We start from the raw sequence: 265013 nt of genomic DNA on the forward strand, positions 1-265013 counted from the left end.
AGAACCAAAGAGAGATACAACGTAGGCTTTAAATCTAGGATCGAGCACGGTGGCCAAAATGTAGTGCTCTGATTTCAACAGATTGACCACCCTTGAATCCTAGCAAGGCGAATGAAGGGCTCCATCAACAAGTCCCACATACTTTGCGGAATCGCGGAATAGCTCCTCCTTCAATTTCTCCAGCTGCTTCTGCAAAAGCATGATGAGGGGAATGACCTGACTCAAGCTGGCAGTGTCTGAACTGACTTCACGTGTGGCAAGTTAGAAGGGTTGGAGAACCTTGCACAAGACGTAAATCATTCTCCCTTGTGCTTGATTCAGGTGCATTCCCCTTCCTTTGCCTATATCGTAGATGGATGTATAGGCTTGAATGGCCTTTTGCTGCTCCTCCATCCCTTGAAGCATATAGAGTGTTGAATTCTACCTCGTTACCACCTCTTGCTTCAGGTGATGGCAAGGCAGGTTCAGGAGTGTTTGCTGGCGCTCCAGTCTTTGGCATGCAGTGGCTGAATGTCGAAAGTGGCCCACAATTTTTCGGGCCACCGACAGCATCTCCTGCATGCCCCTGTCATTTTTCAAAAAATTCTGCACCACCAAATTAATTGTATGTGCAAAACATGGGACATGCTGGAATTTGCCCAGATGTAATGCATGCACAATATTAGTGGCGTTGTCCGATATCACAAATCCCCAGGAGAGTCTAATTGGGGTAAGCCATTCTGCGATGATGTCCCTCAGTTTCCGTAAGAGGTTGTCTGCGGTGTTCCTCTTACGGAAACCGGTGATTCATATGCCTAGGAATGAGTTGGCGTTTGTGAGCTGCTGCTACTGTTGCCGCTGCTGTTGTTGCTGCGGGAGGCAATACATCTACCCAGTGGGCTGTCACAGTCATAGAGTCCTTAGTCTGCCCTGTTCCACTTGCCACATGTCCGTGGTTAAGTGGACAGTGGGTACAACTGCATTTTTTAGGACACTGAGGACACTTTTTCTGACGTCTCTGTACGTTCTCGGTATTGCCTGCCTAGTGAAGTGGAACCTAGATGGGATTTGGTACCGGGGACACACTGCCTCAAACAGTTCTCTAAGTCCCACTGAATTAATGGTGGATACCGGACGCACGTCTAACACCAACATAGCTGTCAAGGCATCAGTTATCCGCTTTGCAACAGGATGGCTGCTGTGATATTTCATCTTCCTCGCAAAGGACTGTTGGACAGTCAATTGCTTACTGGAAGTAGTACAAGTGGTCTTCCGACTTCCCCTCTGGGATGACGATCGACTCCCAGCAGCAACAACAGCACGGCAGCAGCAGTAGGCATTACACACAAGGATCCTCCGGAGGAATTCCGGTTAGGAGAGGACTCCTCAGTTTTGCCAGTGACATGGCTAGCAGGACTACTGATGTTCCTGACTGAGGAGGAAGTTGACATTGAGTGAGTTGGTGGTGTTTCTTGCAGGAGCTTGGGTACAAGAGGAAGAAGGGATTTAGGTGTCAGTGGACTGCTTACGCTCTTACCCAAAGTTTCACAACTTGACACTGACTTCTGTTGAATGCACAGCAGGTGACGTATAAGGGAGGATGTTCCTAGGTGGTTAACGTCCTTACCCCCACTTATTACAGATTGACAGAGGCAACACACGGCTTGACACCTGTTGTCCGGATTTGTGGAGAAATAATTCCACACCGAAGGGGTGGCTGTTTCGGTATTTTGCCCAGGCATCACAATGGGCTTATTCCTCCCACGGACAACAGGTGTCTCCCCCGGGGGCCTGATTTAAAACAAACCACATCACCATCAGAATCCTCATCGTCAACTTCCTCCTCAGCGCCAGCAACACCCATATCCTCATCCTGGTGGACTTCAACAATGACATCTTCAATTTGAATATCAGAAACTGGACTGTGGGTGCTCTTTCCAGTACTTGCAGAGGGCGTGCAAATGGTGGAAGGTGCCACCTCTTCCTGTCCAGTGTTGGGAAGGTCAGGCATCGCAACTGCTGACACATTTGTACTCTCCTTGGGTATTTGTGATACCATCTTAGAATGCACAGTTCTTTGCTGTGCTTTTTCCAGCTTAACTCTTTTCATTTTTCTAGCGGGAGTATGAGGGCTTCCATCGTCATGTGAAGCTGAACCACTAGTAAAGAACATAAGCCAGGGCCTTAGCCGTTCCTTTCCACTCCGTGTCGTAAATGGCATATTGGCAAGTTTACGTTTCTCCTCAGACCATTTAAATTTATTTTTTTGGGTCATTTTACTGAGCTTTTGCTTTTTGGATTTGACATGCCCTCTACTATGACATTGGGTATCGGCCTTGGCAGATGACGTTGATGGCATTTCATCGTCTATGTCATGACTAGTGGCAGCAGCTTCAGCACTAGGAGGAAGTGGTTCTTGATCTTTCCCTAATTTATCCTCCAAATTTTTGTTCTCCATTATTTTTCTGGAGTTATATAACACAATATGCGGCACATGAGAGCGTACCCCTACACCAGACAGGGCAAACACTGTAAAAAATATATTTGGATTAAACGTTAATAACCCCTTTATTTGGAGTAAATAATATACAGCACAGGGCACTACCACTGGTCTGATGCAGGACAACACAGTGACACTGTAAGGGACTTACTATACAGTAGCACTGGACATATGGCAGCAGAGGACACCACCACTGTGACTGGTCACTGGACTGACTGATGCACAGGACACTACAACTGGTCTGATGCAGGACAACACAGCAACACTGTAAGGGACTTATATAGCAGCACTGGACATATAGCAGCAGAGGACACCACCATGGTGACTGGTCACTGGACTGACTGATGCAGCATAAGACACTACAATGGACTGAGCAGCACAAGACAGCACTATAATCGCCACCCCAGTTTCCCGCCCGCACAGACACTGAGGACGTAGACACGTCCTCTCACTACACTCTCCAGGACTGGAGTGAAAATGGCGGTGACGCATGGCTCCTTATATGGAATCCAAACCCCGTGAGAATCCGACAGCGGGATGATGACGTTTTGCCTCGTTCTGGTTTCCGAGTCAGGTGGGAAAACCTGAACCGGTCTCAGATCCAGGCTCGGGACGTTAAGTTCGGTAGGGTTTGGTTCTCTGAGAACCGAACCCGCTCATCTCTAGTCTGAATTAGGTCCATAGATTATATGCTCCAATGGGGCAGGGGATGATGTGTTTGGACAAATATTCTCTGTAAAGCGCCGTGGAATATGTGTGTGCTATATGAATACCTGGTAATAAATAAATAGGGGCTTATCTTTAATATCTGTGATTATTTGCAGAGTTTAAGGATAGTTAGTAACTACAGTATTACTTTTTTTAAAAAGTGGACATCTTTTAAAGAAAATTCAATTTCTGCGAGTCATTTATTTCAGGAACCCAACTTTCAACTGTCTCCCCCTTACTCTCGTCATTACTATTATTAATGTTGGACAAATAGTTGTGAAAACACAATGATTAACAGCAGAAAGTTTACATTCCAAGTTTCACCAACTCAGCTCATCGCTCTGGTTACGGACAATCATTTTATATGTTTTCTTTTCCTTATTTCAAAGATATGTTTTGCCAAAGCCAAGAACAGCTTATTTGATAATCCACCAGTTCTAAAGTATGGTACATATTCCTTTCCAACAATGCAGGTTCTCAGGGAGTCATTAAATGAATGCTCAGCATGAGAATCACAGCACTAATCAGAACCGTCTGCCTGCCCAAATATTCTTAATAAACAATCGAACACTTAAATGACATCACTAATTGGGGAAATGTTGCAATGTTGCTGGAATGTACCAGTAGGTGCAACATATCTAAATAGTACAAGATTATAAAGACATTTTTTATTCTTTTTATTCAGTAAAAGGAATATCATTCTCTTGCCAAGTGCTCTGTAATATAATTGTACTCTGTTAGCAGCTGTATAGCTGTTGAAACAAATATGTGTAAATGTTTTTTTTGGGAGAAAAAAAATAGATTCCACCAATATCGTGTGCCTTGACATCCCTTAGATCCATGGACATTCATCAAGCAGTAAACCATAGCCTACCATCTGCGGCTTATCTGCTGTAAGTAGGACTCCTGCATTGCCCTCAAGGCTACAAAGATATGTATTAAAATTATTGTATTGTTTTGAGTATGGAGCTGTATCAAAGCAACAACAAAATGAAGTGATCAGGGCTTCCTCTTCCTGTCCTCTCATCTCCCGGGGGAAAATAATCCTCAGGAGGCAGGAAGCAAGCATGTGAACACAACGGTGGATTAAAGCTCCGGTTTCTACTTCCAACAATAAAGCTTCTATTATGCTTGATATTAATTTCCTTTAAATGAACAAAATATAATTTCCATTGCTTGTTTTGCCTGAGAATGAATGTGTAGCTCCATGTAATGTGATCTTTTAGAGATCGTACAGAATAACTGCTCTTTTACATCACAAAGATTCTAAGGGAGTTTCATTGCTAAAATAATGCTTTTGTCCTATTTCTGCATCTACACAAGTCTGTGTCATACCTCCCAACATGACCCTCTCCAGGAGGGACAAGGGGCCTAATTCAGAGTTGATCGCAGCAGCAAATTTGTTAGCAGTTGGCCAAAACCATGGCCCTCATTCCGAGTTGATCGTAGCTGTGCTAAATAGCGACGCGTCTGCGCATTGCCGCCCGCGCACATACGCAGTTCTGACCCATTCGCACGGCTGCGAAAGATTGCAGCGTGCAAACGGGTCGGAATGACCCCCATGGTTTTGCCAAACTGCTAACAAATTTGCTGCTACGATCAGGTCTGCTCCTGGACTTTTCTCTTAATGTATGATTGCCGGAACCTGTTTTGAACAGGTAAATGGATAAGAAAGGTGTTTCAGCACAGGTGCTGGTAATCATACATTAAGAGGGAAATCCAGGAGCAGAGCATTCTGTCTCTCCTGGAGAGGGTCATGTTGGGAGGTATGGTCTGTGTGTCCTTGTTGTCACACATCAGTTGTGACAACTCTTAGTGCATGCTTACCTATTCTCCTTGAATCTTTGGAAAAGTCAGCAATTTCGGGGTCCCTGATAGAGCAGGCCAACATCCCGCGTGCAGCTCACCTCGTGAGTGAGGGGTTACATGACGCAATTCCCATTGATTTGCAGCTTTGGAAAGCAGGGGCTTTAGTGGGCCAGCATGTGTTATTGGTGATGTGCAATCACTGTCACCTTATTTATTTTATTACCAGTTATTTATATAGCGCACACATATTCCGCAGCGCTTTACAAAGAATATTCTTTATGCATTACCACTTTATTTTTTTATTGTTCTCATAATCACATTGTTAAAACAGAGAAAAGTTTACTCCTTGCTATGTGGATGCAAAAAGAAACTCATTCATAAAGTTCCTTTTCTTGAATATTGCATAAAGCCTTGCCATTATATACTGTGTCCCTCTCTCTCTCTCTCTATATATATATACAGTATATATATATCTATACAGTAGCGTGAAGAGTATATATATATATATATATATATATATAATGAAAACACAAAGATAATAATGATAAAGGTATCTTGGGATACCTGGATACCTTATATATAAGGACTGTCTGGATGTTCCAGTCCCTTTAGGACTATAAAGACTTTGTTCATCAGTACAGGAAGGGATACAGGGAAAGATGTTCTAAACTGACTAGATTGCTTAGAAATTAACTGAACATCGCTCTGTGTGTAGGGGTGCCGGCGACAGCGATGCACGGTCCCGCGCGTCGCTATCGCCAGTGCTAGATTGGCCTACATGCAGGCACAATAACAGGTCGCTCAATCACCGCTGGGTGAAATGAGCGCCCCCCCCATGTCCATTCCCCCCTCGCTCAGCACATCGCGCTGTGTGCTGAGTGGGGGGAGAGATGTGTGCTGAGCGGTCTGTGCTAGACCGCTCAGCACACATCTCTGGGGAAATCTCCCCGTCAGTATGGCCCTTAAGCCTCAGAGAGTAAAAAAGTGGAGAGAGATAAACTAGCAACCATTTGGCTCCTAACTGTTATTTTTTGCAAACACAGCCTATAATATAACAGGAGCTGATTGGCTGGTACTTTATTTCTCTCCACTTTATCACTCTTCAAAGCTTAGTACATCTCCCCAATACTGTTAAAATCCTAAAAAGTATTTCTATATTTTTTTGTTTGAACATACAATTGTTGAATTGTGTTTTTTTTATTAATTTTAATTTCATTAGAAGACAAGAAGATACAGTACCAGCAATAGCAAAATCTAAGGATGAGTAACAGATAAGTAGACATTTGATTGATTTCTGGTACACAGTTTGACATATGCCTATTTATTACACTACCTTACAAAAACAGTACTACATGCTTGTTCCTTTTTCTCATTATACTGTATTTTGAATGTTGAGGATACTGTACATACATCTTGCAAATTCCACCTGAAGAACATCTTGAATCTCTGATCATACAGAACAGCCTAAAAATTTATTTACTTTGGTAGACAAGCACTTGCCACTTAATATTTACATCTTATTGAGACCTAAACTATGTCTGTATTGAGCGTTTGCAGGGCCTATTTCAGTATGGAATGCATCAGCGATGCGTTCGCATACTGAAGCCTTGTCCAGTGCGTGCACTCACAGGAGCCGTACTGCACATGTGCACACAGTGAGATGTGACGGCATCTCACTTATGCGAACGCCTCTGCCTGATCTGGTGTACACCAATGGGAGGGCCAACCGGGACCTCAACCCCCTATTATGTCTTGTGGGATCCAAAGTTACCACTCTGTGACGTTTTCATTCAAATCCATCCATGCAGTGGAAGGGTCCCTGGGTCAAAGTTTTGTCAAGCATACACCAACGGGAGGTCCGACAGTAACTCTGACCACCATAAAACCTGGCCAGGATCCAACTCGGCCAGCTCACATTGGTTTCATCCCCATCGGTGCAGGGGTGTCTGAATGCATAACTGGACAAAAAAACAAACAAACGACCAATAAATTCTATATATAAATGAAATACAGTAGTTAGAGAGGTTCTGCTCTGGTATCCATACATACTTCAAACACACACTGGTGGGCTAATTGGCTGTTGACAAAATAATTAAAAAGATAACCCCAGTGCAGTGGTTTCCAAACTTTTTTGAATCGCGGCGCCCTAGAATATCAGAATTTTTTTCACGGCACCCCTAGGCCAAAAATTTCTTATTGAGAAATTTAGAAAGAAATATTACATTAAGTAGATGGCGTTTATATGTCATCCTTAGGGTCAGTTGTGTGGTGAGGGACAAGATTTGCTTCTGTTTGGCCACGTATTTTATGACTGGCAGCCACCAGCACTGGTTTTGCCTATTATATTGACCATGAATAATTTGAATTGGTCATGGACCACCAACCCAGGGCACCCCTGCAAGTGTCCCGAGGCACCCCAGGGAGCCACGGCACACAGTTTGGGAACCTCTGCCCTAGTGTGTTTGTGTGTCCATGTGACAAGAAATATAGATTGTAAGCTCCATTGTGGCATTGTGTTTCATTGCACCAGCCTTCCACCATCCTCAATGGTTGGGGCTCTTGATACAGATGTTTCTGCGGTCATCTATCCCACATCACTATTGTGACTTGTGTGACCTATTCACCTATTCGTGGGAACGAATGGACCCATGCAATCCTATGGATCCTTTGCAGTGCATGCGCACACCCGCAGCTTGCTAGTTGCAGCAAATGAGACGCATTTGCCACGGCTAGTGGCAAAGATGAGCAGTGTCTCATCTATATGTACCTATACGTTGGGATCCCAGTTTTCCTCAGTCACAATTACATAAACTACTGGCCTATCCTATAGGTGCTGATACAGGCGCCAGCGATGTGTGATGGAGGTCAGTTCATACTGGTTCCTGCACTGTACATTTTTACCCTTAGTATAAATATAGTACTGTTCTGTACTTAGATCTTTTTATTCTGTGTTGCTATAGCCAATATCTTGGTATAGTAATACTTCACACGCTGGTGTCCTCGGCACATAACCTATTGCTGATATATGTGGCAGTGGTGTGTGATGGAGGTCAGTCCACATGCTGTACAACTTAACCAGGTTTGGTTCATTAGCAAGGCAGGACAGGTTGCACAATAATACAGGGTGAATGCTGGTATGTACAACCGGAACAAAATGCAGGCATTTAATGGATGCAGTACAGTAGATCCAGCCATAAATGGATTAGTTTAACCAAAAACACAGGATGATACAAACAAGCATAGCAAAACACATTACCATTTCAAATGCACACCACTCCACAGTTTCGTAGAAAGACAATCAGCACATGTGACGTCAGACCTTTGGTTAACATATGAACACATTTCTCTTAACTACATATCTACATACTGTACCTCACACTGACATAAGTACCATCTACCAGTTCTCTTATAAAATAGAGTCTTATGGCAATGTGCTTTGAGCTAACATGATGCCTACACCTTTATTGTGACATGCAACGCTGATGGTATCATCGGGTCTAAGAAGACCTAACGTACACAAAAGGGGTTATTCTATTAGCCGCAATCATTCTTCTCCCCAAAAAAAGACAGATTTTTGATAGATGGTCATAATGGGCTATCCAATTAAAGCCTTTTATCGCAGCTCTGAGGGCTGTTTATTGGGGATTATGATTTATGTGCCTCATCTTAATCCCTGATAAGTAAGTGCTGGTTATTGGGGATAATAGGATAGCCCCCAGCGAATCCATTAGCCACTGTAAATTACTGTGGCAAATTGGAAGCCGCCCTTAGGGGTCTATTTACTAAGCCTTGGATGTGGATAAAGAGGATGGAGTTAAAGTAGCAGCCAATCAGCTCCTAACTGCCATGTCTCAGGATGTCCACAATAGTCAAAGTGCCACTGTTCCTTGAGGCTGTAAAATCCTTGTTTATAGCTGATTTCCACTCTTCCCGGTTGCTGCTTGACCTTGCTTCTAATTTGGGGATAAAGCAGACAAAGTTGGCAAATTCCTTTCTGTGTCTTCTAGGTGGTTTATATTTGTTGCTTATCACAGAGCACCTGTTTTGTGGTTGATTCCTTTGTAGTCACAATTTTTGACACACTTCTGTCTTTTGGCATATCAAGCATCACAAATCATTGTGGTGTTGCAATATCCATCTTGCTTTTGGTTTAACCTGCTCTGTGAAAAACTATGAGGGTCATTCCGAGTCGATCTCTCGCTGCCGATTTTCGCAGTGCAGCGATCAGGTGAAAAAATGGCATTTATACACATGTGTATGCCCCGCAATGTGCACGCACGACGTACGGGTACAAAGCTCTTTGTGGTTGTGCACAGGTTCTAGCGAAGTTTTTCTTCGCACTGACGGCCGCAAGAAGATTGACAGAAAGGGGGCGTTTCTGGGTGTCAACTGACCGTTTTCAGGGAGTGTTTGCAAAAATGCAGGCGTGTCTGAAAAACGCAGGCGTGGCTGGGCGGTCGCTGGGCAGGTGTTTGACGTCAAATCCGGACAGGAATAGGCTGAAGTGATCACAAGCGCTGAGTCGGTTCAGAGCTACTCTGAAACTGCACAAACTGTTTTTGTAGTGCTCGGCTGCACATGCGTTCGCACTTCTGCTAAGCTAAAATACACTCCCCAGTGGGTGGCGGCATAGCGTTTGCATGGCTGCTAAAACTAGCTAGCGAGCGATCAACTCGGAATGACACCCAATGTCTCTTTTGATTATCAATGTTCCATAATCTGTATCCTTTAATTCCTTGACAATAATCAAGCACAGTACATGAGATGGACTTGTCACCCAACTTGTGTATACTGTGCTTTCTGTAGAGATATTGGCATGTTTTACACCCAGAGTTTACATGAAACTTGGCTTTTTACTGGACCATGTCTCCAATGGTGTTTTACTTTTGACTGCTACATAATGTGCTCAGTTCTTGAGGTACACCATAGTTAGGGCTGCTCCTGCCCAGAATATTTTTACCAGAACTGCATCACTTAACTTATTGTCCTCTTTGATATTCCACTAGACGGTTGTATTTTGCAATTTTGGTGTTTACCTCACTCTTGGCTTTCAGGAAGTATACAGTATGTGTATCATCCTTGTAGCATCATCTATGAGTGTCATGAAGTAGCAATTCCTACACATTGACTCTGTTTCCATCGGTCCACACACATCTGTGTGCACTAGTTACCATAGTGCTTTAATTCTGCTTTAATTCTGGATACCAACTATGTCCTACTTTGTGACACTTGAAGCACTTGTACTTGAAATTTTTGGTTCTGTGCCCTTTGATAGCAATATAGTATACTCAGCATTGGTCTTAACAGGAATGCTTTCTTGAAACTGGCCCATACAATCGCCAATGATATCTTGGCAGTGCACGACTCCAAAACTAATACTACAAAATATTACTCTGGGGTAGAGTTTTACAGCATCAACATTGCAACCTCCTCATTATCTACTTGGACACCTAATGATGTCAATGAGATATAGAAAGTAACCTATCTACAGTATATATCCATTCATATTCATGCACGCATTTAAGCTGTCGTATGTGCCTCAGGTTGAGTCTTTTCATTAAGCCTTGTCCTCAAAAGATGTCTGTAATGCTACCCCCACACTTTCTGTGTCATTACCTTCCCGTGAATGATGGAATATGCATGCTGCTCTACAGCTAAGTCTATGGTCCCCATGGCTCATTCCACATCTTCCGGGTTGGGGTTATCACCAGAACAGCTAATGACTTTCCATAACTTTTTCCGCTATAATGCAATCTGCATGATGAATTTCCATGTAGCAAAGTCCTCTGGATCTGCTGACTTGGCAAAGTTAATACTGGCTCCTGCACTATACATGATTACCCTTAGTATAAATAGAGTACAATGAGATATAGAAAGTAACCTATCTACAGTATATATCCATTCATATTCATGCACGCATTTAAGCTGTCGTATGTGCCTCAGGTTGAGTCTTTTCATTAAGCCTTGTCCTCAAAAGATGTCTGTAATGCTACCCCCACACTTTCTGTGTCATTACCTTCCCGTGAATGATGGAATATGCATGCTGCTCTACAGCTAAGTCTATGGTCCCCATGGCTCATTCCACATCTTCCGGGTTGGGGTTATCACCAGAACAGCTAATGACTTTCCATAACTTTTTCCACTATAATGCAATCTGCATGATGAATTTCCATGTAGCAAAGTCCTCTGGATCTGCTGACTTGGCAAAGTTAATACTGGCTCCTGCACTATACATGATTACCCTTAGTATAAATAGAGTACAATGAGATATAGAAAGTAACCTATCTACAGTATATATCCATTCATATTCATGCACGCATTTAAGCTGTCGTATGTGCCTCAGGTTGAGTCTTTTCATTAAGCCTTGTCCTCAAAAGATGTCTGTAATGCTACCCCCACACTTTCTGTGTCATTACCTTCCCGTGAATGATGGAATATGCATGCTGCTCTACAGCTAAGTCTATGGTCCCCATGGCTCATTCCACATCTTCCGGGTTGGGGTTATCACCAGAACAGCTAATGACTTTCCATAACTTTTTCCACTATAATGCAATCTGCATGATGAATTTCCATGTAGCAAAGTCCTCTGGATCTGCTGACTTGGCAAAGTTAATACTGGCTCCTGCACTATACATGATTACCCTTAGTATAAATAGAGTACATTTTTGTACTCAGATCCTTTTATTCTGTGTTGCTGTAGTCACTTTCTTGGTATAGTAATTCTTCACATGCTGGTGTCCTGGGGCCAAAACCTATTGCTGATATACTGTAGGTGCCAGTGGTGTGTGATGGAGGTCAGTCCACATTAATAACTAGGTACATTAACAAGGCAGAACAGGTTGCATGATAATAAAGGGTTAATGCTGATATGTACAACAGGTAAACAATGCAGACATATAATAGATGCAACAGATCCAGCCAGGAACGTGTGAGGTTAATGCAGGTGGTGTGCAGATAATGGGAAGTACACACTTGTATATTTACAAATAGTTGTGGCTGTGGAGTATGGGCCCACTTACATACAGCGGAGGTAACACAATTGAATATACAGGGTCTCTCCTGTATCCAAAGGGAGTCTCTCAGTGGAGAATCTCATGGGCACGTCTTCCTCTAAGACAGAGCTTAAGACAAGTAATAAAGCTGCGCATGCACAGGAGCGCACTTAAGTCAGAGGTCACTTTGTGACACACCTACAACACTATGGGGTCCAGGCAACAATGTGAGATATGCCCTTACTTAAGTCAGTCCATTACCTACTTGGCTCCATCACTTTATTTTTCAGCATTCAAAAGATTCAACCATATCTTCTATGCATCTACACATTTTCTGTGCACATGTGCAGTGTTGAAACCCCTCCCTCACCTCTAGGCCCTGCAATGACGGCACCCGCCTGTGCAGTGTCGGTAGTTCTGACACAGTTTACTTTGAAACCTACAGCAGCTTAATAAATGCAGACGCAGCTATATACACTTGATGTCTGAAAATTGGTTAACAAAAACATGACTCTGCATAGAGCACAGTCTTTACTGTCCTCGTGTTTAAAACCAAGGAGGGGCCACACTGGGAGATCATCTAGGAATGGTCTCAGAATTGCCAAGTAGCTAAGCCATTTGTCAGCACAAATTCTTCCAGAACAATGCAAGGGATACTGACTGTATGCCACTAGAACATGTGTTTATGTTCAGAATCAGATTTTGCTTGAAAATTGGCTGCAAACACAAAACAAATACTGTGAGATAGAAGCCTCACTATAGAAAGTGTAGGTGTGCATAGAGAGAGACCAGTTGTTGTGGGCTTGGAAAAACATAGCCATACAGTTTGGACATACTGTCGGCGCTCGTTGCTTAATCTTTTCATCAGCTGTAAATGGTTCCATGTGTACTGGGCTTCCATCTGTGCTGGGCATCCTTCATGGATTGCAACCAAACAGCAGGGGAGATTATCAGGTTTTTCTTTCCAAATATGCTTAGTTGAATTTGCGCTATGAGGAAATGGAATGTAACAACTTGTTTTCAGAACAACAGCCAGGAACTGAGTCTGTGAGCAGCTATAATATTGAATTATTCTGTTATTTAAAAAGAAAAATGTTCAGATTAGAAAATGCACAGACAGTATAAGCAACATTGGCAGGGTTGAAGCACAAAACTGTAATGATGTGCTTAGTAGCAGCACATAGTGTTTCTAATAGTAGGTTAATGTTTTTTTCTGTGCTTAGGTTTACATCAGAATTAAACATTTTCGATTTAGGATGTATATATTTTCCAGGACAAACATGTACTTAGCGGAAAATACTTTATTTTATTTGTGCAATCCCAATTCAAGCTAACATTTATAGTTTGTACAAAGGTAAGTGCGCAATTTGTTCAGAAGGGCATATTTTTTTAACATAGAAATAATTAAATTTGATATTTTTTAATTTCTTAGTTTTAGATAAGGTAATAATTTAGCAGACTATGGTAGGGTAATTTAATTCTGAATTATGGGGGTAATTCCAAGTTGATCGTAGCAGGAATTTTGTTAGCAGTTGGGCAAAACCATGTGCACTGCAGGGGAGGCAGATATAACGTGCAGAGAGAGTTAGATTTGGGTGGGGTTTGTTCAATTTGCAATCTAAATTGCAGTGTAAAAATAAAGCAGCCAGTATTTACCCTGCACAGAAACAAAATAACCCACCCGAATCTAACTCTCTCTGCACATGTTATATCTGCCTCCCCTGCAGTGCACATGGTTTTGCCCAACTGCTAACAAAATTCCTGCTGCGATCAACTTGGAATTACCCCCTATGTGCGGTAGTAATAAGTGGCTGTACATATCACTCTGGATTATGATAGCCTAACATCACAGATTTCCTTCACATCTCTTGGAGGTGCAAGGAAAAGTCTGCCATTTTGGTGGTTGCAAGTTGCTGGCAGAACAGTTGGAATGCCCTCAACTTGTGACCATTGCTCCCAACTGAATTGCCCTATGACATAGTGGAAAATATATATTGTTTGTTATTTTTTAAATACTTAGTGAATTTATTGGGTTATTGACTCTATTGGGGTTCTCTGCTGGGCAACCGCAGTAAAAATTTGAGGGTCACAGTTGGCAGAGTTGTATAGAAACCATTAGGAAGGCCATCCAATCATGAGCAGTCTATACTTTCTTACCTCTTGCTCTCAGAAATCATTTGATAGGTTGGCCAGTAGAAGTTATCACTAATTTAAGGCCCCCATACATCTAAATGCTGCTTCACAGATTCTTTGATTCACAGATTCGACCGATACTGCCGTTTGGATCTGCCAACCGATGGCCACCTACGATCAGCAATTCATCAGAGTCCTGACAGGTAATACATTGGTGCCTGGTTCCTTCCTGGCCCTCTCCTGTGTGTGCGCTCTGCCCTCCTCCGCCCATTGCAATGACAGCAGCTGTGATGGGTGCCTGGTGCCCACACAAGCCTTAATCTGGCCCTGGAGAGGAGGACATATTATACCAAGTGAAGTGAATATTTATGTTGCATATCTGTTTAGCCATTTTTTTTTGCTAAGAGAAGAAAACACCTAGGGGGCAGTACAATTAGTGAAGTGAGAGCCATGATCTGATATATTGAGAGCAACTGTTGCTGTCAGTGGATATAATTACTACACCTTCTTATGCTGTACAGAACTGACTACCGCACTAGTATCTGTTATTATACCTGCTTAGAGACTTTAACACATAGTAACATTATTTTGGAAACAGTTCCATGAGATTATGGAGACAAAAGCAAAATCCTAATATAAAGTAACAGTACATTTATAAATATAGTGTTCAGACAACTTTAAAAGACTCAAACCTGAATGCAGTTGAGTAAACTTATTAGCTTCCTTCACCAACTATTGACCCGCAACATTAAAGGATAAGTGAACTACTTCAAAATTGGTACCATAGTGTATAATTATCATATGTATATAGTATATAACTATATATTGTTTACAGTTAAATCTTTGAGGTACTTTTGCAGTTTAGACAATTTTATGCATCTATTTATTGAAAACAGTTAATGTAGCCTATTTACTAGAAATGTATTTGTTTGGTCAGAGAATAAAGGTATTTATTTATCTTAGCCAAATAATTGTTAAATTTTTCATACATTTATTGAAAGAATTTTAGAAAATGTATTATAAGGTTCTAATTAGAGATGTGCACTTGAAATTTTTCGGGTTTTGTGTTTTGGTTTTGGGTTCGGTTCCGCGGCCGTGTTTTGGGTTCGACCGCGTTTTGGCAAAACCTCACCGAATTTTTTTTGTCGGATTCGGGTGTGTTTTGGATTCGGGTGTTTTTTTCAAAAAACCCTAAAAAACAGCTTAAATCAGTGGTTCCCAAACTGTGTGCCGTGGCTCCCTGGGGTGCCTCGGGACACTTGCAGGGGTGCCCTGGATTGGTGGTCCAGGACCAATTCAAATTATTTATGGTCCATATAAAAGGCAAAACCAGTGCTGGTGGCTACCAGTCATAAAATATGGGGACAAACAGAAGCACATCTTGTCCCTCACCACACAACTGACCCTAAGGTTGACCTATAAACACAATCTACTTAATGTAATATTTCTTTCTAAATTTCTCAATAAGAAATTATTGGCCTAGGGGTGCCGTGAAAAAAATTCTGATACTCTAGGGTGCCGTGATTCAAATAAGTTTGGGAACCACTGGCTTAAATCATAGAATTTGGGGGTCATTTTGATCCCAAAGTATTATTAACCTCAAAAACCATAATTTCCACTCATTTTCAGTCTATTCTGAATACCTCACACCTCACAATATTATTTTTAGTCCTAAAATTTGCACCGAGGTAGCTGTGTGAGTAAGATAAGCGACCCTAGTGGCCGACACAAACACCGGGCCCATCTAGGAGTGGCACTGCAGTGTCACGCAGGATGGCCCTTCCAAAAAACACTCCCCAAACAGCACATGACGCAAAGAAAAAAAGAGGCGCAATGAGGTAGCTGTGTGAGTAAGATAAGTGACCCTAGTGGCCGACACAAACACCTGGCCCATCTAGGAGTGGCACTGCAGTGTCACGCAGGATGGCCTTTCCAAAAAACACTCCCCAAACAGCACATGACGCAAAGAAAAAAAGAGGCGCAATGAGGTAGCTGTGTGAGTAAGATAAGCGACCCTAGTGGCCGACACAAACACCGGGCCCATCTAGGAGTGGCACTGCAGTGTCACGCAGGATGGCCCTTCCAAAAAACACTCCCCAAACAGCACATGACGCAAAGAAAAAAAGAGGCGCAATGAGGTAGCTGTGTGAGTAAGATAAGCGACCCTAGTGGCCGACACAAACACCGGGCCCATCTAGGAGTGGCACTGCAGTGTCACGCAGGATGGCCCTTCCAAAAAACACTCCCCAAACAGCACATGACGCAAAGAAAAAAAGAGGCGCAATGAGGTAGCTGTGTGAGTAAGATAAGCGACCCTAGTGGCCGACACAAACACCGGGCCCATCTAGGAGTGGCACTGCAGTGTCACGCAGGATGGCCCTTCCAAAAAACACTCCCCAAACAGCACATGACGCAAAGAAAAAAAGAGGCGCAATGAGGTAGCTGTGTGAGTAAGATAAGCGACCCTAGTGGCCGACACAAACACCGGGCCCATCTAGGAGTGGCACTGCAGTGTCACGCAGGATGGCCCTTCCAAAAAACACTCCCCAAACAGCACATGACGCAAAGAAAAATGAAAGAAAAAAGATGTGCAAGATGGAATTGTCCTTGGGCCCTCCCACCCACCCTTATGTTGTATAAACAGGACATGCACACTTTAACCAACCCATCATTTCAGTGACAGGGTCTGCCACACGACTGTGACTGAAATGACGGGTTGGTTTGGACCCCCACCGAAAAAGAAGCAATTAATCTCTCCTTGCACAAACTGGCTCTATAGAGGCAAGATGTCCACCTCATCATCCTCCTCCGATATATCAGCGTGTACATCCCCCTCCTCACAGATTATCAATTCGTCCCCACTGGAATCCACCATCTCAGCTCCCTGTGTACTTTGTGGAGGCAATTGCTGCTGGTCAATGTCTCCACGGAGGAATTGATTATAATTCATTTTAATGAACATCATCTTCTCCACATTTTCTGGAAGTAACCTCGTACGCCGATTGCTGACAAGGTGAGCGGCGGCACTAAACACTCTTTCGGAGTACACACTTGTGGGAGGGCAACTTAGGTAGAATAAAGCCAGTTTGTGCAAGGGCCTCCAAATTGCCTCTTTTTCCTGCCAGTATAAGTACGGACTGTGTGACGTGCCTACTTGGATGCGGTCACTCATATAATCCTCCACCATTCTTTCAATGGGGAGAGAATCATATGCAGTGACAGTAGACGACATGTCCGTAATCGTTGTCAGGTCCTTCAGTCCGGACCAGATGTCAGCATCAGCAGTCGCTCCAGACTGCCCTGCATCACCGCCAGCGGGTGGGCTCGGAATTCTGAGCCTTTTCCTCGCACCCCCAGTTGCGGGAGAATGTGAAGGAGGAGATGTTGACAGGTCGCGTTCCGCTTGACTTGACAATTTTCTCACCAGCAGGTCTTTGAACCCCAGCAGACTTGTGTCTGCCGGAAAGAGAGATCCAAGGTAGGTTTTAAATCTAGGATCGAGCACGGTGGCCAAAATGTAGTGCTCTGATTTCAACAGATTGACCACCCGTGAATCCTTGTTAAGCGAATTAAGGGCTCCATCCACAAGTCCCACATGCCTAGCGGAATCGCTCCGTGTTAGCTCCTCCTTCAATGTCTCCAGCTTCTTCTGCAAAAGCCTGATGAGGGGAATGACCTGACTCAGGCTGGCAGTGTCTGAACTGACTTCACGTGTGGCAAGTTCAAAGGGCAGCAGAACCTTGCACAACGTTGAAATCATTCTCCACTGCGCTTGAGACAGGTGCATTCCACCTCCTATATCGTGCTGAATAGTATAGGCTTGAATGGCCTTTTGCTGCTCCTCCAACCTCTGAAGCATATTTAGGGTTGAATTCCACCTCGTTACCACTTCTTGCTTCAGATGATGGCAGGGCAGGTTCAGGCGTTTTTGGTGTTGCTCCAGTCTTCTGTACGTGGTGCCTGTATGCCGAAAGTGTCCCGCAATTCTTCTGGCCACCGACAGCATCTCTTGCACGCCCCTGTCGTTTTTTTAAAATTCGACACCACCAAATTCAAGGTATGTGCAAAACATGGGACGTGCTGGAATTTGCCCAGATTTAATGCACACACAATATTGCTGGCGTTGTCCGATGCCTGCCTAGGAAAGAGTTGGCGTTTGCGAGATGCTGCTACTGGTGCCGCCGCTGCTGTTCTTGCGGCGGGAGTACATACATCTACCCAGTGGGCTGTCACAGTCATATAGTCCTGACCCTGCCCTGCTCCACTTGTCCACATGTCCGTGGTTAAGTGGAAATTGGGTACAGCTGCATTTTTTAGGACACTGGTGACTCTTTTTCTGAGGTCTGTGTACATTTTCGGTATCGCCTGCCTAGAGAAATGGAACCTAGATGGTATTTGGTACCGGGGACACAGTACCTCCAACAAGTCTCTAGTTGGCTCTGCAGTAATGATGGATACCGGAACCACGTTTCTCACCACCCAGGATGCCAAGGCCTCAGTTATCCGCTTTGCAGCAGGATGACTGCTGTGATATTTCATCTTCCTCGCAAAGGACTGTTGGACAGTCAATTGCTTGGTGGAAGTAGTAAAATTGGTCTTACGATTTCCCCTCTGGGATGACCATCGACTCCCAGCAGCAACAACAGCAGCGCCAGCAGCAGTAGGCGTTACACGCAAGGATGCATCGGAGGAATCCCAGGCAGGAGAGGAATCGTCAGAATTGCCAGTGACATGGCCTGCAGGACTATTGGCATTCCTGGGGAAGGAGGAAATTGACACTGAGGGAGTTGGTGGGGTGGTTTGCGTGAGCTTGGTTACAAGAGGAAGGGATTTACTGGTCAGTGGACTGCTTCCGCTGTCGCCCAAAGTTTTTGAACTTGTCACTGACTTATTATGAATGCGCTGCAGGTGACGTATAAGGGAGGATGTTCCGAGGTGGTTAACGTCCTTACCCCTACTTATTACAGCTTGACAAAGGCAACACACGGCTTGACAAATGTTGTCCGCATTTCTGTTGAAATACTTCCACACCGAAGAGCTGATTTTTTTGGTATTTTCACCAGGCATGTCAACGGCCATATTCCTCCCACGGACAACAGGTGTCTCCCCGGGTGCCTGACTTAAACAAACCACCTCACCATCAGAATCCTCCTTGTCAATTTCCTCCCCAGCGCCAGCAACACCCATATCCTCCTCATCCTGGTGTACTTCAACACTGACATCTTCAATCTGACTATCAGGAACTGGACTGCGGGTGCTCCTTCCAGCACTTGCAGGGGGCGTGCAAATGGTGGAAGGCGCATGCTCTTCACGTCCAGTGTTGGGAAGGTCAGGCATCGCAACCGACACAATTGGACTCTCCTTGTGGATTTGGGATTTCGAAGAACGCACAGTTCTTTGCGGTGCTTTTGCCAGCTTGAGTCTTTTCATTTTTCTAGCGAGAGGCTGAGTGCTTCCATCCTCATGTGAAGCTGAACCACTAGCCATGAACATAGGCCAGGGCCTCAGCCGTTCCTTGCCACTCCGTGTGGTAAATGGCATATTGGCAAGTTTACGCTTCTCCTCCGACAATTTTATTTTAGATTTAGATTTTGGAGTCCTTTTTTTACTGATATTTGGTGTTTTGGATTTTACATGCTCTGTACTATGACATTGGGCATCGGCCTTGGCAGACGACGTTGCTGGCATTTCATCGTCTCGGCCATGACCAGTGGCAGCAGCTTCAGCACGAGGTGGAAGTGGATCTTGATCTTTCCCTAATTTTGGAACCTCAACATTTTTGTTCTCCATATTTTAATAGGCACAACTAAAAGGCACCTCAGGTAAACAATGGAGATGGATGGATACTAGTATACTTATGGATGGACCAGCGACTGCCGACACAGAGGTAGCTACAGCCGTGGACTACCGTACTGTGTCTGCTGCTAATATAGACTGGATGATAATGAGATGAAATCAATATATATTATATCACACTAGTACTGCAGCCGGACAGGTAGATATATTTATTATGTAATGACTGATGACGGACCTGCTGGACACAGTCAGCTCAGCAGCACCGCAGACTGCTACAGTAAGCTGCTATAGTAGTATGTATAAAGAAGAAAAAAAAAAACCACGGGTAGGTGGTATACAATTATGGATGGACGAGCGACTGCCGACACAGAGGTAGCTACAGCCGTGGACTACCGTACTGTGTCTGCTGCTAATATAGACTGGATGATAATGAGATGAAATCAATATATATATATATAATATCACTAGTACTGCAGCCGGACAGGTATATATATTATACTGGTGGTCACAGTGTGGTCACAATGGCAGTGTGGCACTCTGGCAGCAAAAGTGTGCACTGTACGTTATATGTACTCCTGAGTCCTGCTCTCAGACTCTAACTGCTCCCCACTGTCAGTGTCTCCCCCACAAGTCAGATAATATACAGTCACACTATCTATCACTTCAGCAAGTAACTAGTACTCCTCCTAATGCTCCCCAAAATTACTACTGTGTCTCTCTCTACTGTCTCACTCTCTTCTCTATAAACGGAGAGGACGCCAGCCACGTCCTCTCCCTATGAATCTCAATGCACGTGTGAAAATGGCGGCGACGCGCGGCTCCTTATATAGAATCCGAGTCTCGCGATAGAATCCGAGCCTCGCGAGAATCCGACAGCGGGATGATGACGTTCGGGCGCGCTCGGGTTAACCGAGCAAGGCGGGAAGATCCGAGTCGCTCGGACCCGTGTAAAAAAACATGAAGTTCGGGCGGATTCGGATTCCGAGGAACCGAACCCGCTCATCCCTAGTTCTAATCATCAGAAATTAAAAGTCACCAGTTGTAGTGTAATAAGAGTAAATACAGTAGAAATTGAAGTGTGCCACAGTGCCCTTTCTAGCAGTGAGCAAGCCGTGCGATCAAACGGGGCATCCGCCGCGGCACTTGAATGCTGCTATTTCAGCTCCCCCTCCTCCCAGCCATAGTTCTCCACTCGCTGGGAGGAGTTTCGAGAAATTACGCAGATTGCATCGTAACATCACGACGCAACCACATCATTTCATGAAACTCTGCCCATCGAGTGGAGTACTATGGCTGGGAGAAGGGGGAGACAAAATAGCAGGGAGCTGCTGGCACTGGCTTTTGGCGCCAGTGAGCATTAGCCCTGGCAAATGAGCATTAAATACCCCTGTCAACGAGCATTACACACCCCTGGCAATGAGCATAACAGCTAGATCATTTTTTTACTGTTTGCGCTGGGAGCCAAATTGGCTAGAAACAGCCCTGGTGTGCCACTTGCTGTGTAATCTACTGTCTGCACTTTATTTGTGGGGTCTAAGCCTTTTTACCTCCGTGTGTTCCTACAGGAACTTCAGATCAAAGTGAACTGATCTGAAGAGAGATGATCAAGATGAACAGCTCCTCAAAGGTAAATCCTAGCAGTTATCAGTCCACTAACCTATGTGTTACAGAAGCACAGCTAATATTTTTTAATCAATGAATGAATAAAAGTTTGTAGACACTGGGCATTGTGGCCAATATTGTTCATAGATTCAGCTACAAAGTTCTCATGGTTTGTAAGCATTAACAACTTAAGCAAAACTCTGTTTTATTTCTATACTGTAATGACTTGTTTGTGCAAAGGAGAATAGGAAAATGATAAATGATTGGTAATTTATGAAGCGTCCCAGGGACGTCCCTACTCCTACCCTGCAGAGATTAATGTTACCCCAATAAATGTATGTTCACGAAGTGCTCTCTTTTTCTTTATTGCTTTTCTTATTGAGTGGATTTGTACATTCTAGTTGTGACTGAGCTAGCATTCCTACAATCTTCGGCTACCGTGTGGCTCAAAAAGTGAGTTGGAATTTTTCAGTAACTGGAATGGTTTAGGTTATTGTACAAATACTGTATGTATGGGATAATGGATGGTTATGGGTATATTTAGCATAAAGACAAGCAAAGTACTACATTTACTGAGAATGTTGCAATATTTTATATAAAAGTTTTAAAAATGAATTTTAAAATGAACATCCTTAAAACAGGATCATCTTTAAACTCACTAAAAATGATACAACATATACTGAAGGGTATATTTGAGAACAGTACAAATGTAATAGCAATAGTGATTTACAAAAACAATTCCATACATAAACCTGTGTCAGAGATTATCTAAATGATGACTGTAAGAGATTAGCGCTGCCAATTTTCAGAGAAGAGATAATACTGGATATGGTCAAAATACTGGCAGTTGGTATCCCTACAGACAGAATCCTGACAGATCCCACTGGTAAGTACTGTGGTTGGGGTTAAGCACTGGGGAAGTGTTAGGTTGCGGAGGGGATGGTTTGGTTTCGGCTGAGGGAGGGGACAGGCAAGGTTAGGCTGCAGGAGGGGGAGGTTAAGGTTAGACTGCGTGATGGGTGGGTGAGGGTTAAAATACTTACCGGAATCCGTCAGGATTTCTGTCTGTCGGGATTCCGTTGTCTGTCTACTGACTGCTGGGATTACGTACCCAATCCGATAATACTTCTTCTGCTTGTACTGTAGTAGTAAAAAACAATTATGCCTTCACGTAGCATAACGTTAATATTCCTCCATGGCATCAAGGTCTCCTAAAATAACATTCATATAATTCATTAGACAGTGATGTTAATATGTTATAAGGAGATGTGGTCTCATCCTTGCTAAACTGTAGATGAGAAAAGATTTATTTTATATATAAGCTATTGTTGCAGACATATTGGAAAACATTTTACTTTATTCTAGTTTATTATTAGTGTTTATAAACTAGTCAAAATCATAATAGAAATGTAAGTAACTTATAGAACATGACCGTCCAAGCTCACGTTCTGTAAACTCTCTGAGATGTGGGTTGAAGTAGAAGTGCGTGTGTGTTGGAAGGGGGATGGGGGGGGGGCGTAAATATCCATTTAAGATCACTTGTATCCAACTTGTCTCCTATTTAACATACCTGATCTTGCTATGAAAGGTCAGCGTGAAACTGACATCTAATCCCTAATTGTGATTACTGCCCCAAAAATTGTAAGGATGACACCATATTAACCACTTAACTAACAATTTTTTCCGGAGGTCCCTCTGACAGAAGTAGCGGAGGGACCGATCCTGTGCGACCAGGTCAGATAAAGCACTTGCACATATGGTCGCATCTGATGCGACCATGCCAGGCAACTGGTTAAAGACAGGCCTAAATCAATATTATATATACATTTTTTACCTTTTAAGCTTGTTTACACCTGAGTTTTCCTCTAATAAAACAATGTATACCTATATTTTTTGAGTGAAATATTTGTGATATATTCAGGAACATGAGCTGATTTTTCACAAACAAATGCAGTCCATAAATAAAGCACCATGTTATTCAACCTTAACCTAAAACCTTGGTTGTGAGGTGGTTAAAAAAATGAAGCAGCTTAAAGCCAAAGAGAGTAATGCTATGATCCCAACTGGCAAGCCAACTTCTGACTAAATATGATTCCATCAAGCTTGTAATATATTTTACAACGTATTAATTACGCAGTCTAATGAATTAACATCATTTACAACCGGTGGATGATGAGTAGCTGGGAAAAACACAGAATAAAGCTAAGTACACACTATTCGATTGTTTGAGTTGAGCCTTCCAAGGGATGATTTTTTTCTGGCGCTGGAAGGTCCCGATATCTGCCCTACACATTTAGTGAATATTTTTTTAAAGTTTACAATTTTCTGCTGAATCACAGTGAATTTGCATATGTCTGCCCATAAGGATGATGAGGTAATTAGGATAAACCATAGAAAATATGGCCAGATTTTCAAGAATGCACGACATCTCGACCTTTTGGATGATATTTTCTGTCAAGGCCGGCCAATCCGATAATTTAAAAACTGAGAGTTTCCTGGACATTTTTGTCTGTTTTATCTGAATTGGCCAAAGCGAAAACGCTCATGCCTTACACAAAAAACAAGCCAATCACCTGATTATTGGCAAATCGGCCCAATAATACTATAGTGTGTTCCTATCTTAAACTTTAAGATAAAGTGGGAGAAAGGGTAAAATAGACACAAAAGGAATGAAACCTCCAAGGCTGTACCTACAGTACATCTAGATTATGCCTTTGATAGCTAAGGTTTAAAGGGGGGTACTCACGGAGCGATCGCTGCTTAAAATCTAAGCAATCTGACTAGATTGCTTAGATTTTAAGCAGTGATCTCTCCGTGTGTACCCCTCACAGCGATAGCGATGCGCAGTCCCGCGCATCGCTATCGCTGCCAATCTAGCGGGTCGCTCACTTCACACGCTGGGTGAAATGAGCGCCCGCTCCCCCCGCACACTCAGCACACATCTCTCCCCACATCTGCCAGTGAGTACTGGCCTTTAGAGTTTTCCCAATGTTCTGGCCTTGTGACTATCAAATGCTGGAGAGGTGGCTGTCCTTTGCATTTTAAAATAAATTGGTTTGGCTTGATTAGGTCTCTTCTGTTGAAGACATTTCAGTATTTTTTGCATATTGTGTGACTATCTGTATTTATTATGCCTGTCATTGGTTTCTGTTTCTTTTCTAAGTTTCTATTAATTATTTCTGTCTGCCTGTCTATCTGCCTTTTCTTATCTGTGCTGTCTTCTGTGTTTCATTTCACCCACGTTCTGTTTTTTTCTCTCATTCTTTTACTTTCCTCTTAAATTTAATTCATTATTTTTATCTGTCTCCTTACTTACCTCAGCATGCGCCCACACCACTGTATTCCCTGATAATGTGCTAGGGTGGGTTACATCTTGGTTCTCAACGCTATCGTGGCCTGGCGTCGGATCCTATGCTACAGCGGGCACAGGCAGGGGACATCGCGGAGGCCTAGTAAGCATTGTGCTCCAGAATCTGTTTGTGAGGTAGGTCATGTGTGCCACTGTACCACAGATATTGCCAACTCCTCACAAGGCTGCGGCCTTAGGTCTCTGTATCAGCAGGCCCATCTCATGTTGGTTGGCCAGGGTGCTCTCAGGGAACGCTGTGGCCTCAGTGCCTCTAATTATGTGTTCCTATAACCTGTTGAATTCTAATCAAACACCCTACTCATTAAGCTATTTGATCCTGCATAAGAACTAGGAACACTATACGAAGCTACTGGTACTTTATAAAAACATAATCACCATTGCAATTGAGTAGATCTATGTAGTGTGCAGCCACATATCAAGTCTCTTGCAGCTACACACTACATAGATCTGCTCAGCCGCAATGCTGATAATTTTTTCACAAAGTACAAGGTAAGCTTCAAATACTTAGAATTCTCTACCTTAGAATTATCTACTTTTCTATGCAAGAGCAGATAGCTCAATGAATAGATTTCCTAACTGCAATGCCACAGGCAATCGGTTTGAATCCTGGGTATGTCAACATCTTGAAATGTAATAAATGATGTATATGGATGTGACGTCATCCTACCTATGTGTTTACCAGCACCATAGCAACCCACCATTAAGCACTGCAATATTATATATCATTAAGAGCCATTTAGCAAACGTATCCCACAAGATCACAATTGATACCGAATAGTGAAGGAGCCAAACATTTGCTACTAATATACAAGCTGTTCCAACTTATGAAACTATGTAACTTCTTACACAAGATAGGAATTACCTAAACAGGGACATACATCGCCACTTGTACAGATAAAAAAGAGGTGCCCATAGGGTCCCGATAGGATATCACACAGAGGGGCAGATGTACTAAGCTTGAAAAGTGATAAATATCACTGTGATAAAGTACCAGCCAATCGGCTCCTAACTGTCATTTTTCAAACACAGCCTGTGACATGGCAGTTAGGAGCCGATTGGCTGGTACTTTATCACAGTGATATTTATCACTTTTCAGGCTTAGTACATCTCCCCCCATAACAGAGCATGAAACTATTTTATAAAGCATGAAAGAGGGATATTTTAATTTAATCTTTTGGGATGAATTACTCCTAGTCAGGCGATCCATCTAGCCTCCATTTATAATACACAAGGTGCACGTGCCTGCAATAACTGTTTCTGCTAGCTGAATAGCAGTGCTGTGGACAGAAATGACTTGGTATCTGCATTAACACTTAGATAATTGTGTTATCTTCTTGTTAACCCCCATTCCCACATAACTTGGACAATCATGTAGAATCATTAATTTCTTCATGAATTAAGTGCAGGTTTGCTAGCTAATAAGACCCCTCTGTGCCGGATTGAACTCGCTTTGAAGACAGCAGCAGGGGATTGTATGGCAGTCCAAGAGTAAGCAGGAACTGCAGGCCAGGGAGTGTACTGCAGGGAATGAAGTTCCTCTGTATCAGTTATTGTTGAGCTGGGTAGCTGCCTCTGACCGATGTAAGGTGTTGGGACTGGTAGCACAGCCATGCTTGCCACTCAATGAGGATGTGGTGGCCAGAGCCTACAGTAGGCAGGAGTCTAATCACATATCCGAACACCGATCAGTTGAACCACGGTATGGGGAGATTGCATTGGCTTCCCAGTGGCAGATAAAACAAGCTTTGTGGAAAAGGGTGTTCACCTGTGCATTTTGAGGCAAGGATATTGTCTTTGTGATGGTCACTCCGTATAGACAGTATGTCTTTAGTATTACATACATTTCACTTTGTATTAGCCAGATTATAATTTATGTGCTAATTATGCCCCTTTCGAGTTATACTTGTTCTAAAATCAAACATTTAGAACACCCCATAAAAATCCTAGAAATCCTGCTTTTGTCCCCAATTTGTACACTATATGTGTCCATTTTCATGATCTTTACTGGCCATGAAACTAACTTACCATTACTTATAATAAATAGCTCTTGCAGCACATACTAAATGAATAGTACCAGTTTTAGGCGCAGTCTAGCAGGGCGGGCGCCCGAGGTGCTTCAGCCTGGGTGCGCGGCTGCAGTCACCCCACCAGCACTATCCAAATTAAGTGCACCTGCCCACTGTGTGCACTGCATTGACTGTACTTCCCGCACCCCTACTGCCCGCAGTTAACCCACCTCCCCCCGCTACTCACTTCCACCTAGCATGCAAGAGAACAGGAGTGCAGGGAATCTACAGCAGCGGCCACCGGTGAACACAGGCAGCAGAGTGGATGGCACATAAACACACACTCACTCTCTCTTTCTCTCTCTCTCTCTCTATATATATATATATATATATATATAGAGAGAGAGAGAGAGAGAGAGAGAGGGAGAGAGAGAGTGTGTGTGTGAGAGAGAGACTCTTCCTGGTGCAATGTGTATAATGGGCTACCTGGTGCAATGGGTATAAGAGGATACCTGGTGCAGTGGGTATCAGGGGCTACCTGTTGCAATGAGGAAAAGGGGCTTCCTAGCGTAATGTGTATAAGAGACTTTACCTGGTGCAATGTGCATAATGTGCTACCTGGCGCAATGTGTATAAGAAACTCTACCTGGCGCGATGTGTATAAGAGGCTCTACCTGGTGCAATGTGTATAAGGGGCTTCCTAGCTCAATGGGGCCGGGCAGCATGAGGGGGTTTAAACGGATGGGAGTAGGTGGGAAGGCATTAATGAGGCGGATGTTAGCCCTACATTGCAGATTGGCAGGACTAGAACATGGTCTGTGCTAGTCCTCATGGTATCATGGCGGAGCTTAGGATGACCTGGGACAAAGCTTCATGTAGTATGTGTTTGAGTTGGGGGGAGCGCCAAAGGAAACATTCATCCTGGGCGCCACAAGGTCTAGATCCAGGCCTGTAAAATAGCCTATACAGTATTTACAAATACACGTAAAATGCTAGTTTAAATTATCCGCTTTGCTAAATTATATAAAACTTTTTTTTTACATTTTTTTTTATTAAGCAGCACTTTAATATAATATTACCTTATATGATGACAAATGGAAATGCTTTCAGTTGGCAGCTACATTTATGTAACATTTTATTATATATTAATGCTGAGCTGCATGTTCGCCATGGCTGACAGGTGCAGATGAAAGCTAACATTAAACTACACCCCTGTTATTGGTGGTTTTGGCCAGCTTGGTGATCCAGTGAACCAAGTACAAGTGGCTGAAATCACTGCTTCTTTTATACATGTAAATAGTTATTATGACATCCATATATCTGTGTAAACATCCTCAGCATTTCCCAGAGTGCCAAAAAATTCTGGAACCTCATCCTCTCATAAATGCTAACTCAAACCAGGAACTTTGTATGTTATTTTCACTTAGTGAAATCCAAGTTTGTCCTGTACTGTACATATTATACTATACAATGTCCTCATTTTTAGGTACTGAGCTCCAATAGCTCGGAGGATATCCCCTGCACTGAATTAGGGGTGTACAGTACTTGCTTTCATTATCACATAGTTCTTGCCAATCCATACCCATGTGGCAGAATTAACTCATGTTACTATTACCTCACTTATTAATGCCGTCTTAGTGACTTCCCCTATTAATATGCCATCCAAAATCACATTTTCCCTCAAAAGTCATTAAATCATTCACATGCTTGTAATAAAGAGCACTCCAGCTGCTCACTGTGGTTGGCCATTATAAATGTCCTATATGTACTGTATATAAATATAAATATGGCATGTATTACATTTTATTTATCAAGGAACTTTGAATTTCTGCACGTTTAAAATTCTGACTAGAAGCAAAGAATTTGGGGGCTGAAATAATGTTTTCGGCCCATCTAGTCTACCCCTGTGTATGTGTCTTTTATATTCATTTTTATTTTTCATTTTTGGGGGGAATGAAGGTTGGGCTTTATTTCATATTTTAGATTGAAAACTTCTCTTTATAAAAATTTAATGACTGATAAGGATTTTTTTGTAAAACGGCTGCTTTAAGTAGCAATTAAAAATAAATTCCCTTGACAGTGCAGTTTATAATTAAATATTGTCAGCATGTCTCAGCGAAACTCTGCTACTCTGGTACTCAATCCCCATATTGAGCTGCATGTACAGCCGACTGGAGATGTCGTTAACCACCCGCAGAAGCCCGGATCACTAACGATCTAGTTAGTACACACTGATAACATTTATTTTTCGTAAAGATTGGTTGTTACATTATACTGCACAGGACTATGGTGTATTTTCTACAGTGCATTGCTGTTATTAATCCGGTACATTATCATGCATGCACTAGCAATATTTACTATATATATTATTTATTTAGGGGCCTAGACCATGTACTAATGTTTAGCCAAAGCTCTAAGAATGGGCCCCTTCCTCAGCATTTCCCCGGTGGGCCCTTCAGGCCCCAGTCCGACACTGCCTGTCCCATACCTTGTACCCCAATTCCCAACACTTTGCATTTTTTCACCCCAAAAATTATGTTATTATTGGCTAATTAATGCAAAAGTGAAGAAGAGACAGCCAGCTAGGACATAACTGAAGATAGTAGGAGGACACAGCACCCTGCGGTAGCAGACTGTTTTCAAAGGAGATGCCGCCTTCGGGGATCTGGAGGTAAGCGCTCCCCGCACCTGCACCTCTGTCATATTTGGGGAGGGCAAGCTGTTCACTTGCGCCCCCTGTTCCAACACCCCTGATACAGAGCAATAATATCTCTGCTTATTTCAACCCATTCACCCCTGCAGTTTTTTAGCTATTCCTCTGTTTATTTGTATTTCACTAATATAAAGAAACATTGTCATCCTTTTAAACAAATGCATTTTTTGTCTTCTGATTGCTCTTTTAAACATTTAATGTGTGTTTAGTGTGTTATATGCTAGTTTTACATGCTTTTCTTATCCTCTTTGGTCTGTAGATATTTTTTCAACTTCAGTTTTCAGAACACTGCCACTACCTTGAGAACCATATTGTATTCCTATTTCTTTTGTTTTTATGAACTTATATAATATATATATTTAGTTTATTTTTCTGCATATACACCCTTTTTTTTCAAGGAATACATATACTTCATAAAAATAAGCAAGGTACTATCACATTGTTTGAGTTCTAGTTGGCGCCGCGGATGGCTGCCTCGGTGCTGCTCTGCCAAGCAGCCTTTGTGTTTAGTCCTACGTGTATAATATGTCTAATATGTTGAGTCTATTGTACAGTTGCAATGTGCAGTATCAACTCATACGTGTAATGTGTGTAATGTATGCTATGTTCTTCCCCCTTCGTATGCTATGTATTCCCCCTTTATGTTGCTGCTTGGCGATGCATTGTACCACAAAGAATTCCTAGTGTACGTGAGTACACCTGGCCAATAAAGCTGATTCTGATTCTGATATACAAAGTGGTACCTTGCCTAAGTATACTTAAGTCGGGTCAACATGCCAAATGGTGTTAACTAAATGTGATTGGTTAATGATGGAATTTACCCAGTCCCATGCATTGAACAATAAAAAAAAATTGCATTGAAATGTAAAAATTACTGTAATGATTATATTTATCATATTTAGGCAAATTCTTTACACAAGTCATGAATGCTGTATCTGGGACAAACTAATTACCCATAGTTGTGTTTTTATTATCTTTGTTGTTATTAATAGTCATATTGGTTCATGCCAAAAATAAAAGTTACACTTAAAAATGTATGTTTTATTTTATTTCCTTCTTTTCTGCTTTCTGATTAAGGAAATTAAAATGTGATACATCAGATTTATAGTTATCAATAAAATAGTAGCATTAAAGTGCATAAAAAAAAAATTGTAGGAAAACAGGGAACGTTGCCTTATAGTAGAGATCCTGACTACTGTTGAAAGTTGAAAGACTGTTGGGGGTAAGAATGACAAAATACATTTGAAATTGAGAGAACAAGAAGTTTTATTAAAACTGGATTTGAACTGATTAATACATCCCAAGAGGAAATGAGCAGGAGATTTCGCTTGGAATGAGAGCAGGTTTGTTTTAGGCACAAGGCACTAGGGGGTACTTGACAGATTGAATTAAAGTGGAAATGTATTGGGCTTGTGGGAATATGTTCAGTGTCTTAAAAGTTTAAATAGTTTATGATAAGTAAAAGCTAAATGAAAAAGCCAACAATAACTGTTATCATTTTGCTGGATTTCTGTAATACACTGGGGACAGAACACGGAACTGAGAATTTTCTGGGTTAAGATTGAGGTTTATCTAAAGCTGGTTAATGTTAATAAAATCCCATTATGTTATCAGAGTTCCATCTCCTTTGTGTAAATGGGTTTACAGACGTTTTAGAATCTGACATGCTTCGCACTTATCACTTTGCAAAACAAACCCAGTCTGACTTGCTTGTAACAACTTTGGTGTAAGCACAATGAGGACTCAAGGTTGGGGCAAAATTCTGAAACCATAGAAAATTATTCTATAGGAAATGATTAAACACAACATGAAATATTCGGTCTGATACACAAATATAAATTATAGATAGATAGATAAACAAAAGTCTGAACAATGAGTCTATAAGACAGCATTGGTTTATTTTAGTATGATGCACATGATACATATAAAGCCCAGTAATGAGAAGGGACTGTAATGTTTCCTCAACGGAAATCCCAAATAATATACACTTTCCATGTGCTGGACTTTTTATAAGCCAAAGGAGTTGAGATGGGTCACCGCACTAGTTTTGCTATTGTGCTAGTAAAAAAATGTTACACCCCTTTCACCTCATTAATGTTCCTATTTTGTTATTAAGTGACCTATTCATTATCAAATCATGATGACAACCACCATACCCCCTCCCCATTAATTACGTATCCAACTTCCTGTTAGTTGCAGTGGTGGACAGAGCCGGATTATGCCTCCAGGGGGGCACTTAAGACATGGGGGCCCTCCCCCCCTTTACCAGCAACTAGCGCACATTGCTGTGCCCGATGCGAATCCCCAAACCCCCCTCCCTATATGGGTTTGGGGGGGTGTCCAAATTGTGGGAGCTGTGGACACGCCCCCTTAAGCAAATTTCAAGGAACAACATTTATCCTTAGATTTGGTGCCTTAGCCAGCGGCAAATCCAGTGTGACTTTAGTACCCGCTCCACCCCCTCTCAGCGGTATTTCTCTCTCACTCCTCTCAGGCAGCGTGGGGACTCACTGATTCTCCTACCAGCAGCAGCGGAGACTGGAGAGGGAAGACAACAGCTTCAGAGCTGTGGCATAGCTGCTCCATCCGGGGGCCCCTAAAACTGGAGGGCCTGGGGTACTTATCCCCTTGGCCACCCCTTTAATCCAGCTCTGGTGGTGGATACCAAAGTGCTGGAGTATTACTTCAGTTGTGTGACAGCTGCTCCAAAAACCCTGACACTGCTGCTTTTGCCACTAATAAGGGGATGTAGTCAAAAGGTTTGCAATAGTAAACATTCATGACATTCATATTAACAAAACAATGTCGCTATGTCGACATTACTCACCATTCACATGTCAACATTCTGAGAATGTTGATACGTTGCATGTCAACATTTTATCAATGTTACCATTAGGGATAGGCTGCAGGTGCCAGGGTTAGGTGTAGGCTACTGGGGAAGATTAGGGTTGTCCTGGAGGGGGATCGGGGGCTCATGAATGTCGACATGATCAACCATATGACCATATCCACATTTCATGTCTCATAGCATCATACCCCACTCCTGATAAGTACTAAGTAGCAGTGAGAGCTTACTCAGACTGGCAGTACAAGTATGCATGCTTAAACTGAGTTTACTCTTGTACATAGAGGGGGGCAGTGGAGGAGGGGTGTTACTGACGAATCCCTGTTTGCACTCCAGTACTCCTTCTTCTAAAAATGGCATTAGATACTGCAATGAAACTTAAAGGTTATACTAGCTACACATGCTGGAACATAGCAGACTGTATGGAGTTAATGCCTGATGTTGCAGCATGTCTAGCCCCATAATCACCAGAATGTTCATTAATGATTGTATCAAAACTAATAAAACAAGGTTGGAAAATGTTAATTATTGGCCTTTGCGTGTGGTCATCCAAGTACAAATGATTTCAGCGTAAGCACCGAGCAGCTGTGTCTCATCAAATTTGACCATATACAGTATAAATATATGTGCCCATATTGGAGGATGTTGTTCAGCTCTTGGTCCAAGTATAATGATCTCTGCATCTGTGTACATAACACATATAGGGGAGAATGATGAACCCTTCAAAAGAGGACACATGAAAGTGTTGTCCATACCAGCCAATCAGATTCTAGCTTTCATTCTACCTTTCATTTTATAAACTATACTAGGTCAGGAGTAGGCAATGTGTGGCACTCCAGCTGATATGCAACTACACATCTCAGCATGCCCTGCCACCATTATGCTGTTAGGGTATGCTAAAACTATCACGGTCCTTGCTGGATTGTGTAGATCCATAGCAGCTGAAGTGCCAGACATTGCTTTAGGCAACAACTCCACTTGTCCTTTTTAGAAGTTTTGATAAAACTCCCCCATTGTCCAAATGTGGGGTGTGTATATACCTCCCAACGATTAGTGCCATGTGGTTTGGAACAACACCTTCTGCATGAGAATGTAAAATACGGCACACACTGCAATACACTACATCACGCGCGCATGTACGTACAGCATCCATTCACCACTAGAGAGCATGACCTCCTAATCTTTTCTCCACTGTGGGACACTATGGCCCAAAAAACGAGACTATCCTGCCCAAATCTGGAAGGTTAGGAGGTATGGTATATTATACACAGGATATTTTTATGAAATGTTTATAATTTATTATCATCCATTGTCATCATGTCTGGTTCTTCATGTAAATAAAGTACTGTATTCCTACACCAGGTCACCTCACTTTGGTCACCAAGGGTAATTCACTTAGCAGACTCCCAAAATGAGTGTAAAGCAGATGGGGTACCAAGCAGTGGTCAAAGTGGAAATTCTGAAGTAGGTGTATGGAAAAGTAAAATTTGTAATTATGCACTCCGAAGGTGCGCACGCTCCAGAAAAGGGGGTGTGGCCACTCAAAATGGGACGTGTCCTTCAGTGTAGTTTACCACACCACATACCCCTTATACACATTATGCACCACAATGGAAGGACCCCTTATACTATATAGTACTGGTGCCCCTTTCACATTATACCACACAGTATGAGCTGAAATTCACATTATAGCGCATGGTATGAACCAAAATTCACATTATAGCACACAGAATTGAGCCGAAATTCACATTGTAGCACACAGAATGAGCCAAACTTCACATTATAGCACACAGAATGAGCCGAAATTCACATTATGCAACATTATATGAGACAGGGAGAGTAACAGCATGGACATAGGGACAGGGAGTGACAGAAGGACAGGGAAAGTGACAGCAGGGACATAGGGACAGGGAGAGTGACAGAGGGACAGGGAAAATGACAGCAGGGACATAGGGACAGGGAGAGGGACAGGAAAAGTGACAGAAGGGACATAGGGACAGGGAGAGTAACATAGAGGGACAGCAAGGGCATACAGTAGGGACTAGGGAGAGAGAAAGGCAGCAGGGTAAGATTACCTACTGTATTTAGCAATGGCGGTGCTGAGGATACTGTGGTCTGCGGTGCGATGGATGAGGCTGTGGTCTGCGGTGCGATGGATGAGACTGTGGGCCTCGGAGATGGTGCAGAGGAGGAGGCTGTGGGAGTTGGCGGAGGTGCAGAGAAGGACTGAGGGTGGAGGAGGTGGCAGAGTGCAGCAGCGGTGCAACGGATGAGGAGGCTGTGGTCAGCGGCCTTTGGTGCGGCACTGCGGCTCCTATGACCGCGGTGCTACTATTTCAAATCTGCTGTGGACCGGCAGCCGATCAGGAGCGGCCCGCAGCAGATTTGAAATAGTAGCGCCGCGGTCATAGGAGGAGAGCTGTGAATGTGTGGAGAGAGCAGCAGCGGCAGCAGGTTAAGGCTCAGTACAAGCAATGCCCCCCGCCGCCAGCCATTGGACTCATGGTGGAAGACATCCCTGTGATTGGCCGCCAGTGCTGCTAGCAGCGCAATCATTGGCCCCCGCTGGGTCGCCGCTCTTTTAGGCGGACGCTGCCATTCACTGCGCTGAGAGACAACGGAGAGTCCGGTAAGGTACCCGTGCGCACCGTTCCCTGACACTGAGCTCCTCTCGCTCCACGGACTCTCCACCCGGTCCCCGCTATATAAAGGGAGCTGAGGATGGTCTGTACCACGCAAACCACACTGCTCCTGTCCCCCTGCATGATCCTGAGCGGCATGAGTAACATCCTCTCCCTGCTCTACATGGCCTGGGGCATCAACTACGTGCCCGCCAGCGCAGTGACCATCAGTGTCCGCCTGAGAGACTCCGCCCAGCATTAGCAAATGAGTCACAAAGTCACAGATCTGGCCTAATATATAGTAGATACCTACCTCCATCCCACCCACAGCACCCCTGCACCCGCTGCTACACCACCTGCAGCAACTCCAGACCCCATCTGCCACACCCCCACACCTGCCCCTCCTCCACCCACATAACCCCCGCCCCTCACCCACCCACCACGCCACTGGACCCCCAACACCTCCCACCGCACACCCGCCCCTTCCTCACCCACATCGCCTCCGGTACCCCTTCCACATCCGCAACAGCCCTGCACCTGCCCCACCCCTAGCACCTCCACCGCTCCCCACTACCTGCAACTCCTCCGGACCCCATCCGCTGCACCCCTGCACCTGCCCCTCCCCCCACCCACAGAACCCCCCGCCCCTCACCCACTCACCGCGCCACTGGACCCCCAACACCATCCGCGGCACACCCGCCCCTCACCCCACCCTCACCGCCTCACCCCAGCACCTCCACCGCTCTGCCACCTGCAGCGTCTCCGAACCCCCTCCCCCATCCACCGCCCCCCAGTCCCCAGCCCCTCCCCCACCCACAGCACCTCCAGACCCCCTCTCCTATCTGCACACCTACCCGCATTCACCCCCCCTCCACACAGGGCATCTACACCCACACTCCCCCATACGCGGTCATCCCTGCACCCACTACATTCTGTACAGCATGCACTGCAGCCACTGTTCACGCCCTCGCAAGGGGCTACACCCCCTTCAACATCGGACGCCCTTTCATTGTGCAATATGTAACCACTAACAACATTAGGCTTTAAGGTAATACTCCATGGGCCAGATACATCATCGCTTGGAAAGTGATAAAATGGACAGTGAAAAAGTACCAGCCAATCAGCTCCTAACTGACATTTTTCAAATACAGCCTTTGACATGGCAGTTAGTCCCTGATTGGCTGGCACTTTTTCTTTCTCCATTTTATCACTCTCCAAGCGATGATGCATCTAGCCCCATATCATATAAATATTGCCCAGCCAAAGGATGTTCAGGGGTTACGGGGGCATAGCCCCTTCCGACGGTGTGAAGAGCGCACGTAGGGCGCGTTGAATCACCTACTGCTTAAATCACACTTGCCGACTTTATGGCTGCTCTCTCCGGAAGAGAGCAGCTAGGTCGGCTCAGCAGGGGGCGGGGCAGTGACGTGCAGAGGGGGGCGGGGCGGACCAGAGGCAGACCAAGGCCGTGGCTGAGGAGGAACAAGGGTGTGGCTGATGTATCGCATCATGTAAGCCACGCCCCCCGCTGTGTAATGCCGCTATTACCAGTATTATACTACAGGGGGCGTGGCTATGATGACGCGACTCAACAAGAATCACGTCATCGACTGCCCGGACCGCCCACTTTACTCGCTAAGTGGGCGGCCGGGCAGGTTGGACTTCAGAAATCGGGAGACTTGCCTGCTCATCCAGGGGTCCAGGGGGATCACCCAATTTTCAGGAGCCTCCCCGCCATTCCGGGAGAGTAGGCAAGTATGGCTTAAATATACTTCAAGCAACTCATCTATTGTAAATGGAAAGCTTCACTATGAGCCTGGGAAAGATTACGTTATTGTAAGAGAGGTGGAAATCTTTGATACATGTGGTGCTGATAGCATATTACCTAACAGAATGTAACAATGGATAGGATGTTCTGCTTGAAATATCTGGTATCTGTAGCTATAATTAATAGAGCACATTACTAAGGTTATTGATAGAGGAAATGTATTTTGTTTCTCTAAAAGGATTTTATTTTCCCACTTATATATAGGAATGTTGAACCAAGGGTTTGCTTTTTGCTTCCTGAGGATCTATACGGTTACAGTTTATGAAGAGTTGAACTTGAAGAATCTGTTTCTTTAGCTGCACCGTATATGTAAGTATCATGGGACTATAGGGGCAGATGTATTATCCTGGAGAAGGCATAAGCAAGTGATAAACCAGTGGTAAGTGCAAGGTGATACACGCACCAGCCAATCAGCTCCAATATGTAAGTTGACAGGAGCTGATCTGCTTGTGCGTTTATCACCTTGCACTTATCACTGGTTTATCACTTCCTTATGCCGTCTCCAGGCTTAATACATCTGCCCCAGTGACACATATGGGAAGATTTATCAAATCTTCTAAAGAGGACAAGTGGTGCTGTAGCCCATGGCAACCAGTCAGGTTCTAGCAATCATTTTGTAGACTGTACTCGATAAATGATGGTTAAAATCTGATTGGTTGCTATGGGCTACGTCTTCACTTGTCTTATTTAGATGATTTAATAAATATCCTTTAAAATAAAAATCCAAGCTTATACAGTAATCAGCCCAAATAAATAAGGGGGACCAAGAAAGGAAACAAAATCCATTTTATGGATAAAAACAAATTTTCAAATAATCATATAGGAATTATAATATTGCATTCATAATACAACCACAAGGCATCAGTAGAATACCAGTCTTTGCACTTTTCATACTCAGGATAAAGTATTTAAGGAATTTCTTTTTTATACATCCCTTGTTCATTTCTAGTTCTCCATGTACTGGTCAGTCAGTCACAGTGATTCTAGCATTTAAGTCACTTTGAGAGACACTTACTAAGCAGTGATAAAAGTGGAGAAGTGAGCCAGTAGAGAAGTTGCCCATGGCAACCAATCAGCATTGACGTAACAGTTATAATTTGCATACTATAAACATACACAGAGCAGCTGATTGGGTGTCATGGGCAACTTCTCCATTGGCTCACTTCTCCACTTTTATCACTGCTTAGTACATGTCCCCCTGAAGTTCTTAAACTGAGGAAAAAATAGTTTTACACAGAAAGCTATCTTACCTATAGTCATAATTTTTTTTGAAACTGCTACTCTAGCAGTGTCTATTGTGTATATAAGGGGTTATGGAAACTAAAAAAGCACACTAATGAGCAAAACCTTGTTGCGCTGCAAGTGGGGCAGATGTAACATGTGCAGAGAGATTTAGATTTGCGTGGGTTATATTATTTCTGTGCTAAATACTGTCTGCTTTCCTTTTACACTGCAATTTAGATTTCAGTTTGAACACACCCCACCCAAATCTAACTCTCTCTGCACATGTTATATCTGAACCCCCCCACAGTGCAACATGGTTTTGCCCATTAGTGTAGTTTTTGGTTTGCTAACAGACCTGAATAAGGCCCATACTGTACTTATAATATCATAGGTAACGTCACTTAAAGCCTGTAAATCCTTATAAATCCTTATAACACTGTTATCTACATAGTGTAGTAACAGTAATGGATGAAGGGCTCGATTCAGCATGGACCGCAGTAGTGCTGATATTGCTATTTGCCGATTTCAGCACTTCTGTGCATGCGCACATGTGCGAGGTCTTAAACTCTGATTACAGTCCAAGTTCCGGTGGGGGACGGAAACGGAGCGGCAGCGCAGCATTTTGTAGGCATCGATGCGCCATTCAGGGGGAGCGGTCCGGACAGCGCAGGCACACACTAGATATATAATTTGGACAGCCGATAAACGATATATGCATATGTGTACACAGGGCCGTGTCTGTGGCCGAGCGAGCCGTGCAATCACATGGGGTGCCTGTGGCCATGGTCACTGTCTGATTCAGACAGTATTCCGTGTGGTCTGGCTGTATGCATGGAATACTGTTGAAAATGTCCCACCCAAAATGGCTATTTTGGGAGGGACATTTATTAGATGCTAAGCTATCTATTCATGTATAAAGGAGGCAGCAAACACAGTACAGACTAAGGGGGTCATTCCAACCTGTTCGCACGCTGCTGGTTGTCGCAGCAGTGCGAATGGGTCGGGACTGCAGCTGCACGGTGCCTGCAATGTGCACGTGCGTCATTGACCAGCGACAGCCGTCGCCGGGCAATAACCAGAAGAAAGAAAGTGATCGCTAGCGCGATCGCAAGGAGAATGACAGCGGGGAGGCGTTCTGGGGCGGATACTCACCGTTTTCGGGGAGTGGTGAGTCCAACGCAGGCGTGTCCAGGCGTTTGGAGGGCGGATGTCTGACGTCAATCCCGGGACCTGCATCGTCAGTGTATTGCAATAAATCGTTTTGTCATTTACCTGGCTATATTGCACTATATTCTTTTTCTTTCTTTGAGATATTGAGAAAGGAATTACCTCTACTGATCATTCTGTATTTGGCTTGAATATTGAAGATAAGACACCAGGAGTCGAACATCAGTTTATTATTGAGACTTTGGAGGAATTTTAAAGAAAAAGACTTCTTTGTGTTTTTATTTCATGTAAAACACATTCCTTCTTATGTAATGTCTTCTCTGTATATTTATTTTTGAGCGCTATTGGTGAAAAAAATTTTTTTTATGTCCTATTGTATCTCGAGACCAGTGGAGGGTCTTGTTTTTTGTCACTTAAGCTGCTTATAAAATAGCTGGCGCTCTTGCGAATCATCTGTATATAATTGCTATACTGTACATAATGCCTGATGTATGTATTTCAGAAGAAGACGACAAAGTTTATAAAAGATAGAAAAAGATAGTTGTGTCCTTTATAATGCATCCCTACACTCTGTATGGTATTTGGTTTCTCTAGCAGATAGCTAGTTTGGTAAAGTCAAGCTCCGCTGTTGTGCGTACAACCCTGAGACAGTGCTGAGGTGGCCTTAGGGTGGGAGGCAGAAAGCCCTGGAAGGCACTGAAACACAAGCAGCAATTGAAGCTGGCTGTGGGTTAGCAGTGCATCTCTAGAGGTCCTGTGAAAAGCCTGCTGCCTGATTTGGCAATTCTCCAGGAAGAACTGTTCACAGGACTGTTCTCACAGCCCCTTGTTCAAGAGAATCTAACTGGGAACAGAAAGTGAATACATTTTCATCAACCTCAAAGAAGCCCTTTTATGGACAGCCCTGTGCCTGGATTATGTTTGATCCCTGTTATAAATGGTGACCTGTGCTGTCTGCAGTAACTGCCCTTAGATTGACAACAGGTGAAATTTCTCAGTAAATGGATGATACTGAGTGATGCCCAATTCTTAGCACAGAAGATCACTGCACTCTCCAGTGATTAGTCACAGAGCGTCTCTTCATTAACCACTTAACTGATTTTTTTAATTTTTTATTAAAAGGTCATCAAAAATTGGCATTCTTTTTTTTAAAATTTAATTAAGTTAAAACCATTTTTTTTTAAATGTATTTAAAAATCCTAATGAAAAAATGTGTCCATATGTTCCCCCTGTAATATTACCTCCCAACCCCCAGTGGCAATAGATCCCAGGTGGCATTACCCTACACATTATTGGTAATAGTGTCCCAGTATCATAACTGGCCACCCATCTTAGGTCTATATTTATTGAAATATAAAGCAAAATGTGCAAAGTAAACAGGCACAAATATAATAACAATAATAATAATAATAATAAAAGAAATAATATTCAGAGAATATATTTAATAAATTAAGATAAAAAACAGAATCATATTTGTGATAATCTAATTGAGGCAGAAAATCAAGACTAATAGAACAGGCAAAATGCTGATTTCCAGACAGTTTAACAGTTAATTCAGCAAGGCCCAGAATTATACCCTTTGCAGACAGAATCCCGGCAATTATCTGGCATTTCAGTGCCGGACCGTTTTGCCAGTCTCTGCTTGACACAACTTTCACACAGAGAAGCAATTTACCGGGTCAATAATTTCTACCCGGTAATTTGTGGATCAACATGGGTACTTCTTCTGTGTTAAAGGGTCAACCCGGGTCGAAAATTCCCGGTCTCCGACCCTGGTAAATTCCTGGGTCAAAGTCCTGGGAGTTTCAATCCGGGTTGACCCTTTCACACAGAAAAGGACCCGTGTTTATCGGCAAATTACTGTGTAGAACTGCTTCACCGGGTAAATTCATTTTCTGTGTGAAAGGGGTGTAAGTGAAAGTTAAATAAATGCATAAGATGTGCAATGATACAGATTTACACTCACCAGTCAGATTACAGGATACAGAGGCAATATGCATAGACAAATACTTCTGTTTTTTTATTAGGTCTTTAGAAGAAAGTAAGATATCATCTAAGTACTATTAAAAAGGGTCTATAAAGATTCAATTTACAATGTCTGATGTATTGCTAAGGCAGAAATGCATGACCAAATATTCATAATGGCCATCTTGGTGTTAAATGCAGTTTTCCATTGCCATCCTTCTCTGATACCTATGACCTTTTAGGTCTAATTTGGAAATATAGATGTTGCCTTATTTGCTCAAAGAGCTCGGAGATCAGTAGTAGTGGATAGCAGTCTTTCACATTGATTGAATGAAAGTTCTCGATTATTCAAAACAGAATCCTGCAGGTGAATGTGAACCGGATTCTACATTATATATATATATATATATATATATATATATATATACTTGCATGTAGAGTGGTACTCTCGGTTCAGCTTAGTAGACTATAGCCAGGGTGCCTTCCTCAATATTGCATGTAGGGGATGTCTACTGTATATATAATTAGAGATGTGTACCTGACATTTTGTGGGTTATGGGTTTTGGTTTTGGATTCGGTTCCGCGGCCGTGTTTTGGATTCGGACGCGTTTTGGCAAAACCTCCCTTAAAAATATTTGTCGGATTCAGGTGTGTTTTTTTCAAAAACCCCTCAAAAACAGCTTAAATCATATAATTTGGGGGTAGCATTATTAACCTCAATAACCACAATTTCCACTCATTTCCAGTCTATTCTGAACACCTCACACCTCACAATACTATTTTTATTCCTAAAATTTGCACCGAGGTCGCTGGATGACTAAGCAAAGCGACCCAAGAGGGCGGCACAAACACCTGGCCCATCTAGGAGTGGCACTGCAGTGTCAGACAGGATGGCACTTAAAAAAATTAGCCCCAAACATCACATGATGCAGAGATAAATAAAAAAAAAAAGAGGTGCAAGATGGAATTGTCCTTGGGCCCTCCCACCCACCCTTATGTTGTATAAACAGGACATGCACACTTTAATAAACCCATCATTTCAGCCACAGGGTCTGCCACACGACTGTGGCTGAAATGACTGGTTGGTTTGGGCCCCTACCAATAAAGAAGCAATCAATCTCTCCTTGCACAAACTGGCTCTACAGAGGCAAGATGTCCACCTCCTCCTCATCTTCCGATTCATCACCCCTTTCACTGTGTACAACCCCCTCCTCACAGAGTATTAATTCGTCCCCACTGGAATCTACCATCTCAGGTCCCTGTGTACTTTTTGGAGGCAATTGCTGGTGAATGTCTCCACGGAGGAATTGATTATAATTCATTTTGATGAACATCATCTTCTCCACATTTTCTGGAAGTAACCTCGTATGCCGATTGCTGACAAGGTGACCGGCTGCACTAAACACTCTTTCGGAGTACACACTGGAGGGGGGGCAACTTAGGTAAAATAAAGCCAGTTTGTGCAAGGGTCTCCAAATTGCCTCTTTTTCCTGCCAGTATACATACTGACGTGCCTACTTGGATGCGGTCACTCATATAATCCTCCACCATTATTTTAATGGTGACAGAATCATATGCAGTGACAGTAGACGACATGTCAATAATCGTTGGCAGGTCCTTCAGTCCGGACCAGATGTCAGTTTCCGCTCCTGACTGCCTTGCATCACCGCCAGCGGGTGATTTTGGAAATCTGATCCTTTTCCTGGCAGCTCCAGTGGCGGGAGAAAATGAAGGAGGAGCTGTTGGCGGGTCACGTTCCACTTGACTTGATAAGTGTCTCACCAGCAGGTCTTTGAACATGTGCAGACTTGTGTCTGCCAGAAAGAGAGATACAACGTAGGCTTTAAACCTAGGATCGAGCACGGTTGCCAAAATGTAGTGCTCTGATTTCAACGGATTGACCTCCCGTGAATCCTGGTTAAGCGAATGAAGGGCTCCATCCACAAGTCCCACATGCCTAGCGGAATCGCTCCATTTTGGCTCCTCCTTCAATCTCTCCAGCTGCATCTGCAAAAGCCTGATGAGGGGAATGACCTGACTCAGGCTGGCAGTGTCTGAACTGACTTCACGTGTGGCAAGTTCAAAGGGTCGCAGAACCTTGCACAACGTTGAAATCATTCTCCACTGCGCTTGAGTCAGGTGCATTTCCCCTCCTTTGCCTATATCGTAGGCAGATGTGTAGGCCTGAATGGCCTTTTGCTGCTCCTCCATCCTCTGAAGCATATAGAGGGTTGAATTCCACCTCGTTACCACCTCTTGCTTCAGATGATGGCAGGGCAGGTTCAGGAGTGTTTGCTGGTGCTCCAGTCTTTGGCACACGGTGGCTGAATGCCGAAAGTGGCCCGCAATTCTTCGGGCCACCGACAGCATCTCTTGCACGCCCCTGTCGTTTTTAAAAAAAATTCTGCACCACCAAATTCAATGTATGTGCAAAACATGGGACGTGCTGGAATTTGCCCACATGTAATGCACGCACAATATTGGTGGCGTTGTCCGATGTCACAAATCCCCAGGAGAGTCCAATTGGGGTAAGCCATTCTGCGATGATGTTCCTCAGTTTCTGTAAGAGGTTGTCAGCTGTGTGCCTCTTATGGAAAGCGGTGATACAAAGCGTAGCCTGGCTAGGAACGAGTTGGCGTTTGCGAGATGCTGCTACAGGTACCGCCGCTGCTGTTCTTGCTGCGGGAGGCAATACATCTACCCAGTGGGCTGTCACAGTCATATAGTCCTGAGTCTGCCCTACTCCACTTGTCCACATGTCCGTGGTTAAGTGGACAGTGGGTACAACTGCATTTTTTAGGACACTTTTTCTGACGTCTCTGTACGTTCTCGGTATTGCCTGCCTAGTGAAGTGGAACCTAGATGGGATTTGGTACCGGGGACACACTGCCTCAAACAGATCTCTAAGTCCCACTGAATTAATGGTGGATACCGGACGCACGTCTAACACCAACATAGCTGTCAAGGCCTCAGTTATCCGCTTTGCAACAGTATGACTGCTGTGATATTTCATCTTCCTCGCAAAGGACTGTTGGACAGTCAATTGCTTACTGGAAGTAGTACAAGTGGTCTTCCGACTTCCCCTCTGGGATGACGATCGACTCCCAGCAGCAACAACAGCAGCGCCAGCAGCAGTAGGCGTTACACTCAAGGATCCATCGGAGGAATCCCAGTTAGGAGATGACTCGTCAGACTTGCCAGTGACATGGCCTGCAGGACTATTGGCGTTCCTAAGGAGGAAATTGACACTAAGGGAGTTGGTGGTGTGGTTTGCAGGAGCTTGTGTATAAGAGGAAGGGATTTAGTTGTCAGTGGACTGCTTCCGCTGTCACCCAAAGTTTTTGAACTTGTCAATGACTTCTGATGAATGCGCTCCAGGTGACATATAAGGGAGGATGTTCCTAGGTGGTTAATGTCCTTACCCCGACTTATTACAGCTTGACAAAGGCAACACACGGCTTGACACCTGTTGTCTGCATTTCTGTTGAAATAATTCCACACCGAAGAGGTGATTTTTTTTGTAATTTGACCAGGCATGTCAATGGCCATATTCATCCCACGGACAACAGGTGTCTCCCCGGGTGCCTGATTTAAACAAACCACCTCACCATCAGACTCCTCCTTGTCAATTTCCTCCTCAGCGCAAGCAACACCCATATCCTCATCCTGGTGTACTTCAACAGTGACATCTTCAATTTGACTATGAGGAACTGGACTGCGGGTGCTCCTTCCAGCACTTGCAGTGAGAGTGCAAATGGTGGAAGGCGCCACCTCTTCCCGTCCAGTGTTGGGAAGGTCAGGCATCACAACCGACACAATTGGACTCTCCTTGGGGATTTGTGATTTAGAAGAACGTACAGATCTTTGCTGTGCTTTTGCCAGCTTAAGTCTTTTCATTTTTCTAGCGGGAGGATGAGTGCTTCCATCCTCATGTGAAGCTGAACCACTAGCCATGAACATAGCACAGGGCCTCAGCCGTTCCTTGCCACTCCGTGTCGTAAATGGCATATTGGCAAGTTTACGCTTCTCATCAGACGCTTTTAATTTTGATTTTTTGGTCATTTTACTGAACTTTTGTTTTTTGGATTTTACATGTTCTCTACTATGACATTGGGCATTGGCCTTGGCAGACGATGTTGATGGCATTTCATTGTCTCGGCCATGACTAGTGGCAGCAGCTTCAGCATGAGGTGGAAGTGGATCTTGATCTTTCCCTATTTTACCCTCCACATTTTTGTTCTCCATTTTTTAATGTGTGGAATTATATGCCAGTAATATATCAATAGCAATGGCCTAATGTACTGTACTATATATGTATACTGTTGGTCACCAAAATGCTGCACTGTAATACTAGAAGCTATAGAAAAGTATATATATTATTGTATATATATCAGTACAGAGCAGTGTAACTGTGACACATGTGTCCTGACAAGCAGTATAGAAGCTATAGAAAAGTATATATATTACTGTATATCAGTAGTAGTACAGAGCGGTGTAACTGTGACACATGTGTGTCCTGACAAGCAGTATAGAAGCTATAGAAAATGATTTAAAATTATTGTATATATCAATACAGAGCGGTGTAACTGTGACACATGTGTCCTGACAAGCAGTATAGAAGCTATAGAAAAGTACATATATTACTGTATATCAGTAGTAGTACAGAGCGGTGTAACTGTGACACATGTGTGTCCTGACAAGCAGTATAGAAGCTATAGAAAATGATTTAAAATTATTGTATATACCGGTACAGAGCAGTGTAACTGTGACACCTGTGTCCTGACAAGCAGTATAGAAGCTATAGAAAAGTATATATATTACTGTATATCAGTACAGAGCTGTGTAACTGTGACACCTGTGTCCTGACAAGCAGTATAGAAGCTATAGAAAAGTATATATATTATTGTATATATATCAGTACAGAGCAGTGTAACTGTGACACATGTGTCCTGACAAGCAGTATAGAAGCTATAGAAAAGTATATATATATTACTGTATATCAGTAGTAGTACAGAGCGGTGTAACAGTGACACGTGTGTCCTGACAAGCAGTATAGAAGCTATAGAAAATAAGTATATATATTATTGTATATATCAGTACAGACAGAGCGGTGTAACTGTGACCCATGTGTCCTGACAAGCAGTATAGAAGCTATAGAAAAGTATATATAATATTACTGTATATCAGTACAGAGCAGTGTAACTGTGACACATGTGTCCTGACAAGCAGTATAGAAGCTATAGAAAAGTATATATATTACTGTATATATCAGTACAGAGCGGTGTAACTGTGACACATGTGTCCTGACAAGCAGTATAGAAGCTATAGAAAAGTATATATATTACTGTATATATCAGTACAGAGCGGTGTAACTGTGACACATGTGTCCTGACAAGCAGTATAGAAGCTATAGAAAAGTATATATATTATTGTATATATATCAGTACAGAGCAGTGTAACTGTGACACATGTGTCCTGACAAGCAGTATAGAAGCTATAGAAAAGTATATATATTATTGTATATATTAGTACAGAGCGGTGTAACTGTGACACATGTGTCCTGACAAGCAGTATAGAAGCTATAGAAAAGTATATATATATTACTGTATATCAGTAGTAGTACAGAGCGGTGTAACAGTGACACATGTGTGTCCTGACAAGCAGTATAGAAGCTATAGAAAAGTATATATATTATTGTATATATATCAGTACAAAGCAGTGTACCTGTGACACATGTGTCCTGACAAGCAGTATAGAAGCTATAGAAAAGTATATATATATTACTGTATATCAGTAGTAGTACAGAGCGGTGTAACTGTGATACATGTGTGTCCTGACAAGCAGTATAGAAGCTATAGAAAAGTATATATATATTACTGTATATCAGTAGTAGTACAGAGCGGTGTAACTGTGATACATGTGTGTCCTGACAAGCAGTATAGAAGCTATAGAAAATGATTTAAAATTATTGTATATATCAGTACAGAGCGGTGTAACTGTGACACATGTGTGTCCTGACTAGCAGTATAGAAGCTATAGAAAAGTATATATATTACTGTATATCAGTAGTAGTACAGAGTGGTGTAACTGTGACACGTGTGTCCTGACAAGCAGTATAGAAGCTATAGAAAAGTATATATATTACTGTATATATCAGTACAGAGCGGTGTAACTGTGACCATGTGTCCTGACAAGCAGTGTAGAGGCTATAGAAAAGTATATATATTACTGTATATCAGTAGTAGTACAGAGCAGTGTAACTGTGACACGTGTGTCCTGACAAGCAGTATAGAAGCTATAGAAAATGATTTAAAATTATTGAATATATCAGTACAGAGCGGTGTAACCGTGACACATGTGTCCTGACAAGCAGTATAGAAGCTATAGAAAAGTATATATATTACTGTATATCAGTAGTAGTACAGAGCGGTGTAACTGTGATACATGTGTGTCCTGACAAGCAGTATAGAAGCTATAGAAAATGATTTAAAATTATTGTATATATCAGTACAGAGCGGTGTAACTGTGACACGTGTCCTGACAAGCAGTATAGAACCTATAGAAAAGTACATATATTACTGTATATCAGTAGTAGTACAGAGTGGTGTAACTGTGACACATGTGTGTCCTGACAAGCAGTATAGAAGCTATAGAAAAGTATATATATTACTGTATATATCAGTACAGAGCAGTGTAACTGTGACCATGTGTCCTGACAAGCAGTATAGAAGCTATAGAAAAGTATATATATTATATACTGGTGGTCCCCAGTCCCCACAATGCAGCACACTGATCAGATATTTGCAGCACACTGAGCACAGATATGGAGCGTTTTCAGGCAGAGAACGTAGATATTTTTAGCACACTGAGCACAGATTATTTGCAGCACACTGAGCACAGATATTTTCAGCACACTGAGCACAGATTATGGAGCTTTTCAGGGAGAGAACGCAGCCACGTCCTCTCTGTTCAATCTCCAAAGCATGAGTGAAAATGGCGGCGACACGCGGCTCCTTATATAGAATATGAATCTTGCGAGAATCCGACAGCGGGATGATGACGTTCGGGCGCGTTCTGGTTAACCGAGCAAGGCGAGTAGATCCGAGGCTGCCTCGGAACCATGTAAAATAGGTGAAGTTCGGGGGGGTTCGGATCCCGAGGAACCGAACCCGCTCATCTCTATATATAATAGACCAGACAGCACTCCTTCAGTTTTGAAAAAAGTGAATTTTAATTCCTAATAGCTTATTATGGATTTATGGACTAAAAGGAGGAGTGCTGCCCGGTCTAATATATATATATATATATATATATATATATTTATATACACAGGTTGAGTATCCCTTAGCCAAAATTCAAAATCCCACATTTTTGGGTCCCCTACTGAGATAATGACATATATATTATATATTATGTGTATATATAGATATATTATAAAGCTACATAATACAATATACATATATATGCGTCATTATCTCAGTAGGGGAACCAAAAATGTGGGATTTTGAATTTTGGATAAGGGATAATCAACCTGTATATATATACATATATACACACAGAAGAAACAAACTGTGTGTATATATACAGACAGAAGAAACAAACTGTCGGCACTCCAGGCGGATGAAAAAGTAGGCTGACACGCAGTGTGCTTGTCAACGTTTCAGATATATATATATATATATATATATATAGTTTGCAAGGTTCGGCGGCACTCAAGCAGTCTTTCACGGTGTTTTAGTACTGCTTGAGTACCGCCGAACCTTGCAAACCATCTTCATGTGGAGATGAAGGCAGGCCTGATTTATTGATATTAGCAGTCTTCTTAGTAAGACATTAGGGTAATATTTTAGCTGGCCATTGCATGTAACACTTTATGGCCCAGGAAAGAACTTAACTGTTATGGTAGTTAAGGACATGTTTGTGTGTAACTGTAACATTGGAGGTCATTCCGAGTTGTTCGCTCGTTATTTTTTTCCGCTACGGAGCGATTAGTTGCAAACTGCGCATGCGCAATGTACGCAGCGTGCCTGCGCCAAGTAAATTAGCACAAAAGTTTGGTATTTTACTCATGGCGTAACAAAGTTTTTTCATCGTTCTGCTGATCGTAGTGTGATTGACAGGAAGTGGGTGTTTCTGGGCGGAAACTGGCCGTTTTCTGGGAGTGTGCGGAAAAACGCAGGCGTTTCAAGGAAAAACGCGGGAGTGTCTGGAAAAACGGGGGAGTGGCTGGGCGAACGCTGGGTGTGTTTGTGACGTCAAACCAGGAACAAAAAGGACTGAGCTGGTCGCAATGGCAGAGTAAGTCTGGAGGTGCTGCGGGGTAATGGTTACGAGAAAATTAGCGAATCTTTCGTTCGCAATTCTGCTAAGCTAAGATACACTCCCAGAGGGCGGCGGCTTAGCGTGTGCAATGCTGCTAAAAGCAGCTAGCGAGCGAACAACTCGGAATCACCCCCATTGTTAGTCCCAAAATAATTGGGTTTCTTACAGAAGGGACTACAAGGTATAATATAGTCTCTCTATTCAGAGCTCCAACTTGTTACCAAAGGAATGATTTGGCAGTGAACAGTAGTTTCAGGGTGCCAATTATAATGGTAACATTAATGTTGAGGATTGTTCCCAGTAACACAGATCATTATTAAAAGGGGCGTAACTAGAACTGTGTGGGCTCCCACTCACCCGCTCCACTGTACAGCCCATCTTCAGACCCAGTCTTCACCGCAGCCTGCCCTGCAGCAGCAGTCATTATATCACTATGCTTCCATCCGCTCATACAGAGTGGTAGGAGGGGGGTCACCGCCAGGTCACTGTGTGGTCACTGACTCACGTCCCATGTGCTCCTTTCAAGAGTGATCTGTTTTACTGGGAACAATCCTCAACATTAACATTAAAATAGCCACCCTCTGCCAAATCATTCCATTGGTAACAAATTGGAGCTACTGTTCTCCTTTCACCAGGCTCCAGGCACAGTGAGTGTGCTTCCCCACGATGCATGCGTCTTATGTCCCTATTGGAAAAATGGGGGAGGAGGGGGGGGGGTCACCAATTCTCTCTCTGGCACAGTGCATCATAAAGTCTAGTTATGGCTCTGATGGACACTAATCAATTTATCATCTACCAAGTCTCTTACAAAATGGTATCTTATGGCAATGTGCTGGTCATGATATTTGGTATTGGAAGGCAAATCAATTGCTTCTTTGTTGTCACATGCAAAGCTGACAATGTATTTTGGATAAAGGGGACCTAACCCACACACAAAGGGGCATATGTAATAGGGTCAGAGTTTGCAGGAGGTGTGGGATGCCGGCCGATCTCAGACATTTTTTTAAAGCAGCAATCATTTACAAGGCATGGTTTTACTTTGTAAATGATTGCAACTTTATAAAAACCTCAGAGATTGGCCGGCATCCCGCACCTGCTGCAAACTCTGACTCTATTACATATGCCCCCAAGTCTCTTTCATCCACCATGCCACTTTGTTTTTTTTCTATGAGTGCCATGTACCCTGCCTCTGTAGTGGATAAGGCAACAGGAAGCAGTTTCCTCCTACCCCAACTAGCGGCTATGTTTGCCAAAGCCAACAAGTATTCAGTATACCAATGTCTGTCATCTTGATCTGTTCCCCAATCGGCATCCCAGAAGGCTTGAAACTCCAGATTTCCACTTTTAGAAACTTTAGGTTTAAGGAACATGTAACCTTTACATATCTCAGGATATGTTTTACAGCAATCCATTTGGATAACACAACTGACTGCATGGGTTATGTCAGGTCATTTGCCATCACTAAGAAACATTAAAGTCTGAATGGCACGGGGGGGGGGGGGGGGGGGGAGGGGGGGGGGTTATTCAGAGTTGTTAGCAAAACAAAAAAGATATAATTTGGGCAAAACCAGGGTGGTCATTCCGAGTTGATCGCTAGCTGTTTTCGTTCGCAACACAGCGAGTAGGTAAAAAAGCGGCACTTCTGCGCATGTGTATGCGGCTCAATGCGCACGCGCTATGTACTTTCACAAAAGCAGATGCAGTTTCACACAAGGTCTAGCGACGCTTTTCAATCGCACTGCTGGCCGCAGAGTGATTGACAGGAAGTGGGTGTTTCTGGGTGGTAACTGACCGTTTTCGGGGAGTGTGTGTAAAAACGCAGGCGTGTCAGATACATACGCGGGCGTGCCTGGGAAAATGCAGGCGTGGCTGGCCGAACGCAGGACGTGTTCGTGACGTCAAAACAGGAACTAAACAGTCTGAAGTGATCACAAGCTAGTAAGTCTCGAGCTGCTCAGAAACTGCACAATCTTTTTTAGTAGCAGTGCTGCGATCCTTTAGTTCGCACTTCTGTTAAGATACACTCCCAGAGAGCGGCGGCTTAGCGTTTGCATGGCTGCTAAAAGCAGCTAGCGAGCGAACAACTAGGAATGAGGGCCCAAGTGCATTGCAGGTGGGGCAGATATAACGTGCAGAGAGAGTTAGATTTGGGTGTGGTGTGTTCAAACTGAAATCTAAATTGCAGTGTAAAAATAAAGGAGCCAGTATTTATCCTGTACAGAAACAATATAACCCACCCACATCTAACTCTCTCTGTGTGAGAGGTGCGGCTGCGGGGTAGTGGTGGTGCCTGCTGCCGTGCAGGTGTAGACTCTGTACTCACCAGGCGCCGCTCTCTCTCACCTTCAGGTACCGGAACCTTCAACGGACCTGGCAACTCTTCCGTCGGACCCGGACACGACGACCTAGGAGGAAAGAGATTGCTGAGTGCCGTCCTCCTACCTGTGGACCGAAACGCCCTCCGACCTCTAGAAAAATAGTGCTTTCGGGCTAGGTGGGGGTCATCACCGGCGTCCGCCTCAGAGCCCGAATTTCACCTATCGGCACTTTCGCACCAGGTGGAAATTCCGCCTTGCACAGCCGTGCAAGGCTCACCGTTGCCCTGAAGGAAGGGAGATAGAAAGAAACACAACCAAACACTCAGACCGTGGTTACTCACCGTCTTACACTCCGGTACTCCGATCTTCTCCAGTACAGGTCCCTGTAAGGAGGCAAAAGAAAGAAACAGCCGTGCAGGGCCTAACTAGACCTAGTGTCACACCTTATACTAACTATAACGGCAGAGCCCTCAAACTAGCTCTGTGGGTGTGGTGCGACATAACTATGCACAAACATTATAACAGCAATTCGCCCTGCACGGTAACAACACACATCGGAAATACAATATAAAACGGTGCTGTCCCTTTTTAATCCCTGCCTGCCGCTGGAAGGGGGTGGGCACCGCACGGCCTACCCACCTCCTGTGCCTTCCCTCATGTGGGCCTCAGCTCTGCCTTCCTAAATACCTCGGGGTGGCCTGGGCCTAGTGCCCAGGGCCACCTGTACTCACCTCGGGGGCTCTTATTCACTGGGCCTAGCGCCCCCTAACTGCACACAGGCCGGAGGCCTGACTTCGCCCACGGGCCTAGCGCCCGCCTAACATGCTGCCCGTTGGGTGACCTGGGCCTTGTGCCCAAGGTCACCTTATCGTATCCCTAATGGCCAAAAATACACTAGGGCCTAACGCCCTCTAACGCCCACAGGCCTATTGCCTGATTTGCCCCCGGGCCTAGTGCCCGCCTAACTGCGCACAGGGATAGGGTGGCTTGGGCCTAATGCCCAAACCACCTAATCAAATATTGCCCACGGGCCGGGAGGGCCCGACTACGTGCTCACAGGCCGGGAGGGCCTGACTGTGCCCACGGGCCTAATGCCCGAACACCCGGTGGTCTAGGGAGGAGAGAAGGGGGCACCTCAGAAGGGCCTACCTGCGGTGGAGAAGGCTGCAGTGGGGAACTGCACAGCTCAATTGCTTCCCACCACTGCAGCGCTTCTCGGCCTGGATGAATTCTTCTGCCGCTGGCCCGTCCTGGCCAGCGGCGCCGCCGTCTCCTCGCCGCGTCCAGCCGCCGCTGGACATCTTCCCGGAGCCCGACGTATTCCGGCCTCTTCAGCGGCCACCGGAGCTCCTCTTCCCACGGCCGTCGTCTTCTCCTCGGCGCCGGACTATCTTCTGCGCTCCAGCGCGCCGACCATCTTCTCCGCTGCTCCCGCCCGTCCTCTTCTTTCTTCTCCGCGCTCTTCCGCGCACGCGGTCTCTTCGGCTCCCGCCCGGCGTCTGACGTCAGACGCCGGGGGCGGGGCCTATGACGCGGCGAGCGCCGATTGGCTCGCCGCGTCCCTCTCTGACTGGCTGCCGCTCCGGGAGCCGCGATTGGCTCCCGGAGGGCGCCAACATTTGAATCCTCCAGCAGCCTCCTGTCCGGTGCAGGGAAAAGGGTAATCCCTGCACCGGACACCCGCCGCCACGCACCCAGCGCTGGGGACAGACAAGCTGCCCCAGCGCTGCCCCCAGCTAGGGACAGCAACACAGATGTGCCCACGGGGCACATCTTTACATTCCCCCCCCCCTTTTTCCTTTGTAGTCCCTACAAAGTTCCTCACGACGTCCATTGTCCGCGGGTCAGGGAATTCCGAGGTCCCTTCGGCGAGGTTGTGTTCGAGGGTCCAGCCCGGACAGGCTGTGACCCCACATCCTTCCACCTCCAGCTCCGGGTTCCTCTTACGTCCTGACCTCGATCGCCGGATCCTCTGGGGGAGTGGCATCTCCTCACGGTCGCTCGACGTTGGCCACCAAGGGGAATCTTCTTCCACGGGGACAACAGTCACCCGCTCCTGACCTCCGTTATCGTCTGTGGCTTTGTACCTGTCTTCCGGGTGTGGTATCGACCACCACCCAACAGCGGAATCCTCCGGGGCATCCGTTTCCTCCCGGGCAACAGCCACCATATGTTGCATTTCCTCGTGGGGCATCTCCAAAGGTCCTGTGTCTTCCTCTGGAACGGGTCCTCCCACGGCATCACGATCCTGTCCCCGTACATCCGTCCATTTCGGCACTCCCGGCAGGTACTCTTGCTCCAGGACTATCTCCTCTTCTTCACGGAGGGCATTCAACTGGGAGCATGACTCCACCTGATCCTGCCAGTCACTCTCATCGGCGCTTCCGATGCCAGAGTCGTCCTCCATCTGTTCTGGGAGGGATTCGTCGGCGGACAGCTCACCGTAGTCCGAGTCCTCCTCAGATATCTGGACTGGGGTATTACTTTCCTCCTCAGCGTACTTCTTCGCTTCCGCTGGCACCTCTGCTTCCTCAGCGTACTCCTTCGCTTCCGCTGGATTCTTTACTTCCTCAGCGTACTCCTTCATTTCCGCTGGCATCTCTTGGTACCCAGGACACTCCTGTTCCGCACGTCCTGGTCGTGGACGGTTCCATCGCGGGGAGATTCCGGACATCTCCGTCACTGGGTCTTCACGCTTTTCTTCGCAGCGCGGTCTCTTCACCTCCCAGTCGTCCACCTCCGTCTGATGCGGGAAAGGATTCTGCCTTACTGGGGTCACTTTCTTGGGACAGAGTAGGTCCGCGGCATCTTCCCAGGGGCACTCACTGGCCGCATGTCCTGGTCGCCGACACTTCCAACAAGGGAGGGCCACTGCCACCTTCTCCAAGACTGGTTCCTGGTCCACCTCCTTCACTGGGGAATCTTCACCCGTTGGTTCCGGCTCAGAGGAAATGGACACCTGCGAACTAACTTCAAGCAAGGCCTTCCGCTCCATTTCCCTGGTTTCCTCCTCCCATCTCTGGGCGCGACCATCCGCAATCATCCGGTCTTCATTCCACGGACAATCGGGAAGCGCATGTCCTCTCGCCTCGCAGAGCGCACACACAGGCTCTGCAGCCACCCGGTCCCAAAGCTGCTGACGAGACTCCGTCATCTGCTTCACCGTGGCCTCGTAGTCCGTCCTGTCTTCCGTCCATGGACATTCCAGGAGCCGATGTCGGGGATCTCCACAGCTTTCACACCGGGAATCAACCTCGTCTTCGCTCAACTCTTCGTCCCAAGGACAACTGTTGTGCTCATGCCCGTAGTTTCCGCAGAGCAAACATCGGGACTCCTCCTTCGCTTGGCCCTGCTGACGTCTTCGGTCCATTTCCTGGACCACCTTCTTTGGGGACGTCTCTCGCCAAGTACACTCGCTGGCAAAGTGCCCTGTTTGCCGACATTTCTTGCAGGGCGTCACAGCGGCCTTCTTGCGCCCCTTCTCCCGGCGCTCTTCCTTTCCACGCTGGACCGACCGCTGCACCATCTTCAGGAGGTCCGCCCCAGACACCGTCACCCAGTCGCTCTGGTCCGCACACATCCGGGGTTGAGTCTTCTCCGGAGCCGTCCGCAGGGAGGTCTTCTTGGTGGCGTTCCACATCGTGTCCGTGATCCGGTCTCTTTTATCCTGCCGACTACTCTCTGTGTGAGAGGTGCGGCTGCGGGGTAGTGGTGGTGCCTGCTGCCGTGCAGGTGTAGACTCTGTACTCACCAGGCGCCGCTCTCTCTCACCTTCAGGTACCGGAACCTTCAACGGACCTGGCAACTCTTCCGTCGGACCCGGACACGACGACCTAGGAGGAAAGAGATTGCTGAGTGCCGTCCTCCTACCTGTGGACCGAAACGCCCTCCGACCTCTAGAAAAATAGTGCTTTCGGGCTAGGTGGGGGTCATCACCGGCGTCCGCCTCAGAGCCCGAATTTCACCTATCGGCACTTTCGCACCAGGTGGAAATTCCGCCTTGCACAGCCGTGCAAGGCTCACCGTTGCCCTGAAGGAAGGGAGATAGAAAGAAACACAACCAAACACTCAGACCGTGGTTACTCACCGTCTTACACTCCGGTACTCCGATCTTCTCCAGTACAGGTCCCTGTAAGGAGGCAAAAGAAAGAAACAGCCGTGCAGGGCCTAACTAGACCTAGTGTCACACCTTATACTAACTATAACGGCAGAGCCCTCAAACTAGCTCTGTGGGTGTGGTGCGACATAACTATGCACAAACATTATAACAGCAATTCGCCCTGCACGGTAACAACACACATCGGAAATACAATATAAAACGGTGCTGTCCCTTTTTAATCCCTGCCTGCCGCTGGAAGGGGGTGGGCACCGCACGGCCTACCCACCTCCTGTGCCTTCCCTCATGTGGGCCTCAGCTCTGCCTTCCTAAATACCTCGGGGTGGCCTGGGCCTAGTGCCCAGGGCCACCTGTACTCACCTCGGGGGCTCTTATTCACTGGGCCTAGCGCCCCCTAACTGCACACAGGCCGGAGGCCTGACTTCGCCCACGGGCCTAGCGCCCGCCTAACATGCTGCCCGTTGGGTGACCTGGGCCTTGTGCCCAAGGTCACCTTATCGTATCCCTAATGGCCAAAAATACACTAGGGCCTAACGCCCTCTAACGCCCACAGGCCTATTGCCTGATTTGCCCCCGGGCCTAGTGCCCGCCTAACTGCGCACAGGGATAGGGTGGCTTGGGCCTAATGCCCAAACCACCTAATCAAATATTGCCCACGGGCCGGGAGGGCCCGACTACGTGCTCACAGGCCGGGAGGGCCTGACTGTGCCCACGGGCCTAATGCCCGAACACCCGGTGGTCTAGGGAGGAGAGAAGGGGGCACCTCAGAAGGGCCTACCTGCGGTGGAGAAGGCTGCAGTGGGGAACTGCACAGCTCAATTGCTTCCCACCACTGCAGCGCTTCTCGGCCTGGATGAATTCTTCTGCCGCTGGCCCGTCCTGGCCAGCGGCGCCGCCGTCTCCTCGCCGCGTCCAGCCGCCGCTGGACATCTTCCCGGAGCCCGACGTATTCCGGCCTCTTCAGCGGCCACCGGAGCTCCTCTTCCCACGGCCGTCGTCTTCTCCTCGGCGCCGGACTATCTTCTGCGCTCCAGCGCGCCGACCATCTTCTCCGCTGCTCCCGCCCGTCCTCTTCTTTCTTCTCCGCGCTCTTCCGCGCACGCGGTCTCTTCGGCTCCCGCCCGGCGTCTGACGTCAGACGCCGGGGGCGGGGCCTATGACGCGGCGAGCGCCGATTGGCTCGCCGCGTCCCTCTCTGACTGGCTGCCGCTCCGGGAGCCGCGATTGGCTCCCGGAGGGCGCCAACATTTGAATCCTCCAGCAGCCTCCTGTCCGGTGCAGGGAAAAGGGTAATCCCTGCACCGGACACCCGCCGCCACGCACCCAGCGCTGGGGACAGACAAGCTGCCCCAGCGCTGCCCCCAGCTAGGGACAGCAACACAGATGTGCCCACGGGGCACATCTTTACATTCCCCCCCCCCTTTTTCCTTTGTAGTCCCTACAAAGTTCCTCACGACGTCCATTGTCCGCGGGTCAGGGAATTCCGAGGTCCCTTCGGCGAGGTTGTGTTCGAGGGTCCAGCCCGGACAGGCTGTGACCCCACATCCTTCCACCTCCAGCTCCGGGTTCCTCTTACGTCCTGACCTCGATCGCCGGATCCTCTGGGGGAGTGGCATCTCCTCACGGTCGCTCGACGTTGGCCACCAAGGGGAATCTTCTTCCACGGGGACAACAGTCACCCGCTCCTGACCTCCGTTATCGTCTGTGGCTTTGTACCTGTCTTCCGGGTGTGGTATCGACCACCACCCAACAGCGGAATCCTCCGGGGCATCCGTTTCCTCCCGGGCAACAGCCACCATATGTTGCATTTCCTCGTGGGGCATCTCCAAAGGTCCTGTGTCTTCCTCTGGAACGGGTCCTCCCACGGCATCACGATCCTGTCCCCGTACATCCGTCCATTTCGGCACTCCCGGCAGGTACTCTTGCTCCAGGACTATCTCCTCTTCTTCACGGAGGGCATTCAACTGGGAGCATGACTCCACCTGATCCTGCCAGTCACTCTCATCGGCGCTTCCGATGCCAGAGTCGTCCTCCATCTGTTCTGGGAGGGATTCGTCGGCGGACAGCTCACCGTAGTCCGAGTCCTCCTCAGATATCTGGACTGGGGTATTACTTTCCTCCTCAGCGTACTTCTTCGCTTCCGCTGGCACCTCTGCTTCCTCAGCGTACTCCTTCGCTTCCGCTGGATTCTTTACTTCCTCAGCGTACTCCTTCATTTCCGCTGGCATCTCTTGGTACCCAGGACACTCCTGTTCCGCACGTCCTGGTCGTGGACGGTTCCATCGCGGGGAGATTCCGGACATCTCCGTCACTGGGTCTTCACGCTTTTCTTCGCAGCGCGGTCTCTTCACCTCCCAGTCGTCCACCTCCGTCTGATGCGGGAAAGGATTCTGCCTTACTGGGGTCACTTTCTTGGGACAGAGTAGGTCCGCGGCATCTTCCCAGGGGCACTCACTGGCCGCATGTCCTGGTCGCCGACACTTCCAACAAGGGAGGGCCACTGCCACCTTCTCCAAGACTGGTTCCTGGTCCACCTCCTTCACTGGGGAATCTTCACCCGTTGGTTCCGGCTCAGAGGAAATGGACACCTGCGAACTAACTTCAAGCAAGGCCTTCCGCTCCATTTCCCTGGTTTCCTCCTCCCATCTCTGGGCGCGACCATCCGCAATCATCCGGTCTTCATTCCACGGACAATCGGGAAGCGCATGTCCTCTCGCCTCGCAGAGCGCACACACAGGCTCTGCAGCCACCCGGTCCCAAAGCTGCTGACGAGACTCCGTCATCTGCTTCACCGTGGCCTCGTAGTCCGTCCTGTCTTCCGTCCATGGACATTCCAGGAGCCGATGTCGGGGATCTCCACAGCTTTCACACCGGGAATCAACCTCGTCTTCGCTCAACTCTTCGTCCCAAGGACAACTGTTGTGCTCATGCCCGTAGTTTCCGCAGAGCAAACATCGGGACTCCTCCTTCGCTTGGCCCTGCTGACGTCTTCGGTCCATTTCCTGGACCACCTTCTTTGGGGACGTCTCTCGCCAAGTACACTCGCTGGCAAAGTGCCCTGTTTGCCGACATTTCTTGCAGGGCGTCACAGCGGCCTTCTTGCGCCCCTTCTCCCGGCGCTCTTCCTTTCCACGCTGGACCGACCGCTGCACCATCTTCAGGAGGTCCGCCCCAGACACCGTCACCCAGTCGCTCTGGTCCGCACACATCCGGGGTTGAGTCTTCTCCGGAGCCGTCCGCAGGGAGGTCTTCTTGGTGGCGTTCCACATCGTGTCCGTGATCCGGTCTCTTTTATCCTGCCGACTACGCCAAGTGTGAGAGGTGCGGCTGCGGGGTAGTGGTGGTGCCTGCTGCCGTGCAGGTGTAGACTCTGTACTCACCAGGCGCCGCTCTCTCTCACCTTCAGGTACCGGAACCTTCAACGGACCTGGCAACTCTTCCGTCGGACCCGGACACGACGACCTAGGAGGAAAGAGATTGCTGAGTGCCGTCCTCCTACCTGTGGACCGAAACGCCCTCCGACCTCTAGAAAAATAGTGCTTTCGGGCTAGGTGGGGGTCATCACCGGCGTCCGCCTCAGAGCCCGAATTTCACCTATCGGCACTTTCGCACCAGGTGGAAATTCCGCCTTGCACAGCCGTGCAAGGCTCACCGTTGCCCTGAAGGAAGGGAGATAGAAAGAAACACAACCAAACACTCAGACCGTGGTTACTCACCGTCTTACACTCCGGTACTCCGATCTTCTCCAGTACAGGTCCCTGTAAGGAGGCAAAAGAAAGAAACAGCCGTGCAGGGCCTAACTAGACCTAGTGTCACACCTTATACTAACTATAACGGCAGAGCCCTCAAACTAGCTCTGTGGGTGTGGTGCGACATAACTATGCACAAACATTATAACAGCAATTCGCCCTGCACGGTAACAACACACATCGGAAATACAATATAAAACGGTGCTGTCCCTTTTTAATCCCTGCCTGCCGCTGGAAGGGGGTGGGCACCGCACGGCCTACCCACCTCCTGTGCCTTCCCTCATGTGGGCCTCAGCTCTGCCTTCCTAAATACCTCGGGGTGGCCTGGGCCTAGTGCCCAGGGCCACCTGTACTCACCTCGGGGGCTCTTATTCACTGGGCCTAGCGCCCCCTAACTGCACACAGGCCGGAGGCCTGACTTCGCCCACGGGCCTAGCGCCCGCCTAACATGCTGCCCGTTGGGTGACCTGGGCCTTGTGCCCAAGGTCACCTTATCGTATCCCTAATGGCCAAAAATACACTAGGGCCTAACGCCCTCTAACGCCCACAGGCCTATTGCCTGATTTGCCCCCGGGCCTAGTGCCCGCCTAACTGCGCACAGGGATAGGGTGGCTTGGGCCTAATGCCCAAACCACCTAATCAAATATTGCCCACGGGCCGGGAGGGCCCGACTACGTGCTCACAGGCCGGGAGGGCCTGACTGTGCCCACGGGCCTAATGCCCGAACACCCGGTGGTCTAGGGAGGAGAGAAGGGGGCACCTCAGAAGGGCCTACCTGCGGTGGAGAAGGCTGCAGTGGGGAACTGCACAGCTCAATTGCTTCCCACCACTGCAGCGCTTCTCGGCCTGGATGAATTCTTCTGCCGCTGGCCCGTCCTGGCCAGCGGCGCCGCCGTCTCCTCGCCGCGTCCAGCCGCCGCTGGACATCTTCCCGGAGCCCGACGTATTCCGGCCTCTTCAGCGGCCACCGGAGCTCCTCTTCCCACGGCCGTCGTCTTCTCCTCGGCGCCGGACTATCTTCTGCGCTCCAGCGCGCCGACCATCTTCTCCGCTGCTCCCGCCCGTCCTCTTCTTTCTTCTCCGCGCTCTTCCGCGCACGCGGTCTCTTCGGCTCCCGCCCGGCGTCTGACGTCAGACGCCGGGGGCGGGGCCTATGACGCGGCGAGCGCCGATTGGCTCGCCGCGTCCCTCTCTGACTGGCTGCCGCTCCGGGAGCCGCGATTGGCTCCCGGAGGGCGCCAACATTTGAATCCTCCAGCAGCCTCCTGTCCGGTGCAGGGAAAAGGGTAATCCCTGCACCGGACACCCGCCGCCACGCACCCAGCGCTGGGGACAGACAAGCTGCCCCAGCGCTGCCCCCAGCTAGGGACAGCAACACAGATGTGCCCACGGGGCACATCTTTACATTCCCCCCCCCCTTTTTCCTTTGTAGTCCCTACAAAGTTCCTCACGACGTCCATTGTCCGCGGGTCAGGGAATTCCGAGGTCCCTTCGGCGAGGTTGTGTTCGAGGGTCCAGCCCGGACAGGCTGTGACCCCACATCCTTCCACCTCCAGCTCCGGGTTCCTCTTACGTCCTGACCTCGATCGCCGGATCCTCTGGGGGAGTGGCATCTCCTCACGGTCGCTCGACGTTGGCCACCAAGGGGAATCTTCTTCCACGGGGACAACAGTCACCCGCTCCTGACCTCCGTTATCGTCTGTGGCTTTGTACCTGTCTTCCGGGTGTGGTATCGACCACCACCCAACAGCGGAATCCTCCGGGGCATCCGTTTCCTCCCGGGCAACAGCCACCATATGTTGCATTTCCTCGTGGGGCATCTCCAAAGGTCCTGTGTCTTCCTCTGGAACGGGTCCTCCCACGGCATCACGATCCTGTCCCCGTACATCCGTCCATTTCGGCACTCCCGGCAGGTACTCTTGCTCCAGGACTATCTCCTCTTCTTCACGGAGGGCATTCAACTGGGAGCATGACTCCACCTGATCCTGCCAGTCACTCTCATCGGCGCTTCCGATGCCAGAGTCGTCCTCCATCTGTTCTGGGAGGGATTCGTCGGCGGACAGCTCACCGTAGTCCGAGTCCTCCTCAGATATCTGGACTGGGGTATTACTTTCCTCCTCAGCGTACTTCTTCGCTTCCGCTGGCACCTCTGCTTCCTCAGCGTACTCCTTCGCTTCCGCTGGATTCTTTACTTCCTCAGCGTACTCCTTCATTTCCGCTGGCATCTCTTGGTACCCAGGACACTCCTGTTCCGCACGTCCTGGTCGTGGACGGTTCCATCGCGGGGAGATTCCGGACATCTCCGTCACTGGGTCTTCACGCTTTTCTTCGCAGCGCGGTCTCTTCACCTCCCAGTCGTCCACCTCCGTCTGATGCGGGAAAGGATTCTGCCTTACTGGGGTCACTTTCTTGGGACAGAGTAGGTCCGCGGCATCTTCCCAGGGGCACTCACTGGCCGCATGTCCTGGTCGCCGACACTTCCAACAAGGGAGGGCCACTGCCACCTTCTCCAAGACTGGTTCCTGGTCCACCTCCTTCACTGGGGAATCTTCACCCGTTGGTTCCGGCTCAGAGGAAATGGACACCTGCGAACTAACTTCAAGCAAGGCCTTCCGCTCCATTTCCCTGGTTTCCTCCTCCCATCTCTGGGCGCGACCATCCGCAATCATCCGGTCTTCATTCCACGGACAATCGGGAAGCGCATGTCCTCTCGCCTCGCAGAGCGCACACACAGGCTCTGCAGCCACCCGGTCCCAAAGCTGCTGACGAGACTCCGTCATCTGCTTCACCGTGGCCTCGTAGTCCGTCCTGTCTTCCGTCCATGGACATTCCAGGAGCCGATGTCGGGGATCTCCACAGCTTTCACACCGGGAATCAACCTCGTCTTCGCTCAACTCTTCGTCCCAAGGACAACTGTTGTGCTCATGCCCGTAGTTTCCGCAGAGCAAACATCGGGACTCCTCCTTCGCTTGGCCCTGCTGACGTCTTCGGTCCATTTCCTGGACCACCTTCTTTGGGGACGTCTCTCGCCAAGTACACTCGCTGGCAAAGTGCCCTGTTTGCCGACATTTCTTGCAGGGCGTCACAGCGGCCTTCTTGCGCCCCTTCTCCCGGCGCTCTTCCTTTCCACGCTGGACCGACCGCTGCACCATCTTCAGGAGGTCCGCCCCAGACACCGTCACCCAGTCGCTCTGGTCCGCACACATCCGGGGTTGAGTCTTCTCCGGAGCCGTCCGCAGGGAGGTCTTCTTGGTGGCGTTCCACATCGTGTCCGTGATCCGGTCTCTTTTATCCTGCCGACTACGCCAAGTGTGAGAGGTGCGGCTGCGGGGTAGTGGTGGTGCCTGCTGCCGTGCAGGTGTAGACTCTGTACTCACCAGGCGCCGCTCTCTCTCACCTTCAGGTACCGGAACCTTCAACGGACCTGGCAACTCTTCCGTCGGACCCGGACACGACGACCTAGGAGGAAAGAGATTGCTGAGTGCCGTCCTCCTACCTGTGGACCGAAACGCCCTCCGACCTCTAGAAAAATAGTGCTTTCGGGCTAGGTGGGGGTCATCACCGGCGTCCGCCTCAGAGCCCGAATTTCACCTATCGGCACTTTCGCACCAGGTGGAAATTCCGCCTTGCACAGCCGTGCAAGGCTCACCGTTGCCCTGAAGGAAGGGAGATAGAAAGAAACACAACCAAACACTCAGACCGTGGTTACTCACCGTCTTACACTCCGGTACTCCGATCTTCTCCAGTACAGGTCCCTGTAAGGAGGCAAAAGAAAGAAACAGCCGTGCAGGGCCTAACTAGACCTAGTGTCACACCTTATACTAACTATAACGGCAGAGCCCTCAAACTAGCTCTGTGGGTGTGGTGCGACATAACTATGCACAAACATTATAACAGCAATTCGCCCTGCACGGTAACAACACACATCGGAAATACAATATAAAACGGTGCTGTCCCTTTTTAATCCCTGCCTGCCGCTGGAAGGGGGTGGGCACCGCACGGCCTACCCACCTCCTGTGCCTTCCCTCATGTGGGCCTCAGCTCTGCCTTCCTAAATACCTCGGGGTGGCCTGGGCCTAGTGCCCAGGGCCACCTGTACTCACCTCGGGGGCTCTTATTCACTGGGCCTAGCGCCCCCTAACTGCACACAGGCCGGAGGCCTGACTTCGCCCACGGGCCTAGCGCCCGCCTAACATGCTGCCCGTTGGGTGACCTGGGCCTTGTGCCCAAGGTCACCTTATCGTATCCCTAATGGCCAAAAATACACTAGGGCCTAACGCCCTCTAACGCCCACAGGCCTATTGCCTGATTTGCCCCCGGGCCTAGTGCCCGCCTAACTGCGCACAGGGATAGGGTGGCTTGGGCCTAATGCCCAAACCACCTAATCAAATATTGCCCACGGGCCGGGAGGGCCCGACTACGTGCTCACAGGCCGGGAGGGCCTGACTGTGCCCACGGGCCTAATGCCCGAACACCCGGTGGTCTAGGGAGGAGAGAAGGGGGCACCTCAGAAGGGCCTACCTGCGGTGGAGAAGGCTGCAGTGGGGAACTGCACAGCTCAATTGCTTCCCACCACTGCAGCGCTTCTCGGCCTGGATGAATTCTTCTGCCGCTGGCCCGTCCTGGCCAGCGGCGCCGCCGTCTCCTCGCCGCGTCCAGCCGCCGCTGGACATCTTCCCGGAGCCCGACGTATTCCGGCCTCTTCAGCGGCCACCGGAGCTCCTCTTCCCACGGCCGTCGTCTTCTCCTCGGCGCCGGACTATCTTCTGCGCTCCAGCGCGCCGACCATCTTCTCCGCTGCTCCCGCCCGTCCTCTTCTTTCTTCTCCGCGCTCTTCCGCGCACGCGGTCTCTTCGGCTCCCGCCCGGCGTCTGACGTCAGACGCCGGGGGCGGGGCCTATGACGCGGCGAGCGCCGATTGGCTCGCCGCGTCCCTCTCTGACTGGCTGCCGCTCCGGGAGCCGCGATTGGCTCCCGGAGGGCGCCAACATTTGAATCCTCCAGCAGCCTCCTGTCCGGTGCAGGGAAAAGGGTAATCCCTGCACCGGACACCCGCCGCCACGCACCCAGCGCTGGGGACAGACAAGCTGCCCCAGCGCTGCCCCCAGCTAGGGACAGCAACACAGATGTGCCCACGGGGCACATCTTTACATTCCCCCCCCCCTTTTTCCTTTGTAGTCCCTACAAAGTTCCTCACGACGTCCATTGTCCGCGGGTCAGGGAATTCCGAGGTCCCTTCGGCGAGGTTGTGTTCGAGGGTCCAGCCCGGACAGGCTGTGACCCCACATCCTTCCACCTCCAGCTCCGGGTTCCTCTTACGTCCTGACCTCGATCGCCGGATCCTCTGGGGGAGTGGCATCTCCTCACGGTCGCTCGACGTTGGCCACCAAGGGGAATCTTCTTCCACGGGGACAACAGTCACCCGCTCCTGACCTCCGTTATCGTCTGTGGCTTTGTACCTGTCTTCCGGGTGTGGTATCGACCACCACCCAACAGCGGAATCCTCCGGGGCATCCGTTTCCTCCCGGGCAACAGCCACCATATGTTGCATTTCCTCGTGGGGCATCTCCAAAGGTCCTGTGTCTTCCTCTGGAACGGGTCCTCCCACGGCATCACGATCCTGTCCCCGTACATCCGTCCATTTCGGCACTCCCGGCAGGTACTCTTGCTCCAGGACTATCTCCTCTTCTTCACGGAGGGCATTCAACTGGGAGCATGACTCCACCTGATCCTGCCAGTCACTCTCATCGGCGCTTCCGATGCCAGAGTCGTCCTCCATCTGTTCTGGGAGGGATTCGTCGGCGGACAGCTCACCGTAGTCCGAGTCCTCCTCAGATATCTGGACTGGGGTATTACTTTCCTCCTCAGCGTACTTCTTCGCTTCCGCTGGCACCTCTGCTTCCTCAGCGTACTCCTTCGCTTCCGCTGGATTCTTTACTTCCTCAGCGTACTCCTTCATTTCCGCTGGCATCTCTTGGTACCCAGGACACTCCTGTTCCGCACGTCCTGGTCGTGGACGGTTCCATCGCGGGGAGATTCCGGACATCTCCGTCACTGGGTCTTCACGCTTTTCTTCGCAGCGCGGTCTCTTCACCTCCCAGTCGTCCACCTCCGTCTGATGCGGGAAAGGATTCTGCCTTACTGGGGTCACTTTCTTGGGACAGAGTAGGTCCGCGGCATCTTCCCAGGGGCACTCACTGGCCGCATGTCCTGGTCGCCGACACTTCCAACAAGGGAGGGCCACTGCCACCTTCTCCAAGACTGGTTCCTGGTCCACCTCCTTCACTGGGGAATCTTCACCCGTTGGTTCCGGCTCAGAGGAAATGGACACCTGCGAACTAACTTCAAGCAAGGCCTTCCGCTCCATTTCCCTGGTTTCCTCCTCCCATCTCTGGGCGCGACCATCCGCAATCATCCGGTCTTCATTCCACGGACAATCGGGAAGCGCATGTCCTCTCGCCTCGCAGAGCGCACACACAGGCTCTGCAGCCACCCGGTCCCAAAGCTGCTGACGAGACTCCGTCATCTGCTTCACCGTGGCCTCGTAGTCCGTCCTGTCTTCCGTCCATGGACATTCCAGGAGCCGATGTCGGGGATCTCCACAGCTTTCACACCGGGAATCAACCTCGTCTTCGCTCAACTCTTCGTCCCAAGGACAACTGTTGTGCTCATGCCCGTAGTTTCCGCAGAGCAAACATCGGGACTCCTCCTTCGCTTGGCCCTGCTGACGTCTTCGGTCCATTTCCTGGACCACCTTCTTTGGGGACGTCTCTCGCCAAGTACACTCGCTGGCAAAGTGCCCTGTTTGCCGACATTTCTTGCAGGGCGTCACAGCGGCCTTCTTGCGCCCCTTCTCCCGGCGCTCTTCCTTTCCACGCTGGACCGACCGCTGCACCATCTTCAGGAGGTCCGCCCCAGACACCGTCACCCAGTCGCTCTGGTCCGCACACATCCGGGGTTGAGTCTTCTCCGGAGCCGTCCGCAGGGAGGTCTTCTTGGTGGCGTTCCACATCGTGTCCGTGATCCGGTCTCTTTTATCCTGCCGACTACGCCAAGTGTGAGAGGTGCGGCTGCGGGGTAGTGGTGGTGCCTGCTGCCGTGCAGGTGTAGACTCTGTACTCACCAGGCGCCGCTCTCTCTCACCTTCAGGTACCGGAACCTTCAACGGACCTGGCAACTCTTCCGTCGGACCCGGACACGACGACCTAGGAGGAAAGAGATTGCTGAGTGCCGTCCTCCTACCTGTGGACCGAAACGCCCTCCGACCTCTAGAAAAATAGTGCTTTCGGGCTAGGTGGGGGTCATCACCGGCGTCCGCCTCAGAGCCCGAATTTCACCTATCGGCACTTTCGCACCAGGTGGAAATTCCGCCTTGCACAGCCGTGCAAGGCTCACCGTTGCCCTGAAGGAAGGGAGATAGAAAGAAACACAACCAAACACTCAGACCGTGGTTACTCACCGTCTTACACTCCGGTACTCCGATCTTCTCCAGTACAGGTCCCTGTAAGGAGGCAAAAGAAAGAAACAGCCGTGCAGGGCCTAACTAGACCTAGTGTCACACCTTATACTAACTATAACGGCAGAGCCCTCAAACTAGCTCTGTGGGTGTGGTGCGACATAACTATGCACAAACATTATAACAGCAATTCGCCCTGCACGGTAACAACACACATCGGAAATACAATATAAAACGGTGCTGTCCCTTTTTAATCCCTACCTGCCGCTGGAAGGGGGTGGGCACCGCACGGCCTACCCACCTCCTGTGCCTTCCCTCATGTGGGCCTCAGCTCTGCCTTCCTAAATACCTCGGGGTGGCCTGGGCCTAGTGCCCAGGGCCACCTGTACTCACCTCGGGGGCTCTTATTCACTGGGCCTAGCGCCCCCTAACTGCACACAGGCCGGAGGCCTGACTTCGCCCACGGGCCTAGCGCCCGCCTAACATGCTGCCCGTTGGGTGACCTGGGCCTTGTGCCCAAGGTCACCTTATCGTATCCCTAATGGCCAAAAATACACTAGGGCCTAACGCCCTCTAACGCCCACAGGCCTATTGCCTGATTTGCCCCCGGGCCTAGTGCCCGCCTAACTGCGCACAGGGATAGGGTGGCTTGGGCCTAATGCCCAAACCACCTAATCAAATATTGCCCACGGGCCGGGAGGGCCCGACTACGTGCTCACAGGCCGGGAGGGCCTGACTGTGCCCACGGGCCTAATGCCCGAACACCCGGTGGTCTAGGGAGGAGAGAAGGGGGCACCTCAGAAGGGCCTACCTGCGGTGGAGAAGGCTGCAGTGGGGAACTGCACAGCTCAATTGCTTCCCACCACTGCAGCGCTTCTCGGCCTGGATGAATTCTTCTGCCGCTGGCCCGTCCTGGCCAGCGGCGCCGCCGTCTCCTCGCCGCGTCCAGCCGCCGCTGGACATCTTCCCGGAGCCCGACGTATTCCGGCCTCTTCAGCGGCCACCGGAGCTCCTCTTCCCACGGCCGTCGTCTTCTCCTCGGCGCCGGACTATCTTCTGCGCTCCAGCGCGCCGACCATCTTCTCCGCTGCTCCCGCCCGTCCTCTTCTTTCTTCTCCGCGCTCTTCCGCGCGCGCGGTCTCTTCGGCTCCCGCCCGGCGTCTGACATCAGACGCCGGGGGTGGGGCCTATGACGCGGCGAGCGCCGATTGGCTCGCCGCGTCCCTCTCTGACTGGCTGCCGCTCCAGGAGCCGCGATTGGCTCCCGGAGGGCGCCAACATTTGAATCCTCCAGCAGCCTCCTGTCCGGTGCAGGGAAAAGGGTAATCCCTGCACCGGACACCCGCCGCCACGCACCCAGCGCTGGGGACAGACAAGCTGCCCCAGCGCTGCCCCCAGCTAGGGACAGCAACACAGATGTGCCCACAGGGCACATCTTTACATCTGCACACGTTATATCTGCCCCACCTTCAGTGCACATGGGCCCTCATTCCGAGTTGTTCGCTCGCAAGCGGATTTTAGCAGATTTGCTCATGCTAAGCCGCCGCCTACTGGGAGTGAATCTTAGCATCTTAAAATTGCGACCGATGTATTCGCAATATTGCGATTACACACCTCGTAGCAGTTTCTGAGTAGCTCCAGACTTACTCGGCATCTGCGATCAGTTCAGTGCTTGTCGTTCCTGGTTTGACGTCACAAACACACCCAGCGTTCGCCCAGACACTCCTCCGTTTCTCCAGCCACTCCTGCGTTTTTTCCGGAAACGGTAGCGTTTTTCCCCACACGCCCATAAAACGGCCTGTTTCCGCCCAGTAACACCCATTTCCTGTCAATCACATTACGATCGCCAGAACGATGAAAAAGCCGTGAGTAAAATTCCTAACTACATAGCAAATTTACTTGGCGCAGTCGCAGTGCGGACATTGCGCATGCGCATTAAGCGGAAAATCGCTGCGATGCGAAGATTTTTACCGAGCGAACAACTCGGAATGAGGGCCATGGTTTTGCCCAATTGCTAACATTTTTAGTTTGCTAACAACTCTAAACTCCCCCACTTTGAAAATAAACTGTTCTTATTTGCTCTATCTTTGCCTCTGATGCTGGACACATAACTTTTGCTATTTTTATACTTTTGTCAATTGGTGTGCTGACAGGTTAATTTGATAAGCATAGCTTTAATGAATCCTTGTTGGTCTATAGTAACAGTCCCAACATTCAAAGTTTGTATGATCATCAAAAAAAGCAGTCGGTGCGTCGGACCAAGTGTCTGAATCTGTGACTCGACAATGTTACTTTAGCTATCTGCCTTTTCTTCTTAAAAACTAGGAGACTGGACTGCTGACCAGGCGACCGACAATATAATATGTATGCTGCGGAGACCGGAACTGGTGACTGATCTCCGGTCCCGGCAGCTCAGCACACTATCAGCATGGAGGTGGTGAAGTTGGCAGGCAGCGTGGGCATGGCGGCGGAGCCAGTGTGCTTTACCTTTAAAGCAGAGATCGGCAGCAGGCACAGCTTCCCATTTCAAAGTTGGCACCGTAGCGCCATTTTTGAAATTCAAGATGGCCACAGCTAGCAAATTGCGGCTCTCCACATCATCGCTCCCTAGTGCCAGCTATATCAGCCAGTGCAAGGCAGGGGGTGTCAGTCCTACTGCGGAGGAGGAGCGAGGAAGAGCTCCTGAAGATGAAAGACAGCTGGGAAGTCCTGCTTGGACGGCGGCCATGCAAAAGACCTTAAAGGCCACGGCTCCTCAAGTGAAGGTGATGGATAATAAATTAGTAACACATTTGGTGTCCTGTTTTTTGTTTTTTTTCTTCTTATATTTCTCTTATCAGGGGCCTTTAGGTACCAGTGAGCCCTTAATGACCCACATGTGGTTCTCCAAGTGCCAGCATGCATGGGAGGCTTGCTGGAACCTGTAGTCCTCCTGTAAAAGACAATATTCTATTTTTAACTATTGGACTATCAGCTCTGCACCCACAGCCCTGGGGTGCTAGGCAGGGCCGGCTCCAGGCACGTTCCTTAGGAGCGGCCACACTGGGCGCCGACTCCTAAGGGCAGCCGCAAGCCAGACGCAATTTTAAATCAGCCGCCGGTCTGTCAGCCAATCAGAACTCACGGACCTGCAGCGGCAACTGCTGCCGAACCGCAAGCTTTGACTGGCTGAAGGACCGGCGGCTGATTTCAGACAGGTGGCCGCCGGAGATTGGGACTGGACTGAGGGCAGGAGAGGCGCACGCTGCATTCTCCTCCCCTCACACAGATGTGGAGGCAGCGGCGGCAACAGCGGGAGAGGCCAGCGGTTGCGAGCAGCACTACAGGGGGCACATGTATCTGGTACTGTGGGGGGCATGTGTATCTGGCACTGAGGGGGGGCACGTGTATCTGGCACTGTGGGGGCATGTGTATCTGACACTCTGGGAGGCACATGTATCTGGCACTGTAGGGGCACGTGTATCTGGCACTGTGGGGGCATATTATGTATATCTGACACTGTGGGGGCATATTATGTGTATCTGGTACTGTGGGGACACATGTGTTTCTGAAAATGTGTGGGAATATTATGTGTATCTGACAATGTGGGGGCATATTATGTGTATTTGGCATTGTGGGGGCATATCATGTGTATCTGGCACTGTGGGGGCATATCATGTCTATATGGCACTGTGGGGGGCATATCATGTGTATCTGGCACTGTGGGGGCATATCATGTGTATCTGGCATTGCACTGCTGGGGGCATATGTGTATCTGGTACTGCTGGGGGCATATGTGTATCTAGCACTGCACTGCTGGGGGCATATAAGGTGTATCTGGCACTACTGGGGGTGTATGTGTATTTGGCACTACTGGGGGTGTATGTGTATTTGGCACTACTGGGGGCACATGTGTATCTGGCACTGCACTACTGGGGTCATTATGTGTATCTGACACTATACTGGTGACATTATGTGTAAGGAACACTACTGTGGGAGTTATGTGTAAGGCTATGTGTTCAGTTTTGGGCACCATTGTATAAAAAAGACATCAGTGAACTTGAAAGTGTTCAAAGGCGAGCTACTAAATTGATTAAAGGCCTAGAAGGACTGGACTATAAGGAAAAACTTACTAGGCTGAATATGTACACACTAGAAAAGAGGCGCCTAAGAGGAGATATTATTAATATCTTCAAATATGTAAAGGGACATCACAAAGAGTTATCAGAGGAATTATTTATTAAAATAACACACTTTAAGACACGTGGGCACTCGCTGCGACTGGAGGAGAGAAAGTTCCGTACGCAACGGAGGAAAGGGTTCTTCACTGTTAGGGCAATCAGGATGTGGAATTCCCTGCCAGAGAAGGTGGTAATGGCGGACTCTGTAATTGGATTTAAAAAAGGAATGGATAAATTTCTGAATGAAAAAGCTATCCAAGGTTATAATACTTAAAATATCAACGTGGTTAATCCGGGGGTAACATGAGTTATATTAGCTAACTAGTCATAAAACATTATTTAGCAAGTATGTAGAATCATCACAACTTGAAACAGGTAGAACACGATGGGCAATTTGCCTCTATTCAACCTCAAATACTATGTTACTATGTTACTATGTGTGTAGAGGGGGTTTAAAATATATTTATTTATAGTTTGATAATATAAAGTTGCGAGGCTACGCCCACTTTTCCAGGAGCGCACGCGCGGGGTGGGGGTAGGGCTCCATCCAAGGCTTAGTAAATAGACCCCTTTGTTCCCCAGATTTTTAGAACCAGTGCCAGCTCCAAGAACCTGGTGGCGGTTCTTAAAATGGGGGACCCCTACATCTTTTGTTCCCCGTATTTTTTTGACCAATGCTGGCACAAAAAGCCCGGGGCTTGTTATGCCTTTTGGGAGGGGCCCACATATATTTTTTTACTTAAAGAAACATTAAAATGCTCTCCTCATCCCCCCTTGACCATTACAATTAATTACATTCCTCATTAATAAATCCCCCTTCTCCCACAAACAAATGTAATTTTTCTGCAGAATGGGTCACAGACTGGTTTGCTGAAAAATTGGAGTGAGGATTGAGTGTAGAATCTGCGAGCAGGTCTGCAGTAGGATTGTATAAACAGTCTGATCTGCATTCCCTGCTGAGGATTGGACAAGTGTGTACCCAGCTTTACAGTGATGCATATTTGTAACCAGAAATATTTATACTCCTGATCATGGTCATATAACAAATTAAAGTTGCTGCCGAGATTCAACTAGATAGAATGGCGTGGGGCCTGGCTCTGAGTTTAGCTGGTTATGCAAAGGGCATCCTCCAGTTATCACATATTTATGTCATTTGAGCCATTTAATTATAGCGAAACCTATCTATTAGTTGTACATCATGCAGCTTTTCCAAGCATTTATTTACTAACACTGTTAGTGCTGTTTTATACAGCCTGTACACTATCTACAGATGGGTCCTCCGTTATCTTGACTGTTTCTGCGCCTAGCCGGAGGTTTAGTCACACCTAGGCGATAGCTTAGGTTGCCGAGTTTAATCACGGACAGGCGCGTTGAGGCGCGACTAGATACTCAGCATGCAATACACATCTCCACCACTGGGTGGCTAATGCTCCACTAATCCAGTACTTTAGATAGAATAGCAGCGGATTGATCTACAAGCTCTGGCAAATGGTCAGTGACGACTGTAATGTTAATAGATGGTGACCAGTGGTCAGATGGAGAGAGTTAAAAAAAAAATAGTTTATACAGACACAAACGAACATGTTAAAACACTTGTGTATGCAGATGCAAGATTGTGTATACAGACGCAAATAATGTGTGAAAGGAATAATGTAGCTCATTGACTTTAAAGTACAGTATGTACAGTGCACTAAATACCGTGCTTTTGAAATACATGTATGAGCGTCCGAGTCTCCTAAGGGATAAACCAACACCAATGGGAAGGAAGTGCCAACCTTTTTTTTTTTTTTATATGTTCCCGTGACATTCACTTTATTATTTTTTTTTTCTTTGTTATACATTCAATGGAAGGGTGCACACAGGTTTCACATAAATCAGAGTAAATCTGCAGGAGCGACTCATTCCAGTATATACAATACACAGCGGTAATGAGTATAAATTAGTGTATTCTGACGCAACTAACTGAGCAACACAGTACTGTAGATCGTCAGCGTTTGTGTATTGTACCTGACCTGAACTCCCTCCCTGTCCACTGCATGACCTGTGCAGGCTCCCAGGGGGGAAGGGCGATGGGGGTAGGGAGAGGCGGTGGAAGATACCGTGCTTTTGAAATACATGTACTGTATGAGCGTCCGAATCCCCTAAGGCATAAACCAACACCAATGGGAAGGCAGTGCCAACCTTTTTTTATTATTATTCCTGTGACATTCACTTTTTTTTTTTTTTTTGTAATACATTCAATGAAGGGTGCACAAAGGTTTCACATAAATCAGAGTAAATCTGCAGGAGCGACTCATTCCGCTATATACAATACACAGCGGTAATGATCCCCCATAGACATAAAGTACCAGTAAATATAAATTAGTGTATTCTGATGCAACTAACTGTTTGAGCAACACAGTACTGTAGATCGTCGGCGTTAGAGAATCTACACAGTATCAACACAACTGCAGTTCTCTATGTGATTTTCCTACACAGTATACTGTTGCACATGTCTTGTAACCTGATCTGAACTCCCTCGTCTACTGCATGAACTGTGCAGGCTCCCAGGGGGGAAGGGAAAAGTGGGATGGGGTTAGGGCGAGGCAGTGGAAAATACTGTGTTCAAAGAAAAGGCCATTGGTTTTAGATTAAGCATACAGTATTTATAAATTGATAATTCTACGGGACCTCATTGCCCCTGTGTATTTTAGCTAGGGGATTGTGACGCTCCTTCAGCATTGGACCATAGCCTGCAAAACCTATGCCTTCGCTTGCTCCATAGTTGAGTGCTGCCACAAGGCGGGGGTTCACGTGCCTCGGACATTTTGTCACTTTGCGATGCGATCGAGTCCGGTGTATCGTTATGTGCATAGACCTCGCTTATCCCTATCGCCCCTGTGTACTGTATTTTAGCTAGGGGATTGTGACGCTCCTTCAGCATTGGACCATAGCCTGCAAAACCTATGCCGTTGCTCGCTCCATAGCTGAGTGCTGCCACAAGGCGGGGGTTCACGTGCCTCTGACATTTTGTCACTTTGCGATGCGATTGAGTCCGGAGTATCGTTATGTGCATAGACCTCGCTTATCCCTATCGCTACTGTGTATTTTAGCTAGGGGATTGTGACGCTCCTTCAGCATCGACCCATAGCCTGCAAAACCTGTGCTGTTACTTGCTCCGTAGCAGAGTGCCTCCATGGGGCAAGGAGTCACAGGCGGTAGCCATTTTAATTGAGTCTGCCCTGCTACAGAAGGCGACGCCGACAGATGAATAAGTCCATTGGTTTTGATTATGCTGTAATGGCTACGGGATTAGGTTGCTAACATACAATATCCTATGAATGCCAAATTGATTTCTCACAAATATTTAAAATGCCCGCTCTAATATATATTGTAAATGCCTGCATCTCTTACTACCATATACAATAAAAGTGCGCTGTACATCACAAAACACTGTATCTCATAAGAGAAAACAATACACCCACACATTATCTGAGTTCCAAAGCTCATTGATGTATATATTTGTTGTTAAAAGGATATGGATTCAATATATATTACAAAGTACAGTATACCTATAGTTACGCGAATACAACTCACACAGTAAACAGTTAGAACATAGTTACATATAGTTATATGCCATTACATAGTTTCAGTTACATGCCAGCGATACAATTACCATTCCCTCCAATGTAGCTTATGTCTCCCTCTCTCTGTAAATAAATACAGGAACTGATCTGCTAGCAAGTCCATCATCGTCCTCTAAGGCCAAAAAGCAAGTCACTCTGACCTCCTGTGTGGTCAGCTTATGTCTCATCTAGTTTCTGGGGGAGGGGCCTCATGATGAGTCACCAATTCCTTTGTATGTGCTGAACATGCTCAGCCCTTGGGGATGTCCAAAGGGGCTGGCCTGAGTTTCCTGTTTTGGAATTTCTATTGTTCAAATATAAGTGATTTTAGCTTTTATACATTCAATCATAATTATCCACTGCAATGTCCTATAACTTCATAACAAGTATCAAATTAATCTACACATTAAGCTGGTTGTTTTAATAGTAAACATGAATGGTGTATCTGGTTTCGTTCAAATAATACACATACATGACACCACTTCATTACATAATCATCATGATGTCTGGCGCTTGATATTATTATAATTATGTACTGTATGAAATAAGTGTCGAATCCATCTCTGTGGCATGTCCGTGTAAATGCATGTGTTACCATATATTGCTGTGCTCGCTGCGCGTATTTGCAAGTATAGCGACTTAAATGTGTGCAGTTTGTATGTTCTCTCTATGTAATATTTTTGACTTTGACAATCCCTAACATCAATAGGCAACAATGTGCATGTAGGGGGTAATTCCAAGTTGATCGCAGCAGGATTTTTGTTAGCAGTTGGGCAAAACCATGTGCACTGCAGGGGAGGCAGATATAACATGTGCAGAGAGAGTTAAATTTGGGTGGGGTGTGTTCAATCTGCAATCTAATTTGCAGTGTAAAAATAAAGCAGCCAGTATTTACCCTGCACAGAAACAAAATAACCCACCCAAATCTAACTCTTTCTGCACATGTTATATCTGCCTCCCCTGCAGTGCACATGCTTTTGCCCAACTGCTAACAAAAATCCTGCTGCGATCAACTTGGAATTACCCCCATAACACGTCTGTTTGCGTCTGTGTACACTACTGGTTTTATGTTGATTTATCTGACTTGGATGCTCACATATTCCTAAAGTACTGTAAATGGACCATACTGTGGCTTTATCACGTTTGTTTGCATCTGCATATGCTGTACTATTTGCATCTGTACTGTATGTACTGTTATATACTGTATGAAATAATGTAGCGTAATGAGACGCACTAGTAAAGTAGTTCTTACTATGTATTTCAGTATTGTATTTTACGGGAGACCACACGCATGCGCAGTGGTGATTGTAAAAAGCGACATCTGGTGGATGATCACAGGTATTACACTTAAAGGTAACGACAAACGCTCTGTGCGCCTCTCTGCAACTAGGCGCGCCTCTCTGCGACTAGGCCCGCCTACCTGCGCCCCGGTACGCTGCGTTTGCCCGATTGCGACTAACGCCTCAGCCAGCCAAGATAACGGAGGAACCATCTGTATAAGCAGCCATTTGCATTCGGCTCTTTCGCCTACTCTGAATACAATACAACACATGCAGCACAAATGGTTACAGACTTCAGTGCCAAATCCAAATACTATAGTTAACATAAACTATATAAAGAAATATTGTCCCTAGCTGGTGTAACAGTTGAAAGAGGGGTACACACGGAGAGATCAGTGCTTAAACTCTAAGCAATCTGATTAGATTGCTTAGAAGTTAAGCACGGATCTCTCCGTGTGTATCCCCTACAGCGATAGCGATACGTGGCCCCTGCTATAGTTGGTGCTAGATTAACATGCAGGCGCAATCTAGTAGGTGGCTGGGTGAAATGAGCACCGCCCCCCTCGCTCAACACGCATCGCACTGTGTGCTGAGCAGGGGGAGAGATGTGTGCTAAGCGCTCTGTGATACATCGCTCAGCACACATCTCTCCCCGTGTGTACGGGGCTGAAGACCATGGCCTTTCTCTTTTGAATTAAGCAGTACTCTACATTTTGATCTAGAAATGAGAAGAGGGCAAAGGGGTATTAATGCCTTAATGCCTGAGAATATGTCCTCTGCCTGACAGGGAAAGTGCGCTTTACATCACCAATGAGGGACCTGTAAAACCAAGCAAGACTGATGAGAACCAGTGCCAAGTCCTGAAAGGCTCATTAGCAGCCAGAGGTAAGCAGTATGAATGGAAGCTGCTGCTTTCTACACTTCAAGTCATTGTAAAGGATATTCTACAGACCCCTGTTCCTTACACTGTGCAAAGGAAATTGTTATTTTACTCTCTAATATTGTCATTAGCTATGCACTTACATGCAGCTACTTAGTGTCATGATATTTGTCTGTGAAATGCCAAAATCTGCCATCGTCAAGGGATATTACTGTGCGCTGTAATATTCTACCGTAATCATGTATTTATTTACTAATGAATTTTAATGAAGCTCAATGAGTTAAGAGTATGGCAGTACATATGGCAAGTCATAGAGCAAACCATAACCTTGTGGGCCTCATAGCTACACTGTGAAGTGGCTACCACACCAATGCTTCTAGAACTTCACATTGTGCTACACATTGGCCCTCATTCCGAGTTGTTCGCTCGCAAGCTGCTTTTAGCAGCTTTGCACACGCTAAGCCGCCGCCAACTGGGAGTGAATCTTAGCTTATCAAAATTGCGAATGAAAGATTCGCAATATTGCGAAAAGACTTCTCAGTGCAGTTTCTGAGTAGCTCGAGACTTACTCTTCCAGTGCGATCAGTTCAGTGCTTGTCGTTCCTGGTTTGACGTCACAAACACACCCAGCGTTCGCCCAGACACTCCTCCGTTTCTCCAGCCACTCCCGCGTTTTTCCCAGAAACGGTAGCGTTTTTTCACACACTCCCATAAAACGGCCTGTTTCTGCCCAGAAACACCCACTTCCTGTCAATCACATTACGACCACCAGAACGAATAAAAAACCTTGTAATGCCGTGAGTAAAATTCCTAACTGCATAGCAAATTTACTTGGCGCAGTCGCACTGCGGACATTGCGCATGCGCATTAGCAACTAATCACTCCGTTGCGAGAAAAAAATAACGAGCGAACAACTCGGAATGACCCCCATTGGCGGCTATTCTGACCCGTTCGCACGCTGCAGTTTTTCGCAGCCGTGCGAACGGGTCACAACTGCGCATGCATGCGGGCGGCAATGCGCAGGCGCGTTGTTGCCCGGTGATGGCCGTCGCCAGGCAGCGAAAAGAACAGCGAAGGAAGCGATCGCAGCAGCAAGTGCAAGAAGATTGGCAGCAGGCAGACGGATCTATGTGGCAACTGACCGTTTTCTGGGAGTGGTGAGGAAAATGCAGGCGTGTCGAGGCGTTTGCAGGGCGGGTGTCTGATGTCATTTCTGGGACCTGACAGGCTGAAGTGATCGCAGTAGCTGAGTAAGTACAGAGCTACTCAGAAACTACACAAACCTTTTTTGCCCCGCTCCCCTGCACATGCGATTGCACACTTGCTTAGCTAAAATACGCTTCCCCATAGGCGGCATCTATCTGATCGCACGGCTGCAAAAAGTTGCAGCGTGCAATCAACTCGGAATGACCCCATTGCCCCTAGTTCATAATATGCCAGATTGCAGTCCCTCAAGCTCACACAGTGCTCCAGTTCACATTTTTTAAATTGTTGAATAAGGGTTTCTGGTGTTTTATGGATGGAGAGAGAGGGTGGGCTCCATCATTAGGCTCAGTTTGGGTTTTAGGGCCTGTAGCCTTGGCTAATTAGTGATTTCTAGGAAAGTGGGTTGAACCAGCGCACTGGGCGTAGATGGTTCGGCGAGCTGCTGCAAAAGATAGGGGTGACCACCCTAGAGTTGCAATTATATGGATAACTTTGTAGCGCTCAATAAGCCTTGGGGTGTACTAGGGTATCTGGTGTACTTAAATTTGAGTAATTATTAGTAATGAATGGATGACTGGGGCGTGTTATGTATAACAAATCTTTTAATCACTCCTATAACATTAATGGGGGAAAAAAATAAGAATTTACTTACCGATAATTCTATTTCTCGTAGTCCGTAGTGGATGCTGGGGACTCCGTCAGGACCATGGGGAATAGCGGCTCCGCAGGAGACAGGGCACAAAAATAAAGCTTTAGGATTAGGTGGTGTGTACTGGCTCCTCCCCCTATGACCCTCCTCCAAGCCTCAGTTAGGATACTGTGCCCGGACGAGCGTACACAATAAGGAAGGATATTGAACCCCGGGTAAGACTCATACCAGCCACACCAATCACACCGTATAACTTGTGATCTGAACCCAGTTAACAGTATGACAAACGTAGGAGCCTCTGAACAGACGGCTCACAACAAATAACAACCCGATTTTTTTGTAACAATAACTATGTACAAGTATTGCAGACAATCCGCACTTGGGATGGGCGCCCAGCATCCACTACGGACTACGAGAAATAGAATTATCGGTAAGTAAATTCTTATTTTCTCTAACGTCCTAAGTGGATGCTGGGGACTCCGTCAGGACCATGGGGATTATACCAAAGCTCCCAAACGGGCGGGAGAGTGCGGATGACTCTGCAGCACCGAATGAGAGAACTCAAGGTCCTCCTCAGCCAGGGTATCAAATTTGTAGAATTTTGCAAACGTGTTTGCCCCTGACCAAGTAGCAGCTCGGCAGAGTTGTAATGCCGAGACTCCCCGGGCAGCTGCCCAGGATGAGCCCACTTTCCTTGTGGAATGGGCCTTGACAGATTTAGGTTGTGGCAAGCCTGCCACAGAATGTGCAAGTTGAATTGTGCTACAAATCCAACGAGCAATCGTCTGCTTAGAAGCAGGAGCACCCATCTTGTTGGGTGCATACAATATAAGCAGTGAGTCAGACTTTCTGACTCCCGCCGTTCTTGAAATATATATTTTCAATGCCCGGACCACGTCCAACAACTTGGAATCCTCCAACTCGTTAGTAGCCGCAGGCACCACAATAGGCTGGTTCAGGTGAAACGCTGACACCACCTTAGGCAGAAAATGAGGACGCGTCCGCAGTTCTGCCCTGTCCGTATGGAAAATCAGATATGGGCTCTTATATGATAAAGCCGCCAATTCTGATACTCTCCTGGCTGAAGCCAGGGCCAGTAGCATGGTTACTTTCCATGTAAGATACTTCAGCTCCACCGATTTGAGCGGCTCAAACCAATGGGATTTGAGAAAATCCAAGACTACATTAAGATCCCACGGTGCCACTGGGGGCACAACCGGGGGCTGTATATGTAGTACTCCTTTTACAAAAGTCTGGACTTCAGGAACTGAAGCCAATTCTTTCTGGAACAAAATCGACAGGGCCGAAATTTGAACCTTAATGGACCCCAATTTGAGGCCCATAGACAATCCTGTTTGCAGGAAATGTAGGAATCGACCCAGTTGAAATTCCTCCGTGGGGGCCTTTCTGGCCTCACACCACGCAACATATTTTCTCCAAATGCGGTGATAATGTTGTGCAGTCACCTCCTTCCTGGCTTTTACCAGTGTAGGAATGACCTCTTCCGGAATGCCTTTTTCCTTTAGAATTCGGCGTTCAACCGCCATGCCGTCAAACGCAGCCGCGGTAAGTCTTGGAATAGACACGGTCCCTGCTGAAGCAGGTCCCGTCTTAGAGGTAGAGGCCACGGATCCTCCGTGAGCATCTCTTGAAGTTCTGGGTACCAAGTTCTTCTTGGCCAATCCGGAGCCACTAGTATCGTTCTTACTCCCTTTTGCCGTATAATTCTCAGTACTTTTGGTATGAGAGGCAGAGGAGGGAACACATACACTGACTGGAACACCCACGGTGTTACCAGAGCGTCCACAGCTATTGCCTGAGGGTCTCTTGACCTGGCGCAATACCTGTCCAGTTTTTTGTTGAGGCGGGACGCCATCATATCCACCATTGGTTTTTCCCAACGGTTCACAATCATGTGGAAGACTTCTGGATGAAGTCCCCACTCTCCCGGGTGTAGATCGTGTCTGCTGAGGAAGTCTGCTTCCCAGTTGTCCACTCCCGGAATGAATACTGCTGACAGTGCTATCACATGATCTTCCGCCCAGCGAAGAATCCTTGCAGCTTCTGCCATTGCTGTCCTGCTTCTTGTGCCGCCCTGTCTGTTTACGTGGGCGACTGCCGTGATGTTGTCCGACTGGATCAACACCGGCTGACCCTGAAGCAGGGGTTTTGCCAGACTTAGAGCATTGTAAATCGCTCTTAGCTCCAGTATATTTATGTGAAGAGACATCTCCAGGCTTGACCATACTCCCTGGAAGTTTCTTCCTTGTGTGACCGCTCCCCAGCCTCTTAGACTGGCATCCGTGCGTGGTCACCAGGACCCAGTCCTGTATGCCGAATCTGCGGCCCTCTAACAGATGAGCACTCTGCAACCACCACAGAAGAGACACCCTTGTCCGTGGCGATAAGGTTATCCGCTGATGCATCTGCAGATGCGATCCGGACCATTTGTCCAGCAGATCCCACTGAAAAGTTCGTGCGTGGAATCTGCCGAATGGAATCGCTTCGTAAGAAGCCACCATCTTTCCCAGGACTCTTGTGCATTGATGCACAGACACTGTCCCTGGTTTTAGGAGGTTCCTGACAAGTTCGGATAACTCCCTGGCTTTCTCCTCCGGAAGAAACACCTTTTTCTGAACCGTGTCCAGAATCATTCCCAGGAACAGCAGACGTGTTGTCGGGGTCAACTGAGATTTTGGAAAATTCAGAATCCACCCGTGTTGTTGCAGCACTACTTGGGTTAGTGCTATTCCGTCCTCCAGCTGTTCTCTGGACCTTGCCCTTATCAGGAGATCGTCCAAGTAAGGGATAATTAATACGCCTCTTCTTTGCAGAAGAATCATCATTTCGGCCATTACCTTGGTAAAGACCCGAGGTGCCGTGGACAATCCAAACGGCAGCGTCTGAAACTGATAATGACAGTTTTGCACCACGAACCTGAGGTACCCTTGATGTGAAGGGCAAATTGGGACATGCAGGTAAGCATCCTTTATGTCCAGGGACACCATAAAGTCCCCTTCTTCCAGATTCGCTATCACTGCTCTGAGTGACTCCATCTTGAACTTGAATTTTTGTATGTACAGGTTCAAAGATTTCAGATTTAGAATAGGTCTTACCGAGCCGTCCGGCTTCGGTACCACAAATAGCGTGGAGTAATACCCCTTTCCCTGTTGTAGGAGGGGTACCTTGACTATCACCTGCTGAGCAAACAGCTTGTGAATGGCTTCCAATACCGTCGCCCTGTCTGAGGGAGACGTTGGCAAAGCAGACTTTAGGAACCGGCGAGGGGGAGACTTCTCGAATTCCAACCTGTAACCCTGAGATACTACCTGCAGAATCCAGGGGTCCACCTGTGAGCAAGCCCACTGTGCGCTGAAATTCTTGAGTCGACCCCCCACCGTTCCTGAGTCCGCTTGTAAGGCCCCAGCGTCATGCTGAGGGCTTTGCAGAACCCTGGGAGGGCTTCTGTTCCTGGGCAGGGGCTGCTTGCTGCCCTCTCTTACCCCTTCCTCTGCCCCGAGGCAGATATGACTGTCCTTTTGTCCGCTTGTTCTTATAGGAACGAAAGGACTGCGGCTGAAAAGACGGTGTCTTTTTCTGTTGGGAGGGGGTCTGAGGTAAAAAAGTGGATTTTCCGGCAGTTGCCGTGGCCACCAGATCCGATAGACCGACGCCAAATAATTCCTCCCCTTTATACGGCAATACTTCCATATGTCGTTTGGAATCCGCATCACCTGACCACTGTCGCGTCCATAAACTCCTTCTGGCAGATATGGACATCGCATTTACTCTCGATGCCAGAGTGCAAATATCTCTCTGCGCATCTCGCATATAAAGGAAAGCATCCTTTAATTGCTCTATAGTCAATAAAATACTGTCCCTATCCAGGGTATCAATATTTTCAGTCAGGGAATCCAACCAGACGACCCCAGCACTGCACATCCAGGCTGAGGCGATGGCCGGTCGCAGTATAACACCAGTATGTGTGTATATACTTTTTAGGGTAGTTTCCAGTCTCCTATCCGCTGGATCCTTGAGGGCGGCCGTATCAGGAGACGGTAACGCCACTTGTTTTGATAAGCGTGTGAGCGCCTTATCCACCCTAGGGGGTGTTTCCCAGCGCGCCCTAACCTCTGGCGGGAAAGGGTATAATGCTAATAACTTTTTTGAAATTAGCATTTTTCTATCTGGGTTAACCCACGCTTCATCACATACATCATTTAATTCCTCTGATTCAGGAAAAACTACAGGTAGTTTTTTCACCCCCCACATAATACCCCTTTTTGTGGTACTTGCAGCATCAGAGATATGCAAAGCCTCCTTCATTGCCGTGATCATATAACGTGTGGCCCTACTTGAAAATACGTTTGTTTCATCACCGTCGACACTAGATTCAGTGTCTGTGTCTGGGTCTGTGTCGACCGACTGAGGTAAAGGGCGCTTTACAGCCCCTGACGGTGTCTGAGACGCCTGGGCAGGTACTAACTGGTTTGCCGGCCGTCTCATGTCGTCAACTGATTTCTGTAATGTGCTGACATTAACACGTAATTCCATAAACAAAGCCATCCATTCCGGTGTCGACTCCCTGGGGGGTGACATCACCATTATCGGCAATTGCTCTGCCTCCACGCCAACATCGTCCTCATACATGTCGACACACACGTACCGACACACAGCAGACACACAGGGAATGCTCTTATCGAAGACAGGACCCCACTAGCCCTTTGGGGAGACAGAGGGAGAGTTTGCCAGCACACACCCAAGCGCCATAATATATATGGGAACAACCTTATATAAGTGTTGTTCCTTATAGCAGCTTAAATATATCCAATATATCGCCAAAAAATGCCCCCCCCCCTCTCTGTTTTACCCTGTTTCTGTAGTGCAGTGCAGGGGAGAGTCCTGGGAGCCTTCCTCACAGCGGAGCTGAGCAGGAAAATGGCGCTGTGTGCTGAGGAGAATAAGCCCCGCCCCCTATTTCGGCGGGCTTTCCTCCCGTAGATTTAGATAACTGGCATGGGTTAAATACATACATATAGCCTTAATGGCTATATGTGATGTATTCTTTTGCCTTAAGGTATTAAAATATTGCTGCCCAGGGCGCCCCCAGCAGCGCCCTGCACCCTCCGTGACCGCTTGGTGTGAAGTGTGTGACAACAATGGCGCACAGCTGCAGTGCTGTGCGCTACCTTCATGAAGACTGAAGAGCCTTCTGCCGCCTGTTTCCGGACCTTCAATCTTCAGCATCTGTAAGGGGGGTCGGCGGCGCGGCTCCGGGACGAACCCCAGGGTGAGACCTGTGTTCCGACTCCCTCTGGAGCTAATGGTGTCCAGTAGCCTAAGAATCCAATCCATCCTGCACGCAGGTGAGTTGAAATTCTCTCCCCTAAGTCCCTCGATGCAGTGAGCCTGTTGCCAGCAGGACTCACTGAAAATAAAAAACCAAAAAAACTTTTTCTAAGCAGCTCTTTAAGAGAGCCACCAAGATTGCACCCTGCTCGGACGGGCACAAAAACCTAACTGAGGCTTGGAGGAGGGTCATAGGGGGAGGAGCCAGTACACACCACCTAATCCTAAAGCTTTATTTTTGTGCCCTGTCTCCTGCGGAGCCGCTATTCCCCATGGTCCTGACGGAGTCCCCAGCATCCACTTAGGACGTTAGAGAAAAAAGAGTGATTAAAAGATTTGTTATACATAACACGCCCCAGTCAACCATTCATTACTAATTACTCAAATTTAAGTACACCAGATACCGTTGTACACCCCAAGGCTTATTGAGCGCTACAAAGTTATCCATATAATTAGTAGAGATGAGCAGGTTCGGTTCCTCGGGATCCGAACCCCCCCGAACTTCACCCATTTTACACGGTTCCGAGGCAGACTCGAATCTTCCCGCCTTGCTCGGTTAACCAGAACGCACCCGAACGTCATCATCCCGCTGTCGGATTCTCACGAGATTCGTATTCTATATAAGGAGTCGCACGTCGCCGCCATTTTCACTCGTGCATTGGAGATTGAACGGAGAGGACGTGGCAGCGTTCTCTCCCTGAGAAGCTCCGTAATCTGTGCTCAGTGTGCTGCAAATATCTGTGCTCAGTGTGCTGCAAATAATCTGTGCTCAGTGTGCTGAAAATATCTATGTTCTCTGCCTGAAAACGCTCCATATCTGTGCTCAGTGTGCTGCAAATATCTGATCAGTGTGCTGCATTGTGGGGACTGGGGACCACCAGTATAAGCATGTACATGATGTGGCCATTCACTGGTACCTGGTGACAGAACGTATTCTGGATTCCCCCACAATGTAACGTTATATCTGTCACCTATATACATGATGTGGTTATTCACTGGTACCTGGTGACAGAACGTATACTGGATTCCCCCACAATGTAACTTTATATCTGTCACCTATATACATGATGTGGTCATTCACTGGTACCTGGTGACAGAGACTAAGTACGCAATTGGCGTATGAGGTACCGTAAGGGTACGCACTTAGCGTAGCAGACGCTTAGCCGTGGTCGAGACGCACGAGCGGCACGTTCGCTCACGGCTTACGCTTGGTGTCGAGCACGCTATAGGCGAGCGACTACCGTAATGCTACACTACCAGCGTAGCGGACGCTCGGGACCACGAGGAGATCACGAGCGGCGCAGACGCTCACAAGATGACAATCAGTAAACCTTGAATGTAACACACAGAAAGGATACTCTTATGCTATAAACCTTGTACTGAAATACTGCAGCGATATAACGCTGCTTAACCTTGTTAATCCTAAAGCTGTTTGAGCAATCGAGACGCTCCTATTACCCTCTGCAATGTAATGAACACACAATACCGTGCTAAGGTTCCAACACCTTTACTAACAATATTTAACTAAGTAAACGGGAAAAAGAAAACAGTGAACAGTTCATACACTACAGGCTAACATTAAAATCTAACAGAATAACTAAACAGAAATATACACAATAGTGAACGATCGCAAACACAAATACAACAAATAAGAATGAATGACTAACATTTAAACGGGTAACAAAGTGGCCACAGAGTAACATACCATACGGGGAACACTCACAGGCGCAACCGGAATCCAGTCCTCCAATTATCAGCGATAACTGTTGAAGAGAGAGTACTGGCCGGTCTGGGATCAGTGACCCATATATACACAACATACAGTGTACTTCAAAGGGCCCTACAACCTTATTGTTCATTGGACACAGGAATGTCTCTCTGCACTATAACAAAAGGTCATAGGTGGATTTGAACAGGTGGGCTGTGACTATTTCAAACAGCCCAGGTGGGAGGGAATCTGAAGATTCCCGCCGCATGGGTAATGAATCGCAAATATATGAAATGTCCAGAATCTACTAATGGCCATAACTATACGCAGGAGCGATTAATCTTTACCTAACCAACACCGGATTGTTGCTATTAAAATACTCTTCGGTTAGGTACCAGACACCACTGTTCAACCTTAGACAGACCCTTTGTATCACGAAAAGAGGGATTCCCATGTCCATGAGCAAGTCACTTTAACCAAACTTACAGTTATTACTAAGGGGAACATTACCTATAAAACCTGCTATATGGATTTATTATTTAACGATTGAGTCGCCCGCTAGACGCACACAAACTCTACCGTAAATGCACATACCACGCGCTCGAGCGCATGGCCGAGGCGCCATCACGCGGCTGCGAGTATCTGCACGCACGGGAGAGAATGTGCACATGCAGCAGGCATGCGCATGAGGTGAATATATGGCAATGTGTAGCATGATATTTTTCTGACTTTGACAGTCCACCCTTTGGCAGTCATCAATAACTGCCACTTCCTAAAACAGTTCAAAAAGAGAAAAATATATGTCATGTATAAATACATTTCAATGATTGGGTAAGGGAGAGGAGAGGAAGGTGGGAAAAAGGTATGACCTAGTGAGATAGTAGAAGCATGTGTGTATGAATCCATGTTTGAGGGGTCATGTATCATCGTGCCGTACGTGTTTTAAATTAAGCTTCAAGGTATTGCGAAGTATACATTTGAATTCCTTCTTATCCCGTATTACGGGTCTGTGGATGGGCTGTCAAACTTTACCGAGCTCTTTTCGGCTTTTTGTTGTAACAAAATGGGGGAGCACATTTTAGTTGATGATACATGATTGGGGGGAATATGTGAGTGCTGATATCTGTGCCTATATTCCCTATCGACTATGTGTGTCATTACCTGAAGGTTGTAGAAATGAAGATAAGAAGCAATTATGGTAAATGCAGTCATAAACTATGTGAGTTTAATATACATTTGTTGATTGAGGTCTTGTCTTGCGTCTTGTCTCGATGTACATGTTGACTGTAGTCTCCTGATGCTTTTGCTATAATTGCTTGAGCAAAAAGCTTTCTCAATGTCCATAGACTTACAATCTTTAAAGTGTTGGGCTATCGTAAAATTTAAAGTCACTAGGGATATTGGGGGTCTATGGCATTGTCCATCAGTGGTCTGTGTAAAAGGTTGTCAAATTCTTCTTCCAAGCGGATGTCTTTGTACCTTGGAGGAAAACAAAGGAGAAACGGGTGAAAGAAACGGACCGTGGAATCACATTTTCATCACAACATTGTCTCTATCGTTGGGTCATAAATCAAATTAGTCGTTGTTAGTACAGTGTCTTCACTTCTTAAACTCATCACTCGGGCACTACGTTTACACTTCGTTAAAACCCGAACGCATCTAAATATCAGACCGACCAATATGATGACACCCAGAATACACAAAAGAAATTTCCCTACATCCATGATAATACCTTGGGCCCATTCTCCTAAACCAGAGAACCAATTTCGTGGGTTCAACCATGACACCCAACTGGTCAGCTCATTACCCACGGCAGCAAGGGTGAGATTGTGTTTCCTTCGGAACTCCCATTTTAATTGCAAGATGTCATCCATCTTTTGGTCTATGACCTCGACCGGGTCCTCAGTGCTGTTTGTAATATACGTGCAACACTTTATTCCATATTGAGTCGCTAGGGTAACACAATACCCGCCTGTCACAGCTGTGAGATAATTTAGAATCATCCTATGCTGAACCAGTTCTGTTTTGTAGGCTTGTAACTCTTTCCCAGTGTACCTGAATGTGTCGTCATACATTTCAGTGATATTGTCTAATCAATTTGCAAGCGCAGATATATATTTGTAATTTATCACTCCTCTGGCGGTGCGAGTGATATCTAACGCGATTAGGAATTGAATCCCGGTGGATTCATGGATCAGGTCAGAGGCCGAATGCTCTGTTCTCTCTATCAGGTGCCGTTTAACGATGTGCTCGTAATGAGTGTGAGTATAAGGAGCTTGGGCACTGCGGTGAATATCCTTCATTTTGTTATGGGTTACAGTCATTACTTCAGGCAGTACTTTTCCAATATAGCACAATCCCTCTGAGTTTGGGGCAAGCCACTTATACGCCTTCCTCCCGCATATGAAATATGCATCATCGGGGAGAACATATGGGACGGAGTATGACATTATCATGTTACAAATTTTCCATGTGAAATCTCCTAACCCTAATTCTCCCATCTGTTTAGTACTAGTATCAGTTTGTACGATCTGTGCACAGTATCCTGGTGATACCTCTCCAACTCGCATGGTCCTACTTCCTAAGGTGTACCTATACCGGAAAAATTTCCTATGGTCGGCTATCTGGCATATAAGTTCTGTGTCTATGGGCATTCTGTCGGGTCTGTATGAAAAGGTCATGGTTTGATTACTCCATGACACTTCCCAATTTCCAGGCTTTCGGGGATTGGAAATGTTAAAGCATATTAAAGACCTATCCACATGATATTGGTGGAGCTTCAAACTAGGAGGACTAGAGATATTAAACCTCTTGTCCACTGGCCTCCCACCACTTAGCTCAAGTACCTCTCCTACAGTTAAAGGGAATGGTACTAGTCCTGATTTGCTATGGCCTTGAGGTACTTGAGAGCATACCCAACAGTCTGTCTGATTTAACACTTTACCCACTAAGGAGTGATAGTCACTCAATGGATGCCGGTCCATGTGGACATTAAAACTGGACTGACATTTCTTTATGCACCCATCCTCAACTATATTGTCACAATGCCTACAGATGCAGTTCTCTTCAGCTAACAATCCTTCACAATTCCTTCTATTGTCAATGCTACCAGATCGTTTTCTGATACTCGCCTTTACTCGGAGATTATGTTGTTCTTGGAAATCTACGCCTGCATCCTGGTCATCAGAACCCATTCCCGATCCTTTCTCGACCTCCATGGTACTCTCACCGAAACAGACTGCTCTGGTCAACATCATGGTCAACAGGAAAATCCGGATCACAGTCTCTTGGGGCAAGTCCATCTTAGAGGAGTAAAAGGGGAAAAATAAGAAGGGGGAAAGGAAATAGGAGGGAGGTGGGAACTGGAGAAAATAACAAATGGGAAAAAGAAATCTGGCTCGACAAGCTTCCGGTCTTGTTATTCTAAGCGCTCAGGTGTCGTCTCAATCCTCCCTGAACAGACACTCTAGTGATACAACCTCTACCGTCTGTTCTTTGTCACGGGACCTCTCTGGATCCGCAACCTTTTTACAGTGAGACGTATGGACCCAAGTCTCTCTCTCGGCAACCTTCAAAGCAGTTGTGCTGGTCAATAAGACTTGATATGGTCCTTCCCATCTGTCAATAAGGCAACCTGAGCGTAGAAAATTCCGTATCATTACATAATCCCCAGGTTCAATGTCATGACAATTACTGTCTGGCAAATCAGGAATCACCAACTTTAGATTATCATTCTGATTCCTCAATTGCTTACTCATCTTAACCAAGTACTTTACGGTTACTTCATTGTTACATTTCAAATCATCCTGGGGGTTAATCATAACATGGGGTTGTCGACCAAACAGAATTTCAAAAGGAGACAGATTAAGAGGGGACCTGGGAGTGGTTCTGATGCTGTATAATACAATTGGCAAAGCTTCAGGCCACAACAGTCCTGTTTCAGTCATTACCTTGCTTAATTTATTTTTAATAGTGCTGTTAACTCTTTCCACCTTTGCACTCGCCTGGGGGCGATACGGAGTATGCAGCTTACTATTAATTCCCATCAACTTACACATTGTTTGAAAGACTTCACCTGTAAAATGGGTACCCCTATCACTTTCAATTATTCTAGGGATACCATACCTACACACAAATTCCTGCACAATTTTCTTTGCAGTAAATACAGCGGTATTTGTGGCCACGGGAAATGCTTCAACCCAATTTGAGAACACATCAATACAGACCAAAACATACTTTAAATTTCTACAAGGTGGCAATTGTATGAAATCAATCTGTATTACCTGGAAAGGACCATCTGTCGGAGGGATATGGGATGGCTCTGTCGGTATTGCCTTTCCGATATTCTTCCTCAAGCAGGTGAGACATGTCATCGCTCTTTTACCCGCGTGGGAAGAAAATCCTGGGGCGCACCAATAAGCTCTTACTAGCTTACACATTCCTTCTTTGCCTAGATGAGTCAGCCCGTGTGCTGCTTCCGCTAGACTTGGAAGGTATGCTCTGGGTGCCACTGGTTTACCTTGTCCATCTGTCCAGAGTCCTGAGGACTCCTGGCCATATCCTTTTGACCTCCAAACTGCCTTTTCCTGTGGGGAACACAAATTTTGCATTTCACACAATTTCTGTGTGTTTACAGTATTAAATACCATCAGTTGTGTGATGTCTGTTTGTCTGGAGGTACCGGCTGCTGATTTAGCAGCTTCGTCTGCTCGGCTGTTACCAAGTGATACCGGGTCTTGGCTATACGTGTGAGCTTTACACTTGATAACAGCCACTCTGTCGGGTTCCTGTATCGCTGTTAGAAGTCTTTTGATGTGGGCTGCATGCGCTACGGGTGTGCCAGCTGCCGTCATGAAATTTCTGAGGCGCCATAGGGCTCCGAAATCATGGACTACTCCGAAGGCGTACCTAGAATCTGTGTAAATATTGGCTGACTTGCCCTTAGCCAATTCACATGCTCTGGTTAGGGCAACCAGTTCAGCAACTTGTGCTGAGTGAGGTGGGCCTAGCGGTTCTGCTTCTATGGTACCTTGGTCATCTACGACTGTGTATCCAGTACACAAGTCTCCCGAGTCCGTCTGTCTGTGACAACTATCGTCAGTGTAGAAAGTAAAATCTACATCTTCCAGTGGGTTGTCACTGATGTCAGGCCTTGCCGTGAAATTTTGGGTCAAATATTCCATACAATCATGCATGTCATCCCCTGTATTAAATCCTCCTTCACCATCACTCTCATCCTCCACCCTTTGTGCCTGTCCAGGCACACCTGGGAGATACGTTGCAGGATTTAATGCGCTGCATCTCTTTATGGTAATGTTTACGGGGGCCATCAATGCCAATTCCCATCTTGTAAACCGCGCTGATGAGACGTGTCTGGTTTGGGCAGAATTCAGCAAGGCTGACACTGCATGGGGCGTATGAATTGTGAGGTTGTGTCCTAGCACTACATCTTCGCTTTTCGTAACTAGCAATGCTATCGCTGCAACACTTCGCAAGCATGTGGGGAGGGATCGCGCTACCGTGTCAAGCTGAGCGCTGTAGTAAGCTACCGGCCTGCTGGCATCACCATGCTTCTGGGTTAGGACACCTGCTGCGCAACCAGCACTCTCTGTTCCGTACAGCTCAAAGGGTTTCCCATAGTCAGGCATACCTAATGCCGGTGCCTGTGTTAGGCACTGTTTTAGTCTTTCAAATGCCGTCTCAGATTCGTCTGTGTGCGAAATCCGATCAGGTTTACTTGATGAGACCATCTCCTGCAAAGGTAGGGCTAGTATGGAAAAACCTGGGATCCAGTTACGGCAATACCCACACATTCCTAAAAACGTTCTAATCTGTTGCTGGGTTTGTGGCAGGGTCATGTCACGAATTGCTTGAATTCTATCAGCGGTAAGGTGTCTCAGTCCTTGTGTTAGACAGTGTCCCAAATACTTCACACGGGTCTGGCATAATTGTAACTTGTCTTTGGAAACCTTGTGTCCTGTGTCTGAAAGATGAAACAGGAGCTGTTTCGTATCTCTCAGGGATGCTTCCAGTGAATCTGAACACAGTAGTAAATCGTCCACGTACTGTATCAATATTGATCCACTCTCTGGTTGGAAAGACTGTAAACAATCATGCAGAGCTTGTGAGAAAATACTTGGACTGTCTATGAAACCTTGTGGTAAGCGAGTCCATGTATATTGAACTCCTCTGTATGTAAATGCAAATAAGTATTGACTGTCAGGGTGCAGATGTACCGAGAAGAAAGCGGAGCAGAGGTCAATCACAGTGAGAAATTTGGCAGTGGGAGGGATTTGCATTAGGATAACAGCTGGATTTGGCACTACGGGGAATTGACTCTCAACTATTTTGTTGACCCCTCTTAGATCCTGTACTAATCTGTAACCCCTCCCCCCACTCTTTTTAACAGGGAAGATGGGGCTATTGGCAGTGCTGGAAGTCCTTACTAGAATGCCCTGTTGTAGCAAGCGCTCTATTACAGGGTAAACTCCTAACTCCACCTCTGGCTTCAGAGGGTACTGTGGGATTTTTGGAGCTATCCTACCATCTTTTACTTGCACAACTACTGGGGCTACATTTGCCATCAATCCAGTGTCTTGTCCGTCCTTGGTCCAAAGTGACTCCGGTATCTGGGAAATCATTTCCTCTACCTTGGACGGACACCTATTTACAACAACAGTGTGTGACATTAATCTTGTTGGGGAGTCTAACATATCTTGCGCTTCCTGAGCGTGGTTTTCGGGTATGTCCAAGAACACACCTTCAGGAGTACAATATATGACGCATCCCATTTTGCACAGTAAATCTCTCCCTAAGAGATTAGTCGGAGCTGATGCAGCCAGCAGAAAAGAATGCTTGGTATGCAAAGGCCCTATCGTAACCTCTGTTGGTGTGCTTAAAGGGTATTGTCGTACTACTCCTGTTACTCCCATGGCTGGAATTGTTTTACCAGTGGTTCTCATGCCCACGGTCGAATTTATCACTGACTTGGCCGCCCCCGTATCTACAAGGAAATTTAGAGATTTACCAGCTACATCAATTGTAACCTCGGGTTCACTTCCAAGGCTCGCAATCAATTTCACTGGCTGCAGATTACAGGTGTGACCACACCCCTATGGTGCGTGGTGACCTCCCTGCATTGCAGTGGCAGCTATTACCTGTGAAGGGGGTAAATGGGTATTATCAGAGACTTGCCAGTCTCTTTTTGGGGGATACCTTCTTGTTTCCCCTGCGTGTGGCTCATAACTCCGTCTCTGCGGTCCTTGATCCCAATTTCGTATGTCATGTCGTTGTCTAGGGTTTTTATGTGCATTATGTGAGTTATATGTACAGTTACGTGCAAAATGTCCTTCCCTGTTACAATTGTAACATTTTACCACATGCGGCTTACCACCAGGGGTCTGTGATCGGGACTGAGGCGGCCTTGTTGTAAGGGCCTGGATACTTATTGCCATCAGTCTATCACTCTGTGACTCCCTGCGTCTTGTGATGTTCCTGTCGTGCCCAACAGCAGTCTCTCTTAAGGCTGCCACCGACATACCTCTCCAGTTAGGTTGAGTAGTTTGTACTCTACTCCTTAATACCTCCTTTAAACCGTCCATCAAGACGGACACCGCTACTTCTCTATGGTGTATATTTGCCTCAATGTCCACGATCCCAGTATATTTAGCCATTTCCTCTAATGCCCTGTGGAAATAGTCAGGGGCAGTTTCCCCTTCCATTTGTTTAATGGAGAATATTTTGTTCCATTTTACTACAGCTGGGAAGTATATTCCCAACTGCAGATTGATTCTGGTTACATTGTCTTGATTATATTCATCCGTAAGGGGTACCTCCTCATCTAATTTACAGTCGGCTATAAACTTTACAGGGTCAATACTAGAGGGCAGACATGCCCGCAGTAGTGTCCGCCAATCTTTGTTGTTAGGTTCAGTGGAGTTACCTAGGTCCTTAATGAACCTCTGACATGCGGCTAAATCTTTTCTGGGATCAGGAAATTCAGACAAAATTGTTCTTAATTCTGCTCGGGACCAGGGACAGTGCATAGCAATATTCCTAATGGGTGTGGCTCCATTTGTGTCAGTCTTACCATTGGGGACCGCTATTACTCTAACAGGGTTAAGATTAATTACTTCACTCTGGTTTGATTCTTCAGCGTGTTGTGCAATAGTTTCAGCATATTGTACAGTGCCGTACTTACCTGTAGACACAACCTCACCTGTCCCTGAGCTATGGGCTTTAGATGCCAATCTTACTGGTTGGGCGATGCCCACTGAAGTATCGCTTATGGTGGCCGCTAGAGAGAGAGCTGAAATCGTAGTGGGCTCGTCTTCTTGGTCGTATTCCTGGGGGAAGTTTAACATAGGATACAACTTGCATGGGTTAGCGTTAGTATCAACATTTGCATTAACTTTTATCTTAATCTTATCACTACTACATTGCTTAAGTGCACCCTTATCGTACACCCGCATGTCATTCTCTGTAGCCACTTTGTCCCCTACTATATATGGTGGTGGTGCCGTTGCTATTAGATTTCTACCAGGATTTGGAATTGCTTTCTGAGCTAATTCCTGTTGTATTTCGCTTTCCTGTTGCCATATCTGTAAACAATCATAATGTCTAATCCTCTGCTTTGCAGATTTTATTAGACCTATCCTTTTTCTTAGATTCTGCAATACATCAGGGTTCAGACTGCCTACCCGGGGAAACTGTTCCCCATCATCCTCTGTCATACGTTCCCATTCTTTGCATAATACCTGTGTGTGTGATCCGTATTTTTCACACATTATATACCGTGCGGACCCTTTGGGCCAGCAACTACCAACGTGAACCCTTGTTGGACGTCCCTTCTTTGAACAACTGGCCCCCATCGTTTGTAGATATTGCTGTCTTAGCTAATTCTCACAAACAGACCAGATTGCCCGCGGTAAGGCGACGGTGAAAGTTCAACTAGTGCCTTCACTCACTCTGCGCCCCAATTGGCCAATCCAATCCGTGGGATCTTTTGTAACCTCTATTTACTGGGGTGCGTGGGAGTATGCGATCCCTCCCCAGTAAGTATTGGTCGTTGGAGATTTCCTGAGTGAGCAGTGAAACTCCCTTAAAATAACAAAAACCTACACAAATCACGTTAGAATGTACAAATAGCGTTTATGATCCCACAGTAAATTGTTAATGGGTATCAAGGTAACAAACTAATGCACACAATTACGTGCGGTCCAGTCGCACAGCGCATAAATAACTTAATATTTATACGCTTTACGACCAATGGAATCGGTTGTTTAGGCTGCGAAACCTTCAGCCGGAGCTTTTAACTTGCCTATATGGGTGCTACGCCAAACCCCTCGGGCTGCGCTTAAATACCTTGCAGTCCTTTTGTCTGCGGAAACTACTTGCTCCTTTTACCTTCTACAATGTTAACGCGGGCAAGCCAGTCCACGCCACCAAGTGTCCACTCACCTGATGTGGTCTCCGACGGTATCCCGATTTGTGGGTTCACAAAAATAATACCTTAAGTTCCACACTCACTCCTACTCACTCATATACACACTGATCTTTTTCTGTACAGAAATTCCTTTCATACAGGTAGGGGTCTAATCCCTGGGTTTTGCAGTAGAAAAAGGTTTTCTTTTAACTAATACTTTTTGGAAAAACTGAACAACCGTGTGCTATTATCAGGTGGCTGTACTATACCGCCCACCCTAAACAAGGTTATTGTGTGATTTGAGTCTCAGTGGGCGTATCCGTACGCTCCGTTTCGTAAAACACGCCGCGTGCGTATGCCTTTGCGTCACGTACGTGATCTCGCACGTTGTCCGAGACACGTATGCACAAAGTGCAGATATGCCCACAGCGACACAAACAACACGCTTCTATCAATGTAAACGATATTCAACTATAATCGCTTACCGTACACCACACAGTATTTGCTATGCTGTGTGCGTGTCCTTTACAATTATTCCCTTAAAAATTATCCTATTTAATCTCAACTAAATAGCACCAGAATTCCTCAGCACGTGTCTAATAATCAATTCTAATGGCAACAAGAAAGTGAGCTGCAACAATGTAGATGTGTGCGTGTGTATACACAAAACAGAAATAAACAGTTTTAAAAGACAATAGCGTATTGTTCTTACCTTTCTACCTTCCGGTTCCCGATTCCACCCCAGCACTCCTACAGCGTAGCGAAACAGATGCTTATCTAGCCAGCACTACTGCCTTCCCGCCCTTGCTGGCAGATAACGTTTGCTTTCGTTAGTGCGGATATGTGGAGGACGGACGAACCTCCAATTGATAATGTCGATTTGATTACCTTATAATATTCACTATATATGGGTAAGAGACTAAGTACGCAATTGGCGTATGAGGTACCGTAAGGGTACGCACTTAGCGTAGCAGACGCTTAGCCGTGGTCGAGACGCACGAGCGGCACGTTCGCTCACGGCTTACGCTTGGTGTCGAGCACGCTATAGGCGAGCGACTACCGTAATGCTACGCTACCAGCGTAGCGGACGCTCGGGACCACGAGGAGATCACGAGCGGCGCAGACGCTCACAAGATGACAATCAGTAAACCTTGAATGTAACACACAGAAAGGATACTCTTATGCTATAAACCTTGTACTGAAATACTGCAGCGATATAACGCTGCTTAACCTTGTTAATCCTAAAGCTGTTTGAGTGATCGAGACGCTCCTATTACCCTCTGCAATGTAATGAACACACAATACCGTGCTAAGGTTCCAACACCTTTACTAACAATATTTAACTAAGTAAACGGGAAAAAGAAAACAGTGAACAGTTCATACACTACAGGCTAACATTAAAATCTAACAGAATAACTAAACAGAAATATACACAATAGTGAACGATCGCAAACACAAATACAACAAATAAGAATGAATGACTAACATTTAAACGGGTAACAAAGTGGCCACAGAGTAACATACCATACGGGGAACACTCGCAGGTGCAACCGGAATCCAGTCCTCCAATTATCAGCGATAACTGTTGAAGAGAGAGTACTGGCCGGTCTGGGATCAGTGACCCTTATATACACAACATACAGTGTATTTCAAAGGGCCCTACAACCTTATTGTTCATTGGACACAGGAATGTCTCTCTGCACTATAACAAAAGGTCATAGGTGGATTTGAACAGGTGGGCTGTGACTATTTCAAACAGCTCAGGTGGGAGGGAATCTGAAGATTCCCGCCGCATGGGTAATGAATCGCAAATATATGAAATGTCCAGAATCTACTAATGGCCATAACTATACGCAGGAGCGATTAATCTTTACCTAACCAACACCGGATTGTTGCTATTAAAATACTCTTCGGTTAGGTACCAGACACCACTGTTCAACCTTAGACAGACCCTTTGTATCACGAAAAGAGGGATTCCCATGTCCATGAGCAAGTCACTTTAACCAAACTTACAGTTATTACTAAGGGGAACATTACCTATAAAACCTGCTATATGGATTTATTATTTAACGATTGAGTCGCCCGCTAGACGCACACAAACTCTACCGTAAATGCACATACCACGCGCTCGAGCGCATGGCCGAGGCGCCATCACGCGGCTGCGAGTATCCGCACGCATGGGAGAGAATGTGCACGTGCAGCAGGCACGCGCATGAGGTGAATATATGGCAATGTGTAGCATGATATTTTTCTGACTTTGACAAGACGCTGGCATAATAAACGATATATTTCTGCTGAAGCGTGCTGAGAAGGGGCGGGGCTTAGCCCTCACAACACTTTCAGCGCCATTTTCCTCCATGTCCCCGCCATAGCAATGAAAACAAACATGGGGGGGCACAGTGTTTAGTGTATATACACAATATAACACTAAGTTAGTTAAATGGGCTTCTAATACAGTGTGTTGTGCATATATCCCTGTGTTTCCCTGGTCAGAATACCCACTATAGCTTTTTAGTCGACATATGTCGACAGGTATGAGTGCTCTGTCACAAACAGGGGGATCGCTGTCGGCATCGCCGACGCCTGTTGGTCCTTGATGCAGTTGATGCAGTGTCAGCAGGTCGGTAGTTGTTTGCTTGTCAAAAGTGAACACTGTAGGGGAGACACAGTGGTATGCGGGTGACCCTGTCGGCACCAACTGTTATTACTGAGAGTAACTTAACATGCTGTAACTGCCTTATGCCTGTATATATATATATATATTTGTATGTATATGTATGGTACGGTTCCTTGGGCCGGTAGCTCGAGCACAGATAAGGTAGTAGGTGTGGGGGAGTGTTATAAAGATTATATAGGTATACTCCCCTCGGACCTCTCGGGGTTCGCCAGATGGTTATTTTGCCTGGTTACTACTCCCGGTTTGTCGACGAATACTAGGTTTTCTGTCGACCATAAGGTTTCCTGTTTGATCCACAACTGGTGCTTTCAGTACATGGTCATACACATTCAGAACACATTAATGTCACTAGGGACTCTACGTTTCGGGACAATCCTCTTATATGTATGTTATATATATATATATGGGATATGTGTGTATTTGTGTATTACATTATGATTATAATGACTGCTGAAGTAAAAGTATTCTTTCTCATGTGCTGGTCGCTCTGTTGATAAAGCTCTAGGTCGGCCGTGAAGAGCAGATCCTCACAAGGAGTCCGAATGTTTATTCCTTTCCCGCTGCGGATAGAATACGGTGAAAGTCAACTCCTGGTCGACACAGGGCCCTGTCACAAAGGATCGTACACAGGAAACTAAGTGATATTTTATTTCTATGTTTTGGCATTATTTGCATTACAGGCACATGGGGGAGTGTTTATATTCGGAAAAGCATCCTATAGTATTACCCTAAAGAGAGTGGGGAGGTTTCTTATGTTGCTTCTTCTCTATGACATGGCAAGAAATGCTGAGGCGGACTCCGAGAGATACTGGAGTGTTTCCCTGGGACGGCGTACCGCTGGGTGGGGAGGCCTCAGTTCACTCACTCTCGGTGGATACCACTGGTGGGTGTAACTTCGTGAGTTAGATTCCCTCACAACGGTTGGTGACGCATTCTGTTGTGGGATGCAGTCATTTTAACCGTTTTGATACTGTTCTTTTTTCCCTTTCGGTGCAGATTGTGGAAGGTGAAAATGTAAGAGTTCTGCAGCTCTGTTAGGTTCGCAGAACAGGATGTCGTTTTCTGTTTTACCACATCCACCGCAGGTCGCTGGGTCTATCTGGCTGGAGCACACTTCGGTGGGAACTCGTCTACTACTCTTCAGTCAGTCCGAGAATGGCCTTGGACCTGTGAGTTAATAATGGAATCCAAAAGGGGACATGCTGGAGTTCCAGATGATTCCCCTCACTGATTTTTTGAATAGATCCTCCGATTCCCCTCTGGAAGGGGAGGTAGTGCGCGACGCCATACTAGAGTTGCATCAGGTTCAGGACTTTGTCCTGCTGTCCCTAAAAAAAAAAAGATTTCTACTTACGATGGGAGCTCCAGCACGTAAGGGTAGAAAAGGGGTTAAATGCGTTTTTCTCTGCGTTCAGCTTACCTGGGTTGATATCCAGGATTGTCTTTGCCATTTCACCGGAGTGATGGCAGTAGGATGGTATTCTTTCAATTGTAAGAGCCATTGTTATTCTGTACTGGGACACTCTCCTGATTAAGGCGAGGTCAAGACACAAGTGGGGCAAATTGTTGTTTTCTCTCTGACTGTTCTTCAACACAGGGGAAGGCTGTTGTTCCCAACGACGCAGACGACGGAGGTGGGTATCAGAGTAGATACAGAAAGGTGAAAGTTCTGTGTGTTCCTGTGGACAGAGGTCTGAGGATCCGGAGTCGGATCAGATTTGCAGTGACAATCCATCAATATGTTCCGTTGATGAAGAAGATGGGTGCGGCCTAAGAGGCCTTTTCGGTGAACAGGTCAAATGCCAGATTGGTTTTCACGGGGCCAGTTGGAAATGTGGTCCGGGTCTCACCTGCACATGCGCCGGAATATAATCCTGATGGCCAGGATATCGCTCCTGTGGTGTCTGCTCAGTTCTTTCCTCCTAGAGGGACGAAGGTTCGGAATCCAGGATGAGATCCTGGTGTCCATGCATGCAGATCTCCGAGACTGGGGAGCAGTCCTTGCAAGGGAAGTATTTCCAGAGGAAAAGGTCAAGCTGGGAAGCTTGCCTGCAATAAGCTTTCTTGACTTAAGAGCTATCTTCAATAAACATATGATTCGTGATCTGCCCATGTTAATTCTGTCAGACGACTTGATAGCAGTGGTGTAAGCCGCTAGGGCGGAACAGGGAGCAAAGCGACAATGGCAGAAGCCGAAAACGTTTTCCGCTGGGTGGAAAGACTGGTAAACGTTATATTAGCAGTCTTCGTTCCGGATGTGAACGACGGAGAAATAGATTCCTCTGCAGACGCGATCTCCATCTGGGAGAAATACAATCGTCATTGAGAAGTTTTCACTGAAGTGACAAGTCTTTGAGGAGTGCTTCAAGTGGACATGTCGGCGTCTCACCTCAACGAGAGATCTCAGGGATATTGTTCCGGGTCAGGGGACACTCAAGCTATAGCAGGGGACGTCCTCAGGACACCTTGGGTGTTTTCAGTCGGTTTATGTGTCCCCTCCGTTTTCACTCTTCGGAAGGTGATAAACGTAAGAAGAACAAAGGTTCAGGCGATCCTCATTGTTCCGGTCTAACCAAGGAGAGCTTGGTATCCAGTTCTTCAAGATTTACTCATTGAAGATCCATGGCCCCTTCCTCTACGTGGGGAACTGTTACAGCAAGATCCGGGCGTGTATCAAGACTTGCCGCGGCTGCGTTTGACGGCGTGGCGGTGGAAGGCCATATCCTAGCCAGAAGGAGTATTCCCAGTGAAGTCATTTCCACACTTCTTCAGGCTAGAAAAGAGGTAACGGCAAAGCCTTAACACCATGTTTGGAGAAAATATGTGTCTTGGTGTGAATCCAAGAAGGCTACTACGGAAGACTTTCAGCTGGGTCGTTTTTCTCCATTCTTTGCAAGCAGGTGTGGGTGCAGGCCTAAAGTTAGGCTCCATTTAAGTGCGGTTTTGGCCTTATAAATTTTCTTTCAAGAAAGAATTGGCAACCGTTCCGGAAGTTCGGACCTTCGTGAAAGGAGTACTGCACATCCAACCTCCATTTGTGCCCTCGTTGGCACCGTGGGACATTGATGTGGTGTTGCGTTTGCTTGTGTCACACTGTTTGGAACCTTTGTGAAAGGTTGTGTTAAAATTTCTCTCTTGAAAAGTGGTCATGCTATTGGCTTTGGCGTTCGCAAGGCGGGTGTCGGAAGTAGCAGCTTTGTCTCACAAGAGCCCTGTTTGATCTTCCATGTGGATAGAGAGGAATTGAGAACTCGGATAATAGTTCTGCCAAAAGTGGTTTCTGGGTTTCTCAGAAATCAGCCTATTTTGAGGCCGGTGGTTTCTTAGGCATTAGCTGATTCAAAATCTCTCGATGTGGTCAGGGCTTTGAATATTTAGGTCGCCAATTTGGCTCCGATTGGGGAAACAGAGGCTCTGTTTGTCCGGTATGCTCCCAGCATGATTGGGGCGCCTGCGTTTATGCAGTCTCTTACACGCTGGATAGGTGATACGATTCGGCGTGCTCGATCTACGGCTGGATTGCCGTTATCGAAGTCGGTGGAGACCCATTCTACTAGGAAGATGGGCTCTTCTTGGGCGGATGCCCGACGAGTCTCGGCGGTTCAACTTTGCCGAGCGGCTACTTGGTCGGGTTCAAACACTTTTGCTATGCTCTACAAGTTTGATACCCTGGCTGATGGGGACCTTTTGTTTGCTCAATCGGTGCTGCAGAGTCGTCCGCACTCTCCCGCCCGGTCTGGAGCTTTGGTATAAACCCCATGGTCCTTATGGAGTCCCCAGCATCCTCTAGGACGTATGAGAAAATAGGATTTTAATACCTACCGGTAAATCCTTTTCTCTTAGTCCATAGAGGATGCTGGGCGCCCGTCCCAGTGCGTACTTTGTCTGCAGTTATTGGTTATGGTTACACTCTTGTGGTGTTTCTTTTCTGTCAGGCTGTTGCTGAAGTTGTTCATGCCATGGTATGCGGTGTCTTATTATTGGTTGTGTTGACACACAGGTTGTGATACATATTCTCTCAGCTTGTGGCTGTGTATTGTTCATGCCGTTGGCTGGTATTCTATTGAATGCCACGTTCTGCGGTATGTTCGTGGTGTGAGCTGGTCCGACACTCACCGTGTTTAAACTAGAGATGTGCACTTGAAATTTTTCGGGTTTTGTGTTTTGGTTTTGGGTTCGGTTCCGCGGCCGTGTTTTGGGATCGACCGCGTTTTGGCAAAACCTCACCGAATTTTTTTTTGTCGGATTCGGGTGTGTTTTGGATTCGGGTGTTTTTTTCAAAAAACACTAAAAAACAGCTTAAATCATAGAATTTGGGGGTCATTTTGATCCCAAAGTATTGTTAACCTCAAAAACCATAATTTCCACTCATTTTCAGTCTATTCTGAACACCTCACACCTCACAATATTATTTTTAGTCCTAAAATTTGCACCGAGGTCGCTGGATGACTAAGCTAAGCGACCCTAGTGGCCGACACAAACACCTGGCCCATCTAGGAGTGGCACTGCAGTGTCACGCAGGATGGCCCTTCCAAAAAACACTCCCCAAACAGCACATGACGCAAAGAAAAAAAGAGGCGCAATGAGGTAGCTGTGTGAGTAAGCTAAGCGAACCTAGTGGCCGACACAAACACCTGGCCCATCTAGGAGTGGCACTGCAGTGTCACGCAGGATGGCCCTTCCAAAAAACACTCCCCAAACAGCACATGACGCAAAGAAAAAAAGAGGCGCAATGAGGTAGCTGTGTGAGTAAGATAAGCGACCCTAGTGGACGACACAAACACCTGGCCCATCTAGGAGTGGCACTGCAGTGTCACGCAGGATGGCCCTTCCAAAAAACACTCCCCAAACAGCACATGACGCAAAGAAAAAAAGAGGCGCAATGAGGTAGCTGTGTGAGTAAGATAAGCGACCCTAGTGGCCGACACAAACACCTGGCCCATCTAGGAGTGGCACTGCAGTGTCACGCAGGATGGCCCTTCAAAAAAATACTCCCCAAACAGCACATGACGCAAAGAAAAATGAAAGAAAAAGAGGTGCAAGATGGAATTGTCCTTGGGCCCTCCCACCCACCCTTATGTTGTATAAACAGGACATGCACACTTTAACCAACCCATCATTTCAGTGACAGGGTCTGCCACACGACTGTGACTGAAATGATGGGTTGGTTTGGACCCCCACCAAAAAAGAAGCAATTAATCTCTCCTTGCACAAACTGGCTCTACAGAGGCAAGATGTCCACCTCATCATCATCCTCCGATATATCACCGTGTACATCCCCCTCCTCACAGATTATCAATTCGTCCCCACTGGAATCCACCATCTCAGCTCCCTGTGTACTTTGTGGAGGCAATTGCTGCTGGTCAATGTCTCCACGGAGGAATTGATTATAATTCATTTTAATGAACATCATCTTCTCCACATTTTCTGGAAGTAACCTCGTACGCCGATTGCTGACAAGGTGAGCGGCGGCACTAAACACTCTTTCGGAGTACACACTTGTGGGAGGGCAACTTAGGTAGAATAAAGCCAGTTTGTGCAAGGGCCTCCAAATTGCCTCTTTTTCCTGCCAGTATAAGTACGGACTGTCTGACGTGCCTACTTGGATGCGGTCACTCATATAATCCTCCACCATTCTTTCAATGGGGAGAGAATCATATGCAGTGCCAGTAGACGACATGTCCGTAATCGTTGGCAGGTCCTTCAGTCCGGACCAGATGTCAGCATCAGCAGTCGCTCCAGACTGCCCTGCATCACCGCCAGCGGGTGGGCTCGGAATTCTGAGCCTTTTCCTCGCACCCCCAGTTGCGGGAGAATGTGAAGGAGGAGATGTTGACAGGTCGCGTTCCGCTTGACTTGACAATTTTGTCACCAGCAGTTCTTTGAACCCCAGCAGACTTGTGTCTGCCGGAAAGAGAGATCCAAGGTAGGTTTTAAATCTAGGATCGAGCACGGTGGCCAAAATGTAGTGCTCTGATTCCAACAGATTGACCACCCGTGAATCCTTGTTAAGCGAATTAAGGGCTCCATCCACAAGTCCCACATGCCTAGCGGAATCGCTCTGTGTTAGCTCCTCCTTCAATGTCTCCAGCTTCTTCTGCAAAAGCCTGATTAGGGGAATGACCTGACTCAGGCTGGCAGTGTCTGAACTGACTTCACGTGTGGCAAGTTCAAAAGGTTGCAGAACCTTGCACAACGTTGAAATCATTCTCCACTGCGCTTGAGACAGGTGCATTCCACCTCCTATATCGTGCTCAATTGTATAGGCTTGAATGGCCTTTTGCTGCTCCTCCAACCTCTGAAGCATATATAGGGTTGAATTCCACCTCGTTACCACTTCTTGCTTCAGATGATGGCAGGGCAGGTTCAGGCGTTTTTGGTGGTGCTCCAGTCTTCTGTACGTGGTGCCTGTACGCCGAAAGTGTCCCGCAATTCTTCTGGCCACCGACAGCATCTCTTGCACGCCCCTCTCGTTTTTTAAATAATTCTGCACCACCAAATTCAAGGTATGTGCAAAACATGGGACGTGCTGGAATTTGCCCATATTTAATGCACACACAATATTGCTGGCGTTGTCCGATGCCACAAATCCACAGGAGAGTCCAATTGGGGTAAGCCATTCCGCGATGATCTTCCTCAGTTGCCGTAAGAGGTTTTCAGCTGTGTGCGTATTCTGGAAACCGGTGATACAAAGCGTAGCCTGCCTAGGAAAGAGTTGGCGTTTGCGAGATGCTGCTACTGGTGCCGCCGCTGCTGTTCTTGCGGCGGGAGTCCATACATCTACCCAGTGGGCTGTCACAGTCATATAGTCCTGACCCTGCCCTGCTCCACTTGTCCACATGTCCGTGGTTAAGTGGACATTGGGTACAACTGCATTTTTTAGGACACTGGTGAGTCTTTTTCTGACGTCCGTGTACATTCTCGGTATCGCCTGCCTAGAGAAGTGGAACCTAGATGGTATTTGGTAACGGGGGCACACTACCTCAAGAAATTGTCTAGTTCCCTGTGAACTAACGGCGGATACCGGACGCACGTTTAACACCAACATAGTTGTCAAGGCCTCAGTTATCCGCTTTGCAACAGGATGACTGCTGTGATATTTCATCTTCCTCGCAAAGGACTGTTGGACAGTCAATTGCTTGGTGGAAGTAGTAAAAGTGGGCTTACGACTTCCCCTCTGGGATGACCATCAACTCCCAGCAGCAACAACAGCAGCGCCAGCAGCAGTAGGCGTTACACGCAAGGATGCATCGGAGGAATCCCAGGCAGGAGAGGACTCGTCAGAATTGCCAGTGACATGGCCTGCAGGACTATTGGCATTCCTGGGGAAGGAGGAAATTGACACTGAGGGAGTTGGTGGGGTGGTTTGCGTGAGCTTGGTTACAAGAGGAAGGGATTTACTGGTCAGTGGACTGCTTCCGCTGTCGCCCAAAGTTTTTGAACTTGTCACTGACTTATTATGAATGCGCTGCAGGTGACGTATAAGGGAGGATGTTCCGAGGTGGTTAACGTCCTTACCCCTACTTATTACAGCTTGACAAAGGCAACACACGGCTTGACAAATGTTGTCCGCATTTCTGTTGAAATACTTCCACACCGAAGAGCTGATTTTTTTGGTATTTTCACCAGGCATGTCAATGGCCATATTCCTCCCACGGACAACAGGTGTCTCCACGGGTGCCTGACTTAAACAAACCACCTCACCATCAGAATCCTCCTTGTCAATTTCCTCCCCAGCGCCAGCAACACCCATATCCTCCTCATCCTGGTGTACTTCAACACTGACATCTTCAATCTGACTATCAGGAACTGGACTGCGGGTGCTCCTTCCAGCACTTGCAGGGGGCGTGCAAATGGTGGAAGGCGCATGCTCTTCACGTCCAGTGTTGGGAAGGTCAGGCATCGCAACCGACACAATTGGACTCTCCTTGTGGATTTGGGATTTCGAAGAACGCACAGTTCTTTGCTGTGCTTTTGCCAGCTTGAGTCTTTTCATTTTTCTAGCGAGAGGCTGAGTGCTTCCATCCTCATGTGAAGCTGAACCACTAGCCATGAACATAGGCCAGGGTCTCAGCCGTTCCTTGCCACTCCGTGTGGTAAATGGCATATTGGCAAGTTTACGCTTCTCCTCCGACAATTTTATTTTAGATTTTTGAGTCCTTTTTTTACTGATATTTGGTGTTTTGGATTTTACATGCTCTGTACTATGACATTGGGCATCGGCCTTGGCAGACGACGTTGCTGGCATTTCATCGTCTCGGCCATGACTAGTGGCAGCAGCTTCAGCACGAGGTGGAAGTCGATCTTGATCTTTCCCTATTTTTGGAACCTCAACATTTTTGTTCTCCATATTTTAATAGGCACAACTAAAAGGCACCTCAGGTAAACAATGGAGATGGATGGATACTAGTATACTTATGGATGACGAGCGACTGCCGACACAGAGGTAGCTACAGCTGTGGACTACCGTACTGTGTCTGCTGCTAATATAGACTGGATGATAATGAGATAAAATTAAAATATATATATATATATCACACTAGTACTGCAGCCGGACAGATATATATTATGTAATGACGGACCTGCTGGACACTGTCTGTCAGACTCAGCACTGCAGACTCCTAAAGTAAGCTACTAGTATCAAGAAGATAGAAAAAAAAAAACCACGGGTAGGTGGTATACAATTATGGATGGACGAGCGACTGCCGACACAGAGGTAGCTACAGCCGTGGACTACCGTACTGTGTCTGCTGCTAATATAGACTGGATGATAATGAGATAAAATTAAAATATATATATATATATCACACTAGTACTGCAGCCGGACAGGTATATATTATGTAATGACGGACCTGCTGGACACTGTCTGTCAGACTCAGCACTGCAGACTCCTAAAGTAAGCTACTAGTATCAAGAAGATAGAAAAAAAAAAACCACGGGTAGGTGGTATACAATTATGGATGGACGAGCGACTGCCGACACAGAGGTAGCTACAGCCGCGGACTACTGTACTGTGTCTGCTGCTAATATAGACTGGATGATAATGAGATAAAATTAAAATATATATATATATCACACTAGTACTGCAGCCGGACAGGTATATATTATGTAATGACGGACCTGCTGGACACTGTCTGTCAGCACTGCAGACTCCTAAAGTAAGCTACTAGTATCAAGAAGATAGAAAAAAAAAAAACCACGGGTAGGTGGTATACAATTATGGATGGACGAGCGACTGCCGACACAGAGGTAGCTACAGCCGTGGACTACCGTACTGTGTCTGCTGCTAATATAGACTGGATGATAATGAGATAAAATTAAAATATATATATATATCACACTAGTACTGCAGCCGGACAGGTATATATTATGTAATGACGGACCTGCTGGACACTGTCTGTCAGACTCAGCACTGCAGACTCCTAAAGTAAGCTACTAGTATCAAGAAGATAGAAAAAAAAAAACCACGTGTAGGTGGTATACAATTATGGATGGACGAGCGACTGCCGACACAGAGGTAGCTACAGCCGTAGACTACCGTACTGTGTCTGCTGCTAATATAGACTGGATGATAATGAGATAAAATTAAAAATAAGAATTTACTTACCGATAATTCTATTTCTCGGAGTCCGTAGTGGATGCTGGGGTTCCTGAAAGGACCATGGGGAATAGCGGCTCCGCAGGAGACAGGGCACAAAAAAGTAAAGCTTTACTAGGTCAGGTGGTGTGCACTGGCTCCTCCCCCTATGACCCTCCTCCAGACTCCAGTTAGGTACTGTGCCCGGACGAGCATACACAATAAGGGAGGCATTTTGAATCCCGGGTAAGACTCATACCAGCCACACCAATCACACCGTACAACTTGTGATCTAAACCCAGTTAACAGTATGACAACAGAAAGGGCCTCTTAAAGATGGCTCCTTAACAATAACCCGAATTAGTTAACAATAACTATGTACAAGTATTGCAGATAATCCGCACTTGGGATGGGCGCCCAGCATCCACTACGGACTCCGAGAAATAGAATTATCGGTAAGTAAATTCTTATTTTCTCTATCGTCCTAAGTGGATGCTGGGGTTCCTGAAAGGACCATGGGGATTATACCAAAGCTCCCAAACGGGCGGGAGAGTGCGGATGACTCTGCAGCACCGAATGAGAGAACTCCAGGTCCTCCTTTGCCAGGGTATCAAATTTGTAAAATTTTACAAACGTGTTCTCCCCCGACCACGTAGCTGCTCGGCAGAGTTGTAATGCCGAGACCCCTCGGGCAGCCGCCCAAGATGAGCCCACCTTCCTTGTGGAGTGGGCTTTTACAGTTTTAGGCTGTGGCAGGCCTGCCACAGAATGTGCAAGTTGAATTGTGTTACAAATCCAACGAGCAATCGACTGCTTAGAAGCAGGTGCGCCCAACTTGTTGGGTGCATACAATATAAACAGCGAGTCAGATTTTCTGACTCCAGCCGTCCTCTGTAGTGCAGTGCAGGGGAGAGACCTGGGAGCCGTTCTGACCAGCGGAGCTGTGACAGAAAATGGCGCCGTGTGCTGAGGAGATAGGCCCCGCCCCTTTTTCGGCGGGTTCTTCTCCCGCTATTTTTCCAGTCAGGCAGGGGTTAAATATCTCCATATAGCCCCTATGGGCTATATGTGAGGTATTTTTAGCCTTGTATAAGGTTTATATTTGCCTCTCAGAGCGCCCCCCCCAGCGCTCTGCACCCTCAGTGACTGCCCAGTGAAGTGTGCTGAGAGGAAAATGGCGCACAGCTGCAGTGCTGTGCGCTACCTTATGAAGACTGAGGAGTCTTCAGCCGCCGGTTTCCGGACCTCTTCACGCTTCAGCATCTGCAAGGGGGTCGGCGGCGCGGCTCCGGGACCGGACTCCACGGCTGGGCCTGTGTTCGATCCCTCTGGAGCTAATGGTGTCCAGTAGCCAAGCAGCAAATCCACTCTGCATGCAGGTGAGTTTACTACTTTCCCCCTAAGTCCCACGTTGCAGTGATCCTGTTGCCAGCAGGACTCACTGTAAAGAAAAAAACCTAAACTAAACTTTCTCTAAGCAGCTCTTTAGGAGAGCCACCTAGATTGCACCCTTCTCGTTCGGGCACAAAATCTAACTGGAGTCTGGAGGAGGGTCATAGGGGGAGGAGCCAGTGCACACCACCTGACCTAGTAAAGCTTTACTTTTTTGTGCCCTGTCTCCTGCGGAGCCGCTATTCCCCATGGTCCTTTCAGGAACCCCAGCATCCACTTAGGACGATAGAGAAATATATATATATCACACTAGTACTGCAGCCGGACAGGTATATATTATGTAATGACGGACCTGCTGGACACTGTCTGCAGAATGCGTTTATAAAAACACCACACGACGAGTGTTTAACTTTTTCAGGCAGACAATCACAATATACTGGTGGTCAGCAGACAATCACAATACTGGTGGTCAGTGGTCACTGGTCAGTCACACTGGCAGTGGCACTCTGGCAGCAAAAGTGTGCACTGTACTTAAAATATGTACTCCTGCTATAACTGCTCCCCAGTCTCCCCCACAATTAAGCTGTGTGAGCAGTGAGCACTCAGCACAGTCAGATAATGATATACAGTATTACATATGATGCAGCACACTGGGCTGAGCACAGATATGGTATGTGACTGTGTCACACTGTGTATCGTTTTTTTTCAGGCAGAGAACGGATTAATTAAACTGGTGGTCACTGGTCACACTATCAGCAGCAAGTAGTACTCCTCCTAATAATATGCTCCCCAAAATTTGTGTCTCTCTCTAGTACTCTAGTCTAAACGGAGAGGACGCCAGCCACGTCCTCTCCCTATCAATCTCAATGCACGTGTGAAAATGGCGGCGACGTGCGGCTCCTTATATAGAATCCGAGTCTCGCGATAGAATCCGAGCCTCGCGAGAATCCGACAGCGGGATGATGACGTTCGGGCGCGCTCGGGTTAACCGAGCAAGGCGGGAAGATCCGAGTCGCTCGGCCCCGTGTAAAAAAACCTGAAGTTCGGGCGGGTTCGGATTCCGAGGAACCGAACCCGCTCATCTCTAGTTTAAACAATAAATTCTTTCCTCGAAATGTCCGTCTCCCTGGGCACAAATTTCTAACTGAGGTCTGGAGGAGGGGCATAGAGGGAGGAGTCAGTTTACACCCATTCAAAGTCTTATAGTGTACCCATGTCTCCTGCGGATCCCGTCTATACCCCATGGTCCTTACAGAGTCCCCAGCATCCTCTACGGACTAAGAGAAAAGGATTTACCGGTAGGTATTAAAATCCTATTTTATATCTGTCACCTATATACATGATGTGGTCATTCACTGGTACCTGGTGACAGAACGTATACTGGATTCCCCCACAATGTAACGTTATATCTGTCACCTATATACATGATGTGGTCATTCACTGGTACCTGGTGGTGACAGAACGTATACTGGATTCCCCCACAATGTAACGTTATATCTGTCACCTATATACATGATGTGGTCATTCACTGGTACCTGGTGACAGAACGTATACTGGATTCCCCCACAATGTAACGTTATATCTGTCACCTATATACATGATGTGGTCATTCACTGGTACCTGGTGACAGAACGTATACTGGATTCCCCCACAATGTAACGTTATATCTGTCACCTATATACATGATGTGGTTATTCACTGGTACCTGGTGACAGAACGTATACTGGATTCCCCCACAATGTAACTTTATATCTGTCACCTATATACATGATGTGGTCATTCACTGGTACCTGGTGACAGAACGTATACTGGATTCCCCCACAATGTAACTTTATATCTGTCATCTATCTAATAATTATAGTAGTACAGTACAGTAGGCCATTGCTGTATCTTGCAGCTCTGTGTCACTGCACGTATCCATTCCATATCTGTGCAGCATTTTTGTGAGCAGTACATATATAGTATTACAGTGCAGCATTTTGGTGACTAACAGTATATAGTTGTACAGTAGGCCATTGCTGTATCTTGCAGCTCTGTGTCACTGCAAGTATCCATTCCATATCTGTGCGGTATTTTTGTGAGCAGTATATATATAGTATTACAGTGCAGCATTTTGGTGACTAACAGTATATAGTTGTACCGTAGGCCATTGCTGTATCTTGCAGCTCTGTGTCACTGCAAGTATCCATTCCATATCTGTGCGGCATTTTTGTGAGAAGTATATATAGTATTACAGTGCAGCATTTTGGTGACCCAACAGTATATTGGGGGTCATTCCGAGTTGTTCGCTCGCAAGCTGCTTTTAGCAGCTTTACACACGCTAAGCCGCCGCCTACTGGGAGTGAATCTTAGCATAGTAAAATTGCGAACGAAAGATTCTCAAAATTGCGACTACACACCTCTTAGCAGTTTCTGAGTAACTTCAACCTTACTCGGCATCTGTGATCAGTTCAGTGCTTGTCGTTCCTGGTTTGACGTCACAAACACACCCAGCGTTCGCCCAGACACTCCTCCGTTTCTCCAGCCACTCCCGCGTTTTTCCCAGAAACGGTAGCGTTTTTTCCCACACGCCCATAAAACGGCCAGTTTCCGCCCAGAAACACCCACTTCCTGTCAATCACACTCCGATCGCCTGAACGAAGAAAAAGCCGTGAGTAAAATACCTATCTGTATAGCAAATTTACTTGGCGCAGTCGCAGTGCGAACATTGCGCATGCGCACTAAGCGGAAAATCGCTGCGATGCGAAAAAAATTACCGAGCGAACAACTCGGAATGACCCCCATAGTTGTGTACAGTAGGCCATTGCTGTATCATGCAGCTCTGTGGTCACTGCAAGTATCCATCCATTCCATTTTCTTCCAGTGATTTGTACCAATAATACCATTGATTAGAACGAATAATTCCAGTGATTTTGTCATTTTCTTCCAGTGATTTGGACCAATAATACCATTGATTAGAACAAATAATTCCAGTGATTTTGTCATTTTCTTCCAGTGATTTGGACCAATAATACCATTGATTAGAACAAATAATTCCAGTGATTTTGTCATTTTCTTCCAGTGATTTGGACCAATAATACCATTGATTAGAATGAATAATTCCAGTGATTTGGACCAATAATACCATTGATTGGAACGAATAATTCTAGTGATTTTGTCATTTTCTTCCAGTGATTTGGACCAATAATACCATTGATTAGAACGAATAATTCCAGTGATTTGGACCAATAATACCATTGATTAGAACTAATAATTCCAGTGATTTTGTCATTTTCTTCCAGTGATTTGGACCAATAATACCATTGATTAGAACGAATAATTCCAGTGATTTTGACATTATCTTCCAGTGATTTGGACCAATAATACCATTGATTAGAATGAATAATTCCAGTGATTTTCTCATTTTCTTCCAGTGATTTGGACCAATAATACCACTGATTAGAACAAATAATTCCTGTGATATTGAGGTGTTTGTGTCGCTTAGCTTAGCCATCCAGCGACCACAGTGCACCTCTTTTTCTCTTTTCTTTGCATCATGTGCTGTTTGGGGCCAATTTTTTTAAGTGCCATCCTGTCTGACACTGCAGTGCCACTCCTAGATGGGCCAGGTGTTTGTGTCGCCCTCTTGGGTCGCTTTGCTTAGTCATCCAGCGACCTTGGTGCAAATTTTAGGACTAAAAATAGTATTGTGAGGTGTGAGGTGTTCAGAATAGACTGGAAATGAGTGGAAATTGTGGTTATTGAGGTTAATAATACTATAGGATCAAAATTACCCCCAAATTCTATGATTTAAGCTGTTTTTGAGGGGTTTTGTAAAAAAACACCCGAATCCAAAACACACCCGAATCCGACAAAATATTTTCAGGGAGGTTTTGCCAAAACGCATCCGAATCCAAAACACGGCCGCGGAACCGAATCCAAAACCAAAACACAAAACCCGAAAAATGTCCGGTACACATCTCTAATAATTAGTGATTTCACCTGCATGAAAGTGATAAAAAGATGCTAGGCTGATCATTAGGTCTCTCACATGGCCTGGATAAAAGGGGAGACTGCAGAATCTCCGTGAGAGAAACCTACTACTGAAGACAAGTGAGCTATGCTTGGTAATACTTCCTGTGTTTTTGTAGTGCATTAGGAATAATTTGTATTTAGTTTAGTGCTAGTGGCGAAGTATTTATTTTGTTGTTGTATTTTGCTTTGCCTCTTGATAAAACTGGTTGGGGCCAGTTGCTCCAGAAACCTTGGTCTTGTGTGATCTCCCAGCTGCTGTTCTATGCCACCTGCCCAGTAGATGGTACCTCTTTCCCTAACCCTGTTACGATGTGGTGGAGAATTTGCCTGTACCTGATCTACATATTGGGCCTAATTCAGACCTGATCGCTAGCAGGCGATTTTTGCACTGCTGCGATCAGATTGTCGCTGCCTACAGGGGGAGTATATTTTAGCTGTGCAAGTGTGCGAACACGTGTAGCAGAGCTATACAAACAGATTTTGTGCAGTCTCTGAGTAACCCAGGACTTACCCAGCCACTGTGATCACTTCAGCCTGTTCAGGACAGGAATTGACGTCAGACACCCGCCCTGCAAACGCTTGGACACGCCTGCGTTTTTCCAAACACTCCCAGAAAATGGTCAGTTGCCACCCACAAATGCCTTCACCCTGTCAATCTCCTTGCAAACACCTGTGTGAATGCATTCTTCGCACGAAGCCATCGCTGAGCGATCTGCTTTGTACCCGTGCAATGAACCTGCGCATTGCGGTGTAGCAGATGATGAGGACCAAAATGAGGCACCTCCTCCAGGGGAAAGAGAAGTTGTAGACAGAGTTGATAGTCAGTATGCCTGATCCTGTGGTTAGAAAACAACTGCTTGCATCAGAACAGTTAAAAGATTCCACATTAATAAAAGCCAGAGAAAATGCTTACGTTATTAATGGGGAGCCAGTAGAACCTGGTGAAGGCCTTGCATACTCACACATGGCCAAACATAATGAGCTGTTGTACCAAATGACAAAAAGGGGTAAGGATGTGGTAGAAAAACCAGAAGATCCCCAGCCATATACGAGAACCATATTTGACTTAACTCATGTTCACATCTCAGCGGGACACTTAGGGGCTGAAAAGACCATTGAGAGGATTTTGCAGCAGTACTTTTGGCCTGGGGTGTATGAATATTGTCTGAATATTGTTCTTCCTGTCCTGAGTCCCAGTATCATGCTCCCAGACCCCATTTCAAGAGCCCCCTAGTGCCCTTGCCTATTAAAGAGGTCTTGTTCAAAAGGATAGCCATGGATTTGGTTGGGCCTTTGTAAAAGTCTGCTTGGGGTCATCAGTATATCCTTGTAATAGTGGATTATGATACTCAATATCCAGAGGCCATCCCTTTGCACAGTATGTCAACCAAGACAATAGCTAGAGAACTGGTGCTTGTCTTAGTATGGTGGGAATACCTAAAGAAGTTTTGGCTAACCAAGGTATCCCCTTTATGTCTAGAATCATGAAGGAATCAGGCAAGTTGTTTAATGTTACTCACCTCAGGACATCAATTTATCATCCCCAAACTGATGGGTTGGTAGAAAGGTTGAAAAAAACAATAAAAAGCAGTCAAAGGTTGTTGATAAGGATGCAAAAACTGGGATTACTTGTTACGATATTTGTTGTTGGCTATTATAGAAGTTCCCCAGTTCTCCACACGGTTCTCGCTATTTGATTTGTTTTATGGGAGACACCACAGAGGGTTGTTTGATATTGCTAAAGACTAGAGATATGGAAGGGCAGCCTTATAGAAGTGTTATTGAACATGATCGCAGATGCAGGAAAGGAATGTGGCAGTGTTGCCAAGGAGCACATGAACTATACAGAATTTCAGAATGTATGCTTGAATGACAAATACTTGCTTAATAAATATTTTGTGTAATTATTTGAATTAAATCAAATATTAATTATCCACCCTATTTGTTTTATATTTTGTACCTTCCAAAATGCTTGTAAGCAAGATGTCTGCCTACTTTTCCTCATTTTAATCTGGTGTCTAGAATGCAAATCAGATCTCATATACATAAGAGACACAGATCATATTTATTAAACTATAGGGAGCACAGATATTTGTATTACACTGCTTTTCCACCAAAATCTGTTCTGAACTGATTTTTTAGCCGGCATTTTGCTGAGTCTCACTCTCCAATCTTCCCGTTTCCACTGCACGGTATTCCCGGGTTTTCCCCCTGGTTGACACCATTTCCAATGAATAAGGGAAGACCCGGGAAAGCACTATAAAACATGTGTTGTCATAAAAAAATGGTCCTTGTGTGCCCAGCTCTCCCAACAGCGACCAGCAGGGACGTCTTTTCGTATGGGCTTAATGGGCACTTGCCTAAGAGCCCCAGGAGTCTAAGGGCCCAGAATGATAGCTGAGGGCCCCCTCTTTCTAGGGGTACCATATTTTTGAAAATCGGCTCTGGGGAACCGGAGATATCTGACTTTGAAGCAGTGGTCCCCATCCAAGACTGTTAATTGCTCTGCCCAGCCAGATATCTCGGGTTCTGTCTGACTTAGAGTTTTTATGAGGCTATTCTCCAAAAGATAGGACTCCCCCTTTCAGTGGACACGGCAGCTCTGGCTCCTGAACTCTGCTCCTCAAGTCCCTAGTACCTCCTGAAAGATGGCACGCTCTAGTTTTTAATCACATTCAAAGCTAAGAAATTTATTCCCAGGAACTAGAGATATCTGCAGTCAAGCAAGCTGCCCTCCCACTGGAAAATGATGAATATTAAGCCCACTCCACTATCCACCCCTACCCTGCATATTACACCCCCCCTACCACCCTGGAAGTCATGTACTGGGGCACCTTCATTCATCCCACTGCCTTCATCCAGTTCCTACATGCTGAGCGGAAGATAGAACACCCCCTACCGCCCGTGGGACATCAAAACTGCTGCTGATAGCACCCCCACCCCTATTACTGGAGGATGGGAAGGGTGCCCAGTGCATTGCTGTGCCCAGGGGCCTACACTGCTGTTAAGATGGCCCTGAGTAAGCTGACAGGTCCAGTGCAGCTCTGATAGTTTTTGTAGCTGAAGTGAGTCTTATTCGTACCGTTATGTAAATGAGATGTGCAAGCAGACTCTGCTAAGTAAAATAATATGCGGCTTGCCTGTATTCTGTGTGCGCCCGAGACATACGAAATGCTGCATTACAGTGTTCTCTAGCATTTCATATGCAGGCACACACATAGAATATAGGCATGTCGCATATCCTTTTAATCAGCAAAAGCTGCGTATGCGTCCTATTGGCATCTTTTTGCAGATAAAATGCCTTTTAATGGCCGCACGATAAGACATTTGATGCTACCAGCAAGTCACGCCACAGCATGGTGTGACTAGAAGGGCTCTTAATGTGCAGGTTACACATCTGTACTGTCCTTTTTAGTTTACAGTTATGTTTATTGCCCCATAAATTAAGGTTCTCCAGCCCTTTTTTTTTTTTTTTTTAAAGGAGTCTCCTATAGAAAAATTTCCATTCTTACTGTACAACTCTCTGTCCTGGCTGCAGGCGCTTTAATTTCGAATTTGTTATGTGGTTCCCAGGTTGCTGTGTGGTGAGTAATATATAGGTACTAGTTTGGACATACCAGTCTCAAGTCTAAATCTCTCTTCACATCTACCCCACCTGCAGTGAAACGTGGGTTTATCAAGGTACAAAGTTACTGGCTTTGTTCTTGCTTCCAAATGACAATCCATAATGATTGTCTGCAGAACTGACGTGCTCTGTATAACGTTAAGGTGCATACTGTATATACAACAGACCACAAGTGGTGTTTATGTACAGTATACACATATTCATTAGACTAAATACCATGAGTGATTGTAATTGGTAATAACTGTCCGGTATAGCCTTAATGTTCACATAAGCCAGGCAATCTATATTATTATACCGTAGGTTCTATGAACTCCCCTGCTTACAGCCTAACGCTAACCCTCCCCAGTGATGCCTAAACCTAACCCTCCCTTCCCCTCAGCCTAACCCTAACCCTTCCTGGTGGTCCCTAAACCTAGCCCCCTCCCCCCACAGACTAACACTAACCTTCCTCCTCCCTACAGTCTAACCCTCCCCCCAGAGCCGGCCTTAGGCATAGGCAAACTAGGCAAATGCCTAGGACATTTGGTATGCTTAGGGGCACCAGCAGCTTCTGCTGATTAAAATGATATGCGGCATGCCTATGTTCTGTGTGTGACTGCGGCTGTATCTGCATACAAAATGCTATGTTGCAGTGTATTCCTGGAAATCACTGTAATGTAGCATTTTGTATGCAGATACAGCCGCAGTCGCACACAGAATATAGGCATGCTGCATATCATTTTAATCAGCAGAAGCTGCTTGTGCGTCCTGGCCACATAGTAATGCAATTAAGATGCATTTTCATAAACAAAAGGTGCCTGACGTTAGCAGAGCTGCCAGCTGACTCATGCCATGCATCTCCTGCAGAACTAGCGGCGGTGCTAGGGGGCACCAGCCAAAATCTTGCCTAGGGCATCATATTGGTTAGGGGCGGCTCTGCCTCCCCCGCAGCCTAAACCTAAACCCCCCATCCCCATCACCGCGGCCTAAGCCTAATGAGCCCTGGCATACTTACATTTAGGATGGCAGCAATCGAGATTCCGGCACCGGCTTTTTGATCCATGTTCGGTTTCTGGTGTCGACATTCCAACCACTGCTGACCGACCCCTGTACAAATAATACAGAGCATTGCTATGACTGTTATAATAAATCACAACATTCTAATATTCACTATACAATAAATACAGAAACCAATATAATGGCAAGTGACCTAAGGCGCAGCAAGATATTCACCAATTGTATAATATATAGAATAAAGAGCAAATTAGTTTAAATAGAGTCTAATTTTGTTGTCTAAAATGTGTGCAGCTTAAGTTTAAAACACAGTATGTACAGGTAAATATAGGGAGACCATAAATATTTGTATGACAGTAAAACAGATTATATATCAAAAAAGCATATACCATTTAAAAAAAACAAACATAAACTATGCTGTGATCTTAATTGGATCACGTCTGATCCTTTAATAGCACTTGTTTGTGCTGAAAACGAATGTCCGCAGCTACCGTCCTCTTTAGATCGGGGCTGTAATTCCGTCAAGGTTCCTCAGGATCCCTCCGCTGGAAATGGCTGTTGTGCATGGGGTCACGCTGAGTGCGCACGCGCAGCAGACCAGCCCACATTCGGCACATCTCACGGGCAGGCTCCTTTTGGAGCCCCTGTCCCTGTTTGTGCAGGGTGATACATTCACCCAATGTGATGGCATTCTGCAATGCAATCCTGGGCGCTAATATCACGCACAGATTGTATTGCAAATGCGATCTATGATAAATGTGTCCCTAAATTACAGTTTAAGTAGGCTTACCTATGCTCCTTGGACAGGGCCATGCTGGCCGCAGCTATATTTTGACTTGTCCCATGCTGAGAGTGCTCGTTTTAATGGAGGTAGACCAGGTGACCATCTGACCGGAGTTCTGCACTATTTACTTACTGTATCCGGAGTGTAGGCTATGGCAGATCACAGCTCCTGGGTGTCAGTGTCTTTTTCAACTGAATCGGTGTAGGTGATGTTGTCTTGTGGTGTCCTCTTCCTGGCTGCATGACATTCTAGCAGGGCACCTGTGAGTGTGATTGCAGTTGTCCCCCAGTGTTTATGGCTCACTACAGGAAGCGCTGTACGGTGACATAAATCAAATGCAGGATTCAGTAGAAAAAGTCACTGACACCTGGGAGCTGTGCCCCACCATAGCCTACACTCCGAGTCCGGACACAAGCTGATACCGCCCCCACATCCCGCATATGTGACTGGCCCGGGGTAGCCCCCTTCTGTCTATCCTGCCGGGGGCTCCGCAGCCAGCCCCCTCATGATGTTATTCATACTTACCGACATTCTGGCTGCTCTCTGCGGGAGAGAGCAGCCAGGTCGGCACAGCAGGCGGACAGGGGAGGCTGTGACGTAAAGGAGGGGGTGGGCCGGAGGTGGGATGGGGGCGGAGCAAGGGCAGGATGGGGCGGAGTAAGGGCAGGGTCACAGTGGCACCTCATTTAAGCCACGCCCCCGCTCTGTAATGCCATGTTCACCGACATTACACTGCAGGGGGCGTGGCTATGATGACACGATTCAGCAAGAATCGCGTCATCGACTGCCCGGACCGCCCACTTTACACACAAAGTGGGCGGACGGGCAGGGGGGACCCTGCAAATCGGGACACTTGCCTGCTCTTCCGGGGGGCCGGGAGGGTCACCCGATTTTCGGGAGCCTCCCGGCCATTCCGGGAGAGTAGGCAAGTATGATGTTATTACTTTTGGCTTCTTATGTCTGCTCCTCATGAGGCTCATGCTCTCTCTCTCTTTTAGCATGATGTCACGAGTGCAGGGTTGTCAATACATAAACATCATTACACAGCAATAGGGGTCCTGCCGGGCCCCCTTCTCTGTCAGAGTCCGGGTCTCCTGTACCCGCAGCACCCCCTTGATGGTGGCCCTGCTGCACACTTTTTCCTCAATTTTTCTACTTTTTTCCTCAAATTTGTGCCTTGGTTTGCAAAATTGTGTTCCAGTTCCATAGGATTATATGGTCATCTATTACATGACATGGGATGTTAGCTGGCCACTGGCCCCATTGTGATGTCATCAGGCCCATTGTGATATCAGTTGGCCCATGGTCAGCTGACATCACAATCTCACCTCCAGGCAATTACTGTCATATCTTCAGCGCTACTAGTTACATAGGATTAGGTATTATGTAGCAGAGGAATTGGTATGACGTCACAGAGTAAGAATAGTGATGCATGGCATGGGTCACTGGTATCGGACCTGTCTTCTGTCTGTGAAACCTACAGTAGATTGTGCACCTTGCTCCCTGTCTAGTGACACACAATATGCAGCAACTTTTCTTCTCTCACACTATGTGTAGGCTGCTATACTATCCCTCTTATCTGTGAGATGTTGGCTGGTTGGCTAGTAACAATGTGTTTCCTATACTTATACATACCTCCCAACTGTCCCGATTTTCGCAGGACAGTCCCATTTTTTGGGGACTGTCCCGCTGTCCCACCCGCGGGCCGCAGTGTCCCGCGGTGGGGGAGGCAGTTGGTAGGCTCTGTCTCTCGCTGCCCTGCTTAGCAGAGCAGCGGTGAATAGACGCTGTGCGCATGGGAGAGGGAGCATGCTAGCGGCTCACAGAGCGCTGGGCATGCCCCCTTAGTGACAAAAATGGGGGCGTGGCTCGCGATCGCGGGTCTTCCCGCTATGCCACGCCCCTTTACCTAGGCCACACCCCTTTTCGGGAACGCGCGTGGCTTCGCCGCGCGTGTGTCCCGCTTGCACTAAGTTCAAAGTTGGGAGGTATGCTTATATGAGAGCTAAACCTGTTTTCCTAAACATGTCTTTACTCCTGCTTTGCTCTATAACAATGATACTTTTACCAGACTTTCCATGCCATGTGTTAGGGGCAAGGCTGTAACAGTAAGAAAGCCTTTCCAAGTGTTGCTGGCTCTGTCATATCTGGCCTGAGATTGTTGCTGTGTGACTCAGTGTAGAGTGTCTTTTATGTAAGAGCGCACAGGTTTTGTACCTGAAGGGTTAAAACATGCTTTATGAACTCTTATGTGTTTGCAATGGATGCGTGCTGCCCTGTGTTAGATGCCTTTGTCTCTCATACAGATACCAGGCTTGTGTGGGTCTGGCATCCAAGGTCAGCTCTATACTAGATGAAACCTGCTTTTTCTACTTCTGTGTGTTACTAAAAGATCCTGTGTTAAGTTCTATCTGAATGCAACGTATATAACATCTGCCTAGCAACTGCTATATCCAATTATGTTATGTCAAGTATTAACCACCCCTACGTACCCCACTAGGGCACCACCCCTAAGCCAATGAGCCCTGTTACACTTATCAGTTACACCCTTATGTGTTCTCTTTTTATACCAATGTTAAAACATTCAATAAAGCAGAGTGAATCTTAACTACTGGGTGTCAGACTCAATATATTGTATGTTAAGAATTGCTCTCACTGACGTCAGTGGCCATCACATCGAGGTAATCAAAGAGAGGTAGGGATCCTTTCAGCTGGGGGCTCGTCCGGGATTCAGTGATCGTCCCTGAATGGTAAAAATAGAGAATTTATTGTCTGTCTTTGCCATACAGGATTGCGGTCATACACTGAAGCTGAATCCGTGTCAGTGTTCCGGGAACACGTGACAAGGTAATATTTAAGTCCGGGACTTAATATTACGAAGTTTTATGTAAAAGCATAAAACAGGTATCAGGGATACCATAGAATCTTTAATGTCTGGGACTTAAAGATACGTCTGAGAAAGGACCAGGAGTCCAAGCGCAATTCTCCAAAGACGTTAGTATCTGGGATACTTAAAAAAAAATATATAGACCTGGGGTCTATACATAACGTAGATTATACCTCGATCTGATCGTCTATATATATATTCTTGTATGTTGTAGTGAGATAAGTTCTTATATTTGGTTCAGACGGCTGGTAAGTTTTCGTCTGCCAGATATTTTTACTCAAACACTTTTCTTGCTTCCTGTTTAAAACGCTGTATTTTTCTGACATCTTGTACGAAGGTAAGCGTACCCGTCAAAAGATTTCATGTTCTCATTATACAGATAATATTGTGATATTGTCAATGACTAATTAACTGGTGTTAGCTAATGCATGCATAGAAAGTTTTTGTAAATTGCATTTTTTTTGTTGTGAAAATTTCATAGAAAGTTTTTTTGTTGTGAAATTGCATAGAAGGTTTTTTTTGTAAACTGCATTTTTGTTGTGATATTGCATAGAAAGCTGGTGTAGATTGCATTTTTACTATGGGAGGGGGTCAGAGTAAGACAGTCATTTACCCCCCACCTTTACCAGGAGAAACATGTAAGGAATATGTTGCCCGTAACTCCACCACAGATTATTATTTAGTTAACCCTTGGGTGGATAACTTAGCAGGATGGACAGAGAAAGTTGGCAGCCCCAGTCCATTCCCCCGTGATGGTATTAATTATCCATTTTATATGGACATGGTCAAAGGTCTTTGTCTGGAAGACAAGGAAGCCTGGCCGTGGTATGATCATGACCCACAATGGGACATGACATATATGCGTGCTGGAGGAGAGCAATGGCTCACGATAGCACCTCATTGGTATGACAAGAATATCAAGCAGAAACAGCGTAGAATAAAAACTGTAACTTCCAGACTACATAAAGCTGAGGAATTTAGAAGCAACAAGTTTCTAAAAAACTCTTCTCCCCCGCCCTACACTCCCCTATATCCCTCCTTAAAAGACACAGATCTTTTAGCTGCAGTTGCTTTGTCACGAATGCCGATGCAAGGGGGAGGGGGAGGAGGAGGAGGGGAAGGAGGCTCAGGAGGCTCTGAAGGGGGAACAGCCCCCCCTGACAGTACCCTCCACACAGGCATAACCACCCCCGCCCCTAGTGCCCCTGACGCAGCTATTGTGGGTGGCGACTCTGACATTCCTATTGAAGGTGGTGGCCGCTCGGGCCATGATCAAATATATGTAACCCAGCTTGAAACTACAGTCCAGACTCCTAGCAAACAAATCACCTCCCGCCGTAATGCTGACTCAACTGTTGTCATTAACCACCCTCTTACCCCCTCCATAACGCGATCCGGCACTGGTTTCCTTGAAAACAGTGCTGGTGCCAGCGGTGTCGCTACACACCTGCCCTTTATGACAGTAGGGGATCAGTTGTTAAAGAAACCCATTGAAATAGAGGATTTGGACAGAATTGTTAAGAACTGCCCCAAACCCACTGTTGCACCTGACGGCTGCATAGCTTACTTGAAAAAGGCTTGCACAGGACGCAGCTATACTCAAGAAGATATGAAGCTGATCATAGATGGGGTTATAGACCACTACAACGGGTGGGATTGGAAACAGATTCCCTCTATCAACACTCCTGCAGTCCTAAACAATGCCACTGATTACCCCCTCAATACCGAGAAAGGTGTAAAGCAAATGTGGAAGGAAATTGGTGAACATATGAAAGAAATCTTTAAGACCCGTGCCTCCCTTCCCATTGCTGTAGCATGCAAGCAAAAACCTACTGAAACTGTCACTGAGTTTTGGAAGAGGTTTAAAAAGTGCTGGTCTGAAGATGCAGGTCTCACCCTTGTAGAAACAGACCATTTACTTATTTCCACCTTTGTAAATAACTTATTGCCCACTACCATGGCATAGGACACCACAGTAAGGCAACAACTACCTTACTCTTACGTAATGATTTCTATGTCACGGATGCCAAGTCATTAGTAGATCAGTATGTCAGTAGATGCATCACTTGCCTGCGAAACAACCCCAACAACCCTGACAAGGCAAAACATCAGCATCTTGAATACCCCACCACACCCTTTACACACCTGCAAATTGACTTCACCCATATCCCAGGTACTGGTAAACAGGAATATGCCCTGGTCATTGTAGACATGTTCTCTCGATGGCCAGAGGTATTCCCCACTAAATCTGAGGATGCAAAGACAGTTGCTAGGATCCTAACTCAGGAAATCATCCCCAGATGGGGGTGCCCATTGCAAATCAATAGTGATAAAGGCTCCGCCTTTACAGCAAAAATTACACAGGCCTTGGTAAAGGCCCTGCAGGTGGAATGGAAGTTCCACATCCCGTATCACCCGCAGAGTTCAGGGGTCGTAGAACGCATGAATAGGACCCTCAAAGACAAGCTTAGGAAGGCCACAGGAGGCACCTTCCACAAATGGAAGCAAGTCCTTCCCATTATCTTGGCAGAAATTAGAATGACACCACAAAAGACTTTGGGTTACTCCCCCTTTGAAATATTAATGGGTAGGCCCTTCCCTACACCTTGGGCTAAGAAACCATTAGTAATACAGGAGGGAGATCTAGAACTTATCAGAGAAGAGTATGTCAGGTCCCTGATAATAAAACTGAATGAAATTGAACATGAGGTTGTTTGTAAAAACCCTTTGAATCCACAGGAACCTACACACCCCTTTAAAGTCGGAGACAGAGTCGTGGTGAAGGTGCTCCCCAGGAACAAGAGCCCAGGAGACTTTACCTACGGTCCAGAGACAGAGGTCGTAGCAGTAACCAGAACAGCAGTCCTGACAGAGGAAAGCCCCACCTGGATCCATGCATCCCGAGTGAAAAAGATTCCTAGACCAGACCTAGAGAGGGAAGCAAGTGATTCCAGCGAGGTACGAACGGGGGCAGACAGCCCTGACCTCCCACCTAGCGAAGACAGAAGAACAGAGGAAGATGAGGAACCTGTCCCCTACCTCTATCCTGGGGACTATGTTGATAATCCTAATGGTCCTCACTTGCCAAGCTACAGCTGAAGTAGACATTACACAAAAATCCGGCACCTACACATTTTGGTATAACTCCTCCAATACTGAGGTTGCCACCTACAAAATAGATTTCTGTACCATTGCTCCCTGTCTTAACAAATATTATGCCTGGCAATGTGATCAGTATGGTACACGTAATACCCCCACTGAAGCCTATATTTGTGTTACTAGTAAATATTGGGGAAATAAATGTGCGTATTGGGGATCAGTGGGATGGAATTCTGGCCATAGTTATGGATACCAGCCCAAAGAGGCTCTCTCAAGTAAAGACAAATATGGTGAGTCCCTGCTTACCCGTCTTACCCTTCATAGACAAAACAGATGTGATAGTAAATTCATATTAAGCATAAAACATCCCCAGTCTACTGATGCAGGCACCTATGTCCTAGGTGAATCCTTTTTTTTAAACCCATCCCTTACACCATTCTTGTTACAGGATATGTCTAACAATGAAAGGTATGCCCAGCTCAAGCCCTCTAAACCACGCCCCAACCTCTTGAAACCTCATATAACCACCCTCAAGGATATGATGGCCGTTAACAATCCCACCTTTAAAGACACCCTAGCTATTGAAACTGGTTTCTCTGACATCAATTTCTGGTTAGAATGGATGAAGTATAGTGCTAGCAAACATAATAAAAGTAACTGTTATGTCTGTGGCAAATCTAGGCCCCACCTAGGTACAGTGCCCCTTAATATACCCCTAGAACAGGAAAATTGTTTTTTCAGCCTTTTTAATGACACCAAAACAAATGACAGTCAGTGCGAAATGTGGAAAAGGGAATATCCCATATTGTCAAAAAATCCCAACCCAGGAAATACCATAACCATATATCCTGGAAACTATACCTGTTATACATCTAACATCACCACAGGGAGAAATTTAAAAACCTTCCCACCAGGGTATTGTGCAAATAAAAGAACAACTGTTTTAGTCAACCAAACTAGATCATTAGGCGACATTTATTACATATGTGGGGATATGAAACTTAGAAGTAAATTAGACACACCATGGTATGGTGAGTGTGCCCTGGCCAAAGTCATAATGCCACTCCTAATGATCACCGATGACCCCACTCCTCCCTCTAATACTCCTGCTAATCGAAAGAAAAGAGCACTCCCAGGAGGTAGCTTTGACCCCCACGTATACATTGATACTATAGGGGTCCCAAGAGGTGTTCCAAATGAGTTCAAAGCTAGAGATGAAGTGGCTGCGGGTTTTGAGTCATTGTTCCCTATAGTAACTGTAAATAAAAACGTAGCCTGGATTAATTATATATATTATAATCAACAAAGATTTGTTAATGATACCAAAGATGCTCTTAAAGGTATAGCTGAACAGCTAGAAGCCACTTCCCAAATGACATTTCAAAATAGAATGGCCCTTGACATGATTCTAGCAGAAAAAGGCGGTACATGTGTTTACATTAGTAAGGTGGAAGGCTGTTGTACATATATTCCTGACAACACTGGTCCCAATGGTAAGGTTACTTTAGCCATAAACAAGTTAGAAACCTTATCCATAGAACTTAAGAAAAATTCAGGTATTGATAACCCATGGAGCCAATATTTTGGGTGGTTTGAAAATTGGAAACAGGCTCTTGTGCAAATAAGCATATTTATACTCATAACTTTAATTCTTTTAGGCATTATAGTTTATTGTGTAATTCCCTGTGGAAAGAAACTTACCTCCAAAGGCATTGATAAGGCCCTGATGTATTATGACATAACCACCAGTCCTGTCACCTCCTCTGATAGTGAGGGACCCGACGATTATGTCCAATATCTCAAGAACTGGAGAAACAAGAAAGGAGCCTCACTCAAGAATCATGTCATATAATAATCATGATTCTAAGAGGGGATTGAAGGGTTAAAACATGCTTTATGAACTCTTATGTGTTTGCAATGGATGCGTGCTGCCCTGTGTTAGATGCCTTTGTCTCTCATACAGATACCAGGCTTGTGTGGGTCTGGCATCCAAGGTCAGCTCTATACTAGATGAAACCTGCTTTTTCTACTTCTGTGTGTTACTAAAAGATCCTGTGTTAAGTTCTATCTGAATGCAACGTATATAACATCTGCCTAGCAACTGCTATATCCAATTATGTTATGTCAAGTATTAACCACCCCTACGTACCCCACTAGGGCACCACCCCTAAGCCAATGAGCCCTGTTACACTTATCAGTTACACCCTTATGTGTTCTCTTTTTATACCAATGTTAAAACATTCAATAAAGCAGAGTGAATCTTAACTACTGGGTGTCAGACTCAATATATTGTATGTTAAGAATTGCTCTCACTGACGTCAGTGGCCATCACATCGAGGTAATCAAAGAGAGGTAGGGATCCTTTCAGTACCTTATATTGCTTTTTACCAATAATAATTACTGCTGCTGACCTTACTCTTTCTGGCCTATAAAATACATCCACGTAGAAATTGGTATATCTATTATTTATTTATTAGGTTACTTTGACTGCAGGATTATATGCATAGAGAATCTCTCTTACTTAATTACAGTTCTATATCTGTTGTTTTGCCAGAGCCGTAACTAGCTATGTGCGCTGTGTGCCTTGCACACAGCGCAGGATGAGCTGGGGCGCAACCAGCAGCTATCTATACTAGACAGCGTAGGTGTCTGAGTGTCAGCTCCGCCTCCCACCTCCCCAAGCCGGAGCTCAAAGCGGCGAGCGCAGCTGCAGGGAACCCACAACAACCTCCTCTGCTGCTGCTGCTTCTTACCCCTGTGTTATGTAAACTCCTCCTTTCGTTCGACCCTCCTTCCCAGAGGAGGCGCTGCTAGCGTCCGGCCGGAGTCCACTACGGAGTCTCCCGCTGCCCCGTACAGCTAAATGAATCCCCCAGATTCCCCAATACCCCCAATAAGGACGGCGCATATGGACTACCGAATGTTACAGGGAGGCGACCTCTCTAACAAGCAGCACCTCGAAGCACTCAATTTTAGCTCAGGGTCACAGAATTAACTTGAGTCAGGTGCGTTCAAGGGCCAGCTGGGAAAGTCCCTGCGCTCTATCGCCTGGAGTTAATGAGCCGGAGGACGGAGGTGCGCTGATTGCTCCTCCAGTTACTGATTAGTATACAGAGGGGCACACTAGTTGTCCTTAGTGAGGGGGCAAACAGGTGGCTTGGGCATGCTGATCATGCTGCTTGTGCCTTAGTACATATTGCAGACAGACTCGGGGCACCAGAAGGTAGACACTACATAGGCAGTCATACAGTAGCTGCTTGCCTGCTTGCTACTGCAGTGCTAAGCTGACACTAGAGCCGCCTCTGCCTCGTTTTCCTCTTCCTTCCTGAGACCCTGGCCCCTCCTCATCTCACCTCCTCTACAGCTCTGAAACTGCAGCATCAGAGATGTGACAGGATAATGCACCTTCATGAAGAAGTAAGTTTCTAGGGAGGTGTATAGAGCACTCTATTATTGCCACTTGTGGGAGGGATGGAGCAGTATTGAAGTTTTGTGTGTTGCTTTTTTTTTTGGGGGGGGGGGGGGAGATATAGAAACATAAGGTGAAAATGGCCCATGGTTACCAGAATATATGTTTCTCTAACGTCCTAGTGGATGCTGGGGACTCCGTAAGGACCATGGGGAATAGACGGGCTCCGCAGGAGACTGGGCACTCTATAAGAAAGATTTGGTACTATCTGGTGTGCACTGGCTCCTCCCTCTATGCCCCTCCTCCAGACCTCAGTTAGATTTCTGTGCCCGGCCCGAGCTGGTTGCACACTAGGAGCTCTCCTGAGCTGCTAGAAAGAAAGTTTAAATTAGGTTTTTTATTTTACAGTGAGACCTGCTGGCAACAGGCTCACTGCATCGAGGGACTAAGGGGAGAAGAAGCGAACCTACCTGCTTGCAGCTAGCTTGGGCTTCTTAGGCTACTGGACACCATTAGCTCCAGAGGGATCGACCGCAGGACTCGTCCTTGGTGTTCGTTCCCGGAGCCGCGCCGCCGTCCCCCTTACAGAGCCAGAAGCATGAAGATGGTCCGGAAAATCGGCGGCAGAAGACTTCAGTCTTCACCAAGGTAGCGCACAGCACTGCAGCTGTGCGCCATTGCTCCTCATACACACTTCACACTCCGGTCACTGAGGGTGCAGGGCGCTGGGGGGGGGGGCGCCCTGAGCAGCAATAATATCACCTTGGCTGGCAAAATAACCACAATATATAGCCCCAGAGGCTATATATGTGGTAATTACCCCTGCCAGAATACAGAAAAAAGCGAGAGAAAAGGCCGCCGAAAAAGGGGCGGAGCCATCTCCCTCAGCACACTGGCGCCATTATTCCCTCACAGTTCCGCTGGAAGGAAGCTCCCTGACTCTCCCCTGCAGTCTACACTTCAGAAAGGGTAAAAAAGAGAGGGGGGCACTAAATTTGGGCGCAGTTTAATACAATAAGCAGCTATAAAGGGTCATAATTCAGTTAGTCCCTGTATTATTATAGCGCTCTGGTGTGTGCTGGCATACTTTCTCTCTGTCTCCCCAAAGGGCTTTTGTGGGGTCCTGTCTCCTTTAAGAGCATTCCCTGTGTGTGTGCGGTGTGTCGGTACGGCTGTGTTGACATGTTTGATGAGGAGACTTATGTGGAGGCGGAGCAGATGCCTATAAATGTGATGTCACCCCCTGCGGGGCAGACACCTGAGTGGATGGATTTATGGAAGGAATTACGTGCAAGTGTCGACTCCTTACATAAAAAATTTGACGACATGCCAAATGCGGGACAGCCGGCTGCTCAGCTCGTGCCTGCCCAGACGATTCAAAGGCTGTCAGGGGCCCTGAAACGACCACTACCTCAGATGGCAGACACAGATGTCGACACGGATACTGATGCAAGTGTCGACGACGATGAGTCAAATTTAATGTCCACTAGGGCCATTTGTGGCATGATTGAGGCAATGAAAGAGGTATTACACCTTGCTGATATAAACCCAGGTACCTCAAAAAAGGGTATTATGTTTGGGGAGAAAAAACTACCTATAGTTTTTCCCCCATCTGAGGAATTAAATGAGGTGTGTGAAGAAGCGTGGGCTTTCCCTGATAAAAAATTGGTGATTTCAAAAAAATTACTAATGGCGTTCCCTTTCTCGCCAGAGGATAGGTCACGTTGGGAAACTCCCCCTAGGGTGGATAAAGCGCTCACACGTTTGTCTAAAAAGGTGGCACTACCGTCTCCGGATACGGCCGCCCTAAAGGAACCTGCTGATAGAAAGCAGGAGGCTATCCTAAAATCTATATACACACACACTGGTGTTATACTGAGACCAGCTATTGCTTCAGCCTGGATGTGTAGTGCTGCTGCTGCTTGGTCAGATTCCCTGTCGGAAAATATTGACACCCTAGACAGAGACACTATATTGCTAACCATAGAGCATATAAAAGACTCGGTCTTATACATGAGAGATGCACAGAGGGAGATCTGCCGGCTGGCATCTAGAATAAGTGCCTTGTCCATTTCTGCTAGGAGAGGCTTATGGACTCGGCAGTGGACAGGAGATGCAGATTCTAAAAGGCACATGGAAGTTTTGCCTTATAAGGGTGAGGAGTTATTCGGGGACGGTCTCTCAGACCTTGTTTCCACAGCAACAGCTGGGAAGTCTGCATTTTTGCCCCATGTCCCCTCACAGCCTAAGAAAGCACCGTATTACCAAGTACAGTCCTTTCGACCCCAGAAAAACAGGCGGGGAAAAGGCGGGTCCTGAAGCTGCAACACACAGCAGGGTCCCAGGACCAAAAGTCCTCCCCCGCTTCTTCCAAATCCGCCGCATGACGGTGGGGCTCCACAGGCGGAGCCAGGTACGGTGGGGGGCCGCCTCCAGAATTTCAGCGATCAGTGGGCTCGCTTACGGGTGGATCCCTGGATCCTTCAAGTAGTATCTCAGGGGTACAAGCGGGAATTCGAGGCGCCTCCCCCCCGCCGTTTCCTCAAATCAGCCTTACCGACGACTCCATCGGGCAGGGAGGCTGTGCTAGAGGCCATTCACAAGCTGTATTCCCAGCAGGTGATAGTCAAGGTGCCCCTACTTCAACAAGGCCGGGGCTACTATTCCACACTGTTTGTGGTACCGAAACCAGACGGTTTGGTGAGACCCATTTTAAATTTGAAATCCTTGAACACTTACATAACAAAATTCAAGTTCAAGATGGAATCGCTCAGGGCGGTTATTGCAAGCCTGGACGAGGGGGATTACATGGTATCCCTGGACATCAAGGATGCTTACCTGCATGTCCCTATTTACCTTCCTCACCAGGAGTACCTCAGATTTGTGGTACAGGATTGCCATTACCAATTCCAGACACTACCGTTTGGACTGTCCACGGCACCGAGGGTGTTTACCAAAGTAATGGCAGAAATGATGATACTCCTTCGAATTGGATACAGAACTGAAAAAAGTGTTTCTCCCGCAGGAGAAAGCCAAGGAGCTGTCATCTCTAGTCAGAGACCTCCTAAAACCAAAACGGGTATCGGTGCATCGCTGCACACGAGTCCTGGGAAAAATGGTGGCTTCATACGAAGCAATTCCATTCGGCAGGTTCCATGCGAGGACCTTCCAGTGGGACCTCTTGGACAAGTGGTCGGGATCGCATCTTCAGATGCATCAACTGATAACCCTGTCTCCAAGGACCAGGGTGTCTCTACTGTGGTGGCTGCAGAGTGCTCATCTTCTAGAGGGCCGCAGAATCGGCATACAGGACTGGGTCCTGGTGACCACGGATGCCAGCCTTCGAGGCTGGGGAGCAGTCACACAGGGAAGAAACTTCCAAGGACTATGGTCAAGTCAGGAGACTTCCCTACACATAAATATTCTGGAACTGAGGGCCATTTACAATGCCCTAAGTCAGGCAAGACCCCTGCTTCAAAACCAGCCGGTACTGATCCAGTCAGACAACATCACGGCAGTCGCCCATGTGAACCGACAGGGCGGCACAAGAAGCAGGATGGCAATGGCAGAAGCCACAAGGATTCTCCGATGGGCGGAAAATCACGTACTAGCACTGTCAGCAGTGTTCATTCCGGGAGTGGACAACTGGGAAGCAGACTTCCTCAGCAGACACGACCTACACCCGGGAGAGTGGGGACTTCATCCAGAAGTCTTCCTACTGTTGGTAAACCGTTGAGAAAGGCCACAGGTGGACATGATGGCGTCCCGCCTCAACAAAAAGCTAAAGAGATATTGCGCCAGGTCAAGGGACCCTCAGGCGATAGCAGTGGACGCTCTAGTGACACCGTGGGTGTACCAGTCGGTTTATGTGTTCCCTCCTCTGCCTCTCATACCAAAGGTACTGAGAATAATAAGAAGGCGAGGAGTAAGAACGATACTCATGGTTCCGGATTGGCCAAGAAGGGCTTGGTACCCGGAACTTCAAGAAATTATATCAGAGGACCCATGGCCTCTACCGCTCAGACAGGATCTGCTGCAGCAGGGGCCCTGTCTGTTCCAAGACTTACCGCGGCTGCGTTTGACGGCATGGCGGTTGAATTCCGGATCCTAAAGGAAAAGGGCATTCCGGAGGAAGTCATTCCTACGCTGATAAAAGCCAGGAAAGAAGTAACCGCGAACCATTATCACCGTATTTGGCGAAAATATGTTGCGTGGTGTGAGGCCAGGAAGGCCCCAACAGAGGAATTTCAGCTGGGTCGCTTTCTACACTTCCTACAGTCGGGAGTGACTATGGGCCTAAAATTGGGTTCCATTAAGGTCCAGATTTCGGCCTTGTCGATTTTCTTCCAGAAAGAACTGGCTTCACTGCCTGAAGTTCAGACTTTTGTAAAGGGAGTGCTTCATATTCAGCCCCCTTTTGTGCCTCCCGTGGCACCTTGGGATCTCAATGTGGTGTTGAGTTTCCTAAAATCACATTGGTTTGAACCACTTAAAACTGTGGATCTGAAGTATCTCACGTGGAAAGTGGTCATGTTATTGGCCTTGGCTTCGGCCAGGCGTGTGTCAGAATTGGCGGCTTTGTCTTGTAAAAGCCCTTATCTGATTTTTCATATGGATAGGGCAGAATTGAGGACTCGTCCCCAGTTTCTCCCTAAGGTGGTATCTGCTTTTCACTTGAACCAACCTATTGTGGTGCCTGCGGCTACTAGGGACTTGGAGGATTCCAAGTTACTGGATGTAGTCAGGGCCTTGAAACTTTATGTTTCCAGGACGGCTGGAGTCAGGAAGACTAGGTGCTCCTGCTTCTAAGCAGACTATTGCTCGCTGGATTTGTAGCACAATTCAGCTGGCGCATTCTGCGGCTGGATTGCCGCATCCTAAATCAGTGAAAGCCCATTCCACGAGGAAAGTGGGCTCATCTTGGGCGGCTGCCCGAGGGGTCTCGGCTTTACAACTTTGCCGAGCTGCAACTTGGTCAGGGGCAAACACGTTTGCTAAATTCTACAAATTTGATACCCTGGCTGAGGAGGACCTTGAGTTCTCTCATTCGGTGCTGCAGAGTCATCCACACTCTCCCGCACGTTTGGGAGCTTTGGTATAATCCCCATGGTCCTTACGGAGTCCCCAGCATCCACTAGGACGTTAGAGAAAATAAGATTTTACTCACCGGTAAATCTATTTCTCGTAGTCCGTAGTGGATGCTGGGCGCCCATCCCAAGTGCGGATTGTCTGCAATGCTTGTATATAGTTATTGCCTAACTAAAGGGTTATTGTTGAGCCATCTGTTGAGAGGCTCAGTTATATTTCATACTGTTAACTGGGTATAGTATCACGAGTTATACGGTGTGATTGGTGTGGCTGGTATGAGTCTTACCCGGGATTCAAAATCCTTCCTTATTGTGTCAGCTCTTCCGGGCACAGTATCCTAACTGAGGTCTGGAGGAGGGGCATAGAGGGAGGAGCCAGTGCACACTAGATGGTACTAAATCTTTCTTATAGAGTGCCCAGTCTCCTGCGGAGCCCGTCTATTCCCTATGGTCCTTACGGAGTTCCCAGCATCCACTACGGACTACGAGAAATAGATTTACCGGTGAGTAAAATCTTATTTTTACATTGACAAAATTAGTTTATACTAGAGATGAGCGCCGGAAATTTTTCGGGTTTTGTGTTTTGGTTTTGGGTTCGGTTCCGCGGCCGTGTTTTGGGTTCGACCGCGTTTTGGCAAAACCTAACCGAATTTTTTTTGTCGGATTCGGGTGTGTTTTGGATTCGGGTGTTTTTTTTCCAAAAAACCTAAAAAACAGCTTAAATCATAGAATTTGGGGGTCATTTTGATCCCAAAGTATTATTAACCTCAAAAACCATCATTTCCACTCATTTTCAGTCTATTCTGAATACCTCACACCTCACAATATTATTTTTAGTCCTAAAATTTGCACCAAGGTCGCTGGATGACTAAGCTCAGCGACCCTAGTGGCCGACACAAACACCTGGCCCATCTAGGAGTGGCACTGCAGTGTCACGCAGGATGTCCCTTCCAAAAAACCCTCCCCAAACAGCACATGACGCAAAGAAAAAAAGAGGCGCAATGAGGTAGCTGTGTGAGTAAGATAAGCGACCCTAGTGGCCGACACAAACACCGGGCCCATCTAGGAGTGGCACTGCAGTGTCACGCAGGATGTCCCTTCCAAAAAACCCTCCCCAAACAGCACATGACGCAAAGAAAAAAAGAGGCGCAATGAGGTAGCTGTGTGAGTAAGATAAGCGACCCTAGTGGCCGACACAAACACCGGGCCCATCTAGGAGTGGCACTGCAGTGTCACGCAGGATGGCCCTTCCAAAAAACCCTCCCCAAACAGCACATGACGCAAAGAAAAAAAGAGGCGCAATGAGGTAGCTGTGTGAGTAAGAAAAGCGACCCTAGTGGCCGACACAAACACCGGGCCCATCTAGGAGTGTCACTGCAGTGTCACGCAGGATGGCCCTTCCAAAAAACCCTCCCTAAACAGCACATGACGCAAAGAAAAAAAGAGGCGCAATGAGGTAGCTGTGTGAGCAAGATAAGCGACCCTAGTGGCCGACACAAACACCGGGCCCATCTAGGAGTGTCACTGCAGTGTCACGCAGGATGTCCCTTCCAAAAAACCCTCCCCAAACAGCACATGACGCAAAGAAAAAAAGAGGCGCAATGAGGTAGCTGTGTGAGTAAGATAAGCGACCCTAGTGGCCGACACAAACACCGGGCCCATCTAGGAGTGTCACTGCAGTGTCACGCAGGATGTCCCTTCCAAAAAACCCTCCCCAAACAGCACATGACGCAAAGAAAAAAAGAGGCGCAATGAGGTAGCTGTGTGAGTAAGATAAGCGACCCTAGTGGCCGACACAAACACCGGGCCCATCTAGGAGTGGCACTGCAGTGTCACGCAGGATGGCCCTTCCAAAAAACCCTCCCCAAACAGCACATGACGCAAAGAAAAATTAAAGAAAAAAGAGGTGCAAGATGGAATTGTCCTTGGGCCCTCCCACCCACCCTTATGTTGTATAAACAGGACATGCACACTTTAACCAACCCATCATTTCAGTGACAGGGTCTGCCACACGACTGTGACTGATATGACGGGTTGGTTTGGACCCCCACCAAAAAAGAAGCAATTAATCTCTCCTTGCACAAACTGGCTCTACAGAGGCAAGATGTCCACCTCATCATCATCCTCCGATATATCACCGTGTACATCCCGCTCCTTACAGATTATCAATTCGTCCCCACTGGAATCCACCATCTCAGCTCCCTGTGTACTTTGTGGAGGCAATTGCTGCTGGTCAATGTCTCCGCGGAGGAATTGATTATAATTCATTTTAATGAACATCATCTTCTCCACATTTTCTGGATGTAACCTCGTACGCCGATTGCTGACAAGGTGAGCGGCGGCACTAAACACTCTTTCGGAGTACACACTTGTGGGAGGGCAACTTAGGTAGAATAAAGCCAGTTTGTGCAAGGGCCTCCAAATTGCCTCTTTTTCCTGCCAGTATAAGTACGGACTGTGTGACGTGCCTACTTGGATGCGGTCACTCATATAATCCTCCACCATTCTTTCAATGTTGAGAGAATCATATGCAGTGACAGTAGACGACATGTCCGTAATCGTTGTCAGGTCCTTCAGTCCGGACCAGATGTCAGCATCAGCAGTCGCTCCAGACTGCCCTGCATCACCGCCAGCGGGTGGGCTCGGAATTCTGAGCCTTTTCCTCGCACCCCCAGTTGCGGGAGAATGTGAAGGAGGAGATGTTGACAGGTCGCGTTCCGCTTGACTTGACAATTTTCTCACCAGCAGGTCTTTCAACCCCAGCAGACTTGTGTCTGCCGGAAAGAGAGATCCAAGGTAGGTTTTAAATCTAGGATCGAGCACGGTGGCCAAAATGTAGTGCTCTGATTTCAACAGATTGACCACCCGTGAATCCTTGTTAAGCGAATTAAGGGCTCCATCCACAAGTCCCACATGCCTAGCGGAATCGCTCCGTGTTAGCTCCTCCTTCAATGTCTCCAGCTTCTTCTGCAAAAGCCTGATGAGGGGAATGACCTGACTCAGGCTGGCAGTGTCTGAACTGACTTCACGTGTGGCAAGTTCAAAGGGCATCAGAACCTTGCACAACGTTGAAATCATTCTCCACTGCGCTTGAGACAGGTGCATTCCACCTCCTATATCGTGCTCAATTGTATAGGCTTGAATGGCCTTTTGCTGCTCCTCCAACCTCTGAAGCATATATAGGGTTGAATTCCACCTCGTTACCACTTCTTGCTTCAGATGATGGCAGGGCAGGTTCAGGCGTTTTTGGTGGTGCTCCAGTCTTCTGTACGTGGTGCCTGTACGCCGAAAGTGTCCCGCAATTCTTCTGGCCACCGACAGCATCTCTTGCACGCCCCTCTCGCTTTTTAAATAATTCTGCACCACCAAATTCAAGGTATGTGCAAAACATGGGACGTGCTGGAATTTGCCCATATTTAATGCACACACAATATTGCTGGCGTTGTCCGATGCCACAAATCCACAGGAGAGTCCAATTGGGGTAAGCCATTCCGCGATGATCTTCCTCAGTTGCCGTAAGAGGTTTTTAGCTGTGTGCGTATTCTGGAAAGCGGTGATACAAAGCGTAGCCTGCCTAGGAAAGAGTTGGCGTTTGCGAGATGCTGCTACTGGTGCCGCCGCTGCTGTTCTTGCGGCGGGAGTCCATACATCTACCCAGTGGGCTGTCACAGTCATATAGTCCTGACCCTGCCCTGCTCCACTTGTCCACATGTCCGTGGTTAAGTGGACATTGGGTACAGCTGCATTTTTTAGGACACTGGTGACTCTTTTTCTGAGATCTGTGTACATTTTCGGTATCGCATGCCTAGAGAAATGGAACCTAGATGGTATTTGGTACCGGGGACACAGTACCTCCAACAAGTCTCTAGTTGGCTCTGCAGTAATGATGGATACCGGAACCACGTTTCTCACCACCCAGGATGCCAAGGCCTCAGTTATCCGCTTTGCAGTAGGATGACTGCTGTGATATTTCATCTTCCTCGCAAAGGACTGTTGAACAGTCAATTGCTTACTGGAAGTAGTACAAGTGGGCTTACGACTTCCCCTCTGGGATGACCATCGACTCCCAGCAGCAACAACAGCAGCGCCAGCAGCAGTAGGCGTTACACGCAAGGATGCATCGGAGGAATCCCAGGCAGGAGAGGACTCGTCAGAATTGCCAGTGACATGGCCTGCAGGACTATTGGCATTCCTGGGGAAGGAGGAAATTGACACTGAGGGAGTTGGTGGGGTGGTTTGCGTGAGCTTGGTTACAAGAGGAAGGGATTTACTGGTCAGTGGACTGCTTCCGCTGTCGCCCAAAGTTTTTGAACTTGTCACTGACTTATTATGAATGCGCTGCAGGTGACGTATAAGGGAGGATGTTCCGAGGTGGTTAACGTCCTTACCCCTACTTATTACAGCTTGACAAAGGCAACACACAGCTTGACACCTGTTGTCCGCATTTCTGTTGAAATACTTCCACACCGAAGAGCTGATTTTTTTGGTATTTTCACCAGGCATGTCAGTGGCCATATTCCTCCCACGGACAACAGGTGTCTCCCCGGGTGCCTGACTTAAACAAACCACCTCACCATCAGAATCCTCCTGGTCAATTTCCTCCCCAGCGCCAGCAACACCCATATCCTCCTCATCCTGGTGTACTTCAACACTGACATCTTCAATCTGACTATCAGGAACTGGACTGCGGGTGCTCCTTCCAGCACTTGCAGGGGGCGTGCAAATGGTGGAAGGCGCATGCTCTTCACGTCCAGTGTTGGGAAGGTCAGGCATCGCAACCGACACAATTGGACTCTCCTTGTGGATTTGGGATTTCGAAGAACGCACAGTTCTTTGCGGTGCTTTTGCCAGCTTGAGTCTTTTCAGTTTTCTAGCGAGAGGCTGAGTGCTTCCATCCTCATGTGAAGCTGAACCACTAGCCATGAACATAGGCCAGGGCCTCAGCCGTTCCTTGCCACTCCGTGTGGTAAATGGCATATTGGCAAGTTTACGCTTCTCCTCCGACAATTTTATTTTAGGTTTTGGAGTCCTTTTTTTACTGATATTTGGTGTTTTGGATTTGACATGCTCTGTACTATGACATTGGGCATCGGCCTTGGCAGACGACGTTGATGGCATTTCATCGTCTCAGCCATGACTAGTGGCAGCAGCTTCAGCACGAGGTGGAAGTGGATCTTGATCTTTCCCTAATTTTGGAACCTCAACATTTTTGTTCTCCATATTTTAATAGGCACAACTAAAAGGCACCTCAGGTAAACAATGGAGATGGATGGATACTAGTATACAATTATGGATGGACTGCCGAGTGCCGACACAGAGGTAGCTACAGCCGTGAACTACCGTACTGTGTCTGCTGCTAATATAGACTGGTTGATAATGAGATGTAGTATGTATAAAGAAAAAAGAAAAAAAAACCACGGGTAGGTGGTATACAATTATGGATGGACTGCTGAGTGCCGACACAGAGGTAGCTACAGCCGTGGACTACCGTACTGTACTGTGTCTGCTGCTAATATAGACTGGATGATAATGAGATGTAGTATGTATAAAGAAGAAAGAAAAAAAAACCACGGGTAGGTGGTATACAATTATGGATGGACTGCCGAGTGCCGACACAGAGGTAGCTACAGCCGTGGACTACCGTACTGTACTGTGTCTGCTGCTAATATAGACTGGATGATAATGAGATGTAGTATGTATAAAGAAGAAAGAAAAAAAAACCACGGGTAGGTGGTATACAATTATGGATGGACTGCCGAGTGCCGACACAGAGGTAGCTACAGCCGTGAACTACCGTACTGTGTCTGCTGCTAATATAGACTGGTTGATAATGAGATGTAGTATGTATAAAGAAGAAAGAAAAAAAAACCCACGGGTAGGTGGTATACAATTATGGATGGACTGCCGAGTGCCGACACAGAGATAGCTACAGCCGTGGACTACCGTACTGTACTGTGTCTGCTGCTAATATAGACTGGATGATAATGAGATGTAGTATGTATAAAGAAGAAAGAAAAAAAAAACCACGGGTAGGTGGTATACAATTATGGATGGACTGCCGAGTGCCGACACAGAGGTAGCTACAGCCGTGGACTACCGTACTGTACTGTGTCTGCTGCTAATATAGACTGGATGATAATGAGATGTAGTATGTATAAAGAAGAAAGAAAAAAAAAACCACGGGTAGGTGGTATACAATTATGGATGGACTGCCGAGTGCCGACACAGAGGTAGCTACAGCCGTGGACTACCGTACTGTACTGTGTCTGCTGCTAATATAGACTGGATGATAATGAGATGTAGTATGTATAAAGAAGAAAGAAAAAAAAACCCACGGGTAGGTGGTATACAATTATGGATGGACTGCCGAGTGCCGACACAGAGGTAGCTACAGCCGTGAACTACCGTACTGTGTCTGCTGCTAGTATAGACTGGATGATAAATAATGATATAAAAAATATATATATATCACTACTGCAGCCGGACAGGTATATATTATATAATGAGGGACCTGCTGGACACTGTCTGTCAGCAGAATGAGTTTTTTAATATTTATAGAATAAAAAAACACCACACAAGTCACACGACGAGTGTACTTTTTCAGGCAGACAATCACAATATACTATACTGGTGGTCAGTGTGGTCAGGTCACTGGTCACAGTGGTCAGTGGTCAGTCACACTGGCAGTGGCACTCTGGCAGCAAAAGTGTGCACTGTTTAATATGTACTCCTGGCTCCTGCTATAACCTATAACTGCTCCCCAGTCTCCCCCACAATTAAGCTGTGTGAGCACAGTCAGATATTATACATAGATGATGCAGCACACTGGGCTGAGCACAGATATGGTATGTGAGTGTGACTGAGTCACTGTGTATCGTTTTTTTCAGGCAGAGAACAAGAACAGAACGGATTATTAAATAATAATAAATTATAAAACTGCACTGGTGGGTCAGGTCACTGGTCATCAGTCACTAGTATAACTCCTCCTAAGCTCCAGTAAGTAAATGAAGTGTCTCACTCTCACTCTCCTATCTATTTTAATTTCTAAACGGAGAGGACGCCAGCCACGTCCTCTCCCTATCAATCTCAATGCACGTGTGAAAATGGCCGCGACGCGCGGCTCCTTATATAGAATCCGAGTCTCGCGATAGAATCCGAGCCTCGCGAGAATCCGACAGCGTGATGATGACGTTCGGGCGCGCTCGGGTTAACCGAGCAAGGCGGGAAGATCCGAGTCGCTCGGACCCGTGTAAAAAAACATGAAGTTCGGGCGGGTTCGGATTCAGAGAAACCGAACCCGCTCATCTCTAGTTTATACTACAAAATGTATACAAAAGTAATCTTCAAATCTAGATCTACAGCTCTAAAGTACCACTGCAACCACAGTATGCATGTACAGTATATATTTATATACTGCAAATAAAATACACAACCACACAGATGGGGCCCTGAGCCAAAGACCTACATAGTGCCCCATGACATCTTAATCCAGCTCTGCTCTCTGGCACTGTGGCTCCTGTCTAGGCTGTTTAGTATAGCCCTCTGCCGACATCTAGGCTGGCCAAATCTAATCGTCTTCTGTTCTATCAGTGTCCATTTCCCTGACTGCACATGCTTGTTCACAGGGTCTGTGATATCCATGTGGCTTTTTCAGTATAATCTTCACAGCCTGCTGCATATCTTAAGTTGTCCATGGTAACTGTGGTATCATCTGTTGCTCAGTACATGGAAGTCAAAGTGCCACATGTATACTATATATATCAGCCGCCGCCTCATGGACTAAGCCGCGGTGCGCCTATGCCAGCATCACTGCTGAAGGAGCTCCGGCCCAAACTGGAGGTGGTCACCAGACAGATGCGTGGCTGTGTGTGTGCAACAGGAGGACTATGGGGTTTGATGGGTTAGAAGAATATGGGGTGTATGTGGGGGGACAGGGGTTATAGGGGATAAAGCCAGGGGCTATGTGTGTGTGATAAATGGGTGGCTGTGTGCTGTAAAAAAGGGGACGCTGTCTGCCGTAATGTGTAAAAAGGGGGACGCTGTCTGCCATAATGTGTAAAAAGGGTACGCTGTCTGCTGTAATGTGTAAAAGGGGCTCTACCTGGTGTAGTGGCGCTGCTGTGCGGCATAATTTGAATAATGGAGACTACTGTGCACCGTAATATGAACTGGTATTATTTTGTGGCCACACCCCTTCTCCATGAAGCAACGCCCCTATATATAATTTAGCGCGCCTACGGCGCGCACTGCCCCATTTGCATGAGGGGGGCGCCGATGCCGTTTCTTGCACACAGCGCTAAAATGTCTAGTTACGGCAATGTGTTTTGCTATATTGTCATGGGATCCCATGGGATCGCTTTCTTCTACATTTTCTATCTATGTTTTAGTACACATGTCTATTTGTTTATTTGTTGTTTTTTTACATTAAACTAAAATAAGAATTTACTTACCGATAATTCTATTTCTCATAGTCCGTAGTGGATGCTGGGGACTCCAAAAGGACCATGGGGAATAGCGGCTCCGCAGGAGACTGGGCACAAAGTAAAAGCTTTAGGACTAGCTGGTGTGCACTGGCTCCTCCCCCTATGACCCTCCTCCAAGCCTCAGTTAGGATACTGTGCCCGGACGAGCGTACACAATAAGGAAGGATTTTGAATCCCGGGTAAGACTCATTACCAGCCACACCAATCACACCGTACAACTTGTGATCTGAACCCAGTTAACAGCATGATAACAGAAGGAGCCTCTGAAAAGATGGCTCACAACAACAATAACCCGATTTTTGTAACAATAACTATGTACAAGTAATGCAGACAATCCGCACTTGGGATGGGCGCCCAGCATCCACTACGGACTATGAGAAATAGAATTATCGGTAAGTAAATTCTTATTTTCTCTAACGTCCTAGTGGATGCTGGGGACTCCGAAAGGACCATGGGGATTATACCAAAGCTCCCAAACGGGCGGGAGAGTGCGGATGACTCTGCAGCACCGAATGAGAGAACTCCAGGTCCTCCTCAGCCAGGGTATCAAATTTGTAGAATTTAGCAAACGTGTTTGCCCCTGACCAAGCAGCTGCTCGGCAAAGTTGTAAAGCCGAGACCCCTCGGGCAGCCGCCCAAGATGAGCCCACTTTCCGTGTGGAATGGGCTTTTACAGATTTTGGCTGTGGCAGGCCTGCCACAGAATGTGCAAGCTGAATTGTACTGCAAATCCAACGAGCAATCGTCTGCTTAGAAGCAGGAGCACCCAGCTTGTTGGGTGCATACAGGATAAACAGCGAGTCAGAGTTTCTGACTCCAGCCGTCCTGGAAACATATATTTTCAGGGCCCTGACTACGTCCAGCAACTTGGAATCCTCCAAGTCCCTAGTAGCCGCAGGCACCACAATAGGTTGGTTTAAGTGAAATGCTGAAAACACCTTAGGGAGAAATTGAGGACGAGTCCTCAATTCCGCCCTGTCCGAATGGAAAATCAGATAAGGGCTTTTACAGGATAAAGCCGCCAATTCTGACACACGCCTGGCCCAGGCCAGGGCCAACCGCATGACCACTTTCCATGTGAGATATTTTAACTCCACAGATTTAAGTGGTTCAAACCAATGTGACTTTTGGAATCCAAAAAAAAAACTACATTGAGATCCCAAGTGCCACTGGAGGCACAAAAGGAGGCTGTATATGCAGTACCCCTTTTACAAACGTCTGAACTTCAGGGACTGAAGCTAGTTCTTTTTGGAAGAAAATTGACAGGGCCGAAATTTGAACCTTAATGGACCCCAATTTCAGGCCCATAGACACTCCTGTTTGCAGGAAATGTAGGAATCGACCCAGTCGAATTTCCACCGTCGGGCCTTACTGGCCTCGCACCACGCAACATTTTCGCCAATTGCGGTGATAATGTTTTTGCGGTTACATCCTTCCTGGCTTTGATCAGGATAGGGATGACTTCATCCGGAATGCCCTTTTTCCTTCAGGATCCGGCGTTCAAACCGCCATGCCGTCAAACGCAGCCGCGGTAAGTCTTGGAACAGACAGGGTCCTTGCTGGAGCAGGTCCCTTCTTAGAGGTAGAGGCCACGGATCCTCCGTGAGCCTCTCTTGAAGTTCCGGTTACCAAGTCCTTCTTGGCCAATCCGGAGCCACGAATATAGTGCTTACTCCTCACCATCTTATCAATCTCAGTACCTTGGGTATGAGAGGCAGAGGAGGAAACACATACCCTGACTGGTACACCCACGGTGTTACCAGAGCGTCTACAGCTATTGCCTGAGGGTCCCTGGACCTGGCGCAATACCTGTCGAGTTTTTCCCAACGGTTTATAATCCTGTGGAAGACTTCTGGGTGAAGTCCCCACTCTCCCCGGGTGGAGGTCGTGCTGAGGAAGTCTGCTTCCCAGTTGTCCACTCCCGGAATGAATACTGCTGAAAGTGCTATCCCATGATTTTCCGCCCAGCGAAGAATCCTTGCAGCTTCTGTCATTGCCCTTCTGCTTCTTGTGCCACCCTGTCTGTTTACGTGGGTGACTGCCGTGATGTTGTCCGACTGGATCAACACCGGCTGTCCTTGAAGCAAAGGACTTGCTAAGCTTAGAGCATTGTAAATGTCCCTTAGCTTCAGGATATTTATGTGAAGTGATGTCTCCAGGCTTGACCATAAGTCCTGGATATTCCTTCCCTGTGTGACTGCTCCCCAGCCTCGCAGGCTGGCATCCGTGGTTACCAGGACCCAGTCCCGAATGCCGAATCTGCGGCCCTCTAGAAGATGAGCACTCTGCAACCACCACAGGAGGGACACCCTTGTCCTTGGTGACAGGGTTATCCGCTGATGCATCTTCAGATGCGACCCGGACCATTTGTCCAGCAGGTCCCACTGGAAAGTTCTTGCGTGGAATCTGCCGAATGGGATTGCTTCGTAGGAAGCCCCCATTTTACCCAGAACCCTTGTGCATTGATGCACTGAGACTTGGCTCGGTTTGAGGAGGTTCCTGACTAGCTCGGATAACTCCCTGGCTTTCTCCTCCGGGAGAAACACCTTTTTCTGGACTGTGTCCAGGATCATCCCTAGGAACAGAAGACACGTCGACGGAACCAGCTGCGATTTTGGAATATTGAGAATCCAATCGTGCTGCCGCAACACTATCTGAGATAGTGCTACACCGACCTCCAACTGTTCCCTGGATCTTACCCTTATCAGGGAATCGTCCAAGTAAGGGATAACTAAAATTCCCTTCCTTCGAAGGAACATCATCATTTCGGCCATTACCTTGGTAAAGACCCGGGGTGCCGTGGACCATCCCTACGGCAGCGTCTGAACTGATAGTGACAGTTCTGTACCATAAACCTGAGGTACCCTTGGTGAGAAGGGTAAATTTTGACATGAAGGTAAGCATCCTTGATGTCCCGAGACATCATGTAGTCCCCTTCTTCCAGGTTCGCAATCACTGCTCTGAGTGACTCAATCTTGAATTTGAACCTCTGTATGTAAGTGTTCAAAGATTTTAGATTTTAGAATCGGTCTCACCGAGCCGTCTGGCTTCGGTACCACAATAGTGTGGAATAATACCCCGTTCCCTGTTGCAGGAGGGGTACCTTGATTATCACCTGCTGGGAATACAGCTTGTGAATGGCTTCCAAAACTGCCTCCCTGTCAGAGGGAGACGTCGGTAAAGTCGACTTTTGGAAACGGCGAGGGGGAGACGTCTCGAATTCCAATATGTACCCCTGAGATATTACCTGAAGGATCCAGGGGTCTACTTGCGAGTGAGCCCACTGCGCACTGAAATTCATTGAGAACGGGCCCCCACCGTGCCTGAGCTTGTAAAGCCCTAGCGTCATACTGAGGGCTTGGCAGAGGCTGGAAAGGGTTTCTGTTCCTGGGAACTGGCTGATCTCTGCAGCCTTTTTCCTCTCCCTCTGTCACGAGCAGAGAAGAGGAACCTTTTGTCCGCTTGCCAACAAAGGACTGCGCCTGATAATACGGCGTCTTATTTTGAGAGGCGACCTGGGGTACAAATGTGGATTTCCCAGCTGTTGCCGTGGCCACCAGGTCTAAAAGACCGACCCCAAATGTCCCCTTTCAAAGGCAATACTTCCAAATGACGTTTGGAATCCGCATCACCTGACCATTTTACTGGTAGAATTGGACAACGCACTTATACTTGATGCCAGTCGGCAATTATTCCGCTGTGCATCATGCATATATAGAAATGCATCTTTTAAATGCTCTATAGGCAATAATATACTATCCTTATCTAGGATATCAATATTTCCAGTCAGGGAATCCGACCATGCCAACCCAGCACTGCACCTCCAGGCTGAGGCGATAGCTGGTCGCAGTATAACACCAGTATGTGTGTAAATACCTTTTTTTTTTTTTTTTGGATACCCTCCTGCTTTCTATCAGCAGGATCCTTAAGGGCGGCCATCTCATGAGAGGGTAGAGCCCTTGTTCTTACAAGCGTGTGAGCGCCTTATCCCCCATAGGGGGTGTTTCCCAATGCATCCTAACCTCTGGCGGGAAAGGGTATGCAGCCAATACTTTTTAAGAAATTATTAATTGTTATCGGGGGGAAACCCACGCATCATCACACATTTTATTTCTCAGATTCAGGAAAACTACAGGTAGTTTTTCCCTCACCGAACATAATACCCCTTTTTTGGTGGTACTCGTATTATCAGAAATGTATAAAACATTTTCCATTGTCTCAATCATGTAACGTGTGGCCCTACTGGAAATCACGGTTGTCTCTTCACCGTCGACACAGGAGTCAGTATCCGTGTCGGCGTCTGTATCTGCCATCTGCCTGACGGCCTATGAGACGTCTGGACAGGCACAAGCTGAGTAGCCGGCTGTCTCATGTCAACCACTGTTTTTTTATATAGAGCTGACACTGTCACGTAATTTTCAACAGTACATCCACTCAGGTGTCGACCCCCTAGGGGGTGACATCACTGTTACAGACACTCTGCTCCGCCTCCACATCATTTTCCTCCTCATACATGTCGACACACACATACCGACACCCAGCACACACACAGGGAATGCTCTGATAGAGGACAGGACCCACTTAGCCCTTTGGGGAGACAGAGGGAGAGTTTGCCAGCACACACCAGAGCGCTATATATGTATAGGGACAACCTTACAATAAGTGTCTATCCCTTATAGCTGCTTATATCTGTTATTTTGCCAAATAAGTGCCCCCCTCTCTTTTTTACCCTGTTTCTGTAGTTGCAGGATGCAGGGGAGATTCTGGGAGCCTTCCTACCAGCGGAGCTGTGTGGGAAAAATGGCGCTGTGTGCTGAGGAGATAGGCCCCGCCCCCTTCACGGCGGGCTCTTCTCCCGCTTTTTACTGGAAAACTGGCAGGGGTTAAATACATCCATATAGCCCAGGAGCTATATGTGATGTATTTTTCGCCAACTAAGGTAAATTCATTGCTTCCCAGGACGCCCCCCCCCAGCGTCCTGCACCCTCAGTGACCGGAGTGTGAAGTGTGCTGAGAGCAATGGCGCACAGCTGCAGTGCTGTGCGCTACCTTATGAAGACAGGAAAGTCTTCTGCCGCCGATTTATGGACCTCTTCTTGCTTCAGCATCTGTAAGGGGGCCGGCGGCGTGACTCCGGGACCCATCCATGGCTGGGCCTGTGATCGTCCCTCTGGAGCTAATGTCCAGTAGCCTAAGAAACCCAATCCACTCTGCACGCAGGTGAGTTCGTTTCTCTCCCCTAAGTCCCTCGATGCAGTGAGCCTGTTGCCAGCAGGTCTCACTGAAAATAAAAAACCTATTTAAACTTTTACTCTAAGCAGCTCAGGAGAGCCACCTAGATTGCACCCTTCTCGTTCGGGCACAAAATCTAACTGAGGCTTGGAGGAGGGTCATAGGGGGAGGAGCCAGTGCACACCAGCTAGTCCTAAAGCTTTTACTTTGTGCCCAGTCTCCTGCGGAGCCGCTATTCCCCATGGTCCTTTCGGAGTCCCCAGCATCCACTAGGACGTTAGAGAAAATACGTTTTTTTTGTTGTTTTTTTAAAGAATAAAGGTGACAGTGGCCCTCAGTAACCTGTGAGGTTTTTTTTCACCTCATTTTATTTTTCCAATTATACAACTAAAAATCCTTCAGGAGTATGTCAGGAGTCTCAGAGTTCAGTCTATCTATGCCCATATATGGGCAGGAAGCTGGTGCCTAAAGTCAGAGGGCACCTCGCTTAACTTATGATCATATATGGTCATCTATCACATGAGCATGTGACCATGCCCATATATGGTCATCTATGCTCCCAACATGCTCCTCAGACCTTTAGACATACCCATCAGTGCTCCCAACATGCCCAGACATGCCCATCAGAGCCCCCAACATGCCAGTTACATGCCCATCAGACCTTCAGACATGCCCAGACATGCCCCAGGACTTGCCATTCATCTCATGCCCATATATGGCCATCTATCACATGGCTCTGAGGCTATAAATATCAGCTCCCAGGCAGTTTACTGTCATATCTTGTTGAGTGCTCATAGTGGGAGGATGCCAACAGCTGGTGTAGCCAAGTTACCATCATGGTGTCCCTATAGATATATAGCGCCACGACCGGCTCCACCAGAGGTGCGGCGTACACCTGAGCAAGGGACGAGGCGCCTGACTAAGCTGGCAGGCCCTCGTCCAAATAAACTGGCAGGACCTCAAGCTAAACTGAAGGGCCCTAGCCTAGACCAGCCACTGGACCCTAGATGGGCCAAGATACCGGCCCCAAGCAGGGCCAAGTCGCTGGCCCTCAGCTCGGCCAAGAAAGTGGGCCCAAGCCCAGCCAAGAAGGTAGGCCCAAGCCTAGCCAAGAAGGTAGGCCCAAGCCTAGCCCAAAAGGCAGGCCCAATACCGGCCAAGAAGGCGGGCCCAAGTCTGCCCCGGAAGGTGGGCCCAAGACCTGCCCAGAAGGCAGGCCCAGCCCAGCAGGTGGGCCCAATCCCAGACCAGCCAGTGGACACTAGCTCTGCCCACCCGGCAGGCACTAGCTCTGCCCAGCCGGCAGACACTAGCCCTGCCCAGCCAGGGGGCACTAGCCCAGCCCAGAAGGTGGGCTCATCCAAAGCTAGTTTTTGGTCTTGTTTGTTTTGTCGTATGTATTAGTTGTTTTGTCTTATGTAAACACATCTGCAAATAAAAAAACAAAAAAAACAATAATTAAGAAAAGAAAAAAATCAACCTCTGCAAATACAAAATAAAAAAATACACAAAAATCAAGGGGGAAAAAAAAGAAAAAAATTAACTTCTTGACACGTCTGCAAAAATAAATAAATAAAAAAAATACAAAAATTAAGAAAAAACACAAAATACACACCTGCAAATACAAAACAAAAAATACACAAAAATATAGAAAAAACACACAAATAAACTTCTTTAAAAACAAAACTAAAAACATACACATAAATATACAAAATACACTTCTGCATATACAAACAAAAAATACACAAAAATAAAAACACAAAAATACATATATGGGGATTAGGGCTAATGGCGACACCCCAAAAACAAAAACGACACTAGGCAGTCACCTCATGGGTGTGTTGGAAGAGCTGCTACTTATTTTTAATATGTTGACAGTTACATCCAACTCATTGATAACTTAATAACATGAAGCTCTGAACCCGGGCAACGCCGGGTACTTCAGCTAGTTATTATTATAATTATTCTGATTAGCAGTGCTTGGTACTATAGAGTGTGAATCATCATATATATATATATATATATATATATATATATATCTATCTATATCGAGTGTGCCCTGTTCCTGGCGAGAGAGGGAAGCATTTGGCTTGACACTGCAGCCGAGTTCCATGTGTTTCTTCCGGCTTCAGGCAACTGTGTGCAGGTTACATGAGGCGGGGCAGAAAGCATCTGAGCCCAGACGGCTTCATACCGGTGGGGGCGGAATGGAGGTGGATTACCTGGTGTCATTGCTAGGAGAGATGACTCCGGAGTCCCCGTTACTGGACGGCCCGGGGGGTGTGGTGACACGGTTTCCCACTCCTACAAGGGCGGATCTCCCGTGCGTATGCCTATGAGTTGGGTACTGTCTGGGGGCAGTGCTGGCGGCGGCATTCAGTGAGTCAGTGTGACTCATTGTAATGCCAGCAGCTTTGGGCCACTTAATTGTGATGGGCTTTGGGCCTATTTTCAATGGGGGGTGGTGGGGGGGGGGGCATGGAACTGTAGCTCCATCTGCCCCATTGTCAATCCGGCCCTGGGCATAGTCACTGTAAATGGGATATGTAAAGTATCAGTGATATAGGATTGGACATCTTTCCAAAATGACTGTACAATATCGCAGGACCACAGACAATGAAGGATATCCGCCTCAGGACGTAAACATTTAAAGCAATTGGAATTATCCATATTTAAGTCAGGACAGGATGAGAACAGAGGCATATTCTATGTCTAAATGCTGATATATTAATAGAATACCATGGAGGTGCCAATTCCTAAAAATAACATCCGCACCCCCATCTTGGAAGTCGATTATGAACTATAGGTAAAAATAGTGAGGGGGCTCCATAGAAGATTGTCAGCTACAACTTATCCCTATTATGGAGAACACAGATATCCGGCATTAATGGGTTTCCCACTAACCAGACAGGTCAGGCTCTCAATAAGTACAAGTGTGTCCGCATACATCTAGCCTCAATAGGCCATGCAGCGGGAGATGCATTGCGTGAGTGAGCTCAGGGACGTCTTTTTGTATGGGCTCAATGGGCACTTGCCCATGGGCCCCAGGAGTCTAATGATAGCTGAGGGTACTCTCTTTCTAGGGGTACCAGAATTTTTAAAATCGGCTCTGGGGAACCAGAGATATCTGACTTCGAAGCAGTGGTCCCCATCCAAGACTGTTAATTGCTCTTCCCAGCCAGATATCTCGGGTTCTGTCTGACTTAGAGTTTTTATGAGGGTATTCTCCAAAAGATGGGACTCCCCCCTTTCAGTGGACACGGCAGCTTGTCTCTACTATGCCCAGAACTGGAGATATAAGCCTTCAAGTAGCTGGTCCCTGCTCCAGCTCCAAACATCTGGTTTGCAGTTTTATATTTTTGCCAGTGGATTGCTCTGGCTCCTGAACTCTGATCCCCAAGTCCCTAGGGGTGGTATTCATGTGACAGCCGGTCATCTGACCAACAGTCACATGACCTCCTCCACGAGCCCGACGGCTCACTTTCCCGATGGTCGGCACGCCGACCAACAGGGACTATTTCCACTCGTGGGTGTCCACGACACCCATAGAGTGGGAATAGACCCGCGGCGACCGCAGGTCGCCACCGAGCCCGCAGCGTGGCGAGCGCAGCGAGCCCGCAAGGGGCTTGCTGCACTCGCCCCTCCACGCCGGGATCCCGGCGTCGGTATGCTGCTGGGATGCCGGGATCCCGGCGTCGGTAAGCTGACTACACCCGTCCCTAGTACCTCCTGAAAGGTGGCACGCTCTAATTTTTAATCACATTCAAAGCTAAGAAATTTATTTTCAGGAACTGGAGATATCTGCAGACAAGCAAGCTGCCCTCCCACTGGAAAATTATGAATATTAAGCCCACTCCACTATCCACCCCCTATTACACACCCCCTACCACCCTGGAAGTCATGTACCGGGGCCCCTTCATACATCCCATTGCCTCTTCTACAGTTTAGTGTTCTCCCTCCCTCCAGGTCCTACATGCTGAGCGGAAGATAGAACACCACCTACCGCCCGTGGGACATAAAACTACTGCTGATAGCACACCCCACCCCTATCACTGGAGGATAGGTAGGGGGCCAAGTGCATTGCTGTGCCCAGGGGCCTACACTGCTTTTAAGATGGCCCTGAGTAAGATGACAGGTCCCGTGCAGCTCCGATAGTTTTTGTAGCTGAAATGAGTCTTATTTGTACTGTTATGTAAATAAGACACACAAGCAGACTCTGCTAAGTAAAATAATATGCGGCTTGCCCGTATTCTGTGTGCGCCCGAGGCATACGAAATGCTGCATTACAGTGTTCTCTAGCATTTCATATGCAGGCACACACACAGAATATAGGCATGCCGCATATCCTTTTAATCAGCAAAAGCTGCGTATGCGTCCTATTGGCATCTTTTTGCAGATAAAATGCCTTTTAATGGCTGCACGATAAGACATTTGATGCTACCAGCAAGTCACGCCACAGCATGGTGTGACTAGAAGGGCTGTTTAATGTGCAGGTTAGACGTAAGTGGACACATCTGTACTGTCCTTTTTAGTTTACAGTTATGTTTATTGCCCCATAAATTAAGGTTCTCCAGCCCTTTTTTTTTTTTTTTTTAAACGAGTCGCCTATAGAAAAATTTCCATTCTTTCTGTACAACTCTCTGTCCTGGCTGCAGGCGCTTTAATTTCAAATTTGTTATGTGGTTCCCAGGTTGCTGTGTGGTGAGTAATATATAGGTACTAGTTTGGACATACCAGTCTCAAGACTAAATCTCTCTGCACATCTACCCCACCTGCAACGTGGGTTTAGAAGGTACAAAGTTACTGGCTTTGTTCTTGCTTCCAAATGATAATCCATAATGTTTGTCAGCAGAACTGACGTGCTCTGTATAACGTTTAGGTGCATACTGTATATACAACAGACCACAAGTGGTGTTTATTTACAGTATACACATATTCATTAGACTAAATACCATGAGTGATTGTAATTGGTAATAACTGGCCGGTATAGCCTTAATGTTCACATAAGCCAGGCAATCTATATTATTATACCGTAGGTCAGTTATTTTCAACCTTTTTTTACTCGCGGCACACCGAACAATATTTTAAAATTGCCAAGGCACACCATCAGTTCCCCACAGAAAAAAAAACACGCACATTGGCCCTCACAGTAAAAAAAAAATCCACACATACATTGGCCTATACAGAAAAAACAATCACATTGCTCCCCACATAAATCATGTTGCTCAATACATAAATCCTATTGCTCCCCACATAAATCAATCACATTGCTCCCCCGATAAATCATGTTGTTCACACATAAATCAATCACATTTCTCCCCAAATCCTATTTCTCTGACGTCCTAGTGGATGCTGGGTACTCCGTAAGGACCATGGGGAATAGAGGGGCTCTGCAGGAGACTGGGCACTCTTAAAAGAAAGATTAGGTACTATATCTGGTGTGCACTGGCTCCTCCCTCTATGCCCCTCCTCCAGACCTCAGTTAGAATCTGTGCCCGGCCAGAGCTGGATGCACTCTAGGGGCTCTCCTGATCTTCCTAGAAAGAAAGTATTTGTTAGGTTTTTTATTTTCAGTGAGATCTGCTGGCAACAGACTCACTGCTACGTGGGACTGAGGGGAGAGAAGCGAACCTACCTGCTTGCAGCTAGCTTGGGCTTCTTAGGCTACTGGACACCATTAGCTCCAGAGGGATCGAACACAGGCCCAGTACTCGGTCGTCCGGTCCCGGAGCCGCGCCGCCGTCCCCCTTGCAGAGCCAGAAGAACCGAAGAGAAGTTGAAAATCGGCGGCTGAAGACTCCGGTCTTCATTAAGGTAGCGCACAGCACTGCAGCTGTGCGCCATTGCTCCCTCTGCACACCACACACTCCAGTCACTGATGGGTGCAGGGCGCTGGGGGGGGGGGGGGCGCCCTGGGCAGCAATTAGAGTACCTTACATGGCTAAATAGCACATAATACAGCTAATAAACTGTATATGTGCATAATCCCCCGCCATAAAGCATATAAAAAAGCGGGAGAAGTCCACCGAGAAAGGGGCGGCGCCATTTTCTCTTCACAGCTCCGCTGGAAGGCAGCTCCCCAGGCTCTCCCCTGCAGTTTCCAGGCTTCAAGGGTAAAAAAGAGAGGGGGGGCACTAAATTTAGGCGCAAACTGTGTATAATAAGCTGCTATAGGGAAAAATCACTCACTTTAGTGTAAATCCCTGGTTATATAGCGCTGTGGTTTGTGCTGGCATACTCTCTCTCTGTCTCCCCAAAGGACTTTGTGGGGTCCTGTCCTCAGTCAGAGCATTCCCTGTGTGTGTGCAGTGTGTCGGTACGGCTGTGTCGACATGTTTGATGAGGAGGGTTACGTGGAGGCGGAGCAAGAGCCGATAAGTGTGATGTCACCCACTACGGGGCCGACACCAGAGTGGATGGATATGTGGAAGGTTTTAACCGACAGTGTCAACTCCATACATAAAAGGTTGGATGACGTGACAGCCCTGGGACAGCCGGCATCTCAGCCCGCGCCTGCCCAGGCGTCTCAGAGGCCATCAGGGGCTCAAAAACGCCCGCTACCTCAGATGGCAGACACAGATGTCGACACGGAGTCTGACTCCAGTGTCGACGAGGATGAGACAAATGTACAGTCCACAAGGGCCATCCGATGCATGATTACGGCAATGAAAAATGTATTGAACATTTCTGACACTGACCCCGTTACCGTTAAAAAGGGTATTATGTTTGGGGAGAAAAAGCTTCCAGTGACTTTTCCCCATCTGAGGAGTTAAATGAATTTTGTGAAGAAGCGTGGTGTTCCCCTGATAAAAAACTGGTAATTCCTAAGAAGTTTCTGATGGCGTACCCTTTCCTGCCAACGGATAGGGTACGTTGGGAAACATCCCCTGGGGTGGACAAAGCGCTCACACGCTTATCAAAAAAGGTGGCACTGCCGTCTCAGGATACGGCCGCCTTAAAGGAGCCTGCAGATAGAAAGCAGGAAGCTATCCTGAAGTCTGTATATACACACTCAGGTACTATACTGAGACCTGCTATTGCGTCAGCATGGATGTGTAGTGCTGCAGCAGCTTGGTCCGACACCCTGTCAGATAACATTGATACACTCGACAGGGATACTATTTTGCTAACCATAGACCATATAAAGGACGTAGTCTTATATATGAGAGATGCACAGAGGGATATTTGCCGACTGGCATCGGGAATTAATGCAATGTCCATTTCTGCCAGGAGAGTATTATGGACTCGGCAGTGGACAGGTGATGCTGATTCTAAAAGGCACATGGAGGTTTTGCCTTATAAGGGTGAGGAACTGTTTGGGGATGGTCTCTCGGACCTGGTATCCACAGCAACAGCGGGAAAATCAACTTTTCTACCCCACGTTCCCTCACAACCAAAGAAAGCACCGTATTATCAGGTACAGTCCTTTCGGCCTCAGAAAGGCAAGCGTGTCAGAGGCGCTTCCTTTCTGCCCAGAGGCAGGGGTAGAGGAAAGAAGCTGCATCAGACAGCCAGTTCCCAGGAACAAAAGTCCTCCCCCGCTTCCTCTAAGTCCACCGCATGACGCTGGGGCTCCACAGGCGGAGCCCGGTGCGGTGGGGGCCCGTCTCCGGAACTTCAGCAACCAGTGGGTTCGCTCACAGGTGGATCCCTGGGCCCTACAAGTGGTATCTCAGGGATACATGTTGGAGTTCGAGGCGACTCCTCCTCGCCGTTACCTCAAATCAGCTTTGCCAACTGCTCCCAGGGAAAGGGAGGTAGTGCTGGCGGCTATTCACAAGCTGTACCTTCAGCACGTTGATAATCAAGGTTCCCCTCCTTCAACAGGGACGGGGTTACTATTCCACAATGTTTGTGGTACCAAAACCGGACGGTTCGGTAAGACCCATTCTAAATTTAAAATCCTTGAACACTTATCCGAGGAAGTTCAAGTTCAAAATGGAATCGCTCAGGGCGGTTATCGCAAGCCTGGAAGAGGGGGATTTTATGGTATCATTGGACATCAAGGATGCATACCTGCATGTCCCCATTTACCCACCTCACCAGGAGTACCTCAGGTTTGTGGTACAGGACTGTCATTATCAATTCCAGACGTTGCCGTTTGGTCTCTCAACGGCACCAAGGGTATTTACCAAGGTAATGGCCGAAATGATGATACTCCTTCGGAGGAAGGGTGTTATAATTATCCCGTACTTGGACGATCTCCTGATAAAGGCGAGGTCCAAGGAACAGTTGTTAGCCAGCATAGCACTAGCTCGGGAAGTGCTGCAACAACACGGCTGGATTCTGAACATACCAAAGTCGCAGCTGATTCCTGCGACACGTCTATTGTTCTTGGGCTTGGTATCTCAGGGATACATGTTGGAGTTCGAGGCGACTCCTCCTCGCCGTTACCTCAAATCAGCTTTGCCAACTGCTCCCAGGGAAAGGGAGGTAGTGCTGGCGGCTATTCACAAGCTGTACCTTCAGCACGTTGATAATCAAGGTTCCCCTCCTTCAACAGGGACGGGGTTACTATTCCACAATGTTTGTGGTACCAAAACCGGACGGTTCGGTAAGACCCATTCTAAATTTAAAATCCTTGAACACTTATCTGAGGAAGTTTAAGTTCAAAATGGAATCGCTCAGGGCGGTTATCGCAAGCCTGGAAGAGGGGGATTTTATGGTATCATTGGACATCAAGGATGCATACCTGCATGTCCCCATTTACCCACCTCACCAGGAGTACCTCAGGTTTGTGGTACAGGACTGTCATTACCAATTCCAGACGTTGCCGTTCGGTCTCTCAACGGCACCAAGGGTATTTACCAAGGTAATGGCCGAAATGATGATACTCCTTCGGAGGAAGGGTGTTATAATTATCCCGTACTTGGACGATCTCCTGATAAAGGCGAGGTCCAAGGAACAGTTGTTAGCCAGCATAGCACTAGCTCGGGAAGTGCTGCAACAACACGGCTGGATTCTGAACATACCAAAGTCGCAGCTGATTCCTGCGACACGTCTATTGTTCTTGGGCTTGGTATCTCAGGGATACATGTTGGAGTTCGAGGCGACTCCTCCTCGCCGTTACCTCAAATCAGCTTTGCCAACTGCTCCCAGGGAAAGGGAGGTAGTGCTGGCGGCTATTCACAAGCTGTACCTTCAGCACGTTGATAATCAAGGTTCCCCTCCTTCAACAGGGACGGGGTTACTATTCCACAATGTTTGTGGTACCAAAACCGGACGGTTCGGTAAGACCCATTCTAAATTTAAAATCCTTGAACACTTATCTGAGGAAGTTCAAGTTCAAAATGGAATCGCTCAGGGCGGTTATCGCAAGCCTGGAAGAGGGGGATTTTATGGTATCATTGGACATCAAGGATGCATACCTGCATGTCCCCATTTACCCACCTCACCAGGAGTACCTCAGGTTTGTGGTACAGGACTGTCATTACCAATTCCAGACATTGCCGTTCGGTCTCTCAACGGCACCAAGGGTATTTACCAAGGTAATGGCCGAAATGATGATACTTCTTCGGAGGAAGGGTGTTATAATTATCCCGTACTTGGACGATCTCCTGATAAAGGCGAGGTCCAAGGAACAGTTGTTAGCCAGCATAGCACTAGCTCGGGAAGTGCTGCAACAACACGGCTGGATTCTGAACATACCAAAGTCGCAGCTGATTCCTGCGACACGTCTATTGTTCTTGGGCTTGGTATCTCAGGGATACATGTTGGAGTTCGAGGCGACTCCTCCTCGCCGTTACCTCAAATCAGCTTTGCCAACTGCTCCCAGGGAAAGGGAGGTAGTGCTGGCAGCTATTCACAAGCTGTACCTTCAGCACGTTGATAATCAAGGTTCCCCTCCTTCAACAGGGACGGGGTTACTATTCCACAATGTTTGTGGTACCAAAACCGGACGGTTCGGTAAGACCCATTCTAAATTTAAAATCCTTGAACACTTATCTGAGGAAGTTCAATTTCAAAATGGAATCGCTCAGGGCGGTTATCGCAAGCCTGGAAGAGGGGGATTTTATGGTATCATTGGACATCAAGGATGCATACCTGCATGTCCCCATTTACCCACCTCACCAGGAGTACCTCAGGTTTGTGGTACAGGACTGTCATTATCAATTCCAGACGTTGCCGTTCGGTCTCTCAACGGCACCAAGGGTATTTACCAAGGTAATGGACGAAATGATGATACTCCTTTGGAGGAAGGGTGTTATAATTATCCCGTACTTGGACGATCTCCTGATAAAGGCGAGGTCCAAGGAACAGTTGTTAGCCAGCATAGCACTAGCTCGGGAAGTGCTGCAACAACACGGCTGGATTCTGAACATACCAAAGTCGCAGCTGATTCCTGCGACACGTCTATTGTTCTTGGGCATGATCCTGGATACAGAACAAAAGAAGGTGTTTCTCCCTGCGGAGAACGCCCAGGAATTGTCATCTCTGGTCAGGAATCTCCTGAAACCAAAACAGGTGTCGGTGCATCACTGCACGCGAGTCCTGGGAAAGATGGTGGCTTCTTACGAAGCAATTCCCTTTGGCAGGTTCCATGCAAGGATTTTTCAGTGGGATCTGCTGGACAAGTGGTCCGGATCGCATCTTCAGATGCATCGGTTGCTCACCCTGTCCCCGAGGGCCAGGGTGTCTCTACTGTGGTGGCTGCAGAGTGCCCATCTTCTCGAGGGCCGCAGATTCGGCATACAGGACTGGGTCCTGGTGATCACGGATGCAAGCCTCCGAGGTTGGGGGGCAGTCACTCAGGGAAGAAACTTCCAAGGACAGTGGTCAAGTCAGGAGACTTCCCTACACATAAATATTCTGGAAATAAGGGCCATTTACAACGCCCTGAGTCAAGCGGAACCCCTGCTTCAAAACCTACCGGTGCTGATTCAGTCAGACAACATCACGGCGGTCGCCCATGTAAACCGCCAGGGCGGCACAAGAAGCAGGATGGCGATGGCAGAAGCCACAAGGATTCTTCGATGGGCGGAGAATCACGTACTGGCACTGTCAGCAGTGTTTATTCCGGGAGTTGACAACTGGGAAGCAGACTTCCTCAGCAGACATGATCTCCACCCGGGAGAGTGGGGACTTCATCCAGAAGTCTTCACACTGCTTGTAAATCGTTGGGAACGGCCACAGGTGGACATGATGGCGTCGCACCTCAACAAAAAGCTAAAAAGATATTGCGCCAGGTCAAGGGACCCTCAGGCGATAGCTGTAGATGCACTAGTGACACCGTGGGTGTACCAGTCAGTTTATGTGTTCCCTCCTCTTCCTCTCATACCCAAGGTACTGAGGATAGTAAGAAGGAGAGGAGTAAGAACAATACTGATCGTTCCGGATTGGCCAAGAAAAACTTGGTACCCAGAACTACAAGAAATGATCTCAGAGGACCCATGGCCTCTGCCTCTCAGACAGGACCTATTACAACAGGGGCCCTGTCTGTTCCAAGACTTACCGCGGCTGCGTTTGACGGCATGGCGGTTGAACGCCGGATCCTAACGGAAAAAGGCATTCCAGATGAAGTAATTCCTACGCTGATAAAAGCTAGGAAGGATGTGACAGCAAAACATTATCACCGCATATGGCGTAAATATGTTGCTTGGTGTGAGGCCAGGAAGGCCCCTACAGAGGAATTTCAGCTGGGTCGATTTCTGCACTTCCTCCAGTCAGGAGTGACTATGGGCCTCAAATTGGGATCCATAAAAGTCCAGATTTCGGCCCTGTCTATTTTCTTTCAAAAAGAACTGGCTTCACTGCCTGAAGTTCAGACATTTGTCAAGGGAGTGCTGCATATTCAGCCCCCTTTTGTGCCTCCAGTGGCACCTTGGGATCTCAACGTTGTGTTGGATTTCCTTAAATCACATTAGTTTGAGCCACTTAAAACCGTGGAGTTGAAGTATCTCACCTGGAAGGTGGTCATGCTGTTGGCCTTGGCTTCGGCTAGGCGTGTGTCAGAATTGGCGGCTTTATCGTGTAAAAGCCTATATCTGATTTTCCATATGGACAGGGCGGAATTGAGGACTCGTCCCCAATTTCTCCAAAAGGTGGTATCAGCGTTTCATTTGAACCAACCTATTGTGGTGCCTGCGGCTACTAGGGACTTGGAGGATTCCAAGTTGCTGGACGTAGTCCGGGCCCTGAAAATCTATGTTTCCAGGACGGCTAGAGTCAGAAAAACTGACTCGCTATTTATCCTACATGCACCCAACAAGCTGGGTGCTCCTGCTTCAAAGCAGACTATTGCTCGCTGGATCTGTAGCACGATTCAGCTGGCGCATTCTGCGGCTGGACTGCCGCATCCTAAATCAGTAAAAGCCCATTCCACAAGGAAGGTTGGCTCTTCTTGGGCAGCTGCCCGAGGGGTCTCGGCTTTACAACTTTGCCGAGCTGCTACTTGGTCAGGTTCAAACACTTTTGCAAAATTCTACAAGTTTGATACCCTGGCTGAGGAGGACCTTGAGTTTGCTCATTCAGTGCTGCAGAGTCATCCGCACTCTCCCGCCCGTTTGGGAGCTTTGGTATAATCCCCATGGTCCTTACGGAGTACCCAGCATCCACTAGGACGTCAGAGAAAATAAGAATTTACTCACCGGTAATTCTATTTCTTGTAGTCCGTAGTGGATGCTGGGAGCCCGTCCCAAGTGCGGACTTTCTGCAATACTTGTATATAGTTATTGCTTAACTAAAGGGTTATTGTTATGAGCCATCTGTTGCATGAGGCTCAGTTGATATTCATACTGTTAACTAGGTATAGTTATCACAAGTTGTACGGTGTGATTGGTGTGGCTGGTATGAGTCTTACCCTGGATTCCAAATCCTTTCCTAGTAATGTCAGCTCTTCCGGGCACAGTTTCCTTAACTGAGGTCTGGAGGAGGGGCATAGAGGGAGGAGCCAGTGCACACCAGATATAGTACCTAATCTTTCTTTTAAGAGTACCCAGTCTCCTGCGGAGCCCGTCTATTCCCCATGGTCCTTACGGAGTACCGAGCATCCACTACGGACTATGAGAAATAGAATTACCGGTGAGTAAATTCTTATTTGTTCCCCACAGGAGAAATAAAATAACAAATATCAGCCCATACCGGTCAGTTGTCCTTCTTCCTGTCCCTCAGTGGCGGGGGTTGTTCATAGTGGAGTGCTGAGAATATTGAGCAGCGGGTGGGCGGGCAGGTGTGGATGTGGGTGGGAAAAGAAAGTTGTGTATGCAGGCAGGAACTGGAAGATGTGTATGCGGGTGGGCTGGCTGGGTGGTGAGACGCAGCAGCCATGACCTATGATATCACACCGCCGCGTCTTCAAGTCATAGGTCACGGCCAGAGCACGACTGATCCTCTAAGAAGAGCCCGGGCCAACAGTTCACTCTGAAGGTGCAGGAAGCTGCTCTGGCTTCGCGGCACACCTTGTAACTGGTCGCGGCACACTAGTGTGCCACGGCACACTGGTTGAAAAAGCCTGCCGTAGGTGCTATGAACTCCCCTGCTTACAGCCTAACGCTAACCCTCCCAGTGATGCCTAAACCTAACCCTACCTTTCCCGCAGCCTAACCCTAACCCTTCCTGGTGGTGCCTAAACCTAGCCCCCTCCCCCCACAGACTAACACTAACCTTCCTCCTCCCTACAGTCTAACCCTCCCCCCACAGCCTAAACCTAAACCCCCCATCCCCATCACCGTGGCCTAAGCCTAATGAGCCCTGGCATACTTACATTTGGGATGGCAGCAGTCGAGATTCCGGCACCGGCTTTTTTATCCATGTTGGGTTCCCGGTGTCGACATTCCAACCACTGCTGACCGGATCCCGTACAAATAATACAGAGCATTGCTATGACTACTATAAATCACAGCATTCTAATATTCACTATACAATAAATACAGAGACCAATAGAATGGCAAGTGACATAAGGCGCAGCAAGATATTCACCAATTGTATAATATATAGAATAAAGAGCAAATTAGTTTAAATAGAGTCTAATTTAGTAGTCTAAAATATGTGCAGCTTAAGTTTAAAACACAGTATGTACAGGTAAATATAGGGAGACCATAAATATTTGTATGACAGTAAAACAGATTATATATCAAAAAAGCATATACCATTTAAAAAAACAAACATAAACTATGCTGTGAGTTTAATTGGATCACGTCTGATCCTTTAATAGCACTTGTTTGTGCTGAAAACGAATGTCCGCAGCTACCGTCCTCTTTAGATCGGGGCTGTAATTCCGGCAAGGTACCTCAGGAACCCTCCGCTGGAAATGGCTGTTGTGCATGGGGTCACGCTGACTGCGCATGCGCAGCAGACCAGCCCACATTCGGCACATCTCACGGGCAGGCTCCTTTTGGAGCCCCTGTCCCTGTTTGTGCAGGGTGATACATTCACCCAATGTGATGGCATTCTGCAATGCAATCCTGGGCGCTAATATCATGCACAGATTGTGTAATATCTCTATAAAAGGGTTCGTACCTGAAACTCTGTCGGTCTCGTAATCGGCCGTATCCACTCTTCAATGATGTCTTGGCCAGCGTCTATTCTTCTCCTCACCTGTAAGGCTGGGGCAGAAGGACCAGGAGAACCCCGGAAGGGCAACCCAAACCCAATGTGCTCAAGGACCACGACACATGGAGACGGTGACAACCATTTATTGCACTGACGATATCAGTCACCGCTGTAACTCAATTTTCATTAAACACAGTTGCATAGGTTGAACATTATTACAATAACCTGAGTCTTTCCCTGTCTTATAACAACATTCACAGTTTTAACACCTCGAAGGTATAACTTTGACCAAATCAAACAATCAAATACTTCACCCGTACTACCAATCATTTGGAGAATAATGTCCTATTAGGGTAAAGTATGTCCTGGCAGTAACGCGGGAGCCCTCCCTAAACTGTCCACGAGGGGGGGGGGGGCGTTATATGCTGGACCGTAATGTTCAGTTCCAGCGCCCCAGGTGCGTTTGCGGCCAATGTCTCTCTAATAGACTGCTTATACTGAAACAGAGGACTTCTAAGGAGGCGTCAGTGGACGCAAGGTAAACAGTTGTAAACAGGCATGCAAAACCACTTTCTCCATAATACAGAATAGCAGTAATGATTCACGGTACCAACCGCATTTGTATCCACAGAAAGGTAAGTCAGTTATCATCAAGTGATATAAACTAGTAAACAGACCAGTTCTGGCTTGCACAGTAAGAACAGGGGTTTGCACAGTCCTGTTACCTTTTGTTGAACTGTGCTGTAACAACCGGGTGCAGTATAAGTGTGAAGGTCATAACATGGACCCGTTAGGAGGCGCTATTACATAGGGAGAGTCTTTGACGGAGCTGTTTAGGGTTAGGGGCGTCCCCCTTTCTGACAGGCGGCAGTTAATGATAACCCTCTACTTTACATGGAAACATCTATGAAGACCCAGGTACAGTACTTCTGTACTTGGGGTTCCTGTAACCCGGATAGCTGGGGTATTGGGGATAAGTGAGAGTACCTGCGGTATATTCGTTGCTCCTGCTGTCTGCAGCCGTGCTCCCAGTCACTGCAGCCTCTCCCGTATGACTGTTGTTAGGGGAATCCTCTTCCCACGCGATCTCCCCCCCTTCCGGATCTCCAGCCCTTGTGCCGTGGCGTCTTTGATGTTGGGCAGGTGTCAGGAAGCCTCTGTGACCTGAGCCACCTCCCTCTCTTGTACACGCGGCGGTGTTGTTCCTTTTCTCCGGCCGTGGCAGGCAGCGGCGAGTCCGGCGGGTGGGCGCGCTCTCTTCGTTCCCCTCACACCGCGGTCCTTTCTTTCTCCGTCTTACCGCCTCTGCCCCGATCTCCTCAGCTCACTGTTCTCTCAGTCTCCTCACTGCCTGCTCACTCTCCTCAGCTCACTGTTCTGCAGGCTGCTGCAGGACAACCCTTTTATAACTTTGCATTCCCAGGACCACATTCTATCTGGGATTTCCCGCTCTTAGTTTGCAAAAGGGTGAGTCATGCCCTTTGCATTTTGCAGACTGATCTGTATTGCTATGAGCTGTGCTGTTAACTCCTTCTGTGCTGCAAGCTGTAGGCTGCTGGCACAGTGCTTATGCAACTCCAGCAAACATTTTACTTTTATTAAAGTCATGCTGGCACCTCTAGTGCCACAGTTGATTTGGGTTGCAGTTTCAGGGTATCACATGCACCCCAGCAAAAATCTTGCGTGTCCTCACGCCTATGGCAGCAGGCCAAAGTCTCTAATATAAATCTCAATTTAAGCATAACAATAAACAGGTGTAAACAAATCGGATATAAGTATACAGTGGAAACGGTTAACAGTTTACTCCCTATACCTTAAAGGCGGGACGCCCTGGGTGCTGCGTCCTGACCTTCTGGTCTCAACCCCAGGGATGTCGCTCTCGTCAGGAGCGGTAATTAGGCTGATCCTGGTCTTCAACAGGCCCATTGAACACCGGGTTTGGCGTTATGGGTGGGGCTGAATACGGTGGTGGTAGTCCACCCATAAACACTAAGAGCTCCATGGGATCGTGTAAGGGTATGCCCCCTAGGGTCTCCCGTCCCTCTGCCACAGGTGGATCTGCGCTTCTCATTGGTAACTCTACGGTACAGAGCTTGAGTTGGTCTCTTGGTACCACGCTGACTGGACCTTCCGGGCCCTTACGGATCTTGTAGGTGTATCGGTCGCCCTCAGGAACACTGATCACGACGTACGGGCAACTTTCCCACATAGCGTCAAGCTTGCTGGTACGGTGATTCCGTTTCTTCCAGACAAGGTCCCCAGTCTTCAGTGCCTCCGGTCGGATGTGGGCATTGTAGTTTATCTCTTGGCGCTGCTGGGCATGCTCAATTCTTTTTATTACAATTTCTCGGGCAGCTTCTATCCTCCGCTGGTGCTCACGGACCCAGTCGGTCTTTGGGTCGATGGGAGGGACCACAGCAGGGGTCAATTCCAGGTCCTGGGGTAATTTGCCTCGTCGGCCGAACATGAGGTAGTACGGTGTGAAGCCGGTAGAGCAATGTTCAGTGTTGTTGTAAAGATAGGTTAATTCGGGGAGTACGGTCGGCCACTTGGTGCGATCTTCTGCCACCAGGCTCCGGAGCATCCCGATGAGGGTCTGGTTAGCTCTTTCGCACAATCCATTCCCCTGTGGGTGATAGGCTGTGGTCCGAGCTTTCCGACAGCCGAACTAGGAACACAGTTCGTGAAACAACTGCGACTCAAAGGCAGGGCCTTGGTCGGTCAAGATGCAGTCTGGATACCCATAGGGCCTGGCAAAGTGCTTCAAAAACAGTTCAGCAGTGGTTTTTGCAGTGAGGTCTTTGGCCGGGACGGCTACTAGGAATTTACTGTAATGGTCCGTTATTGTAAGGGCATACAGATATCCATTGGTGCTCGGCTCCAATTTCACGTGGTCCAGGGCAACAATTTGTAGTGGATGTTGACTCTTAATGGGATGCAGAGGATCCTTTTGGGTAATGTCGGCCTGCCTTTTCCTTGTGCATGAAACACAGTCGCGGCACCATCTTTCTACATCTTCTCGCATGCCCACCCAGAAATACCGTGTGCGTAGGATAGCTTCAGTCTTTTGTGTGCCGAAGTGCCCGGACTTGTCATGGTAGGCCGTGAGCAGAAGAGCAGCTTGATCTTTGGATACAACCACCTGAGTGACTGGTTGGTGGGTACTTGGATCTATGCTGGTACGCACTAGGATCCCCTCCTCCAAGTGAATGCGGTCCCTATGCCGTAGTAACTTTATCAATTCCGGGTCGGCTTTATCCCGTTGGGCCCGGGTCAATGGGCGCCGCTGGTGCAACAAGGCCACAAGTTCCCTCAGCACTGGATTCTTCCGCTGCTTCTCGCGCCAGTCGACTGTGGGAGCATCCAGTAGGGCATTCTCCACTCGTGGAGGTCCGGTGACGGATAGGGGGTCTGACGTGACCGTTCGTCCCTTTCGAGAGACTTTAAACACCAGGGTTTCGACATCCTCATCCACATCTCTATCTTCCTCTGTAATGTCCACGGTGGGTAACCGGGAGAGGGCATCGGCGTTCCCGTTGGACTTCCCACTTCGGTAGGATACGGTGTACTGGAAATTTGCTAATCGGGATACCCATCTCTGTTCCAGGGCTCCGAGCTTAGCAGTGGACAGATGTGCCAGCGGGTTATTGTCCGTCATGATGACGAACGGCGTGGCGGCCAGATAGTGTTTAAACTTCTCGGTGACGGCCCAGATGAGGGCGAGTAACTCTAGCTTAAATGCGCTGTAATTCTCACAGTTCATCACTCTTTCCCGCCCGTCCTGCACCTGGGAGAGTACGGCCCCTAAACCCCGGTGACTAGCATCTGTGTAAACTAGAAATGGTTGTTCATAATCGGGATAGGCCAACAACGGGGCTTCGATTAAGGACGTCTTCAACCGATGAAAGGCTCGCTGCTGTTCCTCTCCCCAACATACCAGGGACGACCCTCTTCGCTCATGACCCGATTGGCCTCTGAGTAATTCGTGCAACGGGGCTGCCACTGCGGCAAATTGTTCAATGAAGCGTCTATAGTACCCCACAAATCCCAAATAGCTTCGGACATCTCTGACGGTCTTGGGGACTGGCCAGTCCTGAACGACTCTGATCTTCTCCGGATCGGGCATCACGCCCTCAGCGCTAACGACATGCCCCAGATACTGGACCTTGGGCTTGAGCAGGTGACATGTGCTCGGTTTAAGCTTCAGGCCGCAGTGGATCAACTGTTGGAACACTTCTTCCAAATGTCGCAGATGGTCCTCGTAGTTTCTGGAGAAGATTATCACATCGTCGAGGTACAGCAGGACCATCTCGAAGTTGCGGTGTCAGAGACAATGCTCCATGACACGTTGGAAGGTGGCCGGGGCGTTGCAGAGTCCAAATGGCATCCTTAGGAATTGGAATAAGCCCATTGGCGTAGTGAAGGCCGTCTTCTCAATGTCTTCAGGGGCCATTTGGACCTGCCAGTAGCCGCTGGTGAGGTCCAGTGTGGAGAAATACGCCGCCGTCTTCAAGGCTGTCAGAGATTCTTCGATTCGGGGAAGCGGATAGGCGTCCTTGTGGGTTGCAGCATTGAGCCTGCGATAATCTACGCAGAAGCGCAGGCTACCGTCCTTCTTCTTCACTATCACCAGTGGAGCGGCCCATGGGCTGTGGCTTTCACGCATGACTCCAGCCTCTTTCATTTCCGCAATCATGTTCCTCACTGGCTGGTACATAGTTGGGGGGAGGGGTCAGTGGCGTTCCTTGATAGGAGGGGTTGTCCCGGTGGGAATGTGATGATACACTTCATCCGCTTGACCAAAATCCGAAGGGTGTTGGCTGAATGCAGCAACGTTGCGTCGCACCAGCTGTAATATTCCATCTCTTTGGTCAGTGGGGGTGGCAACATCGCCAATCTGGATCTTGGCCCACCATGGGGGTTCTTCCTCAGCCGCCGACTTTTCGCCGTCTGCCGCTCCTGATTGAGCCATGGTTACCCCCTGTCTCACGATGTCTTGGAAGTCGATCCAACTGACCTTCGCCACCGGACAATACTTGTAGAGTCTGATGGCATATGAGTGTGGGTTCAGAAGACGGACTGGTACCCTCCCGTGTACCACCTTGGCTAGTGTCCTCGCCACAGCGAACGGCTGTTGTCCGTCCCGGTCACAGGGTTCCACCAGAGCCTCGTAGTTTCTTCCCCCCGGACCAATTCTCGTTTTGCACCACACCACTTGCTCCGAATTCGGTTTCAACAGAACAGGTTGGCGGTCGGTGATTCGGGCTTTTCCAATCTCACCCTGACCATTAATGAATTTCCTTCGGCCCTCTAGTACTTTGACGGTCTGTTGCAGGGCCTTTCGCTCCTTAGGGGTCGCGGTCTTCATCTCGTGTCGCAGGGCTTCTACTAGTTCCTCTGGACAGTTTCGCAGAATGTTCATGCCTAGGATCACGGGTGGCAAGTGTGCGTTGGGCGCCGTGGTGATGAGGTATCCTTGGCGGGTCAGGGCGGCGTTTCCTACTTCCACGTCAGCTTCCCAGTAGCCTTGGAAGGCGATGGGTTGTCCATTGCTGGCTAGCAAGTGGAGCCATGTAGTGGGTGGGGACACAATGGTAGCTTCGTCCCAGTGTTGGAGGAACTCCGTGAATCGGATTGTAGAGACTTGTGAGCCCGTATCCAAGAGAGCTGGTATCTCGATCCCATTGATGCGGATGTTCAGGTGAGGGAACTCTCCTACATACTGTGGCCACCAATCCCGCGATGGCGGACCTGTCAGTGGTTCTCCTCCCGAGCGTCGGTCCCTCGCCTCGGGGTCCCCCCGTTTAAAGGGTCAAGTGGGCAGTTCCGTTCGATGTGTCCGCTCTGGTGACATCCCCTACAAATCGGTCGACCCTGTGGGTCAAACCGATCGGTAGGCCTTCGGCCTGACTCCCTCGTGACCTCCCATCGAGGGTGGCATCTTCCACCGCGTTCTTGACGCCCTTCTCTGCGTCGGCTTCCACTTGGTTCTTTGCAGAGTTCTTCCAGCTTCTGGCTCATCCGAGACAGGCTGAGCGTCATTTCTGACATCTGTCGGTTAAGGGTTTCGATAGGGTCTGGCCCTGTTGGGGCCTGTGCCTGCTGAAGGACTGCCCCCGCTCGGGTAGTGGTGTCTACATTCTTGTACGAAGGGGTGCTCTGGAGGCTTTCTTCGTCCACTTTCCTTGGTGTCTCGTCGTCTTCAGCCTCGTTGCCCTGATTCATTCCTAAGATCTGTAGAACATCTTCTTTAAATGCAGAGAAGGAACTGTCCGGTTTTTGGCGTTTCCACATTCGTAATTGTGACCGAATTGCTTCACCTTGTGCTCCTTCCATAAATAAATTAATTAGGGTGTCATCGGTCAGTCCGGCATCCAGTGGATCTAGTGTTCGTACAGCCCTCAAGGCTTCCTGTAGGCCTAGTGCAAACTCCCGTAGAGATTCGCCTGGTCGTTGCTTTCTTGCGTACAGACGGCTTTTTAGTTCTGCTACCGTTCTGCATTCAAATATGTTCCTTAATTTCTGGAGTATACAATCTGCACTCTTCTTCTCCGTATCCTCCCATGCTTCTACCTCCCTCAGTGCTGGGCCGGTTAATTGTCCCTTCAGGATCTCTACTTTTTGTTCTTCCGTGAGCATATATAGGCGGAACATGGAGAGCATTTTGTCTTTGAATGCCTTGAAAGTACTTGAGCCAGGGACTTGTTTTCCTGCATATGTCGGCAACCATGAGGCCCCAAAGTAATATAGCATGGTGATCGGTGATGCCGTTGTCCCTGTCGGATTTCCGGGTGCCGCTGGTGGTTGTCCCTGTGCCGAGGACGACTCCGGAACATCTGGGTTCGACATCTTGAAACGATCCTGTTCGCGGACGCCAAGTGTAATATCTCTATAAAAGGGTTCGTACCTGAAACTCTGTCGGTCTCGTAATCGGCCGTATCCACTCTTCAATGATGTCTTGGCCAGCGTCTATTCTTCTCCTCATCTGTAAGGCTGGGGCAGAAGGACCAGGAGAACCCCGGAAGGGCAACCCAAACCCAATGTGCTCAAGGACCACGACACATGGAGACGGTGACAACCATTTATTGCACTGACGATATCAGTCACCGCTGTAACTCAATTTTCATTAAACACAGTTGCATAGGTTGAACATTATTACAATAACCTGAGTCTTTCCCTGTCTTATAACAACATTCACAGTTTTAACACCTCGAAGGTATAACTTTGACCAAATCAAACAATCAAATACTTCACCCGTACTACCAATCATTTGGAGAATAATGTCCTATTAGGGTAAAGTATGTCCTGGCAGTAACGCGGGAGCCCTCCCTAAACTGTCCACGAGGGGGGGGGGGGCGTTATATGCTGGACCGTAATGTTCAGTTCCTGCGCCCCAGGTGCGTTTGCGGCCAATGTCTCTCTAATAGACTGCTTATACTGAAACAGAGGACTTCTAAGGAGGCGTCAGTGGACGCAAGGTAAACAGTTGTAAACAGGCATGCAAAACCACTTTCTCCATAATACAGAATAGCAGTAATGATTCACGGTACCAACCGCATTTGTATCTACAGAAAGGTAAGTCAGTTATCATCCAGTGATATAAACTAGTAAACAGACCAGTTCTGGCTTGCACAGTAAGAACAGGGGTTTGCATAGTCCTGTTACCTTTTGTTGAACTGTGCTGTAACAACCGGGTGCAGTATAAGTGTGAGGGTCATAACATGGACCCGTTAGGAGGCGCTATTACATAGGGAGAGTCTTTGACGGAGCTGTTTAGGGTTAGGGGCGTCCCCCTTTCTGACAGGCGGCAGTTAATGATAACCCTCTACTTTACATGGAAACATCTATGAAGACCCAGGTACAGTACTTCTGTACTTGGGGTTCCTGTAACCCGGATAGCTGGGGTATTGGGGATAAGTGAGAGTACCTGCGGTATATTCGTTGCTCCTGCTGTCTGCAGCCGTGCTCCCAGTCACTGCAGCCTCTCCCGTATGACTGTTGTTAGGGGAATCCTCTTCCCACGCGATCTCCCCCCTTCCGGATCTCCAGCCCTTGTGCCGTGGCGTCTTTGATGTTGGGCAGGTGTCAGGAAGCCTCTGTGACCTGAGCCACCTCCCTCTCTTGTACACGCGGCGGTGTTGTTCCTTTTCTCCGGCCGTGGCAGGCAGCGGCGAGTCCGGCGGGTGGGCGAGCTCTCTTCGTTCCCCTCACACCGCGGTCCTTTCTTTCTCCGTCTTACCGCCTCTGCCCCAATCTCCTCAGCTCACTGTTCTCTCAGTCTCCTCACTGCCTGCTCACTCTCCTCAGCTCACTGTTCTGCAGGCTGCTGCAGGACAACCCTTTTATAACTTTGCATTCCCAGGACCACATTCTATCTGGGATTTCCCGCTCTTAGTTTGCAAAAGGGTGAGTCATGCCCTTTGCATTTTGCAGACTGATCTGTATTGCTATGAGCTGTGCTGTTAACTCCTTCTGTGCTGCAAGCTGTAGGCTGCTGGCACAGTGCTTATGCAACTCCAGCAAACATTTTACTTTTATTAAAGTCATGCTGGCACCTGTAGTGCCACAGTTGATTTGGGTTGCAGTTTCAGGGTATCACAATTGCATTGCAAATGTGATCTATGATAAATGGGCCCCTAAATTACAGTTTAAGTGGGCTTACCTATGGTCCTTGGACAGGGTCAAGCTGGCCGCAGCTATATTTTGACTTGTCCCATGTTGAGAGTGCTCGTTTTAATGGAGGTAGACCAGGTGACCGTCTGACCGGAGTTCTGCACTATTTACTTACTGTATCCGGAGTGTAGGCTATTGCAGATCACAGCTCCTGGGTGTCAGTGTCTTTTTCAACTGAATCGGTGTAGGTGATGTGTCTTGTGGTGTCCTCTTCCTGGCTGCATGACATTCTAGCAGGGCACCTGTGAGTGTGATTGCAGTATTCCCCCGTGTTTATAGCTCACTACAGGAAGCGCTGTACGGTGACATAAATCAAATGCAGGATTCAGTAGAAAAAGTCACTGACACCCGGGAGCTGTGCCCCACCATAGCCTACACTCCGAGTCCGGACACAAGCTGATACCGCCCCCGCATCCCGCATATGTGACTGGCCCGGGGTAGCCCCCTTCTGTCTATCCTGCCGGGGGCTCCACAGCCAGCCTCCTCATGATGGTATTACTTTCGGCTTCTTCTGTCTGCTCCTCATGAGGCTCATGCTCTCTCTCTTTTAGCGGTGCATGATGTCACGAGTGCAGGGTTGTCAATACATAAACATCATTACACAGCAGTAGGGGTCCTGCCGGGCCCCCTTCTCTGTCAGAGCCCGGGTCTCCTGTACCCGCAGCACCCCCTTGATGGCGGCCCTGCTGCACACTTTTTCCCTCAAATTTGTGCCTTGGTTTGCAAAATTGTGTTCTAGTTCCATAGGATTATATGGTCATCTATCACATGACATGGGATGTTAGCTGGCCACTGGCCCCATTGTGATGTCATCAGGCCCATTGTGATGTCAGTTGGCCCATGGTCAGCTGACATCACAATCTCACCTCCAGGCAATTACTGTCATATCTTCAGCGCTACTAGTTACATAGGATTAGGTATTATGTAGCAGAGGAATTGGTATGACGTCACAGAGTAAGAATAGTGATGCATGGCATGGGTCACTGGTATTGGACCTGTCTACTGTCTGTGAAACCTACAGTAGATTGTGCACCTTGCTCCCTGTCTAGTGACACACAATATGCAGCAACTTTTCTTCTCTCACACTATGTGTAGGCTGCTATACTATCCCTCTTATCTGTGAGATGTTGGCTGGTTGGCTAGTAACAATGTGTTTCCTATACTTATATGACAGCTAAACCTGTTTTCCTAAACTTGTCCTTACTCCTGCTGTGCTCTATAACAATGATACTTTTACCAGACTTTCCATGCCATGTGTTAGGGGCAAGGCTGTAACAGTAAGAAAGCCTTTCCAAGTGTTGCTGGCTCTGTCATATCTGGCCTGAGATTGTTGCTGTGTGACTCAGTGTAGAGTGTCTTTTATGTAAGAGCGCACAGGTTTTGTACCTTATATTGCTTTTTACCAATAACTAGGTGATTCATCGCGCCCTGCGGGCGCTCTTCACACCGTCGTAAGGGGCTACGCCCCGTTAACCCTTGCACACCCTTGTGGCGTGCAATATATTTATTATATGGAGTATTACCTCCAATCATAATTGTGTGAGTGGTTAAATATTGCACGGACGAAGGGCGTGCAATAGTTAAGGGGTGGAACCCCCTTGCAACGGTGTGAACAGCGCACGCAAGGCCTGGTAAATCACCTAGTAGGTGCTTTGGTTGGGGGAGTATGGGGTGCGGGGAAGAGGCGGATGGGATCCTGGGGTGCCACGGGAGGGGCGGTTAAGGTGGTGCCGCAGGTGGGGGAGGGTGCATGGGTGCCGCGGGTGGTGGTCCGGAGGCGCTGCGGGTGGGGGAGGAGCAGTTGTGGGGTTGCCCCGGGTGGGAGAGGGGTGGATGCGGTGGTGTGGCGGGAGGTACGGGTGCGGGGTCGCTGCGGGTGGGGGAGGGGGTCCAGAGCTATCGCGGGCGCTGCAGGGGGTGCCGAAGATGGGGCCCGGAGGTACTGCGAGTGGGGGAGTGGTGGGTAATGCTTATCCTGCTCCTCCTGTCAGCAGCTAAGCTGCTGTCCTCCCTTTGGCAGTGGCTCTCCCGGAGACTCGCACAGCAGGCAGTCACTATTGTTCGCGTTGGTGTCCCAATGTGCCGCATTACAGGGAAGAAGATGTACGCAATAAACTACAGCTCCCAGCAGCCCTAAGGGGCGGAATGCTTAGGCGCTAAGGGCTGCTGGGAGCTGTAGTTTATGTAGTGCATCTACTTCCCTGTAATGCGGCGCGTTGGGACACTCGTGCTAACAATAGTGACTGGCTGGCAGATCTGAGTGACTGGCTGAATCAATGTAAAAGGTGAGAGTGCTGTGCAGTGTCAGTGACACTACACACATGCAGCGGCGCCGGAAGCACAAAACCTTTTCTCCCCCTCGGCGCCGGCAGCACAAAGCCTCCTCTCCCCCTCGGCGCCGGCAGCACAAAACCTCTACACCCCCCTCCCCTCCCCTGTGTGACATTCAGTGGCCGGGAGGGAGCCAAAGTGGGCGGAGCTAGATGGGAGTAAGGGGCGGAGCTACACGGGACCATGCTGCAGCAGGAGGATGATCTGCTACAGTTTCGGCCAGCCAGACTTTATTAGATAAGTGTCTGGAAAGAGAGTGAGTGTGTGTGTATATATACAGTGTCTGTGTATACTGTATATATGTGTGACTCTGTATGTGTGTAATGTATGTGTGTAAACGGTACTGGGAGAGGGGGCATTACGTGTGTAAGCGTCACTGGTATAGGGGGTGTTACGCGTGTAAGCGCCACTGGTACAGGGGGCGTTACGTGTATAAGCGTCACTGGTACAGGGGGCGTTACGTGTGTAAGCGTCACTGGTACAGGGGGCGTTATGTGTGTAAGCGGCACTGGTACAGGGGGCGTTATGTGTCTAAGCGGCACTGGTACAGGGGGCCTTACGTGTCTAAGCGGCACTGGTACAGAGGGCGTTACGTGTGTAAGTGTCACTGCTACAGGGGGTGTTACTTGTGTAAGCGTCACTGGTACAGGGGGGGCGTGACATGTGTAAGCGTCACTGGTTCAGGGGACATTACATGTGTAAGCGTCTCTGGTACAGGGGGCATTATGTGCGCTGTGCGTTTGTAAAGTATGCAAGGGTGCAAATTTATAGTTTGCAGGGGGGCACCGAACACTCTAGCACCGGCCCAGACTGCACACCCACTGCAGTGCACAGCACTGTCACCTTTTACATTGATTCAGCGTCCATACATTACCCTCCATGATATCACCCTCTCTATCCGCTACATTAACCATCTCGGGGCTTCCAGGCCGGTAGGCCAGGTGCTGTGTTGCGGAGTCAGGGTCTCTGGAGATCTGGGTGCGGCTGTGGGGGGGAAGCACTTCTGTGACATCTCACGCAGAGCAGGCTCCGGGGCTCAGAGAGTATGCGGCGCAGGGAGCAGGGAGGGATATGAAATTCTTCCGCTGCGCCGCTTTCATACACATCTATGCCGGTGGCCGCAGCAGCTTTTGTTCCACCTGCTGCGCGGCTAGGGAGTGGGAATTGTTGATGCCGGAGGGGGCAGGTGGACTGGCAGCAAGACATTGGTGGTCATTCCGAGTTGATCGCTCGCTACCAGTTTTTAGCAGCCGTGCAAACGCTATGCCGCCGCCCAGTTGGAGTGTATTTTAGCTTAGCAGAAGTGGGAACGAAGGAATCGGAGAGCGGGTACAAAAAATTTTTGTGCAATTTCAGAGCAGCTTCAGACCTACTCGGCACTTGCGATCACTTCAGACCATTCAGTACCTGATTTGAGGTCATGAACACACCCTGCGTTCAGCCAGCCACGCCTGCGTTTTTCCGAACACTCCCTGAAAACGGTCAGTTGACACCCAGAAACGCCCTCTTCCTGTCAATCACTCTGCAGCTGCCTATGCGAATGAAAAGCATCTTCGCTAGACCCGCTAGACATCGTTCATTGTAATAGTAAGCCGCACGTGCGCATTGCGCTGCATACGCATGCGCAGAAGTGCCAAGTTTTTGTCTGATCGCTGCACAGCGAACGAATGCAGCTAGCGATCAACTTGGAATGACCCCCATAGGACGCTGCAGTAAAAGGATTGTTTTTTCCCCTATCTACAGCACAGAGACTTGCTGCAGATGCAGTGGCATACCCTCCAGCTGGACCTTTTTGGCAGGTACAGTCCCTTTTTTTTATGGTCTGTACCGTTTTTTGACTCTCCAAGCTTCCATTGAAAGTATAGGAAAAGGGGCGTGGCCGCGCAGCCGTACTTTTTTAATTTGTATCATTTTTTATGTGTAAATTGTTGGAGGGTATGATGCTGCAGATGCAGTGGGACTATTTTGAGGTGTGGGTCTGGAGCTGCAGCTCCATCAGTCCCATTGCTAATCCTGCTCTGTGAAAACACAGCAGCCAAAGGCAGAGCCTCCCATTGGATGTAACCTGTGTGGGAGGGCATTTCTCGCCCAATCAGCTGTGGACTGGGTGTGATAGACCTGCCACTAACCCAATGAGAGCTCCTAGCCACGGCCAGCGTTAGAAACCCAGGCACAGAATCACAGGGCTATTATATAGGAGATAATTACTGCTGCTGACCTTACTCTTTCTGGCCTATAAAATACATCCACGTAGAAATTGGTATATCTATTATTTATTTATTAGGTTACTGTGACTGCAGGATTATATGCATAGAGAATCTCTCTTACTTCATTACAGTTATATATCTGTTGTTTTGCTATATTGTCAGTTCCCATGAGATCGCTTTCTTCTACATTTTATATCTATGTTTTAGTACACGTGTCTATTTGTTTATTTGTTGTTTTTTTACATTAAACTAAAATACGTTTTTTTGTTGTTTTTAAAGAATAAAGGTGACAGTGGCCCTCAGTAACCTGTGAGTACTTTTTTCACCTCATTTTATTTTTCCAATTATACAACTAAAAATCCTTCAGGAGTATGTCAGGAGTCTCAGAGTTCAGTCTATCTATGCCCATATATGGGCAGGAAGCTGGTGCCTAATGTCAGAGGGCACCTCGCTTAACTTATGATCATATATGGTCATCTATCACATGAGCATGTGACCATGCCCATATATGGTCATCTATGCTCCCAACATGCCCTTCAGACCTTTAGACATACCCATCAGTGCTCCCAACATGCCCAGACATGCCCATCAGAGCCCCCAACATGCCAGTTACATGCCCATCAGACCTTCAGACATGCCCAGACATGCCCCAGGACTTGCCATTCATCTCATGCCCAAATATGGTCATCTATCACATGGCTTTGAGGCTATAAATATCGGCTCCCAAGCAGTTTACTGTTATATCTTGTTGAGTGCTCATAGTGGGAGGATGCCAACAGCTGGTGTAGCCAAGTTACCATCATGGTGTCCCTATAGATATATAGCGCCACGACCGGCTCCACCAGAGGTGCGGCGTACACCTGAGCAAGGGACGAGGCGCCTGACTAAGCTGGCAGGCCCTCGTCCAACTAAACTGGCAGGACCTCAATCTAAACTGAAGGGCCCTAGCCTAGACCAGCCACTGGACCCTAGATGGGCCAAGATACCAGCCCCCAGCCGGGCCAAGTCGCTGGCCCCCAGCTCGGCCAAGAAAGCGGGCCCATGCCCAGCCAAGAAGGTAGGCCCAAGCCTAGCCAAGAAGGTAGGCCCAAGCCTAGCCCAAAAGGCAGGCCCAATACCGGCCAAGAAGGCGGGCCCAAGTCTGCCCCGGAAGGTGGGCCCAAGACCTGCCCAGAAGGCAGGCCCAGCCCAGCAGGTGGGCCCAATCCCAGACCAGCCAGTGGACACTAGCTCTGCCCAGCCGGCAGGCACTAGCTCTGCCCAGCCGGCAGGCACTAGCTCTGCCCAGCCGGCGGACACTAGCCCTGCCCAGCCAGGGGGCACTAGCCCAGCCCAGAAGGTGGGCTCATCTAAAGCTAGTTTTTGGTCTTGTTTGTTTTGTCGTATGTATTAGTTGTTTTGTCTTATGTAAACACATCTGCAAATAAAAAAACAAAAAAAACCAATAATTAAGAAAAGAAAAAAATCAACCTCTGCAAATACAAAATTAAAAAATACACAAAAATAAAGGGAAAAAAAGAAAAAAATTAACTTCTTGACACGTCTGCAAAAATAAATAAATAAAAAAATACAAAAATTAAGAAATAACACAAAATACACACCTGCAAATACAAAACAAAAAAATACATAAAAATATAGAAAAAAACACAAATAAACTTCTTGAAAAACAAAACAAAAAACATACACATAAATATACAAAATACACTTCTGCATATACAAAACAAAAAATACACAAAAATAAAAACACAAAAATACATATATGGGGATTAGGGCTACTGGCGACACCCCAAAAACAAAAACGACACTAGGCAGTCACCTCATGGGTGTGTTGGAAGAGCTGCTACTTATTTTTAATATGTTGACAGTTACATCCAACTCTTTGATAACTTAATAACATGAAGCTCTAAACCCGGGCAACGCCGGGTACTTCAGCTAGTTATTATTATAATTATTCTGATTAGCAGTGCTTGGTACTATAGAGTGTGAATCGACATATATATATATATATATATATGTATATATATATATATATATATATATATCGAGTGTGCCCTGTTCCTGGCGAGGGAGGGAAGCATTTGGCTTGACCCTGCAGCCGAGTTCCATGTGTTTCTTCTGGCTTCAGGCAACTGTGTGCAGGTTGCATGAGGCGGGACAGAAAGCATCTGAGCCCAGATGGCTTCATACCGGTGGGGGCGGAACGGAGGTGGATTACCTGGTGTCATTGCTAGGAGAGATGACTCCGGAGTCCCCGTTACTGGACGGCCCGGGGGGTGTGGTGACACGGTTCCACACTCCTACAAGGGCAGATCTCTCGTGCGTATGCCTATGAGTTGGGCACTGTCTTGGGGCAATGCTGGTGGCGGCATTCAGTGAGTCAGTGTGACTCATTGTAATGCCAGCAGCTATTGGCCCCTTAATTGTTGTGGGCTTTGGCCTATTTTCAATGGGGGGGCCTGGAGCTGTAGCTCCCTCTGCCCCATTGTCAATCCGGCCCTGGGCATAGTCACTGTAAATCAGGGACGTGCAGTCAGGGGAGGCAGGGGAGGCAGTGCCTCCCCTGCCATTAATGATTAAAATAATATAAAGCAGATACATATGACACATATTCTGTGTCATATGTATCCACTTTATATTATTATAATCATTGTAGGCCATGTAATTAGTTTGAGAGGCACTATTAGCTAGTGCCTCCCGTAGCCAGTGGAAACGGGGACAAAGCGGGGGGCGGGGCCATGCGCTGGGCTGTAAAAGCCCATTACAAAAGAAGGGGAATGCGGCACATATACAAGTGCCTCGCTGGCAGGGAAAGCACGCCCTTGCTAGCGAGGCACCAGTGATTGGACAGCGGATCCAGTGCTGGATCCGCTGGTCCAATAACATAGACGCGGCCAGGAGAAGCGACGGGACCCGACAGGTACTGCTGCGGCGGCGCCCGGACACCGGGATGCGGCGCTGACTTAAGAGCGGCTCCCCCCTCCCTGCCTCCTTACTCACGGCACAGCACTGTCCTTGCTGCCACTTCCGGACTGGCGCCTGTCACACACAGGCAGAGTGGAAGACACAGAGCAGCAGCAGCAGTACATGGAGGAGGGGGGAGAGCGGAAGACATAGGGCGCACCAGCAGCGGTATAGGGTGAGAGTGGAACGGCAGATCTGTCTACTGTGTCCCCCCCTCCCCCTACTAACTAAAGTGTGTTCCATGTCCCTCCCTCCTCCTAACTAAAGTGTGTTCCATGTCCCCCCCTCCTCCTAACTAAAGTGTGTGCCATGTCCCCCCCCTCCTAATTAAAGTGTGTCCCATGTCCCCCCTCCTAACTAAAGTGTGTGCCATGTCCCCCCTCCCCCTCCTAACTAAAGTGTGTACCATGTCCCCCCTAACTAAAGTGTGTGCCATGCCCCCCCTCCCCCTCCTAACTAAAGTGTGTGCCATGTCCCCCCTTCCTAACTAAAGTGTGTGCCGTGTCCCCCCCTCTAACTAAAGTGTGTGCCGTGTCCCCCCTCCCCCTCCTAACTAAAGTGTGTGCCGTGTCCCCCCTCTAAATAAAGTGTGTGCCGTGTCCCCCCTCCCCCTACCCCTACTAACTAAAGTGTGTGCCATGTCTCCCCCTCCTAACTAAAGTGTGTGCCGTGTCCACCCTCCCCCTCCTAACTAAAGTGTGTGTCGTGTCTCCCCCTCTAACTAAAGTGTGTGCCGTGTGCCCCCCTTCCCCTACTAACTAAAGTGTGTGTCATGTCCCCCCCTCCTAACTAAAGTGTGTGCCATGTCCCCCCTCTCCCTCCTAACTAAAGTGTGTGCCGTGTCCCCCTCTAACTAAAGTGTGTGCCATGTCCCCCCTCCCCCTCCTAACTAAAGTGTGTGCTGTGTCCCCCCCTCTAACTAAAGTGTGTGCCGTGTACCCCACCTCTAACTAAAGTGTGTGCCATGTCCCCCCCTCCTCCTCCTAACTAAAGTGTGTGCTGTGTCCCCCCCTCTAACTAAAGTATGTGCAGTGTCCCCCCCTCTAACTAAAGTGTGTGCCATGTCCCCCCCCCAGGCACATAAAGATGGGATCCAGACCCAGCCCACAGTCAAGAGCTTTTCCGGTGGTGAGCGGAAACCACACTATCAGCTCTGAGTCCTGTCCTGCACAATCACTGATAGAGACCTACGTGTGACAGACTGAAGAAGTGAGGAGGCACTGCACATATCTGGTAAGTGACAGTTGGGGGGATTTAGAGCATTTGTTTATTCTAATCTATTTTTTAGGCCCCTGTCCTCACCCTCCCTGTAACTCCCTCTTCAGTTCTACTGCCCTTACCCTCCCTGTAACGCGCCCCTCATGATCCCTCTAACTCCCTGTCAGCGTCCCTGCCCTCACTCTCCCTATAATACCCCATGAGCGTCCAGGGCCGGCACCACCACTAGGCAGCTTTAGGCAGCTGCCTATGGGCGTAGGCCACTGGAGGGCGGCAGCTCACGCTGCCAAGGAATACTTCACTTACTACAGTACCTTTGCTGAGCTCCTCCTCTTAACAGGAATATGTTGAGCATTACTGCCGACTGGAGCAGCTACAGCAACTGTAACAATAGCAGCAGCACGCTGCTTACTCTATGTGTGCATAGAGTATTAGAGCTACTGCTGACAGTGCTGCAGGGATGCCGCGGCCGCCCAACTGTTTATTAGCCGGCAGCACTGTCAGTGTGAGTGTAACCCATCGCTAGCGGCTCTATTATGCTACGAACATACTGCAGAGTAAGCAGTGTGCTGCCGGCTAGTGTTACAGTCTTCTGCTCCTCTCTGCTCGACATAGTCCCACCCCTCACAATAAGAACAGACTCTTGTGACCTTGCCCAGCGCACCCCCCCCCCCGTGATTGCGTCACGAATATTACAGCCCCCCCGTCCTACCCCGATCGACACACAGACTTGCTGTTTATACCTGCAAGTGCACAAGGGGTCGTGTCCCTTCTACTGCACCACCAGACACAGCCAGGGGTCGGGTCCCTCCTACTGCACAACCAGACACGGGGCAGGATTAAGGACTGGCGCTCCTTGTATAAGTGAGAGCTTCATTCAATATAAAAAGGGTCGGGGTGAGAGGGGGAAAATACTGAAGGGGTGGGAGGATTATTAAATCTATACAGGGGTTGAGGGTGCATCTTTAAATATATAAAGGCCGGAGCTGATGGGTTGCTGGAAGGGGGAAAGAGAGGATATATATATATATATATATATATATATATATATGTGCCCTGGGCCCCCGAAGGGCTTAATCCAGCCCATGTCTAGTAGTTCTTGTGCACCTTGGGTAGAGCACCTGCAGCATTACAGCAGCGACCTGTGTCCTGAAGTTACCACTAAGAGTCAGCATGCTGGACGGGATGTAGTAAAAGGAAAATGTAGTAAAAACCGGTTGTCTGGGTTTTACCTCATGTCCTGTATACACTAAGACTCGGTTTGTATGTGGGGGGGGGTTCGCGTCAGCAGACTCAAGTTTTGCCTAGGGTGTCGAGAAACCTTGCACCGGCCCTGTGAGCGTCCCTACCCTCACCCTCCCCGTCAGCATTCCTGCCCTCACCCTCCCTGTATCTCCCCCTCAGCGTCCCTGCCCTCACCCTCCCCGTCAGCATTCCTGCCCTCACCCTCCCTGTATCTCCCCCTCAGCGTCCCTGCCCTCACCCCCCCTGTATCTCCCCCTCAGCGTCCCTGCCCTCACCCTCCCTGTATCTCCCCCTCAGCGTCCCTGCCCTCACCCTCCCTGTATCTCCCCCTCAGCGTCCCTGCCCTCACCCTCCCTGTATCTCCCCCTCAGCGTCCCTGCCCTCATCCTCCCTGTATCTCCCCCTCAGCGTCCCTGCCCTCACCCTCCCTGTATCTCCCCCTCAGCGTCCCTGCCCTCACCCTCCCCGTCAGCTTTCCTGCCGTCACCCTCCCTGTATCTCCCCCTTAGCGTCCCTGCCCTCACCCTCCCCGTCAGCTTTCCTGCCCTCACCCTCCCTGTATCTCCCCCTCAGCGTCCCTGCCCTCACCCTCCCCGTCAGCTTTCCTGCCGTCACCCTCCCTGTATCTCCCCCTTAGCGTCCCTGCCCTCACCCTCCCCGTCAGCATTCCTGCCCTCACCCTCCCTGTATCTCCCCCTCAGCGTCCCTGCCCTCACCCCCCCTGTATCTCCCCCTCAGCGTCCCTGCCTTCACCCTCCCTGTATCTCCCCCTCAGCGTCCCTGCCCTCACCCTCCCTGTATCTCCCCCTCAGCGTCCCTGCCCTCACCCTCCCTGTATCTCCCCCTCAGCGTCCCTGCCCTCATCCTCCCTGTATCTCCCCCTCAGCGTCCCTGCCCTCACCCTCCCTGTATCTCCCCCTCAGCGTCCCTGCCCTCACCCTCCCCGTCAGCTTTCCTGCCGTCACCCTCCCTGTATCTCCCCCTTAGCGTCCCTGCCCTCACCCTCCCCGTCAGCTTTCCTGCCCTCACCCTCCCTGTATCTCCCCCTCAGCGGCCCTGTCGGCATACAGTGTAATGTGAATAAGATTGCGCTACAGTGTGGCGTAATTTGAATTGGAGGTACTGTTATCAGGTGCTATTGTGTCCACGCCCCTTCCTTGGGAGACCACACCCCTCTTTTGTGATGCACGCTGTCCCTTTATGAGTTAAGGGAGGGAGGGCGCTGAACACCCTTGCACCGGCCCTGAGCGGCGCCTACACTCTGGCCTGCACACACATCTCAAGTGAGAGAGGGGGCAGATGGAGATATATATGTGCCTCCCCAGCCTAAGACCTCACCGCACGTCACTGATTTGTTGTTTTTTTACATTAAACTAAAATAAGTTTTTTGTTGTTTTTTTAAAGAATAAAGGTGACAGTGGCCCTCAGTAACCTGTGAGGTTTTTTTTTCACCTCATTTTATTTTTCCAATTATACAACTAAAAATCCTTCAGGAGTATGTCAGGAGTCTCAGAGTTCAGTCTATCTATGCCCATATATGGGCAGGAAGCTGGTGCCTAATGTCAGAGGGCACCTCGCTTAACTTATGATCATATATGGTCATCTATCACATGAGCATGTGACCATGCCCATATATGGTCATCTATGCTCCCACCATGCCCCTCAGACCTTTAGACATACCCATCAGTGCTCCCAACATGCCCAGACATGCCCATCAGAGCCCCCAACATGCCAGTTACATGCCCATCAGACCTTCAGACATGCCCAGACATGCCCCAGGACTTGCCATTCATCTCATGCCCATATATGGTCATCTATCACATGGCTCTGAGGCTATAAATATCGGCTCCCAGGCAGTTTACTGTCATATCTTGTTGAGTGCTCATAGTGGGAGGATGCCAACAGCTGGTGTAGCCAAGTTACCATCATGGTGTCCCTATAGATATATAGCGCCACGACCGGCTCCACCAGAGGTGCGGCGTACACCTGAGCAAGGGACGAGGCGCCTGACTAAGCTGGCAGGCCCTCGTCCAAATAAACTGGCAGGACCTCAAGCTAAACTGAAGGGCCCTAGCCTAGACCAGCCACTGGACCCTAGATGGGCCAAGATACCGGCCCCCAGCCGGGCCAAGATACCGGCCCCCAGCCGGGCCAAGTCACTGGCCCCCAGCTCGGCCATGAAAGCAGGCCCAAGCCCAGCCAAGAAGGTAGGCCCAAGCCTAGCCAAGAAGGTAGGCCCAAACCTAGCCAAGAAGGTAGGCCCAAGCCTAGCCCAAAAGGCAGGCCCAATACCGGCCAAGAAGGCGGGCCCAAGTCTGCCCCAGAAGGTGGGCCCAAGACCTGCCCAGAAGGCAGGCACAACCCAGCAGGTGGGCCCAAGCCCAGACCAGCCAGTGGACACTAGCTCTGCCCAGCCGGCAGGCACTAGCCCTGCCCAGCCGGGGGGCACTAGCCCTGCCCAGAAGGTGGGCCCATCTAAAGCTAGTTTTTGGTCACGTTTGTTTTGTTGTATGTATTAGTTGTTTTGTCTTATGTAAACACATCTGCAAATAAAAAAAAACAAAAAAACACAATAATTAAGAAAAGAAAAAAATTAACCTCTGCAAATACAAAATAAAAAAATACACAAAAATAAAGGGGAAAAAAGAAAAAAATTAACTTCTTGACACGTCTGCAAAAATAAATAAAAAAAATACAAAAATTAAGAAAAAACACAAAATACACACCTGCAAATACAAAACAAAAAAATACACAAAAATATAGAAAAAAACACAAATAAACTTCTTGAAAAACAAAACAAAAAACATACACATAAATATACAAAATACACTTCTGCATATACAAAACAAAAAATACACAAAAATAAAAACACAAAAATACATATATGGGGATTAGGGCTACTGGTGACACCCCAAAAACAAAAACGACACTAGGCAGTCACCTCATGGGTGTGTTGGAAGAGCTGCTACTTATTTTTAATATGTTGACAGTTACATCCAACTCATTGATAACTTAATAACATGAAGCTCTAAACCCGGGCAACGCCGGGTACTTCAGCTAGTTATTATTATAATTATTCTGATTAGCAGTGCTTGGTACTATAGAGTGTGAATCGGCATATATATATATATATATATATATATATATCTATCGAGTGTGCCCTGTTCCTGGCGAGGGAGGGAAGCGTTTGGCTTGACCCTACAGCCGAGTTCCATGTGTTTCTTCCGGCTTCAGGCAACTGTGTGCAGGTTACATGAGGCGGGACAGAAAGCATCTGAGCCCAGACGGCTTCATACCGGTGGGGGCGGAACGGAGGTGGATTACCTGGTGTCATTGCTAGGAGAGATGACTCCGGAGTCCCCGTTACTGGATGGCCCGGGGGGTGTGGTGACACGGTTCCCCACTCCTACAACGGCGGATCTCCCGTGTGTATGCCTATGAGTTGGGCGCTGTCTGGGGGCAGTGCTGGCGGCGGCATTCAGTGAGTCAGTGTGACTCATTGTAATGCCAGCAGCTATGGGCCACTTAATTGTTGCGGGCTTTGGGCCTATTTTCAATGGGGGGGCCTGGAGCTGGAGCTCCCTCTGCCCCATTTTTAATCCGGCCCTGGGCATAGTCACTGTAAATGGGATATGTAAAGTATCAGTGATATAGGATTGGACATCTTTCCAAAATGACTGTACAATATCGCAGGACCACAGACAATGAAGGATATCCGCCTCAGGACGTAAACATTTAAAGCAATTGGAATTATCCATATTTAAGTCTGGACAGGGTGAGAACAGAGGCATACTCTATGTCTAAATGCTGATATATTAATAGAATACCATGGAGGTGCCAATTCCTAAAAGTAACATCCGCACCCCCATCTTGGAAGTCGATTATGAACTAGAGGTAAAAATAGTGAGGGGGCTCCATAGAAGCTTGTCAGCTACAACTCATCCCTCTTATGGAGAACACACAGATATCCGGCATTAATGGGTTTCCCACTAACCAGACAGGTCAGGCTCTCAATAAGTACAAGTGTGTCCGCATACATCTAGCCTCAATAGGCCATGCAGCGGGAGATGCATTGCGTGAGTGAGCTCAGGGCCGACTTTTTGTATGTGCTCAATGGGCACTTGCCCATGGGCCCTAGGAGTCTAAGGGCAGAATGATAGCTGAGGGTCCTCTCTTTCTAGGGGTACCAGAATTTTTAAAATCGGCTCTGGGGAACCGGAGATATCTGACTTCGAAGCAGTGGTCCCCATCCAAGACTGTTAATTGCTCTTCCCAGCCAGATATCTCGGGTTCTGTCTGACTTAGAGTTTTTATGAGGGTATTCTCCAAAAGATAGGACTCCCCCCTTTCAGTGGACACGGCAGCTTGTCTCTACTATGCCCAGAACTGGAGATATAAGCCTTCAAGAAGCTGGTCCCTGCTCCAGCTCCAAACATCTGGTTTGCAGTTTTATATTTTCGCCAGTGGATTGCTCTGGCTCCTGAACTCTGATCCCCAAGTCCCTAGTACCTCCTGAAAGGTTGCACACTCTAGATTTTAATCACATTCAAAGCTAAGAAATTTATTTTCAGGAACTGGAGATATCTGCAGACAAGCAAGCTGCCCTCCCACTAGAAAATTATGAATATTAAGCCCACTCCACGATCCACCCCTCCCCTGCATATTACACACCCCCTACCACCCTGGAAGTCATGTACCGGGGCCCCTTAATACATCCCATTGCCTCTTCTACAGTTTAGTGTTCTCCCTCCCTCCAGGTCCTACATGCTGAGTGGAAGATAGAACACCCCCTACCCCCATGGGACCAGGGCCGGAGCTTCCACTAGGCAGCTTTAGGCAGCTGCCTAGGGGCGCCGGGACCTGAGAGGGCGGCCTGCTACAGCTGCCTAAAAAAGGTAGCATAGTTTTACAGCCACTGCAATCCTCCAGAATGCATATCTTACAGTAGCCGTGACTGCTAAGCTCCCGTATTGCAGCCTCCAGCTCCACCTCCACCCGGCACAGGCAGTAACTTTGACAGCTCCTGGAGTACTGGCTGGGGGTGACATGCAGCACTGCTCTTCATTCCAGGCTCTTTCACAGACTACTCAGTTTCAACTCTGCACTGCAGCCTGCAGGTAAGGTGGCTGCACAGTGCATTCTCTGCATTGATAAGGAAAGAGAGCGAGAGCAGCGGTGTGGTGAGGGGGTGGAGGGGGGATAAGGAGCAGGCATGCACACAGTCTGGGGGGATGAGCAGCAGCATGCACACAGATTTTGGGGGGATAGAACAGCAGACATTTACCAGAGTAGGGGGGAGGGGTGAGAGCAGCATGCCTTTCATCTGAAGGGTGGGTAGGGGGAAGGGGGTGTAGTATGGTATGCCGGCGGCTGGGCTCCCAGCATACCGGCGCCGGCAGCCCAACCGCTGGCATACCGACAGCGTGGCGAGCGCAAATGAGTCCCATGCGGGCTCGCTATTTATTCTCCCTCCAGGGGGGTCGTGGACCCCCACAAGGGAGAATATGTGTTGGTAGGCCGGGTGTCGGGATTCCGGCGCCGGTATACTGTGCGCCGGGATCCCGACATTCGGCAACCAGAAGACCACCCGGGGGAAGGGGCAGAAGGCAGAAGTTTTGCCTAGGGTGCCGAGAAACCTTGCACCGGCCCTGCATGGGACATAAAACTACTGCTGATAGCACACCCCACCCCTATCACTGGAGGATAGGTAGGGGGCCCAGTGCATTGCTGTGCCAAGGGGCCTACACTGCTGTTAAGATGGCCCTGAGTAAGCTGACAGGTCCCGTGCAGCTCCGATAGTTTTTGTAGCTGAAATGAGTCTTATTCGTACCGTTATGTAAATAAGACACACAACCAGACTCTGCTAAGTAAAATAATATGCGGCTTGCCCGTATTCTGTGTGCGCCCGAGGCATATGAAATGCTGCATTACAGTGTTCTCTAGCATTTCATATGCAGGCACACACACAGAATATAGGCATGCCGCATATCCTTTTAATCAGCAAAAGCTGTGTATGCGTCCTATTGGCATCTTTCTGCAGATAAAATGCTTTTTAATAGGCGCACGATAAGACATTTGATTCTACCAGCAAGTCACGCCACAGCATGGTGTGACTAGAAGGGCTGTTTAAGTTGCAGTTTAGATGTAAGTGGACACATCTGTACTGTCCTTTTTAGTTTACAGTTATGTTTATTGCCCCATAAATTAAGGTTCTCCAGCCCTTTTTTTTTTTTTTTTAAACGAGTCTCCTATAGAAAAATTTCCATACTTTCTGTACAACTCTCTGTCCTGGCTGTAGGCGCTTTAATTCCGAATTTGTTATGTGGTTCCCAGGTTGCTGTGTGGTGAGTAATATATAGGTACTAGTTTGGACATACCAGTCTCAAGCCTAAATCTCTCTGCACATCCACCCCACCTGCAGAGCAACGTGGGTTTATCAAGGTACAAAGTTACTGGCTTTGTTCTTGCTTCCAAATGACAATCCATAATGATTGTCTGCAGAACTGACGTGCTCTGTATACCGTTAAGGTGCATACTGTATATACAACAGACCACAAGTGGTGTTTATGTACAGTATACACATATTCATTAGACTAAATACCATGAGTGATTGTAATTGGTAATAACTGGACGGTATAGCCTCAATGTTCACATAAGCCAGGCAATCTATATTATTATACTGTAGGTGCTATGAACTCCCCTGCTTACAGCCTAACGCTAACCCTCCCCAGTGATGCCTAAACCTAACCCTCCCTTCCCCTCAGCCTAACCCTAACCCTTCCTGGTGGTGCCTAAACCTAGCCCCCTCCCCCCACAGACTAACACTAACCTTCCTCCTCCCTACAGTCTAACCCTCCCCCTGCAGCCTAAACCTAAACCCCCCATCCCCATCACCGTGGCCTAAGCCTAATAAGCCCTGGCATACTTACATTTGGGATTGCAGCAGTCGAGATTCCGGCACCGGCTTTTTATCCATGTTGGGTTCCCGGTGTCGACATTCCAACCACTGCTGACCAAATCCCGTACAAATAATACAGAGCATTGCTATGACTACTATAAATCACAGCATTCTAATATTCACTATACAATAAAAACAGAGACCAATATAATGGCAAGTGACCTTAGGCGCAGCAAGATATTCACCAATTGTATAATATATAGAATAAAGAGCAAATTAGTTTAAATAGAGTCTAATTTAGTAGTCTAAAATATGTGCAGCTTAAGTTTAAAACACAGTATGTACAGGTAAATATAGGGAGACCATAAATATTTGTATGACAGTAAAACAGATTATATATCAAAAAAGCATATACCATTTAAAAAAACAAACATAAACTATGCTGTGATCTTAATTGGATCACGTCTGATCCTTTAATAGCACTTGTTTGTGCTGAAAACGAATGTCCGCAGCTACCGTCCTCTTTAGATCGGGGCTGTAATTCCGGCAAGGTTCCCCAGGAACCCTCCGCTGGAAATGGCTGTTGTGCATGGGGTCACGCTGAGTGCGCACGCGCAGCAGAACAGCCCACATTCGGCACATCTCACGGGCAGGCTCCTTTTGGAGCCCCTGTCCCTGTTTGTGCAGGGTGATACATTCACCCAATGTGATGGCATTCTGCAATGCAATCCTGGGCGCTAATATCATGCACAGATTGCATTGCAAATGTGATCTATGATAAATGGGCCCCTAAATTACAGTTTAAGTGGGCTTACCTATGGTCCTTGGACAGGGTCAAGCTGGCCGCAGCTATACTGTATTTTGACTTGTCCCATGCTGAGAGTGCTCGTTTTAATGGAGGTAGACCAGGTGACCGTCTGACCGGAGTTCTGCACTATTTACTTACTGTATCCGGAGTATAGGCTATTGCAGATCACAGCTCCTGGGTGTCAGTGTCTTTTTCAACTGAATCGGTGTAGGTGATGTGTCTTGTGGTGTCCTCTTCCTGGCTGCATGACATTCTAGCAGGGCACCTGTGAGTGTGATTGCAGTTGTCCCCCAGTGTTGATGGCTCACTACAGGAAGCGCTGTACGGTGACCTAAATCAAATGCAGGATTCAGTAGAAAAAGTCACTGACACCCGGGAGCTGTGCCCCACCATAGCCTACATTCCGAGACCGGACACAAGCTGATACCGCCCCCACATCCCGCATATGTGACTGGCTCGGGGTAGCCCCCTTCTGTCTATCCTGCTGGGGGCTCCACAGCCAGCCTCCCCATGATGTTATTACTTTCGGCTTCTTCTGTCTGCTCCTCATGAGGCTCATGCTCTCTCTCTTTTAGCGGGGCATGATGTCACAAGTGCAGGGTGGTCAATACATAAACATCATTACACAGCAGTAGGGGTCCTGCCGGGCCCCCTTCTCTGTCAGAGCCCGGGTCTCCTGTACCCGCAGCACCCCCTTGATGGCGGCCCTGCTGACCACTTTTTCCCTCAAATTTGTGCCTTGGTTTGCAAAATTGTGTTCTAGTTCCATAGGATTATATGGTCATCTATCACATGACATGGGATGTTAGCTGTCCACTGGCCCCATTGTGATGTCATCAGGCACATTGTGATGTCAGTTGGCCCATGGTCAGCTGACATCACAATCTCACCTCCAGGCAATTACTGTCATATCTTCAGCGCTACTAGTTACATAGGATTAGGTATTATGTAGCAGAGGAATTGGTATGACGTCACAGAGTAAGAATAGTGATGCATGGCATGGGTCACTGGTATCGGACCTGTCTTCTGTCTGTGAAACCTACAGTAGATTGTGCACCTTGCTCCCTGTCTAGTGACACACAATATGCAGCAACTTTTCTTCTCTCACACTATGTGTAGGCTGCTATACTATCCCTCTTATCTGTGAGATGTTGGCTGGTTGGCTAGTAACAATGTGTTTCCCAGTGCCGTTTCTTGCGGCGGGCGAGCCGTGCAACCGCACGGGGCGCCCGCCGCGGCACTTCCTGAGTACTTTCAAACCCCCCTCCCCTCTCCTCCCGAGTGCCTAGCTCTGGGGGCGGGTTTTCGCGGAATGACGCGTTTGCGTCGTGACATCACGATGCAATCGCGTCATTCCGCGAAACCCCGCCCCCCGAGCTGGGCACTCGGGAGGAGGGAGAAGGCTGTCTCCGTCACACTCACTACTGTTACCGCCGCCCGCTGCCACAAGCATGATAGCTGCCGGGAGCTCTGTAAACAGAGAGCTTTGCTCGTCAGAGCTCTCTGTTTTGAAATGCACAGCACGAAGACACACACTTCAGGAGCTGCACCTGGATCCCGGACCTGTACTCGAGGAATCCACTGACCTGCTCCTGCAACATGAGTGTGGTCTGCTCTGCACTGCGCATGGTACACAGCACAGCCGACTGCCGCCGCTCCAGGAAGGAAGAGCAGCTGCACTGCGCATGGTACACAGCACAGCAGGTGCAGACCACACTCATGTTGCAGGAGCAGCCAGGTCAGTGGATTCCTCGAGTACAGGTCCGGGACAGAAGACGTCTGAAAGGGCGCTGCTCCTCCTCCTCTGGAGCCGCGTCCAGTTGGCTGCACTGGATTATTCATACAGGAGGAGTATGCCAGTGGAGTGGACATGGAGGCCCCTAGTTCCAGGTGCAGCTCCTGAAGTGTGTGTGATATATATTATTTATTTTTTATAGGGGGTTTCCATTGATGTCATATTACAGTCCATTAGAAAAGGCACTCAGATAGCCCCAGAAACTTTACTTGCCATGGTACATAGCACTGAAATACAATACTTGGCAGAAATGAGCTGCAATTCAGCATTTTGAAAACATGGCACAAATCACACATTCTTTCTTCAACATTTCGGAGTTTATGTATCCTTCCTAATAACAGATTAAACTCCGAAATGTTGAAGTAAGGACATATGTTTTGCTATATATCATGTCTGGAAACCTCTCCCTACAAAACCTGCGTTTGCCCCTGGAAGGGGGAGCCAAGCCGGCCAGCGCTGCGCAGACGAGGGAGAGGCGGCTGAAGAGCGGGAAGAACTGCTTCAAATGTAAGTCAGCCCCTCTCCCTCTCTCTCTCTCCCTCCCCCCCATCACCACCACCTGCCGTACTGTGTAAAATGGGGACACCTGTCTGCCGCAATGTGTAAAATGGGGACACTTTCCTGCCGCAATGTGTAAAATGGGGACACTTTCCTGCCGCAATGTGTAAAATGGGGGCACGTGCCTGCCGCAATGTGTAAAATGGAGGCACGTGCCTGCCGCAATGTGTAAAAGTGGGGCACTTGCCTGCCGTGCTGTGTAAAATGGGGGCACTTGCCTACCGTGCTGTGTAAAATGGGTACACTTGCTTACCGTGCTGTGTAAAATGGGGACACTTGCCTACCGTGCTGTGTAAAATGAGGACTGTTTTGTTTTTTTTATCCTGTGGTGGCCGTGATGATGAGATAAGATGAGGCCACGCCCATCTTAAGAAAGACACACCCATTTTAACGAGGTCACGCCCCCTTGCCGGGAGCGGAGGCGCGCGCATACTTTTCCTCTTTATATCTATGGGGGGGGGGCGCATTTTTTTCTTAGGTGAATGGGGGAGGGGGGCGCATTTTTAAATTTCGCACTGGGAGCCAAATTGGCTAGAAACGGCCCTGGTGTTTCCTATACTTATATGACAGCTAAACCTGTTTTCCTAAACTTGTCCTTACTCCTGCTGTGCTCTATAACAATGATACTTTTACCAGACTTTCCATGCCATGTGTTAGGGGCAAGGCTGTGACAGTAAGAAAGCCTTTCCAAGTGCTGCTGGCTCTGTCATATCTGGCCTGAGATTGTTGCTGTGTGACTCAGTGTAGAGTGTCTTTTATGTAAGAGCGCACAGGTTTTGTACCTTATATTGCTTTTTACCAATAATAATTACTGCTGCTGACCTTACTCTTTCTGGCCTATAAAATACATCCATGTAGAAATTGGTATATCTATTATTTATTTATTTATTTATTTATTAGGTTACTGTGACTGCAGGATTATATGCATAGAGAATCGCTATTACTTCATTACAGTTCTATATCTGTTGTTTTGCTATATTGTCAGTTCCCATGGGATCGCTTTCTTCTACATTTTATATCTATGTTTTAGTACACATGTCTATTTGTTTATTTGTTGTTTTTTTACATTAAACTAAAATACGTTTTTTTGTTGTTTTTTTAAAGAATAAAGGTGACAGTGGCCCTCAGTAACCTGTGAGGTTTTTTTTCCACCTCATTTTATTTTTCCAATTATACAACTAAAAATCCTTCAGGAGTATGTCAGGAGTCTCAGAGTTCAGTCTATATATGCCCATATATGGGCAGGAAGCTGGTGCTTAATCTCAGAGGGCACCTCGCTTAACTTATGATTATATATGGTCATCTATCACATGAGCATGTGACCATGCCCATATATGGTAATCTATGCTCCCAACATGCCCCTCAGACCTTTAGACATACCCATCAGTGCTCCCAACATGCCCAGACATGGCCATCAGAGCCCCCAACATGCCAGTTACATGCCCATCAGACCTTCAGACATGCCCACACATGCCCCAGGACTTGCCATTCATCTCATGCCCATATATGGTCATCTATCACATGGCTCTGAGGCTATAAATATCGGCTCCCAGGCAGTTTACTGTCATATCTTGTTGAGTGCTCATAGTGGGAGGATGCCAACAGCTGGTGTAGCCAAATTACCTTCATGGTGTCCCTATAGATATATAGCGCCACGACTGGCTCCACCAGAGGTGCGGCGTACACCTGAGCAAGGGACGAGGCGCCTTACAAAGCTGGCAGGCCCTCGTCCAAATAAACTGGCAGGACCTCAACTTAAACTGAAGGGCCCTAGCCTAGAACAGCCACTGGACCCTAGATGGGCCAAGATACCTGCCCCCAGTCGGGCCAAGTCGCTGGCCCCCAGTTTGGCCAAGAAAGCGGGCCCAAGCCCAGCCAAGAAGGTAGGCCCAAGCCTAGCCAAGAAGCTAGGCCCAAGCCTAGCCCAAAAGGCAGGCCCAATACCGGCCAAGAAGGCGGGCTCAAGTCTGCCCCAGAAGGTGGGCCCAAGACCTGCCCAGAAGGCAGGCCCAGCCCAGCAGGTGGGCCTAAGCCCAGACCAGCCAGTGGACACTAGCTCTGCCCAGCCGGCAGGCACTAGCCCTGCCCAGCCGGGGGGCACTAGCCCAGCCCAGAAGGTGGGCCCATCTAAAGCTAGTTTTTGGTCACGTTTGTTTTGTCGTATGTATTAGTTGTTTTGTCTTATGTAAACACATCTGCAAATAAAAAAAACAAAAAAACACAATAATTAAGAAAAGAAAAAATCAACCTCTGCAAATACAAAATAAAAAAATACAAAAATTAAGAAAAAACACAAAATACACACCTGCAAATACAAAACAAAAAAATACACAAAAATATAGAAAAAAACACAAATAAACTTCTTGAAAAACAAAATAAAAAACATACACATAAATAATAGGGTGGTCTTCTGTTTGCCGGCGGTCGGGCTCCCGGCGCTCAGTATACCGGCGCCGGGAGCCCGACAGCCGGCATACCGACACTTATTTTCCCTCGTGGGGGTCCACGACCCCCATAGAGGGAGAATAAAATAGTGTGGCGCGCGTAGCGCGCCACCGTGCCCGTAGCGTGGCGAGCGCAGCGAGCCCGCAAGGGGCTCATTTGCGCTCGCCAAGCTGTCGGTAAGCCGGCGGTCGGGCTCCCGGCGCCGGGATGCTGGTCGCCGGGAGCCCGACCGCCGGCCAGCCGTAGTGAACCCTAAATAATATACAAAATACACTTCTGCATATACAAAACAAAAAATACACAAAAATAAAACCATAAAAATACATATATGGGGATTAGGGCTACTGGCGACACCCCAAAAACAAAAACGACACTAGGCAGTCACCTCATGGGTGTGTTGGAAGAGCTGCTACTTATTTTTAATATGTTGACAGTTACATCCAACTCATTGATAACTTAATAACATGAAGCTCTAAACCCGGGCAACGCCGGGTACTTCAGCTAGTTATTATTATAATTATTCTGATTAGCAGTGCTTGGTACTACAGAGTGTGAATCGGCATATATATATATATATATATATATATATATATATATCGAGTGTGCCCTGTTCCTGGCGAGGGAGGGAAGCGTTTGGCTTGACCCTACAGCCGAGTTCCATGTGTTTCTTCCGGCTTCAGGCAACTGTGTGTAGGTTACATGAGGCGGGACAGAAAGCATCTGAGCCCAGACGGCTTCATACCGGTGGGGGCGGAACAGAGGTGGATTACGTGGTGTCATTGCTAGGAGAGATGGCTCTGGAGTCCCCGTTACTGGACGGCCCGAGCATGTCATAATGATTACTGCTGTACCATTAATGATCCATATATCTGCACCTTATATTCTGCACTATATATATCTGCACCTTACATTAATTATATGCGCAAGAATCTTGCACTATGCACCTTTATTTTGCACCTTGCACTTTAAATGATAATATATTCACAATTATATCCATGCAACTAATTATTTATATAATAATTATTCCATAGTGGTCTAATTGATCTAAAACTTATTGTCACCAGCCTGATATAATTCATTTACTGATTAACCCCCTTTCTGATCTATTTTTATGTTTAACTAATCGGAGGATCAACAATAATGTCCCTGGACATGCACTTCATAAACATGGCCGCCGTATGAAAAAGTCTATGTGAAAAACTATACAAAGATGGCCGCCGCCATGAATTTCCTGGGAGAAGACTGCATAAGTACTGCTGATCTCTAAGAAGCAGTGAAAGCCGCGGACGCATGCGCGGTCGCATCCCGGAAGTGGGGCGGAAGTGACGTGACGACAGAAAACCGGAAGTAGGGCGGAAGATCCGCCGACGCATCTTTATGAGAGTTTTACAAAGCTCTCATACAACAAACCTGCTTTATAAACACTGTGTTTACACCATATACATATATATTACGGAATAAAACTATTGATTAACTGTAACCAAATGCTCTTAGTCTGTTTTACATCACCATGGTCAAACTAACAGGAAGTGATGTCACAATTACTATAAGATTAGTACTGGTATAAATAGAAGCCTGTCCCATTCTACCTTTACCCCTTGATGAAGTCTGAATGACGAAACGCGTCGGGAAACCTGGCAGTGACCTCTTACCAAGTTAAGCAAAATCTTTATATCTTTTAACTGGTATTATATTGTATTGTATATATTGTTTTTATCCCAATTTTTAAAAAAAGTTTTTTCTGCTCAAATTTATCTTAATTCAATTTTTATGTTTTAAAATTGTACTTAATAAATTTTTTATAGTTCTACCCTTTCTGAATATTCTTTTAACACAAATATTATATTAGATATTTTTATCCAACTATTTTTACTGCGTCTCTCTTAGACACCACTGGTCGCTATATTCCCCCCACCCCCCCTCCTGTGTGTTATTAAGTTTGCTACAGGGATCTACCATCCCTGTTTTCTGGGGGACAGCTGACGCCCTGCATAAGCCTTTAGGGAGTGTCATTTAATTTCAGATATATTCATACCTTCAATTATTTTATTCACTATTGTTGTACACAAGTGGCGCAATATTCTCTTCTTTATATATATATATATATATATATATCGAGTGTGCCCTGTTCCTGGCGAGGGAGGGAAACGTTTGACTTGACCCTACAGCCGAGTTCCATGTGTTTCTTCCGGCTTCAGGCAACTGTGTGCAGGTTACATGAGGCGGGACAGAAAGCATCTGAGCCCAGACGGCTTCATACCGGTGGGGGCGGAACGGAGGTGGATTACCTGGTGTCATTGCTAGGAGAGATGACTCCAGAGTTCCCGTTACTCGACGGCCCGGGGGGTGTGGTGACACGGTTCCCCACTCCTACAAGGGCGGATCTCCCGTGCGTATGCCTATGAGTTGGGCACTGTCTGGGGGCAGTGCTAGCGGCGGCATTCAGTGAGTCAGTGTGACTCATTGTAATGCCAGCAGTTATGGGCCACTTAATTGTTGCGGGCTTTGGGCCTATTTTCATTGGGGGGGGCCTGGAGCTGTAGCTCCCTCTGCCCCATTGTCAATCCGGCACTGGGCATAGTCACTGTAAATGGGATATGTAAAGTATCAGTGATATAGGATTGGACATCTTTCCAAAATGACTGTACAATATCGCAGGACCACAGACAATGAAGGATATCCGCCTCAGGACGTAAACATTTAAAGCAATTGGAATTATCCATATTTAAGTCTGGACAGGGTGAGAACAGAAGCATACTCTTTGTCTAAATGCTGATATATTAATAGAATACCATGGAGGTGCCAATTCCTAAAAGTCACATCCGCACCCCCATCTTGGAAGTCGATTATGAACTAGAGGTAAAAATAGTGAGGGGGCTCCAAAGAAGATTGTTAGCTACAACTCATCCCTATTATGGAGAACACACAGATATCTAGCATTAATGGGTTTCCCACTAACCAGACAGGTCAGGCTCCCAATAAGTACAAGTGTGTCCGCATACATCTAGCCTCAATAGGCCTTGCAGCGGGAGATGCATTGCGTGAGTGAGCTCAGGGACGTCTTTTTGTATGGGCTCAATGGGCACTTGCCCATGGGCCCTATGAGTCTAAGGGCAGAATGATAGCTGAGGGTCCTCTCTTTCTAGGGTACCAGAATTTTTAAAATCGGTTCTGGGGAACCGGAGATATCTGACTTCGAAGCCGTGGTCCCCATCCAAGACTGTTAATTGTTCTTCCCAGCCAGATATCTCGGGTTCTGTCTGACTTAGAGTTTTAATGAGGGTATGCTCCAAAAGATAGGATTCCCCCCTTTCAGTGGACACGGCAGCTTGTCTCTACTATGCCCAGAACTAGAGATATAAGCCTTCAAGAAGCTGGTCCCTGCTCCAGCTCCAAACATCTGGTTTGCAGTTTTATATTTTCGCCAGCGGATTGCTCTGGCTCCTGAACTGTGTAGGGGGCCCAGTCAGTGGCGTGCGGTGAGGTCAGAGGCTGGTGAGGCACTACAGCCATAATGTCCGCCGAATCCTGTCGATGACGTCTACCGCCGCCGAGCCAATGCCCACTACTGCCACTTAGCCGATGCCTGCTGCCACCGCCAATGGCTTACAAACTAGCCCACCAACAACTGACCCAGCCCTCCGCCACTAATTTGCACCTCAGTCCGATGCCGCCAATGCCCGCTGCCTGCCTGCTCATCATACTTGTGATATATTGTACATTTTTATAGAAAAAAATAAAAATTAGTGTTTGGGAAGGGAGTGAGAGGAGGACATGAATGCAATTTTGTTGTCCAGGGCTTCCATTAACTTAATGGAGAAGGATCTGAATGGGTTAAAAAATGTAAAAAAAAAAATGCGTGAGGTCCCCCTTCCTAAGTATAACCAGCCTCGGGCTCTTTGAGCCGGTCCTGGTTGTTTAAGTAGTGGGGAAAAATTGGACAGGGGTTCCCCATATTTAGACAACCAGCACCGGGCTCTTAGACCGGTACTGGTTCCAAAAATATGGGGGACAAAAGATGTAGGGGTCCCCCGTATTTTTAAAACCAGCACCGGACTCCACTAGCCAGGGACATAATGCCACAGCCGGGGGACACATTTATGTAGGTCCCTGCGGCCGTGGCATTACCCCCCCAACTAGTCACCCCTGGCCGGGGTTCCCTGGAGGAGTGGGGACCCCTTAAATCAAGAGGTTCCCCCCCCTCCAGGCACCCAAGGGCCAGGGGTGAAGCCCGAGGCTGTCCCCAGCACCCCTGGGCGGTGGGTGCCGGGCTGATAGCCATAAGTGTGTATAAAAAAGAATATTGTTTTTTGTTGTGGAACTACAAGGCCCAGCAAGCCTCCCCCGCTTGCTGGTACTTGGAGAACCTCAAGTGCCAGCATGCGGGGAAATAACGGGCCCGCTGGTACCTGTAGTTCTACAACAACAAAAATACCCAAATAAAAACACAACACACACACACCGTGAAAGTAAAAATTTATTAAAACACACTTACACACTCACACATACTTACCTACATCCCACGCCGGTCACGTCCACTTGTCCAGTAGAATCCAATAGGTGGTTCCTGTAAAAATGAGAGAGAGATCACTTACCTACATCCGACGCCGGTCACGTCCACTTGTCCAGTAGAATCCAAAAGGGGTACCTGTAAAAATGAAAATTATACTTACAAACAAAGTAATCCACAGGAGGAGAGAGAGAGAGAGAGCGAGAGAGCGAGAAATTAATTAATATTATGCCCTCGCTGACGCGGGAAGACGTTAGCACAGACAGGGGAGAGTGCTGCTGCTAACTGGGATGATGGAGCAGGCTCCCCCAATAGTTGTGAGCCTAGTAGCTGTACCCCTAGTAGCTTTGCCCTCTGTAGCAGTGCCCCCAGTAGCAGTGCCCCGAGTAGTTGTGACCCCTGTAGTTGTGCCCCCAGTCGCTGTGCCCCTTGTAGCTGTGCCGCCTGTAGCTTTGCCCCTTGTGGCTGTGCCCCCCAGTTGCTGTGCCCCTTGTACTTGTGCCCCTTATAGCTGTGCCCCTTGTTGTTATGCCCCTGTTGCTGTGCCCCTTGTTGTTGTGCCCCCCAGTTGCTGTGCCCCTTGTTGATGTGCACCCCAGTTGCTGTGCCCCTGTTGCTGTGCCCCTTGTTGTTGCGCCCCCCAGTTGCTGTGCCCCTTGTTGTTGCGCCCCCCAGTTGCTGTGCCCCTGTTGCTGTGCCCCTTGTTGTTGCGCCCCCCAGTTGCTGTGCCCCTGTTGCTGTGCCCCTTGTAGCTGTGCCCCCTGTAGCTTTGCCCCTTGTGGCTGTGCCCCCCAGTTGCTGTGCCCCATGTACTTGTGCCCCTTATAGCTGTGCCCCTTGTTGTTGTGCCCCTGTTGCTGTGCCCCTTGTTGTTGTGCCCCCCAGTTGCTGTGCCCCTTGTTGATGTGCCCCCCAGTTGCTGTGCCCCCCAGTTGCTGTGCCCCTGTTGCTGTGCCCCTTGTTGTTGCGCCCCCCAGTTGCTGTGCCCCTTGTTGTTGCGCCCCCCAGTTGCTGTGCCCCTGTTGCTGTGCTACTTGTTGTTGTGCCCCCCAGTTGCTGTGCCCCTTGTTGTTGCGCCCCCCAGTTGCTGTGCCCCTGTTGCTGTGCCCCTTGTAGTTGTGCCCCCAGTCGCTGTGCCCCCAGTAGTTGTGACCCCAGTCGCTGTGCCCCTTGTAGCTTTGCCCCTAGCTGTGCCCAAGTAGTTGTGCCCCCTGTCGCTGTGCCCCCAGTCGCTTTGCCCCCAGTAGCTGTGACCCCTGTAATTGTGCCCCCAGTTGCTGTGCCCCTTGTAGTTGAGCCCCCCAATTGCTGTGCCCCTTGTAGCTGTGCCCCCCAGTTGCTGTGCCCCCAGTTGCTGTGCCCCTTGTAATTGTGCCCCCCAGTTGCTGTGCCCCTTGTACTTGTGCCCCTTATAGCTGTGCCCCTTCTTGTTGTGCCCCCCAGTTGCTGTGCCCCTGTTGCTGTGCCCCTTGTTGTTGTGCCCCCCAGTTGCTGTGCCCCTGTTGCTGTGCCCCTTGTTGTTGTGCCCCCCAGTTGCTGTGCCCCCCAGTTGCTGTGCCCCTTGTTGATGCGCCCCCCAGTTGCTGTGCCCCTGTTGCTGTGCCCCTTGTTGTTGTGCCCCCCAGTTGCTGTGCCCCCCAGTTGCTGTGTCCCTCTTGCTGTGCCCCTTGTTGTTGTGCCCCCCAGTTGCTGTGCCCCTGTTGCTGTGCCCCCCAGTTGTAGTGCCCCCCAGTTGCTGTGCCCCTTGTTGTTGTGCCCCCCAGTTGCCCCTGTTGCTGTGCCCCTCTTGCTGTGCCAGTTGCTGTGCCCCCCAGTTGCTGTGCCCCCCAGTTGCTGTGCCCCTGTTGCTGTGCCCCTTGTTGTTGCGCCCCCCAGTTGCTGTGCCCCTGTTGCTGTGCCCCTTGTTGTTGTGCCCCCCAGTTGCCCCTGTTGCTGTGCCCCTCTTGCTGTGCCAGTTGCTGTGCCCCCCAGTTGCTGTGCCCCCCAGTTGCTGTGCCCCCCAGTTGTTGTGCCCCAACACAAACACATAAAAAAAAACACACACACACACACACACACACACACACACATACTTACCGCTCCTGCAGCGCTGTCCTCCGTCCGTCCTCCGTCCGTCCGCCGCCGGCTCGTCTCTTCTGTACTATGGGAGAGAGACGTCATGACTCATGACGTCTCTCCCATAGTAGCGGCGCTGGCTGCAGCGGGCGCCCACACAGCCCACGGCGCCTGCTGCAGCCGGGAAGGGGGTGATTGGACAGCGGATCCAGCACTGGATCCACTGGGCCAATCACATCTGGACACTGACAGGGGCGTGCATTCATCGCACGCCCCTGTCATTGAGGCACCTGTAGTGGTGCCGCTTGTCCATTCATTTTCAATGGGCTTTCACAGCCCATTGCTGCGCCCCGCCCCCTGCCCGCCCCCCGCTGCCCGGAGTTTTAATGTTAGCAGCGAGAGGCACCTCTCCCGCTGCCTCCCACCCTCACAAGCAGCCACAGGGGGGGAATTATTAAAATAAGGAAAAAAGATATTGATAACAGACTCTGTTATAAATATCTTCTTTTTATTATTTTAATCATTATGACAGGGGAGGCACTGCCTCCCCTGCCTCCCCTGACTGCACGTCCCTGGGCCCAGTGCATTGCTGTGCCCAGGGGCCTACACTGCTGTTAAGATGGCCCTGAGTAAGCTGAAAGGTCCTGTGCAGCTTCGATAGTTTTTGTAGCTGAAATGAGTCTTATTCGTACCGTTATGTAAATAAGACACACAAGCAGACTCTGCTAAGTAAAATAATATGCGGCTTGCCCGTATTCTGTGTGCACCCGAGGCATACGAAATGCTGCATTACAGTGTTCTCTAGCATTTCATATTCAGTTACACACACAGAATATAGGCATGCCGCATATCCTTTTAATCAGCAAAAGCTGCGTATGCGTCCTATTGGCATCTTTCTGCAGATAAAATGCCTTTTAATGGCCGCACGATAAGACATTTGATGCTACCAGCAAGTCACGCCACAGCATGGTGTGACTAGAAGGGCTGTTTAATGTGCAGGCTAGATGTAAGTGGACACATCTGTACTGTCCTTTTTAGTTTACAGTTATGTTTATTGCCCCATAAATTAAGGTTCTCCAGCCCTTTTTTTTTTTTTTTAAAACGAGTCTCCTATAGAAAAATTTCCATTTTTTCTGTACAACTCTCTGTCCTGGCTGCAGGCGCTTTAATTTCGAATTTGTTATGTGGTTCCCAGGTTGCTGTGTGGTGAGTAATATATAGGTACTAGTTTGGACATACCAGTCTCAAAACTAAGGGGTATATGCAATTGCGGTCGAATTCCCGAAAATTTCGAAAAACGGGACATTTTCACCCCCCAAAAAAAATTCGACAATGCAATACAGTACTTTTCGCCAAAAAAACGGCCATTCCAAATTCGACTTTTTGAAATTCGACATTTTTCAAATTCGACATTTCTGCAATGGTACAAATGCGGCATTTCGACAAAAGTATATTCAATTGAAGATTGTAAATTCGACAACAGTGCTTTTAGACAGTAAATTCGTCATGTTCAATCTGCCACACTTTGCTGGCGGAATCTAATAAAAAAATTTAAAAACATGTTTTTTTTGGTGGTTTTTTTATTGGTAATAGCATATCTATTTATATTAGAAGGGATTAGGTACTTGGTTTGTCTATTTTGGAGGCACAAGTATTATTTATATATTTTTAAAAATATATATATTTTTTTTAATGGTATGGTAAAAATCAGAAAAAAAAATGCTTGGGGTCCCCCCTCCTAAGCATAACCAGCCTTGGGCTCTTTGAGCCGGTCCTGGTTGCCAAAATACGGGGGGAAAAATGACAGGGGATCCCCCGTATTTTAACAACCAGCACCGGGCTCTGCGCCTGGTCTTGGTGCAAAAAATACGGGGGACAAAAAGAGTAGGGGTCCCCCGTATTTTTTGGACCAGCACCGGGCTCCACTAGCTGGACAGATAATGCCACAGCCGGGGCCACTTTTATACAGCGCCCTGCGGCCGTGGCATTAAATATCCAACTAGTCACCCTTGGTCGGGGTACCCTGGAGGAGTGGGGACCCCTTCAATCAAGGGGTCCCCCCCCAGCAACCCAAGGGCCAGGGGTGAAGCCAGAGGCTGTCCCCCCATCCAAGGGCTGCGGTTGGGGGGCTGATAGCCTTGAGTAAAATGTAAGAATATTGGTTTTTTGCAGAAGAACTACAAGTCCCAGCAAGCCTCCCCCGCAAGCCGGTACTTGGAGAACCACAAGTACCAGCATGTGGGGGGGAAATGAGCCCGCTGGTACCTGTAGTTCTACTGCAAAAAAAATACCCAAATAAAAACAGGACACAGACACCGTGAAAGTATAACTTTATTACAAACATGCTGACACATACTTACCTATGTTGACACGCCGACTCTGGCCTCGTCTCCAATGTCGACGTCCGGAGTACCTGAAAATAAAATTATACTCACCTGATCCAGTGTCCTGGTCTTTTATTATAATCCACGTACTTGGCAAAAAAACAAACCGCATTAACCGGATCCAGACGGACTGAAAGGGGTCCCATGTTTACACATGGGACCCCTTTCCCCGAATGCAGAGACCCTCCATGACTCCTGTCACAGAGGGTCCCTTCAGCCAGTCAGGAAGTGCCACTTTGTGGCACTCTCCTGATTGGCTGTATGCGCGTCTGAGCTGGCAAACAGCGCATCGCACAGCTCCCTCCATTAGTTTCAATGGTGGGAACTTTGCGGTCAGCAGTGGGGTTACCCGCGGTGTGTATCTCCTGTTTTTATTTGGGTATTTTTTCCCAGTAGAACTACAGGTACCAGCGGGCCCGTTTTTCCACCCGTATGCTGGTACTTGTGGTTCTCCAAGTACCAGCTTGCGGGGAGGCTTGCTGGGACTTGTAGTTCTTCTGGAAAAACCAATATTCGTGCATTTTACTCAAGGCTATCAGCCCCCCATCTGCAGCCCTTGGATGGGGGGACAGCCTTGGGTTACACCCCTGGCCCTTGGGTGGCTGGGGGGGGAACCCCTTGATTGAAGGGGTTCCCACTCCTCCAGGGTACCCCGGCCAGGGGTGACTAGTTGGGTATTTAATGCCACGGCCGCAGGGCGCTGTATAAAAGTGACCCCCGGCTATGGCATTATCTGTCCAGCTAGTGGAGCCCGGTGCTGGTCCAAAAAATACGGGGGACCCCTATTCTTTTTGTCCCCCATATTTTTTGCACCAGGACCAGGCGCAGAGCCCGGTGCTGGTTGTTAAAATACGGGGGATCCCCTGTCATTTTTTCCCCGTATTTTGGCAACCAGGACCGGCTCAAAGAGCCCGAGGCTGGTTATGCTTAGGAGGGGGCACCCCACGCAATTTTTTTTAGTTTTTTTTACAGTTTTTACCGCTGTTTTTACAGTTTTTAAAATCTAATCAAAATCCGTCAAATCGGCCGTTTTTCGACAGCGGGACTGTCAAATTCGTTTTTTTATTGAATATGACCCACTTGCCGGAATTCGACGGTCGAATTGTGTCGAATTAAAAAACGGGCGAAAAATGGCCGCAACTCGGCCGGAATTGCATATACCCCTAAATCTCTCTGCACATCTACCCCACCGGCAGTGCAACGTGGGTTTATCAAGGTACAAAGTTACTGGCTTTGTTCTTGATTCCAAATGACAATCCATAATGTTTGTCAGCAGAACTGACGTGCTCTGTATAACGTTTAGGTGCATACTGTATATACAACAGACCACAAGTGGTGTTTATGTACAGTATACACATATTCATTAGACTAAATACCATGAGTGATTGTAATTGGTAATAACTGGCCGGTATAGCCTTAATGTTCACATAAGCCAGGAAATCTATATTATTATACCGTAGGTGCTATGAACTCCCCTGCTTACAGCCTAACGCTAACCCTCCCCAGTGATGCCTAAACCTAACCCCACCTTCCCCGCAGCCTAACCCTAACCCTTCCTGGTGGTGCCTAAACCTAGCCCCCTCCCCCCACAGACTAACACTAACCTTCCTCCTCCCTACAGTCTAACCCTCCCCCCACAGCCTAAACCTACCCCCCCCCCCCATCCCCATCACCGCGGCCTAAGCCTAATGAGCCCTGGCATACTTACATTTGGGATTGCAGCAGTCGAGATTCCGGCACCGGCTTTTTGATCCATGTTAGGTTCCCGGTGTCGACATTCCAACCACTGCTGACCGGATCCCGTACAAATAATACAGAGCATTGCTATGACTGAGGTAAATCACAGCATTCTTATATTCACTATACAATAAATACAGAGACCAATAGAATGGCAAGTGACCTTAGGCGCAGCAAGATATTCACCAATTGTATAATATATAGAATAAAGAGCACATTAGTTTAAATAGAGTCTAATTTATTAGTCTAAAATGTGTGCAGCTTAAGTTTAAAACACAGTATGTACAGGTAAATATAGGGAGACCATAAATATTTGTAAGACAGTAAAATAAGAATTTACTTACCGATAATTCTATTTCTCGGAGTCCGTAGTGGATGCTGGGGTTCCTGAAAGGACCATGGGGAATAGCGGCTCCGCAGGAGACAGGGCACAAAAAGTAAAGCTTTAGGATCAGGTGGTGTGCACTGGCTCCTCCCCCTATGACCCTCCTCCAAGCCAGTTAGGTACTGTGCCCGGACGAGCGTACACAATAAGGGAGGAATTTTGAATCCCGGGTAAGACTCATACCAGCCACACCAATCACACCGTACAACTTGTGATCTAAACCCAGTTAACAGTATGATAACAGCGGAGCCTCTGAAAAGATGGCTCACAACAATAATAACCCGATTTTTGTAACTATGTACAAGTATTGCAGATAATCCGCACTTGGGATGGGCGCCCAGCATCCACTACGGACTCCGAGAAATAGAATTATCGGTAAGTAAATTCTTATTTTCTCTATCGTCCTAGTGGATGCTGGGGTTCCTGAAAGGACCATGGGGATTATACCAAAGCTCCCAAACGGGCGGGAGAGTGCGGATGACTCTGCAGCACCGAATGAGAGAACTCCAGGTCCTCTTTTGCCAGGATATCAAATTTGTAGAATTTTACAAACGTGTTCTCCCCTGACCACGTAGCTGCTCGGCAGAGTTGTAATGCCGAGACCTCTCGGGCAGCCGCCCAAGATGAGCCCACCTTCCTTGTGGAATGGGCCTTAACCGATTTAGACTGTGGCAGGCCTGCCTCAGAATGTGCAAGTTGAATTGTGTTACAAATCCAACGAGCAATCGCCTGCTTAGAAGCAGGCGCACCCAACTTGTTGGGTGCATACAGTATAAACAGCGAGTCAGATCTTCTGACTCCAGCTGTCCTGGAACATATTTTCAGGGCCCTGACAACTCCTAGCAACTTGGAGTCCTCCAAGTCCCTAGTAGGTGCAAGGCACCACAATAAGCTGGTTCAGGTGAAACACTGACACCACCTTAGGGAGAGAACTGGGGACGAGTCCGCAGCTCTGCCCTGTCCGAATGGACAAACAGATATGGGCTTTTTTGAGAAAAAACCACCAATTTGACACTCGCCTGGTCCAGGCCAGGGCCAAGAGCATGGTCACTTTTTATGTGAGATGCTTCAAATCCACATATTTGACTGGTTTTAAACCAATGTGATTTGAGGAATCCCAGAACTACGTTGAGATCCCACAGTGCCACTGGAGGCACAAAAAAGGGGTTTGTATATGCAATACTCCCTTGACAAAACTTCTGGACTTCAGGAACTGAAGCCAATTCTTTCTGGAAGAAAATTTACAGGGCCGAATTTGAACCTTAATGGACCCCAATTTGAGGCCCATAGACACTCCTGTTTGCAGGAAATGCAGGAAACGACCGAGTTGAAATTTCTTTGTGGGGCCTTCCTGGCCTCACACCACGCAACATATTTTCGCCACACGTGGTGATAATGTTGTGCGGTCACCTCCTTTCTGGCTTTGACCAGGGTAGGAATGACCTCTTCCGGAATGCCTTTTTTCCCTTAGGATCCGGCTTTCCATCGCCATGCCGACAAACGCAGCTGCGGTAAGTCTTGGAACAGACATGGTACTTGCTGAAGCAAGTCCCTTCTTAGCGGCAGAGGCCATAAGACCTCTGTAAGCATCTCTTGAAGTTCCGGGTACCAAGTCCTTCTTGGCCAATCCGGAGCCATGAGTATAGTTCTTACTCCTCTACGTCTTATAATTCTCAGCACCTTAGGTATGAGAAGCAGAGGAGGGAACACATACACCGACTGGTACACCCACGGTGTTACCAGAACGTCCACATCTATTGCCTGAGGGTCTCTTGACCTGGCGCAATACCTGTCCCGTTTTTTGTTCAGACGGGACGCCATCATGTCCACCTTTGGTATTTCCCAACGGTTTACAATCATGTGGAAAAAACTTCTCAATGAAGTTTCCACTCTCCCGGGTGGAGGTCGTGCTGAGGAAGTCTGCTTCCCAGTTTCCATTCCCGGGATGAAAAACTGCTGACAGTGTTATCACATGATTTTCCGCCCAGCGAAAAGTCCTTGCAGTTTCTGCCATTGCCCTCCTGCTTCTTGTGTCGCCCTGTCTGTTTACGTGGGCGACTGCCGTGATGTTTTTCCCACTGGATCAATACCGGCTGACCTTGAAGCAGAGGTCTTGCTAAGCTTAGAGCATTATAAATTTACCCTTAGCTCCAGTATATTTATGTGGAGAAAAGTCTCCATACTTGATCACACTCCCTGGAAATTTTTTCCTTGTGTGACTGCTCCTCAGCCTCTCAGGCTGGGCTCCGTGGTTACCAGCATCCAATCCTGAATGCCGAATCTGCTGCCCTCTAGAAGATGAGCACTCTATAACCACCACAGGAGAGACACCCTTGTCCTTGGATATTGGGTTATCCGCTGATGCATCTGAAGATGCGATCCGGACCATTTGTCCAGCAGATCCCACTGAAAAGTTCTTACGTGAAATCTGCCGAATGGAATTGCTTCGTAGGAAGCCACCATTTTTACCAGGACCCTTGTGCAATGATGCACTGTTTTTAGGAGGTTCCTGACTTGCTCGGATAACTCCCTGGCTTTCTCTTCCGGGAGAAACACCTTTTTCTGGACTGTGTCCAGAATCATCCCTAGGCACAGCAGACGTGTCGTCGGGATCAGCTGCGATTTTGGAATATTTAGAATCCACCCGTGCTGTTGTAGCAGTATCCGAGATAGTGCTACTCCGACCTCCAACTGTTCCCTGGACTATGCCCCTATCAGGAGATCGTCCAAGTAAGGGATAATTAAGACGCCTTTTCTTCGAAGAAGAATCATCAATTCGGCCATTACCTTGGTAAAGACCCCAGGGTGCCGTGGACAATCCAAACGGCAGCGTCTGAAACTGATAGTGACAGTTCTGCACCACGAACCAGAGGTACCCTTAGTGAGAAGGGCAAATTTGGGACATAGAGGTAAGCATCCCTGATGTCCCGGGACACTATATAGTCCCCTTATTCCTGGTTCGTTATCACTGCTCTGAGTGACTTCATCTTAATTTGAACCTTTGTAAGTGTTCAAAAAAAAAATTTTTAGAATAAGTCTCACCTAGCCTTCTGGCTTCAGTACCACAATATAGTGTGGAATAATACCCCTTTTCTGTAGTAGGAGGGGTAATTTAATTATCACCTGCTGGGAATACAGCTTGTGAATTTTTTCCCATACTACCTCCTTGTCGGAGGGAGACTTGGTAAAGCAGACTTCAGGAGCCTGCGAAGGGGAAACGTCTCGACATTCCCATCTGTACCCCCGGGATACTACTTGTAGGATCCAGGGGTCCTGTACGGTCTCAGCGCCATGCTGAGCACTTGTCAGACGCGGTGGAACGCTTCTGTTCCTGGGAATGGGCTGCCTGCTGCAGTCTTCTTCCCTTTCCTCTATCCCTGGGCAGATATGATCTTATAGGGACGAGAGGACTGAGGCTGAAAAGACGGTGTCTTTTTCTGCAGAGATGTGACTTAGGGTAAAAAATGGTGGATTTTCCAGCAGTTGCCGTGACCACCAGGTCCGATGGACCGACCCCAAACAAGTCCTCTTCCTGTATACGGCCATACTGTGCCGTTTGGAATCTGCATCACCTGACCACTGTCGTGTCCATAACATCTTCTGGCAGTTATGGACATCGCGTTTATTCATGATGCCAGAGTGCAAATATCCCTCTGTGCATCTCGCATATATAGAAATGCTCTATAGTCAATAAAATACTGTCCCTGTCAAGGGTATCAATATTTTTAGTCAGGGAATCCGACCAAGCCACCCTAGCTCTGCACATCCAGGCTGAGGCGATCGCTGGCCGCAGTATAACACCAGTATGTGTGTATATACTTTTTATTATATTTTCCAGCCTTGTCAGCTGGTCCTTGAGGACGGCCCTATCTATAGACGGTACCGCCACTTGTTTTGATAAGCGTGTGAGCGCCTTATCCACCTTAAAGGGTGTTTCCCAACGCGCCCTAACTTCTGGCGGGAAAGGGTATACCGCCCATAATTTTCTATCGGGGGGAACCCACGCATCATCACACACTTTATTTAATTTATCTGATTCAGGAAAAACTATGGTAGTTTTTTCACATCCCACATAATACCCTCTTTTGTGGTACTTGTAGTATCAGAAATACGTAACACCTCCTTCATTGCCTTTAACGTGTGGCCCTAATAAGGAATACGTTTGTTTATTCACCGTCGACACTGGATTCAGTGTCCCTGTCTGTGTCTGTGTCGACCGACTAAAGTAAACGGGCGTTTTAAAACCCTTGACGGTGTTTTTGAGACGTCTGGACCGTACTAATTGTTTGTCGGCCGTCTCATGTCGTCAACCGACCTTGCAGCGTGTTGACATTATCACGTAATTTCCTAAATAAGCCATCCATTCCGGTGTCGACTCCCTAGAGAGTGACATCACCATTACAGGCAATTGCTCCGCCTCCTCACCAACATCGTCCTCCTACCTGTCGACACACACGTACCGACACACAGCACACACACAGGGAATGCTCTGATAGAGGACAGGACCCACTAGCCCTTTGGAGAGACAGAGGGAGAGTTTGCCAGCACACACCAAAAACGCTATAATTATATAGGGACAACCTTATATAAGTGTTTTCCCTTATAGCATCTTAATATATATATAAGCATATCGCCAAATTTGTGCCCCCCCTCTCTGTTTTAACCCTGTTTCTGTAGTGCAGTGCAGGGGAGAGCCTGGGAGCCTTCCCTCCAGCCTTTCTGTGAGGGAAAATGGCGCTGTGTGCTGAGGAGATAGGCCCCGCCCCTTTTTCGGCGGCCTCGTCTCCCGCTCTTAACGGATTCTGGCAGGGGTTAAATATCTCCATATAGCCTCCGGAGGCTATATGTGAGGTATTTTTAGCCAAAATAGGTATTCATTTGCCTCCCAGGGCGCCCCCCTCCCAGCGCCCTGCACCCTCAGTGACTGCCGTGTGAAGTGTGCTGAGAGGAAAATGGCGCACAGCTGCAGTGCTGTGCGCTACCTTTAGAAGACTGAGGAGTCTTCTGCCGCCGATTCTGGACCTCTTCTTACTTCAGCATCTGCAAGGGGGCCGGCGGCAAGGCTCCGGTGACCATCCAGGCTGTACCTGTGATCGTCCCTCTGGAGCTGATGTCCAGTAGCCAAGAAGCCAATCCATCCTGCACGCAGGTGAGTTCACTTCTTCTCCCCTAAGTCCCTCGTTGCAGTGATCCTGTTGCCAGCAGGACTCACTGTAAAATAAAAAACCTAAGCTAAACTTTCCTAAGCAGCTCTTTAGGAGAGCCACCTAGATTGCACCCTTCTCGGCCGGGCACAAAAATCTAACTGGCTTGGAGGAGGGTCATAGGGGGAGGAGCCAGTGCACACCACCTGATCCTAAAGCTTTACTTTTTGTGCCCTGTCTCCTGCGGAGCCGCTATTCCCCATGGTCCTTTCAGGAACCCCAGCATCCACTAGGACGATAGAGAAAACAGATTATATATCAAAAAAGCATATACCATTTAAAAAAACAAACATAAACTATGCTGTGAGTTTAATTGGATCACGTCTGATCCTTTAATAGCACTTGTTTGTGCTGAATACGAATGTCCGCAGCTACCGTCCTCTTTAGATCGGGGCTGTAATTCTGGCAAGTTTCCTCAGGAACCCTCTGCTGGAAATGGCTGTTGTGCATGGGGTCACGCTGAGTGCGCACGCGCAGCAGACCAGCCCACATTCGGCACATCTCACGGGCAGGCTCCTTTTGGAGCCCCTGTCCCTGTTTGTGCAGGGTGATACATTCACCCAATGTGATGGCATTCTGCAATGCAATCCTGGGCGCTAATATCATGCACAGATTGTATTGCAAATGTGATCTATGATAAATGGGCCCCTAAATTACAGTTTAAGTGGGCTTACCTATGGTCCTTGGACAGGGTCAAGCTGACCGCAGCTATATTTTGACTTGTCCCATGCTGAGAGTGCTCGTTTTAATGGAGGTAGACCAGGTGACCGTCTGACCGGAGTTCTGCACTATTTACTTACCGGATCTGGAATGTAGGCTATGGTGGATCACAGCTCCTGGGTGTCAGTGTTTTTTTCAACTGAATCGGTGTAGGTGATGTGTCTTGTGGTGTCCTCTTCCTGGCTGCATGACATTCTAGCACGGCGCCTGTGAGTGTGATTGCAGTTGTCCCCCAGTGTTGATGGCTCACTACAGGAAGCGCTGTACGGTGACATAAATCAAATGCAGGATTCAGTAGAAAAAGTCACTGACACCTGGGAGCTGTGCCCCACCATAGCCTACACTCCGAGTCCGGACACAAGCTGATACCGCCCCTGCATCCTGCATATGTGACTGGCCCGGGGTAGCGCCCTTCTGTCTTTCCTGCCAGGGGCTCCGCAGCCAGCCCCCTCATGATGTTATTACTTTTGGCTTCTTCTGTCTGCTCCTCATGTTCCGCGGCTCTTGCTCTCTCTCTCTTTTAGCGGCGCATGATGTCACGAGTGCAGGGTTGTCAATACATAAACATCATTACACATCAATAGGGGTCCTGCCGGGCCCCCTTCTCTGTCAGAGCCCGGGTCTCCTGTACCCGCAGCACCGCCTTGATGGCGGCCCTGCTGCACACTTTTTCCTCCATTTTTCAAATTTTTACCTCAAATTTGTGCCTTGGTTTGCAAAATTGTGTTCTAGTTCCATAGGATTATATGGTCATCTATCACATGACATGGGATGTTAGCTGGCCACTGGACCCATTGTGATGTCATCAGGCCCATTGTGCATACTTGCCTACCTGACCCTCTCCATGAGGGAGAAAATGCTCTGTTCCTGGACTTTCCTGGTAATGTATGATTGCTATCACCTGTGGTGAGCTAGTTAATTGATAAGAAAGGTGTTTCACCACAGTTGATGGCAATCATACATTACCAGGAAAGTCCAGGAACAGAGCATTTTCTCCCTCATGGAGAGGGTCAGGTAGGCAAGTATGCCATTGTGATGTCAGCTGGCCCATGGTCAGCTGACATCACAATCTCACCTCCAGGCAGTTACTGTCATATCTTCAGCGCTACTAGTTACATAGGATTAGGTATTATGTAGCAGAGGAATTGGTAATGTAATACCCTGAAGCTATTGCACCATGGAGATCCCCTTGTGATTTTTTTGTTTTTGTTTACATTGTGGAACTACAAGTCCCAGAGTAGATTGTGGGCTGAACTTTATGTGACCCTGTCAGCTTGGGACAGGGATTTTGCCGCCAATTCTCTGGTCCTGTCACTTCTTACCCAGCAACATAAAAAGTCTGGGAAACATGTCCCCAGCTGATTGGGTCCCCTGGGTTGTAGGGCAGAGTGACCAGGGGGTGGTCTGTTGCTGGGGCCCCGGGAGCCAGTCATCATAGAGGAGAGGGGAGGTGGAGGAGCACCAGTACCCTTAAAAGAAGCCTCACAGCACAGGAGAGAGAGCCCCTGGAGGAATGGGAATATGTACCTGGGGAAGTGGAGCCATGTAGTGTCCAGAGCCTGAAGACTGGAGTATGCAGCGCTGGGAGGATCGCTGCCAGAGGAGCCCTGGAGGAATGGGAAGATTACCTGGGGAAGGTGTCGCCATGTAGCCCCAGGAGCCGCCTGCCAGTGTGTGAGGACCGTCTGCGCAGAGAAGAATCCGAGGGGAGAACCAGCGACCGGAGCACCAGTGCCAGAAGAATGCCGGAGACCCTGCCTGAGGAGAAGAGCTGGCCGCGTCAGTGCCAGCGGGGATGGAGTGCGGAGAAGAGCCGCCGCTGCTGAGAGACTGGAGCGCTGGGCCGGAGGAACCGCAGCCCGTCCAGCAGAGCAGTGATGACATCCGTCCCCTGGATTCCAAGGAGCGGCAGATGAGAAGCGCGCAGGCACCGCGAAGGACGACCTCGGGAAGAAGACCCCAGCGAGGACCCCTGGCGGCTGGAGTACGGCGAGGACCCGAGAAGACCCCAGCGTAGAGATGACGGCGCGGACCGGAGCCTGCTGCACGGAGAAAAGCGACCTGCGGCTGGAGACCAGTGAGAGGACGGCGCGGACCCGCGGCTGGAGACCAGCGAGAGGACGGCGGGGACCGGAGCAGAAGAGGACATCGCCGGCAGAAGGAATGAAGAAGCGGAGCATCGGAGGTGGCAGAAGCGCCGCAGCAGGTGGTGAGACCCTGATCGCCCTTCCGCTGCCATACTCTGCCCCTGTTGTGCCCTCCGCTGCAAAAACTCTGCTAATAGGGGACATAGTATTTAAAAAAGGGTGTAGACACCCCCAAGATCCCCTGTGTCCGATATTTAACCCCTTCCGCTGCATAAACTCTGCAATTGGGAACATCTTATGTAATAAAAGGGGTGGGCTCCCCTCATCACAGTACCCCCGCAAGTTTAGATAATTAGGAGTTGCGCTCCCCTCATTTGTATGTGCCCGGCTTAACCCCTTCTGCTGCAAAGACTCTGTAATCTGGGGGCAATATATTGTATTCCAGGGGAAGAGGCTCCCCACTAGTGCTGTGCCCCGCATATTTGTTTTGGAATGTTGTAAAAGGGGGTAGACTGCCCTTATATATTTGTGAATGCATTTATCTGCTATTAAGGATTGCTGATACTGATAGTTCTTTTATGCAAGCTCCGCCCAGCAGTGTGAAAGTTAATGTTAAAGCATTTATCTGCTATTAAGGAATGCTGGTACTGATAGTTCTTTTTATGCAAGCTCCGCCCAGCAGTGTGAAAGCTAATGTTAATGCATGTATCTGCTATTAAGGAATGCTGGTACTGATAGTTCTTTTTATGCAAGCTCCGCCCAGCAGTGTGAAAGCTAATGTTAATGCATTTATCTGCTATTAAGGAATGCTGGTACTGATAGTTCTTTTTATGCAAGCTCCGCCCAGCAGTGTGAAAGTTAATGTTAATGCATTTATCTGCTATTAAGGAATGCTGGTACTGATAGTTCTTTTATGCAAGCTCCGCCCAGCAGTGTGAAAGTTAATGTTAATGCATTTATCTGCTATTAAGGAATGCTGGTACTGATAGTTCTTTTTATGCAAGCTCCGCCCAGCAGTGTGAAAGCTAATGTTAATGCATTTATCTGCTATTAAGGAATGCTGGTACTGATAGTTCTTTTTATGCAAGCTCCGCCCAGCAGTGTGAAAGCTAATGTTAATGCATTTATCCGCTATTAAGGATTGCTGATGCTGATAGTCTTTTTTATGCAAGCTCCGCCCAGCAGTGTAAAAGCTAATGTTAATGCATTTATCTGCTATTAAGGAATGCTGGTACTGATAGTTATTTTTATGCAAGCTCCGCCCAGCAGTGTGAAAGCTAATGTTAATGCATTTATCTGCAATTAAGGATTGCTGATACTGATAGTTCTTTTTATGCAAGCTCCGCCCAGCAGTGTGAAAGTTAATGTTAAAGCATTTATCCGCTATTAAGGATTGCTGATACTGATAGTTCTTTTATGCAAGCTCCGCCCAGCAGTGTGAAAGCTAATGTTAATGCATTTATCTGCTATTAAGGATTGCTGATACTGATAGTTCTTTTTATGCAAGCTCCGCCCAGCAGTGTGAAAGTTAATGTTAAAGCATTTATCCGCTATTAAGGATTGCTGATACTGATAGTTCTTTTTATGCAAGCTCCGCCCAGCAGTGTGAAAGCTAATGTTAATGCATTTATCTGCTATTAAGGAATGCTGGTACTGATAGTTCTTTTTATGCAAGCTCCGCCCAGCAGTGTGAAAGCTAATGTTAATGCATTTATCTGCTATTAAGGAATGCTGGTACTGATAGTTCTTTTTATGCAAGCTCCGCCCAGCAGTGTGAAAGCTAATGTTAATGCATTTATCTGCTATTAAGGAATGCTGGTACTGATAGTTCTTTTTTAATGCAAGCTCCGCCCAGCAGTGTGAAAGCTAATGTTAATGCATTTATCTGCTATTAAGGAATGCTGGTACTGATAGTTCTTTTTATGCAAGCTCCGCCCAGCAGTATGAAAGCTAATGTTAATGCATTTATCTGCTATTAAGGAATGCTGGTACTGATAGTTCTTTTTATGCAAGCTCCGCCCAGCAGTATGAAAGCTAATGTTAATGCATTTATCTGCTATTAAGGAATGCTGGTACTGATAGTTCTTTTTATGCAAGCTCCGCCCAGCAGTGTGAAAGCTAATGTTAATGCATTTGTCTGCTATTAAGGAATGCTGGTACTGATAGTTCTTTTTATGCAAGCTCCGCCCAGCAGTGTGAAAGCTAATGTTAATGCATTTATCTGCTATTAAGGAATGCTGGTACTGATAGTTATTTTTATGCAAGCTCCGCCCAGCAGTGTGAAAGCTAATGTTAATGCATTTATCTGCTATTAAGGAATGCTGGTACTGATAGTTCTTTTTATGCAAGCTCCGCCCAGCAGTATGAAAGCTAATGTTAATGCATTTATCTGCTATTAAGGAATGCTGGTACTGATAGTTTTTTTTTTATGCAAGCTCCGCCCAGCAGTGTGAAAGCTAATGTTAATGCATTTATCTGCTATTAAGGAATGCTGGTACTGATAGTTCTTTTATTGCAAGCTCCGCCCAGCAGTGTGAAAGCTAATGTTAATGCATTTATCTGCTATTAAGGAATGCTGGTACTGATAGTTCTTTTTATGCAAGCTCCGCCCAGCAGTGTGAAAGCTAATGTTAATGCATTTATCTGCTATTAAGGAATGCTGGTACTGATAGTTCTTTTTTTTATGCAAGCTCCGCCCAGCAGTGTGAAAGCTAATGTTAATGCATTTATCCGCTACTAAGGAACGCTGGTTACCTGAGACTGTTGTTTACAAGCCATAACCAGCCTGCTTTAATTGTGCACAAGTTACCTGCTTACCTGCTACTTGTATTGATAACGCTGGTTACCTGAGACTGTCGTTTAATAGCCATAACCAGCCTGCTTTAATCGAGCACAAGTTCCTGCTTACCTGCTACCTGTATTGCTGACGCTGGTTACCTGAGACTGTCGTTTAATAGCCATAACCAGCCTGCTTTAATCGTGCACAAGTTCCTGCTTACCTGCTACTTGTATTGCTAACGCTGGTTACCTGAGATTGTCGTTTAATAGCCATAACCAGCCTGCTTTAATCGTGCACAAGTTCCTGCTTACCTGCTACTTGTATTGCTGACGCTGGTTACCTGAGACTGTCGTTTAATAGCCATAACCAGCCTGCTTTAATCGTGCACAAGTTCCTGCTTACCTGCTACCTGTATTGCTGACGCTGGTTACCTGAGACTGTTGTTTAGTAGCCATAACCTGCCTGCTTTAATTGTGCACAAGTTACCTGCTGACCTGCTACTTGTATTGCTAACGCTGGTTACCTGAGACTGTCGTTTAATAGCCATAACCAGCCGGCTTTAATCGTGCACAAGTTCCTGCTTACCTGCTACCTGTATTGCTGACGCTGGTTACCTGAGACTGTTGTTTAGTAGCCATAACCAGCCTGCTTTAATTGTGCACAAGTTCCTGCTTACCTGCTACCTGTATTGCTAACGCTGGTTACCTGAGACTGTCGTTTAATAGCCATAACCAGCCTGCTTTAATCGTGCACAAGTTCCTGCTTACCTGCTACTTGTATTGCTAACGCTGGTTACCTGAGACTGTCGTTTAATAGCCATAACCAGCCTGCTTTAATCGTGCACAAGTTCCTGCTTACCTGCTACCTGTATTGCTGACGCTGGTTAACTGAGACTGTTGTTTAGTAGCCATAACCAGCCTGCTTTAATTGTGCACAAGTTACCTGCTTACCTGCTACCTGTATTGCTGACGCTGGTTACCTGAGACTGTTGTTTAGTAGCCATAACCAGCCTGCTTTAATCGTGCACAAGTTCCTGCTTACCTGCTACCTGTATTGCTGACGCTGGTTACCTGAGACTGTTGTTTAGTAGCCATAACCAGCCTGCTTTAATTGTGCACAAGTTCCTGCTTACCTGCTACCTGTATTGCTAACGCTGGTTACCTGAGACTGTCGTTTAATAGCCATAACCAGCCTGCTTTAATCGTGCACAAGTTCCTGCTTACCTGCTACCTGTATTGCTGACGCTGGTTACCTGAGACTGTTGTTTAGTAGCCATAACCAGCCTGCTTTAATCGTGCACAAGTTCCTGCTTACCTGCTACCTGTATTGCTGACGCTGGTTACCTGAGACTATTATTTAGAAGCCATAACCAGCCTGCTTCAATTGTGCACCAGTTACTTGCTTACCTGCTACCTGTATTGCTAACGCTGGTTACCTGAGACTGTTATTTAGAAGCCATAACCAGCCTGCTTCAATTGTGCGCCAGTTCCCTGTTTACCTGCCTCTTGTAAATTTTGTTAGGATAATAAAATGGAGTTGGATACTATATTATGTTTGTGTTGTCATTGTGTCTGAGAGGTAAAGCAGGTCTGCCGCTCTGATCACCCGAACCTGATTTACATCAGCACCCCACAATTTAGTTTAAGTTTTCGGCACCGTAAATGTTATGTGTTTGTGGGCGTTACATCTCTTTGGCGTCACGAACAGGATCAGAGAATCGCAGGCGGGCCCTGTGCTCCAGACACAATGACTTGTTTGCCAACAGAGCTGTACCCAGTTCAAGGCTTATGTTAACCGATGTATAGTGTTAAGGTGTATACGTGAGGACACGTATAATTTTAGGGGGGAAGAATGTAATACCCTGAAGCTATTGCACCATGGAGATCCCCTTGTGATTTTTTTGTTTTTGTTTACATTGTGGAACTACAAGTCCCAGAGTAGATTGTGGGCTGAACTTTATGTGACCCTGTCAGCTTGGGACAGGGATTTTGCCGCCAATTCTCTGGTCCTGTCACTTCTTACCCAGCAACATAAAAAGTCTGGGAAACATGTCCCCAGCTGATTGGGTCCCCTGGGTTGTAGGGCAGAGTGACCAGGGGGTGGTCTGTTGCTGGGGCCCCGGGAGCCAGTCATCATAGAGGAGAGGGGAGGTGGAGGAGCACCAGTACCCTTAAAAGAAGCCTCACAGCACAGGAGAGAGAGCCCCTGGAGGAATGGGAATATGTACCTGGGGAAGTGGAGCCATGTAGTGTCCAGAGCCTGAAGACTGGAGTATGCAGCGCTGGGAGGATCGCTGCCAGAGGAGCCCTGGAGGAATGGGAAGATTACCTGGGGAAGGTGTCGCCATGTAGCCCCAGGAGCCGCCTGCCAGTGTGTGAGGACCGTCTGCGCAGAGAAGAATCCGAGGGGAGAACCAGCGACCGGAGCACCAGTGCCAGAAGAATGCCGGAGACCCTGCCTGAGGAGAAGAGCTGGCCGCGTCAGTGCCAGCGGGGATGGAGTGCGGAGAAGAGCCGCCGCTGCTGAGAGACTGGAGCGCTGGGCCGGAGGAACCGCAGCCCGTCCAGCAGAGCAGTGATGACATCCGTCCCCTGGATTCCAAGGAGCGGCAGATGAGAAGCGCGCAGGCACCGCGAAGGACGACCTCGGGAAGAAGACCCCAGCGAGGACCCCTGGCGGCTGGAGTACGGCGAGGACCCGAGAAGACCCCAGCGTAGAGATGACGGCGCGGACCGGAGCCTGCTGCACGGAGAAAAGCGACCTGCGGCTGGAGACCAGTGAGAGGACGGCGCGGACCCGCGGCTGGAGACCAGCGAGAGGACGGCGGGGACCGGAGCAGAAGAGGACATCGCCGGCAGAAGGAATGAGGAAGCGGAGCATCGGAGGTGGCAGAAGCGCCGCAGCAGGTGGTGAGACCCTGATCGCCCTTCCACTGCCATACTCTGCCCCTGTTGTGCCCTCCGCTGCAAAAACTCTGCTAATAGGGGACATAGTATTTAAAAAAGGGTGTAGACACCCCCAAGATCCCCTGTGTCCGATATTTAACCCCTTCCGCTGCATAAACTCTGCAATTGGGAACATCTTATGTAATAAAAGGGGTGGGCTCCCCTCATCACAGTACCCCCGCAAGTTTAGATAATTAGGAGTTGCGCTCCCCTCATTTGTATGTGCCCGGCTTAACCCCTTCTGCTGCAAAGACTCTGTAATCTGGGGGCAATATATTGTATTCCAGGGGAAGAGGCTCCCCACTAGTGCTGTGCCCCGCATATTTGTTTTGGAATGTTGTAAAAGGGGGTAGACTGCCCTTATATATTTGTGAATGCATTTATCTGCTATTAAGGATTGCTGATACTGATAGTTCTTTTATGCAAGCTCCGCCCAGCAGTGTGAAAGTTAATGTTAAAGCATTTATCTGCTATTAAGGAATGCTGGTACTGATAGTAGAGATGAGCGCCTGAAATTTTTCGGGTTTTGTGTTTTGGTTTTGGGTTCGGTTCCGCGGCCGTGTTTTGGGTTCGAACGCGTTTTGGCAAAACCTCACCGAATTATTTTTGTCGGATTCGGGTGTGTTTTGGATTCGGATGTTTTTTTCCAAAAACACAAAAAAACAGCTTAAATCATAGAATTTGGGGGTCATTTTGATCCCAAAGTATTATTAACCTCAAAAACCATAATTTACACTCATTTTCAGTCTATTCTGAATACCTCACACCTCACAGTATTATTTTTAGTCCTAAAATTTGCACCGAGGTCGCTGTGTGAGTAAGATAAGCGACCCTAGTGGCCGACACAAACACCGGGCCCATCTAGGAGTGGCACTGCAGTGTCACGCAGGATGTCCCTTCCAAAAAACCCTCCCCAAACAGCACATGACGCAAAGAAAAAAAGAGGCGCAATGAGGTAGCTGTGTGAGTAAGATTAGCGACCCTAGTGGCCGACACAAACACCGGGCCCATCTAGGAGTGGCACTGCAGTGTCACGCAGGATGGCCCTTCCAAAAAACCCTCCCCAAACAGCACATGACGCAAAGAAAAAAAGAGGCGCAATGAGGTAGCTGACTGTGTGAGTAAGATTAGCGACCCTAGTGGCCGACACAAACACCGGGCCCATCTAGGAGTGGCACTGCAGTGTCACGCAGGATGGCCCTTCCAAAAAACCCTCCCCAAACAGCACATGACGCAAAGAAAAAAAGAGGCGCAATGAGGTAGCTGACTGTGTGAGTAAGATTAGCGACCCTAGTGGCCGACACAAACACCGGGCCCATCTAGGAGTGGCACTGCAGTGTCACGCAGGATGTCCCTTCCAAAAAACCCTCCCCAAACAGCACATGACGCAAAGAAAAAAAGAGGCGCAATGAGGTAGCTGTGTGAGTAAGATTAGCGACCCTAGTGGCCGACACAAACACCGGGCCCATCTAGGAGTGGCACTGCAGTGTCACGCAGGATGTCCCTTCCAAAAAACCCTCCCCAAACAGCACATGACGCAAAGAAAAAAAGAGGCGCAATGAGGTAGCTGACTGTGTGAGTAAGATTAGCGACCCTAGTGGCCGACACAAACACCGGGCCCATTTAGGAGTGGCACTGCAGTGTCACGCAGGATGTCCCTTCCAAAAAACCCTCCCCAATCAGCACATGATGCAAAGAAAAAGAAAAGAAAAAAGAGGTGCAAGATGGAATTATCCTTGGGCCCTCCCACCCACCCTTATGTTGTATAAACAAAACAGGACATGCACACTTTAACCAACCCATCATTTCAGTGACAGGGTCTGCCACACGACTGTGACTGATATGACGGGTTGGTTTGGACCCCCCCCAAAAAAGAAGCAATTAATCTCTCCTTGCACAAACTGGCTCTACAGAGGCAAGATGTCCACCTCATCTTCACCCTCCGATATATCACCGTGTACATCCCCCTCCTCACAGATTATCAATTCGTCCCCACTGGAATCCACCATCTCAGCTCCCTGTGTACTTTGTGGAGGCAATTGCTGCTGGTCAATGTCTCCGCGGAGGAATTGATTATAATTCATTTTAATGAACATCATCTTCTCCACATTTTCTGGATGTAACCTCGTACGCCGATTGCTGACAAGGTGAGCGGCGGCACTAAACACTCTTTCGGAGTACACACTTGTGGGAGGGCAACTTAGGTAGAATAAAGCCAGTTTGTGCAAGGGCCTCCAAATTGCCTCTTTTTCCTGCCAGTATAAGTACGGACTGTGTGACGTGCCTACTTGGATGCGGTCACTCATATAATCCTCCACCATTCTATCAATGTTGAGAGAATCATATGCAGTGACAGTAGACGACATGTCCGTAATCGTTGTCAGGTCCTTCAGTCCGGACCAGATGTCAGCATCAGCAGTCGCTCCAGACTGCCCTGCATCACCGCCAGCGGGTGGGCTCGGAATTCTGAGCCTTTTCCTCGCACCCCCAGTTGCGGGAGAATGTGAAGGAGGAGATGTTGACAGGTCGCGTTCCGCTTGACTTGACAATTTTGTCACCAGCAGGTCTTTCAACCCCAGCAGACCTGTGTCTGCCGGAAAGAGAGATCCAAGGTAGGCTTTAAATCTAGGATCGAGCACGGTGGCCAAAATGTAGTGCTCTGATTTCAACAGATTGACCACCCGTGAATCCTTGTTAAGCGAATTAAGGGCTGCATCCACAAGTCCCACATGCCTAGCGGAATCGCTCCCTTTTAGCTCCTTCTTCAATGCCTCCAGCTTCTTCTGCAAAAGCCTGATGAGGGGAATGACCTGACTCAGGCTGGCAGTGTCTGAACTGACTTCACGTGTGGCAAGTTCAAAGGGCATCAGAACCTTGCACAACGTTGAAATCATTCTCCACTGCACTTGAGACAGGTGCATTCCATCTCCTATATCGTGCTCAATTGTATAGGCTTGAATGGCCTTTTGCTGCTCCTCCAACCTCTGAAGCATATAGAGGGTTGAATTCCACCTCGTTACCACTTCTTGCTTCAGATGATGGCAGGGCAGGTTCAGTAGTTTTTGGTGGTGCTCCAGTCTTCTGTACGTGGTGCCTGTACGCCGAAAGTGTCCCGCAATTTTTCTGGCCACCGACAGCATCTCTTGCACGCCCCTGTCGTTTTTTAAAAAATTCTGCACCACCAAATTCAAGGTATGTGCAAAACATGGGACGTGCTGGAATTTGCCCATATTTAATGCACACACAATATTGCTGGCGTTGTCCGATGCCACAAATCCACAGGAGAGTCCAATTGGGGTAAGCCATTCCGCGATGATCTTCCTCAGTTGCCGTAAGAGGTTTTCAGCTGTGTGCGTATTCTGGAAAGCGGTGATACAAAGCGTAGCCTGCCTAGGAAAGAGTTGGCGTTTGCGAGATGCTGCTACTGGTGCCGCCGCTGCTGTTCTTGCGGCGGGAGTCCATACATCTACCCAGTGGGCTGTCACAGTCATATAGTCCTGACCCTGCCCTGCTCCACTTGTCCACATGTCCGTGGTTAAGTGGACATTGGGTACAACTGCATTTTTTAGGAGACTGGTGAGTCTTTTTCTGACGTCCGTGTACATTCTCGGTATCGCCTGCCTAGAGAAGTGGAACCTAGATGGTATTTGGTAACGGGGGCACACTGCCTCAATAAATTGTCTAGTTCCCTGTGAACTAACGGCGGATACCGGACGCACGTCTAACACCAACATAGTTGTCAAGGACTCAGTTATCCGCTTTGCAGTAGGATGACTGCTGTGATATTTCATCTTCCTCGCAAAGGACTGTTGAACAGTCAATTGCTTACTGGAAGTAGTACAAGTGGGCTTACGACTTCCCCTCTGGGATGACCATCGACTCCCAGCGGCAACAACAGCAGCGCCAGCAGCAGTAGGCGTTACACGCAAGGATGCATCGGAGGAATCCCAGGCAGGAGAGGACTCGTCAGACTTGCCAGTGACATGGCCTGCAGGACTATTGGCATTCCTGGGGAAGGAGGAAATTGACACTGAGGGAGTTGGTGGGGTGGTTTGCGTGAGCTTGGTTACAAGAGGAAGGGATTTACTGGTCAGTGGACTGCTTCCGCTGTCACCCAAAGTTTTTGAACTTGTCACTGACTTATTATGAATGCGCTGCAGGTGACGTATAAGGGAGGATGTTCCGAGGTGGTTAACGTCCTTACCCCTACTTATTACAGCTTGACAAAGGGAACACACGGCTTGACACCTGTTGTCCGCATTTCTGGTGAAATACCTCCACACCGAAGAGCTGATTTTTTTGGTATTTTCACCTGGCATGTCAACGGCCATATTCCTCCCACGGACAACAGGTGTCTCCCCGGGTGCCTGACTTAAACAAACCACCTCACCATCAGAATCCTCCTGGTCAATTTCCTCCCCAGCGCCAGCAACACCCATATCCTCCTCATCCTGGTGTACTTCAACACTGACATCTTCAATCTGACTATCAGGAACTGGACTGCGGGTGCTCCTTCCAGCACTTGCAGGGGGCGTGCAAATGGTGGAAGGCGCATGCTCTTCACGTCCAGTGTTGGGAAGGTCAGGCATCGCAACCGACACAATTGGACTCTCCTTGTGGATTTGGGATTTCAAAGAACGCACAGTTCTTTGCGGTGCTTTTGCCAGCTTGAGTCTTTTCAGTTTTCTAGCGAGAGGCTGAGTGCTTCCATCCTCATGTGAAGCTGAACCACTAGCCATGAACATAGGCCAGGGCCTCAGCCGTTCCTTGCCACTCCGTGTGGTAAATGGCATATTGGCAAGTTTACGCTTCTCCTCCGACAATTTTATTTTAGGTTTTGGAGTCCTTTTTTTACTGATATTTGGTGTTTTGGTTTTGACATGCTCTGTACTATGCCATTGGGCATCGGCCTTGGCAGACGACGTTGCTGGCATTTCATCGTCTCGGCCATGACTAGTGGCAGCAGCTTCAGCACGAGGTGGAAGTGGATCTTGATCTTTCCCTAATTTTGGAACCTCAACATTTTTGTTCTCCATATTTTAATAGGCACAACTAAAAGGCACCTCAGGTAAACAATGCAGATGGATGGATTGGATACTAGTATACAATTATGGACGGGCTGCCGAGTGCCGACACAGAGGTAGCCACAGCCGTGAACTACCGCACTGTACTGTGTCTGCTGCTAATATATAGACTGGTTGATAAAGAGATAGTATACTCGTAACTAGTATGTATGTATAAAGAAAGAAAAAAAAACCACGGTTAGGTCACTGGTATATACAATTATGGACGGGCTGCCGAGTGCCGACACAGAGGTAGCCACAGCCGTGAACTACCGCACTGTACTGTGTCTGCTGCTAATATATAGACTGGTTGATAAAGAGATAGTATACTCGTAACTAGTATGTATGTATAAAGAAAGAAAAAAAAACCACGGTTAGGTCACTGGTATATACAATTATGGACGGGCTGCCGAGTGCCGACACAGAGGTAGCCACAGCCGTGAACTACCGCACTGTACTGTGTCTGCTGCTAATATATAGACTGGTTGATAAAGAGATAGTATACTCGTAACTAGTATGTATGTATAAAGAAAGAAAAAAAAACCACGGTTAGGTCACTGGTATATACAATTATGGACGGGCTGCGGAGTGCCGACACAGAGGTAGCCACAGCCGTGAACTACCGCACTGTACTGTGTCTGCTGCTAATATATAGACTGGTTGATAAAGAGATAGTATACTCGTAACTAGTATGTATGTATAAAGAAAGAAAAAAAAACCACGGTTAGGTGGTATATACAATTATGGACGGGCTGCCGAGTGCCGACACAGAGGTAGCCACAGCCGTGAACTACCGCACTGTACTGTGTCTGCTGCTAATATATAGACTGGTTGATAAAGAGATAGTATACTCGTAACTAGTATGTATGTATAAAGAAAGAAAAAAAAACCACGGTTAGGTCACTGGTATATACAATTATGGACGGGCTGCCGAGTGCCGACACAGAGGTAGCCACAGCCGTGAACTACCGCACTGTACACTGGTTGATAAAGAGATAGTAGTATACTCGTAACAACTAGTATGACGACGGTATAAAGAATGAAAAAAAAACCACGGTTAGGTGGTATATAATACAATTATGGTTGGACGGACTGCCTGCCGAGTGCCGACACAGAGGTAGCCACAGCCGTGAACTACCGCACTGTACACTGGTTGATAAAGAGATAGTAGTATACTCGTAACAACTAGTATGACGACGGTATAAAGAATGAAAAAAAAACCACGGTTAGGTGGTATATAATACAATTATGGTTGGACGGACTGCCTGCCGAGTGCCGACACAGAGGTAGCCACAGCCGTGAACTACCGCACTGTACACTGGTTGATAAAGAGATAGTAGTATACTCGTAACAACTAGTATGACGACGGTATAAAGAACGAAAAAAAAACCACGGTTAGGTGGTATATATTATAATACAATTATGGATGGACGGACTGCCTGCCGAGTTCCGACACAGAGGTAGCCACAGCCGTGAACTACCGCACTGTACACTGGTTGATAAAGAGATAGTAGTATACTCGTAACAACTAGTATGACTATGACGACGGTATAAAGAAAGAAAAAAAAAACCACGGTTAGGTGGTATATAATACAATTATGGATGGACGGACTGCCTGCCGAGTGCCGACACAGAGGTAGCCACAGCCGTGAACTACCGCACTGTACTGTGTCTGCTGCTAATATAGACTGGTTGATAAAGAGATAGTATACAATACTACTAATATACTGGTGGTCAGGCACTGGTCACCACTAGTCACACTGGCAGTGGCACTCCTGCAGCAAAAGTGTGCACTGTTTAATTTTAATATAATATTATTTATCATGTACTCCTGGCTCCTGCTATAACAACCTGCAGTGCTCCCCAGTCTCCCCCACAATTATAAGCTTTATATACAATACATTGATGTGCAGCACACTGGGCTGAGCAGTGCACACAGACTGAGTCACTGTGTGACTGTGTATCGTTTTTTTCAGGCAGAGAACGGATATATTAAATAAAACAAACAACTGCACTGTCTCTGGTGGTCACTGGTCACTGTGGTCGTCAGTCACTAAACTCTGTCTGCACTCTGCACTCTCTTCTAATCTACAGTATCACAGCAATCTCTCTCTCTCTCTCTCTTCTAAATCTAATCTAAATGGAGAGGACGCCAGCCACGTCCTCTCCCTATCAATCTCAATGCACGTGTGAAAATGGCGGCGACGCGCGGCTCCTTATATAGAATCCGAGTCTCGCGAGAATCCGACAGCGTCATGATGACGTTCGGGCGCGCTCGGGTTAACCGAGCAAGGCGGGAAGATCCGAGTCGCTCGGACCCGTGAAAAAAAAAGTGAAGTTCGTGCGGGTTCGGATTCAAAGAAACCGAACCCGCTCATCTCTAACTGATAGTTCTTTTTATGCAAGCTCCGCCCAGCAGTGTGAAAGCTAATGTTAATGCATGTATCTGCTATTAAGGAATGCTGGTACTGATAGTTCTTTTTATGCAAGCTCCGCCCAGCAGTGTGAAAGCTAATGTTAATGCATGTATCTGCTATTAAGGAATGCTGGTACTGATAGTTCTTTTTATGCAAGCTCCGCCCAGCAGTGTGAAAGCTAATGTTAATGCATTTATCTGCTATTAAGGAATGCTGGTACTGATAGTTCTTTTTATGCAAGCTCCGCCCAGCAGTGTGAAAGTTAATGTTAATGCATTTATCTGCTATTAAGGAATGCTGGTACTGATAGTTCTTTTATGCAAGCTCCGCCCAGCAGTGTGAAAGTTAATGTTAATGCATTTATCTGCTATTAAGGAATGCTGGTACTGATAGTTCTTTTTATGCAAGCTCCGCCCAGCAGTGTGAAAGCTAATGTTAATGCATTTATCTGCTATTAAGGAATGCTGGTACTGATAGTTCTTTTTATGCAAGCTCCGCCCAGCAGTGTGAAAGCTAATGTTAATGCATTTATCCGCTATTAAGGATTGCTGATGCTGATAGTCTTTTTTATGCAAGCTCCGCCCAGCAGTGTAAAAGCTAATGTTAATGCATTTATCTGCTATTAAGGAATGCTGGTACTGATAGTTCTTTTTATGCAAGCTCCGCCCAGCAGTGTGAAAGCTAATGTTAATGCATTTATCTGCTATTAAGGAATGCTGGTACTGATAGTTCTTTTTATGCAAGCTCCGCCCAGCAGTGTGAAAGCTAATGTTAATGCATTTATCTGCTATTAAGGAATGCTGGTACTGATAGTTCTTTTTTATGCAAGCTCCGCCCAGCAGTGTGAAAGCTAATGTTAATGCATTTATCTGCTATTAAGGAATGCTGGTACTGATAGTTCTTTTTATGCAAGCTCCGCCCAGCAGTATGAAAGCTAATGTTAATGCATTTATCTGCTATTAAGGAATGCTGGTACTGATAGTTCTTTTTATGCAAGCTCCGCCCAGCAGTGTGAAAGCTAATGTTAATGCATTTGTCTGCTATTAAGGAATGCTGGTACTGATAGTTCTTTTTATGCAAGCTCCGCCCAGCAGTGTGAAAGCTAATGTTAATGCATTTATCTGCTATTAAGGAATGCTGGTACTGATAGTTATTTTTATGCAAGCTCCGCCCAGCAGTGTGAAAGCTAATGTTAATGCATTTATCTGCTATTAAGGAATGCTGGTACTGATAGTTCTTTTTATGCAAGCTCCGCCCAGCAGTATGAAAGCTAATGTTAATGCATTTATCTGCTATTAAGGAATGCTGGTACTGATAGTTTTTTTTTTATGCAAGCTCCGCCCAGCAGTGTGAAAGCTAATGTTAATGCATTTATCTGCTATTAAGGAATGCTGGTACTGATAGTTCTTTTTATGCAAGCTCCGCCCAGCAGTATGAAAGCTAATGTTAATGCATTTATCTGCTATTAAGGAATGCTGGTACTGATAGTTTTTTTTTTATGCAAGCTCCGCCCAGCAGTGTGAAAGCTAATGTTAATGCATTTATCTGCTATTAAGGAATGCTGGTACTGATAGTTCTTTTATTGCAAGCTCCGCCCAGCAGTGTGAAAGCTAATGTTAATGCATTTATCTGCTATTAAGGAATGCTGGTACTGATAGTTCTTTTTATGCAAGCTCCGCCCAGCAGTGTGAAAGCTAATGTTAATGCATTTATCTGCTATTAAGGAATGCTGGTACTGATAGTTCTTTTTTTTATGCAAGCTCCGCCCAGCAGTGTGAAAGCTAATGTTAATGCATTTATCCGCTACTAAGGAACGCTGGTTACCTGAGACTGTTGTTTACAAGCCATAACCAGCCTGCTTTAATTGTGCACAAGTTACCTGCTTACCTGCTACTTGTATTGATAACGCTGGTTACCTGAGACTGCTGTTTAATAGCCATAACCAGCCTGCTTTAATCGAGCACAAGTTCCTGCTTACCTGCTACCTGTATTGCTGACGCTGGTTACCTGAGACTGTCGTTTAATAGCCATAACCAGCCTGCTTTAATCGTGCACAAGTTCCTGCTTACCTGCTACTTGTATTGCTAACGCTGGTTACCTGAGATTGTCGTTTAATAGCCATAACCAGCCTGCTTTAATCGTGCACAAGTTCCTGCTTACCTGCTACTTGTATTGCTGACGCTGGTTACCTGAGACTGTCGTTTAATAGCCATAACCAGCCTGCTTTAATCGTGCACAAGTTCCTGCTTACCTGCTACCTGTATTGCTGACGCTGGTTACCTGAGACTGTTGTTTAGTAGCCATAACCAGCCTGCTTTAATTGTGCACAAGTTACCTGCTGACCTGCTACTTGTATTGCTAACGCTGGTTACCTGAGACTGTCGTTTAATAGCCATAACCAGCCGGCTTTAATCGTGCACAAGTTCCTGCTTACCTGCTACCTGTATTGCTGACGCTGGTTACCTGAGACTGTTGTTTAGTAGCCATAACCAGCCTGCTTTAATTGTGCACAAGTTCCTGCTTACCTGCTACCTGTATTGCTAACGCTGGTTACCTGAGACTGTCGTTTAATAGCCATAACCAGCCTGCTTTAATCGTGCACAAGTTCCTGCTTACCTGCTACTTGTATTGCTAACGCTGGTTACCTGAGACTGTCGTTTAATAGCCATAACCAGCCTGCTTTAATCGTGCACAAGTTCCTGCTTACCTGCTACCTGTATTGCTGACGCTGGTTACCTGAGACTGTTGTTTAGTAGCCATAACCAGCCTGCTTTAATTGTGCACAAGTTACCTGCTTACCTGCTACCTGTATTGCTGACGCTGGTTACCTGAGACTGTTGTTTAGTAGCCATAACCAGCCTGCTTTAATCGTGCACAAGTTCCTGCTTACCTGCTACCTGTATTGCTGACGCTGGTTACCTGAGACTGTTGTTTAGTAGCCATAACCAGCCTGCTTTAATTGTGCACAAGTTCCTGCTTACCTGCTACCTGTATTGCTAACGCTGGTTACCTGAGACTGTCGTTTAATAGCCATAACCAGCCTGCTTTAATCGTGCACAAGTTCCTGCTTACCTGCTACCTGTATTGCTGACGCTGGTTACCTGAGACTGTTGTTTAGTAGCCATAACCAGCCTGCTTTAATCGTGCACAAGTTCCTGCTTACCTGCTACCTGTATTGCTGACGCTGGTTACCTGAGACTATTATTTAGAAGCCATAACCAGCCTGCTTCAATTGTGCACCAGTTACTTGCTTACCTGCTACCTGTATTGCTAACGCTGGTTACCTGAGACTGTTATTTAGAAGCCATAACCAGCCTGCTTCAATTGTGCGCCAGTTCCCTGTTTACCTGCCTCTTGTAAATTTTGTTAGGATAATAAAATGGAGTTGGATACTATATTATGTTTGTGTTGTCATTGTGTCTGAGAGGTAAAGCAGGTCTGCCGCTCTGATCACCCGAACCTGATTTACATCAGCACCCCACAATTTAGTTTAAGTTTTCGGCACCGTAAATGTTATGTGTTTGTGGGCGTTACAGTATGACGTCACAGAGTAAGTATAGTGATGCATGGCATGGGTCACTGGTATCGGACCTGTCTTCTGTCTGTGAAACCTACAGTAGATTGTGTACTTTGCTCCCTGTCTTCTGTCTGTGAAACCTACAGTAGATTGTGTACTTTGCTCCCTGTCTAGTGACACAATATGCAGCAACTTTTCTTCTCTCACACTATGGCAGGCATAGGAATGGAGAGAGTTAAACCTCCTGTGATGGGTGTGGACTTAATTGTTATGGAAAGTAAAGCCAATGGTAGAGAGGGGAGGGATCAGTATATATAGGGATGTATAGGCTAGCTAGGGGTCTCTTACTTCTGGTTTGCCTTCCCGCCCTCCCACCCCATTAGGTAGATGTTCTGGCACGGAGTGTCTTGGCTCTGGATTGTTAGTTGTGGTTTATCGTTGGCTATTTGTTGGCGGAAAAGAACGGCAGGTTATAGTTTGACTTGTTAGTTACAGTTTTTTACAGTATTGGTGTGGTTTAGGTGCACTCACCTCCATTGACTTTTAAGGCCGCTAGATCACCCAACAGGGGGCAGCGTCATCACCCGTCAGGGTGGGCAGTCAGCGTGGAGGTCTGAGTCGGGCACCTATTACCGATGTATGGTTTGTGGTAGATTAGGATTGTTTGGGTTTTTAATGTTTTGAGATTATCGTCAGTGGATTATAGCCGTTCTTTATTCTGCCACCATATGTCGGTTGAATCGGCATGTTAACTTAAATTTTACTTTACAGGTTTTTTCTAATGGTTAGGGTACAATAAATAGCTAACAATTTTCTGCCAAATTCAGGTCTCCGTGTCATTATTTCATGGTATTAAGGGTATTGAATGTTTTACTTTTAGAATAGAGGTCCACACATTATCATTAGGAGGTTTAGTGTAGGCTGCTATACTATCTCTCTTATCTATGAGATGTTGGCTGGTTGGCTAGTAACAATGTGTTTCCTATACTTATATGACAGCTAAACCTGTTTTCCTAAACATGTCTTTACTCCTGCTGTGCTCTATAACAGTGGTTCTCAAACTCGGTCCTCAGGACCCCACACAGTGCATGTTTTGCAGGTAACCCAGCAAGTGCACAGGTGTATTAATTACTCACTGACACATTTTAAAAGATCCACAGGTGGATCTAATTATTTCACTTGTGATCTGTGAGGAGACAAGGAAAACATGCACTGTGTGGGGTCCTGAGGACCGAGTTTGAGAACCTGTGCTCTATAACAATGATACTTTAACAGACTTTCCATGCCATGTGTTAGGGGCAAGGCTGTAACAGTAAGCAAGCCTTTCCAAGTGTTGCTGGCTCTGTCATATCTGGCCTGAGATTGTTGCTGTGTGACTCAGTGTAGAGTGTCTTTTATGTAAGAGCGCACAGGTTTTGTACCTTATATTGCTTTTTACCAATAATAATTACTGCTGCTGACCTTACTCTTTCTGGCCTATAAAATACATCCATGTAGACAGGGGCGGATTGGGAACAAAAATCGGCCCTGGAAAAATTTGTACTAGTGGCACCATTGGGCAGCACCAGAGGTGTAAGGTCGAGCCATGGGCCATGGCAGCAGCACCCTCCCCCCAAGACTTTCCAGATAGTGGGGATGTCCAGCATCAAGGGGAAGTTAAAAGGAAATAAAATTAAATGTTCTGAGCACATTATATGATACACCTTTAGAATTCAGGAAACTATATAATTCTTTAGAAAGATATACAGTATTTTCTTGCTTATTACACCAACCGTATCCTAATCACTATTCACTCAATCTTATACAGTATGTCAGCCAAGCAGGCAGACAGAGCATACAATAGATCACAGGTTCTCAAACTCGGTCCTCAGGACCCCACACAGTGCATGTTTTGCAGGTCTCCTCACAGAATCACAAGTGACATAATTAACTCCACCTGTGGACCTTTTAAAATGTGTCAGTGATTAATTAATACACCTGTGCACTTGCTGGGTTACCTGCAAAACATGCACTGTGTGGGGTCCTGAGGACCGAGTTTGAGAACCACTGCAATAGATCATCTGCAATCACAGGCTAAGTGGCAAAGTAATTTTCATATATGCAAACTGTTTGGCATCTTATTCATTATGTCTATAAATAGGACCACATGTCCTCAAACAAAACAGGCCCCGCGGGTGCGTCGGCCCACCGAGAATCTTCCCTGTAGACCCTATGGCCAATCCGCCTCTGCATGTAGAAATTGGTATATCTATTATTTATTTATTAGGTTACTGTGACTGCAGGATTATATGCATAGAGAATCTCTCTTCATTACAGTTATATATCTGTTGTTTTGCTATATTGTCAGTTCCCATGGGATCGCTTTCTTCTACATTTTATATCTATGTTTTAGTACACGTGTCTATTTGTTTATTTGTTGTTTTTTTACATTAAACTAAAATAAGTATTTTTTATTTTTTTTAAATAATAAAGGTGACAGTGGCCCTCAGTAACCAGTGAGTACTTTTTTCACTTCATTTTATTTTTCCAATTATACAACTATAAATCCTTCAGGAGTATGTCAGTAGCATCAGCGTTCAGTCTATCTATGCCCATATATGGGCAGGAAGCTGGTGCCTAATGTCAGAGGGCTCCTCGCTCAACTTATGATCATATATGGTCATCTATCACATGAGCATGTGACCATGCCCTTATATGGTCATCTATGCTCCCAACATGCCCCTCAGACCTTTAGACATACCTATCAGTGCTCCCAACATGCCCAGACATGTCAAGATGGTAGGCCCAAGCCTAGCCAAAAAGGCAAGCCCAATTCTGGCCAAGAAGGCAGGCCCAAGTCCGCCCCAGAAGGTGGGCCCAGGACCTGCCCAGAAGGCGGGCCCAAGCCAAGCCCAGCAGGTGGACCCAAGCCCAGGCCAGCCAGCGGACACTAGCTCTGCCCAGCCGGCAGGCACTAGCCCTGCCCAGCCAGTGGGCACTAGCCCAGCCCAGCAGGCGGGTCCATCTAAAGCTAGTGTTTGGTCACATTTGTTTTGTCATATGTAATAGTTGTTTTTTCTTATGTAAACACATCTGCAAACAAAAAATCCACAAAAATTAAGAAAAGAAAAAAATCAACATCTGCAAATACAAAATTAAAAAAATACACACAAATAAAGGAAAAAAATGAAAAAAATTAACTTGTTGACACGTCTGCAAAAATAAATAAATACAAAAATACAAAAAATTAAGAAAAAACACAAAATACACACCTGCAAATACAAAACAAAAAAATACACAAAAATATAGAAAAAATCCACAAATAATCTTCTTGAAAAACAAAACAAAAAACATACACATAAATGTACAAAATACACTTCTGCATATACAAAACAAAAAATACACAAAAATATAAAAACACAAAAATACATATATGGGGATTAGGGCTACTGGCGACACCCCAAAAACAAAAACGACACTAGGCAGTCACCTCATGGGTGTGTTGGAAGAGCTGCTACTTATTTTTAATATGTTGACAGTTACATCCAACTCATTGATAACATAATAACATGAAGCTCTAAACCCGGGCAACGCCGGGTACTTCAGCTAGTTATTATTATAATTATTCTGATTAGCAGTGCTTGGTACTATAGAGTGTGAATCAGCATATATATATATATATATATATACCCACAGAATATCCTGCACTCTCATCAGTTCATAAAGATAGATAGGCGGGTGCTCCCAATGACCATGTCAGGTCACAAATATACCGCATCTACCACCCGTGTGGTGGGTGCACTCTCGCAGAAATCAATCACTTTGAAGATCTTGATGTGACAATCAGTTTATTCAGGTTAATCAGGTTCAATAACGTTGCCTTTAACAACCAATGTTTCGGTCCTATTATAGGACCTTTATCAAGACTGGCAATTCAGAGCATCTACATGATCAAAAAGATAAATACAATATGTATAAAATCAGACTATAGGTATCAGATCATACCCACACCACCACCACCAGTGCCTCCCAGGCCCTTATAGCAGAAAATAGTGACATCAAGTTAATTAAATTAATAGAATCATACTCTATGGAAACAAGGATAAAGATTAGCATACTCCAAATCTACTCCCACAGGCCAAGCATAGCACCTCACTCTAGAGTAAACTTCACAAATTTACCTGGGTCATATTAGACACAATACATCAAATGGTAGCTCCTGGAACACAGGACTACTATAAAAGAAAATTGGAAAGCTTATTAAAACACTGACCCTCACCAGTGTGTGATAGGACCCAAAATACCATATAGAAGTCATACCTGGATAATTAAAAAGTAACATTAGGCAGCTACAGATCAATCAGCAAAGGCCATATGGTTTTCAGCAGCAAAGTCTGCAATTTAAAACACAAACAAAATATATAAAATAATCAAAACTAGATAAGATATTCCTACCATTGGGGTCCACACCGGCCAGTCCACTCACCACTCTACTGCAGGGCCGTAACTAGGTGTGTGCTAATGGTGCCTTGCCCACAGAGTAAATACGCTGAGGGCGCACCATCTAGCAGCACACCCGCATGGTCAGTAGCTTATTTACCTCCCGCCCGCAGAGCTCTTTAACAGAACGCATTTTTAAATCCATTCCCCGGCAGACTGTCAGCACGTTGCTTTGAGTGTGACAGCTGCCGGGTGCCTGCTCTGCCTCTTGAACGAGCTGCTCTCTGGCTCTATCTGCAGTTTGTCTTTGCCTGTGTGCACTCACTGCACTGGATTGTGAAGTTGCGCTGTGTGTGAAACTTCCTGGTTCCTGCATGTGACATCTCGCGTCACATGCAGAGAGCAGGAGAGGAGCCTAGTTGAAATCGTGAAGTGCAGGGCCGTCCACTCCATACTATATGCAACATCATAAAGTAAATTACAAGGGAGGGGGAGGTGTGGGGGGATAGGACGGGGGTTGCAGTTGACAGCCATTTATCAGCATTCACCGGACACTATTTACGTGCAGGGGGAGGAGGAGGGAGGGAGTCTGTGCTGGTGAAGAATGCAATGTGTAGTGTACATAGTGCACATACTAATGAATGTATGTTTTATTTGGTGGCCAGAGAGTTGTAGCATCTGTTATACTGTGCATGTGTATGTTAGCTACTCTGTGCTGTGTTGTGGATAGCTATAAAACAGCTACAGTATCTGGTATACAAATATCCACCTGTCCTGACATGTAGGATACAGCTTTTACTCACCTAACCACTAAGAGTTTATTCACATATTCCCCAGACTAGAAGAACAACCTCCATAACTCTTTGCAGCACACTGCCCCGTAACTGTATGTGTGCAAAGTGTGGTTTGCACACAGCGCACTTGTACTGAGGGGTGCGCATTGCGTGACCGGCGGGCAGGAGCTATTCCCACTCTATGGGTGTCGTGGACACCCACGAGTGGGAATATTCCCTATTGGTCGGCATGCCGACAGTCGGGATAGTGAAGGTGCGGGATATAGGGGGAGGTAATTCTGTACTGGGAGCGCATTGTGCACCGTGTCCCCAATTGGCCACCCTGGAGATGACAGCAGGCAGCGCTGTACTGTATGTGAGCTGAGATCTGCGTGGCCTTCTGGGGGAGAGGCTCACAGGTGGTGGTGTGTGTGTACCGTGAAGTGGCGTTTAAAAACCGACTATGGTCAGGTCTTGCTGCCGAGTGCAATTGTAGATCGCCAGGGCAAAGGCGCACAAAAGGAGGTTTGAGTGTCCAGCAGTGCCAGGTATGAAAGCGGCGGTGGCTGGGTCCTACTTCTGTGTGAGAACGGCGGTGGCCGGGGGAGAGGCACAGAGGTGTGTTGCACCAACTATGGCTATCTACCACTGTTCCAGTACTTATGTAGCACAAGTACAGTACTTGCAACATCTGGATAAAAAGGTGACTCAGCTGCTGTAATGTGTAAAAAGAGGGAATCTGCCTGCTATAATGTGTAAAAGGAGGGACTCAACTGCTGTAATGTGTAAAAACAGAGACTCCACCTGACATAATGTGTAAAAGGGGACTCTGCCTGCCGTAATGTGTGATAGGGGCTCTACCGGGCGTAATGTGTGGCAGAGGCTCTACCTGGTGTAATGTGTGTAAGTGGCGCTACTGTGCGGCGTCATTTGAATAATGGAGACTATTGTACAGTGCAATATGAATTGGTATTATTTTGTGGCCACACTCCTTCCCCATGAAGCCACTCACGTATATATTTTTGTCGCGCGAATACGGCGCGCACTGGCCCTACTTTCAATTTTTTTTTTGGGGGGGGTGGGCGCCGATGCTGTTTCTTGCACACAGCGCTAAAATGTCTAGTTACGGCACTGCTCTACTGTTTAGCATCTGATGATAGCTGCATGCTGCACATCAGCAGCTGCATGCTATTTAACACAATGAGACAGGAAATGTCACTTAACCCTGAGATGTAACTATATGTGTGCTAAACATTAACCCCATAAGAAAAAAAGAGTGTTATTTGGATATCAAACCATTAGGTATACACAGCGCTACTGATTTCAGGGGCCAAAATTATCACATGTAGCTCAAAAGTACAATATTGGCTACATTCGCGGCCGCTGGCAACGCCACTTCCGCGTTCCAGCGACCGGAACTGGATGCGTTCCACGGGCCAGAAGTCCCGCGGACGCCGCTCGGACAAGCCGCAGGGGCTCTCATAAAGTGAAAGAGACAAGACTAAACTCAAAAAACGGGTGCCAAGAAACATCCCAGCACATGGATGAAAGCCAAAACAGCAACAATGTAGCTAGCCACATTCGGTCAATAGTTAAGTCGACCTAACCGGAAGTGACGACACCATCCACTAGGCATAGATGGGAGGGGAATATGCTAATAAACCAACAGAGTATATTAGAGTGAGTTATATAGGACAAAGGCATACAAATAAGGCAACTAGAGACAATTATTAAATATCAGTGAAACCCAGTAGCGAAAGATCCCTCATTGTGTACATAGGCTGTATTTAATTATATTCACAATTTCTTTTCAATAAGGCATAAAAGCATAACACCTATTAATAAAGTACATCTGTCTATGAACTGTCACCATGGGGGATAAAAAGCAGTGGATCCCACTGAAATTCTGCCAAGGACCTGGGTGGCTCCGGAAAAAATAAAACAAAAAACATAAAATAAAACAGATAAACAACACATAAATAATATTGAAGACATTATACAGAAAACTGTATGTACAGATATTCATTTAATATGACAACTGTAATATATGGAGTTGCACAGGTACCCTAAAAATGACCACCATATAACAACAGTCCGGGGGCCCTATTGCAAAGGACACTAGACTCATTATAAGGATACATTTGGACATTAACAGTTATAAGAATACATTTAAGGGATTAGCCTCATTGAGGCCCCTTGGGGCTACCGTGTCGAGTTTATGCACCCAAAAGCTTTCTTTCTGTTTAAGCATCCGGGTTCTATCTCCACCTAATAAAGGTGGTGGAACCCAATCGATAAGCTTGCATTTCAGTGTCGCCACTTGATGTCTAGCAGACACGAAATGACGCGCTACAGGTTTGTCCGTATGGCCAGAGAGCAAGGCCGTGTGGATTGAAGACCGGTGGTTGGCCATTCGATACCGAAACTGACGGGTAGTCAATCCAACGTAACAGAGCCCACACGGGCATTTCAAGATGTAAATGACATAATCTAGTCTACAATGTAGGTGATATTTTAAAAATATCTTCTTCCCGGTGTGTGGATGGTGAAAATAGGGGCCAGTGAGCATGGATCGACATGTGGTGCATCCTCCACAGGAGAAGCTCCCTGGCCTAGCTTGCATTAGTTGGAAGTTGGATTTTTTTTGGTCAGGGAACATCGTGGGCCTCATTAGCAGCTGTTTTAAATTGGCCCCACGCCGGTAGGCCATCATCGGTGCAGGAGTTCCTGCAAAAGGGAGGTTTCCATCAGAGGCCACAATAGGCCAATGCTTTCGTAATGCCTTCCTCATACTATCTGAAGCGCCATCATACTGGGTGGGAAAAATCATACGCTTCTCACTTACTTTTTTAGGGAGTTGTCCAAGAAAAATACTATTGGTTTTCTCTAGACATTGTGCCAATACTTTTTTAGAATAACCTCGCTCTAAAAAGCGCAAGGTTATTTCGGCACATTGTTGATCCTTTAGGGCAGGGGTCAAATTGATCCTCATTGCTCTAAGGAATTGTGAGATAGGGAGGCCTTCTTTCAAAGCAGGAGGGTAATGGCTTGTTGCATGTAAAGTTAGATTACGATCAGTTGCCTTACGAAACATCGTAGTGTTTAACTGTTTCCCAGTCTTAGTGACATTGACGTCCAGAAAATTAATGGACGTTGCAGAAACCGAATATGTGAACTTGATGGGGCTATCAAGGGAATTAAGCTGGTTCACCATATTGATAAATTCTGATTCAGTACCATCCCAAAGAAAAAAATATCGTCAATAAAACGTTTGAAGTAAAGGATTTTCGGCCCATAAACTGGTAATACATACGTATTCTTATAGTTGGCCATAAACAGGTTGGCGTACGATGGGGCTAAATTTGACCCCATCACCGTGCCCGCAACCTGTAAATAATAGTCATTTTTATACATGAAATGATTACAGGTCAATACCAATGTCGTTAATTCCAGCAAAAACTCAGTTGGATAATCTCTACATGGAGATTTGGAAAACAGAGTCCGTAAAACTTCTATACCTTGTTGGTGCGGTATAACAGTGTACAAAGAGCACACATCCATGGTGGCTAGTAGGGTATGTTCACCCAACTGATCAAATTGTTGACGAAGTGAAAGAAAATCTCCAGTGTCAAGCCGTTTCTATGTCTGGTACAGAAGGATTCTGAAATTCCTCCACCTAAACGGATGTTCGATAATCTGTCCCCTGCAGAAAGGAAAGCCATTAAATCCTTAAGGGATTCCACTGAGATAGTAATCCGCCAGGCGGATAAGGGCGGAGCCGTCGTTGTACAAAATTGGACTGACTACGACCGTGAAATTAACAGGCAATTGGCAGATGAGTTGACCTACAGCAGGTTGACTTCAAATCCCCTACCCAATATTAAATCCAGGATTGATGCATGTTTAAAATGGGGACTTGAACAAGGCCATATCTGTGATGATTTATTCAGGTATTTAATGGTTGATTCACCCAAATGTCCCATTTTGTACACCCTTCCCAAGGTGCATAAAACTTTGGTACACCCACCCGGTAGACCCATCATCGCAGCAGAGGGTTCCTTATTGCAACCTATAGCCATCTTTATTGACGGTCTTCTACAGCCTTTAGTTTTGGGAACTGAAAGCTATTTAAGGGACACTGGAGATTTTCTTTCACTTCTTCAACAATTTGATCAGTTGGGTGAACATACCCTACTAGCCACCATGGATGTGTGCTCTTTGTACACTGTTATACTGCACCAACAAGGTATAGAAGTTTTACGGACTCTCTTTTCCAAATCTCCATGTAGAGATTATCCAACTGAGTTTTTGCTGGAATTAACGACATTGGTATTGACCTGTAATCATTTCATGTATAAAAATGACTATTATTTACAGGTTGCGGGCACGGCGATGGGGTCGAATTTAGCCCCATTGTACGCCAACCTGTTTATTGCCAACTACGAGAATACGTATGTATTACCAGTTTATGGGCAGAAAATCCTTTACTTCAAACGTTTTATTGACGATATTTTTTTACTTTGGGATGGTACTGAATCAGAATTTATCGATATGGTGAACCAGCTTAATTCCCTTGATAGTCCCATCAAGTTCACATATTCGGTTTCTGCAACGTCCATTAATTTTCTGGACGTCAATGTTACTAAGACTGGGAAACAGTTAAACACGACGATGTTTTGTAAGGCAACTGATCGTAATCTAACTTTACATGCAACAAGCCATCACCCTCCTGCTTTGAAAGAAGGCCTCCCTATCTCACAATTCCTTAGAGCAATGAGGATCAATTTGACCCCTGCCCTAAAGGATCAACAATGTGCCGAAATAACCTTGCGCTTTTTAGAGCGAGGTTATTCTAAAAAAGTATTGGCATGATGTCTAGAGAAAGCCAATAGTATTTTTCTTGGACAACTCCCTAAAAAAGTAAGTGAGAAGCGTATGATTTTTCCTACCCAGTATGATGGCGCTCCCTTTTGCAGGAACTCCTGCACCGATGATGACCTACCGGCGTGGGGCCAATTTAAAACAGCTTCTAATGAGTCCCACGATGTTCCCTGACCAAAACAAATCCAACTTCCAACTAATGCAAGCTAGACCAGGGAAATTCTCCTGTGGAGGATGCACCACATGTCGATCCATGCTCACTGGCCCCTATTTTCACCATCCACACACCGGGAAGAAGATATTTTTAAAATATCACCTACGTTGTAGACTAGATTATGTCATTTACATCTTGAAATGCCCATGTGGGCTCTGTTACGTTGGATTGACTACCCGTCAGTTTCGGGATCGAATGGCCAACCACCGGTCTTCAATCCACACGGCCTTGCTCTCTGGCCATACGGACAAACCTGTAGCGCGTCATTTCGTGTCTGCTAGACATCAAGTGGCGACACTGAAATGCAAGCTTATCGACTGGGTTCCACCACCTCTATTAGGTGGAGATAGAACCCGGATGCTTAAACAGAAATAAAGCTTTTGGATGCATAAGCTCGACACGGTAGTCCCAAGGGGCCTCAATGAGGCTAATCCCTTTAAATGTATTCTTATAACTGTTAATGTCCAAATGTATCCTTATAATGAGTCTACAGTGTCCTTTGCAATAGGGCCCCCGGACTGTTGTTATATGGTGGTCATTTTTAGGGTACCTGTGCAACTCCATATATATTAGAGTTGTCATATTAAATGAATATCTGTACATACAGTTTTCTGTATAATGTCTTCAATATTATTTATGTGTTGTTTATCTGTTTTATTTTATGTTTTTTGTTTTATTTTTTCCGGAGCCACCCAGGTCCTTGGCAGAATTTCAGTGGGATCCACTGCTTTTTATCCCCCATGGTGATAGTTCATAGACAGATGTACTTTATTAATAGGTGTTATGCTTTTATGCCTTATTGAAAAGAAATTGTGAATATAATTAAATACAGCCGATGTACACTATGAGGGATCTTTCGCTACTGGGTTTCACTGATATTTAATAATTGTCTCTAGTTGCCTTATTTGTATGCCTTTGTCCTATATAACTCACTCTAATATACTCTGTTGGTTTATTAGCATATTCCCCTCCCATCTATGCCTAGTGGACGGTGCCGTCACTTCCGGTCAGGTCGACTTAACTATTGACCGAATGTGGCTAGCTACATTGTTGCTGTTTTGGCTTTCATCCATGTGCTGGGATGTTTCTTGGCACCCGTTTTTTGAGTTTAGTCTTGTCTCTTTTACTTTATGAGAGCCCCTGCGGCTTGTCCGAGCGGCGTCCGCGGGACTTCTGGCCCGTGGAACGCATCCAGTACCGGTCGCTGGAACGCGGAAGTGGCATTGCCAGCGGCCGCGAATGTAGCCAATATTGTACTTTTGAGCTACATGTGATAATTTTGGCCCCTGAAATCAGTAGCGCTGTATATACCTAATGGTTTGATATCCAAGTAACACTCTTTTTTTTTTATGGGGTTAATGTTTAGCACACATATAGTTACATCTCAGGGTTAAGTGACATTTCCTGTCTCATTGTGTTAAATAGCATGCAGCTGCTGATGTGCAGCATGCAGCTATCATCAGATGCTAAACAGTAGAGTGGTGAGTGGACTGGCCGGTGTGGACCCCAATGGTAGGAATATCTTATCTAGTTTTGATTATTTTATATATTTTGTTTATGTTTTAAATTGCAGACCTTGCTGCTGAAAACCATATGGCCTTTGCTGATTGATCTGTAGCTGCCTAATGTTACTTTTTAATTATCCAGGTATGACTTCTATATGGTATATTGGGTCCTATCACACACTGGTGAGGGTCAGTGTTTTAATAAGCTTTCCAATTTTCTTTTATAGTAGTCCTGTGTTCCAGGAGCTACCATTTGATGTATTGTGTCTAATATTGACCCAGGTAAATTTGTGAAGTTTACTCTAGAGTGAGGTGCTATGCTTGGCCTGTGGGAGTAGATTTGGAGTATGCTAATCTTTATCCTTGTTTCCATAGAGTATGATTCTATTAATTTAATTAACTTGATGTCACTATTTTCTGCTATAAGGGCCTGGGAGGCACTGGTGGTGGTGGTGTGGGTATGATATGATACCTATAGTCTGATTTTATACATATTGTATTTATATTTTTGATCATGTAGATGCTCTGAATTGCCAGTCTTGATAAAGGTCCTATAATAGGACCGAAACATCGATTGTTAAAGGCAACGTTATTGAACCTGATTAACCTGAATAAACTGATTGACACATCAAGATCTTCAAAGTTATTGATTTCTGCGAGAGTGCACCCACTACACGGGTGGTAGATGCGGTATATATATATATATATATATATATATATATATATATATATATATATATATACATATACACTGCTCAAAAAATAAAGAGATCACTAAAATGACACATCCTAGATCTGAATGAATGAAATATTCTTATTAAATACTTTGTTATTTACATAGTTGAATGTGCTGACAACAAAATCACACAAACATTATCAATGGAAATCAAATTTATTAACCCATGGAGGTCTGGATTTGGAGTCACACTCAAAATGAAAGTGGAAAAACACACTACAGGCTGATCCAACTTTGATGTAATGTCCTTAAAACAAGTCAAAATGAGGCTCAGTAGTGTGTGTGGCCTCCACGTGCCTGTATGACCTCCCTACAATGCCTGGGCATGCTCCTGATGAGGTGGTGGATGGTCTCCTGAGGGATCTCCTCCCAGACCTGTACTAAAGCATCCGCCAACTCCTGGACAGTCTGTGGTGCAACGTGGCATTGTGGATGGAGCGAGACATGATGTCCCAGATGTGCTCAATTGGATTCAGGTCTGGGGAATGGGCGGGCCAGTCTATAGCATCAATGACTTCGTCTTGCAGGAACTGCTGACACAGTCCAGCCACATGAGGTCTAGCATTGTCTTGCATTAGGAGGAACCCAGGGCCAACCGCACCAGCATATGGTCTCACAAGGGGTCTGAGGATCTCATTTCGGTACCTAATGGCAGTCAGGCTACCTCTGGCGAGCACATGGAGGGCTGTGTGGCCCCCCAAAGAAATGCCACCGCACACCATTACTGACCCACTGCCAAACCGGTCATGCTGGAGGATGTTGCAGGCAGCACAACGTTCTACTTGGCATCTCCAGACTCTGTCACGTCTGTCACATGTGCTCAGTGAGAACCTGCTTTCATCTGTGAAGAGCACAGGGCGCCAGTGGCGAATTTGCCAATCTTGGTGTTCTCTGGCAAATGCCAAACATCCTGCACGGTGTTGGGCTTTAAGCACAACCCCCACCTGTGGACGTCGGGCCCTCATACCACCCTCATGGAGTCTGTTTCTGATAATTTGAGTAGACACATGCACATTTCTGGCTTGCTGGAGGTCATTTTGCATGGCTCTGGCAGTGCTCCTCCTGTTCCTCCTTGCATAAAGGCGGAGGTAGCGGTCCTGCTGCTGGGTTGTTGCCCTCCTACGGCCTCCTCCACTTCTCCTGATGTACTGGCCTGTCTCCTGGTAGCGCGTCCATGCTCTGGACACTACGCTGACAGATACAGCAAACCTTCTTGCCACAGCTCGCATTGATGTGCCTTCCTGGATGAGCTGCACTACCTCAGCCACTTGTGTGGGTTGTAGACACCGTCTCATGTTACCACTAGAGTGAAAGCACCGCCAGCTTTCAAAAGTGACCAAAACATCAGCCAGAAAGCATAGGAGCTGAGAAGTGGTCTGTGGTCACCACCTGCAGAACAACTCCTTTATTGGGGGTGTCTTGCTAATTTCCTAAAATTTCCACCTGTTGTCTATTCCATTTGCACAACAGCATGTGAAATTGATTGTCAATCAGTGTTGCTTCCTAAGTGGACAGTTTGATTTCACAGAAGTGTGATTGACTTGGAGTTACATTGCGCTGTTTAAGTGTTCCCTTTATTTTTTTGAGCAGTGTATATAAGCTGAACCAAGCAATCAGTAGTTTACCGAGTGCACCTATAGATTATAGTCTAAAGGTGCACTCAGTAAACTACTGATTGCTTGGCTCAGCTTATATATATATATATATATATATATATATATCATGTATAATCCTGCACTCACATCAAGAAATGAAGAACAATGATGGGGTGCTCCTAGTGGGAATCTCCATAAGATGGTAGACCAACAATATTTAGACAAGAGTCCAACAGTGTGGAGGTGCACTCATCCGATCAAATGATTTCCAGCAACTTCACTTTTTCACAATAACTTTATTTCAGTCGAGATTCGGCTTATTAAGTCGACGTTTCGATCCTCAGTTTAGGATCTTTATCAAGACAAGCTTCCAGTTATACACAATATTTTGAAAGCATCATTTATTGATTACTAAAAAAACAAAAAATGGACAAGATAAGAGTACATAAAATAACAAAAGGACAAAAAACAAAAAACAAAAGAACATAGGTGAACCACCGCGCCCGTCAAATTAATTTTCAGAGAAACTCAATTGGCACCACGTGTGGGTCAAAGACACAACACCACGTCTCTGTTAGTAATCACCGTGAGTGGACACCTACACCAGGGGCGTGAGTCACCATGCACTAATACAAAGTATTCAAACCAATAAAATATGTTGCAACTAGCATAACGATGCCAATAACATCGTACACTTACTGAGACAAATCAATATGTCAGGTTCAGACAGTACCAGGGCTGCACGGCTAGTGAGGCCATAGTCAAAAGGAGATTCTGTAAAGGTGAATCAATGCATATATCTGTATGTGCACGTCCACAAACAAACACAAATACAGACAAAGAATCAACACGTCTGCAAGGCCACCAGTGAGTAAACTCAGGCTGTAATACTTACACATGTGGTTATTAAGACTCACAGTCATATAGCAGCTTAGACAACAAAGATGATCACTGTAAAGAAATAATAAGCTAAAACCTCAATCCACTGGATGCCCAGGTACAAATACCTTATAGCCCGATGTATAATACAGTACTCACCAACGGTGATCTGGTCCTCACAACCTCTACAGCCACACAGCTTAGAAGCTGGTGGAATGTCCTTATATACCCCTTCACAGGAAATGAATGGTGCACCCCTCTAAGGGGACCCCCATACTACTCTCCTACTCTATGGTGGACCTCCCACAAACACATTTATAACCTCCAACCCCTGCACACTCGTAACCGCCAAGTAGTAGGTAAGATGAGCTGTTAAACACAGCTCAAACGGCTCCCAGTATCGATCGCGCCGTCCGTGGAACGCAATGCGTTCCAAGACCCGGAAACTGGAAGTGCTGTGCACTCCAGTATCGATCTCTATGGAGGCCACTGGGATGCAAAAAGCAAATGCTTAATATAAACAGACAGCACTCCGCAAGCGCATATAGCCATAATGGCGTGTTTAAAGTAAATACTAGATGCAAAAAGTTGTCCACAGTGGAGGAAGGGGGCGTAACCAATCTCACAAACCATATAGGATTTAGTCACACTCAAGATTACTTTATTGAGAGACTAAGGCCTATGTCTGTATACGTGGTGGTCACTGTATACAGACATAAATACAAAAAATAATACATTATTACAAAAATCTACATACATAACTAGTGCGGCACAACACGGAACACTTAACCAAACATTCAAACATGCATTTGTTACATATAAGGTATCCCTCAGTGTAATTAATCATATAGATATTCGATAGATGTATGATCCATGGTATAATGTTATATATGACATATAATATACATTAATAGATATAGTCCAGTTATGCTCAGTGTTGTGTCATTCACAGCTTAAAAAATCATGGTAAGACTAAACTCCATAGAACCACAGAGTCCCAGAGCCTAGATCTATATTGACACCTTTTACGATACGTGACTCGTAATGACATAATTCAAAGAAAGGCATTCATAGCAGAATGCTCATTAAGGCCTTTAGGTGAAACAGTGTTAAGGTGAGCGATCCAGAATCTCTCCCTTTGGCGTAAGGCTAAAGTGCGGTCCCCACCATGACGTAATGGTGGAACCCAGTCAATTAGCCTACATTTCATATTTGCCACCTGATGTCCTCTTTGTAGGTAGTGTTGAGCAACGGGCTTATCAGTGATGCCTGTTTGGATTGCAGTCCTAATAGATAACCGATGGTTCGCCATCCGTTCCCTAAAACACCGGGTGGTAAGCCCTACATAACACAATCCACAGGGGCATGTAAGGATATAGACCACAAAGTCTAGCTTACAATGCAAATGGTACCTGATTTTTATATTCCTACCAGAATGTGGGTGGGGGAAGGTAGAACCAGTAAGTAGAGATCTACACGTAGTACACTTCCCACAGGAAAAACATCCCGGTTTACTGCTCATGATCTGAAGAAAATTCAGTTTAGTCTCGGGTACCAATGTGGGCCTCATCAGCATCTGTCTTAAATTAGGTCCTCGCTTATAGGCCATCATTGGTGGATTCATATGTGTAAAAGGTAACCCTTGGTCAGATTTTAAAATTGGCCAATGTTTCCGTAATGTTTTACACGTAAAATGTGCATAGTTGTCAAACTTCGTGGTAAAAACCATACGGTTATCAGTAGCTGTCACCTTGGGTACAGTATCACTGAATATCTTCCTGGCTTTACGTAGACTGTTGCTGATCACTTTGGTTGAATAACCTCTTTCGCTAAACCTCTGTTTCATTTCCACCAATTGTTTCTCCCTAATTACTCCATCATTGTTGATACGCATTACCCGTAAAAATTGCAAGATGGGTAAATTGTTCTTTAACGAGGGGGGATGGAAACTGCTAGTCAATAAAGTGGTATTTCTGTCAGTAAACTTTCTGTATAGAGATGTAACAAATACTCCATCGTGGATGGATACCTTCACGTCTAGGAAGTGAACCGAATGGTGAGAGCTTTCACAAGTAAATTTAACAGGACTATTTAGTGTGTTAATATTGCTAACCATCTCCATAAAGGATTCCTGTGTATCCTCCCAGATTAGGAAGACATCATCAATGAATAGTTTGTAAAAATAAATTTTGGAGCCATATATGGGCAAGATATATGTCTCCTCAAAGTTGGACATATACAAATTAGCATATGCGGGCGCCAAATTAGAGCCCATGGCTGTGCCCGATAGTTGCAAGAAGTACGAATCCTTGTATTTGAAATGATTAAGACTCAAGACAAGATTGGTCAGTTCTAAGATAAATTCAGTAGGTACATTACCAGCTGAATTTCCGGTAAGTACATCCTTGATTGCTTCCAGTCCATCACTGTGTGGTATAATCGTGTACAAAGATTGTACATCCATGGTACATAAAAGGCAATTGCCCCTAGGGACCTCAATCAATCCTAGTTGATATAGAAAATCACTTGTGTCGCGTTTATAACTGCGACATTTACTTACATGTGGCTGAAGTATAGAATCAACCCACCTGGCTATAGGTTGTAACAATGAGCCTTCTGCTGCAATAATTGGTCGCCCAGGTGGTTTAGTCACTGTTTTATGAATTTTTGGGAGTGTATAGATAATGGGGCATTTCGGCTCCTCTATACTCAAAAAGTCAAAAGGATCCTGGTCAATCCAATTACTCTCAAGTCCTCTTTTTAAACTCAGATCGATGGTCTTTTTAATCGAAGGTATGGGGTTAGTCATAACCCTACGATATACATTGGTGTCAGCCAACTGGCGACTCACTTCGAAATCGTAGTCCGTCCAATCTTGGACTACCACGGCGCCCCCCTTGTCGGCAGGTCTTATTACAATAGAGGTATCGTCTCTCAATTTCTTGAGTGCCTTTCTTTCACCAGGGGTAAGGTTATCGAAAAGGCGTGGTGGCTTAAAATGTTGCACATCATCATTGACCAGTCGGAGGAATGTCTCCATGCTGGAATTGTGGGAGATAGGGTCAAATTTGGAACTTTTTTTAAAAGGTTTTTTGTCAGCCAGTTTAGACTGACCAGAAAAATGTTCCCTGAGTCTGAGATTTCTCCCAAACTGGTACTGATCAACGGTACCCTGAAATGCTTGATGTGGAAAAGTGGGAACAAATGACAATCCTCTAGCGAGAAGACTTAATTCATACTGATCAAGACTGTGTTTGGATAAATTAAATACCAAATCTAGTTCTGTTTCCTGCGTCACCTTATTTTTATAACCGCCCCTCCTCGTGATTGCTCGATGTTTCGCGAGTCCCCGTGGGCCGGTGGAAGGCCTTTGGGTCCCGTAGCCGTATCTAAAAAATGGGAGGTGTTACCCCGCTGTGTGTTAGATAAATCAGTGTCAGATGTGGAGATGGATGAAGCAATCTCACGCGCAAAGGGGGCCTGTCTATGTTTCCTAAAGAACCGTCCTGCCCGATCACCCTGTTGCGGATTGCTGTTACCTAACAACCACCGATAAACGGTATGGTTTTGATAGTCCGCTGTTACAGTGGAAAGTTTCTTTCTTTTAAATGAAGTAAGTTCCTTCCTATATGAATCCACTTGTGACTGCAATCTGTCTAACCAATTGTTGCTCTTATCGTCACGTAGTGTAGACAAAGAAATGGTCTCAAGTTGCTCAATCTCGACCTTTACCTTCTTAAGTTCACTACCTACTTCCTCAATAACTAGTATTAGAAGATCGAGTGAACACTTGTTAAGGATGGAACACCATCTACTACAGAAGACGGGGTTATTTCGACCCAGAGTGGGTACATTACTGACCCTGAAACCACGAGGTATCAGTTTCCGTCAATGATATTAAGGCAAAAACTGTCCGTGTAGTAATAAATCCACCTCACTGCATTTTAGTCTCAATATCCTATAGAATATGTCTGCAGATGACTCAGCTGGCAGAGTATCGAAATCTAGTTTATCAAATAGGACCTTTTCAATGTCATCATCAGTAAATGAAATGATACCTTGCTCAGCCTTAGATAACAGCCCTTCGTCAAACAGGCACGGGCCTCCTTGGGCCATACCTCAAGGGTGTCTGTGGTATATAGAGAACTTAACCAATTCAAATCATAAAACAAAAAACATACAATGTTACTCACAAATTAATAGAACTTTAAAATTCTGTCCAAACACATATATGTTCTAATTTTTTGTCACTTAATTAATACACAATCAAATGATGGGTGTCAGAAAGTATGGAAGTACAAAGTCAACCATACAATATATAGCACGTATAATCCTGCACTCGCATCAAGAAATGAAGAACAATGATGGGGTGCTCCTAGTGGGAATCTCCATAAGATGGTAGACCCACAATATTTAGACAAGAGTCCAACAGTGTGGAGGTGCACTGCACTCATCCGATCAAATGATTTCCAGCAACTTCACTTTTTCACAATAACTTTATTTCAGTCGAGATTCGGCTTATTAAGTCAACGTTTCGATCCTCAGTTTAGGATCTTTATCAAGACAAGCTTCCAGTTATACCCAATATTTTGAAAGCATCATATATTGATTACTAAAAAAACAAAAAATGGACAAGATAAGAGTACATACAATAACAAAAGGACAAAAAACAAAAGAACATAGGTGAACCACCGCGCCCCTCAAATTAATTTGAGGGGCGCGGTGGTTCACCTATGTTCTTTTGTTTTTTGTTTTTGTCCTTTTGTTATTGTATGTACTCTTATCTTGTCCATCTTTTGTTTTTTTTAGTAATCAATATATGATGCTTTCAAAATATTGTGTATAACTGGAAGCTTGTCTTGATAAAGATCCTAAACTGAGGATCGAAACGTCGACTTAATAAGCTGAATCTCGACTGAAATAAAGTTATTGTGAAAAAGTGAAGTTGCTGGAAATCATTTGATCGGATGAGTGCACCTCCACACTGTTGGACTCTTGTCTATATATATATATATATATATATATATATATATATATACACACATACATATACACAGGGAATCAGCGGCACTTGGGAAAGAAGACACTAGACGTTGCAAAGCTTCTGATCAACGTTTCAATGCACAAGCATTTTTGTCAGGATGACAGACATATTCACAAACACTCACCTATATAGTGCACCCATCACCACGAATCTCCCGTCGCGTCCACAGCATCTCCTGCTGTTAGGCGTCAGATACGGACATCACCACAGTGCCCATCACCAGACTAACAATAATACATAAACAAATACAATGTTTCAATGTTGACAGCGCTAATTATATCATAAATGCTCAGAAACATTAATCCACTGAGATAAGAATCAATTTTATGCATAATAGCTAACATTACAATATGCGGGGACGGCGCTATAAAAACAGTCAAAGCTTTTAGCCTGTTGGTGCCTCGGATCAAGATCCTACTCTACACCCCAATGTCATTCCCTGTGGAGCCCAGTGTACCCCGCAGCAGAAATATGCGCAGTCATATGTTGTCATTAAGTATAGTCTGATACCCATTGATCGAGATTCCCTGTATGTATTTGTAACATCTACGATGTGTGAGTGCACTTTAAATGGATGGCAACGGGGCCAGTATACAAACATTATTGGATGTATATAGTGAGTGCCGACCACCAACTATCTGCATATATATTAGTGATGTGCACCGGAAATTTTTCGGGTTTTGTGTTTTGGTTTTGGATTCGGTTCCACGGTCATGTTTTGGATTCGGACGCATTTTGGCAAAACCTCCATTAACATTTTTTGTCGGATTCGGGTGTGTTTTGGATTCAGGTGTTTTTTTTCAAAAACCCCTCAAAAACTGCTTAAATCATAGAATTTGGGGGTAATTTTGATCCCATAGTATTATTAACCTCAATAACCATAATTTCCACTCATTTCCAGTCTATTCTGAATACCTCACACCTCACAATATTGTTTTTAGTCCTAAAATTTGCACCGAGGTCGCTGGATGATTAAGCTAAGCGACCCAAGTGGCCAGAGAAAAAGATGTGCACTGTAGTCGCTGGATGGCTAAGCTAAGCGACACAAACACCTCAATATCACAGGAATTATTTGTTCTAATCAATGGTATTATTGGTCCAAATCACTGGAAGAAAAGGACAAAATCACAGGAATTATTCGTTCTAATCAATGGTATTATTGGTCCAAATCACTGGAAGAAAATGACAAAATCACCGGAATTATTTGTTCTAATCCATGGTATTATTGGTCCAAATCACTGGAAGAAAATGATAAAATCACTGGAATTATTTGGCAAGATCACTGTAATTAATAATTATAAAATACTGATATTAATTGGTAAAATCTCGCTATCGCCTGCCTAGTGAAGTGGAATCTAGATGGGATTTTGTACCGGGGACACAATAACTTCATCGATTGTCTAAATCCCAGTGCACTAAAGGTGGAAAATGGGCACACGTCTAACAGCGCACTGATTATACTGATCACTGATAATACTACGGAGAACTGACACTGAGCAGCGATAACAGCACTGGACTATTGTACTGCAGTATACTGGTCACCACAATGCAGCACTGACACTGAGCACAGATATTAAGCACTGATCAGGATACTAGAAGTGACACGATGCAGCAAGATACAGCAAAGGCCTACTGTACTATACTGCTATATACTGGTGGTCACCACAATGCAGCACTGTACTACTATATACTGGTGGTCACCACAATGCAGCACAGATATTGAGCACTGATCAGGAGAATAGAAGTGACACAGAGCAGCAAGATACAGCAATGGCCTACTGTACTGTACTACTATATACTGGTGGTCACCACAATGCAGCACTGTACTTCTATATACTGGTCACAACAATGCAGCAGATATTGAGCACTGATCAGGAGAATAGAACTGAGTCTGACACAGAGCTGCAAGATACAGCAATTGCCTACTGTACTGTACTACTATATACTGGTGGTCACCACAATGCAGCACTGTAATACTATATACTGGTCACAACAATGCAGCAGATTTTGAGCAATGATCAGGATACTAGAACTGATTCTGACACGGAGCTGCAAGATACAGCAATGACCTACTGTACTGTACTACTATATACTGGTGGTCACCACAATGCTGCACTGTACTACTATATACTGGTCACAACAATGCAGCAGATATTGAGCAATGATCAGGATACTAGAACTGAGTCTGACACGGAGCTGCAAGATACAGCAATGGCCTACTGTACTGTACTGTACTGCTATATACTGGTGGTCACCACAATGCAGCACTGTACTACTATATACTGGTGGTCACCACAATGCAGCACAGATATTGAGCACTGATCAGGAGAAAAGAAGTGACACAGAGCAGCAAGATACAGCAATGGCCTACTGTACTGTACTATTATATACTGGTGGTCACCACAATGCCGCACTGTACTACTATATACTGGTCACAACAATGCAGCAGATATTGAGCACTGATCAGGAGAATAGAACTGAGTCTGACACGGAGCTGCAAGATACAGCAATGGACTACTGTACTGTACTACTATATACTGGTGGTCACCACAAAGCTGATGCAGCACTGTACTACTATATACTGGTCACAACAATGCAGCAGATATTGAGCAATGATCAGGATACTAGAACTGAGTCTGACACGGAGCTGCAAGATACAGCAATGGCCTACTGTACTGTACTGTACTGCTATATACTGGTGGTCACCACAATGCAGCACTGTACTACTATATACTGGTGGTCACCACAATGCAGCACAGATATTGAGCACTGATCAGGAGAAAAGAAGTGACACAGAGCAGCAAGATACAGCAATGGCCTACTGTACTGTACTACTATATACTGGTGGTGACCACAATGCAGCACTGTACTACTATATACTGATCACAACAATGCAGCAGATATTGAGCACTGATCTGGATACTAGAACTGAGTCTGACATGGAGCTGCAAGATACAGCAATGGCCTACTGTACTGTACTGTACTTTACTACTATATACTGGTGGTCACCACAATGCAGCACTGTACTACTATATACTGGTCACAACAATGCAGCAGATATTGAGCACTGATCTGGATACTAGAACTGAGTCTGACACAGAGCTGCAAGATACAGCAATGGACTACAGTACTGTATTACTATATACTGGTGGTCACCACAATGCAGCACTGTACTACTATATACTGGTCACAACAATGCAGCCGATATTGAGCAATGATCAGGATACTAGAACTGAGTCTGACACGGAGCTGCAAGATACAGCAATGGCCTACTGTACTGTACTACTATATACTGGTGGTCACCACAATGCAGCACTGTGCTACTATATACTGGTCACAACAATGCAGCAGATATTGAGCACTGATCTGGATACTAGAACTGAGTTTGACACGGAGCTGCAAGATACAGCAATGGCCTACTGTACTGTACTCATGTGATCTCCCAGCGCCGCCCCTGCCGCATCACTAGCAGCGTCACCAACCCGGCAATATGCCGGGTTGTGAGCGCTGTGTGAAAGAGGGCTGTAGCACGAGTCGCAGCTGCGACCCGTGCTACACAGTGGAAAAGGGATATGAATGAGCCGAAATACAGTGGTCGAAGTGGAAATTTTGAAGTGGGGGTATGCAAAAGTCAAGGATGCAATTATGCTCCAGAAAGGGGGCGTGGTCACACAAAAGGGGGCGTGTCCAGTGTAGTAGAACCCCTTATACTATCTAGTACTGGTGTCCCTTTCACCTTATAGCACACGGTACGAGCTGAAATTCACATTATAGCACACGGTACGAGCCGAAATTCACATTATAGCACACGGTACGAGCCGAAATTCACATTATAGCACACTGTACGAGCCGAAATTCACATTGTAGCACACTGAATGAGCCAAAACTCACATTGTAGCACACTGATTGAGCCAAAACTCACATTGTAGCACACTGAATGAGCCGAAATTCACATTGTAGCACACTGAATGAGCCAAAACTCACATTGTAGCACACTGAATGAGCCAAAACTCACATTGAGGCACACTGAATGAGCCAACATTCACATTGTAGCACACTGAATGAGCCAAAATTCACATTGTAGCACACTGAATGAGCCAAAACTCACCGTGTAGCACACTGAATGAGCCAAAACTCACATTGTAGCACACTGAATGAGCCAAAATTCACATTGTAGCACACTGAATGAGCCGAAATTCACATTGTAGCACACTGAATGAGCCGAAATTCACATTGTAGCACACTGAATGAGCCAAAACTCACATTGAGGCACACTGAATGAGCCAAAATTCACATTGTAGCACACTGAATGAGTCAAAATTCACATTGTAGCACACTGAATGAGCCAAAACTCACCTTGTAGCACACTGAATGAGCCAAAACTCACATTGTAGCACACTGAATGAGCCAAAATTCACATTGTAGCACACTGAATGAGCCGAAATTCACATTGTACCACATGGTATGAGCCGAAATTCACATTATAGCACACTGAATGAGCCGAAATTCACATTGTAGCACACTGAATGAGCCGAAATTCACATTGTAGCACACTGAATGAGCCGATATTCACATTGTAGCACACTGAATGAGCCGAAATTCACATTGTACCACACGGTATGAGCCGAAATTCACATTATAGCACACTGAATGAGCCGAAATTCACATTGTAGCACACTGAATGAGCCGAAATTCACATTGTAGCACACTGAATGAGCCGAAATTCACATTGTAGCACACTGAATGAGCCAAAACTCACCTTGTAGCACACTGAATGAGCCAAAACTCACATTGTAGCACACTGAATGAGCCGATATTTACATTGTAGCACACTGAATGAGCCGAAATTCACATTGTACCACACGGTATGAGCCGAAATACACATTATAGCACACTGAATGAGCCGAAATTCACATTGTAGCACACTGAATGAGCCGAAATTCACATTGTAGCACACTGAATGAGCCGAAATTCACATTGTAGCACACTGAATGAGCCGATATTCACATTGTAGCACACTGAATGAGCCGAAATTCACATTGTACCACACGGTATGAGCCGAAATTCACATTATAGCACACTGAATGAGCCGAAATTCACATTGTAGCACACTGAATGAGCCGAAATTCACATTGTAGCACACTGAATGAGCCGAAATTCACATTGTAGCACACTGAATGAGCCGAAATTCACATTGTAGCACACTGAATGAGCCGATATTCACATTGTAGCACACTGAATGAGCCGAAATTCACATTGTACCACACGGTATGAGCCGAAATTCACATTATAGCACACTGAATGAGCCGAAATTCACATTGTAGCACACTGAATGAGCCGAAATTCACATTGTAGCACACTGAATGAGCCGAAATTCACATTGTAGCACACTGAATGAGCCAAAACTCACCTTGTAGCACACTGAATGAGCCAAAACTCACATTGTAGCACACTGAATGAGCCAAAATTCACATTGTAGCACACTGAATGAGCCGAAATTCACATCGTAGCACACTGAATGAGCCGAAATTCACACTGTAGCACACTGAATGAGCCGAAATTCACATTGTACCACACGGTATGAGCCGAAATTCACATTATAGCATACTGAATGAGCCGAAATTCACATTGTAGCACACTGATACCCCTTTTCCACTAGCTCTTTAAAACACGGGTAAATGCGCGGGGGCGCACATTTATCCGTGTTTTTCCCTAGTGGAAACGGCCCCCCCTGCAAATTCCCGGATCAATTGATCCGGGAATCCTACCCGGGTAGCTTGCCGGGTTGAACACGTGTTCAACCCGGTAGACTGTATAGTGTGAACGGGAGTTGTGTCGAGGCGACACGGCTCCTGTTCACAGTGTATGGGAGGGCAGTGCTGGGAGATCATGTGATCTCCCAGCGCCGCCCCTGCCACATCACTAGCAGCATCACCAACCCGGCAATATGCCGGGTTGTGAGCGCTGTGTGAAAGGGGGCTGTAGCACGGGTCGCAGCCGTGTCGGGCGACACGGCTGTGACCCGTGCTACACAGTGGAAAAGGGGTATAAATGAGCTGAAATTCACATTGTAGCACATTGTAGTGTCAGGTATACAAATGTTCCCACAGTGCCAGATCCACAAATGCCCCCACAGTGCCAGATCCACAAATGCCCCCACAGTGCCAGGTATACAAATGCCCCCACAGTGCCAGGTCTACAAATGCCCCCACAGCGCCAGGTCTACAAATGCCCCCACAGCGCCAGGTCTACAAATGCCCCCAGAATGCCAGCCTGCCAGGTCTACAAATGCCCCCACAGTGTCAGCCTGACAGGTCTACAAATGCCCCCACAGTGCCAGCCGGCCAGGTCTACAAATGCCCCCACAGTGCCAGCCTGCCAGGTCTACAAATGCCCCCACAGTGCCAGCCTGCCAGGTATACAAATGCCCCCACAGCATGGCAGCAGAAAACCACTTACTCTGAGTCTGTAGGTTTAATTAGTAGTGAGGATGGCGGGCAGGCTTCAGCGGTGATGTGGGGTGCGGGCGGGCTTCAGTGGCGATGTGGGGTGCGAGTGGGCTCCAGCGGCGGTGTGGGGTGCGGGCGGGCTCCAGCAGTGGTGTGGGGTGCGGAAGGGCTCCAGCAGCGGTGCGGGCGGGCTCCAGCGGTGGTCTGGCCGGTGTGCTCCAGCGATGGTCTGGCGGTGAGGGCGGGCTCCAGCGGTGGTGTGGCAGGCGGCTACACGTGGACATGACACTGACCTAGTAGTGCTGCTGATACTAGGCTGGCCACTCCTCCCTGCCCCTGCTGCTTCTCCTTGCTGGCTCCAGTCTGCATGCAGCACACTGCAGTGCAAATAAAAAAAAAATACTTCCGGGTCTGTGGAGAAGTGGCGGTATACCATACTGCCGTATACCGCCCCACTTCGACCACTGTATGTATATATATATATATATATATATATATATATATATATATATATAAAAAAAAAAAAAAGGCCCCTGACGAAAACCACGGAGAGTTGAAACGGCCATCGGGCTGTAGTACTAGGATCATGTCCAGATGTTTTTTCTGTAAAGAATAAACCCCTTTTTTTCTTTTCATCATCAAAATGTGAGTGCTGGTCTTTTTTCTTTTCTTTTGCAAAAGTGAGTGTTTGTATATATATATATATATATATATATATAGAAAGAACAAATGAGGGGCGCGGAGTATAAGTAAAGTGCTTCAACAGTTATTTTAATTGTAGTACATAGATACATACATATCAGTTTAATATAAACGGCTCAGTCAGTCCCCCTCGGTGTCTCCGGATAACATCCGATATGGAAACCTCCCGCCGGCAATTCACCGCTCACCGCTCTCCGGTATATGCGTTACACAGTCAGGGCAGCATACAGGACGTCAGCACGTCCACTCTGTCGTTGTCACGCCAACGCGTTTCAACCATCAAGGTCTTCATCAGGGGGTGTGGCTACTAAAGATCTAATCCCGTATTTATACACACGATACTAATTAGCCGTTCATCATACATACAATGAACAATAAAACAATTTATACTAAGAAGTTTAAAATTCAGATAATACATAGTATATTATTACAAAGTATTGCACAGATTCTACATCGATACATTTTGTTTAAAAATGAAAGGAATAACTTTCTTATAATTTATACTAGAATGCAATAAGATATATTAAGCCCTTAATTAGGCACAGATGGCATATATCTCAATTAAACCAATAACCCCTACATACAGGGGGAAAAAACTATTACATTTACCTTTAAAATTCTCTCTCTCTATATATATATATATATATATATATATATATAGTAATAATAACCCTTTATGTTTCTGTACAAAATTTTATCCCAAACCCAACCCCCACCCCTGCCTGGCCTGAACTTTCTCACTCTCTCACTCACATTCTGAAGGGCAGGCTCAGGCAGGATGATGAGACTACTGTCCTCCTACTGTCCTCCTCTCTGAGTCCTCCAGCGGTCGAAAAATGGCAGGGCGGCACAGCAGGGCACCCACTACTCTGTCTGCTGTCTAGAAATGAGCACAGGTGGGAGCCGGGACTCGGAGGACAGCAGACAGCACAGGGTGGGAAGGAAGGGAGGGACGGCGGGCGGTGTGATGTGCTGACGTCACACCGCGAGGCAGTCGGATTATGACGGTGGGTGGGCTGGGCTGTGCGGCCAGCCCACCCGTCCATGAAGAAGCCGCGTCCATGAAGAAGCCGCAGCTGACAGGGAGCTGTGTGTGAGTGTGACCGGCGGCGGCACAGCGGGAGGGAGTCAATGCTGTTAGGGCAGCGAGTGAGCGAGTGATGCAGCAAGTAGGTTATCCGATCATCGCTGTATCAGTGTACTGCTGTAGTAGCAGTAGCACTGCTACTACAGCAGCACACAGACAGCGATGATTGGCGTGATGTGCTGGGGGGTTGGACATTAGAGGGTGCCTGTGCGCACCAGGCACCCCCCGTGCGCACGCCTATGCTACGTCCTCAGTGTCTTCAGTGGTGGTGTCTTGTGCTGCATCTGTCCAGTCACAGTGGTTGTGTCCTCTGCTGCCATATGTCCAGTGCTGCTGTATAAGTCCAGTCCAGTGGTACTGGCGTATAAGTCCAGTCCAGTGGTATTGGCATATAAGTCCAGTCCAGTGGTACTGGCGTGTAAGTTTAGTCCAGTAGTACTGGCGTGTAAGTCCAGTCCAGTGGTACTGGCGTGTAAGTCCAGGACAGTAGTACTGGCGTGTAAGTCCAGTCCATACATATATATCCTGTTGCAAAGCGGATTACTGAGGCCATAACAACTATGCTCGTGTTAGACGTGCATCCGGAATCCACCATTAGTGCAGTGGAACTGCAGTGCCAACCCTAGATGGGCCTGGTGTTTGTGCTGCACACTTGTGTCGCTTAGCTTAGTCATACAGCTACCTCATTGCCCTCTTTTACTTCTTGGCATGATGTGCTGTTTGGGTACTATTTATTTTTTAAGTGCCATCCTGTCTGACTCTGCAATGCCACTCCTAGATGGGCCAATTGTTTGTGTCGCTTAGCTTAGTCATACAGCTACCTCATTGCACCTCTTTTTCTTCTTTGCATGATGTGCTGTTTGGGGCCTAGTTTTTTTGAGTGCCATCCTGTCTGCCACTGCAGTGCCACTCCTAGATGGGCCAGGTGTTTGTGCCGCACACTTGAGTCGCTTAGCTTAGTCATACAGCCACCTCGGTGCAACCTTTTGGCTTAAAAACAATATTGTGAGGTGTGAGGTGTTCAGAATAGACTGGAAATGAGTGGAAATTAATGTTATTGAGGTTAATAATACCGTAGGAGCAAAATTACCCCCAAATTCTGTGATTTTAGTTTTTTTTTTTTTTTTTTAATCATCCAGATCCAAAACCAAAACATTAAAGGGTGGTTTTGGCAAAACCAATCCAAAGCCAAAACACAAACGGGGAATTAGAACCAAAACACGAAAAGTGCCCGCCGCACATCTGATATTTACTAAAGTGTGGGTTTATAAAAGTGGAGATGTCCATAGCAACCAGATTCTTCTGATTTATCTTGCAGCTTATACAAGATAAAGCTAGGAACTGATTGGTTGCTATGGACAACATCTCTACTCCTCCAAGTACTAGCATGCGGGGGAGGCTTGCTTGGGACCTGTAGTTTCACAGACAATATTTATTCTTAATTTTCCACAATGGCTATCAGCCCGGCATTCACAGTCAAGGAATGCCAGGACAACCGTGGGCTTCTGCCCTGGCCCTTGGATGCCTGGAGACAGAAGCATGCACGGATTACTGATCTGTGCATGCTTCTGTCAAAACTTGCACCTTGTAATGCAACTCGCATTACAAGGTTAGAGTTGAGACACTAGGGGATAAATTTACTAAGGTGGGAAGTTTTTTTAGAACTGGTGATGTTGCGAATAGCAACCAATCAGATTATACTTAACATTTATCTGGATGCTTCAGAAGATTATATATAGAATCTGGTTAGTTGCTATGGGCAACATCACCAGTTCTAAAAAAAACTCCCACCTTAGAAAATGTACCCCTAGGTTTCTGGGGGTATATTTACTAAAGTCCCGATTTTGTCCAATTTTTTATTTTCTTTCTAAGTGTCAACACGTGAGTTTACTAAGCACCAATCTCCGCAGTGTTGGGGCTATTCGTATTAGTTTTCACGGCAGAGTTAGAAAATACGAATGAATAGACAATCGGTCAAACGCGGCTGTTTATTCATACAACACGGGAATTTACTATTCATTCGTATTTGGGTGTTTGTCTCTGAATGGTCAATTGCGGTTGTATTTTTTTGCGATTCATTAAAAAAAGCAGCAAAAAAATAGACCTGCTTTTTCCTGGCGTTTGGATAGTCATGCACGGATCAGTGAGATCCGTGCATGGTTATCTGTGGGAAAGGGTCTGTTTAGGTTAAAAGTGTAAAAAAAAAATTGCGCGAGGTCCCCCCTCCTATGCGTAACCAGCCTCGGGCTATTTGAGCCGATCCTGGTTGTAAAAATACAGGGAAAAAAATGTGTAGGGTTCCCCCATATTTAAACAACCAGCACCGGGCTCTGCGTCCGGTCCTGGTTCAAAAAATACGGGGGGGAAAAGACGTAGGGGTCCCCCGTATTTTTTAAACCAGCACCGAGCTCCACTAGCCAGAGAGATAATGCCACAGCCGGGGGACACTTTTATACTGGTCCCTGCGGCCGTGGCATTACCCCCCCAACTAGTCACCCCTGGCCGGGGTACCCTGGAGGAGTGGGGACCCCTTAAATCAAGGGGTCCACCCCCTCCAGCCACCCAAGGACCAGGGGTGAAGCCCAAGGCTGTCCCCCCATCCGTGGGCAGTGGATGGGAGGCTGAAAGCCATAGTATAAAAATAAAGAATATTGTTTTTTGTAGAAGAACTACAAGTCCCAGTAAGCCTCCCCGGCAATCTAGTACTTGGAGAACCACAAGTACCAGCATGTGGGAAAATAACGGGCCCGCTGGTACCTGTAGTTCTACTACAAAAAAAATACCCCAAAAAATACACAAGACACACACCGTGATAGTATAACTTTTATTTACATACATGCACACTTACACACACACATACTTACCTATGTTGACACAGATCCCCTCGGTCCTCTTCTCCAGTAGAATCCACGGGGTACCTGTAAATAAAAAATATACTTACAAACAATCCTGTGTAGATCGGTCCTCTTCTTTAAGTTTGTAATCCAGGGACTTGTTAAAATAAAAAAACGAACAACCTGAACCACGCACTGAAAGGGGTCCCATGTTTGCACATGGAACCCCTTTCCCCGACTGGCGGTACCCCCCGTGACTCCTGCCAGTGAAGCTCCCACCAGCCAATCAGGGAACGCCACGTCATGGCACTCTCCTGATTGGCTGTGCGCTCCTGCACTTTCAAACAGAGGAGCGCACTGGTTATAATGTAGCATAGCGGCGCTCCATTGTAACCAATGATGGGAACTTTGCGGTCCGCAGTTAACCGCGAAGTTAATTGGGGTCACCCACAAGATTGACCCCAATTAACTTTGCGGTTAACCGCAGACCGCAAAGTTCCCATCATTGGATCTACAGGTATCAGCGGGCCCGTTATTCTCCTGCATGCTGGTACTTGTGGTTCTCCAAGTACCAGCTGGCGGGGGAGGCTTGCTGGGACTTGTAGTTCTTCTACAAAAAAATATTCTTTATTTTTACACAAAGGCTATCAGCCTCCCATCCACCGCCCACGGATGGGGGGAACAGCCTCAGGCTTCACCCCTGGTCCTTGGGTGGCTGGAGGGGGGGACTCCTTGATTTAAGGGGTCCCCACTACTCCAGGGTACCCCGGCCAGTTCGGGGGGTAATGCCATGGCCGCAGGGACCAGTATAAAAGTGTCCCCCGGCTGTGGGATTATCTCTCTGGCTAGTGGAGCCCGGTGCTGGTTTAAAAAATACGGGGGACCCCTACGTCTTTTGTCCCCCAAATTTTTTGAACCAGGACTGGATGCAGAGCCGATACTGGTTGTTTAAATATGGGGGAACCCTACACATTTTTTTCCCTGTATTTTTACAAACAGGATTGACTCAAAGAGCCCGAGGCTGGTTACGCATAGGAGTGGGGACCTGACGCAATTTTTTTTTTACATTTTTTGAACCCTTTCATCACTTCTCATAAAGCACACAATGAAGCTCTGCATGGATCTCACAAATCCGGCCAGGATTCATTGTGTTATGTCAGGCAGTGTTTTACTAATCACTCCCATAAAACACTGCCCGACAATACGAATCACATCGACATCGGAAAATACGAAACTAGAAAACTTTGCAGCTTAATAAATTACTGTATATGGATTCAAAAAGTTGCAGTAAATTACGTCCGATAAAATTTGAGATCAAACTCCCTTAAAAACGGCACAAATATGATTATTAGTAAATAAACCCCCAGGTCTAAATTTTCACCAGATCTTGCATGCAGGTAGAGGTTTTTTTTTTACTAAAAACTCACACTGTATTACATTTGTGAGTTTTGGCACCAACTCACACCTTATTAAAGTGCGAGTTGGAATTTGCCTGAAAACTCGCACTGCATTACATCCCGCTCCTAAGCCGGTAAATCTTGAATAGTGGGTGTGTTACATGAGGCACACACTTTTTTTGTTTTCCTGGGCAACAAAAGGGTTAAACGGTCTGACAACAAAAAGAAAAAAAAAACCTATATAACTGGAAAATAGAGACCTGTATGAGTTCAGTCATATGCATTGTAAAAGTTATTGAATTCCAATACCTTTAGTACATAGGGGGTTATTTAGTTGTTTGCAAACCAAGAAAACACACTAATGGGCAAAAACCATGGGGTAATTCTGAGTTGATCGCAGCAGTATTTTTGTTAGCAGTTGGGCAAAACCATGTGCATTGCAGGGGAGGCAGATATAACATGTGCAGAGAGAGTTAGATTTGGGTGGGTTATTTTGTTTCTGTGCAGGGTTAATACTGGCTGCTTTATTTTTACACTGCAAATTAGATTGCATATTGAACACACCACACCCAAATCTCTCTCTCTCTGCACATGTTATATCTGCCTCCCCTGCAGTGCACATGGTTTTGCCCAATTGCTAACAAACTTGCTGCTGCGATCAACTCAGAATTACCCCCCATGTGCACTGCAGGTGGGGCAGGTGTAACAAGGTCAGAGAGTTAGATTTGGGTGGGGTGTGTTCAAACTGAAATCTAAATTGCAGTATAAAAATAAAGCAGCCAGTATTTACCCTGCACAGAAACAATATAACCCACCCAAATCTAAAGGGCCCCATACACTAGACCGATAATGCTCGATTTCAGCCCAGTTCGGGCATTCGGACCGATATATTTGGTGAAATCGGGCATTTTCGGTGTGCTTTCCCCCCCGATCCGATCCGATGCGCATTCCCGTGTGCATCGGATCGGATCCCCCTAGATCCGACATATCACGAGTGCTGCACTCGTTATATGTCGGATCCCGCAGTAAATGGATGGGAAAGTAAAAGATACATTGTATGCAAAAAAAAAACTGCATACGATATATCTAATACTATCCTGCCAACGGGGAGGCTGCCGGTAGGTTGGAGGAAACCTTATATGACTTGACGGACCGTCATGTCGTATAAGTGTATGGGGCCCTTAACTCTCTCCGCACATTACATCTGCCCCACCTGCAGTGCACATTACATCTGCCCCACCTGCAGTCCAATTGCTAACATTTTTTGTTTGCTAATAACTCTGAATAACCCCCATAGTATGTTCTCTATTCCGTTGCTAAATTTCTCATAGCCTGCAAAACGCTCAGAATGTCATAGACAAATGAGGCATCTTTAATGATAGAGATTGTGGATTTGGCTTTTGTGGTGAGAACCAAAGTGAAAAATAAGTAATTTTAACTCTCAGTAAATTAGACTTATCATGGCTATAAAGCACTTAATGCACAAAGCTTCCTATTTTTTCCTCCTAATGCTCCTCATCCTCCTCCTGAAAGGCTCTTTAATAGGTCGTATATATTACCTCCATGCTCATTATCTCCATGCTTTGTTTTGGAGGAAAGCTAAAACGACAGTTGCCATAGCATTTTGGGCATATCTAATGGATCAGACTGAAGCAATGCAACCAGACTTCTGAAAATCACACTTTTCAGTGATCAGGACAAGGTATCACCAAGTCGGTATGCCTTACAGAACATACCAAGAAAGCATTGTCTGTAGATCGACACTCTGTCTGGAGGATCAGCGCACAATACGACATTAGCTATGTAGAAACAATGACAACTTTATTTGTCTGGTATAACGACTAAAATATTGTTGTTTAGTGATTTTCTGTTACTGGTAACTTGCTAGATGGATGCACTGTAATTGAATATGTTTCCTTTACTTAAGTAATAGCTATGTAAATATATTTTACCTCCAACTAAATTGAACAAATACACATCAATGATGGTGTGCATGTAAGGAAGGCATCTGTCTCAGTTAGGCCTAATTCAGACCTGATCGCAGCAGCAAATTTGTTAGCAATTGGGTAAAACCATGTCCACTGCAGGGGGGGGGGGGGGGGGGGGCAGATATAACATTTGCAGAGAGAGTTAGATGTGGGTGGGTTATATTGTTTCTGTGCAGGGTAAATACTGGCTGCTTTATTTTTACACTGCAATTTAGATTTCAGTTTGGAAACACCCCACCCAAATCTATCTCTCTCTGCACATGTTACATCTGCCCCCCCCTGCAGTGCACATGGTTTTGCACAACTGCTAACAAATTTCCTGCTGCGATCAATTCAGAATAGGCCCCATGTGCACTGCAGGAGGGGCAGATATATCATGTGCAGAGAGAGTTAGATTTGGGTGGATTATATTGTTTTTGTGCAGAGTAAATACTGGCTGCTTTATTTTTACACTGCAATTTAGATTTCAGTATGAACACACCCCACCCAAATCTAAAGGGGGGTACACACGGAGAGATCCGTGCTTAAATTCTAAGCAATCTGACTAGATTGCTTAGAAGTTAAGCACTGATCTCTCCGTGTGTTTGACCCACAGCGATGCGCAGCGATGCGCAGCCCCGCACGTCGCTACTGCCGGTACTAGAATGGTCTGCATGCAGGCACAATCTAGCGCATCGCTCATTTCACCGCTGGGTGAAATGAGTGGCCCACCTGTCCACCCCCTCACTCAGCACACATTGCGCTGTGCTCTCTGCACATGCATGTTGTGTTGTAATATAACCAATGCCATCATCATACAACAGAGGTTCAACCAGACTAGTGCTTCCTGTGACCCTTCCAGCATCGTGCTCCCCGTGTCTCTCCAGCCTCATGCCCCTGTGTCATTACACCCTCGTGCCCCCTTTCTCCCCTACAGCCCCCTGTGTCTTCCCATTCACAAATTCCCTGTGTCCCCTCCAGCCCTCTGTACAGGGCCATCTTAATGTATAGGCACTCTGGGCAGATGCCTAGGGCCCCACAATTCTAGGGGCTTTTGAGCAGGAGTGGGCTGGACCAGAGGGCATCTGCCTTCCAGGCTGTGCTTCTGGTGCTTCTTGGGAGGCAGGTAGAGAATGCTACGTAGCTGCTATGACTGTAAATTATACCCAATTAGGGTGACCAGGCAGCATTCTCTACCTGCCTCCCAGGCAGCAGCAAGACACTGAATGGTTGTCAGCTTGCTGATTAGTGGCTGGTTGGAGCTATCGACCAATCAGAGTGCAGCATTTTGTACCTGCCTGCAGCCAGACAGGGAATGTATTGATTTGCCCAGGGCCATTAATGCAGTTGAGTCAACCCTACCTCTGTGTGTTTCCAGCCACATGCTCTCTGTGTCACTCCAGCCTTGTACCTCATGCCCCCTGTCAGTTCAGCCTCATAACCATTGTCTTTCCAGCCTCCTGCCCCATGTCTCTTCAGCCTCCTGGCAATAATATAAATGTCTGGCACAAATAATAAAAAACTACAAAAACAAACAAACAATATGATAGGGGTGGGTGGCTGGTTTGGTAAAGTTGGGGGGATGGGGGAGATGCCCGTGTGAATAAAGGTCTGATATGTCAGTTGATGCAGTTCACAGTATATACCCTTTCCTGGTTCCCCCCAGAGTGCTGATGTGTTTGATGCAGCTTCAATCACCAGGTTACTTGGAAGCTCCTCATGATGGCTAAGTATCGATCTCTCTATATCTAATTGATAAATGGCATAGAATAGCTAAATATGTGTTTGTGGTAGTTTTAGATTTGGAATCTGTGATGGTAGCTGGAATATTAGACAACCTGTAGTATAGCATTTGCGGTATTCGTTTTGTGGATTGTGATATGTGTTTTGTAGCAATGGCATGCTGGGATGTGTGGTTGTATTGTGATCTGGTCTTATAATGGCTCACATAGCATGAACAGTATGCAATATACCAGGGATGTGCGGTGGCGTAAATTTATAAGGAAGCACTGGTTAATACCAGAGTGAGATTTACACACAATATATGAGCCAAATGCTTCATGTGGGCATTATACACAGGTGTAGCAGTATAAACGCCTGAAAATTTGGTGGGTTTTGATCAGAGATGGGCGGAAAAGATAAGCAGTGCCTCCCCTGAAGACTTTTTACTTCAGAGATTTGGCTATAAAAATTATTAGAATTATACAAAGAAGATATTTTTAACATATTCTTTGTATTTTTCACATACTTTATGCAGTCAAAACTCTGGCACAAACGTTAGTATAACAGGAAAGGCTCTGCCTCACCTGCCTCACCCCACCACACGTCACTGCCATATACTGAGTGAGTTCATGGAATG

The 265013-nt window shown here is 47.1% G+C and overlaps 1 long non-coding RNA gene across 1 annotated transcript; it reads right to left on the bottom strand.

Moving 5' to 3' along the window:
- Positions 1 to 71458: 71458 nt before the first annotated feature.
- On the bottom strand, positions 71459 to 233029 carry LOC134911580 (uncharacterized). Its single transcript, XR_010176694.1, has 3 exons — positions 232752 to 233029; positions 117761 to 117852; positions 71459 to 71583 (listed from the first exon to the last, which is right to left on the bottom strand). It is a non-coding gene; the product is annotated as an uncharacterized LOC134911580 (long non-coding RNA).
- Between the last annotated feature and the right edge of the window lie 31984 nt (positions 233030 to 265013).

The sequence above is a fragment of the Pseudophryne corroboree genome, chromosome 4, assembly GCF_028390025.1.
Source record: "Pseudophryne corroboree isolate aPseCor3 chromosome 4, aPseCor3.hap2, whole genome shotgun sequence".
NCBI lineage: Eukaryota > Metazoa > Chordata > Amphibia > Anura > Myobatrachidae > Pseudophryne > Pseudophryne corroboree.